Below are 238,272 nucleotides of genomic sequence, written 5' to 3'. Positions count from 1 at the left end.
AGGAGTTAGTGTGAGCACATCCAAAAACCATGACGTCAGGAACAAGGGAAAACTCTTGACTATTGCCCTGGGAACGAAACCAAGAAATTGCTTTGCCAGTAGGTGAAGGCTTCTTCAGGCTGCAAGCCTTCTAAAGGTTTTCTTGGGAGACAACAATAACTTGATCAGAATTGTTCCAGCAGATGATGAAGAACAATAACAGCTGCTCTGAAGCTCCCAGCAAACAATGGAAAGTCCCCAGTTGATTTGTTCAGTCTTGAACAGGGTCCAAAATCCACAGAACTTCAGAGAAGAGGTAAAAGCAGCTGTCTGCCTGTGAGAGCAGCGTTCATGCAAGGAGGGGATGGGAATGGCCCCATCATTCAAGCCCTGTCCAACAACTGCTGCTGACAGGCAAGAGCCTGAACAAATGTGCTTGCAGAGCGGGTTGAGCACTGGCCTCAAAGGAGCGTGCTGCCTTCCCAGGCTCCGTGTTTGATGGGATAACGTGGACAGACTTGGAAAGGTCTCTCTGAAATGAGACTTGTGGTGCATAAGGTGACATTGTGAAATCCCAGGTGCATTAAAGAGGTGTTCTCACACTCCTGTGTGCTTAGTCACACGCAATCAGGGTGCCCTCCTGATCCCACTGCTTCCTCTTTTGTGGGAGGGCTCTCTCTGCCTTGCATTCGCAGATGCTGAGCTGCTCAAGCTGCCACTCAGGGCTGATTGGGTTGGACAGGCTCTGCTCTTTGATCTGATGTGATTAGTGTCCCAGACCTTCACCTTCAGTGGTTACTCAGGGGATACCCATACATGAAGCTGCTCTAACCCTTTCCCTTTGTCATTGCCACCTCAGGGCCCTCTTTGCTACGCAAGGGCAGGAGGCTGCCGTGGCTCATACCCAGTGCAATTAGAGTTAATGAGGGAATTTAAAGCAGCAGCATCAGAAATGCATTAGGATCATTATCTTTGACATGCAGATAAAAGAGGCAAGACAGCTTCCAAAACAGCTGAAGAATGTCGTGGTGCTGGAGCCTGAGTTTTGGGAAGTCCCAGACACTTTTCCCCACGATGCAGCTTAGAGTGTGGTTCAATAACAGGCCACACTTCTCAGTGAATGGAGCTTTAACAGCAGATTTAGTTCTTTAACAGGAAAATCAAGCTGAAGATAAAAGATCAGCCCTATTCCTGAGCCTCTCACTAGGTACCTGTTTCTTTTGCCATTTCTCAAACATACAGAGCCTTTCATCTGAAGGGAGTTTGTGTTGCATCAAACCCTTTTGGCCAGGTGCAATAAATACTCCTAAAAAGAATCCTAACAGACCTTGTGCAAAAAGCCACATTATAAGCATGCTCCCTTCCCAAATCGCTGGCCCTGCCCCATGGAACTGAAAGGGCTTGTTCCATGCCATAGTTCAAATGAGGTGCTGGATCCAAGTCCTTGTGGTTAAAATCCCTCTGGAATTTGTGTCAATTTACTTGGAAATACAGCACAGGGTTTAAACCCCCCATCCCCCCATGCTATTTTCTGGCACAGGCTCTAGCAGCTCTGAAACATTGATTCAAATCTCACCCACAACATTTCATTTTGGTCTCAGTTTAGATTCCCCCCCTCCTTTCTCAGGCTGGCAGCCCTCGGGCAGCACAGTGGCGTCGGAGCTGATGCTCGAGAGCAAGAGCAGTGCAAAGTGCTCTCGTGGCAGTGGCAATGTGGGGATACCTTCTCACAGCTGAGGTTAGGTCAGTTTATGCCCTGGAAGGCATGTTGGCACTTTGGCACATGTGAAGGCAATGCAGCCAGCAGCCTTTGCTTTATCTCCTTAATCACCTTTATAGCTTTGCTTGCTTGCGTCATGTGCTGCAAATTCAGACACTAGTTATGGATTGGAGTAGGGTTTGGGGGGAGGAGGGGGGTTCATTAAAGGTTTTATTTGTGAGAAATGAAGGAGTTGTACCTTCACCACAAATAATCACACTCTCTCATCAATACACACTTGCAACAGCTGGGCAGCAGCAGAAAATTGTGCCCCGAGGCAGATGTCTCCCCAGGCGATGCTGCAGCGAGCTGCAAGAGCTGCCTGTGTGTCCCTGTCACCTCTTGGGACACTGCAAGTGACTGATGTTACCCTGCTGGAGGAACCGTCTTCTCTCCCTGTCTGTCTCGACAGGAGCAAGTGAGGAGGGTGGCAGCAGCTTCAGAAACTCAAGCCTCAGGACTGAGCAGGGTTTTCCCATGTTCCTTGCTGAAGTTGTCTTTCCACTTCTGTGCCAGTCATCCTCCTGAGGAAGCGCTAAACCCAGGGAACAGCAGCACCAATCTGGGAAGGGCATGGGCAGGGAGGCTGCTTCCCCTCTGGGGAATGAATCCCTCTGGCTACAGGGGCAGTTTCTTGCAAATTCAAAACAAAGAAATCAAGGAAAACGTGATTCCCTGTACAGGAAAGCTTCAGCTGATGGAGCAGGGCCAGCTTGCTGCTGCCAAGCCAGTCTGTGTTTGACCTTGGATGGGTCACTCATGTCCAGCACAGCCCCATCACAGGCAAGGACTCTGCAGTCAGTCAGCACGGGGCCACATACTGCTGCTGGCTCTGCCCTCTGCATTCTGCTCTCCATTTATGATTCACATTAAGCCTTCCAACATGCTTGTTCATAATATTAGTTTCTACTCTGTGAAGGCTGTATGGACATGATGATTGATGATACGCAGAAAGCAAAGGGAAGGGTGCTTCATAAAGTCAGCATGTTAGTGGTTTATTCAGCAAATTGATGTCTTTTAGAATGCTTGTGTGCATTGAAAGAGAGATCTGCCATAAACTGTGCAGCTCAGGCCTGGGATTTATATTTCTAAAAGCCAGGGAATGATCCAATACATTCTTTGCATAAAAGCAGCACTCTGTACTCAATAGGAAAGCAAAGTGTTTGGAGGTCTCTGGAGCAGAGTTGCAATGGCCAAGCTCAACTGTAACACACACGAGCTGGAAGCCAGGTGAGCTTCTGGCAGCACAGGTTAAAGAGGAAGCAGTGTGATGCAGCCTAGTGCATCCCCTGCTCATCTCAGCTGCATCTTGCTGGGCTGGGTTGCACAGAGGCAACTTCAGTAAGGCATTTTTTCACCAGATCTTCACAAGATACAGCCTGTCCTCGATGTAAATGCCAAGAGCTGCCAAAACCTCCCAGCACGCAGAGCTAAGTGACAATGTCTCTGCCCTAGAGCTGGCACTGTTTAAATCTTAAGGAGCTTCTCTTATTCATGAAAATGCTTTGTTTTTTAAAGCCTGGTGTTTCAAGTTTAAATAACAGCTTTAAATGTGTCTTGGGACCTTTTTTCCCTCCCACTTGCCTCCAAAGTCCATGTTATGGAGCATACACGGTACTGCCTTGCAGCTCCTGCTTCCTGAGGGAAGCCCAACAGCTCACCAAATGGCAGCTGGGGGGAAACATCAGCAGGGAAAGTTCATTTTAATGAGAAGAAAGGAAAAAGCCCAGAGATAAAAGTCAACACCAGCTTGTGCTACAGGTGGAAACCGCTTGGTCCCGTGAAACCCCTCAGCATCATGCTCAGGGGACTCAACTCATCCAAGCCCCTTTGCTGGGCTTCCTCTCAAGCTTCTTGTATGCTCCAGACCAGTGACCATGCTGCTACAGTGCCATGATGTCTCTCTGAAGGTCAGAAGTTGAACTGGACTTCTCTGATGCTTTTTTTTCCCCCCAAGCAAGAACAATTCATTGAATTGTAGGTTTCAAAGTGACATGAAGTGGCTCCTGTGCTCCCAGGCACCCTGCTGTGTGCTTTTGCAGAGCAGCAGCAGTATCCTGGCAGTGATAAGATCTTCATAAACCCACTGTCCTTGTTAAACAAAGAGCAACTTTGATTATACAGTAACACTGCATTAGGTGAAAGCTTTATTTGCAAACAGTCCTTTCCCTTCAGCCTACTAGAAAACCCTACCGTTGACCTTCCAGGGCTTCTGAGTTTGTGTCTAGCAAAGGAGTTACAAGGTGAGCACCTGACTTTCAACTTGCTGCTCAGGCCTGCCAGTGCTGGCCCCACCTCAGCAGGTAACCTTCAGCCCTGGGCTCTGAGCTCACAGTGCTTTTACCACCCCAGCTCTGTGAAAAGGCTTTTCAGCCCCATTGCAAACAGTGACACCAGCCACAGATTAAAGGGCGATGGGGGATGTCATGGGAGCTGCCCTATCTCTCCAGTTTTCTTGTCAGTATTTTCCAGGAGCCCATTTCCTCTTCTATCAGGATATTATTTGCAAACAAAAACCTCAATCTGCCTTATGCAAATGCTGGTTATCAGCAGATAAATGCCCCTGCACCACCAGGCATATGCGATTAAGGGGCCTGGGCTGGAGGTGACACAGCGGAGCACACGGTGCCACGCAGAGCTGCAGCAGGTGGACTCTTTCTAACAAGCTATTTGTCTTAACTATAAGGAGTGAACCATTAAGCACAAACAGACCATTTAGCAAAATGCTTTACAAAGCACAGAATCACAGAATCAAGGGCTGGATGGGACCTGGAAAGCTCACCCAGTGCAACCCCCCTGCCAGAGCAGGAGCACCTAGAGTAGGGCACACAGGGACTCATCCAGCTGGGTTGGAATGTCTCCAGAGAAGGGATTCCACAACCCATCTGGGCAGCCCCTGCCGGTGCTCTGGCACCATTGAGTGGGCCCTCCATTCTACCCTAAATGAACCAGTTCAGGGTTGGGACGGGGGGAAAATGAGACTTAAACACTTGAGATAAGCAAAGTAGTCTCAATGTGTATAAAATTGCATGCCAGAGTGCTCTTGTGGCACCCAGGGGTTCACCAGCAACGTCCTTCCCTCTAAGGACAGTGACTTGGGGAGCAGTTACTGAGGCTGCCATGTGTTGAGTGTTTTTCTCACTGAAACCATGCCCAGGATTCAGAGATCAAACCTAAACCCAGGGATGTCACTGGAAACCCTCCCATTGACTTCAGCAGCCTTTGCATCAGCAGCTTCAAATGAGCCTTCAAACCAGCCTTCATTTCTGCAGGTGCTGCAGGACCAGGGATACACATTGCTCTGCAGCAGTGGCTTTAAAAAAGTATTTGGGATCATCCCTCCTCCTGGCAACATTTAGTTTAGCAGCTTAATCATCAGACAGGAGCAAGAGTAGCTGAAAGATCTTCCTGCAATGAGTTAATCTTCCCCCCCGCTATATTAGCCGTCATGCATCTATATATATTGGCATTTGTTTCTTACCCTCCTCCAGATCAGAGAGCTGCTTAAATCCCTGCTTGTCAACTCCTGCCTTGCCATATTTCAGCCTGCTCATTTAAAATGTTGTTATTAACTCCCTGGGCAGCCAGTAGTAAACCAGGGAAGCAATCAATAAGCGTCCTTAACTGGAGCTCAGGCTGCAGGCGGAAGCACCGTCTAAAACAACAGCAGGAGGACAAATCCTTGTTTCCTTCCCCTGGCACTGCTGATTGCATGCATGCACTGTTTCACTTGTCAGCTTGCCATTAGCTGACATGCTTTCCCTGCTAAAGCAAAGGGGTTGTGAAAGGAGGGGAGAGACACACACACCTCCAGGATGGGCTCACATCTCCAGGACATCCCTCTCTGGACAAGCTTTGGGAGCTTGCAGCTGGTCCCCAGCCCAGGCACCCAGGAGATTCCAGTGCTGGCTGGCACATCATAGAATCACAGAGGCATTTTGGTTGGAAAAGACCTTTAAGATCATCAAGTCCAACCACTAACCTCACACTGCCAAGCCCATCACTAACCCACAGCCCTCAGCACCTCATCTGCACATCTTCTAAATACTTCCAGGGATGGGGACTCCAGCACCTCCCTGGGCAGCCTGGGACAGTGTCTGACAACCCTCTCAGTGAAAAAGTTCTTCTTAAGCTGCAATCTCAACCTCCCCTGGCATAACTTGAGCCCATTTCCTCCCATCCCATCACTTGTTGTTCGGGTGAGCGACCCCCAGCTCGCTACAACCTCCCATCAGGGAGTTGCAGAGAGTGCTCATGTGTCCCCTCAGCCTTCTCCAGAACTCCCTCAGCCTCTCCTCATCACACTTGTTCTCCAGACCCTTCACCAGCTTTGTTGCCCATCTCTGGTTTGGTCTGTCTTGAGCTCTGTAGGTGCAGATGCCACTCAGTTACTAACATTTTGGTTTTAATTGCCTACTTGTATTCTGATCATCGCTGGTGGCCCAAATGCCACGTGACAATTCTCCTACAAGTCACAGAGGCAGATAGATGAGAAGCCTGTTGCAAAGGGATTTGACTGTCTCAAGTCAGCAGAGGGATTCCCAGGGATGCTAAAGCAGATTCAAAGTAGATATGTGATACAACAGCTGCAAGTAATGAAAGGAGGGAGTATTGTAGGAAAAGAGTGAAGGAAACAGGAGATTACACAGGTTGCTCAAAACATCCTTTCATTCCTGCCAGATATTAGTCAGTCTTGTCTCCAATCACATGTCTTCTAGTAAAGCAGCCCTAAGAAACACTGCTCTGTCCTCCATCTCCAAATGTCATCCCACATCTTTTGCCTTGCCCTAGCAGCTGGGAGCAGGCACTCATGCTGTCACATTTGCAGCTGCCAAGGTGGAGAGAAGAAATTCAGGCAATTCTGGCTGATCTACTCCTGTCCCACAGTCATCAGCTGTCAGCAGTGAGACACAGGCCATCCACATTGTCCTGGCCCACACACACCCTGAAAGCAGAGCTGCACACAGAGATGGACCTGGGCCAGACTTCTAAAGCATTGTTCCTTCTGCCTCCATCTTCTCTTGCAACAAACCAGCTCACACTAGATGATGGCTCACACTAGAGAAATCACAGAATGGTAGGGTTGGGAGGGACCTTTAGAGATCACCTAGTCCTGCAGAAGCAGGGTCACCTAGAAATGCTCCACTGCAACTGAGACACAACTGAAGTTTGAGAGATGCTACCGTGCTGCTGGCTGGAAGAAAACATGTCATCTCTGCTGTCAGATGACAATAAGTGTCACTGGAATTATCCCCATCCCAGCCAGGGATCACTATTAGTGTCAAGGAGAATAATAGAGCAGCTAAGGAGTGCAGAGGAGCCTGTGCAGCCCACTCTCATTGTATGGAAGCGTGAAAGTAAGTGTGTGCAAGAAGTTGTAAAGCTGGAGGAAGCATCCCTTATTCCCTGATAGAGAGGGAGAAAGCTTCTGCCAGCAGATCAAAGCTTCAAACAAACTCTGCACAAACTCTGTTCCTCTGCATTAAATGTAGAGGCAATGAGGCATGAGGCTCTGTAGTGGGATGAAGGCTGCTAGATGTATTCTCTGGGACCAGGACACCCCTGTGAGGAGGCTGAATGTGTCCTAATCAGTGTCCTTTCTCCAAAATTATCATTACTATTCAAGAATACTCCTCTTTCTTTTCCTCCTTCTTGCCTAAAAAGCAAGCACCTGTGGTGCTATGGCAAACAGGGAGTTTTGAATCAAACCATGCAGTGGGGTCTTCCCCTTCTCACTCAGCCAGCCAGGGACACTCACCATCGTGCCCTGCTCATGGCCTCAGCTCTGGAGAAAAAGTGTTAGCTCAGACCTTGATCAGGCCCTCAGTGCCTGGGAAGGAAGGACTGTTTCACAACCTGATTCAGAGTCTCCTGATGCTCAGGAGAAGGGTTCATTCCAGTCTTGATTCACGCTGCTGTGATCTGATTCAAACCCTCCTGGCCCATCAGGGACCTTGACTCAGACATCTGGGTTCAGAGCAGGGTGACTCAGGACCCCCCTGGACCACAGCAGGGACGACTTCTCCAAAAAACACCTCGGTCCTCTGCTCCCCCCTTGGAGACACACTAATGCCTGGGCACTTGGGATGAGGTGTTCCAAATGCCCTTTGGCTCAGAGCAATACGAATAAGCAGCATGTGCAGAGAAGAGCAGAGCACCAGGATACTGAGGCTGCAGCTGCCCCATAAGTAAACAGATGCTAATCCTTCTCTGGTGATCGCTGCACTTTCAACCTGTCACAAGAACCTGCCTGGCACAGCCCTCCCTTCTGACACAGTGCCAGCTCTTCCTCTGCAGACACGGCCAGACTTGTGCCCTTTGCATCCTGTCTTGGAGAATTCAGTGAGCTTTTATGGCATCAGCAGCTCGGGGCTGCTGGGTTTTGTACCTCGTGCTTGCACTTATGGGACCTGACAGTGGCTCTTTAATTCTTAATCCTTCTGAGAAGCAGACTCTGTGTTCCTTCCAACTCGGATCAGTCTGGACCTCATTAGCTCTTCCCACTCGGGTGTGCCTAGAGGAGGTGGCAGCAGCATAGACTCAGGCAAAACCACAGCCCTTCACCATGCTATTACTGCAGCCAAGGCCCAGGAATTTACATTGCAGCTGAACTCCTTGGTAGGATGGAGCCTGTGGCTTCCTTGGCATTTCTCATTCCCTTTGATACAGTTTGCTTTTTAGTCCATCCAGAGGCACTGACTCGCAGTAGTGGTGGAGGTTTGACTGGCCCCATGTCTTCTCAGGCAGAGATTTGGGTTTGCATACATGAGGGAGGCTGGAAGCTCTAGAAAATCTTCACTGACATCCATTGGTGAAGAGCCAGAAGAGAAAAGCTCTCAGAGAATCCAGAGTAGGATCAATATTGTTATCTACAGGTGCTCCTGGAAGCTGTTGTCCTTGGATGAGGTCTGAACAGGTTGGCTTTCAGGTGGGTTCAAGACATTAAACACATCCCATTGGACCCCAATGCCTTCCCCAGAGACAGAGACATGTTGGTATGTGCTTAAATAGGATTGGATCACCCTTACCCTTGGTGTCTCAGCTCTGGAAACCATGCTTCATTTCCCCAGATTGGAGGAGAGGAGAGGAGAGGAGAGGAGAGGAGAGGAGAGGAGAGGAGAGGAGAGGAGAGGAGAGGAGAGGAGAGGAGAGGAGAGGAGAGGAGAGGAGAGGAGAGGAGAGGAGAGGAGAGGAGAGGAGAGGAGAGGAGAGGAGAGGAGAGGAGAGGAGAGGAGAGGAGAGGAGACCCTCCACTGCTGACAGACTACATCCTGCAGAAAAAGCCATTATCTGAGGGGTGGGCTGTGAACTTTGTCAGCTGATTTGGGACCAGTGGGACCAGTCTAGTACCAAGCAGCACCATGGCTGCAGTTTGGGCTGTGGAAGCTGGTAGCTGGACAGGTTCTCTGAAAGGTCTAACACCAATCAAGATCACAGTTAAAACAGAGCAGCATCTGAACCTTCCCCAGAGGCCAGGGTGTCAGGAGCCAAAGAAGGAGGGCGGGATGTCTCTAGTGTCAGCTGCCTCTGGCTTTTGGCAGAGAGCGAGTGAGGGACTCAGCTCTCCATCTTGAAGCTTTCACACCACTGAGGGTCCAAACTCCCACAAGGAGGACTGTGGCTTCACAGCAGACCCTGAGGTGCAGTGAGATCAGTGGAGCAATTTGGAATGTGGAATTTTATACCAAGAACACAGAGTTTCCTCCTGCCCTTTAAGTTTCCTTCTGCAGAGCAGTTTCGAGTTGAGAGAGGGAAAAAATGCCTGGCACGTCTGAGCATTGCCTGAGCACTCATCATGGAAAGAGGCAGAGCTTTTCCTGGGCACCACAGGCCCATGATTGTTTGCCTTACTAAAATAAAGTGACCCTAAGTTGTGTTAACCCTGAGATCCCCAGCACTTTCTGCAGCACACACCGGAGCAGCCGCAGGGAGCCGAGGCTGAGGGCTCAGCGTGGTGATCGCCGGCTGAGTGGGAACAACGTGCTCCCTGTTACACAATGCACATGGCAGCATCCCCAGCCTGGGGAAAAGTAACATCCCAGCTCTGTGGACAACAGCAAACAGGCAGGACTGTTTGTTGAGAGGGTGCAGGATTTGAGGTGGGCTTTCCAAAGGAGCAGGCGTGGACTGGAGCCAGGCACCAGCACCGCTGCTTAAAACCCCACCTTTGTTAAGCTTTGAGAAACACCTCGTTTTTATTTGCTGGTTTTGTCCTGGCCCTGTTGTGCATGGCAGGGTCAGAAAGGAGGGAGAGAGCTATGTAGAGGAGTTAAGTGTGTTTTTACACCGTAGCTTGGGGCAACTCTGTTTCCCTCACGTTGCTGTGGGATTTCAAACCACAGCAGAGGCTCGGAACAGCCTCCCAACAGTTGAGCAAACTGCAGCGTGGTTAAGTCATTCTTTTCCACATGATGCAGCTGCAATTTGTCCTTCACTGTCATTACAACCAAAGAAGCTGGAAGTAAATTGTTTTAGTGCAATGGGGCCAGAGCTAAGTGCCCAAGGAACCCGCAGCTGTGTCAAGCCCCGAGTGTTTGCTTTCTTCCAGAGACTGATGGCAGCTCAGATAGTCACATTTGCTCTCTCACTCTCATGTGATCATTTCACTCCCCCAGTTTCCCTCACAAGAGGTGTATTAAGAGATAAGTAATCTAGGCTGCTGTGCTACCCATTTTCCTGGCTGAGTGGCATACAGAAAGCCGTACCTCTGGGCTGCAGGGACAGCAGAGGGAATGGCCTGGCTCTGCAGTATCTGCTCTCCTTCCAGTTGTGCTCAGCCCTTGGGTGACCTTGCTAACGTGCACACTGTTTATCTGAGCACTGTTGAAGCCTGCATCTGGTAAACTGAGCCTCACACTGCTCGAGTGAGAGCTGTGTGTTCCCACATTTCCCTTTGCTTCATGGCTCCCTCAGCGATCAGGTAAATGGGTGAAGCTGAGATAAAGTGCACTCAATCTGAACACAGCCAAACAAGCGGCCAGTCACACAGTTTATGTTAGATTAGTACCCTGGGGGGTTATTAATGATGTACATGAGTGTAGCTCTGTTGGTTTCACTGCCCTGTGCCTGCTCATGGGAACTTCCTTTTCGGTTCATGCACTCAGGACCGTTCTGTTGAAAAGATGCAGCTGAGCATCTCTCCACCTTTGCACCTGCACCCTGCCCTCTTCTTGAGCACAAGCCTGCTGATGCCAAGGGGCTTTGGAGACTGCAGAGGCCTGCTGGCATTGAAGTCACCCCTGAGATCATAGAATCACAGAATGGTGGGGGTTGGAAGGGACCTTTAGAGATCATCCAGTCCAACCCCCCTGCAGAAGCAGGGTCACCTAGATCAGGTCACACAGGAACATGTCCAGGTGGGTCCTGGAGACCCCCAAGGAAGGAGCCTCCACAACCCCTCTGGGCAGCCTGTGCCAGGGCTCCCTCACCTGAACAGTGAAACAGTTTTTCCTTATGTTTAAGTGGAACTTTTTGTGTTCCAGCTCCATCCCATCACCCCTTGTCCTGTTGCTGGCTGCTATAGAAAAAAGGGATGTCCCAACCTCCTGACACACACCCTTTAGATATTTATTAACGTTAATGAGATCCCCCCTCAGTCTCCTCCAGACTAAACAGCCCCAGGTCCCACAGCCTTTCCTCAGAAGGAAGATGTTCCAGTGCCCTGATCATCTTGGTGTCCCTGCACTGGCCTCTCTCCAGCACTTCCCTGTCCCTCTGGAGCTGGGGAGCCCAGAACTGGACACAGGACTCCAGATGAGGCCTCACCAGGGCAGAGCAGAGGGGCAGCAGAACCTCCCTTGACCTGCTGCCCACACTCTCCTTGATGCATCCCAGGCTGCCATTGGCTTTTTGGCCACGAGGGCACATTGCTGGCTCATATTTAGCCTATTACCAATCAGCACTCCCAGGTCTCTCTCTGCAGAGCTGCTCTCCAGCAGTTCTACCCCCAGCCTGTCCTGGTGCCTGGGGTTGTTCCTTCCCAGATGCAGGACTCTGCCCTTGATCTTTTAAATTAAGAAACCAAAAGGAAGTACATCCATCAGAGACATGACAGTGGGTTTGTACTATCTGCTGCCAATCTCTGGAAGGTGAAGGCACAAGAAAAAGGCTGTTTGGGAAACAAATGGCGACGTCACCACAGATTTCAGCTGGAAGAGGTTCCAGCTCTTAGTCCTGAACCAGAGAAATCTCAGGTTAGTTATTAAAGTCATAATCACCTTCCCTTACTTCTGATTTTTATTTTTGTCTATGCCCAAGTTTCCAGCTCCTGCTCTTTCCTGACCTTCAAGGAATGACCCTTCTTAGAGCCAGCTCTTTGGTACCATGCTGTCAGGCATCTCCTTCCTTCACCAGCTGCACAGGAGCTGATTTACTTGCCCTTTAATAAAATCATCTTCCCCTAGACATTTCTTCTTCCAATTACCCAAATCTTTGTTTCCTTTCTACTGCCTGATAAGTGCTATTTATACCCACAGCTGCTGAAGTATCTCCTTCCCCATAGCAGGTGAAGAAGATTCCTATCACAGCACATGCTCTAAAAAGCCTAATCTGTTTTCTGAAGTCATTTGATGCTACCTGTCTTTTGCCTTGTGGAAGCTGCCTCTCTGCATTTTGGTGGCATGCCCAAAATGACAGGAATGTCCCTGGGAGGGGGGAAAAGCAATGAAAATGGAAGAAAGCACTGGAACAATACAGCTAAGCTGACTGCAGAGCTGAAAATCGTGGTCCCACCTCCCCTTCCCCTACATTGAAGCACTGGGGCTTCTCCAGCTTTGTGGAGGAACCAGCCAGCTGTCCTCCTCTTGGAATTAGCTTTCTGATTGTCTCCTTGAGTGTGCACAAGGGGAAAAGTGGAAGCAGCAAGGGGAAAAGATAGTGGAGGAAACCATCCAACAACAACTATCTCATACATCACTAGAAGTATGTTTGGGTTTGGATGCCTCTGTCCTGGGGTAGTTAATTTGATGGAGTTGTAAATCTGCCCCAAACTCAGAGGAAACATGTGGAATGGTGATACAGAGGTCAGTTGCTTCTGGCCTCATAGCCTGTGCTGCAAACAAACCTCAGGCCATGCTGCAAACCCCATGTGGACTCATACCACACAGCTACATCCAGGCAACACTCCCAGAGTCTGCTGCAAAGCCCAGAGACACATTTTCAGCTGCTTCCCTTTGGTGTCAATGGAACCAAACCTGAGTTGCACCTGGGGATTTTGAGCTCTGACATTTGTTTGTCCTAGCACACAGCAGAAGTCACACCTGAACTCAAATGAGCTGGGCTCTCTCTTCCTGGCTGCCAGGCTTCAAAGCAAATGTGGTTAGAATTGAAGCTTGTGTTAAAGCTGAGCCATGTTAGCAATCCCACTGCAGTTATTGACAACCTTTTCCATTCAACCTGGCACCACAGAGCCTTCAGGCTCAGCTGCATGATTGGTGAATAGAAAAGTCCATCCTAGAGAAATGAAGAGCAACACTATTGAACCAGCTGAGAATGAAGTGCCAGCCCTGCTCTCTGTAGCTTAAGGGATGTGTTTTGCCACACCAATTTGCAGACCAAGCAGTAAGAGCATTGAACCTACCCACTGCAGCTCTATGCCAGGCAATACAGCTGTTGCAGACTTGGTCCCAAAGGTACCTCAGGAAGATGCACCCAAAAGAGCCATTGCAGGATCTGACCTTCAAAATCTCTGCTAATCACGTGAGCTCCCTGAAGAGTGAAGCGATGTGCAACCACCACTCCTCAGGCTGCCCGAGTTTTGCAATTGCTCCATGTGCTGAAGGAGAAACAAACCAACAGCAGCTCTGTCTGGAGAGAGGTCAGTAAGCTGTGCCCCAGCAAATTGCCAATCTGATGATGGTCTCCTCCAGCCTCAGCTTCATCAAGCTCATTCCAGGCACCAATCCACTACAGCAATGAGTTTGCATTCAAGTGCCAGCACCTTGTGCTCAAGTTCAATGTACTGGCATCTCACGTGAGACTGACAAGATGTGTCACCACACCAGCAGCCATCTCAGTAACACACCACTGCCCAATATTTTAAAGGAGTGCTGATGCTAAAGAGATGCTCTGAGTTGCTTACAGCAGAGGCAGCTTGGTGGACCCACTGTAAAGTACACGGGAGGAAATCCCCCCAAATAATCCAGTGCAGAACAGGGACTGATGTGTCACATGAAAATAGAAAGCAGGCACTGCTGTGATCCCTGAGTGAGATGCTGTAAAGAGAAGCAATAACTCCACATAAAAACAGTTGTGAAGTGATGCATGGAAGGCAAAGGGGAGGAAGGCAAAATAGAGCCATGAGAAGGTTCTTGTCAGACATGAAGAAAAGTCTTTGGAGTGAGCTGAGTGCCAGGAGCAGACCAACCCCTGGATGGGAGCTGAGATGGGGCAGCAAGAGCATGGAATAAGCTGTGATATGACCACATGTATCTGGACTCTGAGGGCAGAGGTGTCAGTTGTGTGCAAACACCTCTGCCAAGACATCTTTCTCGTGGCCAACATGCCAGACCCTGTGCATCAGTGACTGACACCAGTTGGGCAGCTGCTGTACAACCATGTGCCCTGGGAATGCTGTACACAGGTAAGCCCCCACACGTGCATTGGTGACAAGAAAACATCTAGTGATATTTTTATGCATTATCAGAACTTAATAACCTCTACTTACGAGAGCTGCTCTGACTTGGGACCTCTCTGCTTTGGAGAACCAAGCCTAGCACGTATGAAAATGTCCTGAGAAACTACCTGGTTAAAAGAAGTCTGTCTCCCAGCTCTTACCCCTGGGGTCTGGGGCTCAGTGGGGTGAGACCCACTGTTGTGTTCCCCAGTAAGTGCTGTGCAGGGCAGCAGGAGGGATGGCAGCAAAGGGACACGGCAGCAAAGGTGCCTCCGTGCCATGCGCTGGCGAGGGTAAGGGTGAGCAAATGCCCTTTGTGTTTGTTGGATGTGTTGCCTCCCTGAGTGCAATGTCAGGGCCATTATTCAGGGATCCTTTGTAAACAGAGGTGTGTTTGCTGCAGCTCCTTCCCGGCTGGGCCGGTGGGAGCTGCCCTGGCAGGGCAGAGGCAGTGGAGCAGCCGCCTTCCGTGTGCCGGTGGCACGATGCCAGTGGCAGCCACAGGCTCTGTGCCGTTCCTGGGAGAGGGTCCACATTCCCCACGTGGGTCCCTGTCTGCCCCTGAAGCCCCCACACATATCCACACGTATCCATGGGTGCAGGGGGGGGCTCCCCCAGCAAAGTGAGCTCCCACGGCCCCCACCAACCCCATGCATCCCCTTCCTCCTCAAACCATCCCTCCAGCTCCTACCAAAACATCCTGGCCTCGTTTGTAGTAGCCTCCCTGAAGGTGGCACACGCTGAGACCTCCAACTAGTGCCAAAGAGCCTGTCCCTACCCCCCCCTTGCAATGGGTAGGAGCAATGCCATCTGCCCCATCACTTCCCAGGACGGATTTGCATATTGGGTCAGGCGAGTATTTCCAGCCGCTTGATTTCCAGGGGATAATATTATTCATGAAGCTATTTGCAGTCCCCAAATCCTTGCTTGCTGTCTGTTTGCTCCTTTCTCACTCCTACTTCCCTGCTTTTTACTCCCCCCCTTGGCTGTTTGTCTGTTGAAAAAGAAAGAAAGAGGCAAAAAAAGAGTAAGTTTCCCTTGGCTGTACTTTCAGTAGGACGTTTCAAAGTCAGGCTGAGATGGCTATTAAATGAGGATAGATGCCAGGCTCCTTTTTGCTACATCCAAAACTACTAGAATAGCACCAGAAGCTGTAAATGAGGTCAGCTTTGCACGTGAGCTTCCCAAGCCTTCGCTGGGAGCGACGCTGCACAGCCGCCGGCTGAGTGTCGCTTTAAACAGATCTGGTGCAGCTTGTCTTGGGGGACTGGTGTGATGCAGTGAGGCCTCTCCCAGGGCTGCCCCCTCCCCTATATAGACACAACGTGGGACCCAGACCTGCTCCTCTGAGTCAGGAACCCCACAGCAGCCCAAGGCTGGGGCCTGATTGCTGAAGGAGATGGTGAGGGTGAATATGGGGCAGGGTCTCAGCCCGCAGAGGAGAGGGGCTGCGCGTGGGCAAGAGGAACAGCAGCAGTGGCAGCAGCTCTTAGATGAAGGCAAGAGGCTGAGCAGCAGTGCTGAGGACTGAGAGTGCCTGGAGGAGCTTCCCATAGAGCTCTGTGTGCCTTCCAGCACATCGTTGTAGAGGCTTTAAAACACCTTTTTGGATACAACTGGTAAAGCAGGAAGGTTGCTGGTGCCATCATCCTGTGCCTGTGGCAAAAGGGACAGGCAGCTGGCTGCATGTGCCCTCACCAGCTAAGCCTTTGCCACCTTGGTGCCCCATTCACAAGGTGAAGCCAGTTCCTTGCTCCCTGCTGTGGAAGATTAGCCCCCTGATTTTGGCAAGCTGGAAGCAAACAAGTGGGGATAAGGCAGGGTGTGGATGAGCATTCATGGTCTTGTACCACTTTGCTGACTTTACAGAGCACTTGCTGCTGCAACAGGGAGGAGAGCTATGAACAGAGCAAAAATGTGTGCTCCTTCCACAGGACACTCCTGACCCACAGCTCAGGGATGTCCTCATTTACGGGTGATGCCTGTGTGTCTAGTAGCCCTGGGCATATTTGCCTTCAGTGAGCTTGTCTAGTTGCTGCTCGATCCTGTATAACCTCGGGACATCTCCCACCCTTCACACATGTGTTTGGGGAACACACAGGCTGTCTCCTCTCTGGGATTTTGGAGTCCTGGCCTGTCCCACGCAGCACCCTCAGCTCTGGCTCTTTGCCCAGGGCAGGACTGTCTTCTGGGCCAGGAACAGGTATGTCGGGAGGAGAGGAGGAAGGAGGAATGGGTCCAAGTCCTCAGCCATTAATGGAAACACAGAAGCACAAGGAATGCAATTAGCATCTTGGCATGGTGCTTGGGAAAACCAGAGAGGCATGTCAGAGAGAGGAGGAGAAGGGATCAGAGGATAAGCCAGAGAGCAGAGATCATGAAAACAGAAAGCAAAACACAAGGCCAACACTATAAGGCCCCTAAAAGCTTGGGCAGCTCCACTGTGCCTCTCCTGGTGGCTTCAGGTGCCCGTGGGGCCTCTGGGGGTGTAGGAGACAAAGCCAGTGATGTGAAAGGCTTCCTCAAGGACCTGCAATCCTTTTCAAACCCTTTCTACCCTGAAGGCCACTTGTGTGGTTTCCATGGAGATGTCACCAAGAGGAGAGGGAGTGGAGGAGTCCTGGGCAAGAACGGAGGGGCCAGCAAGAGCAGTCTCACTCTCTCACACCTCTCACAAGCCTAAGAAGGTAAATAGATACAGGAAAATCTCACTGCTCTGAAGCTTACAGGAAGCACAGCAGAGGTTCACACGTGTCCCCATGAGATCTTTGTGTGCTGGAAGCAGGCAAGAGGAGATGGAGAATGAGGGGGGTGGAGAGCTCCTCAGCACCTCCAGCTGAGGCCCCCAGTGGCAACACAGCCCAAAATAATGAGAAAACAACCACTTTTTGCCCTAAATAGCAACAGCAGGCTTTCAGCAAAGCCCCTGAGTTTGCTTAGATTGCAGGAGTGAGCTGCATCTGGGTTTGCCAAGGCCACCTGCCCTGCTCCCTCCCAAATCCCGTCCTCCCTGCAGCACAGCCCCCTCCCTGGGCCGGGGAGCTGAGGTGGCCATCTGCAAACAGGGAGCAGGGAAGGCTTGGGCCTCACCACAGAGTGTTTATTTGCAAGATGCTGTTGTGTTTGGACAGAGCTCCAGGCAGGATGTGTCTGCAGTAAACACAGGAAAAGGGCTGACGCTGGAGTGGAGTGGAAAGGCTGGCAATAGCTTCAAGTGTTAATTAAAATGGCTCCTCTTGGGCTGCACGTGATTCCCCAAATGAAGAGTTGCTAAAGGCAGGCAGGTTGCTGAGGGCTCCCTCTTCAGGGTGCTGCAGAGGTGCCTTGGTTGTTTCCCAAGGTGTATGGATTTCAGCAGTGACACACAGGGACGAAACCCGTGTGGTGTGGTGGCAGTTGTGCACAAGCCCTCCTCCTGCAAGGGCTGCTGCTCGGCCAGGGAGGAAGAGGGAGGGACATTAAGCAGCTCCAGTTTGGGCCCTGTAACTTCACCTTCCCCAGCTCCAAATGGCCAAGGGCCACAAAAGAGGGATTTTCCACAGAGTGCTGCTGTGGGCTCGCCACCCCTCGCATTGCCCTTGTCACAAAGCCTCGTGGCTGAGATAACCTGCAAAGTAATGGTGGGCTTAGGAAATTCGGGGCTGTTCTCTGCCTGTTTGTCTGCTCCCTGTCCCAAGGGTCTCCTGGAGGGCACAGGCTTCCTCAAAACGTGAGGGAGAAGAAATACCAATGGAACAAAAGGGAGGAATGAGGGGCAAGGAATCCAGTCAACGTATCTGTTTACCTCAGTGAAATCCCTGGCTGATACCTGAGATCTAGGGGCATGTGGCTCAGAGCAGCTGCAGCCCAGGCCTCTGACACCGGGGCTTACCCTGCCTCAGAGGCACGTTGTGTGGCTAATGCAGCAGGTGGGGACGATGGCATCAGCTCAGAGCAGTTGCCCAGACATACATGAAGGGCTTGAGTGATTTTACTCTTCAGCACTGGTGGAGGAGGTGCACATCTCTAAAGCATCGCTCATCTCGGTGCTAATGAGATGTACTGGGACAAACCCTCAGCCATGATGCTGCAGAACAGTGGGAGGAGAGGCCCAGGAAAGCTCACAAAGAGCAGCTCTGTAGGAGCTGTCCCCAACAGAATGCTGCTGTCAGCACTCTTGCAAAACTTCCCCAACCAGTCAGGACATAGAGATGCACCCCAACAGTTGCAACACCCAAACCCTCCCATGCAGCTCTCACACTCACTGGGGCCAAGCAAGTTTGTTTAGCACAACAACAAGATTGATTTTTCACAATATGATTCTTTCCTCAGCATTGCCAGGGCTGATGGTTAAAGCCCTGATGATTTAGCCACGCCTGGGGCAAGTCTGGTCACTGAGAAGTGTGATTTTTGGTAACTTGATGTGTCGTTGAGTGAGTGGTGTGCCTGCAGCTGTGCTGCTGGGCAGCCTCGTTTTTAGGGTGGATAACGTGTTTCAGAGGTGCCCTCACATCCCATGGAGGTGGCTGTTCTCCTCAGCTCTGCTAGATGAAGCAAAGAGCCAGCCTTTCAGCTGCTGAAGTCCATCACAGCTTTGTCCTGGTCTTCAGGAGAAGCTGGCAGGGATTTTCAGTCAGAGGAAAGGCAGAAGAATGAAATGAGGATTAAACGAGCTGTGCATTTTACTCTGAATAACCCATGAAATAGATCTTGTCAAAAGCCTACCCTACAGCAGATTGTAAAGCATTATCTGGTAGATTGTAAAATGGCTAGTTGGAGAATATCTTGGCTGGCAGATAAGAAGAGGTGGCTGCTGTAGTGTGATTCACAAACCGAAGCCCCGGGGCACTGCTACCTGTAAAACAGCAATTCCACCCACACCACAGACAGCAAAGGGAAGGGAGAAGAGGCTTTCTCACCCAGTTGTCATTGGGACCTGGGGGTAGCAGGGATGGAAATGGCTCTGGGAGCCAGGAAGCCAGGAAGAAAGGGGTTTTTTTGGTTGACATTCATGCTGGGAAAAACCTGTTGTCGTTGGTGAACTGCCAAAGACCATGAGAACCATCGTGGCATTGCCTGTCGGTTTGGGAGACACGGGGTTTGATTCTGCAACCTGGCTTTTCATTCTCCTCAGCAGCAGCTCCCAGCAAAAGGTAGAAAATATATCTTTCTGGTGATGCCTGTGCCTAAGCTAGTGGCTGAAACAGCAGGTACTGAGGAGCGTTGTTGGCCTGGATAAGTCAGCAAGGCAATGCAATGGATGGTATATTTCTGCATCCTCCATCTGCACTGCAAAGCCTCTCTGAGAAAGCTGAAAGAAAAGGTTTGAGCCTTTTTTTTTTCCCACCTCTTCTGCCATTTATTTTCTTGGTGAAACGTGTCCAGGTTATAGGAAAGTGAATTTATGCAGGGATTAAAATAGGCTAACGTTATGCCATTGAAAAATTCCTTAGCTTGCCACTGAATGAAAACTCAGTGCTGACCTGCACAAGTATTTCTGCCCAGGAACAAAAGCAGGTCTAAAAGACAGAAATGAGAAGACAGCTGACAGAATGGAGTGAAGAAAGGGAGAATGTCAGCTGCCTCTCCAGGGACCAGGAGTCTTTGAAATGAGCCGTGCCAGACAAAATAGAAGTCCTGTTGCTGGGCTCTGGCAAAATATTAGCAAAGGCCAGGTCCTGTGTGCCTGAAGGCTGGGTTATGTCATTGTAAGATAAAAGTGATAAGCTGGGGTGGAATGTGAATGCTCCAGCTCAGCATTTATGCTTGTGTCCCACTGGTCCTGCTCCTCAGCACATCCAAGAGAAAGGGAACAAGTTTGCCGTGGCCCTAAGACTGGCACCCATCAATGCTGAGGGCAATCCCTGATGTCTCCTTTGTGCTAACCCCCTGCAAATTCCAGGGACAAGAAACCATCCACAGTGCATCAGGGAGATGGACAGAGGCATCCAGTATGGGTCTTCTCCTCACACTGCCATGATGGTCCATCTCAGGTTTAAATAGTTTCCCACTGAGAAGCCACGCTGTTAGCAGATGTAGGTGGACTTCCTTCTGTCATAGAATCACAGAATGGTAGGGCTTGGAAGGGGCTTTTAGAGATCATCCAGTCCAGCCCCCCAAAGCCTAGGAGCTTATTGAAATGCCCCAAAATAAGAGAAAGGATTTTCCTTTGTCATATTGGTATGACCAAAGCCAGAGAGTTTTGGGCCGAGGGAGGATCCTAACCCACCTCTGGCCATCATTAGTCCCACATGGCTGTTCACACAGGTCATGGGCAGTCTTTGTTCTGCCAGAGTTATTTTTGCCAAGGTATGCTTTTTATTGAGATATACTGGAGACAAACTGTTATGTTTCATACTGCCAGATACGTGTCTTCTGCCTAGGATGGATTAATTACAGTCCTGTTGTTATTTCTGTGCAGATAAGAATATTCATCCCAATAGCTGGTAAAATCCCATTTCAACCTCTGTATTTAGTTGTATGACTAGCTCTCTCAGCTCATAAATTGTACTGGTATAACTGGCATGTGTGTTTTAGGGAGAGTTATTCCATCTGTGTACAGGAGCAGCTATCCCCATACAGGTGGATTTATGGCAAAAGGAGTTTTGCCATGTTAACTGTGTGCACAGCTCAGGAATGAGGGCACCTTGCAGTCTGCAGAAGCTATCAAAGAGGAAGCAGTGTCCTATAACATGGTGTCTTCTGCAGGACACCATGAGCACCATTCCTCCACCAACACAGGGCAGTGACTAAGAAGTATCTTAGAATCATAGAATCATAGAATGGTGGGGTTGGAAGGGACCTTTAGAGATCATCCACTCCAGCCCCCTGCAGAAGTAGAGCTAGTGCTGAAGAATAAAGCCAAGCAGATGACATCTAATACCAGGAGAGCTCCTTCAAAGAAACCATGTCTTTCCTCCAGTGGGGAAAATAGAGCTGTTTACTCCTTTTTTCAGCCCAACAGTAGTGGGTGTAATGAAAGGCAGCCAAAAGCACGGCCTGATTTGACTCACTGACAATCTGAGTAGCAGCCTCGCATTTTGGACATCCTCACCAGCAGCCAGCCCCTTTTGCAGGGTGACACAAGGCCGAGGTAGAACAGGTAAACAAGCACCTTTTCTAAGGAGCTTTTCCCCCATGGGTTTTCCATATTGCTGTGTTCAGGAGATTGCAGCAGTGCTGCACAACCTTCACCTGCTCAGCTTCTCTCTTAACTGTAACAAAGCCTCCCTGCACCACTAGCCATGCGACCGTGTGGTGTTAAATTATCCACCAGAGCTCCTTCGTTAGCAGAAGGAGCTGATTGCACCATCTTTATGGGGGATAAAAATAGCAGCTGTCACAGGGGAGGGCTGAGGCATGGCTAACAAAGGCACCTGGGCTGGGGCTGGAGACCTTGTCTCCATCTGCAGCCAGCAGGGACCAGGAAAATAGGGTCTAGTTTCTGTATCGATCGAAATGTTAACAGCAGTGTCTGAAATCGTGCTGATGACCTTCCTCTGCTGGGCAGGGAATGAGACACTAGGTACTGCAGATTTCCCCACAGCAGCAGCAGATTTTCCCCTGAAAACTCCCCGTTGCCAGCCTAAAAGCCCATCCTGCTTCTTCAGCTGCCTCCGGCGTACAGCCCTGCTTCCCTTTTCAGTGCCGGCGCCGCGCTGAGCTCGCACGCCCCAGCGTTTCAGGAGCTCCCTGGGCTCTGACAGGAGGAAAATCAGCTCCTTGCAATTTTTGCAGCTGTTAAATAAGTGAGGCACCCTCCTACCCCATTCTGCCAAAGCCCCAGCCCATGCCCACCCCCTTCCAGCTGCTCCACTCCTAATCCAGGCTCTGGCATCCTCACTCCGCCGAGCCCATCAGCATCATCCGTGCAGCGTGGCAGCTCTCTCTCCAGACCTTGCTGAGAGCTGACAAACTCCTGGTTGCTTGTGGCTCAGAGGCAGAGGTGACGTGCAGAGGTGGAGGCCGTTTGCTGACAGTGTGTCCTGAGACAGGGAGGAGGTGGGATTTGCCTTCTTTGGTCCCTGGTTGCCAGCATGTCGCCTGCCGCTTTCCCTGCTCCCCGCAACGGGCTGGCTCAGGAGAGCACAGCCATCTGGCAGCTCCTACATGTGAATGATCCTGCTAAAAAAAACCCCCAAGGATTCACATTCAGATCTCTTTTCTTGCAGAAGTGTCAATCAAGAGTGTGCTGCTTGGGCTGGGAGAATGGTTTAAGAAGTTTGCTGAGGTTAACAGAGCATCCTGTCAGTTCAGTGGGAAAAGGAATCAATAGGAACACTTTTCCCTGCAAGTCCAGGTAACTCAGGGCCCAGATTCAGCTCTTGCAAGGCTAAGCTCTGCATGAGTATAGAAAAGATCCAGTGATCAGCAGAAGAACACACCTAATTCCCAATACACTTAGGAATTTTACCTAAGTGGAGATCAAAGTGCAGCTTTGGCCAGTCAGTTTATATCCTTCATATCTGGAGACAGGGATGTGATCTGGCAGCAGACCAGAATCAGAGCTGCTTTTCCCTGGGATGGGGGACTAGGGGCACACATTTCATGGGTCTGAATCTGTATCCAATGGTACAATAAGAGCTGAAAAAATAGGTAGTGATTCCTTTGCTGTTCTCAAGCACCTTCTTGGGCACTGTCAGACATCAGCACTCCCACAGACACATAGTTGTTCCTCAGGGACATGCTGTTTGTTTATCTGTGATCACTTTCCTGCAATGCTATGGGTTTATTAACCAACAAATGGGTAGCTGTTGTCTCAGAAACACTCATGCTCTGCTATTTCAGTGCTGTGCATATATAGCCAACGGCAATCCTTCCCCAAAAAGCAGACGGTGAACCTAGTCCACCCACACCCCACGTGCTTTCTAGGAGCACCTGTGCTCTACTAGCTCAAGCAGTCTCTGAGAGAGCTCCTCTCCTGCTTTCACATGCAGAAAGCTGTGGATACCATTGGAAATTAGTACTACATTCCAACCTCCCCCCTTGGGAAGCGCAGAGACAAACCAGCCCAGCAAAGCATCAGCACTACAGGCCAGCTCCTGAGCTTGATGTCACAAGGGTTTGGTGGTCCTGTGTGGGTGTGAAGGAACAAGATCTGACACAGGCAGCCATCTGTGCTCTCAGATGGGACCCAAACAGCGAAGATCTGCCGAGTCCCCCCCTCCTCCCAACAGCTCAGACGTTTCCAGGGCGAGTGCTGAGTGCAGAAGGACCGTGGGGTGGGAGGAGTTAGTGGCCATGCTGAGGCTGGATTTAGTGCACAGAAACTGTGAGAATCTGCCTTCCTGTCTCTATGACTAACCACGAGTTACATATTCAGCCCCAGCAAACTATTTCAGATGATGGAGACACGAAGGCAGGGAGGAGAAACAGTCCAAAAGGATCCTGCTTTGCTGAAAGTTACATCTGCAACTTACAAAGCAAATTGCCATGGTAAATAGCTCTCAGTAAGGCTGAATCATCTCCCCATCCTCTGCACATTTTCACTCTGACATTTGTTGTCCTTCTTCTGCTGTTTAATGAGCGAGTGAAATACATTTGAAGCTTCTGTCAGTGCATCCCAGCAGCTGAAAACATAAAGCACAAAGTGAAGAAAGCACAAAGAATGATTCACCTGTGCTATTGTGCATTTCATTCTGGTCTGCAGCAAACCAGAAACCATAAAGCTGAAGTGATTAATACTCCATTTTCTCTCTGGTTTTCATGGGCATCAGCTCTGCTAAGCATTGATGGGCTGAGCTTTACTGGGGTAAACTATGCTTTGGCACTTCAGATATAAGTATGAGGTATGCATTGAGATAGGAACTTACATACCTCAGTGTCTTAAAACATATCTCTCAGTGCTGAGATGCATTGTTTGGGAGCAAGATGGAGCTTAGTGACATCTGTAGAAAAGACATAGATGAGTTCATAGTTTCATATAGATGAGTTTTGTGAAGACAGCAATGTGATGATGGGTCTCTGTGTTACTAACACTCCATTAGCCTTTTTTCCAGCCCATTGCTAACATCAGGAGAAACCTTCACAGGAGCACAGTGTCACCAGGATCTTCACAAGGCAAACATCACATGTAAGGCAAAGCAAACCACGTGACTTTGTATCTTCCCTGGGACAGTCTCAGTGACTTGTAGACAGCACTGCTTTCTTTTCTAAATGGGAATAATCACAGAATCACAGAATCTGAAGGGTTGGAAGGGACCTGGAAAGCTCATCCAGTGCAACCCCCCTGCCAGAGCAGCAGCACCTAGAGCAGGTCACACAGGAACTTGTCCAGCAGGGTTTGGAATGTCTCCAGAGAAGGAGACTCCACAGCCCATCTGGGCAGCCCCTGCCAGGGCTCCCTCACCTCAACAGGGAAGAAGTTTTTCCTTGTGTTTCTTTGGAACCTCTTCTGTTCCAGCTTGTCCCCGTTGCCCCTTGTCCTATCACTGGCCATCACTGAGCACAGCCTGGCTCCGTCCTCCTGACACCCACCCTTGATGTATCTGTAAACACGAATGAGGTCACCCCTCAGCCTTCTCTTCTCCAAGCTGCAGAGCCCCAGCTCCCTCAGCCTTTCATCACAAGGGAGATGCTCCACTCCATCATCTCTGTGTCCCTGTGCTGAACTCTCTCCAGCAGCTCCCTGTCCTTTGGAACTGAGGGGCCCAGAACTGGACACAATATCCCAGATGTGCTCTCACGAGGGCAGAGCAGAAGGGGAGCAGAACCTCTCTGACCTGCTGCCCACAGCCCTTCTCATCCAGCCCAGGATGCCACTGGCCATCTTGGCCAGAGGACACATTGCTGGCTCATGCTCATCCTGCTGCCCACCAGCATCCCCAGGTCCCTTTCCCCTGCACTAACCTCTAAGAATTCATTCCACCAAACTCCAGGAGGTGATGATCAGAGATGCCAGGGAGGATTTCACCGATGCTGAATGAGGGGATTGATGCCACCCATGGAATGACCGACTGTGGCGTGGAATTCAAGCGCACGGCCTGGGCTCACGGCTGCGTGGGCCTGGCCCGCCAGGGCTCGCATGCCACCGAGCCAGAGAGCACAGAGGCAGGCAGGGATGGATGCTCAGGGACACAAATGCCTTCCTTGTGACAACTGCCTGTTGGCAAGCAAGGCAGCTGGACAGTCAAGTGTATCAGCTCACGGGAAACAAAGGCTGACACAAGCAACAGCGAAGGAGGGACGGGCAAGGCATGGGCTGAATCAGCTATTGCTGTTATTAAAGTGCAGCTTCCAACAGGTGGATACAAATATTAAGAAGCAGAGTGCAATGCTGGTAACTGCTGAGATTGAGCTGGTACCTTTCTGTACAAGAAGCAGGAGATAAGCCCAGCCAGCCATCGCCTGAAGGGAGTCCCGCGGGTAAGATCTTTAAGTCATTCCCTAGTTAACTCCAGACACAGCCAGCAGCCTGAAATGGCAGAGAGACATCAAAGTCTCCCTGACACATCCTCATCTTTCCTGAAGCTCCCGTGGTGCCACATCTCATGCTGCCAGTGACACCCCCAGCCCTCTCCTTGCACAGAAACCCCGCTGCCTAATGAGGTACAGGATTTGCCAAGGGCAGGTCTTGAAGCGGCACATCATCAGTTTTGCTCCTTATACTCAGGCTGCCCTTTTATTTACAAGGAGGAGAAGAAAGAGCATTTGTGTCTCACCTCGGGCAAATGCTGTAATGAGTTCTTACATTGCTGAATGGGAAAGCCTAATAATTATTCCCTTAACAGATGCACTCCACTCTTTGCAGAGGTGCTCTGCACTTAGTTATTTGCCCAGTGCCCGAGGCATCACACTTTCCTGATGGTATCAGGGCTGGCAACACATTTTTCCTAGGGCTTGTTGTGCTCTGTGTTAGTTTTCATAACTCCTCATGACCTCCTGACATTTCAAGCCAACACCAAATCAATAAAGCACATTGAGCCATCAGCCAGCTTCAAAACTTAACCCAGCTGCAAGCATCGTTGTAACAGTCACAGCAGAGAGCTGCTATTAAACAGCCAGAGGTGTCATTTGTGCCCAGCCCCGTCCCTCACTCCAGTCTTTGGGGTATTTCAGACCGATTCCTTTCCATCATGTCACTTAAGCAGCAAAGGGGAATCTTTTATAAGCCGAGAAAGGGCCTCGATGGCAGCTGACGTGATTGATGCTTAATAAAGGCCCTTTAGCGCCAGGGAAGAGGGGCCCTGCCAAATCTCAGGCGTCTCTCAAACTGCTGCTATTGTCCCTGGGGCAGGAGCACTTTTGAGGTTCCCTCTCCATCTCTGTAAACAAAAGGACAGCTGTACGCTTGGCTGGCTCCGGACGGGGCTCTTTGTGCACCCTCAGTAGCCAGCGCACATCATTCACGGCTCTTGAATAAAGATGACCTCTCCCAGGATGGGATGGGGGGAAAAAAGCCTCTTTATTCACCACTGAATTAGCATAAGGCCAAGGCAAACCCTTCCTTGGAAGTCACAGGAAGAGCTAGATAAATAAACAAGCAAAGGACAGGCTCCTTGCAAAGCTTGGGATGCTCAGGAGCTGGGGAAGTCGTCCCCCATCACACATGTGCCACCCTTCGCTCTCTAGCCTGAGCTCCCCGTGGCCCAGCTGTATGTCTGCAGCTGGGGAAATGCTTTGCTATGGAAGTTATGGCCCAAAAGGAGGAGAATGGAACACACAACATGGCCAACGTGGATGGATTTCCACCACCTGATCCTTTCCACCTCTCTGGGCCAGTGTGGGCGATGCCTTGGCTGGTGGCTCTTGGAGTGGCAATGATACTTGCCTTTATTTTGCTGCCCCTGTGTGCAGAGTGGGAGCTCAGGCGCTGAGCTCTGCGAGCAGACAATGACATACCAAATTTGTTCACATGCTGGGTTTCCCTGGCCCATGAAAAGCGATTCAGCAGCTTATCACCGTGTGTACTGCTGCAATTAAGAGCCCTGGGAGCAGTAGCAAATGAATCTCTCCTCCCCCAGCCCCCTCCACCTCCCATCCCTCCCCCATACCCATAGGAACAGGCTGTCTCTCACCACCCACCACATCAGCACAATTGCAGCTCTTATAGTCGGCACTGAGCCTCCCCAAATTCCCTCTGACCCGGCAGCCAGGGCCATGGCTGTAAGCACCAGGGTGTCCTCCAGACTCAGCCTTCACATCAGATTAGTTTTCAGCTCAAGTCCTGCTGTGTCAACCGTAATAGCCCTTAGAAACATGAATTTCTCTCCTGGAAGGCTTAGCAACGGCAGTTAGCTCAACCTCAACATGAGCTAAAGGCAGCGGACAAGGAGTGAAACAAGTTTTGATAGTAAATGAAATTCAAAGCCTGTTTTTAATGTAGAGTTGCAATGTTCTTGGCTCCATCAGTGCTCACAGTAGCTGCTGTTTCCCTGCAGGTCTCGTCTCCTCAAAGTTATTCTGTCCCTCTGGTCCCCTTTTTAACTGCACTCTTTTTGCTGTAAGCAACACCTGGGAACGTGGTCCTGGCTGTAGTTAATGAAGGAGGAAGATGAAGGAAGCATGGGGAGCAAGCTGAGTGTTTGTTGTTCCTCTTGTGTCCTGTAAAGGTTTCATGAGTCTCCAAAGGAGCTGCAGCAGCAAAGTGCAGGAAAACACAAACCAAGGGGAGTTGTTGAGCCGGTATCAAAGTCCTCTGGTGGTCTGGATTGCTTTGGGCTGGAGTTTAACACAGGCCAACTCCAGCAATAGGTAGCAATGGGATTTACACAGGTGGGCATTATCCCCACTCATTCTTAAAAGCCTGAGAGGCCCAGTGTCGTGGTGGTGTGGTTTGTCACTGGAGAACTGAGGAGCAGGGCACTGCCATCTCATGTAAAACATGCACCCACATAGAAGGACATGGCACTGACAGTGGCCAAGGAACGTCGCTGGAGTAAAGGCAGTCCCTATTGTGCATTAGACTTTGGGCTTCAAGTGACAGAAAATGAGCCTCAGAAAGTTACTGTTCCATGAAAACCACTTGCATGTTCCTCCCACTGTTGCCTTCCACCAACTCCCTGCCTGCACCTCATGCATGCCTTGTTTCTTTCTGTTCACCTCTGATGGGGGGAAAAAAGACCATTCTGAGTTTAACAGAGGGGGATAAACTCAAGACTGATAACAGGTGTCTCTGATATACATGATATACGTGATAACCACATGTCTGCACCATGAACAGCCCTGTTGGAGTTGTAGCAAATGAATGAATGAGTCCATAAAGGGCTGAAACACAATAAAAACCAGTGAATGGGGCTGTGAGAAAGCTCAAGTGCATCAAGGGGGAAGCAGTAAAACTGACTCAAGGCACTTCTGGGGAGAGTAACTGGTGAGAAAAGATTATCAAAAGTAGCTGTTATTTGTTATTAATACAAGGGAACTCCTGCCATCCTTAAAGGTGCTCTGCCTCCCTCCTCCCTCATGCAAATGCTTCCCTCTGGCCCCATCTGTCTGGTTTTTTGCTGCAGATGAAGCTGACCCAAAGGGAATTCATTAGCACCCATGTGCTGTGGCAGAGCAAGCCTTGCTGCCTGACAAATGCTGCCTGGAGAGGCTCTGACAGGCAGACAGGGCTCCACCAGCAAGATTCTCATGTGGCAGTTTCTTCCTCCTCCTCGTGCAGCTGGATGTCCTGGCAGCAGGCAGGGGCTTTGGGAGGATGATGTGACTCATGTTGGGGTTTTTGCTGGGAACATGCTCCAACATGGACAGAGATCACAGTGTATGCTTGGATCAGGCTGTGTCTGGGATGCAGGCAGACAGGAGAGTTACACACAAAGGAGAAACCAGACAAAAGGCTGCAGGTCTCAGTGAGGGAATGTATGTCTTTATCTCTCATCTCCCATCACTTTTCTGTATGCATTCACAGATTAATTATCCAGGACAGCTGGGAGCACTAAGGCAGGCATCACTAGTCAGTGTTAGCAGAAGAAAACTAGGGCATGAGGCTTCATGAAAGGCCAACAAGGAGTCATAGACAGGCCTCCTGCCTGCTTTCCAGCGTTCATGGCAGGAAAAACAAACCCCAGAGAGTGGAGTTAGGCTTTTCCAGCTTGAAATGGAAAGATGAAGTATCTATGGACAGACTTGGCAGTAAAAGCAGATCCCTGTGTGAGGCAGAGGGGTGAGACCCTCATGCTGTCAGCACAGCCAGGGCCCACCTGGCCATCACCTTTCAGATGGTGCCCTTGAAATATGCAAGTGAATCAGACAAAATGAATAACCTGATGGCTTGTGTGTGTCATAAATCAGGGAGATGAGAGCTGGGCTAGGAGCTGTATGTCAAGCTTTGGCTTTAACATGGAGAATTAGCACAGCACCAGGATTATCTGGCAAAAACCCCTTGCCAGGTACAGCTGAGTTGGGTCAAGCAAGCAGTTCAGGTTAGTTCCTTGCCAAAAACCTCAGTCACATAAAAACTGTCTGTAGTGTTACACACCCATATGACTCAGGCTCCTAGCAGCTTCAGCTTTATCCCACAATAAAAGGAAACACAGATGTGAGCCTCTACACCAGAGAGGCCCTCACAGCTGTGGCCAACAGCATTTATGGCAGTCTATCAGCCTGCAGGTTACAATGCCAGTCTAGCAGCTGAATGGCACCTTTGCACTAGCCCTCAGTTCTCCATCTGGGATGGCTGGACCTACAAAACAGAGATGCCCAATGCTTCTGGGAGACTTTGCCCTGCGAAGCCCCGTGGCTCCTCTGCCGCTGTTTCTGAGAGGGCAGGAGGAGACATGGCACGAGCCTGCAGGTCACCAGGAGAATTCCCAGCAGAGGATGAGCTCATTGCCTTCTGCAGCAGGATGCCAGGCAAGCAGCAGCTCGGGAGAGCTCTGCTCCAAGGCACTCCTACTCCAAGTTCTGAAGCCCCATGATCTGTGAGAGGGGTTCCATTGCTGCCTCTCCAGTGTGCAAGTGGTTAACAATGGGCAGTGGTATTTTTCCTCAGGTATCCATGGAGCTGACTCCCTGCTCTTGTGTGGTTTTCTGTCTTTACTAAACCCCGGCAGCAGTCCTTTGGGGCATGTATGGGAGCAGGAAGGCAGCATAGGGGGGAGCAGGGCATGCAGAGGAGACCCCAGAGTAGCAGCAGCACCGGCAGCCTGGAAACATGGGGTTTCAAGGGTATTTTTCTGCAGCTTGAATTAGAAACCTTGAGGTTTCTCATGTGTTGCAGTGGGAAAGCTCTGATGCTTTGTGTGTCTCCTGACAGCTTCAGGTGGACTTGGTCTAGGTGGGACCTGCTTCTGCAGGGAATTGGACTCGATGAGCTCTAAAGGTCCCTTCCAACCCTACCACTCTGTGATTCTATGACTTCCTCCAGCTCCTTAGTTTTCTAACCTGCTTTTTGTTTAAGAACCTTTGTTCCAGCATGGGGCCATGGCCTCAGTCTGGCCTGCAGTGTGAACACATCAACAGTGATTGCAGAAACTCATCTTTCCTAGTGAGATGGCACTTGTCACCGGCTGGAAAGAAATGCCCAAGAGGCCACATGTCTCCTGCACTGCCCTTCACTGTGGCACATCTGGTGTGAAAAGACAGGCAGACTCACACCCCAAAAACATAACAATCCTCAAAGACCTCAGCAAAAAAGAAGGAGTTGCTTCTAGGCTGAGCACAGGCTGCAAAGCATCCCAGTCTCTGCTGCAGGACCGTAAACTGACCCAGTGTTTACAAATATTTGCAGGCATAGCATGGCAAAACAAATGCCAGCAGTCCTCCAGCGTTCATTTGCTGCTTCACACACAGACATTTGTGCTGTTCTGTGTTTGAGAAGTGCTGAGTGAGAGCAGTGGAGCAGCATCTCGGGCTGGGGAGCGGCGGCTGGACGCGGCACCTCCGGCTCTGTGTGGGCACAGAGATAATGGAAGCGGGCAAGCTGGGACCCAGCGTGGCTCCCACTGTGGCAAAGCATCCTGTCAACATGTGGTTTGTACAGGCTGTTGTCTTTCTGAATGGTTATATTTATACTAGATAAAACCCAAGGGGGATGAGTGGCATTTTAAGGTGGCATTTGCAGTTCATCCCTTTGCTGTGCTGCACACAACTGGTGTCAGAGAGATGAGGGAAATGTAATGAAAAGCTTAGAAGAGAATGTGAGAATAGCCCCAAATGGTCCTGTCTCACCCTCCTCTCACCTCCACTGCTGCCCTTGGTGTTGCTGAAAGGGCAGTGGGGAGGATCATAGACTCACAGAATGGTAGGGTTGGAAGGGACCTTTAGAGCTCATCCAGTCCAGCCCCCCTGTGCAGAAGCAGCTCCCACCTAGCTCAGGTCACACAGGAACGTGTCCAGACGAGTCTTGCAGCCCTCCAAGGAAGGAGCCTGCACCCCCTCCCTGGGCAGCCTGGGCCAGGGCTCCCTCACCTCAACAATCAAATAGTTTTTCCTTATGTTTAAATGGAACTTTTTGTGTTCCAGCTTCATCCCATCAGGAGGAAGATGCTGCCCAGAGGATGGCCAGTCCCTCTGCCCCACAGCGTGCTGGCTGACGGCACAGGCAGGGAACACTGGAACGACACTGTCCTGTTTCTCCCCCTACCCTGCCAGCACCAAAGAAGCTTACAGAGGCTTGCTGGGGGAAACAGCTCATGCAGGCTGTCAAACCACCAGCTGACAGAAGTGCAGATAAATGCACACAGGGTTTCCTTCCCATCCAGGGCATCAGTGAGGGGCTTTTGCTGCAAGAGGATGGGGTGGGGATACAAATACATTCACAGCTTGTGCTGCATCACCTCTGCCCTGCAGGCTCCTGCTTCAGGGAGGTCATTTCTCCCAGGCCTTGGGGAGGCTGGCTGCCCTCACCAGGGTAGGACCTACAGAGAGACAAGGTCTGTTTTGTGGGAGATCTGGCATCCTCAGCCCAAAAAAGGCAGCAGAGGAGACAGAGCAGCAGGATAGCAGCACTGAACAGCAGAAACATGTCAGGGCTGACACAGCGCCTGCAGAGAGACCCAATGTCTCAGCTCCCTCAGCCTGGGGCAGCTCCCAGAGCTTCTTAGGTTTCATTTCCATCTCCACACTCCTGACAAGGAATTGGCCTCTATTTCTACCCTAAAGCATGTTTCTGTGAAAGCATCACTGCTCCACTCACTTGGCCCGATGGCATCATCCTTGTCTGAGCAGTAACTGCTTGTATTTACTGACCAGGGCAGGCTCAGCTGGGGAAGCGATGAGACCCTGCAGATCTGTGCTGCCCACCACACACTGTGGTTCAGCCCACCCTTCCCCAAAGAGACAGGGGCATCTCAACCCATCATCTAGAGACTTGTGGAAGGACTAGTTAGCACACAGGACATGGTTACCTAAAACAGCCCAGAGACTGGGGAGCTCCCTCTGTTTGTAACCTTCTCACAGAAGCACTAAGCACGACCTGTAACATGTGCTGAGAGCCAGAGGCTTACAGCAAACAGGGACACAGCTGGGGAATGTGCCAATGGATACGATGAGCAGCTGTGAGAAGGGGGGGAGCTGGAATCTGGCTGTTAGCAGTCATGACAGTGCATGTACAGCTTGGATTTATTTCCCCTTAGGGAAGGTGCCCATGGTGGGGTTTCCACCCCAGGGGCTCTCCACAGCTGTGGGTGCAGCATCCTGGGCTGCTGCAGCTGAATGCACCAAGCATTTGACCTGGTTTACCCCCTCCAGGGACCATCCCCAGGCTGTCCTGACCCTGCCACCCTCTCCATGCCCTGTGGGCAGTGGGAGATGGAGCCCATCCAAGGGCAGGCAGGAGCCTATGACAGGTTGAGTGGTAAGAGAAAAGGGGTGTCTGGAGGCTGGGGCAGCCCCATGCCCCAACACCAACCCCAGACACTGATTTTATTAAGAGGAAAAGCTGTGAGTGCTGGGGCTGTTCAGCCTGGAAAAGAGGAGGCTGAGGGGAGACCTCATCAACACTTGTGAGTACCCAAAGGGTGGATGTCAGGAGGGTGGGGTGACACATTTTTCTGTGGTGCCCAGTGACAGGACAAGGGGTGACAGGACAAGGGGTAACAGGCACGAGCTGGAACACAGAAAGTTCCACTGAAACACGAGGAGAAACAAGTGTAAGGGTGAGGGAGCCCTGGCCCAGGCTGCCCAGGGAGGGTGTGGAGGCTCCTGCTCTGGAGGTTTCCAAAAGCTGCCTGGATGTGTTCCTGTGTGACCTGATCTAGGTGGGAGCTGCTTTGGCGGGGGGGGGGGGTGGACTGGATGATCTCTAAAGGTCCCTTCCAACCCCCACCATGCTGTGATTCTATGAGTGCTTGGCACAAAGGTTGGGTCACATTTGTCAGGCACAGGTGACTCTCATTCCTTTTCCTGCCTGAGCTGTGTCTGCCTGCCTGTCCATATGTTGGCTGGCTGGCAGCGATGGGCACCCAAGGCTGTGGTCAGATGGTGGGTGGCTTCACCTATGTGGGGTGCTGGCTCCGAGCCGCATCCTCAGGTGTTGGCTCTGCTTTCCTGTCTCCCATGTCACCAGCTTCCGCACACAAGCCAGCCCTGCCTGTGGCATTATGCCAAACATCACCAGGGGACCCTACTGTACAGCTTAGAGACCTGGCAGTCTTGAGACATTGACCTCTTCAGGATGCTTAGATTGAACAAAGCAGCCTGCTTATGTCACAGAGTACTAGTACCCTGGCTCCCAGTGCTGCTCTCATGCTTAACTGGGAGTTTGCCTTACTTCAGTGACAGCTCCATTTCCATTTCCAACGCTCCTAACCCCTCAGCCCTAAGATGCAACCATCTGTAACAACAGCAACCCCTTGCAGCATCATTTCCACAGCACCCTGTACCCTGGAACGACACTGGAACCACCCAACCTGGCACTGCTCATTACCCAGCTGCAGCTTCAAGGGTGCTGAGGGGGATGCTGTGCTAAAAGCCTTCCCTGCTCACTTCTCAGCAAGAAAAGAAAGAACAACCAGCCCTGATTCAAAGGGGTTTCTCTCTCTCCCTTTTTCCCCTCCCCCTTTCTAAAGCGGTCTCTGCATGCAAAAGATTTGGTTCAAGGAGCATTAAAATCACTGCTGTCAGTTCAGAAAGAAGGGGCTGAAGGGAATCTGGGCCACGGGCATTGTGCGAGGGTTGCCATGGCAATCCCCGCAGAAAGGAGGCTTTAACGGGCTTTCTTCCCAGGAACCTCCAGCCGCAGCTCGGGGGCTGCAGGAGCAGCCTCGCTGCAACCTCCCCTGCCAAGGAGGGCGGCGAGGAGGGGGCACCGACCATCGCACAGCCAGGGCAGAGGGCACAGCTCCAGGCTGCCAAGGGAAGGGCAGAGATGGACGGGCAGGAGGGAGCTGTTAGCCCCGAGCCCTGCAGCTCCTCGCCGTGTGATGTGATGTGCTCTCTCTCCGCTCTCCCCTGTGATATCCCACCCGTAAGGACGTGAGCGAAAACATTCGCCAGGCTGGTTCACCACACTCTGCCTGTCTCAGTGGGAGCTGGGGGGGATGCCAGCAATTCGAGGCTTATCTGGAAATAAGCCCTTAAATGCTGTGGATCGTCATTTAGTCTTGATGGGAAGAAAGAAAGGGTATGGAGCAAAACATGAGGCTGCAGGAGAGGGTATCTCTGGCGTTTCATGACCTCTGGCGAGTCGCACACATCCCCTCACGCTTCTGTTCCTGGTAATACTGCAAGCAATTGGTTACTTCCTTAGCTTACTACAGCTGTTTTGGTCTTTCTGACTGCCTGTTCATCACAGAACACATAATGCAACATAAAGAAATAGCAATCAGATCTGTACATGTGCATCTTCTTGGGGGACAACAAGAGCGACTGCTCACCAGCCTGCCCTATGACAAGGGAGATTTTCCTTCTCCTTCATCAGTAAATGCTTTGGAGCAAAGAGATCTCTGTTCAAGCCAGGAAATTCCACCTTACCACAGTGTGTAGCGCTGAGCTAAGTCTTAAAAGGTCATGAGTTAGCTTTAACCTGCTGTGCAGCTCTCTTTGCTGTTTCAGCTCTTAATTCTAGTGCTGCTCTCTCTCCAGGCAGTGACAATTAGTGCTGAATAAAACCTGCACTCATTATGAGACAGTTGTGTGGCCAGGGGGAAAAAAACACAAACCAGGGTGACATTATATCTAAAAATCCAAAGAAGCCATAGGGGGAAAAAAGAATGACTTGGGATGAGTCAGGACAGGGAAACAACAGCAAAGGGTTTGAATGCTTCGCTCCCCACCGAGTTCAGGGCAGCCTGGCACAATTATGCCATGTCCCTGTGTTATGTAAAGAGATTACTGCCCTCACTACTTCAAGAGGGGAGTCTGAGCTCCTGCTTTTGAGATTCAAAGTCAGGCTCAGGTTTTGAAACTGGAATCAGAAAAAAATGTGAAGACCTTGGTGTCTGTGACTTTTTCTGGAAGGCTCATCTCAGTTAGGGGAAGCTTTTAAAGACTGATGACAAAGAAGGGGGAAAAATGGTGTGTAAGCCTTCTGCTTCTCCCTACTAACCCTGTCAGAACCCCAAACAAGTCAGAGCAGTCCTTCCTCTGTCGCTAGTGGATCCAAGAAGGTAACAACACGGTGATTTTTAATGGTTGGGGGGGAAAAATGATGTGCAGAGGGGCAAAGCAAGTCCCCCAAGGTCCCATAGCTAGTCATAAGCAAACCTATGAACACTTCTTGGACTTCTTCTTGACCTTCAACACCAAAATGAACTCTTAACTTGGTTGTATAACTTGACTATGCCATAGTAGAAACTCAAAAGTGAGTTTGTTCCTCAACATACAAGGTAATGAGCAGACAACAGAGTGGAGTAACCAGGTGAGCAGTGGGAAGACTACTGCCTGGTTCATTCTGCTCTTGGTAGTGGGTGGCTACAGGACAGTGCCCTCCATTTATCTTTCAAGCCCTTTCAAGGCACCCATTGCTTGATTTTCAGGCAATAAGCATCGTTTCATCAGAGTTTTGTGCTTTGGAGACACAGCTGGAGGAGAGACTATAGAACTTGAGGGACTTCAAATTGAAACCTACAGTGAATCTAATTTTAAGAGTGCAATTTCCATGTGGTTACAAGGGATCTGCACAACATGCAGTTGTGTCACTGCTATTTTTGGCAGGCTGGAGCTTCAACAAGTCCTTTGAGCTTGCAACATTACTCATTTGCATTTCTCATTTTCTCACCTCTGTTTCCCTGAAGCTTTGAGTGTCAGAGGATCAAGGGATTATCTGGGTTACCCTGCAGACTACGAGGGGACCTTGCTTCCTCCAGCCTCCAAGAGTACTGGAAGCTGAAACACAACTGTATTATCTGAATAACCAGGGCTTCCCTCCATTCAGAAAACCTATTCTTACAGCAGATACCAGGATTTAATCCACTCAGTTTTGCTCCCTGAAGATTCAACCAAAGTTTATCCAGCACTGGCTTGTCTGAAGGCATTCAGCAACTGCCACAAAACCTCCTTTGGAGCAGCAGCTCGGGAGGGCGGGTGATCACAATGGATGAGCTCATGCTTTCCCTTGGAACAAGCTCAGCTTTGTTCAGGGCTCTGGGGACGGGACTCGTGAGTGGCAGAGAATACACCGACTATCAGGGGCAGATGATGCAGGAGGAAGAACTTACATTGTTTTCAGCGGTGGGTTGGTGAGAAAGGTTCAAAAGTAGGTTTTCCAAATATGCCAAGGAAGGAGGGGAGAGTTTGTGCAGGAATCATTCAGCTCTTCTCTCCTCTGCTCACTGTGCCCATGCGCTGCAGAGCCCGGGCTCTCTCCTTTGATGCCGGTTATAAAACCCTTCAAGCAGCAGAACAGCGATTTTATAGTCTGCAGTGCTGTTCTGCAGCACTAACCACGAGTCCTTTCATTTCACCCTTCAATTACCATAACTACAGTACTTCCTACAGAGGCAGTAACAGAACCAGCACGCTGATAATAAACTCCAGCCTGTGTGGCAAAGCACAAGACACTCTACTGCAACAAAAGAAGGACCCAAGAAGTAACTGGGAAAGCATTTGAAATAGGATGGCTTTATCTAAATGTGTGATCTTAAAATAAACCCCCTCTCAAGTGAAATTCTTCCTCGGGCAGAACAATAGCAGGGACTGCAAACACCCTTCAGTGGCTGCAAAGTTCAGGAGGGATTTATGGGAAGAACTTGGGAGGTCATCAATTCAGGTTCTTGTCTGTAGACCAGCTTGCTGGTAGGACATAAAGATAAAGACAGAAGCAGATTCAGAACAGGTTCCAAGATACTCTGGTTTACTACAGAGGAGTTATTCTGCTTTGGCAAAAATATGAAGCCATGTAATAATAAAGAACCAGTAAGAAAGCATGGAGTTGCTGTGCCTCTTTCCCTGGGACTGCCATGGTTGGAAACAATGCAATAAATATAGCTGGATGATTAATTTAGCAGAAATAAAGAGAGGGTGTCAACCTGAAATGAATCATGGCTCGTGAGGTTGATGTCGTATGATTGAATTGAAGGAATTTCCTCCAGGCAGGGAACATTTGGAGTGGCATCCCCAACTGAACAGCATGCTCAGAGTGCCACCTGATGGCTAGATCTTGTTTGCTCCTCGCTCAGCTGCTCATCACTGCTACGAGGAATAGCTTCTGCTTCAATTACAAGTGCTCATTAGCTCAGGAAACGTCCTCTTTGGTGTTACATCCCGGCCCACTATTGTGGGTTTGACAAAAGAACTGGTCTGCTCTGGATCTTCGTTTCAGTGGGTGTATTTGGGAGATGCTGTCGTGCTCTGGGGGACTCTGAGTCAGGGATTGGCCTGAGAGATGGGGAGAAGAAACCATGCTGTCTGGCAAGGATAGGCCTGGGAGATCATCCACAGCTCCAGGTCCTTCCCAGCTAGGAAGGAGCCAGCTCCAAGCTTCAGAGAACCAGAGGACTGAGGATTTCAACAGACAGCTCAAAATCCACATTTTGTGGATGAAATAAAGCTGCCCTCAGCTAACACTCCAGTCTGCCTTCTAACAGGTTAGGAAATGAGGGTGATTGCTTCTGGGAGCACATGCTGGGTGAGCCAGGTAGCACCCACTGAGCTGCAGCCTGGATCTGATCCTTTTTGTTGCCACTGCAGAGAAAACACGAGCTTTCTTTGCCTCATGTCTGCCAAGAGAGCTAAAGCAGCCTCTTCCCTCAGCACTCGGTGGAGGAGTCAGGCGTGACCACGTCCTCGAATGCCTCATCCACCCTGATGGAAAACAGGGCCGTGCTCTCACCTTCCCTCGCACACACCTGCAGGTTTTGACAGAGGGGAAGGGAAGAGTTTGTTCTTCCCCACTGAGGACAGCAGGCATGAACTTGCTTTCTCTGCAGGTCCCCTTCCAGACAGAGGCACAATTCCAGCTGACTTCTGCAAGAGGATCTCCTCCTGATACCCAGTTTTCACGTAGAGAGGCTCCACTTTGCCACCTGCATTGGCCACTACTTGCTAAGACAGAAAGCAGCCTGAAGCTTGCTTTCCACTGGAACAATCACAGGACAGCTGCAGAGGCTGCTCCAGCTGCCAGCATAGAAAATGAGGATGATTGAAATATTGCTCTGTGTTCCTACATAGCTCTGGCTCTCGAGAGAAACTGCAGGCAGTGCTTACATACAGCAAGTCACGGTTTTCTCTTTCCTGGAAGGAGACAAGAAAGCAGCTTGTCGTTGTTTTTTAAAAGAACTACATTTAGTCATTCAAACAGTGTCTCTCATTTCTCTCCCAGGGCAGGGAGCTGCTAGGAATGCAGGATAAGCACTCGTTGTGGCACTGTTTGTAGGAAAGCAACATCAAGGGCTTCATCACTTTATTTAAGGACCCTTAGGAGGTGAAACACAAATCCCTCTAGAATCAAAGGCTCTGCAAAAAAAAAAAAGGAAGAGACAGCATTCTTACAAGGGGAAGACAGATATCCAGGCTGATCTGTAGCAAAACAATACTTCACTGTGACAGAAGTGAGACCCTGGAGCAGAGGCTCAGAAACAACTGGACTCTCCATCCCTGGAGATACTGAAAACTCAAGTGGAAAATGCCTTTGAGCAACTCAATCTAACTTCAAAGTCAGGCCCATTTTGAGCAGGAGGTTGGAGCAGGTGACCTCCAGGGGTCCCTTTCAACCCAGTCTACTCCCAGTCTCTGTGGCACAGACAAGGAGAAGGTCACCCTACCCTTCCACTCTGACCAGCAGCCAATGAATTTAACATGGTGGGTGTCTCCATGGGAAGGCTGCACCAACCTGGAGCTGAGGAGCTGCTGACTCACCCAGCAGTCATGTCAGGCCATCACTCCTTAGGAAGCTCCTCTAGCTGAGGCTCACCAATATGAGTGTGTGTCTCATTACAATAAAATCCCAGAGGCCACTCATTGCCTTTAAGCAAATACAAAATTGCAAATCCAGCTGTCAAAACAAAGTCTGGGGCCCATACAGCACACCCTGGCCTTTTGAAAATCCCCATTAAGTGTAGGCACATTTCTTACTCACCACACTAGCTTCCCCTCAAAGCCTTCCACTGACCTGCACATCAGAGCTGATTCCCTTTTCATCATCTAAAGGCAAAGCTCCTTCATTAACAGCAGCTACCAGTTGATCCAGCTGGGCCAAGCTGCAGCTCTTGCTCAGCCTGTATGGACCTTTCTTCTGCCCAAATGGCATTTTGATCCAGTTGTTTCCCTACAACCCATCTGGGATGGAAAGAAGACAAATTCCCAGGTGACTTATTCCTTCTATCCTCTTACAGAAAACACTCCTTTGGTTTTCTTCAGGCCATTGTTACACTTGTTATCAAAGCTCTTTCCACTTTGTCACTGCATCCTATGGACATGAGGTCCTATGGATACAATTACCTTTGCACAGTGGATCTCTGCTGCGTGTTTTGGCCAGTTTTGATTGGAAGATTCCTGGCCCAACACCTCTCTCTGCTGAATTTTCCCCTTACATTTGCCTGATTTTACATCTACTCAGTTCATTTTCCATCTGCTCAGCTAACTGCCATGCACTGTAGAGCCCTCTGTGGTCTGAGATGGCCTGTGGAAGGGCACTGGGACGTGCCTGAGAGGACACTCAGTCCACTCAGACCCTTACAGGGGATGGTCACCCTCACAGTTTTCAATGTGCTGCTGCAAGAGGGAGTGAGCAACCACTCCACAGCCCTTCAGCAGCCTGTGGCCAGGCACGTGCTGCTCCTTGACTCTGCTGCTGCCCAGGGTCCCCCTCAGCAAGGTGTCAGAGCAGATGGGGGCTGACAGCATCTGCTGTCCTGACCCTGCTTAAATGGCTCTCACGCTGCCAGACGTGATTCACAGACTGTGTAAACCAGAGGGACTCCTGCAAAACACAAACCAGAGTCTCTAGCACTAACCCCTGCAGCAGAGGAGAATTGTTTTTCTCCTGTTATGTGAACATGTACCTGCTGGGACTCAAGTTCATGACATGCTGCATCACGTATTATTGCCAGCAAGGAAAACAAGTGGGCTGTGTGTCAGGCTCAGAGCTTCCTCAGCTCTGAGGATGCTAGCAAAAATCTTCAGGAGGTATTGGGACACATTGACCTCTGGAAGTGTGTTATAGAGTCCCTGGTCACCATCCTCCCTCACTGAGGTCACTGAAACACTTGTCAATGCACCAGTGCTTCCGTATTCCCTCTGAGATGAGCACGAGCAGCAGAGCCACCAGCTGACACCTTGTTCTTCCTCAGTCCTGAGGCTTTAACGTGGCCCTGGAGGCAAAGGAAGGGAGGACATGAGCCCTTTGTGGTGTGCCCTGGCGTTTCTGGAGGCATCTTCACTCAAACATAGGTTTGCTGAGCGCTTGTGTTTACTCCTCATCAAACCAAGGCTGGGAACAAACCTGCCAGCTGCAACATGGTGTCCTTGGTGCAAGCCAAAGCAAGTAGCAGCCACACAAGGAATGACTTTGCAACTGACTTCACTCCTTTCCATTAGCTCACGCAAACAGCCACCAGCCATCTCTGAAACTCACAGCCCTGGCTTCAGGGGAGGTGAAATAGAAGCAGGTAAAGGTGTGGCAGGAGCTGGCGGTGGCAGAGGTAGCCTGCAAAGGCAATCCCTGGCTGCAGGGCTATTTATGACCTCACAGAACAAGCTTATAAATCATTTCAGCAATCCCCCTGCTAATCCTCAACTCTGAAAAGTCTGTGGGTGAGACACCAGGTCTTATGGATCTAAATACCCTGACTAAACCTTACTGAGAAACATGGCACGTTTGCCACTGCTTTTGCTGCTTAATTGGAGACTCGTGAGCATCTCCAGGGAGCTGACTCAAGACCAGAGGGGATGGCCAGAGGGGATGTTACACTGGTTGCATGCAGCACTAAAGAACTGCTGCAAGTCTTGATTTGAAGGGTTTAGGAGATTGAAAGCTCCTGGTGTGGAAAATACAGTGAATGAAAAGTGGACTTAACCTGAAGGAGACGTCTGGAGTGCTTCATGTGAAGTTCAGTGCACAAAATGCCAGTAGTGGCATTCAGGGAGACACAAATGTGCCTGTGCAGCTCAGGGCATGGGAGTAAACCTTTACTTTGCACAGGGCTGAGTTCCCTTTTTAGTGAAGAGAAGAAAAGAATAGGCTGCCTACTGGAGCTGCCTGTATGGATAGCAAACCAGCTGGGGCCCTGGTGTCCCAGGTCTCTGGAAGCCCCAGTCCCTGGGAGCATCCTCCAACTCCTGTGGGCTGCAGGATGCTGGGGACACATCACACTGGCTTGCACCCTGCTTGTGTTGTGGTTTTCCTCCTCAGCAAAGTGCTGTCCCTGCATAAATGTTTGGAGACCCATGAATGCAGAAGTGGAAGGGAAAGCCAGCAGCTGCTTGGTGCTGTGTCAGGAAGGGAGGCAGGGCCACGAGACCCAGCCTGATGGTTTGTTAGCAGCTGAGTTTGCAAAGAGTTATTAAATACATGTAAAACAGAGGACAGGCCCTGGCTTCCTTTAGTTTATTCTCAAAATAAGTGCATTTATTAAAAGAACAAAAGCAAATGCTCTCAGGTTTCAGCCATGGGGGAAAAACCCAGGAGGAGTCTGTTTCTTCCTTCCCAGCCTCACCTGGTTGCACACTAGAAGGAGAAGGCAAAGGTGAGCCATTTCTCCCCAGGTATTCACCAGGTTCCATCTGCTTCATCTCCATCCCAATCACACAACAGATGCTCTTCTCTCTCTCTCTGTTCATCCAGTCTCCCTTACCAGGTACTCAAAGGTGCAAACACACAGCTGGAGCCACCTGCTTGCACAATGAGTAGTCCCATCACTGGGAGAAAACACAGAGCAGAAAGACCATGACATTGCAGAGGGCATTCACTCCTGGTTATGAACAGTGGCTATCTCTCAGACTAACTGCCCAATTCCAGGCTGCTTTGAGATGTAACATCACAGCTGTAAAAAGCTCCATGGTTACACAGGGAACTTGGATTTCCCTTTTCAGACCTGAGCCTCAGCAGGAACACGAGTGCCCCCTCTCTCCTCACAAGTGGAGTGATTGTGCCTGAGGATCTTCTCCCATCTCGTGTTGTTTTGCAGACAGAGGGCCTGGCTGTCACTTGTCCTGCCTTACCCCTGAGGGCAATTCAGTGTTGTCAGACTGGTGGAAAATCACTGCCTCCCCTCTTTGTTTTTATTCAGGGAGGTTAAAAAAGATGCTTACTGGCAAAAATTGTTAACTATCAATAGCTTCTAGATGTTTGTATTGTTTGAGACTACTCAGCACAAAGAGAACAGCTGCTTTTGCTTCTGAGCAACTATAGAGAAACCAGCACTCAGCTCTTTGGCCAGGTGCCTTTTAACAAATGAAAAGTCGTTTGCTTCACAAGGAAATGCTCCTAAATTTGGGTTCACCTCATCAAGAGGTGCAGCACCACATGCTGCAAGGAAGGTCATAAGAAAAATCCAGGCCTCATGCATTAAATACTGGTCTAGAGAGGGTGAACACCAGCAGAGGACAAGAGGAAATGAATGTTGAGCAGTGCTGTGTTCAGGTCCATGTGTGATGGCAATACACCCTCTGCAGTTAGCCCTGCACAGCCCTATTTTTTATCCCTCTTCTTTGACCCAAATAACAGCAAACAAAACACCCTGGAGCTGTCTCCTGGCAGCAGGGATGAGTCTTGAAACAAGGTCCCTGTTAAAGCATCTGCACCCCTCACACCCACCAGCTCAAAGTGAGCATTTCCAGAGAAACTGGGCAATTTTCCAGCCTCCTGTGAAGGAGAGACAGCATTTACTTTTCTCAGTGCAATGGGCTGCAGGAGCTATGTGCAGCCAGGTTGGTGTAGCAGAGGCTGGGGGTCTCCATGGGGCTGCAGTGTAGAGCAGAGGCACCTCTGTGTGAACATGAGCTGACAGCTGTGGTTGGATGGTGGGATGTGGCCTGAACTCACACAGACCAGAGGCTGTAGTAGGCAAAGCAGCCAGGAATGGACTGATGCACAGGTAAAACTCTGTCTGTGGAAACATAAAAGACCTTTGGAGAAAGAACAAGGAATTACTTCTTGAGGAACAGTCTTGACACATCCAGGCTGGTGAAATGTGCCCAAGTGCCTGAAGACAGAGACCCTGAGGGCTGCTGCATCATCACACACCTGCCTGGGGGGGGAGGATGTGCTTCTGAAGTGAAAGGAGAAAGGTGACACAAGGACAAATCATAGAGTCACTGAATGGGAGGGTTGGAAGGGACCTTTAGAGATCATCCAGTCCAACCCCCCTGCAGAAGCAGGGTCACCTAGATCAGGTCACACAGGAACATGTCCAGGTGGGTCTTGAAGCCCTTCGAGGAAGGAGCCTCCACACCCTCCCTGGGCAGCCTGGGCCAGGGCTCCCTCACTGAAACACTCAGTTTTTCCTTATGTTTAAATGGAACTGCTTGTGTTCCAGCTTCATCCCATCACCCCTTGTCCTGTCACTGAGTACAACAAAAAAGTGCTGCCCCAACCTCCTGACACCCACCAGTGAGAGACTTGTAACTGTTAATGAGCTCCCCAAATGGTTGTGACCTAGTGGCAATCTTAGGTGGCACTTTGCACAAGGGCCAGCTGGGAGGTTTGAGAACAGGGTGGTGGGAGCAAAAAGTATTCATTTGGGGAGGTTTTAATGAGGGGATTTGTAAGAAGTAGTGTCTGCATAGCCAGGGTCAGCAGGCTGTGACCCACAAAGTGAGAGCAGCTTGGCTCTGGCCCCTGCAAGGGCACAAGAAGTACCTGTGCTGTGGCTACCAGGTGTGCCTGCCCACCAGCCCACACTGCACTCGGGGTGGTTCTGTGCAAAGGGCCCCAGCAGCTGTGGAGCTGGTGATAGAGCTGCCCAGCAGCTGGAACGCTGCCCTGGGTGTGTCCCACTGCCTATCACAGGCACCAAGATCCCCAAATTGCCTTCATTTGCTTAACCTGCTATAAAAACAACACTGAAAGCCATTCTTGGAAGAGCTGCTCTTCTCCAGGGTGCAAGAGCAGAATGAAGCCTTGAGGTTGGCACGTGGGACTTCACAAGTGCACATCAAACAGAAGCTTTGGGTTGACTTTTCAGCAAGACTTCTTGTGGTCCATTGCTGTTCTGGCTGTGGCTATAATGAGTTGTTGCTGAAAGGTAAATCTTCTATTGTTTTATCCTTGGTATGGGGTGTTTTATCCTTGGTATGCTGATAGGAGCTGGTTTAGGTTGGATCCTCAGGTCGTATCAAGCCTGAAGTCCCAGGCAGTGTTTATTCTTCTAAGCAAGTTGTAATGCAGTTGGCATCTTGTCTTTCCTGCTGTCTCCTGTGCATGGGTTTGTACATACAACTGGTTTGCTGGCTGACCTAGGTGGGACCTGCTTTGGCAGGGGAGTTGGACAGGGTGATCTATAAAGGCCTCTTCCAACCCCTACCTACCATTCTGTGATAAAGTTTTCTGCAGCCAGAAACAAGTGAGAGATGAAAAAAAGCTGGCAAGGCATTAGTCTTATGATATCTTTTGAGCAGAACTCTATTAGCCCAAACCTCTTCTTGCTCACTGAGCTTCCTACAGCCTCTCCTAAGGTTTACATTCCTGAAGGGCTTTCACAGAATACCTTGCATGGCAGCATTTCTGTGATGAGTTGTGTTGGAGAAAGCTGCTGGATGTGAAAAGTGCAAACACAGTGCTCTGCCTCTGTTTTATGGGTTTATTTTTGCACACTCACAATCTTTTCTTCTCTGGGTACTCAATGCCAGCAGATGCAGTTTATCAGGCACCTCAAAGCCTCACATCTTCAGGAATGTAACAGCAGTAGCTGAGGACATATCAGCACTCTGTAAAGACCTACCAGTGCTTTCATGGTTCTGTGAGCAAACAGGCTGTTCTCTCCCTCTGCCCAGGCCACTTGAAGTGAGGAGAGGCTGAAGGTTTTGCAAGGTTGTGTCTCTGATAGCTGTGTAGAACCATGTGTGGCAAGATGAAAGTCATAGCTGTGTGCTGTGGCTAAATGGCAGAGCTGGGTGCTGCTTCTCCCAGATGCACAGGCAGTAACCCCTCTGCCTTCCTGCACTGCCAAAATGCCATTAAACTACATGTCTTCTATTTCTTCTGCTAACAAAAGGTGATACCAACAGGGAAGTCAGAGTCCTGTTGCTTAGGAAAGTGACAAGTCAGGTCAGCAGCAGAAGCCCTCATGAGAGCTGGGGAACTGTGTTTTCTATCCTGCACACCATGACAATACAGCAGCCACTAAGCACTGTGCTTATTTTGGGAAGTGTGTCATGCACTCCAGTTATATATAGAAAGCAGCACATTAGGTGGTGCCCTGTTTCTTTAAAGATCCTCATGAGGATTTGGGGACTGGGTATGAGTCTGGCACCTGAGCACAGGAGCATGTCAGACAAAAGTAAGTAGAGAAGCAATGGAATTGCTGACATCCTCCTAGGCAGCAGCTTCTCTACACAGCAGAGAGTGAGGATCGGGAGTGGTGTACAGAAATAGCTGGTACTATCCCTCCCCCTGCCTTCCCAAATGGAACCTGCTTCCATCAGGCTGCAGCACACCACAGCTAAGGAAGCACATGGCTTTGGGCTTCAAAGCAGAACCATCCTAGTGAGATTTAAAAGTCATAGCAAGTATCAGCTCCCAGGTGTTGCCAAAGGGGGTTTTTCCACCCAGTGGAGGAAGAGAGATGAGAAAAGGCAGCAGATCTCTCTCCACTGCAGGTTGAAGGAAAGAACAATGTTCCATGCAGACAACAGGCACTCCCAACACACCCAGCAGCTCATACAATGGCTGGAAGTGTCCAAGTGCCTCTTGTAAAGAAATTAAGTGTTTAACCTTTTGACATGAGGAAAGGGGTAGCTTTCATCCATTAAAAAGTCATGCAAAGGGCTGGAGTTGCCTTGCACTTGTGCATTAGCTGGTTTCTCCAGGTGGGCTGATGGTTTTGCATCCCCACAGGAGGTGGGGACCCTCTCAGAAAGGAGCTTCTCCCTAAAGGGTGAGTTTAAGCTAAAGTTTGCAGTCACAGGTAGGGATTGTGGTGCAGGTGTTTGTAGGTGAGGATGTGTCTCACAGAAAGGCCTTGGGGAGAGCAAAACTAACATGTCCATATTTACATTTTAAATGGTATTAAAAGCAGAGTCAGTGATCTGTGATCTGCTTTGCTCCTAAGCTTGCTGCTGTTGGTTGTGGTGGCTCATCTTCACAGTGCCTGCACCCAGAGGTGGAGCTGATGTGGGCCACTGAAGTCAGTGTGGAGATTTGTGGGTTCACCCTGACACAGGTGCTCAAATCATGCACAGCCATGTACCCTGCTCCCAAGCACCACCAGTCTGACTCCTCACTCTGCTAGTTATTGAGATAATCCATAGAACACATATCAGAAATAGAGTACCCAGGGAAAGCTTCACCTTAAAAACACAGCCTGGCAATTGCTAATGTAAGTAGTGCAATGCACTGTCTACCTTAATCCAGATGATGTGGAAGAGAATGTGTTCATTGTGTACAAGCTTATAAAACCCCAGAGAGTGCTCTTTATTGCATGAGAAGGCAAGCACACCATAAAGCAGAAGGCACTCCTATTTTTAGCAGCTGAACATGGAAAACTAAGGAAGGGTGTGGGAATCAGGAGAAGGCTCAGCAGCATGAAAAGAATCAAGATTTTAATGTGCTCCTAGTGAGTGTGGAGATCTTTCAGAGTGCCCTGGTAGAGCTCTCTGAGCAGTACCTTGTGTTCAGAAAATGCTTGGGAACTCTCCCCAAATGAGGCATCACCTGGAGGCTGCAGATGGAGTAGCTGAAATACACCTCCTCTGGTTAAAGAGCTTTCCCTCTAGTTGCCAACCTTGATAATTCAGGAAGACAGGTTTCCATCAGGCTCCTTTCTGCCTGTTGAACTTTCAGATGATCACAAGACCAGAAGGGGAACAGTAAAGAATCTGGGGGTTGCAGACTTCTCAAGCATCCACATAAGTAAATGGTACATCAGGATGCCTGGCACCTCCCTTCAGGTGATGGGGCAGCAGGCACAGCTGCAGGATGCCTGGCACCTCCCTTCAGGTGATGGGGCAGCAGGCACAGCTGCAGGATGCAACAGGAGCCCTCATCTTCTCAGGGAGGGCTGGTTGGCACTTGGCACAGCCTTGCTTGGTGAATCACAGATGGTGGCAATGAGCTGTGGCTGGCATGTAGAGTCACAGGGCTGGCAGGAGGCTGTGCCCAGCATGGCAAATAACAGGCTCTGGCCTTAACACCAGGCAGCCTGGGGGCAGAAGCCAGTGGTGTGAGTCTTGCACTTGATGTGTGAGACCAGACAGGTCTGGGCTTAGGCAGGAGCCTATGCTCAACGTGAGTCAACTGTGTGATACACTTGCAAGGAAGGTGTTCTTGGCTGTATTTACAGGACTGTAATAGCTAAAATATGAGAGGCAATTATGCCATGCTACTGGTTGCTAATGACTCCTCAGCTGCAGTCCTGTGCCCATGTTTGGGAACAGTACTTCAAGAAATAGGTGTCTATTGGAGGGGCACCTGAGCAACAGGAATGTAAAGAACATGTGATGTTACTCTGACAGAAGACTGAAGATACTTTGGTGTTTAATCTGTAAAAGCAAGTGCTAAAAGGGGACCTGGGGAAAGAGCTCTTTACTGTGAATAGTAAGGCATCCATTATTAATTGACAATTATTACTTAATTACTCTCTAGATTCCTGGGAATAGAGCAAGATGAGAAAAAACCACCCAGTATGAATTAAATCTTTAGATGAAAAAAGAGTCAAGCTGTTAGGAAAAAATGCTAACTATGAAGTAGTAAAGACCTAGAACAGGCTCCCTACAGAGGATGTGGGAAGGTTGCACAAATATTGATCACTCACAATCTGTTGATATTAATCATCTCTTAATGCAAAGGTTTCCATGAGGTGACCTGCTTAGGTCCCTCCCAAGCCAGTTCTGTGATGTAAGGCTTGCCAGACACCTGCTGTCTGTGCATTCTGTTAAAAAATGCCTTTATTTGGTGGCAGGGTGCTCCTACATAGTCTGTGAAGGCACATTAGAGGGGCCCATCTTACATTTTCACATTGGCAGATGAATTAAAGGGTGTTTCCTAAGTTAAAGCACACTTCCTAAGGTTTGAGGGCTGTACTGGGACACATTGGCATCAGAGCATGGCTTCTTGTCTGTAAGAATTTAACAGCCACTTAGAGCTACTCTCAAGTGGATGGTGTATTAATTTCCAAACAGAAACACATGACATACACCAACACATCCACAGAAGGATTAAGAATGAGGATGCTCAAGGACTTATCTTTGTGGTAACCAAGAAAAGGCAACACCTCTTCTTAGCTTCCTTCAGAAATGGTATCTTCTTTTCATTTCCAGTCTGGCTAATTGCTATCCATTTGTATTTCTGCCTACACCATCCATTAGCTTAAGTAATTGCTTTTTCATCTTTGATACTTCCCCTGCTATTTAGAGAGAGCAATCTTGGGGTTTTTTTTCTCAGCTTTAATTTTTTCTGGACTACAAAACCCAGCTCTTTTAATTCCTTCCACTGATGCAGGTCCTTCTTTCTCCTGGTCTGTTTTGCACCTCTTATAGTCATTAAGCTTCCCTGAGTGGAAATAACATATGGTATTTCAAAGAGTGTTTCCCTATTGCCCTGTGCACTGACAGTAATGTTTCCTTTGCTATACTGGAGATACAATCTCTCATGCATTATAGGCACATCTTCTCTTTCTTTATGCTACATCACAGGGATAGCTGTGTAGGAATACTCCAGAAAGCTCTCATGAGCTACTTTCAGCCATAAGGGCAAGTGATCTTAAAAAGAAATAAAGCTTACTGAAATGCACTAAAGCTGGCTGCTGCTTTGGGAAGCTTTCAGCCAAAACCCACCTGGATGAGTTCCTGTGTGACCTGCTCTAGGTGGTCCTGCTCTGGCAGGGGGGTTGCACTGGATGAGCTTTCCAGGTCCCTTCCTACCCTTATAAGTCTATGAAAACTGGAAGCAATACTGCAGCAACCATTCCAATGTCCATGTTAAGTTCTTTGCAGCTTCTGTGAGTCAAAATCAACTGGCCTTGTATTAAAGTATTGCATCTGCTAGTGTTCAATCATATAGCATCATCCTGTATAGCATCATCATCCCACAGTAAGCAACTGGGAACCCAGTTGCATCATGAACTGGTGAATGTGCTGGTGTGTGGCTGGTTTTGTATCATATGATCAGAAATTGCTTAGTTATTGAAAGTCCAGACCTCTTCCATGCTCAGGTCCTGGAGATACTCAGCAGCTGACTTTGAACAGCTCTGAGTTTATAGGAATGCAGCCTCATGAGCTGAGAGCAGAAACAAACTTCCCATGGTTTACGCTTGCACTGATTTAATTGCTGACAGTTTTCTATTAACCAGCTCTTCAGTGAGCCCCTAACTGCTTAAGCAAAACCTGTCTGAAACATCATCATCTTTGACTGTTCTTGCCCTTGATTATTTGGACTCACTGATCAGGGCCCTGACCCCAGCTTGCTGGCTGAGCTCCCAGCTTAACCTCAGACCTGCCTTGCCACCAGACTTGTGGGGCAATCTGGACTCCTGTCAGAGCCTGGCTATTGTCCCTGGATCTTCCCTGCCCTGCTGGCATGCTGGCTCCTGGCACCCCATCCCATTCTTCATCTTGTCCCCCAGACTCCTTCCTTCAGCTGAGTACATAAGCAATATTAGTGTCTTTTAGCCACCTTGTTGGCTGTTCCTCTACCCCTTCATGTTTTCTTCTTTGTTGGTACAACCTCCTAATGTCCTCTTTTTCTGTACCAGGAATGAAGGTCACAGAAGTCCTCCCAGCTGCCTTGTGTCTGAGTTTGAATGGTTTCCTCACAACTGCCGGAGCCTCGGTCCCAGAGATCCATGACAGAGGAGCTGCTGAGGAGTGCATCTCATTTTTCAGGTTCTCCACATCTCAACAAGTGAGTAGAATTGATCTTTGCCAGACAACTCAACAAAAATGCATGAGTGTAAAGTTTTCATCAGGACAGAGACAGAACTCAGCCACTAGTGAAGTGGTGGACACGATGTCCATAAAAGAATCAGCAACTTGGGAAGCATCTTGAGCTTGGGAAGAACAAGATGGAACAGGAAAAGAAACGAAGGTATTTGCCACAAAACTGAATGAAAGAGTTATAATGAAAGGGAAGAAATACATCAGAAACACAATAGATCTGTAGAAATAAGAGACAATAAATTGGCTTCTGCTCTGAATAAAAGGGATGCTGAGAAATGTTCCAAAACACTGAGTCAGTGTGAAGCTGCTCTGAGGTTTCCCACAGCAGCAGCCAGCTTTACTGTGTTTCACTAAGCTTTATTTCTTTTTCAGATTACCTGTCTTCATTGCTGTAAACTCCTTTAAACTTGCAGGGAGCTACCTTATAACTAGGAGTCTGCAGAGTCCCAGAGATCCCTGCAATACCTTTAAAAGCCCCCAAAAGGCACCAGTTGCCAGTGGATTTTAATCTGCCACATGTATTATTTGGAGTTTATAATTTGAAGACAGTTAGGCACCACAGCACACACCCCCTATGCAAGTGTTGCTTGTGGATATGTATTTGGCAAGATGTTTTGTGGCTTATTAGGTATTTCTTCTGAAGAGCTCAGTACTAATAGTTCAAAATCAAAAGCACATCTGTACATTATAGCAATGTAAATCATCATCCTGCACTTTGGCCACAATTAATAAGCAGTCTACTGTTTTAACTGATGATTTCAAACATCAGACTACCCCTGGGAAAGCTTTTAGTCTAGTTTGGACACTATGGCACTTGCCTAAAGAAACTCATGCTTCCAGCCAAGTGAAATGATCAGGGATAGCTTCTGATTTAAAAACCACTCACACAGGGTTCCTTCAAACAACACTACACCTAATGCTGATGCAAGAAAACCTAGCAGGGACTGAGTTTTCCACTGCCTCTCTGCAGGTCTGTCATGTTTTAACTCCAGTTGGTAGAATAGAGAAGAGAATCAGAAGAGTAAAAGAGACAACTAGTGGGCTGAGATAACAATGCTTTCATAGGCAAAGCAAAAGCTGTGTATGCAAGCAGAGCTACACAAGGAACTAATTCACCACTTTCCATTGGCAGGCCAGAAAATCTTTAAGAAAGCAGGGCTCCAGCATGTGTCATGGTTACTGGGGAAGACAAACCATCACTCAAAATAGCCTTCCTTTCCTCCTTCTTCCCCCAGCTGTACATGCTGAGCACGATGCCATATGGTCTGGGATATCCCTCAGGTCAGTTGGGAGCAGCTGTCCTGGCTGTGTGCCCTCCCAGCTCTTTGTGCACCCCCAGCTCACTCACTGATGAAGTAAGAGGTAGGAGAGGCCTTGGCTCTGCTCAGCAGTACCAAAACCATCCCTGTGCTATCAACACTTTCCAGTACAAATCTGAAACATAGATCCATAGTAACTACTGTGGGAAAAAATAGACTCTGTTGCAGCCAAAACCAGCACAAGGTCACCCAGAGTTACTGATTGCTGGAACACCTGAATGGCAAAACAGGATGGGTATGAAGATGGTGCCATGAAGAGAGACTGAAGAGATACAGTTCATTTTTTCCCAATTGCACTGCTACAAGATGTGATATTCATTTTTTTAGACTTCCTTTGAAACAAGGCATCAGACAGTGTACCTGCACTGACTCCTACTTCAGGTTGCAAGTTTTAGCCTTAGATCTGTTGGGAACTGGAAAAACTACTGACAAAATAAGAGAAAAGATACTGTTAAGGACTTGCTTTGGATTCAGAGAGCAGGGATTTTCAAAGGAGCTCAGCCTGTTTGGGTGTATTTGTTAGCCAAGCAAAACAGAAGCTGAGAGGCAATTCAGCTGTGGCCTATAAATAAATGCTAGACTGCACACTTGCAGAGGAGAAAAGCTTCTCATGAATATGTTTAGGCTGGAAATTAGAAGGTTACTCAAACCCCCACAGCAATGCTGCTCTGGAGGAACCTTTCACTGGGGGAACGAGGCAAGGCCATTTTAAGTGGTGGGGATGCAAGGATGATGCTGCGGTTGTAAGGAGAAATGACAGTGTGCTGCTGTCTGTGGATGGGCTCCTTTTCCAAACACAGCCTCACTTGTCATAGTGAGAACTTTGGGATGCTGACTATTCTGGAAAATGTGATTTTTACTAGATGTCTGAAAGCAGGCAGAGGTCTTTCATTAATATCCACAGACAGCAGAGCATTTCAAACCTCCTTTTCATGTGGTGTTAACACGACGCACCTGATCACCGGCTGCACGTCGATTGGGACAAAACAGTGTTATGAAGAAGTTTCTTTAGAAAACCTAACAAATTCAGCATAAACACACAAATGGTACCTTACTCAGACATGCTAGGATGCTATTACACCATCCCCTCCAGTGAGCAGTTCATTGCAGGATGCTACCCTTGTGTTGCACGCTGTGCTCTGCAGACCACGTTGATATTCCAGGTGAGTTGCCACGACCAGATATTTCAGAGGGATGAGAGTAATTCACCCTAGAGATGGGTGGCACTGTCTTGCTAAAGGGTGCACCAGGGCTAACCCCTATCAGCTAGAGGTTGGACTGTGCCCTGGAGGAGCACTTAGGATGACTTAAAAGGAAAACAATGTTGAACTGCAGGGTGTAGGCAAGGTATAACTGCAAGAAGGCAAATGGGAGCTTTGCTTACTTGCCTTTGTCATGTCATAAAACTAAAAGAAGTCGGTCAAACAATTGCCTGACAGCTTTACTAGCTTTTTGTTTTGTTTTCCTCTGGCCTTTCTTGTGTGTCTCCTTCTCTGGGGTTTTGATTTGGCCTATAGGAGGCTCAAAGCTTTTGGTTTTGCTATCTGCTCCAGAGTCAACACAATCAGATAAAGAAGGCAAAACCTTAATAAGGACATTGCACTGCATCGTGCTGTTTCTTCCCTCATGAGATGCTTCTGATTAGCTTTCTGAAATACAGGTTTCACAAGGAACTCCTGTGGTGCAGAAGTTTGTCTGGCAAAACTAATTGAGGAGAAATGGCCCAATTAAGAAACTCATTGTACTTTTCCATTTCTCATGGCAAACTCTGCTACAATGGATGTCCTGTAGGAAGAAAGAAAGGGTCCTCATTGTTTTTTGAACTGACAAGCAGTGCAACTCATGCTGCAGAGGGAAAGGAGAAGTGTTGTGCAAAGCCTTCAGCAAAAGCATACCTCATCCTTTGCTTCTTCAGTTAATAACCAGCTTTCAGCTGACATGTCTCTGCCTACCAATATAACTGAAAGCATCAGGTACGTAATTGTTTCAGGCAGCAAACCTGAAGGGTATCCAGACCAGCCAATAACTAGTACATACCCCACTGTGGGCCAGCAAAAGCTTTAAACATGATTTCTCAGTGTCACCTGGAACAGAAAGCCTGACAATATTTCAGGGAATAGTCCCCCAAGAATCCACTTGCACAAGGAAAGCTCATAAGCAACAGGGGAAGAGGCACAGAGCTCACCCAAATCATCAGCTCTCAACATTTGGTCATGTCTCTGCTAGCAGTTCCCTCTAGTAGGAATGTTTTCCTGGATCATGCTATTTAAATGTCTCCTCTTGGCAGCCAGCTTAAAGCCCCAGGCCTTGAATCCATGAGTTCACTACTAAACCTTCAAGTTCTCAGCTGAGAATTCTCCAAAGCAGAGAACACACCTATATTGGAGTAAAACACAGAGTTTTTCCAGTTAAGCCATTTCAGGCACCAAAATCTCTCTGTCTCAAACACATGTACACAACATTCTTAGCAAGGCAAATTCTCTCCTTTGATGGGCAAACAGATGATCAGGATAAACAGGTCAGCAGCTACCCAAGCAACATCTAGGGCCACTGCCTAGGACCAGCTGATTTACTGAAGAATGGTTTACCTTCAAATAAGCTGTATTGTTAAAAGGGAGAGAGAGACACAGTCGTTACCTATAGGAACATTCAACCTTTATAAACCTTACTCTTTTCTGATGTTTTCTGGGTAAGACTTTTCCAGATTGTGTACAGTACTTGGGCATAATCACTGTGCTTTTTATGGCATGAGCACTTACTATTTAACACAAAAGAGCCTTTGAAAGCACCTGGTGTATTTGCTGTACGTGATTCATTTGTATTGCCTTCATCATCTCCTGTTACTAAAGCAGCAGATTCCTACTTGTCTGTAGGTGTTGATAGTGCCACCTTCTTTCCTTCTTTCTCCTCCAGAGATTGAACTATGCAGAAGGTGGATATAATGACTTATTGTTACTGGAAATCTTAGAACTTGCTCTCTAGACCACAGCCACATGACCCACTCAGTCATTTCAGGATAGCTCTGGCCCACGTGCCACTGACTGCCCAGAAAACTCCCTCCTCTCTTACCATTTCCTTCTGTGTTTTCGGATTAAATCAGCTCAAGGGAGTTGGCCAAGGAACAGAAAGTGCACAAAGCCAGATGGCTTCTGGGCACACATAGAATTTCCAATTCCCATCAGCAGTGAGTTGGTAACTTGGCTCCCTGCATCTGGAGAAAACACACCGAGCCATCACAACCATCCTGGCAGCATGTCATAGAATCATAGAATGGTGGGGGTTGGAAGGGACTTTTAGAGATCATCCAGTCCAGGCCCCCTGCAGAAGCAGTTCATCTAGATCAGGTCACATAGGAACATGTCCAGGTGGGTCTTGAAGACCTCCAAGTCAGGAAACTCCACAGCCCCTCTGGGCAGCCTGTGCCAGGGCTCCCTCACCTCAACAGTTAAATGGTTTTTTCTTATGTTTAAGTGGAACTTTTTGTGTTCCAGCTTCATCCCATCACCCCTTGTCCTGTTACTATCTACTATAGAAAAAAGGGATGTCCCAACCTCCTGACACCCACCCTTTAGATATTTATAAATGTTAATGAGATCTCCCCTCAGTCTCCTCTTCTCCAGACTAAACAGCCCCAGTTCCCACAGCCTTTCCTCAGAAGGAAGATGCTCCAGTCCCCTGAGCATCTTGGTGTCCCTGCACTGGCCTCTCTCCAGCAGTTCCCTGTCCCTCTGGAGCTGAGGAGCCCAGAACTGGACACAGGACTCCAGATGAGGCCTCACCAGGGCAAAGTAGAGGGGGAGAAGAACCTCCCTTGACCTGCTGCCCACACTCTTCTTGATGCATCCCAGGCTGCCATTGGCTTCTTGGCCACGAGGGCATATTGCTGGCTCATGGTCAGTTTATTATCAATCAGCACTCCCAGGTCTCTCTCTGCAGAGCTGCTCTTCAGCAGTTTGACTCCCAGCCTGTACTATCTGCACAGTTTAAAGCCAGATTACCTTAACTCCTACTAAAGGTTCTTTCATCCCCATTGACTTCACCCATGAACAGCCTTCACACCATCACTTTTGCAAAGAGGATCTGTCAGCAGACAAATGGCAAGATCTTGAAAAGGCCACAAGGACTTCTGCAGCAAGCATGGAACCGAAACTTTGGAGTCTGCAAAGCTCCCCCTGAAGCAAGCAAGCAACCAACCACCCATGGCAATGGCTGCAAACACAAGGCTGAAGGCAGAGAAAACCAAAAGACACCAGATTTACCAAATAGAGGTAGGAGTGGTTTACACACAAAGAACTTTATTTTCATAAACACATCAGTGAAAAAGCAATTTTTTAGAGAAGGATGGGGGGGGGGGGAGGAGCTTTATGCCTTTATCTTTATTAAAAACAGTCTCAGGCAAAAATCATTTACATTCTGGTACCTCACATTCAAAAATAAATAGAGAAAGGCAGCAGGGCATAACATTCAAATGAATACCTAGTAAAAGGTACTACTGTCTTTTTATTCATAACCAAGAACATAACACTGCAGTATTTCATCTGGAATTTGTATTTACAAATGCTATATCCTACACAGCAATGAACCAAGACATATACACCATCATAAGGAGCCCCCTACACACAATTCTGTTCAACTGAAAAAGCAGGAACCACACTTAACACCAATCTCCAAACTGGTTAACATAGAAAAAGCACTTTAAGTGATAAAACAACAACAAAAATAACACTGAGATAACTAAAGATAACTAGTCTAAAAAGAAATACAGTTAACAATCAGGAATGACAATGTAAAGTGACCTCACCCCCAAATATCCAATCCATTGTTCTGCTCTAAGGGAGATCACACAGCACACACAACAGTTCCTATATTTCAGCATAGTACTAAAACACAGGCTGTTGCCATTTGGTCCATTTTACATTGTGCTGATTATTTCAGCCTGCCATATAAGAAAGGAAAGCTGCATGTTCCTCATTCTTTGGCTACAAAAGCAGAGGAATTACATTCTTCAGCAAACAAAAGCAAGATTTTGAGAAATGTGTGTAGTTTTTCCTCTTTTGGTTAAGCACATTTAGTTTATTCCTTTCATTCATGCAAAACCTGGGGATCAATCCCATTCCAGATGAGGACTTTACCATAAAATTTAAATAGTTCATCAGATTACAGAACAAGGGGGGGAGAAAAAAAGCTTAATCCATGTAGTATCTCACTGCTGAACTCTACTCAGCTAGTCAAATTTGCCTTCTCAGAGATGCAGGCGTAATGATTCATTAAGGAAAGTTAAAAGACACACATATTTAAACCAGAACCCACCTGAAAACTGTACTTACTCATTTTTACCTAAGAGGGTCAATGTTTCAAAAGCTACACATAACCTCCAAAGGACACAGACACTAAATTGTTAAACAAACAACAGAGAACCACTGCAGACCTGGCAGTAATCCTAAAGGAAAGTGAGTATCATTACACTGTCTAATTCTTCTCTTTCCTAAAAATCAAAGTGCAAACCAGAAGCTGCAGTTCAAATGTGCAGAAAGCTTGAAATGAGTTAACATCACCTGGGTGTATATGATCATTAACATCCTGGGTTAGCCACACCATATAGAGATTGCAATTCTCTTTTGAGGTAAGGAGAGAGAAATTCTGTTATCTGAAGGAACAGACAGAATCCCCCAGCAAACATTCTGTTGTTGCCAAGTTGCACCGTGCTCAGCTGAAAAAACAGATGAGTTCTGGCAAGTAAACCTGCACAGCAATAACCTCTGCAATCACAAACTACATATATTCACCCTCTGAAATGACACAGCTTTTCATCAACATCTCAAAGCATGTTACAGAGTAAACATATCCTCTCCACCTCGCAGCGACGGGCACAGAAGACCTGCCCCAAATCCCCCATCTCTGAATCAATGCTCTTCATTTTAATCAGAATCTGTATTGCCCCAATTTGATAACTCATCCTCAGGACTCTCTAGAACAATCATCTATCCTCTTGACATGTAGTAAAGCAGAATCATCTAGATGTGAGAAATCCAGTTTGCAAAGGTTACAAATGGATCAAGCTGCCAGCAAACAGTTCCTGTATCTACATACGACGGTGCAAGTCAGAGGTGTCATAAAGGCACTTGTCTCTCACAGACAGTATTGTCTTCTCTAATCAGTCAAAAATAGATCTAAAAATATTTATTTCAACGTCCAAAATGGTTTTTACCCCTTAAAGTGGTGCAAATCATCACCTGCAGAACAATAATTCATCAATTCAATATGAAAGGACTAAGTGCAAAGTAGCCATAATTAAATAAGTCTTTACAATTAATTCATTTTAATGCCATGCTCTCAAAAAACAAAAGCAAAGCCAAAAAAACCCATGCTAGAGCAGAAATGTGATTGGCACTAGCAGCAACAAATAAAAAGGCAGGTGCACATCCTAGTACAAAGCAAGCTTATTTACCAACTCACTACAACGATTAAGTGATGAGCTGCAGAGAGACATTTGCCACGAGTCTTTTCCAAGACATGCTTGAAGCCAACACCTGACCAGTATGAAATCTACAGCAGGAATTTACCTCATTAGGGACATCTTTATAGGTAACTACCTCATTTTACAAAAATAACTCCAAAATGCTTGTTTACTTCAAAGCATATTGCTTCTGTTTTCCCAAAAGGTCAAGTCAAGCCCAGATCTGACAATGGAGTTCAAAAAAGACACCGAAGCAGCCCCTAAATAAAGTTCTGGGGGTTTATGGATGGCAGTGTGAGATCCTCAGAATCTCATTTATCTGGTCAGTATATATGTATGTACAGGTTTTCCTCTCCAAGTCTTGGTACTTTAAAGCCATCATCTGAAAGTGCTTCCACTTTTTTTGGATATCAAAGGGCTCAGGTATTAGCTTTGCCTATGTAAATGCTGATTCGGAGTTGGCATCATAGCTCCATTAACTGAGACATCTAAACACCCAGAAAGATGCGATGGATGGAATAAATCAAGTACAACCCAATAGCCAGCAGGCTTTTCTTTTTGCCCTTAGTACTTTCTATTGTAACAGAACATTAAGAGCATATCCAGACTGCTGTGAAGTTGCTGGATGGAGTCTCATGATTGAACACTAATTTTCCTGTCCAGTCTTCTTTGAATAGTTTTTCCAGTACCACACCATAAGGAAGTCTCTGCATCTTTGAGACATCTGCATTCGCTGAGCATTGCACAAGGTCATTAAAAGAGAAAACCCCCAAGAAGCTGTTTGATCAAGTATTAAGCTATTCCTTCAGAGAATCGCACTTCTTTTGCTTATAGCAATGACCAGAATTGCTGACAGTGTACTGACAGTTGCCATGGCAAGTGAGTGACTGCGTGGGACAGCAGACACGTCGCCAAATCAACTGCTTATGCAATCCCCACGACTTAAGCAAGCAGAGAACACGATGCCAGTCATCTGCATAAAGTGCCAAAGGGAAAAAAAAAAATTGCTCTTCTGTGTCAGGCTATGGCTGCTTCAGTATTCCCATTCATCTGTTTTCATGTCCAGGTAGTAAAGAATATTCTGTGCGAGCTTTACAGCTTGTTTTCTGGCAGCCTTACACCGCTCGTCACCTTGCGGATCCACAGCGTCGAGCGCTAGGAGCTGTTTTGTCAGGAGTTCTTCCAGCCTCATGTAATTTTTATCCGTTCTGTTTCCATCAAACGAGATCACCTCCTGCTGAATCTGAGACAGGTTTCCAAGAACAGTCCAAACTGCTTTATGAGGCTGATGTTCAGCAGCAGTTTGCTCGGGATACATTTGCCTTTTTTCAAGCGCTTCCTTCAAATCGATATACGTTATAAGAGTTTGGACTTCTATTACTGCTCTTCTCCTGGCTTCCCTAATACAGGGGTTTTTCCCTGCACTCACCTCGTCTAAGCGGGCAATTAATCCCTGCAGTTCTGCTTTGGATCCCAAATACAAATCAGAAGCGTTCTCTGTTTTTAGAAGCAAAGAATTAACTTCCTTCATTTTCTTACGGATCTCTTCTATTTTCAGAATGGACTGATTCTGTGCCAAATCGTAAGCGTGGGTAGAATTTGCTTCTTCTTCCAAGTCCAGGTACTTCTGCAATTTATTGATCTCTTCCACTACTTCCTTTCTGTAGTTTCTTATTTCCGTGCGCCCGCAGACATCTAAAGCATCCAAATCAGCGATGAGGCCTGTGAGCACACAGGAGAGGTGCCTGCAGGTATCATTACTACTCACTCCCATCAGAAGCGCAATAAGAGTCCCTCTTGCTTTGTTCACATCACACATTACAGAGTTAATTTTGGAGACGGAAGGATGGGCATCATTAGAGAGTGGCAGGGACAGCTGTTGCTTCATACAGCTTTCTATAATCTCCTGGACAGCGCATACTTTTGTCAGGGTGCGATACCTCGCTTTGCGTAAAGACACCTTCCCTCCTGTTTTCACCTGGGTAAGCCTCAATACAATGTCCTGAATCCCTTCTTCAAATTCATCACTGATACAGTTACCTCCTTTGTAGAAAGGTGTAATCTCACGTTCCACGAGTGCCTGTGCCTCCTTGAATATCGCCTCTATTTCCAGTCTGCGCGGATGGTTTGCATTTTGCTCCAGCTCCTTAAGCAGTCTCTCCGTTTCCTGAGCGGCTCGCTTTCTGGCTTGCTGGATGTCTCCCTTTCCTTCGGTGTCTACAGAATCTATTTCGAAGAGCTGCTTAGTAAGACTCCTTTCTAATTTCTTGTAGTCTCGATCCGTAGACAGACCGCTGAAGACAACCACTTGCTGTTCGATCTCTTTGACTTCTTTCTGTATTTCATGCAACCGTTTGAGGGATGGATGTTGGTTACCCATATCCATTCTATTCCGTCATCCAGTTTCAGGTGAACTACGAGGAAAGGGAGAACAAGGCTTGCAATTAATCTGACTTGCAAGCACCCGTCACAACTTTCACATCCCGAAGCGCTTTGGCATTACAGCTATTTTAAATCTAGCTAGCAACATAAATAAACCGTTTTGCTGAACCTCACCGACATTCCTCTATTGTTTGACACTTCTTCCTCCCTCCTGGACTGCAGGAATAACACCTTAGTTAACACACGCGTTTGCTCACAACCTTCAGCCCTCCCTTCCCCACCCGCCCTGCAACTGAAGGCACGGCAGAACAAACTGGACATGTGCGGCCCGGTGGAAAAACAACGGGAAAAGCCGACGGCCCTTGACGTGTCACAACCCCAGGCCAGGGCTGCCTTCCCCCGGACGGGCCCCGCAGCCGACGCTCCTCCCTCAGCGCCCGCCACACGCTCCAGGCCCCTCCGCGGCAGCGCCCGCCCGCCCGCCCCTCCCGAAGCGGGGACGGGAGATGACAACGGGCTGGGCCACCCCGGGCAGCCCCCGGGCAGCTCAGGGAAAGCTCGTCCCTACGCGCCTCCAGCCGCCCCCCCACCAAACGGTGCCCTCGCCCATGACGCTCCTGCCCGCCTCACCTGCCGGCGGCCCCGGCCGAGGGACCCGCTGCCCGGCGCGGCTCTGCGCCACGGGCCGAGCGGCAGCGAAGCGCCCGGCCCCGCCCCGCGGCCGGGCGGAGACGGGGCCGGGCTAATGAGGGACGCGGGCCCCCGGCCGCCGCCGCCCCGCGCCGCAGCGCCGCGCTCCGGCCGCCTCGCCGTTGCGACAGCGCCGCAAAGCGCCGGCGGGACGCGGGCGATGGCGGCGGCTCGGGTGCTGCGGGCGGGCGGCTGCTGCCGCTGCCACCGCCGCCCGCTCTCTTCGCCCTCCTCGGCCGGCGCTGGCCCCGCGGCTGAGCGCCGGGAGCGGCAAGGCGGCGCGGTAAATGCGGGCGGGAGCGTGGCGGGGCAGCGCCTGCGGCCCCGAGCGGGCCCTCCCGCGGGGGGAGGCCTCGGGGGCCCCTGGCCCGGCGGGGCTCTGAGGGGGGAGCGGGGGGAGGCAGCCGAGCGGGTCCGTCCCGCTGTCAGCCCGCGCTTCCCGCGGCCTCTCGCTGCTGGGGTTGGTTTTCGCACGCACCCGGTGTGTGTAAACACAGCGGCTGGGGAGCCGAGGCGCTTTAACAGAGGGAGCGGTGAGTGACGGGCTGTGGGAGGCGGCTGAGACCCGGCCCGTGCGAGGCTGCACGGAGAAAGCAGCGCTGAGGGAGAGCTCGCTGCTTGCTACTTTTTGCCACCAGATATTTGAAGGAAGCGGAGTGTTTGTGATACGAAAGAAATGAAAACGTAATAATAAAAGAAGTGGTGGTCCCTGTGTGTTGGAAACGAGTCAGAGGTGCCGTGTCCGTAGCGCGTTTCTGAAGAAATCGTAAACCTCTCGCCCCAGTTCGGGTCGGGGTGAGCGGCTGCGCTGCGCTTCTGGGCGTGCTGCGGGGTTCGTGTGGTGGTTTGGGATTTGTTTTCAAGCCGGGGTGTTCTTCACAAGCTCCGCTCAAGCGGCCGTGCTGAATTCTGCCTGTGTTTTCAAGGGCCCGGGTTTCATTCCCCCCGCTCACTCCCGTAGCGACTGGATCGGCCCCCCCGACAAGCACTCCAACCTGCGCCCGGTCATCTTCTACGCGCCCGCCGAGGAGTCGGCGCTGGAGCGGCGGCTGCGGGAGGCCCGGCAGGAGGCGCAGGCCCGCGACCAGCGCTTCTGGGCCCGCCACAACCGCGCCTTCACACAGGTGAGGGGAGGCCCGGCCGCCTGCCTGCCCGCCCGCAATCGCGGTGTCCGGCCTGCGAGAGGCGGGGTTCGGCTCTGCACGGCCTTACTGGCTGCTGGCTGATACCGTTTGTTTTAATACACAAAGTGTCTTCGTGGGCGTTTTTGGCATTCATAGAGTCACAGAATCGTTTTGGTTGGAAGACACCTTTAAGATTGTCAAGTCCAACCACTAACCTCACACTGCCAAGCCCACCACTAAGCCACGTCCCTCAGCACCTCATCTATGTGTCTTTTACTTATCTCCAGGGATGGGGACTCCACCACCTTCCCGGGCAGCCTGTTCCAATGTAGTTGCAGAGAGTGATCACAGGTCCTCTCAGCCTCCTCCATATTAAACACCCTCAGCCCCTCTTCATCAGACTTGTTCTCTAGACCCTTCACCAGCTTTGTTGCCTATCTCTGAACATGCTCCAGTACCTCAAGTGAGGGCTTCAAAGCAGAACACAGTGTTCAAGCTGTGGCCTCACCAGCACTGAGTACAGGGGGACTAATTCACCTTTTTAAAATCATATACAAAACTAAAGAGCCTGCTTATTTTATTGCTGATTACTGGCATATGGAATCGTCATAGAATGGACCAGATCAACTGCTGAAAAAGATTCTGCAGTGCTTCTTGCTCTGTTGTAAGTGGGAGAAATGAAGTGTAATCACAGAATCTCAAGGGCTGGAAGGGACCTTGGAAGCTCACCCAGTGCAACCCCCCTGCCAGAGCAGGACCACCTAGAGTAGGGTACACAGGAACTCATCCAGGAGGGTTTGGAACGTGTCCAGAGAAGGAGACTGCACACCCCATCTGGGCAGCCCTCCAGTGCTCCCTCACACTGAAGAAATTCTTCCTTGTATTTCTTTGGAACCTCTTGTGTTCCAGCTTGTACCCATCACCAAAGTTAAATGAGTGGCGTACCCTGTTTCACTGGCAGTGTACCCCAGCAAGGTACAAGAAAGACATTGAGATGTTGGAGCGTGTCCAGAGACAGGCAGTGGAGCTGGTGAAGGGTCTGGAGCACAAGTCTGATGAGCAGTTCAAGGAGCTGGGGGTGTTTAGTCTGGAGAAAACGAGGCTGAGGGGAGACATGATCACTCTCTACAACTACCTTGACAGGGAGCTGAAGTGAGGTGGAAGTCGATCTCTCCTCTCCAGTAATGAATGATAGGACAAGAGGAAATGGGCTTAAGTTGTGTCTGTGGAGGTCTAGATTGGAGAATAAGAACTTTTTCACGGAGACGGTTGTCAGACACAGTCCCAGGCTGCCCAGGGAGGCAGTGCAGTCCCCATCCCTGCAGATATTTAAAATATACACAGATGAGATGCTGAGGGACATGGTTTAGTTTAGTGATGGGCCTGGTGGTGTGAGGTGAGTGGTTGGACTTGATGATCTTAAAGGTCTTTTCCATCTGTAATGATTGTAATTGATGCATGCAGGTGGCAGGATCTAAGTGACAAAGTTACTGGTTTAACTAACTCACTGGATTCGGGAAAGCATTTAGTTGACCTTTCCAAGTGCAATGAGTATTGCTTGTTATTTCAGAGGGTGTTAAGCACTACCACTGCTGTGTGATTAAAAACAAAGGTTAACTTCAAGGACTGAGTACCATCAGATTCTAATGTGGAAAAATATGTTTTAGGAAAAAGAAGAATTTGTTTATTCAAGACTGAAAGCCAAGGGTCTGGAAATGAGAGATGAAACAGGTTAGTGAGATCTTTGTTTATAGTTTAGGATGCATTCTGAATTCTATTTAACTGAATTATGTTAGTTTACGCTCTTTGTGTTCTGTCACAAGTAAATCTTGAGGGCAGGAGCCTTTCAGAGATGTGCTTGTAGGGGTCAGATCGTCTATTGCACCATACTTCCCCCTAATTCCTTCCCTGAAGCTGGAAGGAATGCTCTGAAATCTTAGCTCAGTAACATAATCATTCTGTAGTCCTAGGAGAAAGGGGCTTTTTTCCTTTTGCACCTCCTAAAGCAGTGAGTTAGCTGAGCTAAACATATAGAGCAAATGCCTCAAGCACATGTTATGATTGAGTGGATAAATTAACACTCTTTGGCTTCAGGTCCTCTCTATATACAATGAATACAATATTTTTCCTTGAGGGAGAATTAAGGCAGGTTCTGAGGAGACAGCAGCTGCTATCTGCCTGTCTTTGCCTGAGCACAGTTGCTGTAAAATAGTGTGATGTGAAACTGAAAACAAGATGCCTTCATAATAACAGTGAATTGACCATTGTAGTGTAAGGTTGAACATTTTGTTCATAGGATAATGATCTGTTTGAGTCCACAGAACTATTCTGTATGTCACAGACCACTGTTTTCCTCTCCTGTTTGTATCCTGGTGATCAGTGTGTGGTTGAGAAATAATTTTAATGAAGTCCCGTGTTGTTTAGAAAACACTTCTTTTATGTTGCCATTTGGGGGAGTTTTGGTCTGTTTTTATATCCTAGAAATAAAAAATAGTAAGCCTGTGCATACCTTAGAACTAAAACTATATTGGCTGCATGTGTTGGTGAACCCTATTCTATAATCCAGCTGCATGTGTGTATAAAAATAAGAGTAATAACAATTGAACAGTTGGAACAAAACTTAATTTTTTATGGAAGTGAGTGTACAATCAGTTCCAGTGTGAAGAAACAGTAACTGCAGACTTTAAGCAGGCAGCCTTCAAAGAGTCTTAGAGTATATTCATCTCATAGTACATTCATCTGTTGTAATATGTTGGATTTGTAAACAATGACAAATACAGCTGATTAATAACTTATATTTCTATGATCAGTCTCAGGGAGGTTTAAAGTGCATTTTGGAACAGTAACAAGTTGAATATCACAATTCCAGTCCCCTCCTCAGATCCATGTGCCCTGGGACATTCAAATTGGACCCTCATTTTAGAAACATTGAAAGTGTGAGAAAGTTTGTTCAGGAATTGTGTGGTAGAGTTGAGATTATTTGTTGATTCACAGGATGATCCTACATCTGTGCTGTGGCCACAGGTTTTCCTTTGATGTTCTGGGGTAAGAATCCATCTACTGTTCTGCTTGTCAGAGTGGCATGTTCAAAGTCATCTTTGGTACTTGCTTCTTCACAAAACAGTCATCTGTTACACTGTTAATAAATCCTGACATCTCAGAACATCCACTTTTCAGAGTAAGTTACTTCAAATTTATCAACAGCAACAGAAAAGAATGTACATCTGAAAATGCCACATCAGACATGAACAGTGTTCTTTCTTTATTGACTTGTAGAGGGAAAGTTTAAGTTGCTCAGTGCTCTAACTGGTGCTCTTTAGACTTCAGCCGTTTGAGAGACTAATTTTACTCAAAGGATAGATACTCCTAGATCTCTGGACTTTTTCATAGGGGTTCACTTGTTCCCTAAACAATCTAAGACCTGATAATCACTTTCACAAGTAATAAGGGCTTAAGAGTTAAAGCAGCTTCAAGATGATCAGTATTTTTCATCTACTGTGCTCCCTAAGGAAATTTTTTAAACATTAGGAGATAGAAGCATATTAACTTGTTCAGGGTTACACAGGAAACTTGTTGGAGCAGGGAGTCAGACCTAGTTCTCCAACATCTAAACCCAGCATTTCAATCCAGAGAATTGTCCTGACATTGTTATGCCAAAATGTTATTTTCAGGTCAAAAAGCAACACTGAATGCAGAAGAAATGGCTGACTTCTACAAGGAATTTCTGAGGAAAAACTTCAGAAAGCACATGCAGTATAACAGGTATGTAGAAAGCATTTAAGTTGACTATTGCACATCAAAGGCATACAGTCACATTTAACATTTGCACCTTTTTTTCCCCCCATCATTGATAAAACAGCACCTAAAACTTCTAGAAAATGTTACTATTAGCATTTGACAGAAATCCGAATTACCGTTTGAGTTCTACTACTACTTACTGTTGATCTAGTGGAGAGATGAACCTTGTGTCTGAGATTCAGAGAGACAAGACCAAGCACTCAATTCTGGTTTTTCTCTTACAGCATGGGTCTTGTCATGCTGCTAATTGAAACTGATAAATATGCAAATAAAACAGTTGAAATTCGTATATAACAGGTTCTTCAATAAGAACTAGGAAATGCTATTCATCTCAAAGGAAAACTGCTTAATGTCAGTAGCATTTGGGATTCTTGGCTTTATTATTTTGGAAGCATATAGTAAAGATGAAAGTGTTCAGCCTTGAGTTTGAAGGGGTTTTTGAGTGGTGAAGCACTAATAAAATGACCGCCTGAACTCATCCTGTGCAGAACCTCAGCTACAATTGGGGTAAGCTCACATCCACCGTGCCTCTTGACAACATCCACTGCATTGTTTCAGTGATACTGTTTGCACAATGATTTCACAGACTGGATTGGTGGTCTGAAAACAACTGAAAAGCGACTTGCAAATACACGTTACCCTGCAAGTAGCTGTGCACGCTTGGAGGGCTAGAAATGAGGGAGGAATGGGAAGCTGGAGGAGGATAGTATTTCATCCAGGTACAAGTGCACTGAATATGAAACCAAAACTTCAGTTTCTTCTCTGTTGGATTGAAAGATCACTGGGCTCAAAGGTGTCAAGTATTATGGGTTCCTGATGGTGTAATGCGAGTGAGCATTCTACCATTTGACCTACAACAAATTGTGACTTAGGGTTCTTTGTACATGCAGTGCATATACCATAACATACGATGCTGTAAGATCAATTTTACTGCAACAAATACTTAAACCATCTTGTCTTACCCATGGCAGGGGGACAGGGGTGGAAACCTCACAAAAAGCTGATGCAACAGCATGCAAAGATGGAAAGCAAAACATTCTTTTTAATAAGAAAAATCGTTTAGATTGCCTGTGAGTGAGAATGCAAACAGTTTACCTTAGAGCTGGTCACCAGGTGCCATTGTTGTATTCACCTTGGGATAGTGTCCTGTTGTCTCAGTAAGAATTCAGGCTATGGGCCTAAACAGGACCTTCCACGTTGGTTGGCTTGTAAAATCGGGTAGCATAAGCTTGCATACTTGTAGTTTCACTGTGGAACTAATTGCACAGCCCTGAAAGCAGTGGAGCTTTTCACAAGCATTCTTCTTTTTAGGGGTCATATTTATCAAACCTGTTTATACATTCAGCTCGTGTGTTCTTTTGCAGTGTTGCTAGCTGGCCTGAAAACTCTGGCTACTGAGGTGTTGCAGCTTCTAAAATGTACTTCACATTGAAGCAATAACTCTGCACAGACACCAGGAATATTTAGTTCAGGATGCTTAAGACTGGAAATATGGTCTAGTTCAGGAAAAAAAATGAGAAGGATATAGGAAATGAAACTTAAAAGGAGAAATGAAACAGTTGCAATGTCAGCGTGATATTTTTATGTAACATGACATTTGAAGAGGTATCTGGGTGCTGCCTGTCAGCACGATTTTGGCTGCTATCCTTACTGAGAGGTTAAGTTTTCAGCTCTACATTAGATCTGTACATGCACGGCTTCCCCCAGAGGGCTCCAGAGAAGAGCTAAATCCCAGTGTTTAATATTCCCTGTCAGTCCTACAGTAAGTGTATTCTATTGCTTCTTGTGTGGCATTTTACAAAACAGGGGAGTGACCCTTTTTGGAAACTAGAAAGAAATTATGAACTTAGTTTGTAACAAGGGCAACAGGGGCAAGGAAGGAGTCTCCTTCCTTGGAGGTCTTCAAGACCCACCTGGACATGTTCCTGTGTGACCTGATCTAGGTGAACCTGCTTCTGCAGGGGGGTTGGACTAGATGATCTCTAAAGGTCCCTTCCAACCCCTCCCATTCTATGATTTGAAGCAAGGTCTCAGATGTTAAAAAGAACTGATACAGATTTACCTATATCTTTAACTGGCTCCAGGAGTCATGTGCTGCATAGAACTTACTTAAAGATAGAAACACTAACTTGGGTAATATGAAAGGCATCATCTTTAAAGGGTACTGCATTAGAAACCTAATGTTTTCTGTGTTTGGTTATATACTTAGTCTTTGAGGTGTTTGGGGTTTTTTCCCCCTTTTTATAGGTGGCTAACCCTTTCCACACAGGAATCTTCATACATGCACAAATCTTACCCATAGCACAGCACGGGCAGGAAACTCTAGATAGCTGGATGATGAGCTTTACATCTGACATGTATGCTTACAATGGTTTTATCTTGCAATGGTTTTATCTTGCCTGATTCTAAATACAGTTGGCCATAAAACTACCCATTCCTTTAAGCTCTCAGTGGTGTAGCCCTAGAGCCTACATGCAATCTGTTCACAGATGTGGATATTCACAGCCACCTTTTCCCAGGTTATTTAATTGGTCAGGAGGAGTTTTGCCACAAAGAATGTGTTCTTGATGAATTGTCATTTGTCAATGCCAAAGGGTATTTTAGTATAATTGTGTACTTTTCTCCTGTTCTTGTTCTGTTTCCTGATGATTTTCCTGCCTTTGGAATCCTAGAGATTGGTATAAACGTAACTTTACTATCACATTTCTCATGGGACAAGTAGCGCTGGTGAGAGCTCTCAGGTGGCTTCGTTGGAAAAAGAAAAATGTTGGAAATGAGTGATCACAGCTCCATGAAGACTGCAGCACTGGCTAGGCCTGCTTTAAACTTGTTTATAGTGATGTTCAGAATCTGAATGACTAATGTAACAGTTGTTTGAATCTGTCAGATAAATCATGTAAATAAAAGTGGCCATTGGTCTTAATTTCTAATAACTGTGTGGATTTCCTTTACCTTTTATTCAAAGACTATCTAAACTATTTCCCAAACAAAACACAACTGAGAAAACTATCAAAAGCTCTTCCTCATTTGCATTAAATGGAAGGGAACACAGCTGTTATCTTTTTTACCACAGAGTCCTGGCTCCTAAGCAATGTGTGAATCAGTATGCTGTACCTGAACTCAGATCAGAGTGTGATCTCTCCCAGCCATGTTAGTATGCAAAGACAGAAGTGCCTCATTTTGTGGCAGTTGTCTGTCCTGGGCAGTAGCTATCTGCAAGCAATAGAGCATGGCTGAAGGAATGAGTGTGATTTGTGAGTGTATATATACAGTCAATTCAGAGTAATCCTCTTTTCAGTGTGATTGTTTCCTATTTTTACTAAAGATTTAAGATATGATTTTGTATAAATTACTAATGCGATATGATCTTAGATCATTTTATCTGTTAATTAAAATGTGTTCCCCCTGGACACAATTTCCTCTGACCTGTGATTGGTGAAGATGTCAGTTGCTGAGCAGTAAAACAGATGCATTGCCAGTCACATCACAGAATCTTAAGGGTTTAAAGGGACCTTGAAAGATCATGCAGTCCAACCCCCCTGCCAGAGCAGGACCTCCTAGAGTAGGTCACTTCATCTTGGTAGAAAGGGAAACTGATACTTAGCTGTATGGAGGAGGACAGTATTTATTAGTACCAGTATGCACTGCTTTCTACTCTTTCATTTCTTTCAGAAAAGGTACTGTTCTCAACATATTCTCACCCCTTTCTTCAAGGCACTCAGAGCAACTTGCCTGAGGGTGATTTTTTTTCTGGCCTCCAAGTATGTAACAGCAATTAGAAGCAAGTTGGTTTAAGTGAAGTCTTAAAATGTTATGCCATGTATCTGTAATTAAAGGGAAGTTCCATTCCTCTGAATGTTCTGCCTATCCCTTCATACAGTTAAATGTTTTTTTGATAGAGTACGTGGACATGTTCCTGTGTGACCTGATCTAGGTGAACCTGCTTCTGCTGGGGAGTTGGACTAGATGATCTCTAAAGGTCCCTTCCAACACCTACCATTCTATGATTCTATGAATTGTATTTTTAAAAGATTGCTGTCAAATGAAGTGTGTTTTCCTGAAGCTGGGCTGTGGGGAAGGTTCTGCTTCTGGGAACATCAGCTTGGGAGCCATTGACCTGTTTTTCATGTCTAAATGTGACATGATGTATTCACAGGCTTTTTTCAGCTGGAGCAAAAAGAGCTTTGTCAATATTAATGGTGGAATAAATATTAATGATTCAGTAGCAGATCATAGTGTTTCATACAACTATATCACTGGGGCTAAATCATGGGTCACAGTCACCAAATCATGGGTTTAATTTGTGTTATTAGTAAATGAAAGCAGTCCTTAATAGCGTTTGCTGAAGAAAAAAACCCAACAGTATGAAAATATTATTTATGGGAGAATGTTTTTTTTGAAATAGACTATGGTGGGTATAGAATGTAAATCTTCAGAGCTTTACAGTGATGGTATCTTACAGGATATCAAGCTTTGACCACAATGTGAATGCATAATTTAATAGATAGTGGCAATGTAAAAGAAGAAATTGAGTGGACAATGTAAGAAAATCTCACTGAAAGGTGGTGACCAGAACCCCTATGGCCTGGTGGTCGATGGCCATGTGTTCTGACAGCCTAAGAGCCCTAAGGCAGTTTCACAGATGCTCTATGTGGGTAGAGGTCAATCAAAAGCAGCATTTTCATCTTCTGAGCTGCCTGCTTTCATTACCACATTTTTGTGTCCGCCTACTGAACCAGATCAGGAAATGGATTCACTACCAGAACTAATCCAAGGGGGGAAAAAGTGTTAGATGTCAGTTGAATTAAATATGGCTCCTCATACTGATACAAGTGTGCTGCTGTTGGAGCAGGGGAGATGTGGGAATGCAGATGGAGGGTTTGGATTGTGCTGCAGTCGACTCACAGTTAAAACTGTTTTCTGAACCTGTAATTGTAGTGCTTATCATCCAAAATGAATGTAATCAGCATCTGATGGATGATGCTAGGATTCTGCTCTGAGCTGCATGTGGGTAAAGTTCATGCCTTGATGGCATTGCCTTCATTAAGATTCTGTGTAGGGTGCTGAGTCCTGTCATCTAAAGCCCATTGAGGGAGTGAGGGATTTATCTATTAGGTAAGTGCAGAGCTCTGGTTTAGAATACCTAATAAAGCCACTGTGAAAAGATGTTATTAAAAATAATCCATCTGAAATGTTGAGTCTCATTACAAAACCACATACATTTAGTGAGATAATTACACTTTCTGAACAGCCAAAAGCCATATCATGTTTTGCCAGTGTTGCATTACTTTCTTTTCTTGACTCAGAGAAGTACTGCCAGCTGCTTTCAGATATTATTGATCATAAATCCTTTATACATCAAAGGAAGAATAAGGAGTTGCCACAGATGACTAAAAATATGGTTTTTTAATGTATACAAAGAGCTGCTGTAGTGATTGAAGCAAGTGAAATAGATCAAAGAATTACTTTTCTGTGCATATTTTTCTGAGTGTTGGAAAAATACAGGGAACTGTTCTTACCATTTAGGTATTTAGCTAATCCCATCAGAAGGAAGAGCAGTATTTCCTCTTTGGTAGTGTCAGCATGTGCCTTTTTAATCTGTCTCCTCGGTAAATGCATAATAAAGCACCAGTATTTTGGTAACATTCAAGTAATTTCAGATTCTATTGACTTGGAGTGGTTCTGATAATCGTTGTGAGGTTCTTGCTACTCACCCAGTTTCTCTACCAGAGCATTAATTTCAGTAGAATATGAGATGAGAAAGGTCAAACTAAATGTTGGTTTGCAGTGACTGTAGCACCTTTGAGATAGGATTATTTAAGAACTGTACAAAAAAACATTTCCCAGTTTCATTTGGAGTTTTAAGTGGTGGCAATTACTGAGAAGATAGCCTCTCTGTTTAACTGAAAGTTCTTGGTGATAACATTTGGTTTAGACCTCAGATCTGTTATTTAGAAGCTGACTCTTCTTGGCCTCATTTTAAGGGGACTGTTGTGCTTGCAATTTTTAGCTTCCACTATCACTGAGCAGGATTGGTATCCTCCAGGACAATCGGATTTAGCAAAACAAGAGCTTAATTTACATCCTTGGAAGGAGCCCATGGGCCAGCCTTTTGCATAAAGACCAAGAGACTGAATTGCTTTCAGGAAAGGATAATATATGCCTGGAACTGTAATGTGCATGAATAACATGCTCATAATAAAAACTAGATCCACTGATTGCTGTAAATTCACTCACTGAATAATAATAACCCGAACTGTAAAAAAAGAGTAATGAAACAAAAGTTACTTTATTTCTTATGAGCTTCTTAAAAAGAGTTTATAAGTTCATAGGATGTAATGATCTTGAATTACTGATTAATATTCATTATGATATCAGCCACTTCATTGTGCTTTGAATTTGCATTCATTAATGGATTAAGATTTACCCTAGTACGGTGAGATTTAGTTGAGTGCTATATTGAAGTAGCAGATGCTGTAGAAGCACAAAAGGAGTACTTTAGGCTAGAACTGGTAAAGGCAAAAAATTACATGACCCCTTTTTAAAGTGTGATCTTACTGGAGAGAAAATGACTGACCTCAGTCAGAGTTTGTTTTAGAAGCCGTGGAAATGCTCGGAAGAGATGGTCCCTGTCTCATACAGCTGCTTGTGTCTTACTTGTTCAAACCAGATCGCCATTTCATTGAGTTCCTGATATTTGGCAGGGATTTTGCTCTCTGGTGTAAATGCTCTGAAGACATGGTTCCTGTCTCATACAGCTGCTTGTGTTTTACTTGTTCAAACCAGATCACCATTTCATTGAGTTCCCGATATTTGGCAGGGGTTTTGCCCTCTGGTGTATCCAGGTTCTCTAGGGATGGGACTGGGGCTCAAAATGGCAGGAGGCAGCAAAAATGACCATATGCATGTCCTGATAGTGCCAGGAGGCAGTCAGGAGCCTAAGCTGGAGTAGCCCTGAAGCTACTTTGATGGATGAGTTTCCAGCAGCCTCCGTGCCAGTCATGCATTGGCGGCATTTGGCAGTACTCTGTTCACACCACTGCCTCCAGAGAGCCCACTGATATGATTCAGCTGCAGAACTGGCTGTGATAGCTTTCATCAGCTGAGCCAGAAGACAGTAACTGACAAAATGTGAGTTTCAGACCCATAAGCAATTCAGGTCACTATTCATATCTCATTGTTAAAGAACTTCCTGTTGACAAATTGCAGCTCCATCTTTGTAATTAATCCCAGCTCTGGAAATGGTTTTTCATGTGATGATCAGCATGTGGCACACGGTGGTTGTTTTGAAAGAGTTCCAGAAAAGTGAGAGATTTTCATTAGAAGTCTAGATTCTTGGGGAGACAGGGTTGTTCTGCAAGCCAGATTTTGTAGTCAAGGCTATATAAAAAGACAAAATCCATGAATTGCAAATTTCAGAAGAGATGAATTGACTGCCTTGATTGCTTTGCAAGTGATTTTATTATTCTGGAGTGTCATATAGAAAATAAATGGTATGACACAGCATAAATATTCTGTAGCAAAGCAAGTCAAGACAGCTCTGACCTTAGCAGCTGTAGAAACTGTACTTAAGTAGAAAACACTTGATTTGTCCAAAACTGGATGAGACCGAAAGGCAAAATGGAAACTGAATTCCCAGGCATATGTAAGGTAAAATGCCTTCTGGATTTACCAATCTTCTTCTCATATTTACCAAAATAATATCTCACTTTTAATATCGTGCCTGGAAAACCTCCAGTTTCCTTGGGCCTCATGAAATATTCCACCACGAGAAGCAGAACAAAATACTAAGCTGACATATGAGTAAATAGCCACAAGTGCCAATTTGTGTCAAGGGAGAATTCGAGCTCACTTCAAAGGAACAAATCAGCTCTGCCATAGGATATTATAGAGCAATTTTAATTGACAAGACATGCTGAAAATTAATTCATTTGCTACACTCCTCTCTCGCTTCTTCCCTGCTGCTGTGTTTGCTGTTGGGAAGAGAAGGCTCTGTTGAGTGTGATACCTGGAGGCTCCCTGGGCAGGGTTAGCAGTTACCACGGTACCGCAGCCATCGATCTGATTGCTGTGGGGCTGAGTAAAGTAGGCTGATGCTGGGAGAATGTGCCTGAAGAGCTGCCACTGGACAGGGTATGCTTCCACCTAAGGTAGATTTTTCTCAGGCTTTTGAATCACGAAGTTCACACTTTCTCTAAAAGCAGCAGAGAAGCTTATTACTTACTGTCCTGAGTCTGTAATTTCTAGGTATTACCTAACAGCCACCTAATACTCAACGTTCAGTTTCACATGGGATTAACTACGTCATTTCAACTTCTATTATATGCTTATATGTAAATTAGAAAAGCAGTCTTATTTATTTACAAGATGTTTTGGGGCGCTGCCAACAGAGTTCACAACCAAACAGTCAAAGAGAAAGAAGCTGAGTGACATTAATGGGAGTGCCAGTAACACAGTGTTTCAGCCTCCTTTGGCTGCACAATGAGTGGGATGGGAAGTGACACGTGTGTGAACCTTCCTTTAAAGATATTTTGAGTGCTTTCTGCACTGGTGCATGACAAACCTGGCAGTAACATGTTACAGTCATGTAGTTAATTATAAAGATACGGGGCATGTTAAATCACTGCCCACAACGGAACCATTTACCAGTAGATTTCTAGTCAGTGCCATACACTGATGAAGGAAGATGCTGTTGTTATTCGTCAGCTTATTCTGTGTGAGTCATGACAGCTTTCAAACATATGGTGATGGTGTACTCTGTGGCCCTTCAGCATGGAAAAACAAGTGTAACATTGTGTAGGCAGTACATTTCACTTTCATGGCTAATTTATATATATATCTATCTCTACCTGAGTTGTTCCCAGCTTTCTCCTAGTGTTTACTGAGGCAAGTTTCAGTTCCTGTTTACAGCTACATTATTTTCAACACATAGGGTTGGTAAACTATGTAAACCTGCACTGCACATGTCTTTGAAATACAATTTCAGTGTATTTTCAGCTCTCCTTAAAACACAATGATGAAATATTAGGGAATAATTTTGTTGGAACACACAAGTTCCAAACCTGAAGTACTCCACATGGTACATTTCAGCAGTTCCCCAGGAGGCTGCTGTTAACTCATGTGACAGAATGAACTGATCCATGTCAGCAAAACACCTCAAACAGTCCAGGTATTTCAAGTGACACTGGTGGTGTAGAGAAGTATGGTGGCACAGGATTTTTTCCTTGAAAGAAATTCTACAAGCTGTGCTTTCTGTGAATAGCACTATGCCCAGCTGGCCTCCAAAGTCAGAGGTCAAGGAGCCCTTCTTTAAATTCCAGTCTTTAATGATTTGCCCTCTGAAGTAAAATGGTAGCCTCAGAATGTCTGTGATGTCCATATTGATGAGGTAACTGCTTTCTTAGCCAGTTTCCACTAAATTGAGCTTAGCCTTTTTGGCACAAAGGAATCTTTCAGAACATGATGTGATGCAGCAGTATCTGCCAAACTTGACAAACTAAGAGCATCCCCTCACTGTTCTGAGGGGTATTTTTAATATATGTGTACTGGTCTCCAAAACACCTTTGCAGAGATGTATGAGCAAATTCCTTTCTTCAGAAACTGACACCTACAAGGCTAGTTTCTGAGGCCTCCTTTTGCACCCCCTCATACAGAGGGTATACTCTGTGTGGGTGGGCTAGGATACAGATGGACCCTGTGGGGGTCCTGAGCAGAAGACAAGTTCCTGAGGTCATCTAAATCACACAGGGAGCAGGGAACAGTATAGGACTAAGAAGGCACAATCCTAATATAAAAACAAGTCACTCAAACCCTTCCCATCTGGGGTATCAGACTCTGTTCTAGAATATTTACTCTCAGGTAACTGACAGACAAGCCTGTAGAGATAAAACACTCTGTCCATCCTGTGGGAGGCAATTATGCAATCATCTCATTAATGCCTTAAGTCTAACACTTGATAGCAGCAATGTACAAATCTTGTTTTCCTCTGGATCGTGGTGGAAATACAGAAGTGAGGAGTGTGTCCATTTGAACTTAATGCTTTTCAATGGATTTCTCTGTGAACTGGCAGGAAAGTATTTTATTAAGGCAGATAAAAAAAGAACTACAACTGAAAAGATAGGAATTTCAACATCTGAAGCGAAACTTCACAGGACATACTTGCTGCAGGCAGAGAGAGGCAGCAAGGAGATAATTCATATCCAAACCCCTGGGAATAAGATCATCTCTCCTCATCCTGCATCTGCTCTATTTCCCAGGAGATGGGATGAGGAACAAAATACCTAGCACAGGCTGTCCTGTTTCCTATCGATTTCTAGAGTGACTCTGCCCTTCTCAGCCCCACACACTGTATATCATCCATCTAGCCACAGGCATAGTCACACAAGCCATTTTCTGTAGAGACATAATTGGTCATTGGCACAGAAAATACAGAAACAGTTGTCACACAGCAGAAACATTTCCCTTTCCCTTGGGGCAAACTATATTAGCATTAGTTCCCCATCCCAGTGCAGCTGAGTACCCTCTTGGTTTGAATGCCCTTTTACCCGAGGCAAACTCCAACAATGAAAAGCAGATATAAAATGGCTTCTCTTCAGAAGACAAGAAAAATTCTAATCAAACTTGTATGCCAAGTGAATTTGGTGTAATTCCATACAGAGTATTAGTCAAAGAGGAGAGAAAAGCATTTGACAGAAGAACTGAAAGGGGGATAAGGGTCTGGCAATTACTGTGGGTGTGCAGAAAAGGAATACTTCAAGAGAAAGGCAGGTTACTGATAAATCGGCCATTTTCAATAGTGACCATGGCACAAACAATTGCCAAGAAAGATCAAGCAAATGGGAGCAGGGAAGGGCAAGTTGAATAATCAGGGAGATGTAAAATCTCTCTTAAAGAGATTAAGAGTTCAGTTTGTTTAGCTAAGCAAATTGAGGGGAGAAAGGAGTATAGAATCTCTTAGACAGGTGAGTGGAGGAAGGAGCAGTGTTACCCAGGGAAGAATCTTCTTTCTCTACAATGACTTAATCAATCATATAAAGGAGAAGTGTTACATTTGAGGACTCCCTTAGAAATGCAAACACGTAGGGAAATGGGTCCAATCACTAGCAAGGGAAAAAGAGCTAGAAGGAAATGACACCATTTGGCACAGTATCTATATGGATATATTACCCTTGAGACTGAACACTGGAGGAGTGAGGAAGGGCAAGATGCCTGGTTGGTTTTCAATGGCATTTGATAATTACATTTGGAAAAAGGCTGAGGTGGTTATCTGTAATGCCTTTCAGATTGGTGAGACTTAGTTCTCTTTCATCAATAGGTGCAAATTTCTACTTGGAAAAGGTCACATACAGGCATCCACTGGCATTAGCCTTTCTAGGCATTAGTATATGCATGAGCTTTAATAAAGGGCATCTGAAAAATCACAGTTGTCTTGTTTTACAAAAGTATGGAGGAATTTTAGTGAGAATAAAGAGAAGTCATCTTCCATATCTCTATGAGGAAGCTGCAGTTTCCCTGGTGCTGAGACAAGTTTATGTCCCAATCTGTGCCTCTGCCTAATGTTGGTTGGAAAAACCGTGGTCTTTCTTGCACTTTCAAAGATTCACTTCTCAAAAAAGAAAAGGCTCATACTAGTTAATGACATTATCCCAGATTTACACTGACTTGTGTCTGAAAATCACAGCCCTCAGAGGGTATTTGGGGGGGGGGGGGGGGGGGGGGAGCCCTTTTCATAATGAAATTCTTGAGAATTTCACCTGGAAAAAAACAGGTGCCTAAATGTCTGACTTAATCTAATTGCAAGTAATGTGGCAGCAAGGCCTGATGAGTTGGCAAATCTCTGCAAAGGAATGCTGACAAACCATACAGGTAACAAACAGCTGGTGTTCAAAGGAAGGGAAGGGGATAATATAAGTAGCAATCAAGCAAACACTTAGAAATCAGTAGAGCTGATCCTTTTGTTTCTGCTTTTAGCTTTAGAGTTTGTTTGTTTGTTGTATTTGTGGAATAAACATTTTTTTTCCTATCAATACCAGGCCTTACCCCAATAGAAAGATAAAGAAAGGGAGCACAGTCATAATAGGGAAATAAAGGTATGGGGAGGGTAAAAAGAAGCGCAGAATGTTCTTACTCTAGTAGTGGCCAAGATTGTGATATTCCACCAAGAGTGGTTTTTATTTTCTCTGAAGGATTTAATACACATCTGCAATGGTTCAGTGACTGAGGTAGGTGAATACAGAAATAAATGTAATTCCCTGTGACTCATATGCAGTGATTAATAATTCTCATAACCTTGAATGAGCAACCGAAACCCCAAGAGAGACTAAACTCACTGAAAAGTGAGTAAATGGATCGCTATCTTTCTTCATGTATAAGCACTAAAAGTCAGGCAGAGTGAATATGGAGAAGAGAGTCTTTCCAAGCTATAAAGGTGCAGGTAACAACTACTAGCTGACTACAGAACACGGAAGCAAAGAAGGAAGAAAGTGGCTTCATCTTTCAATGAATTGAGAGATTCACAGGTAAAAAAGGAACAGAAATTGCTGGTTGAGCAAAGTGTGCATTGGTGTGAGCATTCCCTTTGAGAGGCAGGAACCTATTCCTTGAATTCAGGGAGTAAAGATACAACTAATTATCATCATAAGCTCTTCTCTGCCAACTCTTAACCTGTTGGGAATTTTGATACTTAAAAGTAGGATCTAGGAAAAAAAATACTGTCAGTGACTGTAAATTCACATAGGGCAGAGTGTTGTAATTTATCAGAGAGTGCAATTCTTCCCTCCATCACTCAGTACTGTGAAGGTAACAGTGAAAACTGGGATATATAAATACAGCTGTGTTGCTGAAGTTGTCCTGTATTTTTCTGTGTGTCCATGATAATATTGATAAGCAATTTCCCTAATAGTTTTTAACTTTCAAGGGCTTACTTTAACTCTTACCTCAGGTTTTGAAGTCTATTTTTCATGATAGAACTGTTTTAAAGCTAATGGGATAGGCTTCTTAAACCTTTCAGTCAGTATCTTTTGGGCTTCAGTGATAGCACAGCCCTGTAAGTGCTGGGAGATGAAAAGAATTCTGGTTAGCAAAGTGTTAAGGTCCAGTGCAAACACCCTGCTCTGTTCAAAGAAAGTAACAGAAATTAACTAATGACATGGGTTGTGATGAGTTGAATTAACACCATGTGCTTTATTTCCTCGTTATTTCTCTGTGGATAGAAAATGGCAGCAAACAGCACACTGGCTTTTCTGTGTTACAGCTTTCTAGAAATGCTTGTGGCTCTGAGAAATGGGGAATTCACTTGCATGTAAGTAAAGCTTATTGACTCAGGAAGTGGGATCATGACAAGTGTTTCTTTGCCCAACATGGTATGTTCAGGGATCATGACTATGCCAATGAGTCAAGGCAATCAAAATCTAGCCCTTTCACCCCAAAGTGCTTGGATTCCCTGATAACAAGGTTATGTGCACACAAGAATTGCACACATGCACGGAGGAACTGGGCTAAAATTGTGCCTGGGACCGCATGCTCTGCACTTTTGAGCACCGATTTTCACGTTTCCTCTTTTCCATAAAGGACGTTCTTGTAGGAAATACAGACTAAAAGCATATGCATCTGTCAAGTGACTGTGATGGAAAGCCAGACAGGTTGCTGAATCTGGCCTTTCAATACTTCCTATTGCCAGGATGCTTTTAAACAGCACTTTAGCAAGGGCTGAAGTTATTCCAATGTGGTGCTTTACTGTAGCCCATATTTATAAAATGAAGTCATAGCTTTTATAGGCTGTGGGATTACATTTAAGAAACTTTTGTCTCTCTTTTTTGCAGAAAAGGTCCTCTAAGCCAGGAGGATCATTTTTTAAAGTAACAGTGGTCAAAGACCCACGCTTCTTAAATGAAGTGAACCTGAATCTCTTCATAGAGGCTTGTCCTATTTGAGGATGTCAGTTAAACCAAAACATAGCGTGTATTTCTCACTCTGTTACACCTCCAACACCCAGAAGCTTTGTGCTGCGTTAGTTGAACTGTTTGCTTTTTTCTCTCTTGCTGTTAATTACAGATGCCCCCCTCTCTTCTGGGAGAGGATGGAAATGGGTATGAGGAGAATAAAGCATTGTAAGTAATGTGTTTTTGGGGTTTGTTTGAATATCCACTTTGATGTCTGCAGAAAACCACAGTGACCTTGGTGGTGGCAGACAAAGAATATTCTAGAGGCAGCGTGTCTGGATCGTTTCATCCTAAAAGCAGAGCATACAGCATGACTAGTTCCCTGTGAGAAGATGGAAATGTAGGCAGCAAGTAGTTTTTACTGCTGGATGAACTCGGATAATTCTTATGTAGATGAGGCAGGAAAAACAAGATCTAAATGGAAAGGGACTCTTATGATGTCTCAGGTCAGGCAGAAGCTTGAGGCAGAAGCACACTCGCCAAATCTCTTCCATGTCAATCTTCTGCTGTGTGCCATAAACAGAGGGGAGTAACACATGACTTCAGCTCCATTGAGCTAATCAACCTTCCTGCAGGAGGGAGCTCAGTGTGTGTGCTGCCTATGTGGGAAATTGCTGGCATGCACAGCCTGGATTAGCAGGCATACTATGAATCAGGGTCGTAGCTGGAGTAGTTGCTTTGTTTGGAGATGCTCAGGTCCCTCGGCTGAGCGGCTAATTGCAGGAAATCTTTTAAAGTGAATGTGTGATAGGAAGAAAGCAATGAATATTGTTTATTCAAAAGACAGGAGTGGTTCCTTTGAGCCAGTTCTCTTTCATGATTATATAATTAGGGCATGTTCTATTTTTAATTAAATCTCTTGCATATTCATGACAATTCTCTGAACCTGTGGACAATTGGCATGACTCTTACTTTTGAAATGGAATTTGTATAAAGGAATGCCCTTCTGTCTTTTTCTCCCTTTCATATTACTGTACAAACACGTATTTCAAATTATTACACATCATTAACCTGTATTGCCTGTCAGAGCCACAACAGGGCGATAAACAACTAGTATGAAGTTGCCAGAGAAATGTTTTAAGTGGAAATTAAGAAAGCCAGAAGCTGCTGCTCTGAAATACTAGTATCACAGGTGGTTTTCTGTCGGACAGCTTCACCTGTGTAAGGTAGCAATCACTGGGCTGCCTTCAGAAAGTACACTTCAGTTCCCTCAGCTTTTCAGATCCAACAGTGACTCTCTGTATTCGCAGTCTGCAGACAATCCATCTTCCTCTAACTTTGTTTTGTTCCTTGTGGGCTTCTGTTGCTCTTCCTGTTCTTCTGCCTCTTTGACAGCAGCATTAGCTTTGATTCCTCTTCCCACTTCCTGCTGCTTCTTAGGAGTCTGGCTTTCTCATCTCACCCTGGTTCTCACATCTGCCGTTTTTGTACACTTAATGTTGTATGTGAGGGCAAACAGATGCAAGCTCAGCTCTCCCTGTGTATTTTAGCTACTACCATTTAGGTGAAGCTGCACATTTTGGTTTGTCACTAAACCCCATATAGCTTAGGATTCATACCTTTTAACTACTGCAGGAGTTACACAGGTAATTGTTGTAGGTCCACTCCAACTATTCTATTCTATGCAAAGCTCTGATGATAATGCACCACAATATTCTGCCCAGACATGCAATTTCCAATGTACAATTTACTGCTTTGCTACACTTCACAGTTTTTTTTCACCTCACACCTCATTTACTTCCATCTTTTATTTCTGGGCTTAATTTATACCTAGTAGAACATAAAGGGACATGAAGGACTAGATGATCTCTAGAGGGCCCTTCCAACCCCTACCATTCTGTGAAAAACTGTGACTATTCCTTTTTCTGTAGCAAGAGTGGGAATGAAATTGAAAACTGGAAAGAAACAGTTTTTGTGACACCAAGTTCTCATGGAAGTATTGCTCTTTTTAATGTGTAAACCTGTAGAAGAGTAGGATCTTTCACTTAGTTCATTGTGGACCAAAGACAAGGGCACTGAACTATACTTGCAGCACATGAATTAGCCCTAAGAGGCAATCCTGCCTTCAGCACTGAAATTTGTACTTCAGCCTCAGCTTCCCATGTGTGACTTGCACCATGAGCCGGCTGCATGCTGTAGAGCTCTTCATGTGCTTTTGTCCCAGAGATGCCCAACTGGGCCACGAGCATCAGCTTCACAAACCCTGTTGTCAGTGTGCTTTACAGTTGCAAACCACTAAACTTCCTTGCCCGACACTGAGAACAACCAACATGAAAACCAGCTGCGGTGGTCTCCCCACCCCAGAGCAAAACCACCTCAGTATCACTGGAGGGGACCATGAGGAGATGCCGGGGTTTGCCCTCCACTGAGACACTCTCTGGGCAGGCGAGGCCATAGCGAGGTTCAGCAAGCTCCTCTCCCTACCCCTCAGTGATGCCAGCGCAGGGCATCGCACCTGAGCCCCTGAAAGCCTTCACTACCATCCCTCCTCTCCATCCTCAGTGCCGGCCCCGCGCCTCGGCACCTGCAGCCGACGGCTGCCGCGCTCGAGGGGAAGCCAAGCCTTGGAGGGTGCCATTGCGCCCGCGGTCTCCCCCTGAGGGGAGGGATGACGCCATAGACTGAGGGGGGGGGGCCGGTAGGAAAGAAGGGCACGCGGAGCCTTGTGGGAGAAGGCGGCGGAGGCGCCATGTTGGGCGGGGCGGCGGGCGGGGAGCGCGGGGCGGGCGCAGGGGCGGCAGCGGCAGCCGGGGCGGGGCCGGCGGGAGCGGCGGGGGCTGCCGGCAGCTGTCAGCGCCCGCGCCGCCGGGGCTGGGCCGTTCGCCGACCACTGCGGCCGCCGGGCTGAGCCGAGCCTGTCACGGCCTCACAGGAGGCGCTGAGAGCGCGGTGGTGCTGACCCGCTTCCTTCCTTCCTTCTTGGTCCTCTCTGCCCCCACCCCCGCCCCATCCCCCCCCAAAAAACCCTTTTCCTTCCTCTCTTCCGCCCGCCCATCGCTGACATCCTCCTCCGGTCGCCTCCTCCCCTTACCCCCCCGCCCCGGGCTGCGCGGCCCCCGCCGCTTCTGCGAGAGCTGCGCACATCGCCCGAGCCTGCAGCACCGAGCGGTGAGCGAGGGCAGCTGCTGGCGCCCGGCGCGGCCCTGACGGGGGGCGGGGGGATGGGGGGGATGTGCGTGTGTGATGTTTAATCGTTTTTGCCTTTTCATCTGTCGTTACACAAACGACAAAAGACTGCGCGGGCCGGCTGGTCCCGCCGTAGCGCTGCTGACAGCCGGCCCCACGCTGCGCGGAGGGGTGGGGTGCGTGTTTCTTGGAGTGGGGGGGGGGATGGCGGCGGCGGAGCTTGTTTTCCGTAAAGCTCTGTCAGTTGCAGTCACGGTTCGGCTGTGGGGAGCAGGAACCCGGCGGCGGGGAGGGGGATCGGCCGGGCTTTGTCCCCTTTCGGTCTCCCGGCTGCCGCCGGTGCTGCGGCTCGGCCGGGCGCCGCCCAGGGAGGGACCCCGGGCAGAGCCGGGGCCCAGGGCCGCCCCCGCTGCCGGGGCAGCTGGGCTCCCCGGGACGGGCGGCGCTTTGTGTGGCTTCACACTTAGCTTGTGTGGTTTCTTCTGGTGCTCGTTCGGAAATGGGGAAAGAAGAGGCGAGGACAGCTCCTTCTTAGGTTGTGTAAATAGTGACCGGTCTGTGTGTTGTAGGTCACCTACCATGCTGTAGTCAGAGAACTGGGTCCTCGCCAGATTTCTGCACTCCTAAAATAAGGAATCATTGACTGGCAACACGTTATTCTAGCAATATGACAGCAATACATAACTGACTTAATCTCTGCCCTTAAGATACGGTTATCAATTAATTAGACACTTTAAATTCTTGCTTATTCTGGCTTCGTGTTTCTAATATTTGTTGGTAAAAGATGCCAGATTTGTAGATCTGCATAGCAGTTGTCTTGTAATTGCAAGAAAGAACTTCTTGACTCCTTGTTGAATTCTGTGTCTGAAGCATAATTTAATGCCCAAGGTGGCATCGCCCAGTGCTATCGCCTGGCTAAATCAGTGGTGCTGCTCTTATGCTTTCCCCCTGCCACTCCCCCCGTTAATGACTTCCATTAGTGTCTATGATTTCAGTGTAGCAGCAGTGCTCAAGTGTCTCATGGAATCAGAATAGAAAATCAGAAGATAAAAACAGCTGGAAAGAAGTGAAAGTTTGTTTTTATAGTTTGCTTGAGCAACAAAACAGTGAGCAAGTGTCATTTGTGATAGAAAATGCTTTTGCAGTTATACATAAAAATACATAAAATGAAGGCTATTAAAGTGTAATTTTAGTGTTCTTGCAATTGGCAAAAGGTTTAGTAACAATTACTCATGGAAGCAATTGTCTCTTTTGTTTCCACTTTTGCATTTGTGCTTCACTTAAATAGGAAACATGCCCAAAGGGTGTGCACTGGAGACTAAAAAGGAACCTTCGAGATTTACACAGCTTAGCATTTTAATCAAATAAAAAAATCACAAACTCAAAACACCTGCCCCTCCCAAAAAACCTACAGAAAAAATCACACACGTGTCCCCTCCCCCCAACAAAACTAAAAGCATTGCCTTTTTGAATGCACAATTGATTTAAAACCCTTTTGGAAAATAGCTTTATTTTAGTTGATTTTGAATTCCAGAGCTTCAGTGAAACACCATAGAGGATATAATAACTCTGGGATTATGGATACAATTGAAAGTAACACATTCAGCATTTACTGGCAGCGGAGAGAAAGCTGATCCATTTGGTGACTCTAGCAGAAGACCTTGTATTCTGTAATTCATCTGCAGAGTTATTCTTGTGAACTCATGGTTTAAGAGGATCTTTTTTTGTGACATTCCAAGAGAGGTGGAGAACTCTAGCAGCTTATATAGTGCAGAACTGTTGGGGAAATGCAGAGGATTCAAATTGTCAGTTCCTGGTACTCCTGAGACAACAATGCAGTATCACTTCTGCATCATGTTGCAGTTAAAGTTTGGCAACCTTCGTGTTTCCGAAGGATGCTGATGGAACTGGACAATTCCATTAACCAGAAGTTCTAACAGCAGTTCAAGCTTAGATTCCCTCCACTTGATAATCAAAGCAAGCATGCTATTGTATGTAATTAAAAGAGAATAAAGTTACCCTCCAATCATCTTTAAAGATAGCCTCCTTAAGTCTTTGCCTAATTACTGTGATATGCTAACAGTGGAACTGATTTTTAAAGAGATCTCTGTTTGACAAAAGAGGAATTGCATACAAGATTGTTAACTAAATTTGAGTCCAGAATTCAGTCTTCTGAATGTTTTTTGCCTTGAAAGACTTAAAACAATATTGTACAGACACTTAAGGCATATAAGAGCAATTGCTGCCTCTTCTGTTTATGGAGACCTTACCGTAGCAATGTCAGAAAACTCTCACTCATTTGCTACTCCAATGCAGTATGTGTATCTATCTATGTATCTTATTTAATTGGGAGTTTGGGGAAATACTGTAGTCTTGTATTCAGTTCTGAGTTCATTTAATGCAGCTTCTCTTTCTCGAGACTCGTGCTTGGGTAGTTACTCTTTACCTCTTTGTCTCCTCTGGTAGATTTGCAATTGGATTTATTCTGGGATTAGTAGCACCTCTTTGGATGCAGAGCTCGTGAGTATTTTGAAACAGGGTACAAATATTGTTAAAATAATGTTCTTGTAAGAGGAGTCAAAAATGAAGAAATTCAGGTAAATTAATAAAGTAAGCAAAATACACTTCTGTGTTTAACGTTGAAGAGTGTAGCAGCAGATCATGATGGGAAGAAGCATGCTAGGTCTAGTTGAATAGTCTGCCTGTAGTCTGTCTGCATCCAGGATGGTGTTCAGTATGACATAACTATCGGAAAAGTGGACCAATTCCATCATCGCTGCAATGGAGTGACAAGTCCCAGGCTTTCCTCTTAATCCAGCCTGTATAATAAGTTATGTTTCCAAGATGTTTAGTAATTGCTTTATAACAACACCGTGTTCACCTTGACATTTAGGAAAATGTGTCTTTTCAACGCTAACTCTCGTTTTCCTTCAAATAGAAGCAAGACACATTTAATGTCTAATAGATACTTGATGGTAACCAAGTACTAGTCAAAGACAGATTGTTCATCCTAAAAAGAAACCTTTTGGATTTCAAAATAGAATTGATTATAATAGTTACATCCTGAGTCACAGTCGTCTTCAGGTGTTTTTTTAGGTATTAAGGCTTTCCCAGTAATTTCTTTAGTGAAGCATCTTCCTTTCTGAAAGCAAGCTGGAGAAAGTAATGAGATTCCTTTGAAAAATGACTTAATAAATTCCTGAACAGGAAAAGATGCACTTGTGCTGGTTTAGATTTGCTGAGATGGTTTTGGTGCCTTCATCTTCTGGGATTTAAATTGGGTACTTGGTTACAGGGCCAGAGCCGGACTTACAGATGCTTTCAGTGATGGAGGTGATACTTCCAGAGGGTTTTGTGTGAGGCTCTTTGGAGTCATCAGATGACTTGTGGTGGGGTTGTTTTTTTCGTGCTAGACAATTAATATGTTTAATAATGACAGACTGTAGCAAAACAGGCAAGTGTGAGGACTGAGGATATGTGCTTCCAGTACTCATCATATATTTGGGAACAATGGCGTTGTTCTCAGAGGATGAACACTAAAGCACAGTTAACACTAGATACCTTAATTCCTTACAACATATAAAGAAAATGAATCTCTGATAAATGACAGTTTCTTCAGATTTAGTCAGCTAAGAAGCCAGATGCAAGTAATGATATCTGTGTGTTGATTTAATCACTGTTTGAATCCAGCTTATCTCCCATGAACTCTGCTGTTTAACTCTTTTTAGTGCAATCAGAAACAATCTTTACTCTGGAAACTGTGTTTTGACATGTATGTACAATTAAGTAGAATTTATTTTGTCAAATAATTCTTGTTGGTTATCTTTCTTGCCCAAAATTAGGAAGCATGGGATCGTGTCATCTTCTCTTTCAAATGTGCTTTCCCTCTGTTTCCTACTTAAATGTATAGATTCTTTTACATAGTTTCTCAATAGAAAGGCTTGCTTACAGGTAAAAGCAGTAAAATGCTCTCTTGTGGGTAGATTTAAAAGCGATCAGTTTCCTATTTTGGTTGTTTTGTAAATATCTGTCATAAAATCCATTCATGGTGTTAAGATGGTGTTTCCAGGATTATCTAGGAACTGGAGCTGATTTTATTAAGTTTTAGGCTGAGTAGAGCAAAGGATGGAACCAGTCTAGTCAGGAGTATGGGCTTCCTTGTCTATCAGTGAGCTTGAAGTGATGGCTAATTATATTCCACTTCCTATGTGATGTATCTCAGGAAACCATTTAAAAATGTTGTGCTAATAAACATTCAGAAAGGGAAGGAATATCTGAGATAGAGTTGAACTTTTTGATAGTACTGAAAAAGTTGTCTCTCAAATCCCATCTTGCTAAAGCATAACACATCTTTTCCAGCATTATCAGGTAACTCTGTATCTTTATAGTCTGTATTGCACACAAATGCTGGTATTCTATTCCTAAACTGTTTATTAAACCCTATGCTGCTGTCCCTTTTGGCAGCATATTTCTGCTGATATTTTATAGTGTTTGAATATTGTGCTATGTCTGGAGGCAGCACAAGTGGTTAAGTATGAACCAAAATAACAAGATTATGTGCACTGTGCTGTTATTTGTATGTATATATGTGTGTGTGCCATTCCACAGTGCAGAGGGTGATGACTTCAGACTGAAATGTAAGGGATTGCAGTAACTGCCTTCCTGTGATATATCTTGTGTTTGCTCCTTCCAGCTGACAGGAGTTGGATGATTTGCAGAGCACGTCATAGAGATGGACTAGCGAGGGAGGAGGGGGGATGTTCTGTGTTGGGGAGAGTTCTGCTTTTTTTTTTAATGATGTGAAAAGAATACTGTGTTTAACACTGAGGGCTTTAATGGATGATCCTTTTTCAAACAAGGACAGGTTGAATAGTGTGGGAAAGTTACAGTTTTATCTCTCTCTTCCAATTTGAGACGTTTCCATTTCAGAGAGACTGCTGTTATTCCCTCATTCCTTTTGTCTTCACCATGGGAGAGTTTACTATACATTTTACCTTCCCCTTTAATATTGCATTTGTTCCAACTGGATGTTTTTCCTTGCCCCACTCCCCCTATATTTATTGTGTGTATAGAAGGAGATGGTTTGTTAAGAGTGAATTCCTCCCCCCTCCCACTCTAGTGTGAAGAGTGGTTGGGTGTAGTCAGATTAGTGCAACTAGCAAGATGGTGCATGGGATATAGGGGAGGTTCCAGGTTTGAGATAGGAGGAGGTAACAACCTCTTAAAATGTTTGTGCTGACAGAACAGAAATATATCATCATTCTTTACAGTACAGTTGAACTTTTCTTCAGTCTCAGTGCTGCTTTATGTAGTTTCAAACTGCTTGTTCCACATGTTTGCCCTGTCCTCGTTCTATTAGCAGAGCCCACTGTGTGACAACAGGGGAAAATAGGTATATTTCAACTGTGATTGTGTCCTGGACTTTTTCCTTTTCTGTCTCCTCACCTGTGACTGGAAGATAATCCAGTAAAAGACACATATCGTTGGTTTGATTTATTATGGACAGGAGTGCTCATGCTGGAATGATGGAAGATGTGAATGAAATGCATGGCTGCATGAGGAGGATTCCCAGGTTATTGTCTGTAACCATAGCCTTAGCGAGTGAGTGCTCCTGGTCTTGTGTTCGCAGGAGGCTAGACCAGATGATTTGATGGCTTTTTCTGTCTCCAAATTCCTCTGTGTGTAGAAGGCAATAATGTGTGGAAGACGGAAGAGTGCACTGTTATTTTTATGTACTATTTTCCTGGATGTAGCTCAGTATAATGAATATTACTGCGTTGAAATACAGAGGAGTTGTGATGCAGTGTAGCAGTGTGCTAGCACACATGATACTGACCTAGAGGTCTTACTAGAGCTGTGAATGAGTCAACCATCAGGAAGATATGTTATATTTGAGGAGCAGCCTACATTTTGGTGTACAAACTTGATCACTGTGCCTGCCATAAGGCAGAATTATGGTGCAGAGATGATGGGTGATGTTTTGTTACAGTACCAATAGGTGTCTTATCCAGATGTCCTCGTATTTCAGAGATCTGTTATCCATCCTACACTTGAAAAGGCAAGAGGCACTACAGGGTGACTTTGACTCAGTGTCCCAGTAATTTGTTCTTACTTAATTACATCTCCTTTCCATTGTTCAGAAAACAGATAAAGGCAGATTAATGATTCAATTACTCTGCTTTTAAGTCTTTCTCATTCGGTTTGTGTCGATTTCTTTCACCGTACTTTTAGAATCCTGTTGCATGTTTATTTCAGAGCACTCTTAGAATGCTATTCTTAGACTATATTAACTTAGAAAAAATGTCTGAGTTTGGAGTTTGTGCAGATAGAGAGCAAAGAAGCACAGCATGTTTTTGAAAGCAAAAGTCAATGGGGTTTGAGTTACAGTGCCTGCTTATCATTTGTGTGCCGCTGAATCTTGATCGCCCCCCCCCCCAAGTTGTTGTGTTAACAAATGGCCTGGAAGTATGCTTGCTGACTTTTTTTCTTTCCTTTTCCTTTTTTCCTCTCAGCCTATAGTCTGGCTGCACATGGAGCAATACTTGCAAGTACATTGCCTTTAATGGCACAGTTGTCTTGGGAAATGACTGTTCTGCCAATCCTCAGTAGGGGGATGCTTTCAGAAGAGATTTATCCAAGGAGATGGTTTAAAAAATGTAACTTTTTACTTTTTTTTTAGTCTGTTTTCCAGTTATTGTGTGCTTTTCTTTTGTGTCAGGCCACCAGAAGAGTGCTGTACTGTTGCAGGGTGATGGGAACTGTCATGCTAGTGTTATCACAGCCAAGTTTTTGGGACTCTCAAAGGAGCACCCAGTGTCACAGCACTAGCTAAGATAAATCACGAATGTGAAAGATTGCTGAAGAGGGGGCTAAAACTATGGTTTGATTCTCAGGTATGAGTACCACAGAATGTTAAGATGCCTTTATTAAATGCTGGGTTTGGGCCTGCTGTACTGCCTTATACCTCCTGGCCCTGTGGAGATCACACCATCCGAGTAAGCCTTGCAGATCATGGAATATTTAACAAGGAAACTATTTCCAACCTCACAGTAAAATCAGGTCTTTGCTGTAAGAAACAGTGAATGATGTGAGGTTGTTTTTCTGGTTGACTGCACAGTTTGCTATGCTTTCTATGAAATTAAGTTTGTAAGGTTTAAAAAAATGTTAGTCTGTGTGATAATTGGTGATTGTCATCAAAAGGATCAATTTGATGTAATATTTAATGGGACAGAAGTAATTCCTTCTCAATACTAAGTACAATTCCTGAACAATTTAATTGTGCAATTCTTTTTCTGTGGTAATTTTGGAAGAATCAGATTATTGTTTGTGCATTTGAGTTCTTTTTAATGGAAGGGTAAGCAGCAGGAGCCAGTTTTCCCTAAAGCTTGAAGGGATACTGCACAGTTTGTGCATCTTAATGATCTTAATGTAAACTATTAGATGGCTTCAAAACCTGATTTAAGGATTTGTTAAACCCAAAGGCAAGTGTGTACTGAAACAATGTTAGTGGCTGTTCCTTTTATGTCTGCAGAAGAAATTCGTGGTTTTCTAGTTTTTGGTTCAAATAACACTTCAATGCCCTCAAGCGTGTAAAAGCAACATAATTTGTACTCACAGTAAATTGTCAGTGAAGCTTCCCACATAGATCCAGTCGTATGTGGCGAGATGTGGCCTTCTCTGCCCTTGTTGTATGCATTTTTAGCAGTTATGGTTATGCCATAAAAAGTAGATTTGGTTAAGATTATAGATTTGATGTTTGTAAGTGGAAGCTGATGAGGTTTTTAATGTGTTATGGAAGTCTGATTCGATGGGAACATTCTTGTGCTTTTACCGAAGTGCTATTTAGAGTTAGGATAAATAGATAACAGAAATGATGCTTACTTTCATTAGTCAATAAAACAGTTCCTGTCCAAGAATAACAATGCAAAATGAAAGAATGAGAGTCAAGCTCAAAGAATGTTTCATCTAAACTATTGTCAGCTTAAAATCGCAAGACAAGGAGCTTTTTAAATGCTTTTGTTACTGTACCTCTCTCTTCCAGTCTCAGATGCACTCTCACCAGTTAGAATCAGTCTGTTAAAAACATGTTACCAAGACTCAAGATTCACTGAGGACAGGGTTCAAGAGTCATCAAGTCCGTGAGAAGCCAACTGCCATTTCCACACAGAAATAAGTGTAGATTCGTGGAACGTTGAGGGTGTAAACTCTGGAATTTGATAGTGATGATGGATTTGTAACTCAAACTGTCTTGACAGTATTTCTTTTAAAATACAGTTAAAATTTCCTTTCAATCCACTTAAAGTAGGTAATTATGAAGCATAGAATCACAGCATGATGGGGGTTGGAAGGGACTTTTAGAGATCATCCAGTCCAATCCCCCTGCAGAAGCAGTGTCACCTAGATCAGGTCACATGGGAACATGTCCAGGCGGGTCTCAAAGACCTCCAAGGAAGGAGCCTCCACAACCCCTCTGGGCAGCCTGGGCCAGGGCTCCCTCACCCTCACAATGAAAGAGTTTTTTCTTATGTTTAAGTGGAACTTTTTGTGTTCCAGCTCCATCCCATCACCCCTTGTCCTGTTGCTAGCTACTATAGAAAGAAGGGATGTCCCAACCTCCTGACACCCACCCTTTAGATATTTGTAACTATTAATGAGATCCCCCCTCAGTCTCTTTTATAGACTAAACAGCCCCAGGTCCCACAGCCTTTCCTCGTATGAAAGATGTTCCAGTCCCCGATCATCTTGGTGGCCCTGCACTGGCCTCTCTCCAGCACTTCCCTGTCCCTCTGGAGCTGGGGAGTCCAGAACTGGACACAGGACTCCAGATGAGGCCTCACCAGGGCAGAGTAGAGGGGGAGAAGAACCTCCCTCGACCTGCTGCCCACACTCTCCTTGATGCATCCCAGGCTGCCATTGGCTTCTTGGCCACGAGGGCACATTGCTGGCTCATGGTTAGTTTATTGTCAGTCAAGACTCACAGGTCTCTCTCTGCAGAGCTGCTCTCCAGCAGTTCGACCCCCAGCCTGTACTGGTGCATGGGGTTGTTCCTTCCCAGATGCAGGACTCTGCACTAATCCCTGTTGAACCTCATGAGGTTCCTCTCTGACCAACTCTTAAGCGGGTTGAGATCCCACTGAAAGGCAGCACAGCCTCTGGGGAATCAGCCCCTGCTCTTTGTAACCGCAAAATACGATACAATGTTTTTGAATGATTAGCCTTGATTTTTTCTGAGGTATTTGATACCAGTGACAAGCATCTTTAATAACTAAGGGTAAATATAATGACTTTTAAAATGATTCAGCTTCTGTCTTCTGATGCATTTAAGTGTGTTTATTCTGCCTTTATGTAACTACTCTTAAGCAGTCATGATCATTTAAAAAAAATAATCCAGTTAGATGGGCTTTGAGATCATAAGCACAGGGCAAATCCTGTGGGGCCCAGACTGGAATGTTGTGTCAGTGTTTTGGTGAACAGGCAATATACTCTGCACTCTCGAGGTCCATTGGTGGCTGCTTGTAAGTGTTTATTAGTGCTCATAAGAAATGGAGGAAGTGCTAGCTTTGAAGATCAACAAACGCTGTTTGCTGTTGACACAACAATAGTACAAAAAAGAGACAACTCCCTTGCTCCAAGGGGTAGGAGACTTTGTGATCTGCAGTCTGTCTCTTCAGAAACTGCATGGACATAATTGAAATTAACAAATCAACTTTAGAGCTCTTTGGCCAAGACTGCTAAACAGTGGAGGAGGTTTGTGTTCAGTTTTATTGTTCTGTAAAAAAACGTGGGCTTGGTCTTGCCGTAGGTCTGACGGTATTTATTAACTGTGTTGTATCAGAGTCAGGAGTCTCTAACAGGTGATAGTAACCTTAGTTAATAAAGAGCTAATAAGCTCGTACCTTCTTGAAAGCACAGCTTTTGGTGTTGTGCCTCCAGACTCCTGGCTGGGTCTGCTACACTGCCTCAGACACATGCCTGTCAGATTTCCCTTGCACTTGCTTCAGCTCTGACAAAAAGCATTTTTTGATGTGATAAATGCATAGAAGGGTCTTTTTTCCACCTAGTTTCATTTGAAACCTGTGATATTAGAAGGGTTTGGGAATGTACAGAGAACAAATTTGTCTCTTCCATGCTTGTGATACACTTAGACCACAGAATCTGATTGCCACTTTTCAGAGGAATCTACTGTGATTTTGAGCACATGTCACTGTTCTGTGTTTTAATCCCTGTTTTTAGGACTTCAGAAAGGTAAAGTGTAATGGGTGAGATATGTCAGAAAGAAGATTACTTTGCCATGATTCCTTTTACACTAACAATGGGGAGAGGCATACTAATATGTATGAGGAGGTAGCCATATCATCTGAGGATCTCTGCTGCAGTGTTTGAGCAGAAAGAGCAAGGTGGGATTTGGCCATGTTCTGCAGCATTATGGCGTTCCAGGTACGTCTGAATTTAAAAGAGCCTTTGGAAATAGATTGGTGGGTCATCTGGACTGTCTGCAGTTAAAAGGATATGGATTTGGCTGTATCATGATAATTGAAATGCTAACTAGCAGTTAGTGTTTATTCAGTGGAGTCCTGTCAAGGGATTGACGCCATAATAACCTTCTCTTTAAGAGGAAGAGTAATCTGTGCAGTTAGAGGATACTTTAATGCCACTGAATAATTGTGTATTGTCTAAAGGTTTTTGCTGAATTCCTGTTTCAGCAGGAAGTCATAATTTTAATGAAAGGAGTTTATTTCCCACATAAGGAAATAAAGGTGAAATTGCTCTGAAGATTTTTTGTCAGTTCTCCTTGAAATGTGTGAAAGTATTTCTTTAAAAATAGCATTGATTGCTATTATAAGGATGCAGGTATGATTGCTGAGAAACAGTGTATGCTTCATTGATGTGTTGATATGTCATGCTACAGGTACATAAACAAAAGTACTCCACAGCAGCAAATCTTCATACCTTGTTCTTTCTCAGCAATGCAAATCCTCATGGCTTGTGCATTCTTAAAGAAAATTGTCAGCATCACTGTTGCTACAGGCTTTATAGGAGCTATTTTTACTATCATATCTTTTATTGGCAAATACAGTTTGCTAGCCTGCTTTTGTCCTCAATTTTTTAACCTTCTAAAGAACCAAAAGATTTCCTCTGAAAAGTACAATTTTTTTTAATAGCAGGCTGTGACATTAAAAGATTCCAAGATGTATCAAAGCAAATGTGAAGTGACAGTGTTCTTCAGCTAAATGACTACATAATCCTCTTCACTTCAGTGTAATTGGATGCAGTGGATGGCCATTGGGGTTTCCTAGAGCCTGGCACAGTGTGTTTCCGAGGTTGGGGTGCAGGGGTAGAACGTGTGGCTGTGCTGGCTCTTCCCACTGCTGCGGTGTGTGGGCTGTGCCTGCCAGTCTTAACAGAAAAGCAACAGCCCTGTTAGTCTGGTGGAAATGTCTGCCAATATTCACCTTTTTTGGTGCTTCACACGTTTCAGCAAGCTGTCCTCTTCTCGCTGGACATTTCTGCAGACATTTGGGTGTTTATAAATGCCAAACTTTTACAAAGTGTGAGCGTTTTCTGCCTACCAACACAGATGTCTTGTGCTGTTAAGGCTATTGGTTGAATTAGGACTGTGGTTCTGAGCTTTTATTAAGACATGTGCTTTTAATATTAAAGGACTACAAATGTCTTACTTGGAGTATTTACCCTTGCACACCTTCCTCTTAAACCAAGTGGTAGGGCAGACTTCTGTATTCAGGGTTAGCTCTTGGGTTGAAGGCTGGCAGAATGAGCACATTAAGACTGTGTGTTCTGAAAGACTTCTCAGTAGCTTAATGTTGGTCCAGTCACGTGCAACTCCATCTTGTTACCTGCTGATCAATGCTTTATGGCCTCCAGTATGTGCTGCTAATTGTTCTGAGTTGTTTTTAAAGTAGCTTGTGTACATGTGTGCCAAATTGTGAAGACATTTTCTGAGGTCACGTATTTGGAAACCTGAGGCAGAAGAGAACTGCAGCAATATTCTGTTTATAGAACTGGGTCAGTGAGCGTACCTGAAGGCTGACCTCCAACAGGACACTGTTTGCAGGTGCACTGCAAGATTGTTCTGTAGAGGCTCAAATGTGGATTCAAACACAATATGAAGAAAAGTAGTAGATAGAATTGGCAGTTCAGTTGCAGTCCTGAATGTGTCAAGAGGAAAGAGCTACTCTGTTGTCTTTGTGGGGTCAGAGATGATTTATTGGAATAAAATTCCTGAGTGTAAGGGAGCATTTTAATTAAAAGGTGGTTGAGCCAACCAAAAGGATGAAGACTATAAATAGCCATACATATGGGAATATGACTTGTGATAGCAGAAATAGCCTCACAGAGAAAGAGAAATTAACTTCTTGGATGTAAAAGGATATATATATATTTATATATATATATATAAATAAGCATTGTTCTTTCAAACTTGGAGATATCTGACTGTAAACCATAAGAGCAATATAGTCACACTTGAGTGTTTTTTTTTTTTCCCCCCTCAGTCGTTTACAAACCCTTTCCAAATATCTGAAACACATTTGTGTGTGATTTATCCTTGCTGTTTCTGAGGAGTGTGTGTCACTGAGCTGCCTTGTTAGGAAAGGGTGCAGTTACCATAGTGCTTGATACACTACTTGTGTCGCTCGGTAGACTGGTTTTCATCAGTTGCCTTTGGTGATTTTCTTCTTGTGCTTGGAAGTCCTCTGATCTTTTGAGGATTGTTTGAGAAGGCAGTTTTCCACATTATGAAGATTAGCAGTTAAAGCAGCTTGTAGTTTTTCAAGATGGTGCATTCCATGATGTAATGAGATGTGTTCTTGCACTGAGCAGGGAATTAATGACTTGTAATTTGCAGCTGATATAAAATGGAACAAGCACATGGCAGATGTAGGATGCTGAGCCTTGCTATTTAATTAAGGAGGAACTAAGAGTGAAATTAGGGTTAAAAGCCCTGAGTATACTTGATTGTTACAAAACAGTGAACAATGAACTGATAGTATAACTATTAGTGATATTATGTCTTTGTGGAATTTGTGGTGCTTGAATATGACAGGACCTGTAGGTGTGGTTTGACCTAGTAGCTTCTACTTTCAGGTAGATGATTTACTTTCTCTTGTATGCAGACACATTATTCTATTTTCAGCTGTCCTGCCTGCTGTCTGTGTATCCAGAGTAACAAGTTCCCTGAGAGTTTTGATTTGTCACAGGAATTTACAGACATTGGGTTTTTTTGTCTTTATTACATTTTAAAAGAATTACAATAAGACACTAGATACATTACAAATCTATCTTCCAAGCTTTTATACTTGAAACCTGACTATTCAGTAATGAAAATATTGAAAATGAGAAAGGGAATTCTTAGGGATGTATAACAAGGAAATAACAATAAAAAAAGAGAATGGTTTTATTATTAGTTTTTTTGTATTTAACTTTGACAGCCATGCTAATCTTCAGGCAAGGAAAGTAACAGTCTTGTGGGTTTCTTAGAAAAATGTTCTTCCTTGATAAGCTTCCTACACCAAGAAGGATTTATATTGTTATGTGTTTTGATTCAAGAATTCTTCGAGGTGATCTGCAAGGAAATGACACTTTTTAAAGCAACCAAGTAGAAGAAGTCATTGATGTTTAAGAGGTCCTTAAATACAAGTTGAAGAATCACAGAATCTTAAGGGTTAGAAGGGACCTTGAAAGATGATCCAGTGCAACCCCCCTGCCAGAGCAGGGCCACCTAGAGTAGGGCACACAGGAACTCATCCAGCTGGGTTGGAATGTCTCCAGAGAAGGAGACTCCACAGCCCATCTGGGCAGCCTCTTCCAGTGCTCCCTCACCTCAACAGGGAAGAAGTTTTTCCTTGTGTTTCTTGGGAACCTCTTCTGTTCCAGCTTGTCCTGTCATTGGCCATCACTGAGCACAGCCTGGCTCCATCCTCATGACACCCACCCTTGATGCATTTGTAAGCATGAATGAGGTCACCCCTCAGTCTCCTCCAAGCTGAAGAGCCCCAGCTCCCTCAGCCTTTCATCAGGAGGCAGACACTCCATTCCCTTCATCACCTTTGTGGCCCTGTGTTGAACTCTCTCCAGCAGCTCCCTGTCTTTGAACTGAGGGGCCCAAACAGGACACAGTACTCCAGATGCTGAAGAGTATGTGCATAGGAGAATTTAGAGACAGCTTGTGATGCCAGCATTACTAGTGCAATTGGTTTGAAAGTTTTACAAATGACAAAATACTTAAGTGGCTCTATGTTTAATCAGTTTAAGTTCTTTGTATATGGTGAGATTATCCCAGCAGTTACATGACTGAAAGACACTAGGCTTGGCTCTGTTTTCTTTATGCTTTCTTTGGTTCAGGTTCTTGCATTTCTCAGTCCGTTTTTTTCTCTAGGGAAAAAATAGAGGAAGAAAGAAGTAACATTTTTGAAAAGTGACAATAGAAAGGCATGGTAGGTTTTGACTCTTTTCCTCTTTCTATATGCATGTCTACTTCCTGCATACAGACTTGCCTTTTTTTGCTTCCTATATGGGATTTGCTGCCTCAGGGTATGCAAAACTAGTTGTATGATTATATATTCAAATACGACCTTGTTTGAATAGGTAAGGCCCTTTTGTATAATGTATTTTGTAAAGGTTATGGAAATAGCACCACACCTCCACACTACTCTTAAAAGATATTAGATATTTATTTACTAATCTTCCTCCTACAAAGAACCATATCTGATAGCATGATAAATTGCATTTGTTGTCCTCCCATTTTCTAAACTATTCTCTCAAGCACAATCTGTAAAGCTGAACAACATTGTCCAAACATTCTGTAGTGTGTTATACAGAGATGATTTAAACAAATACCCTATGAAACCTATGCAGAAAGATTTATTCATTTCCTATCAGTAGGAGAGATTAGGATTCTAACCATTCTCACTAGAGGAGACTTGAGAATCTCTCTCCCAAGTTGTATGGACCTTCAAATCAATCTGTGTCTTGATGGAGCTGCTGACTTGACAGCAACTCCAGTATAGTTCCTTCTACTGGTCAGTCTTTGGCAGTGAAAGCTTTTAGCTACGTTTGCTTTAGGATGAGGTGGCTTAAAAACCTGGCACACCAGTTTGAGACATGTATTTGTTAAGCAGGTCTAATGCTCTGATGGGCTTAAGCCCAATGAGGCAAAACCATACTTTAAACCAGCTTTTCCTTTCTTTAAAAGCTACTGTGCTGCTTTAGCACATCTTAATTGCAACGTTGCTTTCTTCAGCCAGAGCTGTGTGTCTGATTCTGCCATTGATCTGACAGCATTTTTCCTTATAGTAACAAATCAGTGTCCATTTCACACCTTAGATGGAGTTGTGCAGACAGGTGTGTTTTGGCTGTAATTCATATGTGAGATAGATATTTCCCAGCTGTAATTCATATGTGAGATGGGTACTTCCCAGCTACTTTATTCTTTTGCATGAAGGCATGACCATTGCAAGGCCTAATGTAGTTTTAGGTGTTACTTTCTTGATTTTGTGTATTCTTTTTGTAAAGTGAATGGCTGTTAATTTATCTGTATTCATCATTTCTTTTAAACAGCATCTCTACATGCATCACATAGGTACATGCACACACCTGCCTTCCATCTTTGGTGCAGAATGACTACAAAATACTGAAGCACACAGAGGAATTTTTACCCCTGTTCACACAAGACAGATAAATGATCCCCATACTTATTTTGAAATGTTGCAGAAAAACTCTAGATGTTTATATTTGAAAGCCATATTTCTCAGAACTTTGGTAATACAAATCTGAAAGTCTCTATTCATTAGATGTCCTCTGCTGGTTTTATTTCCTTATGATGAAAGGTTCAGTTCTTTGCATTCAGCTTGGAATTTGCTAATTGAAGGCATGAAAGCATGGTAATTTGGGTTGAGTTGTATACAGAAGTTAGCATAGTCCATAACAGTTTCTTATATGACTGTGCTTGTTAGAAGCATATATTTACAAATTTGGCTCACATCAAATTTCAGTTCATTTTTATATACCATTCTAGTGAGGATGTGCTTTAAAAGTGTTATTCAGGCCTTCTGGGTAATAATTCTCAGGTTTGGTCTTCAAGACCTGCCTGGACATGTTCCTGTGCAACCTGATCTAGGTGAACCTGCTTCTGCAGGGGGTTGGACTGGATGATCTCTAAAGGTCCCTTCCAGCCCCTACCATTCTGTGATAAATGGGAAATGTGTAAATACCATTCTGCTCATCAGATTTTAGTGGGTTGATTTCTTATGATCCTATGATTAGATGTTTTGTTCAGATGTATACACCCAGCATTTTATATATATGTGTGGTTGCAGAGTTTTTGCATTAAATTGTGGTAAAACCAAATTCACTGCTTGCCCAAATTACCTATTTTCAGACATATTACCAAATAAACCAGCATAGTGTACAGCACTTCGTGACAAACAGATATGCCTTTTAGGTATTGCATTGCAGGAGATCATAATGGAGAGGGTAATTTCAGTGTCTATAAACAGAAAGCAATTTCATTTTGTTGTTCTCCTGTATTATGTTAAATAATAATAGCAAGAGCAGACTCTTTGGCTCTTGTCATGAAGTAGAGCATATATGCACGTTCCCTATAGCACTCCATTGCAAGATTTAAGTAGTTGTAATTTTTTTGTCTGTCTTCTAGAACTGGACAAAATTTGAATACAGCTCATGCAATTCATTTAAAATGTTAGTTTATCAAGACTTCCTCAAGTGCCTTCACACAGATGTGTTAATTTATTGCTTTTGAAAAATCTTGCCTACTTCATTCTAATGAATAATTCCTGCTTCACTTGAAGATGTGAATATCTTCAGTATAAAGGAACAGTTCCTCACTTGCTTATTTTCATCATTGAACGTTTTTCTGGTGACATTAAAAAAGGATCAAATGATTTCTGTGTCTTCTACTTCTATTTTTACCTTTGCCACTTCAGCAACAGCATGTGTGATAATGAAGTTATCTGAGTTTCTGCACTTCCCTGGACTCTCATTTGCGTTTGGTGGAGGTGTTTACCAACATCCAGAAATATGCTGTCCTTAATGTAGTGAGGTGCCTGCAGAGTAGCACAGTGAAATGTCTCTGTCAGACATTGTGTTGTACAAGCCATTTCTTTACAGCATAAGGCAGCTGTTGCAACTTCATCAAAACAATATCATCTAGACCTGGAGGCAGAGTGTCTATATGTAACTGTTTACTTTACACTCATTATTACAACTAATCTTAGGTGGTACTTTCAAACTTTCTATGGCTGTTGTAGCCCTTGGAAAAGGGCAAAGGTGCTGTTTCCTCCTTACTGGAAAAGGCTGATTTTTCTCATGACTGATCAACCCTGTTAGAGGTTTATATGACATTTCTTCAAATTCTTCAGGCTCTATTTTGTGGATATTTGTAAAGATAGTTGTAGATCACTGGGGCAGGTGCTTATAGCTATTTTCATTGTAGGGTGTGTTTTATACACCAGCTACTTCGCTTCTGCACAAAGCAGAATCCTGAAGGTGTAGCCCTGCTCTTCAATACTCTGTAGAAATTCTTCTGCCATGTTGTAGTGTAAGAAACAAACAATTGTATACATTGTATTGTCTGTTGTTATTTGTCTTACAGATTAGTGTTAAGTCTGGAAATAGAAACTGGAAAACTTGAAAGGCTGTTGAAACCCAGGACTTAAAATGTTGTAGAAGTTGTGCTAAAATATAATCGCCTTCTGAGTGTATGTTTCAGATTCATTTGTTTTACTGACTTCTTAAAGCAAAGCTTTATTAGTTTTAGAGAATTGATTACTGTATTTTTACTTTTGGGTTAACTAGTGCACTCTTCCATTTCAGAATGTATGAAAACATGTCCACAATGGTGTATTTAAAGGAAGAGAAGTTGGAGAAGCTCACTCAAGATGAAATCATTGCCAAAACTAAGCAAGTCATTAATGGACTCGAGGCGCTGAAGAATGAACACAATTCAATTTTACAGAGCTTACTTGAAACACTGAAATGTTTGAAGAAAGATGATGAGAGTAACCTGGTTGAAGAGAAATCAAACATGATTCGAAAGTCGCTGGAAATGCTGGAGCTTGGCCTTAGTGAAGCACAGGTAAAGTTGCAGTAGCAATGATGCATTTCAGACTTCGAGCACTGAATGTAATGTGCTGAGATATGTACATTGTTGCTGTATATAAGGAAAAAGACTGCTGTAATTAATAGAGGTAGATGCTGTCCATCTTGCTGTGTTACAGAACTACTTATGCATTCAGTATTAAAGCACTGGAGCTCATAACTGAGCTCTTCTTTATTTCACTGAAACAGTTGCTACTTTCTTTTTAGACTTTCCCATGGTATTAGGCAGATAATGTCTGAGCAGCCCAAGAACTGAGCATTTAACTCTAAATTATTGCATAGGAAGATATCATTCTGACAAATAGGTGAATTTGCTCCAGCCTTTGAGCTCTGACAACCTTGAATTCATGTTTAAATTCCCTCGATCCTGAGATTCTTTGTAGTAGCTCACAATACTTAAGAATCTCTAATGTTTATTAACATTTTACTAAACCAAACTTGAATCTAAAAACACTTTAAAGGTTAAGAATGGAGGAGAGAATCTGAACAGCTTTCACTGATGCATTTAAGAAAGGACTTTGAGCTAATTTCCATGAACTTAGTCCATGAACATACCATCTGCAGGAGGGAAAAGATGCATGTTTAGTCAAGAGGTCAAGACTTTATTTACAGTCTAACTTCAGGGTATTTTGTACTAAGTGAAAAACGTGAAACAATGTGATACAACACAGTCATCAGTATAAAATGGCAGGGTGTTTGCAGATGAGCTGAAAATACCAATGAGGTACCCCTATATTAATAGGCTTTTTATTGATCTATAACTGCAGTCAGTCTTATCCAGATTGAGCTGTTAATATTTGGTGGTCTGGAAGGTGAATTCAGGGAGTCTTGCTGAGCTGTGTTGTGAGAGAAGGAAGATCTGTGACTGAGTGAGTAACTTCTGTCTCCTAACTTGGACTCTTAAAAGCTAGTTCTGATTCCTGGCTCTACTGGATTCAGCAGCCCCAGGGACAGATGTTACTGCCTTGTTTCACCACATGGTGTTTCATGAACTTCAGTGGCAAGGAGCCAAAAAGTCTGCCTTTACTGCCTTTGTTCAGAAAGCAATTACACTTCCAACTGCTGCTCTCAGACCTAATAAGCCTACCCTTTCTGCACACTGTGGGCTGCAACAGTGTAGTAGTTGGATTTTTATTTGACAGCATTTAAATTCAGATTGCAATGTAGTTCTGATGACAGAAGTGTTATTTCCATGAAGAAAACTTTCCTTCAGTTAATTCCAGAGAGTAAGAGAAATGATTTTAATTTGCCATTGTAGCTTGTAAAATGTTGTTTGAATATGTTGATCCTGTTATCACAACTCTCCTAAATGTACTTTCTGATGTTGCAAATGCCACTGTTTGAAGTAATTTTAGTTATTAACAGTTCTGAATATGTAACAAGGTGCCAAAGTCTGGAGATTTGGACTGGTAGTAGGAAATTATACCTGGAATTTTTCTTACCTTTGTAGGAAAAAAGTAGCTTCTAGAGGCTTGATGTATTTTTTTTGAAACCTGAAATTTCAGCTAAGGACACCATCTGTTTCACAGGAAATATTTAGTTCAGAAACATTTCAAGTTAACTATGTTTTAAAGAAACATGAAATTTGGGAGATGCAAGACTAATAACTTGAGGATGTGATCTAAAAGGTGATTTGTGTTGTCAGCAGTGACTCGTTCTTAACAACGTGTGCTTCTGGGGATTGCCATCAGCTGTTCTTCGCATCTCGGGGGAAATGACATAAACAGTAGAGTATCATCTGTGTGCAGTGCTTGGCTTTCACTTAAGCTCCTTTTTCATTTAGCTTTGCTGACCAAAAAATATTCAAGTAGACTGAATTTATGACTGTTCTGTGTTTTGTCCTTAATGTGACATTGAACGTCTGCACACTCAAGCTCATGATACGTAGATGTGAAATACTTAAATGGTGTGTTCAGTTGTACATCTAGATCTCAACAGTGTAATTGTTCCTTTTGATCCTGTCTTTATGCTGAGGTGTTCATCCTTAGGAACTGTAAATATATGAATACTTTTCTCTCTGAAAGCTGCTAAATTAGTTCTTAGGTTCTTTTGGTGATCCTTCAAGTTAAAAGTATTACTATTCATTTCTTGTTAGCGGAACAAAGATTTGTCTCGGTAATCTAAATCCTAGATCAAATTTTTAATATATTTTGAGATTACATATAATCTTCAGCAAACTCTAAACCAATTTGACTTCTGAGAGCATCCTGGAAAACAATCATTAGTAGCAAAGTCTTCTAGATAAATTCTGGCTGAACAAATGTTTAAAAAGTTCAGCGGAACAGTGAGAACCAGATGTATAAAGAGGACAAATCTGAACGTTCACCGGATTTCACAGCTGACAGAGGTTTTAAATAATAAAAGGCTTTTATGTTAAATAAAGAACTGCATTCTAGAGGAGGGATGCCATGTAACACCTTCTGCTTTTTAGGTAATGATGGCCTTGTCAAATCACTTAAACGCAGTGGAATCAGAGAAGCAGAAACTGCGTGCTCAGGTTCGCCGGCTGTGCCAGGAAAATCAGTGGCTACGGGATGAACTAGCCAATACACAACAGAAGCTACAGAAAAGTGAGCAGTCTGTGGCTCAGCTGGAGGAAGAGAAGAAACATCTAGAATTCATGAATCAATTAAAAAAATATGATGATGATATTTCACCATCAGTAAGTAACTGTATAGTAAAAGCAGCTAACATTTCTGTATGTGTTGTAACCTGCCTATATTGTCTATTACCAAGAAGTGACAGTTGGGAGCTTTTTTTTAAGTCCCTAATATAAACTTATCATTAAAGTTCTTGTCCCGGTAGTTTGCAGGATTCTGAGAGTTCAGTTCATTCCTATTTTGAAAGTAAATGATTTACTGTCTGTGGATAATATAATACATGAGGGTCAAAATCCATAAATGCTTATTTAGTATCATATGAGCTTAAGAAACCTGAACTTCAAGCAAAAACAATCCTTCTCTAAATTCAACAGTTAAAATAAGTGGGCAATGTAAACTAGTAGAGATTCTAAATACATAGGGGACTTGGATTATTTTGACTGCAAGAAAAATGTTTAATTTTCATGCAGTGAAATCAATGTGAGGCTTTTATAGCTGTTGAGACTTTACACTAGGATAGAATGTTTCTGAATGCCCTTTCATGACCTTCTACCAGACATTGTGCTGTGCACATTTTCAGTAGTATTTAGCTAGCCCATCGTGTTACAGATTTTTAGACTCAAGAGAGAAGATGGATAAAATTTAACTCACAAATGTAACTTACCACTTAAAAAGACTTCTGAGTTATTTGCTCTTCTTGTTAGCCTTTTATTTAGATTTCTTAAGGTAGATGACACTGCAAAGTAATATCTCATTTTGTGCGTTCAGACTTTCTCAGCTGTGTCTTGGAAAGAACAGTTTTTCATAACCAGTTCTTTTCAACAGCATAATGGTTGAAAATGTATGCATTTTAGTCATGCTTAACTGACTGCCTGGCTAAATCCTTTTGAATACATTGTGAGTAGTGAGAGTTGTTTTGGTCGGTTGCACGTGAGCTTTGCAGTTATGTCTCATGAGTTGGTATTTGTAGCTGAATACTGCCAGTGAGGCCTGTTTAGAAAAGGAGCAGGAGGAGGGAATATTGGGATTTTGATGTTAACTGTTGAACCATAATCTGCAGATGGCCTAAATAGCACCATTATATGAAGTTTAATAGGCAGAGAGGGTCAAAGAAGAGCATCTTTATAGTTTTGCTAACCGTGTGGCCTTTGAAAATAGTGTAGTTGGATACACTTAGTGTGAGGGTGGAATCAGCACACTTACAAATTTAAGTTCCCATCTGAGATCTGGTCCCATCAATCTGCTGTTTTCACAGAGCACCCACTTTGCTACCACTGAACTTGAATGCCAGCAACAGCAGTTGCCTTTTTCTCATCTGTGGAAAAAGATGTTGGATTGAGAGCCAGGAAAGTGGGAATGGCTTTTTCTCCTGGTTTTTCTCATTCCTGAGAGTAATGTTTCTGAGAACTTCCACTATTTGTATTGTGTAGACTCCACATTTAAGAAGCAGGATTGAGGGCTGATGTATTTCTTTATTTTACATGAGTATTGAATTTGGAATGATCTTTGGATGTTTAAATCAACAGACAGTGATGGATTGTGCAGAATTTCATATGGTTCTAGATGAAGACTATTGGACATTAATTTCTTCCAAGTGATTTGGTTTTTTTCTTTTTGAACCTTACAGATCACAATTACAAAATCCATTATTTGTGTAGAAGTTGAGTACTCAGAAACAGAGATTGATGGAATTCTGGTGCAACTGTATTCTCCTTTAGAGGATGAATCTCCTTATTCCTTTCTCTTGCTCGTATATAACTGTGTTTATGACTAAAATAAGTCCATTGGACAGTTCTGTAGTCAGCAGTGCTCACTCCTCAGCGGGTCCTTTCCTTAGGTATAACATCTTTGCGAGAATAGCAAGTGTGTTCTCGTATGTGTAAATTGAGACTGAAATCTAGGAGACCTGATTACTATTCCTGGCTCTTCTGAAGGTGTCCTGTATTGTTTCAGGACAGAGTGTGTAAATACATTTGAACATAAGACCTTTGTTAAACTTCTGTGAGAAGTGTTATTCTTTTAGTTTTTAAGTTCTGGATGTGGAGTTTTCCTTTAACATTGCTGATGAATTGGACTATCCTTTTATGCCTTAGTTTGAAGTGTAACAATTTGGGTTTGGGGTTATTCTATAGGAGGATAAAGATACGGATTCCACCAAAGAGCCTTTGGATGACTTATTCCCCAATGATGAAGATGACCAAGGACAAGGAAGTAAGTGCACTTTTCATTACAATATTAGTATATTTCTGCAATGCACAATATAAAGATGCTTTTAATGAAAATGAATCCATGCTTGGGGTCCTCTGGGCCACAGTGGAGTGGTGAATGCTTCTGCTAGAATAAGGAAACCAGTCATTGATAAACCTTCTGTACAATATGTCTGTAACTGAGGCATAGTTTTTTAAAGAGAATTTATTTTAGCTGTTGTTCTCAGGACTGACTTCAGTGTAAAATTGATCTGACAGTCTTTCCTGTGGGCCCCAGAAGGGAAAAAGTTTGTTTCAAATGGCTGAGGCAGATTCTGAAACATTAAAGCTTTTTGATGATCTGCCCTGATGTTGAATTCTGTTAACGACCTTTTTAATGATCTGATTATGTTAAATCTTATGTCCTTTGCTAAGACTGTCTTCCTTAGCTTTACTACTCATTCTAGAAGTGTTGCCTTCAGGTCAGAAGGACTGATGACCATGCAGTGAAGTTTGAGGTAGGGGTATGGTAGTATGGTTGAAAGAAGCCATTAACAGATAAGGCTGGCTTACACCTAAAAATATTTTGCCGTGGGTGTAAAGAGGATATTATGTAATGTATGGATACATTATTATATCTTACATATGTTGTATATGCAGTAGAGTAATGGTTCTTAGCAGACAAATGGCTTCATAACAGATATCTGAAGAGTCCCACCTTTGTAATCAGCAGAGTTACTTTTATTGGCACATAGGGAAGATAAATGCTGTGTATTGGCAGTACAGTAGTGCTGTCCATAACCAGTAACAGAAGGAAGACTTGAAGAGTTTAGAATAGGTTAGTATTGACTATGAACTCTGTTCTGAGCTCATCCTTCCTTCCTAGAATTTTGTAGCAGGGAAATGGAACAGCAAAGCTGTCTATGTCCCTGTGTAGTCCATCTTCTTTGCTTTGCTTTATGGGAAACACAAGTCGATGTTTCGTTAATGTCATTGACCTCCAGGAAAAACACTGAAATGCTTCAGTGCTTTGGTAGCCAGTGATGGTGGATGTAGGCTTGGAACTGTATGATTCCACTGATACAAAAAGGCTCTCAATTTCTGTGAGTATGTGTTTTGCTTAATGGAGAGAAGAGAGTCTGGCCCACTGCTGGAATCCTTATCCTGTATATTGTCTAGAATCTCATGAAAATGAAAAAGAAGTAATTGTCTCAGTTTTCCCAGAAATCTCCCAGGTGAAGAGAAAAAAAGGTTGTAGATTATGAAGAAGGGTAGGGACTGCAACAACCAAAGGTTAGAAGCTACTGGAAAATGAGTGGCTAAACCTGAGGATTTGTAAGTAAAACCTAAAGGTTGATACTGGCTTTGACACAGTGCCTTTTCTCTTCAACTGTTACTAGTAACATCCAAGGTGTTTATGTGCCATCCTTAAGTATTCCTTGGTATAGCAAACAAAGGGAAACAAACAAGCAAACAATTGTCTTTTTCAAGATGGAGAATAAAGCAAAAAGGAGAAATCATTTGAGCTTTTCAGCAGGTACTTGGTTTGTCTATGTTATTATTCCTTTCCACAGGGAAGCATCAATATCTGTAAGTGCAAAATGATGATATCTTGTAAATAACTGAGCTGAAAGTTTCCTCCTTTCTTCATTGATTTATTACATTTGGCCATTTGAGCTAATATAACTGTAAAATAATACTAATACAGTGCTGCACAGAGTATGAAAAAGAAAATGCTCATCTTTTCACTGTGAAGGCAGCCTGAGTGCTGTGAAGTGTGTTCTAATACTAATGCTTTGTTTTGAAGAAATAAAACTCCACGAGTCTCGTTTTGTGTCATTAAGCAGTAATGTTAGATGTTTTAGTTACAGTCATCTTTTAGACAACTTTTGACATCTTGTGGATTTCTTTCAGTTCAACAGCAGCATAGCAGTGCAGCAGCTGCTGCCCAGCAAGGTGGCTATGAGATTCCAGCAAGGTTAAGGACCCTCCACAATCTTGTTATTCAGTACGCGTCCCAGGGTAGATATGAGGTGGCTGTACCTCTCTGTAAACAAGCCCTGGAAGATCTGGAGAAGACTTCAGGTCACGATCATCCTGATGTTGCCACTATGTTGAACATACTTGCTTTGGTGTACAGGTTTGTATACTGACATAGATACATGAGGGGAGACCTTAAGAGGTCAAGGGGATGGGTCAACCCTTTTTTTCTGTAGCGTCCAGTGATAGGACTAGGGGTAATGGAACACAAAAAGTTCCCCTTAAAGAAAAACTTCTTGACTGTAAGGATGAGGGAGCCCTGGCCCAGGCTGCCCAGGGAGGGTGTGGAGGCTCCTTCTCAAGGGGCATTCGAAACCCAACTGGATGCTTTCCTGAGTGATCTGATCTAGGTGGACCTGCTTTGGCAGGGGGTTGGACTGGATGATCATTAGAGATCCCTTTACAGGTCACCTACCATTCTGTGATTCTGTAAAATATCAGTTAAATAAATAGTTAATATTTGCCTGCAACCTGTTTACGTCCACACTGGAATGTTTTGACTGCTGTGTTATTTTTGTTCCCTGTTTTTTTTATTCAAACCCTCAAGGGTCCTGCAGTATTTATGTCTCCTTATACAAGTCAAACAAGTTGATGCATTTTTTCCTGTGGTTGATGCATTTTTTGGAAGGTTCTGATACTTTTTTGTTTACTGAGGGGCCATGTCTTGGTTACCCACTTAGAGATAATCTGGAGTTAGAAATTGAAAAGCTATGTTCTAGTCCTCAACTAACAAACTACAGTTATAGACTTCAGGTTTATACTTCCTGATTTCTGAATATATTCTCAATTGCTCTTTTTAGCACCTTTAGGCCAGTACTGAAGTCAGATTCATTTTTATGACTTCATTTTCTGAATCTGCAGTATTAATTATGACTCTTTACAATTTAGAGACCAGAACAAATACAAAGATGCAGCAAATCTCCTGAATGATGCCTTGGCCATCCGCGAGAAGACTTTGGGCAAAGACCATCCCGCGGTTTGTATACATGCAATGTCATATTCTTTCTTTGTGTTTTCAACTGCATTTTCAACTGCATTTACTCATTCTAATATTAAACTCAACAGGAAAGTTTTTAAGACCTGGCTTATCTCTAAACAGTCCAGGTAGGAAGCCACAATGGTGACACTGTTTTTTTCTTCTGAGCGTTCAGTTTTGTTTCGCCACCAATGACTTGCACATGCTGGATTTCAGATTGCATGGATTTTATATGGGAAATTAATTTGGCAAGAAAGAACTTGATTTTCTCACTCAAATCACTTTATTAAACTCAGATTGAAGGTGTACTTCTGATTTGGTTTACCACAGCCTTTAAATGAAACATGAATCAAGCCTTTGTATTTAGTGTTTAAAATTATTGTGAGGTCTCACTTCAAGTAGCTGGTGTGAAGCTCTGAGAAAATATGTAAGAGGGTAACTTTGTAAGAGAGGAACATAAGAAAAATGTGCACTAAATGACATTTCAACCAATGAAGTGAAACTTTAATGATTTAGGCTTTTTTCCTTTCCTTATGTGTGTATCTCTGCATTCAATAATAAGTACTCCTTTGCAAATTTCAAGAGGGTCTTTCCCATGCATGGAAGATTTGAAATCATCAGTGCCTTGCAGTGTTCATTAGTCAGAGATTTGTATTGGCAAATTCCAGTTTAATTAGTATTTCTGTACTGTTGACAGGTGGCAGCAACTCTAAACAATCTTGCTGTACTTTATGGTAAGCGAGGAAAGTACAAAGAAGCTGAACCGTTGTGTAAGCGAGCTCTGGAAATCAGAGAAAAGGTATGAATGAAAGAACACAGCACCTTTTGTGTGGATTTTTTGAGGGAAGGGGCAAAGTTAAACACTTCCACTGCCAGGTAAAGCACAGAGTTAGCAATGCTGTAGTAGTTAGCAGGGTCTGCAATTCAAACCAGTAGTGAATTCTAGCAGTCCAGTTGAAGCACTCTGGGTATAGTCTCAACTCTCTCTTTTGTAATAAGCCTTTTCTCCCTTTTTCTTTTATCTTTGATAGTTAAGTCATCTTTGATTTGAATTAAAAATGAAACATGGTTAAAAGCTCTCAGTAGATTATTCTGTGACTATGTGGGTGTTTATTCTGGTCCATGAGACTGAATGTCTGCATCTTCAGGCTTCTGTGTGTAATACCCTGCATGTAACGTTATTATACTACTTAGATTATTTCTGTTATGAATTGTTCTGCAGCATTTCTCAGTTTGTAATAGAATTGGATAATTTTCATACCTTTCAAATGCAGATTTTGCTTTTGTCATCCTCATGTTGAATTGAGGAGGAATAAAGACTAATGGGGTGTTTCTCAGCGATGCATCTCTAATTCTGCAATTACCATATCGGAGTTGTTTTAATACAAGCTGTTTCATTTTCAGGTTCTGGGGAAAGATCACCCTGATGTTGCCAAACAATTAAATAACTTGGCTTTACTATGCCAGAACCAGGGTAAATATGAGGAGGTTGAATACTACTATCAGAGGGCACTGGAAATTTACCAAACTAAGCTGGGACCAGATGATCCAAATGTTGCAAAAACAAAGAATAACCTGGTGAGCCTTTTGTAAACTAAATCTAAGAACAAGTAACATTTCCTGATGAATTGAAATGCACCCTTCTTCAGCATGTGTTGTATTTATTATTTGTCAAGCAGTGTGTTGATATATCTTTTGGGGGCATGTTTTGTTTTCAGGCATCCTGCTATCTAAAACAGGGCAAATTTAAGCAAGCGGAGACTTTGTACAAAGAGATTCTTACGCGTGCTCATGAACGGGAATTTGGCTCTGTAGATGGTAAGAAGCTTAGTTCCTAGATGACTGTTTTTGTGGTTAGTGTGAAATAAAATCTGCAGGAAATTAATTGTATCCTGCTTATAATTGTTGTCTGCTTGAGGTAGACTTAAACACTGAGATTGTAGATGTGTTGAAGTACATTCATTGTAAGGAAGCGTTTAGGTACAGCAGGAGTAGTAGTTACAAAAAGAGAGTGTTCTTACATGAGGTAGATTTAGGTTTATGCTTTAGGGATTGCATTTCTGTCATTTTCCTTGCCCAATTAAAACCAATTTATGGAGGCAGAAAACATGTATGTTGCTTTGCAGTCACAGGAAGAAACTGGTACAGGATTTTGAATGGTACTGTAAATACATTGTGAACGTCAAGTCCACCATTCATACACTTAGAGAATGGGGAAAATACCCTCAAATTGTCAATTAAAATGCTTTTGACTTCAATTTACAGTGTATCAACTATAAATCACAGTGAAGAATGTTCATTGCATTCCATGACAGCAGCATATGCACCACTTAGTAGATGTCAAAACAGTGGTTACGATACAAGAAATGAATAGGTGCTTTCTAGCACCAAACTAGGCACATAACAAATCGATGGCAGCATATAGTGACTTGAAAGCTTCTCAGAATTACCTGTTTCTAAGCTGAGATAAGAAAAGAAGATAGACTTGTGAACTGTAAAGGAGATGCATGTTTTATTTATCTGCTGCTTGTAGTATGGCCAGTAAGCTTGTTTTGTGTGTGGTGCTAATGGTGCAGCCGTTCACAGCTTTATTTTAGAAAGGTGAAAATCAACCAGTGAATACTTTGTGGTTTTGTACTTCTATAAAATGTCTTCTTCTATTTCATCAGAGGAAAATAAGCCTATTTGGATGCACGCAGAAGAGAGGGAAGAATGCAAAGTAAGGCCATTGCCAGAAATCTTTATTTGGTAGTTTTTACTGTTTGGATTACACACAAGTTATTTTTTTCTTCAATGTTACCTTTGTTTTAGGGAAAGCAAAAAGATGGCACATCTTTTGGAGAATATGGTGGCTGGTACAAAGCTTGCAAAGTTGACAGGTGGGTAAAATAACATACCAGTGGCTGGCATACATGCTCTCCCTCCCCCAGCAAGACCTTTACAGAGGGCTAGAACCAAAAAAATGAGACTGTGCACATAACTGAGCCTTAAGTTTCCCAGCTGGCACAAGAAACAAAGTTAAACTGAAACAGTTGAGCATTATGCTATGGTAATGGTGACTATATGTTTGGGTAGGCATGTTTTCTGGACTCTTCATAATTATTCAGTTGTGCACACTCAGATTGAGCCATATTTTCACCTTGAGATGAATCTGAGGAACACAAGGATATAGCAGTTTTCTCTTGAGTAGATCTAGAGGCTTGTTGCTAACTTCCACTTTCAGGACTGTTGACTAATCACAGTGCAAGCCATTAATACACTTTGAAAAAGGGGTTAAGAGGTTTTTCCATGTGCATGAAGCACAGTGTAGTATATTTCAAGAGAGATTTTATAAAGAAGTACCAAAAAATACGATGAACCCTATATTGGTTTTATTAGTTTGTGAACCAAAAAGAGTTTTCCATGTATATCTCTCCACTTTTTTCTTTTTTTCCCCTTTAAATAGTCCGACAGTAACAACTACCTTAAAGAACCTTGGGGCACTTTACAGACGACAGGGCAAGTTTGAAGCTGCTGAAACATTAGAAGAGGCAGCAATGAGATCTCGTAAACAGGCAAGTATGAAAATGCACCTTAATGGTATTTCAGTCCTGGAGATTTTCAACACCAGGACCTACTGTAGATGCAGAAGATGCAAAGCTATTTGTGTGTGTGGTCCCTCATGTCACCCTCTAATTTCAGTCTGAGCAGGTGATAAATGAACACCGTCTTTTCACTTGCAGGCTGATTAATTTCAAGGGCAGTGGCACCATGTGCTGGGGGTGTGATTCAAATTGAGGCTGAAATGATGTGGAAAACGGAAGAGCAGAACACAGTGTCAGCCAGCAGCCCTTACTTGGCCGCATGTCCTGGGGAAGAGGCTGCAGCAAGGGGAAAACAGAGCTACTGTTGATGGTCTCCTTTGCCAGTAATCATAGAATCATAGAGTGGTGGAGGTTGGAAGGGACCTTTATTGATCATCCAGTCCAACCCCCCTGCAGAAGCAGGTCCCACCTAGATCAGGTCACACAGGAATGTGTCCAGGCGGGACACATTCCACCTCCAGAGAAGGAGGCTCCACACCTTCCATAGGCAGCCTGGACCAGGGCTCCCTCACCCTCACAGTTAAAGAGTTTTTTCTTATGTTTAAATGGAACTTTTTGTGTTCCAGCTTCATCCCATCACCCCTTGTCCTGTTGATACATACAATAGAAAAAAGTGCTGCCCCAACCTCCTGACACCCACCATTGAGATATTTGTAACTGTTAATGAGATCCCCCCTCAGTCTCCTCCAGACTAAATAGCCCCAGGTCCCTCAGCCTTTCCTCAGAAGGAAGATGTTCTCCTTCACACATGCTTTGTGCTTTAAAGAAACATAAATTCTGATCAATTCTGCTACGGTGCCAAGTGTCATATGTCAGTATTTTTAAATAGTACAACCTGTGTCTTGGTATTCAGACACCTGCAGTATTCTTTCCAAAGGCAGGCGAATCCTTCACCATTTGATAGATGGAAAACTGAGAATTGCATTCAACCTTGATCGTCTGTGTATTACATTTAAGTATTAAGCTGGTGGCTAGATGGCTTCAGGTAAGTGGCACGAGCACCACGAAGCTTTGACAAGTGGGAAACGAAAAGAATGGCAACTCACTGAATTCTCACACCACCACACTGTCTGCCCACTTCACAGTGTGTTAGTTCCTGCAAGTGTATAAAGGGCAACTCAGCTGCCCTTGGGAAGCAGAGCTGGGGTGATGGAGTTATGAGTCGCTGTGACTTCTTCCTTGGTATGATTAGTGGAAGTTGTAGATTAGCACAGCTTGAAACCAAATCGAACCCTTTTCCATTTTGTCTAATTCTCAGGGTCTTGACAATGTTCACAAACAGAGAGTTGCTGAAGTGCTGAATGACCCTGAGAGCATAGAAAAAAGGCGAAGCCGAGAGAGCCTCAACGTTGATGTGGTAAAGTACGAGAGTGGTCCTGATGGAGGCGAGGAAGTGAGTATGAGCGTAGAATGGAACGGGGTAAGTACAGTACACAGTTGAGGAAGATAGCCTACATAAAGTCTCACTGTGACAAATACAGTTGTCCACACACCAGCTGAGAGTGTTTTCAGTAGTTTCTTGGTCGATCTACTTTGTATCTTGTAATTTTGCAGAATCAATTAAGAAATGAGGAGTAACATTTTGCTTATCATAACCTAATGAAAACAAGGGTCATGTTTTAAAACAGCCTTTCTGTTGGTTTCCTGACTGGTGATTTTTTTTTTCAAGAGTGCCAAGCAGTTGTGTTGAAGTTGTTTAATGCTGATTGAATGTCCTGGTGATGGTCTCGTGTACAATTGCTTGCCAGTGGTTTCTTTTTACTGGTAGAAATATTCTGGCAATTAACTTACTTTTGCTTTTGTCCTTTTGATGCCATATTTTCCTGTATTTTAAGTGTTTCTTTAAAAACACTGCATCTGTTGGAATCACAAAGAGCAGTTGCTGTGGAGATGTATAGAGTGTCACCAGTTTTAGAGTAAATTAAAGTGCTCAGTCTAACAATAAAATAATCCCAATCTCTTCCTTTACTCAATTTATTGGAGGAAGGAGCATAACTTTTCAAGCTGTTATACAATCCATTTCAGGGGCAGTGCCATCATGTAACAGTGTGATAGAAACTTCACATTGCTGAAGTGAGAAATTCATATCACTTTCCTGTATTGGAATCTGACTGGAGTCAGGCTTGTTCTTATTCCTTTCCTGGATACTGACTTCACTGATTAGCACTGATTGTCATAAAGTAAAACCAGATATAGATATATAATGGGATTACATATGCATTTTTCTAAGCATTGCTTTCCTTTAATGTGAGACAGTGCCAGTTACTGATTTGGCTTATGTAGTTGTTAGCTTCTGTCCCCAGCTTTCCCATGCTGTATCCCATTGCTGGCAATGGGATGTGTATTGCACTGTGACCCTAACCCCCAGCTGCAGTCCTGCTGGAAAGGCTCTGTTAGATGTTAAACATGGTGTTGCCTGCTTGTGCTGTATGGGAGGGGAAGTAGCCTACTTTGCAATGTTGTGTGATGAAGTTTCATTTCTCTTACCATAGCAGTCTTCTTTTTTTCTTCTCTTTTTTTTTAGCCACACGAAAAGTTTAGCATTCCAAAGAAAGCCCAGTAAAACACATACTGCTTTAGCCTTAAAGGAGAGTGTTCTTTCCATCTTTGCTTTTGTCTCTCTCTGTATTGTTTTCTTGGCATTGGTGTTCTCAGTGCCAAGACAGTCAATCAGCATCTACTGTGAATAATACTGCATCATTAATAAGCCAAAGTAAGGTCGGATAACTCTATTTTAATACTCATTTTGCCCATTCAGCACTAGAACTGTGTACTGTACTCCTCCCTTAATTTTCACTGTACTTTGCATGACTATATGTTCTCTAAATGGATTAAACTTTTTCCTGTTATTTACTTTAATTAAACAAGCATGCAGGTTTTGGATTGAAAGGGCCTTCTGTGATAAAAAGCAATAGACAGTATTTCTAGGTCAATATTTGAATCAAATTCCATGACAAACAGAGTTTTCAGTTTTAGTGTGATGAAGTGGCATTGCTTTGTTCTTATCTTCATGATTTCTTTTTTTTCCCTCCTCTTAAGAGAAGGTATTTTGTATTACATGTTTTACATAAAGTGGGCAACTCTCTCTCCCTCTACCTTGCTAGTGTTTCTATCCCAGTGCTGTCTTTCCTTCTATTTTGTACTGTGTAGTTTGCTTTTTTTTTTACCTTCTTGTGTTCCCTCCAGACAAAATATTCTGATTCATAAAACATAGTAGGAATCTTTACTTCTGTGTGCAGAGCCTGCAGAGAGGCCTGCCTTCTCCATTTAAATTCTGTTTGAAGTGGTCAAGCTGGCTCATGTTCTTGGCTGCCAGGGAACAGGTGGAGTGTGTAAATCAACAAACTTCAATGACAAGTTTCTGTTGGAAGATTATTGTGATTACATGACTTCCATATGTGCCATAATCCATATTAAGCATTATATGCTTTGATGTCATGTCTTTACACTCTTGCAAAAAGAACTGAAGTATCCATTGAAGTCAATCTGCCATTAACTCTTAAAACAAACGTGCAAAGTGAGGTTGTGTAGTGCATGTTTAGATGTTTCTTGTGCAGTCTGTCCCTTAAAGTTAAGAGCAGGTACTTGAAAATGCAAAGAAATACTTTCGTCTTAAAAAATCAAGGTAGAAATCCCAGGATTTGTGTATTTCATTATATTTGTATATGAAAAAATAACAGTGGGTATCTGTAATTGGCATTTTTGTAAATCAACCTTGCAGCCAATTGCAGGACAGATCAAAACCTTCATGGTATGATAGTGCTTAATTTAAGCTAAGGTTTGTGGTGGAGCAAGTCAGTTTTCTTGTTCTTGCCCAAATGCCTTAATAGGAGATTTTGGGCACGTAAGTCTGCTTTCAGGTGTGAAACAAAAGCAGCTGATTTCACTACCACAGACTAGCTGGTAAGAGTTGTTTTGTTAATAACAGGTGTCAGACAGTCCCAGGGGCATTTGCAGCCAACAACTGCAAAGTATAGGAGGTGATTGTGGTGCAGAGGTGTAAGCAAAAGGAGTAAGGTGATTCTCATTGTGAGCGACATAAAACTTGGCAATTAAACTTTTTTTGGGTCCTAAACTCATGTTCTAAAGGCATGCAGTCAGTGTTTAACTATGAGAATTCACTGTTTTTGTTTCAGGTTTGAAGTACCCAAAAGCTTTTGGGTCTTGTCTGCTCATTCTGGTTGTGCTAGTTAGCATAATGCAAGTTAGACTCTGTACTCAGCACCTCTGTCTTGCCTTTATTCTTTGGATCATTATCACTCCTGTAGCATCACTGGTTTAAGACCGTGGGAGTAATTAAGCTTTTCATTGATCTAATACTTCTAATTGGCATTTAGACTGCAATTTGTTTAACACTGCTGTGGTCGATGTATGCAGTTAATTTGGAACAGAAATGCTCGGTTAGATTTTGATCTTCTAACCACATGGCAGCAAGGCATTTGTCATTTTAAGAATCAGTTTCATTACTGTTCATTCCAGGTGCTATAGGTAAAGGCTCTCAAAACAGTTACCTGGAGACTATCAGTAATGGTTTCTCCACTTACACTGAGAGTGGGAAGTGTGTAAATTGAACCACAGCTTCTTTATAAAGATGAATTCTTTCAGCTGCCTCAGTGCATTAGGGAAAGTAGGGAAGTTTCCACTTGGATTGTATATGTCTGTGTCCACCCATACACACATTTCCACATAGACACACAGAGATACCTTCTAAAAAATAAATTTGTTATTAAGAAGGGTCAGCCAGCCACAGGGGCATTGCAGCCAACAGCTACAAAGTACAGGAGGTGATGTAAGCAAAAGAAATAAGGTGAAACTGAATTGACATACAGCAGCTGAATTCTAGCTCCTTAAAGGAATGAACAGAATTTTGTCTGGAGGTTAGGGGAAGACCTCTCTCTTCCTTGTTTCTAGGAGAATTCCTGACAGAAGTTAAAGCTGAAATGAATGCACCTTGCTCTGTTGCTTTCTTCTGTTGTTTGGTTTTGTTTCTTTATTTTTGGTTTTATCTTAATGTCTGCCAGCAAAAAAAAAAGTGAACAAATCAAAAACTCCTTTCTTTGTTTACCAAATGGAAGACTAAAGCTATCCCTTCATAAAGGTGTTTTGTATTTGGTACAGATCCCAACTGAAAGCATCGTTCCTGCTCGTTTCTAAGTCTCAGTGAGTTAGGTGCCGCTGTATGAAGATGTACCTTCTGGTACTTGCAGGGACCTGCTCTTTGGCCTTACGGGCAGTAGTCCCAGACACTTGGTCCTGAAAAAAAAAGCTTTGAAATGTGACCTAGAAATACTGTAAACATGACTGTTCAAAATGGAAAACTGTTGCATTTTTCCCAACAGTTTCATTCAGTTTTTCTCTCTCCGTTTCTGACAGGCCTAGATGCCTTTTGTGATTCTTATACTGTCTCCTGCATGACGGGCGTGCACCATCTTCAAGCTTTAACTTCTCTCTTCAGTACTGACTGCTGTGTTTTAGCAAACCCCTTAAGATTCTTGTCAGAGCTACACTTCCCTGTAAACTGGCCATTCCTTCAGTGCTGGTGTCTCTTTTTGGGTTTTCTATCTCTGTACACGTGTAGCTTTGCCAGATATGTATCTAGTCATACGAAATGTTCTTACAACCATTTGCTGTGTAATACATTAGTAAAAGAACCAACCCAACCAAACCAGTAACAATGACCTTTGTAAGTAGCTGTTCACTATGGAAAAAAAAAGGTAGTTAAAAGTATCACACAAGGTATTATTGAAATGGCATGATGGTGATCTTTAACAGGAGAAAAAACAAAGCAAACCCTATAAAAAGTAAGGCATGTTCTCCAAGTGCTTTCAACTGTATTTAGAGACCTATTACCTGGTTAACATCAATATGGAACTCTGGATATCTTCACTTAACAATTATTCTAAAGTAGCATTGCTGTTTAGTCTTTGTGTGAGATTTTGGCAATTATGCTTTTCTCTACTAATCTTTGGTGTTGAGTAATTTGTGTATTTGTCTTTCTAACTTCTAATAAACTCACTCCAACTCAGGTGTCTGTCTTTGTCTGCTTAGTAGTACTTTTGCTTTCTTCCTTCACAATTCTTCTTACTCAAGCAGGTGGGATTTCTGTGAAGTGGTCATTTCTAATCTTACTAAACCGTTGGGGGGTTTTTAGAGAGCAAAACACTCTAAAATAGAGCTGTGGTTGGTTGGAAATCTCTCTGGATGAGCAGAGAGGTCAGCACGACGGTGTAGAACACAATTGCAACGTATGAACAAGTCATTCCATCGTGTTGTACATTTTCTTTCACTAAAGAGAAGCACAGGAGTTTAAGCAGATGTGTTTCTGATCAGAAATAGCCTCGTTGAAGGATTTCAGGATTAATTACACATGTTTGGAAGTAATGTGGAAGTTGAGAAAGAATAAACCATTTCCCCCCCCCCCCCCCTTAGACTGTTGGAATGCTTTTGCTTGGGGCTTGTACTCTGTTAACCACAATGTGCTCATGTGATATGGTAACATGATGATGGTGAATTGTTTGACTACTGTGGTGGTGTTTGATTGAATTGGGATGAATCCTGGCTCGAGCATGTCTTTAGAAATCTCTGTTACAGCTCGGAAAGAGCCCTTTTGGTTTGGTAAATCTGTAGCTAATGCATTTATGTCGTTGTACTGAGTATATGTGAACAGCAATAAACCCCATAAATTCCTCAATGAAATATTTTGGAGCTGGGTTTGGGGGAGGGTGACAAACTGTGGCCGTTTCACACCTGTTGAATTTCTTTCAGGACGGCACTGGATCATTAAAGCGCAGTGGTTCCTTTAGCAAACTTCGGGCTTCCATTAGACGCAGCAGTGAGAAGCTGGTTAGAAAGCTGAAGGGAGGAAGTGCACGGGACAGTGAACCAAAGAATCCAGGGTAATTATCTGCTTTTAGCTGTGCTGCTGTGCCCTCGTGCTGTGCCCCGACTCGAGTCTAGTCCAGTACCTAGGGCAGCAGTGTTTTCTCCTCTGCTTAGCTAACTGCACATCACAGAGATTTAGATCTTAAAGAAAAACCAGTGGGAAATGACTTTTTAAACTTCAAAGTTCTGCAACGTCTGGGGACTTACATTTGCTTTTAGGAGTTAACCTTAGCAAGGTTTTTCCCCCTTTATACTGCTTTAGGCACTTGAAAAGCCTCATGGATGTACTGACAAACATCAGCTACCTGCACAATTCTCCCTTTTCACACAGCAGTGAAGAATATGGTACTGATTTTTATTGTAAAAGATCCAACACAGTAAACCCACAACTAATGTTATCAATACAGCTTAATACCTTGATAAACTCTCGACACAACTTTAGATATTGCTGTGAGTATAAAGATTAACCAACTTGAGCTCTCTTCAGTTTCTGTTTTTGGCAAACCCAGATTTCAGAGAGCAGAAGAAAATGCTGAAAAACTTGAACCTACTTGTGCATCTCGTTAACATTTTGGCCTCAGTGAAAGCAGTGGGAAGGATTCAAATTTTAATGAATCTGACTTGTCACTCTTCCCAATTTACCATATGGTTATGGGCTCTGAGGTCTGTAGCAGTTCTAATAAATGCATTAAAACATACAGGATTTATTGGCTGCTGCAGAGAAGCTGAAATATGAAAATGTGCCACTGATTTTCATAATGGCACTCGTGGGTATTGCCTCTCACCCCAACATAACGGCAATCAGTTGTGCTGGATGTTTTTCCCTTTACTGTGAAAAACTGGGACTCATTTAGTTGACAGGAAACAGCATGGCAGCATGAATTTGAACTTACGCTTTGAAACAGTTGAATTGGAGACTGTGGAGTAACTTCTGATGGAGCAAGTGGATCTATGAGTAACCTAGGAGATGATGGTGATGATGGCTGAGACAGTGATCTGGAGGCAGGGTCTCAATGTGGTTTTCTAAGTGCTCCAATGAAGTTTTGCTGTGTTGTTTTTATGTGGCTGTAGATGATCATGCACAACTGCAGCACAGGTGGAATTTGCTTCCTCCCCTCTCCATTTTCAATCCATTTGCAAATGCAAACCAGAATAGAATATGTGGATTTCCTTCTTTGTCTTCAGGATTAGCATCTTCTTACGTTGGCTTTCCTTTTCTGGTCAGCTCTGTCTAGAGTTTATACGTCATAGTTCAGACACATTCTCCTGTGAATAGGTGCAGGTAGACACAGCTAATTTTGTGTGTTCTCATTTTTATGAGACATGGAAGGATGTTTGGTTTTGCACAAGCTGAGAGTTTTACTCCATGTTCTCTGTGGTAAACAGAGCAAACTTTTCTTCTGCAGGTAAAGTAACTCCATAATTAGAGGCGTAGGAAGTTACAGTTAGATGTAACTGAAGAGATTGGGCTTTGCAGTGTCCCATAAGAACTCCTCTGCCTCTGTTCTCTGTATATTAGTGCTGTTTGACCAATGTAGAAATAATTACCCACATTAATGTTAATTACATTGTGGGGTCAGTATGGCCGGATAAGATTTCATCAAATAAAGACAGTCATGTGAAACAGGCTTGAAAACAAAGCCCATATCATTCCTGCTTTCCCTTTTTGACCAAATGCTCTTGATTTTAAGTGTCAGAGCTCAAAAGATTTATTCTTAAACCTTGCACTTAATTCTTAACACTTGCACGTTGAGTGTGTAAGACCATAAATATTTCCATTTCTGTTCTTGTCAGATACAGACTTTTAAAAATCCTAACTAGTATTAGCTAGTGTTGATGACAAAGTTCCTTGGGATGACACCAGCTTGTAGCTCAGGAAGCCATAGCTGGACATGCTGATATTTCATAGAATCATAGAATGGTAGGGTTGGAAGGGACCTTTAGAGATCATTTCAATAAGCTGGTTTGATTTTGTTTTCCAAAGAAGCTGTAGTAAATAATTGTTCTCTAGTTCTGAGTTGAATGAAAGGGATATTCAATTTTTATTGTGCAGACCTGATGGTTTTAGCAGGTTTCATAGCTATTACAATACTGACATAGCATACACATAAATCACTTTTGCTATGAAGTCAGCCTCTCTAGGTAGAAGAATTTTGTGCCTCTCTCCTTACCAGTAAAGCTCTGCATTCACTGCCAGTGTCTCTGTGAAGACTTTATCTTGAAATGGCCCTGTGGCTTATACTGTGCTTCTGGCAATAGTTGTCAGTACTGGTGCAGAATCACAGCATGGTGGGGGTTGGAAGGGACCTTTAGAGATCCAACCTCTCTGTCAAAGCAGGTCCAGCTAGATCAGGTCACACAGGAACATGTCCAGGTGGGTTTTGAAGACCTCCAGAGCAGGAGCCTCCACACCCTCCCTGGGCAGCCTGGGCCAGGGCTCCCTCACCTCACAGTAAAATAGTTTTTCCTTATATTTAAGTGGAACTTTTTCTATTTCAGCTTCATCCCATCACCCCTTGTCCTGGTGCTAGGTGCAACAGAAAAAAGTGCTGCCCCAACCTCCTGACACCCACCCTTTAGATATTTGTAACTGTTAAATGAGATCCCCCCCTCAGTCTCCTCTTCTCCAGACTAAACAGCCCCAGTTCCCACAGCCTTTCCTCGTAAGGGAGATGCTCCAGGCCCCTGATCATCTTGGTGGCCCTGCACTGGCCTCTCTGCAGCACTTCCCTGTCCCTCTTGAGCAGAGGAGCCCAGAACTGATTCTGAATGAGAAATACTTAAATAGAAATACATTAATAACTCAGCATGAAGGACAATTAGTTTTCATGTTGCTGCTTGGTACAGAAGGCTGAAGGGAGCAAGGTGGAAAACTCATCAGGGAAATTGTTTCTTTACAACTGTGCAACAGCCTTGCTGACTTAGATCAAATCTCTTAAGAACTGTTTGAATCCTACAGTGTGGTGGCAGTTCTTGCTTTCTTGATCATATTTCAGGATTCAGTTCTGTAACAATTCAACTTTGCTCCATTAGTGTTAGATTCAATGTTTTAATTCGCTTTTAAAATGTTTATGTAGAAGAACAGTTGAGATTGCAGTTTAAAGGGAGGGGGGAAAAAAGGAGCTTTCCTTATTGCCATTACTTATGCACCAGCAAAACAACAACATGCTATTTGTGCAGTCCTAGTTCTAACATGCAGGGAGTTAAAAGTGCAATTGCCAGACTAAAACCCTTGAGTGTGCTGATAAACACAAACAAAACTAAAACCCAGCCAACCAAAACCAAATGGAAAACCAACCCTCAAAGTAGCACCTCTTGTGTGATACAATATCTTATTTTTTAGTTGGCTCTTCAGCAAGAACCTAAGAATACCAGTGGATTTGTACTGCTGGAGTTTCTGCTTCCCTGGGATGTTTCCCACGAAACCTTTGGGCTCATTTCAAGGGTTGTGTGTAACGTTTTGTTTGTGTTTTACAGATTAACTTTGACTTCCATATTTAACCCCTGTTGTACATGTTTCATGGAAGAAGTGAGGTGTATACCGTGCATGACTCCTTGCTTTGTCGTTGCTAACACTCATTTTAAATCATGTGCCTTCCAGCTTTTGAAATACTCAGATTAAATACTAGAAAGAAACCCTGGCAGCTGTTGCCTGTGTTTGTTAGTGTTTTGGCTCATTCTTCTGCTAAGCCTTTGTTTTGTTGACAGCATTTAAACTTTGTGCTTGACTTTGACTGTTAATAGTCTTGCTTCAGTAGACAGAAAAACTGGTTAACATCTCATGGGATGTGTATGGATAAACCTTCCCATTACATTGGAAGGCTTTGGAAACTCCACGTCAGCCAGTGATCTCTCCAGCTGTAGGCAGCCCAGCAGGGTTAGGGCCTCATTCTCTTGTGAATAGCTCATCAGGTATGTATCCCACCTGGTTCTGAAGTAGTTACAGAGCTAGGGAAAAAAATAAAGCAAAGGTAGAATGTCCTGAGTAATGTGCAGACACTTTGGGCTGAAGGACATGAGACATTCCTGTTGTGGTCACGGTGATGACAGGAATCTTCAGGCTAATCTTCCATTGCATTACACACACTTTGAAAGATTTTGGTTACATTTTGTGTATGTTTGAGAAACACAAATAGTTAATCCTCCAAACAGCAGTAGATATTACTGTTAATGCAGTGATATTGTGACCGTCAGTAGCTCCTGTGTTAGGTGATTGATTTTGCCTCATCTCTTGCTTTCAGTACACATTCTAGGGTTGTCACCACGGCTCAGGGCATTGCAGAGCCAAAAGCATAACCAGTGTTAATAGCAGCAACCATCTCATTTCCCTTCACTATGAAATATTGACAGTAAAACACTCTAAAAAGCTTTTTGAAGTGAATTCTGAAGACTTACCCAGATGAGGCAGAAAGTACTAATGTCTGTTGGAGCTTTTCCAAGTTAAATGCTGCCCATGTGAGAAACTTGGTCATGTTTCACGTTTTTTCCCCTAAACTGCCTGAGTGTTTTGATGCTTTTTTAAGAAGCTGCATAAAACTGAGAATGAAGCAGTTACGAATCAGTGCTGAGTCAATGTATTAATCAGATGTGCTTTAAAAATTGGGATTTTGTTTTGAGTGGAAATCAGCTGCCTGAAGTGTTTAAGCTCTGAGGGGCTCATAATTATTTTGGTTTTGTATGTAATTTAGAACCAAATAGAAGCATATCCTAAGTTCTGTAGTTACCTGAGGGACAGCCTGTAAGATAACGTTTTGGGGCGTTATTCAGACTCCCTTAACTGTGCATTGCTCATTGTTATACTTGTGTTTTTAGAGCTTATTAGTTTTCAGCCATTCTGATCAGTTTATCCTTGCATGTTCACTGTCCTGGTTGCAGCATGAAGCGTGCCAGTTCTCTGAATGTTCTTAACATGGGTGGCAAGGCTACTGAAGATCATTTTCAAGTAAGAAGCCCTACAATACTCTTACAAAAATAGGTATCGTTAGTAGGGTTTGAGATCAAAGAACATGGTAACTAATAAAATGGCAAACTCCTGATGATTGGTAAGGTCCTACTTCAGAGAGGTGTTTAAAGCATATGCCCAAGGCATCATTCTGTAACACTTGTGTGAATTATGCTTAGCAAGTGCTTAAGCCTGGCTGGTACAGAGCATCGGCTTCTATGGGGTTGAGCAGTCTCTGGCTTTGGACCTTCTACCCATTACAGTGAATATGAGCCTGCTGGAATCTTACCTCTAGTAAATGCTACTTAAAAATACAAGAACTTGTAAAGCCCAGTTATTAAGTATTTTTTACTTCAGCCCCTTTATTGCAAAGGGCCCGATCCTCTCAATTGCAGTACATTTTCAGATGCCCTTAAACACGACTTCAGGCGTTCCTGGGGTTGTACAGGAGCAGTCTCTACTGGTTTGTCTGATGTGTGTTAAGCTTCTGCTAATATCAGCCCTTCTTATTGTGCTGAACTGTCTATGATGTGCCCCATCGCTGCTTCCCGTTGCCTTGTTCTTCCCTAACCAGTCCCTGTTTCTGACACAGTCCAACGAGCTGCAGTGCTCTACATCCTGAACGCTGTCCTGCCTGTACTAACACAGTAACTGCAACTAATTGTAGGCAGATACAGTTGCTTCTATACTAATAAAACCATATCTGAGGGTCGTCTTCACTGTTTGTCCTGTGGTGGGAAGAAAGCCCGAATTGTTTGGCTGTCACTTTACTGTTGGGTGGCATAAAGGTGTCTTTAGTTGTATGATCTCTAATGAGCGTACTGCAGAGCTTTCTGTGGTGTGAAGTGTGTGCAAAGCATTGCTTAGAGCGAAGTTCAGCCCCCAAAAGATCCAGGGTAGAGCAGAATTCTTCACCCAGGTTTCACAGTGCCATGTCCCAGGTGCCCCTAAACTGCCTCAGTAGTAACATGAATATGGCTGCCAGAAGAGTAAGTTATTGTCCATGTGTACACTGTGAAACTGAAGTTGCTTCTCACTTGTGAGCTTTTCCAGTTCACCCACTGCATGACAATTCCCATAGATAGGTTCTGACATTGCTGGTAAGACTTGGGTCGGGACTGTACAGGGTGTTTGTACCTATTGACAGATCCTTCAGTACTGCCAGTTGAAAGCTGGGGGAGAAAGACCCTTATTAGAATATGGGGAATCAACCCCTTCCCCTGCACAAGAAGAACAAGGCCATTTCTCCCTAGTTTCTTATTTGTTTGTCCTGTGTGTTAAAGCTAGTAATTTGATTAATTTGCGTGAACCTATGTGGACATCTGCTTAATTCACTTGTTTGGTTTCTTTTTCCCCTTCACACAGGAACGAAATAATTGTCTGACAGACTCGAGAGCTCTGAGTGTCAGTCATTCCGATTTGGCGCATTGAGATGCTCGGCCAGAAGCTAGCTAATGTTCCTGTGTGAATAAAGAAGCACTGAGACCTTCAAAGCTTTGGTTCCTCATCATTACCTGTAGGAACACCTAGTTTGTAGATTTTTGTTTTTTGTGGTGTTTTTTTTCTTCCAATGGACTGCTGTTTTTACTTTTCTAAATAGGGATGATTTTACACAGCATTAGTGGGTATTTTCTCCTAAAGGAAAGCGATATAGATAGCTGTTGCTCGTTGCACTGCTCCCATTCATGCTACTTATGTCAGTTTCTTTAATAGATCTGAACATTACAGCAGGCAAAAAGGAGTGAAAACACAACTGTATTTCAGGCATACCAAAATGCAAAGGCAAATTGAAATGTGTAGCAGTAACATATATCCAGTGCTGGAAGGAGAAAAGGCTGCATTGATGCACGTGACTGTATGGATTCATACAGAGCACATACTGTGTTGGTGGGGCTCTCCTTTGCCCCCTCAGTGACTGTAACGTTCCAAACCGTGGCTGGCGAGGCAGCACGTAGGCACAGCTTCCTTAACCACTAGATTGAGCTACTAAATTGTACAGCAGAAGTGGCTTTGGGGTTCAGGTCTGTGTAGGTGGCGTGGATAGCACTACCTGTGAGCATAACTGTCGTACTCACCCATACAAGGCTTAGGGCACAATGGTCAGTGGAGACAGGACAGCTCTTGTCGATCAGGAGAAACAGAAAACGTTTTGACTTGTCATTTGTGCGGTTGAAGAATCGGGGAGTTCTGCACTGCAGCTGTCCCAGAGCAGCTGCTCTTGCCCTTAGGGAAACGTCAAGCCTCAGGTTGACTTTCTTGCTTGTCCACTGGAATTCCCACTCCCGTTGCGTTGGCTGAAAGCGCTCCTGCGTTTCCCTCCGCCCGTCGCAGAGCCTGCCTTCCCCCCAGGTGGCCAAGAGCAGGAGCCAGGGGGCTGTGAGCGCGGGGAGCAGCTGCCGTGGGATGGAGCAGCTGCCGTGGGACGGAGCAGCCGCGTCGGAAGGAGCACACATGGCTCGTGTGACCGCACAGCGGTCTGTACGCAGGACTGTGGCTGCAAACAAGTATGTACCTTCTCAGTATTTTATAGACAACTAGCATTTCCTTTTGTGTTTCTGTAAAGCTTGGCGTTGTAAAAACCCTTCTTTGTGTCAAGTTGGATGGGAAAGTAAAAAAAGAACCACAACCAAGCAGTGTGTGTACAAATGTATTTGTGGTCACAGTCCTGAGCTGGAAGATGCCCAGTGACACTGACCCTGGGAATAGCTGGACTGTTCATCCGAGGTTAGCGCCACCTGAAGGACGTAAAACACGGGGACCGAGGCAAGTCTGAGTGTCTGAACAGGCTCTGAAGAGTCAGTAGGAGTAGTACTTTGTAGAAGTGTTGGACTGGTTTTGCATCTAGTTTTAAGTTGTATATGTAATGCACTTGATGATGTTTACCAGGAGGTACCTCGTTTGCAGCTCCCTGCGGGACGCTGCCTGTGGTATTCCTGCTGTCAAGACGGTTGAGGAACGGTGGAATGTGATGCTGCTAATACGTAGAATCATAGCACAGAGTGGTGCAATTCATTAGTGAACTCGAGCAAGAACAGTGTTGCTCAGTTATCTTAACAGTGTATACTCATACAATGTAGACTCGAGTTTTAATCTTTTTATGAAGAGCTTTTTATATTAAAAAATACTTAATATATATCCTTTTTTTCCCCCCTCCTCTAAAAGGAACATGTTATCTGCACTCACTGCTGAAGGCAGTTCTGTGCACAAAGCCCTCAGAGACCCTTGTTAGAAGTCTGGCTTCCAAAAACCCCCAACAAACCTGTCTGGACACAGACCTGCCTTTGTAACAAGGAGTTACTTGTTGTATTCATCTCTCAGTTTTGAAGGACCATTATTTTGGCAGCCTCTCATGTAAGAATTGTGTAAATAGCAACATGAGATGTAACCCTGCCAGAGGACAGTGGACATGAGGTTTACAAGTGCAAGGCCACAGTATGTGGATGGTGAGAGCGAGGGAAGGTTGTAATTCAGGATCATGCTGCTGGTGGCATTACTAGTACTGTGCTTTTAAATGTTTTATATAGCATTTTACAGTGTGTTGGAAGGTTTCAGCTGTTGAGCTACTGCTTATTAATTCATACACTTAAAAGAATGTTTGTTTTCAGAGAAGGAACAAAGGTCAAGCCTCCTCTCATCTCCAAACACAGAAATGATAGCCAGGTCCAGGTTGGAGGGCACGAGGGGGAAGTACAAACTGAACTTTAAGGTCAACGTTCCTTCTGTTTTGCATCGGGAATGAATTGCTGTCGGGCTGTGGATTGTATGCATTTAAATATCGGGTGGGCTTCTCAGTTACCTTTTCTGTGAGATGTTCTGTCTGAGTTTCCTCTGTTCTGGTTGTAGCCAACAATTGGCATATGGTGTAATTCTTGCAGATCCTCAGCACTGAAACAGATCAACAGCTCTGATGAAACAGAAAACTAGGAAAGACCTTCCAAACTGACAGCCATCTCCTGTGGGAAACTGCAGCCCTGATAGTTGCTGTTTTGGTTTTAATCTGGCATGTTTGTTCTTGCCCAGAATCCTCAGAGTGAGCTTCATTAAAAAGCTGAGGTTAATGAAGTCTCCAGAGCAGGGCAGCTGCTCTCAGTTCTCTGATGGTGCGCAGCCTGTGCTTGTGGCATGAATCCTGACAGAGGTGCCTGTTGCCCTTCTCTCTACCCAGCTGTGTGCTGCTCTTCAGGAATACTGGCAGTATTTGGTGTTGGGTTTAGATCTTGTTAAGTATTATTGTAAAACATAACTGTTGTATGATTTGCTCCTCTTCTACAGGAACGACAGAACTAACGCTGCGATGTTTGCGCTTGCAGCACTGCAGCCACAGAGCACTTAAGGAAAAGCAATTGGGCACCTTATCTAGAGTTTGTACCTGTTCTTACAAACACACAGGCTCTCTGGAATGGTGGGAAATTCAAATGGTTTTAAGTTGGAGAAGGATTGGTGGTTAAATTGTATCCCTCGGATCCAGGAATGTTGAGAGTGGTGTGTTTCTGTTGTAAATACACCGTGCAAGGGGTGTGCAGTGCTTGGATGGGAAGTGTGCTTACAATACGTGATGAGTTCAAGTTGCTTCAGTTTCTGTTGTGCAGACCAAGTGTTTTGTCTGGAAGCTGCTAAGAGAACTGTGTTCTTGGTGGCATTGGCCTGTGTGGAGGGAATAAATGTTACAAGATGTGATGCTGTGACATTGAGCATTTCCTTGTGGCAGCCTGACCCGGCTGTGGCCACACTGAAGCCATGGTATCGATGGTATCAACATTGGCTTTTCCTTTTGAAATAGTTTAGAATTGAGAGAGCTCTTGAATATCTACATTGGGTTATTTTTCTCCCCCAGCCCCTCACACCAGTCTCAGAACAGTGAGCAGTTGAGGTCAGCAGGGGTTTTTTTCCAAGAAGCCTGAAACACAGCAGAGCAATAAGCGAGACACGGTGCCAGCAGCTGCTGGAGGTCAGAAGAGCTGGGCTCATGCTCAGTGAAGTGGCAAAACTTCCTCTTCTGTCTGCTTTTAAATATGAAATATTTAGAGAGAGAGAGAGTTGCAAGTTCACCTAATGCTCCAGCCACCTCTAAAAGCTGGAAGCTGCTCTGAGGTTGTGCTGGCACATGCAACTGAGAGACTGAGAATCATGGACCACATGGAACGAGCACAGTGAGGTGGTTTTTAAAACCAGCTCAGTCCTCAGGCTCCCTCCTGCCACAGTTCAAGCAGGGAAAGTTACTGAGCTTTCAGTGAGGCAGTAGAAGCACCCCTGGGCAGAGGTGGTGGGTTACAGCAGAACTAAGCCCATGAGTTCTGCACGGTCAGGAATGGCGTTGGCTGTTCTAGGGCCTGGTTTAAAAAACAAACCTCAAACCCAACAACAGCAAAACCCAGAAAACCATTTGTAATGTCCATGAGGTGAATTCCTCTCCTCCTCACCCTGATACTGGGATTTCATGTTTCATTTGAAAAAACAAAACCAGGAAGAAACTTTTCACAAGCTTGGCTCTGAGATGCTGTGTGTTGATCCCAGCCAGAGTTGCCCCATAAAACTGTTGAAAATCAGCTTTCCACAAATGTAATTTGTAACAAATGGCAGTAACTCACTGGGATTGCACCAAGAAATGTGTATTTCACTGCAGCTGTTTTGTTAACAGATCAGTCGTGTAAATTCTTTATCTTTACCAAGCGTAAATGAATTTGGTTGTTTGGTTCTACATTTCCAAAGCACCATTTCCAGGACCTTTTATGATCTTTCTGCTGGGAAAAAAGGCTTCTTCAGATACACCTCAGACCTGCAGATTAATTTGAAACTGTTTAAAACTTTCTCGTGTCATTTAAGGTTTCTTTTCAAAGTGTAGAAAAAGATTTCAGTGTAGTCTTACAGGATAAAGTTGACTTAATGCAGTCTAGAATGTCAGTCTGCTTTGTTAAAGTTACTGCTGGATTTTTCCTGTATAGAAACATTTCTCAGTTGTGAAATCCAAAGATGAATAAAGCTGTATAAAGGGAAGGGTCTTAAAATGCATTTATTTAAAAACTTGAAAGGATAGCAGCTGGTTTGCTCGGTCTTGGGGAGAGTGTGCACCCCCAGAGCAGGGCTGCTGCCTGAACACCACCCTGTTCCATTGCTGCCTGCAGAAACAGGGGTGAGGTGCAGCTGGCCCTGGAGCTGCTGCAGCGCTGGAGTGCTGCCTGGGAGCCTGGGGCTGGCTGCCTCTTAGGGGTTTGGGACCTGGGGATGGCTGCCCCTCATCTGAGGGGTTCAGGGCCTGGGGATGGCTGCTTCTGAGGAGTTTGGGGCCTGGGGGTGGCTGCCCTTCCTCTGAGGGCTTCAGGGCCTGGGGATGGCTGCCTCCGATGGGTTTTGGGGCCTGGGGGTGGTTGCCCCTCATCAGAGGGGTTCAGGGCCTGAGGGTAGCTGCCTCTGAAGGGTTTGGGACTTGGGGATGGCTGCCTGTCATCTGAGGGGGTTTGAGGCATGGGAGTGGCTGCCTCTGAGAGCTTTGGGACCTGGGGATGGCTGCCTCCGATGGGTTTTGGGGCCTGGGGGTAGCTGCCCCTCATCTGAGGGATTGAGGGCCTGGAGATGGCTGCTTCTGAGGCGTTTGGTGCCTGGGGGTTGCTGTCTCTGAGGGATTCAGGGCCTGGGGGTGGCTGCCCCTCATCTGAGGAGTTCAGGGCATGGTGGCAGCTGCCTCGGGGGTTTGGGCCTGGGGGTGGCTGCCCCTCATCTGAGGGGTTTGGGGCCTGGGGGTGGCTGCCCCTCATCTGAGGGGCTCAGGGCCTGGAGATGGCTGCTTCTGAGGCGTTTGGTGCCTGGGAGTGGCTGTCTTTGATGGGGTTCAGGGCTTGAGGGTGGCTGCCTCTGAGGGCTTTGGGGCAGCGATGTGCTCAGAAACGTGCTGGGACTGACTGAGCCAGGCTGAAGCCTGCAGCTGGAGAGGTGAAGAAGGACCATGGTGGACAGCGACAGGAAGAGCTGCTCAGGTAAGATTTTATTGAAGTTTGCTTGTAAAAGTGTTTCTCTTCAAGGGAACTGTGATTTTTGGTTACAGCTGTGAGTTCTGGTTACTTTAGCACTTGGGTTTCATTCCTGCAAGCAGCTACAGTGGTAAAAGTTACCAAAATATTACAAAACTGAGCCTTAAGGTGCGTATCACACTGTTCTGGCTGTGATTTATGGTGAGTGGGAGTACACACTGGGCTTTGGTATGAGGCTCTTTGAGTAAATGAAGTTCAAGTTTGGGGTTGAGTGAGGCCCATTAATCAGTGACATCGCTCTGGGGCTTTATTTCAATCACATGAGTACAATAGGATGAGCAATGTATTGGCCAAAGATCCTGTCCCAGACACAGGCCAGGGAGGGAAGAGAATAGTCTAGTGTGGCCTATGGAAAACATGTGTGAGCAACTTGTGCTTCAGCCTGCTTTCACACTGAAATCAGCAGGGGCTAGAAGAAGCTGCTGTCATAGCAGTGGGCTGAGGACAACAGGAAAAGATGTGATAAATAGTGCAGAGAGGGAAAGGAAAACATGTAAAGTGCAAACAGCAACGAAAAACCCCCAAACTGAGAGTAACAGCTTAATGGTGAAGGTGCCCTTGGGGTGCCCAGGGCAGCTGCGAGCCTGTAAGGGCAGACAGTGCCAGGGGCAGGAATGCTGTCCAGCCCCACGTGTCAGCCTTGCTCTGAACCTGGCTGCTTACACAGCTCCAGCACTGAGCAAACACAGTGAGGGGAAGAGGGGGTTTAAGTTTTAAATGAAGAGGCTTTTGCAATGGAAAACAATCATTTACAAAGAAATCTGTAGGGGCTGGACTTGACCCTAAAAGGTCTTTCCCAACTGTATTGATTCTGTGATGCCATAGAGCTTGTATGAAGCTCTGCCCATACAGTACAAAAGCAGTACAAGTTTAATTCTTTCAGAGAAATGTTCAAATCAAGTATCTTTCTGGTATTTAAAATCCTAATATTAATAATGTGGTTTTAAAACAGGATGTCTGCTTTATGTTATTTCCAAGGCCCTACAGCAAGACACCAGCAAGAATTATTAGCTGCTTGAGTTCGCATCCCTTTGAGTCTGGAAACAGAGAAGGTACCCAAGTGCAGTAAATGCTGTTGCTATTTTAGCATGCTGGTAAAGTTAGAAACCAAATCTCCCCTGATGTGGGGACTGCCACATCCCACCTCCCTATGCAGCCTCTGCCTGTCCCCAGCTTGACTCCTCCACAATACTCCTCTCTCACGAGGAAAAGCTGGTGAATGTGTATCCAAGACTAAAAAGCTCTTCTTTCAGGGTGTAGAGAAGGCTTTATGTGGTCACATCACCATTGCTGTGTTTCAGAGTCCATTTCTCCCATCCCTAATAATTCTTCCTGAAGTCAAGTAGTTTGGATGCATTTTTGGAGCAGGCTGCTTTACTATGCAAAGGATTTACTTGATTCCTTTTACACCTTCCAGTTTTACTGTGTAGTAGCAAGAGGATGGAGGGAGATGAGGAGCAAAAACTACTGTTAAAGTCCTGAGGCTTCCTGTGTGCTGTGCCAGAGCTCCAGGGGATTGCTCAGGTTGTGGTACTCGGCTGACCATCAGTCTCATTAGCAGCTGATTTGCCCAGGTTATTCCAAGTGCTGGAGAGACTCTGTTATCCACTGTGCTGTAAAGAAAGCAGCACAGATTTCAGAGTTTTCTTGTAAAACATCTTCTGTTGTAACAATATCACCCTGGAAGAAACAATCTACTGTCTCTATATTTACTGTTGTTTGCCATATTTAAGACTACAGGTCTTCAAAGAAAGAGATATGATGAGGTAAGACTCACAAAACTATACACTAGGTCCTCTCTACAGCAAGGAAACAACTGGAAGACAAGTGCTCCTAAACAGAAGCATTTTCATCCCTCCAGCTACAGCCACAGTAAGTACCTGTCTCTGTCCTGATGTGGCCCCTCTCGTGATAGGAAAACAGCACTAGAAAAATGGTTTGAGCTTCAGCTCTTTGAAGCATGTAACTGTTGGCCCAGGGTTCCATTCCAAGGTATATTTTAAACTGTTGGGTAGATGTAACCCTGGGTACATTCTACTTTCAACAAGAAGTTTAAAACATGTTTTTTTTCCAGAAAAGCATACAATTTCTCCAGTAAAACAATTACAAGATAAGCAGGGGGAAAAAACTGACCCTAACCCTTGTTCTGTGTCAGTTCCTGACTCTGGAGGATGTAACCAAGGTCTTGCAAAACCCTAGTGATGTAGCACCTACCGTATCTACTAAGTCAAGAGTATAGTTAGGATTTAACAGCAAATAGGTATGTTTGAGTCCTCTTAATATCCTGATGTCAAAAGATACTCTTTTCTTCTTAAGCAACTAACCAACCCAACAGCTCAGGTGGTTTGTTTTAGACAGAAAATGCACTTGGTTCTCTCAGGGAGGAGAGATGCAGAAATACTCTTGTGTAAGCAAGTACTCCAGGGAATTTTCCCTCTGTTCTTGCTGATGAGGATCAGCACAGAAGTGTGTCTGACAGTTTCTTCCTCTGTAGAGCACTTCAGTTACTGCTGGTCTCCAGCAAATGCGGCGTTGCTGGGTAAATGCACGACTGCTGTCAGCACGCTTGGGTACCTTACAGGCACTTATAAAGAAGAGGGGGGTTAAATGCTGCTGTGTGTGACATGGGGACGTGGCTGTTGGGGGTCACTTACCTCCAGCTGCCCTGAGCAGCTTCTGACTCACCCACTGCATCAGTCACCTGCAGCAGAGAGAACAGCGTTTGTAGGTGACCCGTAGTTAGGCAGTTTGGTTTTAGGAAGCAGAAGGGCAGGGAAGGAACAAAGTCAAGTTATTGGATCACATATGAAGCCAAGTTAGAAACCCCTTTCAAGGCAAACTAGGAGGGAGTTGTTCTAATGTTAGCTTACAGTGCTGAAAGGATTTGGCTAGCTACAGCTTCTGTGAATTTAACTACTACTAGATGCTTGATTTCTTAACAAAACTCAAATATCAGACAAAAAACCCACAGACACAGGACTGCAGTGGTAGATAAAAGGTACTGAAGCCCAAATCTGCCAAAGGTGTCCTGTCCTCAGTGATTTCACCTTTGAAGGCCTGCTTGCTGGAGCTTTGACTACAGCCTAGGAAAATCCACACCTCTTGACTCCCTCTGTTGTCTTTTAACATCATGATTTTTTCATACAAGTTCTTCACCAAGTACAGCAAATTAAGTTACAGGTACTTCTCTAAATATAATGTACAGAATGCATTACTGTACAGCCATGCTCTTCCTCAGTGCTATTCCATCCACAGTTATTTCTCTTAACTACAGACTTGCTGTAATGAGTACCTGCCATTAGAACACTCTTGAAGGACCCTTTGCTAGATAATGGTCAGGCTGTTTGTCATTGTGTCAGGCATCCAAGTCACCTGCTGTGAACCAGCACCAAAGCCCAGCTCCCCTCATGGAAAGGCAGATCTAAGCAGCTCTCCTAAATCACACTTTTCTGAGTGGGCCCTTCTGAGGCCACATTCTAAGTGTGAATGCTTCATCTCCAGCATCCATACACCCTTCATTTGCAATCAGAGCAGTGGCAGGCTGCTTCCAGAGGACAGAGCAGTGTCTTGGCTCGTTTTCTCAAAAGAATACTCTTTTTCATTAGTATCATGGTGGCCTTTGTTTTGCTTCAGCAGCAGCCAGCCTGCATTCTAACGCTTCAGCAATCTCAGCACTTCACAGAACTGCTGAGCTACACAAAAATGCACCAAGTCCCCCTCTCCTGTGGATGTGAAGGTAAGTGTGCATGCAGAGCTCCCAGAGCAGTCCTGCTGGAAAGGGCATTAAGAACAAAGTCTGTAATTGTGGTTTGATGCTATCACAGTTGCTACACTTATGTACCTCTGTTCATTAGCTTTAATGGACTATAGCTTTTTTTCTACAACTACCTGAAGGGGAGTTCTAGTGAGGTGGGAATCCATCTCTTCTATCCAGTAATGAATAATGGAACACGAGGAAATGGGTTTAAGTTGCACCAGGGGAGGTTTAGACTAGACATAAGGAAGAACTTTTTCTCTGAGAGAGAGTTGTTAAGCACTGGAAGGGGCTGCCCAGGGAGGTGGTGGAGTCACCATCCCTGGAGACACTCAGCAGACACAGAGATGAAGTGCTGAGGGATACGGTTTGGTTTAGCGATGAGCTTGGTAGTGTGATCTTAGTGGCTGGACGCGATCTTAAAGGTCTTTTCCAACCATATAGATTCTATTACTCTAGACAGCCTTTAAGAACATCAACAGGCTCTAAAAGCTTGACTGATACTCTTAAACTCTGAGAGGTGAAAACTGACGAAGGAAACTTCAGTTTCCATCAGCCATTAGCACTCAGCTGACAGTGTTAAATACACCACCAGGAAATGCACTCTGCCCCAGACCGTCCCTGTGCAACGCGAGGCCATTCTGCCGTCCTACCTGATTGATGCACAAGACTGGAGTCCTGAACCTCGTGCTTAAACTGTGAAGCTGTGCTCCAACCGTCTGCAGATAGCGGGCCTTGGCAACGGACTCGGAGGCTCCGAACTCGCAGCGAAACAAGGCGGCGACGGAGTCGAGGAGCAGCAGCCGCACCATGCCGCGCGCCAGCAGCAGCGGCAGCCGCCGCGTCACGCACCGCCGCAGCGTCTCCTGCGCCAAACACACAGCCTCAGCGGGGCAGCGGCTCTGCGAAGCCAGCGCAGCCGCTGCGGCTCTAATCGAGTGAGTTTGTGCATCGTTCAGTCTCGCTGGGAACCGGTGTTTGCAAACCTCTCGTGGTTTTGCCTTAAGACAAATGTGAGGAGGCCAAACTGCACCGTAACTGTGCCGTTACCTGCAGCTCTGACCAACCTGCAGCTCTCACCAACGTGATCAAGGCACGGGAGCGTCTTTCTTGTGAGGAAAGGCTGTGGCATCTAGGGCTGTTCAGCCTGGAGAAGAGCAGACTGAGTGGGGAGCTCATTAATACAAGTATTTGAAAGGTGTGTGTCAAGGGGATGGGGCAGCACTTTTGTCTGTAGTGTCCAGTGACAGGACAAGGGGTGATGGACAAAAGCTGGAACACAAAAAGTTCCACTTAAAGGAAAAGCTAATTTCCTGTTGAGGTGAGGGAGCCCTGGTCCAGGCTGCCCAGGGAGGGTGTGGAGGCTCCTGCTCTGGAGGTTTCCAAACCCACCTGGACACGTTCCTGCTAGTCCTGATCAAGGTGAACCTCCTTTAACAGGAGGGTTGAGCTTGATGATCTCTAAAGGTCCCTTCCCAACCTCCACCATTCTGTGATCCTGTGATTTCAAAATCTCAAGAATGCAATCCTACAATCCCAAACCATTCCTGTTTTGCAGGAGTGGTTCTCACTGAACCACCGAGGACATGAGACTTGCATTAAATACTCAAAAGCCACGAGAGACTGATGACACAGCAAAACAAATAGTTGCAACATCAAATCCATATTGATCAAGAGTCTTGTCAACACCAGGAGCTGCAACTTCTATCCTCCCTATTAAAAGTTTTACTAATTGAGTATTTTGAAGTCACTAAAACATTTTAATTGCTGGAAGCTTGACCAAAATATTCTGTAGGGGGCAATTTCTGTCACAGGAGAAGAATCCTATTAGTCAGATAAAAAGTCCTGGTAGCCCAGTATCTTGTCTTTAATGAGGTGATGCACAGCAGCAGGGTAGAAACGAGAACAAGTTCACAGTGATACTCTTCCAGTCTGGTAAGTGAATTCTGTTTGCTTCACTTACTGCTGTGTATACATTATATGTATATATGAAACCGAGGGTTGAAAGTGCAGTATAGTACATGGTCCTCCTGTTCATACAAGACTCATTCCTTTCCAGTGAATCCACAAACAGCTGGATGGCTCAGAGTGACACAAGTCCAGAAAATGTTGATGTGAAAGAAAACACAGAAATGTCATTGTGATTGGGGCTTCTCTAATCTGCCTGTTTCTCTGTAGTACTGTACCCTCTGGATACACACAGCTGTGTCTATACATAGCAATGCAGGAACTGTAATACTGGCTTGTGCAGGTGCTGGGCTCACCAGTGAGTGTAAGGGTTTAATTACGGGTATTTTAGAGAGATGGACATACTACTCCAGGGTGATGCTCTCCTCTGTACAATAAGTGTACTCTGCAGCTTCCACAAACTACAACTGGAACTTTCCAATGAAAGGGAGCTTAGCTGCTGCCCCAGCCGCACAGAGAAGGGATGGCCAAGGTCTCCTCAGATTTGCCAGGTACAATTAAAAAACCCCAAGAGCTGGAATGATTTACAAGTGTTACTTCCAAGCCTTGGGGAAAACAGAACTTCTGCTGTGTTATAAAGAGCATCTTCATGGCTACTTAAGCAAAAAAGCACAAAGATGTGGGTTCATAAGGCAAAAATACACTACTGAAGTTTATATCTTTTCCCTTCAATTTCCTACTGTGGCATTGTAAGAGGCAGAGGGGCGAGACAGTGGCACTGCCGTGGTTATGCTGTGCCAGTACCTATTCCAGGCATCATTTGTTTTTAATCCTTTCTCCCCCTCTGCTTAAATTGCAGTTTAACACCTCTGGTGCTACACTGCAAGTTACCCAGGACACACGCTACCTTTTGCATCTGTATTTATATTCTCTTTTCATACAGTAAAACTGTAGCAGCAGCAGCAAGTCTACTGCATTTTAATAAACATAGTGGCATATAAAAATCCACTAAGTGACTCATTCTTTAAATATTTACATCCACCTTTCATAAGAAATGCTATGACTGTTCCTTTACAGCACATTGCAGAGATGAAGCAGCGTTCACTACAGATCTTGGCTCGCCTTTAGCCTTTTGAAAGGTGTCCTATGTCACAAAAACCTCTGTGGCTACTGGATCATAGTGTAATAATGATGCATTCTTAATTTGTGCTCCTACTTACCAGGTCAGCTGCATGCTCAACAAAGATACTGTTTCCAAATCTGATCCTCTGGATGATTTCAGCTGGAACGTCTGCACGCAGCTTGTGTTGCTGATCTATGAGTTGTTGCAAACGTTTGCTTGGGAATACATCTTCTGTACAAATGTAGACAGCTCCTGCCATGAAGGAAAGCATCTGTGTTACACAGGGCTGTTGGACACACAGTTCTCTGAATGGCACAAAACCAAACTAATTCATTCTGCACTCAGAAGCCAGACCTGGGAAATTCACCTTCTTTTTGTTGCAGCCAGATGGAGTCAACGCTGAACAACAGAAAACCTGCAGGATCTCAACTGGCTTGAGAGCTGGGCAGAGAGGAACCTCGTGAGGTTCAAAAGGGATGAGTGCTACTGAGGCTGATCAAAACTGTTCTACCCCAAAACCACCCAAAAATAAAAAATGCTACAAAACATCACCCTCGAAGAAGGGCAAATGTGGAGTCCCATGAACATCATCTGGCATGCACCAACCCAGCTCCTTCCCAGCAAGCAGCAGCATTTTCCTTCTCACTCAGAACTGTAATATGGATATGAATTTGTCACATTACATTAATGGACTTTACTCATGAATAGGGGCATAGAAAATAAATTCAGCCAACGTGCCACTGACCATAACTGACATTCTTGGGATGGGAGAAAGATAACCTGGAGGCAAAGGATGGCCTAGTTTCTTTTTTTGCTGCCAGCCTCCTAGCACTGAAGGTCACAAACAAGAGCAGTGCTAAGCCAAATGAAGCAAGCATAGAACAAATCTATACTGTCTAAAGAAATCTGTTTCAACAGCATCATCTGAGAGAAGTTTCTAGCACTAAAAAGACCCCACCCACTCACCCCAGCTTGAAACCATTGGCAATGTCTTAGCACTGAGCTTAATCTTCCATGGGAAGTGCTAGGCTTTGGGGATAGTTCATAAGCACTGCTGCTCTCCTCAAGTTTCCTAAAGAATAAAACTCCTTTTACTTAGGACTTTCATTCCTGTATTTCTAAAAGAAGACTCAACACAACCCTTGTTTATAGACTGCAGAGACCTCAGGTTTCATTCTCTGCAGTGCTCTGCAAATGGTATTTGCTGCTATGACTGGATGCAGCCTAACATAGGGTGAGATACCACACTCAGTGTTCAAAACTGCAAGAATTAGGATTCCACCACTCCCTTATCCTGCTGCAGGAGGTGAAGAGCTATTACCAACTCCTATACCTTCAAGAGCCTCAAAAGTTCTGTCCTCTCAGCCCTTCCAAAATGCTCTGGTGCCCTCACAGCAGCACTGATAGGATGGCCATGCTATCTTATCTGCCATGAAACATTTTAGAGAGGGTAGAGGGGGAGCACAGACATAACAAAGCACCAAGTGCTAGGTGCATGAGAAACAAGAACAAGAACCATCTTCAAACACAAGTAATGCAGAGACTTGCCACTCTGTAGCCCTACAAGGAAGACAGTAATCTAGTACAAGAGACAAGAGTGCCAGGAAGATCTTGGGCACCTTCTTCTGTATTCTGTTCTGGTTTGTTCCTGTCTTTCAACAAGAACAGGGAGAAATGCTGGGGCATGAATAAAAATGTATTTGCATTCAAACCCTTAGCAGCAACACACAAAGGAATTGAACAAAATCTAATTGCTTCTGCTCTGATGAATGACGTAACTCGAAGTTATGTAAAGCCACAGGCTAATTACTGCCCTTTCAGCAAGATCTTCATTTGGGCATTCCAGCATTTTTCCACATGAGAAATAATGAAGCTTCCCCACAACAAACCACTGCCAAATTAAACACAGTGCTGTGTGGAAGGGAGAGCAAGATCACTGCCACAACACGCCAAAGGCGGACTGGCAGGACACTTGAGTTTGCAAAAGTGACACAAGTTTCCTCCCTTTCCAAGACAGCATAGAGTGGTTTTAGATTAATGAGATAGATGGTTGAAACAACCATACTGTAATCAAAGAATAAACTTACTTTGACAAAACCAGGCAAATCACAGGTACAAAACAACAGCAACTTTCTTCAATTATGGCTTTCATCAGTTTAACTCTGTGTATCACCTGAATTGTTGTTATCAAACCAAATAGTCTTTGAAATTGGAACCTCCCCCAACTAGGGAATACATACCATAGGTCCAAGTACATTTCAGTACTCACCAGACTCTAATCCACCATATTTGTAAGGATACTGCACACAGAGGCAGAGCTGTAAACCAATCTGAGTCTTCCCAGCAGAGCTTTCCCCAGCAAGTTCTGTGATCCCCACTAAAGGAATGCCACCTTTTAACAAGGTATCTAGGACTGGACATCCTAGGCTTAGCTTCTGGTGCTGGGAGGTGAGATGGTCTTTATCTTGGTAGAGCTGAAGTGCTGCAGAGTTTTGCATTATTTTTAATGATTAAAAAGGGAAAAGAAAAGGAAAAAGTTTCATGTAGTGTTTTTCTAACACACAATGATTCTAGTGGTTGACAGAATTGACAGACAAAGGCTGGACTCAATGATCTTAAAGGTCTCTCCCAGCTGAAACAATTCTTTGAGCCAAGGCTGCACACCAGCTTTATACCTAACAAAGGATCCTTGCTTTATTGCTGGGCAATTTTGTTAATTCAGCCTGGTCTTCCCCACCTCCCTTTCCTCACAGGGCCTACTAACTGTTCAAAACCTGATTGTTTACACCGAGCCCTTTCCTCTTCTCCATCTCTTTTTGCCTTTCTCTGCCTCTAAAGAGCGTCTTTGGGAAGCTACATGGGGAAAATATTGCCAGGAACATTTAAGACCAGCAAGTATGGAAATGGAAAAGCTGTAGCAGACTATGATCAGTGTCCCAGGCATTTGAACAAGGCCTTCTTTATCACAAGAAAATAAATTGCCAGTCCAGAGCTGCTGTGAAGCATTTGTACAGCAGCAGCCATTAGGTCCTGCTTGGCTGGGAATGAGGTGTTTATAACAGATCAGTTCATACAGTTTATTATATATAACAGAAGTTTTTCAGCTATTCTTGGTGCAAAAAGGACTGGGAACCTTTTATTTTTCCTCCTCTAATAACATTTTCCAGACTGGAGAATCATTTTGTCTTGTTTCAGGCAGGCTTGATCCTGAAAAATGCCACCCATCCACCTCCATCTACCTTCAGTGACTCAGAGGAGCTGTCCTTAGGGGGGTTAAACAGTTCACTACAGCATAACAAAACCACTTGCCTTGTCATTTTCAGGTTCATATTACTGTGTCAATGAGGAGCCAAAGCTTTACTTTCTCCCACTGACAATACTTTAACTAGAACCCTTTTGTTGTGTGTTCACTGCATTACCTGTACACATACTATTCTTCCTCAGCGTGTGAGAGACTGTTTTCAGCAAGCACTGGATATCTGCACTGGATAGTTTCATCAATCTTTGCAAGTCTGCTCCAGAGAGATTAAAAATCTCTTTTATTGATTTTATGTCAGCTGAAATGAGAAGAAATTTTATAAGTCCTTTTGGGTGAATGACTTTCTGTGCATAAAACAAAAAGTCTTCCCACTTTATACTCATCACTTGAAGTTTATCTACAGTGCATTCCTGTAAGCTATAGGCAGGCAACAGCTACTTTCAGTCTATCAACACACTGGAACATGGGGAAAAGCCATCACTTGCCATTACCCAAAAAACTTGCTTATAAAATACCGAATTACAGTTGTACATTGTTACTATACATCCCTGTGAGGAAAGGCTGCAGGACCTGGGGCTGTTTAGTCTGGAGGAGACTGAGAGGGGATCTCATTAACAGTTACAACTATATAGATGGTGGGTGTCAGGAGACTGGGGCAGCACTTTTTTTCTGTTCTATCTGGTAACAAGGGGTGATGGGATGAAGCTGGAACACAAAAAGTTCCATTTCAACACAAGGAAAAACTATTTCCCTGTGAGGGTGAGGGAGTCCTGGCCCAGGCTGCCCAGGGAGGGTGTGGAGGCTCCTGCTCAGGAGGTCTTCAAAACCTGCCTGGACACGTTCCTGTGTGACCTGATCTAGGTGGGACCTGCTTCTGCAGGGGGGTTGGACTGGATGAGCTCTAAAGGTCCCTTCCAACCCTACCATTCTATGATTACATACCCTATACACTTACACCCAGAGACACAAAATGATGTCAAGGAAGACACCAGGGTGACAGATCCATCAGCGAGACATCAGCAGGTGAAGTTACCTTTCTTAAGGGCAGCAATCACTTTAGGGTTCAAGTCAAACTGGTCCCAGTCCATTTCCCGACACAGCACTGCAGCGAGTTGTCTGTCAAAGTGACTGCTATCAGATATACGTGAAACAAAAAAAAATAAGCATCAGTCAAAGCAAAAACTTGAGTATTTTAAACATATTTGTATCAGTTATCTTAGAAAAACAGCAACAATTCAGCACGTTGGCAGAATTCTTCTCAAATGGCTGTTTACATATCTGCTATTGAAGGGTTCAACTAATAATGCATTTAAGAAATACTAGTAACTTGAATTACTTGCAATCCTGTACTCTGCTTTTGCTCAGAGAATCACAGAATCTTAAGGGCTGGACCTTGAAAGCTCACCCAGTGCAACCCCCCTGCCAGAGCAGGAGCACCTAGAGTAGGGCACACAGGAACTCATCCAGCTGGGTTGGAATGTCTGCAGAGAAGGAGACTCCACAGCCCATCTGGGCAGCACCTTCCAGTGCTCCCTCACCTCAACAGTCAAGGAATTCTTCCTTGTGTTTCTTTGGAATCTCTCATGTTCCAGCTTGTATCCTTTGCCCCTTGTCCTGTTGTTGGCCATCCCTGAGCACAGCCTGGCTCCATCCTCCTGACACCCCCCCTTTATGTATCTGTAAACATGAATGAGGTCACCCCTCAGTCTTCTCCAAGCTGAAGAGCCCCAGCTCCCTCAGCCTTTCATCAGAAGGGAGATGCTCCACTCCATCATCTCTGTGAAGACAGTCATTTCTATCCTGTCATACTTCACATGAGCTTCTTGTCTCCAAGTAAAGATCCCATACATGTGCAGTTTGGAATGATCCAGGACTGTTCACACATTGGACAATCAAATATATTCCAATTAGCTAAAAGCAAATTTAGTATTTAAACACTAAAATACATTTTAAAAAGATTAATCAAACACTCTTTTTAGTAGTTTGACCTAACCCACAATAGCTCAGCACTACAGCTGCCTGGAACGGTACTGCGGGGTTTGCCACCATTGTTCAGACCCTCTTTATGAAGGAGTGCAGCGGGCACATCAGACTGTTACAAGACTAAATGACTTAACGAACCATCCCCTTGTTAACACGGAGGAGGAGAGGTTGCCCCGGGCCCTGATAACAGAACAAGTGCAAGAGAGGAAACAGTTACTTTTTCAGCATCGGTTATTTAAAGCAACATCCCGACACGAGCTGCAAGTGGCCACTTACTGAAACGGATCATGATTCTGCCGGCCTTTGCCCGGAAGGGCTCCGAACCATGCCGCTCACACGCGGCCGCTCCCGCAGCGCTCCGAGGCGCTGGGAAGGGGGAAATCACCAGCAGGCAGTTACCGGAGAGCCACGCGTGTCCCACGGACACGGCACGGGCTGAGCCCCGCGCTGCCACACAGAGCCAGCGGCCTCCGCGGCCCGCTCGGCGCGGTGAGGGGCGGCTCAAGGGGAAGCAGGGCCGCCGCGCCGGGCCCGCAAGAGCCGGTACCACGCGGCTGGGCGGCGGCGGGGCGCGGGGGCGGCGGCGGGGCAGCGGCGGGGCGCAGATGGGGCGCAGGGGCGGCGGCTCAGCACCAGCGTCCCGCTCCGGGCCGCGGAGCCGCCACACGGCCGTCGGCGCCGCTCCGAACCCCCCGCCGCAGCCGCAGCCAATCAGCGAGCGGCTTGGCCGCAACCTTGCCGGCCGTAAGCCAATCAGAACGCCCGAGGGCGGCCGGCGGACAGCCAATGGCAGGGCGGCGCTCCGGCAGCGGGCGGGACGCTGCCGGCTCCGGTAACGATCCGGGCGGGCGCTGCCCCTCCACGCGCGAGGCCTGCGCGGAGCCGCTGCCCGCGGCCGGCTGGAGCCCGCCGTCCCCGCGGCTCTGCTCGCTCGGTGGCTGTCGCGGCTCCTCGGAGGCGGAACGCGGGGGCGTGGCTGAGGCGCGCCCGCCCTTCGCTTCCGGGTTGCGGGGGAAGGGGGGGGGCCGTTCCTTCGCGCATGCGCGTGGAGCGCCCGCAGCGGGGCGGGGGAGGAATAACACGCGAGCTTTAAACCCCCAAGCGACACACGATTGGCTGGAAAGTCCAGTGTCGGCGTTCTATTGGGTGTCTGGAGGAGGGTGGGCGGGGACTTTCGGTTCCTCGCTTCCCATTGGCCCGCGGCTGCGCCCGTTCCGTAGGCGCGGGCGGCCATTGGGCGGCGGCGCCGTCAGTCCCGGGCGGGCGAGGCGCGGCGCGGCGGCGGAGTTTGAGGGGAAGATGTCGGGCGGCGAGGCCCGCGACGCCAAGAAGCTGGTGCGCTCGCCCAGCGGGCTGCGCATGGTGCCCGAGCACCGCTCCGCACGCAGCCCCTTCGGCTTGGACGAGCCGCCCTGGGTGCCTGACAAGGAGGTATGTGTGATGGGGTCACTCGGCGCGGCAGGGACGCGGCCGTCGCCCTGCGCTCAGCGGTGTGCGGCCCTCGGCGAGGGGCTGGAGGCGTTCCAGGGGCAGCGCCGGCGGCTGGTGAAGCGTTCCCTGCGAGCGCTTGTAAGGGTGATTCTGAAGAGCGCGTTGACTGAAGGAGGCACGACGCGAGGCACCGCAGCGCTCTGGCTGCCGGGCGAACGGCCGCGGCGCTGAATGCCTGTCGGATAACTTACACCGCTTCAGGCCGCGTCGCTTTGCGAGCCCCTGGGCGCGGTGTGGCACACGGTGCTGATACAGCGGGGAATGAATCGCTTGCTTGTTTGTGTACTGCCGGAGTTCCGTGGCCTGGAGGCGTGCCAGCGCGTCCAAACGTGACTGCGGTTCGGGTTGCAGATGCGCCGGACTCGAAGCAGGCAGTCGTTGAGGAAAGCCGTTCTTTGACAGACACTGACACGGTTGGTCCGGTTTGTGTGGGAACGCTATGTCCTGCTTGGTTAGGAATGAGGAAGAAAATGTTGCCCCTGCCTGCTGTCTCTTGAGGCAAAAACTTATGTGTGAAAGTCGTAGTCGTGGAGACTCACCCTGCCAGCGTAGCTACTGCAGCTCAGGCTGACCTTCACTGGCCTGAGGTGCATGGCTAAGTCAGTTGCTAGTTCTGTCCAAACAGCCCTTTGTTGGAAAGTGACTTCTGTGACTTACTCTAAACAAGCAGTGTGCTGAGATACCCTGTGTGTGTTTTCTCCAGTCATCCTCTTTCATACTCTGTAAGTAACAAAAATACTCCTTGTCATTGGTGGCAGCTGGTTATCTGCCTTCTGTGAAGCGTGGGGACAGAAAACGTTCTGTGACCAGAGCAAAGTATGGTGTGAGGGCGTCAGGGCTCAGCTCCCTGGGGCTGCCACTCAGCTGGCACCACGGGTGTGTTGCAGACAGGGTGTGTGTTTATCAGGGAGCTCGTACCAAAGTCTGAGCAGTTGTTGTGCAAGTGATGGTTTGTTTGCCTGGAGTCTCCTTTTGCTGCAGCCGTGTCTTGCTGTGCCTGGAAACCTGATTCCTGGCATCGTGGTTGTCATCCTCAAAACATTGTCAAACATTAGCATGTTTTAGCCTGGAGAAGAGAGGCTGAGGGGGGATCTCATTAACAGTTACAAATATCTCACTGGTGGGTGTCAGGAGGTTGGGGCAGCACTTTGTTATACCCAGTGACATGACAAGGGGTGATGGGAAGAAGCTGGAACACAAAAGTTCACTTAAACATAAGGAAAAACTACTTGAGTGTTGAGGTGAGGGAGCCCTGGCACAGGCTGCCCAGGGAGGGTGTGGAGGCTCCTGCTCTGGAGGTCTTCAAAACCCACCTGGACACGTTCCTGTGTGACCTGATCTAGGTGGGAGCTGCTTCTGAAGGGGAGTTGGTCTGGATGAGCTCTAAAGGTCCCTTCCAACCCCTACCATTCTGTGATTCTGTGATTGTTCTTTTATTGGATTTAGTAAAGTGTATTGAAGGTCTGACATCCCTTTGACTGATCAAGTATGTTACAAACTTTGCCTTGAATAAAGCTGGTATGAAATATACAGATAGACTCATATGATACACAGAGGAGCTTATAAAAACGGAGTTCAAACAGTAGTATTGTCTAGTTAATGAATTCACCAAGGGCTGTTACTCTTCTTACCATGTCAGATGTAATTAAAAAAAACCTCTATTCTTTGTCCAGGCCAAGAGCTCAGGATGAGCAAATGTTAACCTGGCTTTTCAGATACACCAGTAACACACAAACTCAGCAGCTTTGCTCTTCTACTGCAGGAAGAGTCTACTGGCTTATTTTCTATAAGTAAATACACCCGAAAATGATGGCAGTTAATAGTTTTGCCCAACTTATGTAACATCAAAATGTATTTCAGGTTTCTTAATGTCATGCCACAAGATTAGACAGCTGTTTGGAGGAGTTTGAAGTGTACCACTGAGGCAGGACTGCAGAAGACTTTCTTTTTGGTACTCTTATTTCTAATGCAAATAGTAAGTTGAGGTGGACAATACAGTGAAGATTTGTGCCCAGTGTCATTCAACTTGAGAAGGTGTTGGTCACTGCATGGGCCTTGTCTAACCCAGGACTTCTCTGTTAATCACCAGCAGAGCTCAAGTGATGATGTTCCTACCAAGGAAGTCTTGGACTAGAAATTAAGTGAAATGTGTGTGTTTGAATGCAGAGGTGGCCAAACCTCGTGACATCCAGCTGTGCACCAGATCTTTCTGTGGCTGAGGAACACTGTGTGCCTCAGCTTTAGGCTCACAGATGCGGCAGGGATTCCCTGGGGCTCCGGGAAGGCTGTGGGAGGGGAGTCAGCAGCTGGATCTGCTGTTGGCTCAGGCTCTGAGTCGGTGGTGTGGCAGAACTGTGCTTGCATCGCTGGCAAGCTGCTGCAGCCCGGGGAATGAATTAGCCCTGCACATTGAATTCTCGGCAAGCACCGTGAGCCGTGCCCGTCCTGAGTTTGCGCCGGGGTGTTTCCCACTCGGGCATCGCCTGTTTTCAGCGAGTGTGTTACAAGGTGTGACTTGATGAGCTTGTGAACTTTGGCGTTTGCAAAAGTTAGTTGTTTTAACGAGCTCAACCAGGTGTTACCTTGCATCACTTCTTGAATCACTTTGTAGATGCAAATAAAGCATGTGAAGTGTAACTATAGCTTCCTGTTCACCTACAGTCATCTGCCCCTCTGGCTGGATCCAAAGTGTTATGCAAATCCAGTGCCACACTGCAGCAAATGCATGAGAATTTCCACTCTGCAATAAACTTGCTCTGAGTATTTATAAACTAATACCAAGGTCCAGCAGCTGTTGGATGTCCTTCCGTTTTCCTCTTGCTATGTGAAGCAGTCTGCTGGCTGTGCTGGTGGTGGGGTGAGTGTGTGTGAAATGACAGTGACTCGTGACAGGCATTTTTATTTAGTTGCTTATTTCCTATCTTTTTGTTTCTACTTGACAAAAAACCCCCCAGATTTGCATGAGTTTTAAAAAGCCTGGAACTGGGAGAGGTGAAAAGTAACTCAAAGGTCTCATTTCATTCTCTGTAAACGTGATTAAACCCCCTTCAAGCAGTAAAAGCTTAATTCAGTCCACACACACTCTGTTTATGTCAACATATGGATGAACAGGATGAATCCTTGACAGGATCACCTTTCAAGATGCTCCTCAATAGAGCATCTTTGTCCCAGGCAAAGTAGAGATTGCTATTACACAAATGGATTCACTTGTTACCATGGTGGGTCTGGAATGCAGAACTATTTTTCTCCAAGTCTTGTTTAAAGAAGAGGATGGATAACTTCAACTTTGCTCCTTCCTGAATAGCAACTTGAATGTTTAGCATAACATTGTGTATGAAATCTCTTTAGAATAGGATCTAGAACAGTGTTTTGGGTTTTTTTTCCTCCCTAGTTTGTGGTGTCTGACCAAATAAAACCCCCAAACATGATTGCATGAAGGAAATGAGTGAGACTCCTGGAAAGTGAAAACATACCCAAATATGCCAGCTCTCAGATAAGCTGTGAACTACATATGTCAGAAACTGAAACACTAAATCATGTTCAGTGTAGAGTAAAACACAGTATTTGCTGTAGAGTACAACTTGTGACAGGGGTGAAAGTTTGGGAATGCTGAAGTTGCTTTATGCTGAAGCCTGTTCATCAGTGAATGTCAGAATAAGCTTTTCTAGAGCCATTATGAAAAGAGGCAGCTGGATGCCTTAATTCTGTGTGTTACTTGAAACAATACAGGAAGGCTTCCAGTTCCCTTTTGTGGGGGACTTGGAAACACGTAGCTTATTGTAACAATACAAGCAGGTATTTGTGGTTCATTAGAGTGACTACAGTTACTCTCAATTTGTTAAAGCTCTATTTAGGCATCAGAAAACTTCACTTAAACTACTGCAAATTCTTTGCAGCCTTCAAAAGAACATGACAAGTTTCTAGGGGGATTTTAATTCAGCTGCTGTAACATTTCCTTGGTTATGGTTGTTCAACTTGTGCCAGTGACTGGGTACCTGCTAAAGCAGAAGTCCCCAAAATAGGTGACAAGAGCTGTTGTAACCTGAAGGAATTGATAGAAGATAAGGGTTAATGATTGAAATATGTTAAGGAAAGGCAGTTGGTGGTTTCCTTGTGCTTGGTAAATAGCAGCTGCTCGGTTTTGGGCATGTTTATAAGCTGACATTGTGCTGTAGTCTGAGGTAGCATGCATTGAGGTCTTTGTAGAGCCTTAAAATTACTTCAGGATCTAACCACGTTCTCCTCATTCAGCCATGGAGCGTCATTTTGCATTCGTATTTGCAGATAGTTGAGTCTCCTCCTCTGGAAACATTCCAAACTCCCCTGGACAGGTTCCTGTGTGCCCTGCTCTAGGTGATCCTGCTCTGGCAGGGGGGTTGCACTGGGTGATGTCTAAAGGTCCCTTCCAGCCCTTGAGATTCTGTGACTCTGTGACAATTGCATTATAAGCCTTGGAGAGGGACTTTCTGATATGGTGCGTAAAAATAGGTAAAGCCTTGTTGACAATCCATTGATCTAACAGCCCTTTGGGAAGTGACTTTCCATACAGAAAATGTGAATTGTCTAACAATCACTGATGACTTCTGTTGGTGCAGAAACTCCAAGCTGTTACCCCTGAAACTCTGCTTAGTAGAGAGAGAGAGAAACTTCCCCTTTTTTTCCCCTGGCTCTGCTTTTGGGAGGAGTGTGGGCGTCAGCTTGTTTTAGGAAGGAGGTATTTCAGGAAGTGACATTTTGTAGCTGGAATAAAAAGTCTTAGTGGCTTGGAAGCAAAACAAGTACCTCCTAGTATGTTTCCCAACTGTGTAAGTATGGAGAGCGATGAAATACGTAAACAATGTTTTGGAGAGTCACCAGAGCGTACGGTGAGGATGACAGCTTAGATAAAAGCAGTTGATTCTGGAACAGATGACTGGGTAGCCAAACAGAACTCAGGGTGATAAGGATCTGAGATGTAGTTTTGACTGCTGACAAGATGCAGTATTCCTTGGGATGGATCAGTTGGCAGCTTCCTCTTACAAACGGAGGCGATGGCATTTTGCTACATCGGTATTAAATGGTGAAAAGATAAAAGGGTGGAAGATTGTTGGAGGTGTTTCTTTTTAGAGAGTAATCTAAAGCTCAATCTTTGAGCATGGTAGGATTAAAGGCTTAGAAATCTTGTAGATTAATCTCAGTTTGTATTTTCCAGTGCTCAAGATGCATGCAGTGTGACACAAAATTTGACTTCATAACTAGAAAGGTAAGAGAAGTCCATGAAATGTGAAACATTGACTGTTGCAGCATGGAAAGTCTGATGTAACTTTGACTCGCTTTTCTTTCTGCTCTGCCTTTCCTGAGCTGAGGGCCTTTTTGTTCTGTTTCTTTGGAAGTCTCCTCATTGCTCAACGTGTAACACGTACTTTGGGGGGTTTCCAAATTACTGGGTATGCAACAGGGTTTATGTTCAAAGGGGGAGTCAGAGGAACTCAACGCTGGAGTGGGCTGTTAGCATCAGTACTGCAACCAAATCAACCAATTCAGTTGTGTCTGGGGAGATGAAATGAGTTGTGGGAACGTAAGCAAAAATGTTTTGGGCTGTAATGGATTCTAACCTTCACTAAAGAACCGTGCTGCTTAAATGCAGAGATCCAGACCTGAGATTCTCCTGCTGCTCCAAACCAGGGCTTGTCTCACGTTTGGAGAAGGGAATTCCTGATTCAAGTAGAAGGTATAAACCACCTTGATTGCTGTGAGCCATAGTTAGGCTCACTGTGTGGAGAGAGAGCGCTGACATTACAGTTGAGGTCGCTGTGGAACGTGTGCTGGCATGCAGAACGCTGCTGTCAAACTTCTGCTGATACTGGGCTTCTGCATGCTGAGGGGAACCAGCCTCCCAAAAAAGGCCAGCACTGGTTTTTAGCAGGGAGTATTTTCTTTCTGTAACTACACTGACATGCTCTTAGTGTGTGCTTGTGACCGTGGAGTGATGTGGAAGTGTGGCTTGTGCACTGACGTAGTTGATATATTTTGATTTACCTTTTGGAGGGAGGGGGGGGAATTTAAAGCAGGCATGCAAATCTCTTACACCAGAGAGGTGTGTATTTGCAGGAGGCCAGAAGAGCATTAGGTTGTCAGTTAGTGATCCTAGAATAGACTAGACTATTTCAGCTGGAAGGGACTTAGAGTGATCATCCAGTCCAACTGCCTGACCACCTCAGGGCTGACCAGAAGTTAAAGCATGTTGTTAAGGGCATTGTCCAAATGCTCTTTACCACTGACAGGCTTGGGGCATCGACCATCCCTCCAGGAAACCTGTTCCACTGTTTGACCACTTTCCTGGTAAAGAAACACTTCCTAATGTCCAGTCTGAACCTCCCCTGATGCAGCTTTGAGCCGTTCCTACGTGTTCCATCATGGGATCCCAGGGAGAAGGGATCAGCACCTCTCTCCCTACTTCCTCTCAGTCACAGAGTGTATTTTTTCCTACTTCCTCCTTGACCTTTCAGTTGGATGGGTTGAGAGCAGAGTGGGTGCTTGGCTGGAGTGTTTTGGTTGGGAAGTGCTAATTCATTAGACAGCTGTGTTTTCCTCCAGCTAGCTTTGGGAAGTAAATGGAGGTAGCCCTGGGAAACAGGTACTCCAGAGAATTTTGCCTAACATTTGGAAGGAAAGCCCAACACTGACCAAAGCTGCAGCATATCAGTTCCTTGTATCCAACTGTTGAAACTTGCTTTGAGCCACACATCAGTTCCTGCTTGCCTGGGAATACATGATGTGAGAACTGGCACCAGGAAGGCTGGCTGGGACTGTCACACCCCAGCAGGGATTTGGAGCACAAGCCACTTGTTGCAGGTTTAGTAGCTACGAAACACTTTGCAAGACTAGTTCTGATTTTGCAACTTGACTGGGTTTGTTCTGCACTGCCTGGGATCTCTGATAGAGAAAGAGCCTTAGGGTTTTAAGAATGAAGATTTTGATCTTGAGATTTTTATCTTAAGAGAAACTTGAGGATAAAGTTTTAAAGGGAGAAGAATCAGACCTCCAGTTGAAGTCTTTGCTTGGCAGTGGGACCTAGAAACAACTCTTCCCTCGTGTCGTTATTGACAGTAATGGAAAGGATTTATGGGAGGGTATCTAACGTAGTAACTTCAGCAAATGATTCCCTAATAGTTTCCTTTGTAAATAAACAAACCAACTGTTCTCTTCTGCTCAGCATCACTGCCGAAGATGTGGGAAGTGTTTCTGTGACAAGTGCTGCAGTAAAAAAGTGCCTCTGCCTCGCATGTGCTTCGTGGACCCCGTGCGCCAGTGTGCTGAATGTGCCCTCGTCTCCCAGAAAGAAGCAGAGTTTTATGACAAACAGCTTAAAGTGCTGATGAATGGTAAGGACTGAATGCAGGTGTGTGCTGTTTGAGCTCCTCTGTACTTCCTCACATCTGATAAACAGCAAGAGCAGTGCCTCTTGTGAAGACAAAGGTATTTTTAACTCCTCTGAGAACGGATGTGTGTTCTTGGCACACGTATCTTAAGGGTGCATCTTTTAGCCATATCCCTGTTACTCTCCAAAGCGTTTTTCATCCTTATTTAATGTATTTTAATATTTTCTAACAAGACAGAGTTCTTGTTTCAGGCTTCACGTGTGAGCTTTGATCTTGTCCAAGCTGTGGCTGATGGCAGATCATCCCGAGCGGTCAGTTTTGCACAGCGTGAAATCTACATGCAGTGCAGTCATTTGTGTTCCACCTACATAAAGAACTTTGAGTCTTCAGTTTATAAAACATTCTGTGATAGCTGAGTGGCTTTTGATGGGCTCTCAACCCTCAGCATGATGCCAGGGTGTGGAATCGGTGAGCCAAACCACACGGCTGATGAGCCGGAATGTTCCGAGGGCGATTGGAGGCTGTAACACACAAGTTGTTCTTAGCTTTGCTTTACAGACGAGGGTGTGAATGAGCTTTTAAGTAATGTAACTTAAGCTTCAAAGTTCTTTTAAAGCCCATTCTGCTTGCATGTGTGGCATGCAGCTCAAGTCTGAAGTTGTTCCTGACTTGCTGTGGAGCCACAGATCTCGGTCAGAGATGGCGATTGAGCCTCCTGGGCTGCTGTTGTGGCGGTCAGCAGCAGGCTGCGGCTCCGGGCTGAGGGGGCAGAGACCTTGTGGGGAAACTGGGAAGGAGCCAGTGATGTGAAGCTGGGTGAGGCTGCAAGGTTCACATGCCAGCCAGGGACTGCAGACCACTTAGTGAGGCTGTGTGGTATTACTTTGTCATTTCCCAGGCCAAGCGTCGGGAAGGAGATAAAGTGGTTAGCTGTGTAGTCTGCTCTAAGTTACAAATCCCTGCACTTCCCTCATGTCAAAGGAGCTGTTTTGAGCAGGAAGAAACACAACATGAAGGCTGAAGTTCATTGACCTCAAAGTAAGACCAAGCTAGCCTTCAGTAATGACAAAGAGGGGTCTTGGCTCTGTTAAGCACAGAGCTGAAGCTCGCATCAGTAGTGTGTATTTTAGTGACAGGACAGGGTCTTGAATTACCTGGTTTTGCCATCTCCAGCTCTGTTCTAGTTTTTGAAAGGTTCATCTTGGCTGTCATCTGGCTTTGTACAACATGTGGGAGAAATGACAGAGCAGTTGTGAAAGATCCTCTGATTCAGAGCACGGTAATTAAAGATCAGCATTTTGTACCCGAGTGTTCTGCTGATGCGAATCACTTTTAACATCTCAATTAATCTCCTAAGTCACCCAGCCCAGTGTATTAGGTGCAGTAAGTAAAACAACTGAGTTATCCTTTTTGATACTTGAATGTTCCTAAACTCCACATTCAATACTAAAGCATTTCTTTCCAGGTGCTACGTTCTTTGTAACTCTGGGAACATCGGATAAGTCTGAGCTCATGGTTTGTCGACTTTCCAACAATCAGAGGTGAGAGACTGATAGAATTTGCACTCCTAAACTATGTGATTGTTGCACTTTTATGTTTAAGTTATTAGGTAATAATATAGTAACAGGCTGTGAGGATATGGAGAGATTGAACAGAGTGAAAGGATGGACACGACGTTACTGGAGTAAGTTTGTTTGAATGTACCAGCAGCGTGGATCAGAAGAGTTGGAATGGTGGAGCTCTGCCCACTGGTGATGCCTCTGGAGCACAGAGTCTTTGCCAGCTGACAAGGAGATCCCAGGAAGGAAGGGCTAGGAAAAATCTGTGGCCACTGCACAAACACATTTCAGAATGATTCTAACACAGCCCCACTGTTCAACATCCCAGCCAAAGCAGTACCGTGGTCATCCTGTAATTGGGTTGGCTGCAGCACTTTACACACTGTGTCCTCTTCTTCCCTCAGGACCTTGGGAGGATGCTTTCAATAGTTTGAAAGGGTCTCCTGGCAAACTGCCCTACAGGGTTGGTGGTGTTTGGGTTGGGGTTTTTTTCACTTAGTTGAAAAACTTAAATCAAAAGTAATTTTTTTCCTGCCTGGTTTCTCTGCTTCCCCACTCCAAAGAACATATTCACAGTCCCTGAGAGATTATGGGGCTTGAGTTTTGGTTTTTTTCCATTTATTTGGACTTGATACTATAGAAAAAACCCCACTGAAATGAAGTTTCTCTTCTGTTGTGTAGGTATCTGGTTTTGGATGGAGACAGCCACTATGAGATCGAAATCATCCAGATTTCAACTGTTCAGATACTTACAGAGGGATTGACTCCTGGAGGTAAATTTTTCACTGATTATAAGTGAACTATTAAGCAACTACATGAAGTTGTGATTCCTGTTTGAGCTAGGCAGTGCACCTCTAGGTTATTGCTAACTTAGGTGGAACAATGTTAGTTACAACTGCTCTCACAATAGAGTGCAGGGTGTGAAAGCCTGTTCAAGTGGTAAAGGGGATTTTGGGGAAGAACTGAGAAATTACCTCACAGCTGTAATATGTGAGAGTGTCTTCATCAGCCTGAGCAAAGGTGGCCATCATGATCTCTAAAGATGATCTCTAAAGGTCCCTTCCAACCCTACCATTCTATGATCATCTGTTCTGATCCTCTCTCTTGGCTAAATACAAACCTCTGTTGATTCAAAAGCTCATAGGAGGGAACTGTTAGTCTTTGGTGGCTTCCATTTCAGAGTCCACCTGGGGTTTCTGTTTTACTAGTACAAAGAGTTGTGAGAACAGAGAGAAATGGTGGTGGTGGGGGGAAATCATTAAACTCTGCTCTCTTAATTTCCTTCAAGATGAAGGGGTGGCCAAAGGAAACTGGTAACATCTGTATCAGAGGGCAGCTACTTACTGCCTCATCTCTTACCAGATTTTAGCCTATTCAGGATGAACTTGAATAAGATTTCACTGAAATGAGAACAAACAAGGTCAGGAATTTTAATAACTGCTCTTTAGCAACACCTCTGTCACCGCTGGAGTTGTCTAATCAGCCAGGCTGGCTGTGCAGTACTCAGTGCAGCATGTTACCCTCAGTAACCTCGTCTTGGTATCCAACTCAACCAGATGTGTTGCACAGTTACTTAATGCTCCTGTAATTCCACCTTCTCTACTGACTGCTTTATCTTTTTGCCTGCTTGCCTTCTTGATGGTAGAAAAAGATATTCACACTTACACCAGCCTTCTGGAGAGCCAGCATATCACTGAAGGTATCACCTTTGTGATGTACCTTTGAGCATGACTCAGCAAAGCATGTTGTTACGCCTCCTCTCCCATTTTCCTTCCTCTGCAGTGCTGTTTTGTGGCTGGATCTGTAGTTGTTCAGGTCTGTTTCTTCCTGTCTGTTTAATAAATGCAGAATGAATGTTTTGTAACTTTTTGGAGCACTAAAACACTCCAGGCCTTTAGACCACATGTGCCAAGTCTTTGCTAGAAGGGAGAAGCTGAGAAGTAGTATCTTCAGTGGTACACAAGGTCACACATCACCTGCTTCAGCAGAGCTGTGCCAGCTTGTGTTCTTCCTGTCTGCTGTGCAGGAAGGCTTTGCACTGAAGAAAAAAACCCCTTAATTAGTGGCTTGGTTTTCACACGTCTTTAAAGGAAATGTGCTCTCCTGTTGTGTAAGGTGTGTTCTTCCCAACTCACCAATGTCCCAAATGCCAGACGTGGGAAAGTGGTCAAGGCTGCAGTGTTTGATTCCCACTGCTCTGTCCTTAGTCCCTCAATCTGTTAGTCTGACCAGGTAAAGGCAGGAGAGTGACTGATGAAGCTGTATTTCAGTTTATGCTAGAGAAGGGGCAGACAGCTACTTTTATGAGCCCTGCTTGTGGGCTTCCTGATCAGGCTGCTTAAGGGAAGTTGTCTTTGCCCTCTTGTGCAGACACTTCTTAACAAGAACTTTGCAAAAAGTGTCTTTCTGTGTGTGGTGCTGATCACTCAGCAAGTAATGCCAATACAGGGTGGTGTTCTGAACAAAGCTTTAGCTTCAGTTCTGTATTTTTGCTTTGGTCTATCTCACCTTCTGCAGCTACAGCAAGAGATGAAACCTCTGGCTCTCACACTGGTGGCAGAGCAACGTCCTCTGTAGCGTATTTCCTTCAGGAAGTAAAGGACTTGGCCAGTTGTTATCTAGTCTTTCCCAACCTCTGCCAGGTTTGGAGCACTTCTGCCTGCAAAGGCAGATTCTGCATCAAGCAGGGATCCCTCTCTGACACCAGACATCAGTAGTTCATTTACGAACTGCAGGCTACAGCCCGGAACTGTGGTGTGTAAGGGAGGTCATGGTCCCATTAACATGAGGCTGTTCCTGGTGTGTGTGGAGCTCATGGCTTTACCTGATGCTTACACAAGTTGTGCCTGGGTGAGTGCTGGGGAGAATGAGGCAGGACTGAGCCTGCAGGTCCCCCTGCCCGGCCCCACAAGCCCTGCTCCCTCCCACCAGCGCTTGGAACAGAGTGATGAACTAGTCCTCTTCAAACCCTGCTTGCTACCTACAATTTGTGTTACTTACTTGGTAAAACCTGTTGCTGTTCAAGTTTTTCTTTCTCTTCCCAGGAGGCAACAGTCGTGCCATAGGAATGGTTCTGCAGTACAAGGCACCGGGGTCAGAGGAGCTAACGCAGATGAAGTTCACAGCCGGCGAGGAGTTCAGCTGTAACAAGAAGCTCTCAGCAAGCTGGCTGGCAGCTATGCATAAGGTAAAGCGAGGAGGCAGAACTCTGAGGAGGCTGAAGAGTGTCTACAGCCTCAGGAGTGGTTTTGTCGTTGTTTATGTAAGACTTTTAGGGTGGTGTTGCTAAGAGAACAGAAGCACTGTTGTGAATGTGACTGCAGCTTGAAGCTAAGTGCCTGGAGCAGACAGGCACTACAGAGGGTTTCCCAACCACACACGTTGTCAGGGGAAAGGAAGCAGCAATTAGAGTTTCATCTTCTTCAGGTCTTTGTTGCTCACTGAAGAATGTGCATTATGAAATACTCCTTAGAGCCTAAACTCAAACTGTTTTTACTGGTTTCTGAAGGTTCAAAGCAGTTGGTGCCTTTTGAAAACAGGAACAAAGGTGGGGGCAGGAACGTGTGAGGAAGGTCTTGTCCCTGTTCCCAGGGGCTGTGTGGGTTGTGAAACTTCAGCTCCATCAACCAAAGTTCTGGGAGACAAACCCAAACCATCCCAACTGGTTCTAGAACTTTGTTCATCTGATCAATCAATCATGAGAACAGTAATTTATAAGCTCTCCACAAATGCAAGTGTGTGTCTCTGCTTCTGTATCACTACAGCCAAGCCCCAGGCACCCCAAAGCCCAGCAGTTCAGGCTGTGTTCAGCATATTGTGCTCCAAGGCTGTAGAGCCCTGTGCCACAGTTCAGCGCTTCCTTAGGCCTGTTCTAATTCATCTTTCACAAGTGTTGCACCTCCTACAGCTGGGGGGAGAGGCAGGATTTCATCCATCAGCTTCATGCCCACCCCACCCCGACTTGCCTGTTGAACAGGAGCTGGGCTCAGTTGTGAGTTGCTGCCAGTGCAGGGAGAAGGGGCTGAGGGATAGAATCATAGAATGGTTGCAGCTGGCAGAGAGCTTTAAGCTCATGGAGCCCAGCCTCTGTGCCAGCCCTGTCACCCACCAGCCCATTGCCCTCAGTGCAACACCCACCCAGCTCTGAAACCCCTCCAAGGACCGTGACTCCAGCAGCTCCCTGGACAGCCCCTTCCAATGCCTGACAGCCCTGGCAGCAAAGACATTCCTCCTCACATCCAGCCTGAATTGGGACAAATGGAACATCTGGCCAAAACTCTGCAAGGAGGAGGCAGGAGGAATATAGAGCAGAATAAGTGTGTGTGCTGTTCAGACAGCTCCCCAGGCTCAGGAGCATCACTGTTACCTTTCTCCAAGGCAGTTTCCATCAGAAATGGCACTTACAAATGTTAAGTTGATCCAAGATCTTCAGGGCCCTCAGGTTCTGCACTGACAGTAACTCTGAACAGCCTCCAACAATACTCTGTTGTCTGAATGCTACTCAGTGCCTGGGGCTGAGGAGAAGGGAGGAAGAAGTTAAAGCCTTGGGTTGGAAGGAAACCTTGTGGGGGTAGGAAGGAGGTGAGGTGGCTGCAAGTTAAACTCGAGTTAACGCAACAACCTTTTGCCTTCGTGTCAGGCGTCCAAACTTCTGTATGAGTCTCGGGACCAGTGAGAAGAGCAAACTGTTGGCCAGCTGGGGGCAGAGAGCACTCCCCACAGCCCCAGCCCCAGCCCCAGCCCTGCCTACCCCCTGCTGCTAACCCAGCAGCCCCTGCCGCCTTCCTTTCTCATTCCAGTGTGGTTCATGATGTCAGAACTGGCAACTGCAATGTGAGTATGTTTTCTGAACCATGAGTATTGACTATAGTGTGCAATATGTATACAATTAATGCTTTAAACAGCCTCACCTTTTAAGACTTTGTATATTTTGTTAAGCCTTTATTGGCACTTAATAGGAAAGTGACCTGCACTACAGCTAATGTACAGCACAACTTTTATAGTGACAATTACACAGACACTGTTTGCTCCGAAAAGCAAACAAATGCATCTGTCTCTTCTGCAGAGAATAGCTTTTGGGTATAGATCTCAGGTTCTTCCCTCTATCCAAATGTTTCAAATCAATGTACAGTAAAACCTGCCTTAGGATTTTATAGCAATCACTTGGGTTTTGTAAAACATTTCATTATAAACTGTTTCACCAAGTGGGACTGGGATGGACACGACCTCGGACTGGAACCTCTGGAGGAAAGAAGCTTCCAGAATAAGGTTTAGTTTTGTATTTTCTTTTTGGTAACCAGCTTTTGTTAATCTGCCTGTACTGCTGTCTGAAATTGTACACAATTTAATGTACAAACCTGAATAAATTAATTCACTTATTTAAAAAAAGAGGTGATAATGTCATCATCTAGAACTTCTGTAATGGTGGGGACTGAGGCCTCTGCTGTGAGCTCTGAAACTGCATCACAGAGTCTCAAGGGCTGGAAGGGACCTGGAGAGCTCATCCAGTGCAACCCCCCTGCCAGAGCAGGAGCACCTAGAGCAGGGCACACAGGAACTCATCCAGGTGGGTTTGAACGTCTCCAGAGAAGGAGACTCCACAGCCCATCTGGGCAGCCCCTGCCAGTGCTCCCTCACCTCAACACTGAAGTTTTTCCTTGTGTTGCTTTGAACCTCTGCTGTTCCAGCTTGTCTCCGTTGCCCCTTGTGCTGTCAGTGGAACTTTTGACTTTATAACAGCACCCTCCTTTGAGTTCTAGGTATTGGTAATTGATTCAACTGTTGGGATGCAGCCTCTGGCCAGAGGTGCTGTGCAAGGGTCTTTCTGCCTGCTGTCCTCCTATGCTGGGTAACACCTGGGTAAGCAAGCAGACAGGGCTCAGTGGTCAGCTTGGGGGGTGAAGGACCCCTGAGAGCTTGTCTAGACAAGTGTTACATTTGTCACAGATACTGGTGTAAAGGGTTGCAAAATGGTTTGGCAAGTCATTTTCTGTGCAGCTGGTGAACGAATGAGGAAGCTTGAGTGGAAAGACAGAACACAGCAGGCTCAAATGAATCACCCTCCTCTGCAGCAGATGACTGAAGGCACATCAGCTGGGGCTACCTCTATGAAAACAGTGGTGACTACAGCCATGCCTTAGCAGTACTTTATTGTGCACATGTACATGTTCTCTGACTCCGTGGATCATAGGCTCTGAAATCATCACAGTCATGGAGCAAATTCTTCAACAATAATACCCTTCCAACTTTTCACCACGATATATACAGTTAATGCTAACCTGTGGTAAAAGCAAGTTACAGCACTGCAGAAATGAAGAGAGAAATTATACACAGAACTTGTACAGGAAGAATTGATCAAGTTGCATACTGGTAGATGGGAGATAATGACAAGAAATGTGGGCTAAAACTCGGAAAGGGCAATTCAAAATATACTTTTGGTATATAAAATCATGTACAATTACAATTCCAGTGAAGTGCTTGTTTTTCTTCTCTTTTTTTTTTGCTTGAGACTACACTGTAGTGGAGCAGTTATTGCATAACTTGCCTTGGCAACAGCTGGAGGCTGCCAAGAACCACAGAAACTCTCCTCAAATAAGCTATTGCCTTTCTTAACTCCATCTCTAAACCTCGTTTCTCTCTCCTCCCTGACTTGGCATCTACACAAAACTCTCTCTACCTCTATCCTGACCTTCATGTTTTCTTCCAGCCCTCCTGGGGCTGCCCTCAGCTGACACAGAATGACCCTTCCCGGACTCTTAACCCTGTTCAACTATTGCACTTCCATCCAGGCAGACGTACGGATCCCTTCAGCTGCTGCAAGTGCGGTACTAACGCTTCTGTCCAGGCCGGACGCGCTCGGGGGGGGTTGGGAGGGGAACCTCTAAGGGTAGCAGAGGTAACACCAGTGCTGTATGGGCTGAATGATAAGAAAATAAACCACCAAGTGACAGCGTGGAGGGATTTTGAGTACAGATACTGTTGTTTTGTTCTCTAGCTGACTCTAAACGCAAATACTAGCAGGTGCTAGGCTAGGTGAAGCTTCCCTTGGGGGTGTCCTGACTAGGATTGAAGCGTACAGCATGTTACCAGGTCAAACCCTAGCCTTCAGCACACTTGGGTGACTACTTAACTCTGCAAGTAACAGGTGAAGACCTCGTGTGGTAGAACCCAAAGAGCTGAGCAGTAACGAGAACTCAGTATTTTGCTGGTATGGAACAAAACACCCCAGCTCCTGCCCCGGGCCAGTGAGTGTGGGAGTGCAGCAAAGCAAGGCAGCGTATGTGCACCCCCCCCAGTGCCACCTCAGGACGTGGAACACAAGAAAAGCTCCTACCACAGCACTTCAACTGCAAACACGGCTGCAGACAGGAGCTGGCGCGACGCTGCAGGCAGGGGAGGGCTGACTCTCCTCACCAGCGCCGGGGCACGGAAAAACCATCCTTGCTTACAAACTGCAGGTCTTGGAAGTCGTGGATGCTGTCCGTTCAACAAGAGAAAGCACCATTAAAACTACGGATCAGAGTTTTACTTCTCTGTGTGAAATGGTCAAAAAGTGATGGCTCCAGTGTCCGTCTCGGGTTTCCAGTTTCCAGCACGGTGTTGCACGGGGCTACGGCTGCACTCAAGCAAGGGTTCGCTGCCTGGGTTTTATTCGTGGATAGAGCTGTAAAAACAGAAGAAGAAGATGAGGCTTTGCATGGCTGAGACCAAGAGAAATACAAATCAATGCCATTCTAACCACGGGCTGCTTGGTAACAGGAACTGGGTCATTAAGTATGGGGTGGGGGGTGAGCCAGGCAATTAAGGTCGGGGGGAGGTTTTTGGAAGCTATATCTGAAAAATGAAGCCCTAAGCAGCATGAGGAGGAAGCCAAGGGCTGACTTGTTCCTGCCCACAGCAGCAGAATTGCTGCTCTGAAAAATGATGTGGTTCATTCAGCTCAAGATCCCAGGCTCGGCCAAAGGATGCTTTTCTGTGAGCGCAAGTGCTACAGAGACCTTATTTCCTGCTCTCTAGGGGATTTTTTTTCCCCCCACAGGTTTTGTGCCCTGTTATCTCTCTACATGGTAGCAGCCTTCTGTTCCTGGTCCCTCACACTAGGCCTCAGAGTAGCATCCAAGGCCCTGCCTGCAGTTGTCATCCTCGAGGCAGTTTCTCCTTTTAAATTGGTACATCTTCAGATGTTCCTTTTGTGTGCTGGGCATGAATGTCCTGGGCTAAAGCTGCCTCCTAGGCCACCACACGTGACAGGGAGGCCCTGTATTTTGGCCAAATGGGGAAAAAAACAAGATGAAAGCATAAATGATACTAAATACAGTAACTTGTCAAATAGAACCCAGCACTCATCTCCTCACTTTTTGGCCACAGCGACTGGCCAGGTCGGCTTTGTGCCACTCCCTTGCGGTGGAGGCCGATGGCACACAGAGGGCTCCTGACCAAAGATCCATCTTGTCTTCCTACCTCAGGAGGGAATAAAAAACAGAAGGGAGGAGGTTCCTTCAGAAGAACTTACCCCCAGGAGATTTTTAGGCACGTAGCCTTCCTTGTCGTTGAGGCGAGCCCACCACCAGTCGGTCTCGTTGTCATCCTTGCGCCTGAGGATAGTGATGGCATCGCCCTCGTGGAACGACAGCTCGTCGTTGTTCTGGGCTTCGTAATCCCACAGGGCATACACCACTCCTTTGTTCATCACTCCCAGCTTCTCCTGCACTCCTGGGAAGAACAGATTAGACAACATGCTGGAGGATAAAAAAGCAATAACAAAGTGTGAAGCCTCTGAGGCTTTTAGTGTGGCCACTGTGGCCCAGAGACTCGTCTCTTACAAGATTTCATGAACAACTGCCAGCACTTCCATGAGAAAATGCTTTCAGAAACTCAACTGCAGGATAAACCTCAATTTTACAGAACCTTTTAAACCAATGCAGAGAATGAGGTTTTTCTCTTGTTACATGTGCAACAGAAACTTCACCATCATCTATTCAAATGAGGCCAGAACTAGTGATGCAAATGTTTGAGCAAAACCTCTGCCAGGCACACACAGCTTTAATGCAGCTTCTGGCCACTGATGTAAAGTGAGTATGTCTGCTCTGTCAAGGTACTGTTCTTGTCAGCTTTATCTTAGTAACTAAATACATCCTGTAAGTTAATTATTCATTAGTATACATGTGCATAGGATCACAGAATGGTGGGGGTTGGAAGGGACCTTTAGAGATCATCCAGTCCAACCCCCCTGCAGAAGCAGGGTCACCCGTGCATCTGGAAGCTGGAGGGTCTCTGTCAAGATACCTGACAACTCACTGTCAAAACCTCCCCATGGAAGTATTTCCTTCAAATTAAGCCAAATTTAACTTTCAAAATCTCTAATGTGAGAAGGAGCCTGTGAAGTCATTCAAAGAGCAGAAGGACCATGAGCAATATAAGAAGACTGTTCTGGATTTAGCATTTTGAAAGCACAGGTAGGTGACAGGGGATATTGTCAAGCCTAGGGCCTAAGCAGATGTTTCCTGCAGCTCAGGCACACAAAAAAGCTAAACAAGTTGGTAAAGTTGAGTAAAAACTTACCATACAAGAACTGGGAGCACTGAATATAACCTTCTTCCACCTCCTCACACTTGTCTGCAGCAGTTTCTATATCACTTATAGTTGAAGCAAAAATAGCTGCTCCGGATTCAACCAGTAGCTTACAGAGATGGACGCTATTGCAAGAAGCAGCACAATGCAGGGGTGTCCTGAAACCAAGCAAAATGCACATGTGAAACAATGAGCTTCCATCAATCCTGGTTTATTTTGCAGTGTAGGGTTTAGACTGTCTTGTTGTTAAAGGAAATTGTTCTTTCTGGTTATGGAATATGTATCCTATCAAACACTGGGAGTGGGTTCAAGGATACACCTGATTGCAGTAAAGCCAGACCTTATAAAGGAGATGTTGGCAAAAATGTCCATTGTTGTTGCTTTCAAAGCTGTTGGGTATAAAAGGATATTTTGCACTATGAGGAAGTGTGAAAGGTAAAAGAAGGTGATAGTGAAGCAGATGAGGGCAGTGAGGTTTAAGGTCCCTTCCAAACCCTCCAGAACTGCTCCATCTGCCTCAAGAAGGCTGAAATCTGTGGTGGGTTTCAGTTTCAGCTCCATGTAACAAGTTCACTTTTGTCAGTTGTTATTTACAGCTTGGTTATTTCAGCATCTGAACAAGAAATGCAACTATAGCACCAAGTAAAGCCAAAATCTGGTTTACTTTATGATATTAGTGTACACAGAGTAACCTTGCATCTGAGTTTCTCCCCACCTAGAGATCAGAATATACTCCTTGGCTGGGGATAAAGGGGAAGGAAGTTGTTCCCAAAACAGGACTCAACTGAAGGTTGAATGTGCATCAAAAGGACATTTCTCTCAGACTCAAAAATCTTGACACTTACCACCCATCACTATCTGCTGCATTCACATTCACACCAAAATCAAGCAGGAACTTCACTATGTGGTGATGGCCAGCACACACTGCGTTATGCAAAGGTGTAATACCTTCATCATTTGGTTTACTGGGATCATCAACCTAATCCAAAGAGAAAATAGTTCAGCACTTGGTTTTCCCCCCCCCCTCTTGAGCACTTAAAAGAAGTTGCCCCTGTTGAGAAGCTCACCTCATATATGATTCGTTGTACAAGATCAAATTCTCCCTCTAAAGAAGCATCTAGGAGGAGGGCCAAGGGGTTGAACTTCACTCTCAAACCATGGCCTGTTCTTTCTGAGTTTGGTTTCTTCAGGTTGGTACGTTTTGTCTGAGTGGAGATGAAGGTTGGAAGGCATCAGTCATTTCAGGGTGCAAAGGTATTAAATGGTGCAGTTGCTTTTTAACTAGATGAAGAATCCCATCCTCCTTCAGTGGTGATTAGAGCTATGAAAATGCTGCTGTTAAAAGTCTCCAAACAAAAGGCTGGCTATCTTACCAGGTCTTAGTCAGTTTGAATTGAAGGCAGCGAGGACAAGACACAAAGTACTTAAGTCACTCATTTCTGAGCTATCTTAATTGTATCTAATATAAGCTGAATGTGTTTCTGGTGGATTGTCTGAGACACTGTTTGCTTAGCCTAGAAACTATGGACACAGTTAAGTGTCACTTGCTGCTCAGAGTCTTTGCCTTCAATTAGCAAAGGTACCTGCTGTAGATCTGTCCTGAACAGCTGGGAGTTTGGCTGGGAAAGAAGAGTACAGAGCATTAAGCTATTTAATGTGACACTTTAGCTGGTGTCACCAGAAGCAGCATTCTCAAGATGTGAAGCACATTCAAGTGTGGTTTGAGAATACTGTGAATTCATGGGCATGTATTTCACATGTGTCCTTATCACCTTCCTGAAGAAAACAACCCAAACTGTCCTTAATGCCAGCTTCTACAGAATGCTTTTAGTCTCTGGCACTCTAAAGATCTATTTTCATTTATGGCCCTATTTCAGTTTGGAAAATAAACCTCTCACAGTAGGAGGATCTGTTGCTAGCATATTCCATTCTCCCAGGAGTATCCTGGCCCGCTGTGCTCATGGAAAATGCACACAAGGCCCTGCACACACTGCAGTTAAGTTGTCAGAGCAATGCAAGGTCCCTGCACCAATCAGGAAGTGGAGATATTCCCTGCAACCAATGGTAAAGTGAGTTGTATCAACAGCTAAGAATAAAAATCAGTTTTCTCCCCATTTTCAGTGCTCCATATGCTGTAGATTTTGGTAATGACAAGTACTGAAAAGATCTGGGTGCAGCTGGAGGAGGGACTTTGCAAGCAATTCAAATTATGCAACAAGCCCCTTAGAAAAACATTTCTGCCAGAAGGAGTCAGCTGTGTTGCTGCTGGTATCAGCCCTGGTCTCACATCTCTGCTGAGCAGGGAAAAGGAGTGCACTCCTCCCAGAGCAGCTATCTCAGCTTGGCTGCAAATTCCAAAGCTCCCCCCTTAGAAACTAAGGCATTGCTTAATTTCATACAAAACCAAGTGTTTTAATGGAATCTCAGATTGCAGAGTGAGTTCTACAACAACAGTACATCCCAAAAGAAGCCCTACAGCCTGAAGCACACACACAACTCCCTACTGCCTATCTTCCACATTCAATAGCTACAACAATCAAGAAAGGAATCCATCAGAATTGCCCTTGGAGCCCTCCTGGTTTTCTTTACTATGATGAAACTAAGTGCAAACATACCATTTAGCATAAGCTTACCAGCTTCCAGTTGGGCTTAAGCACAGCTAGTTCTATAGTTCACAAAGTTGTCTTTTTGCTTTGTTACTTACTGGAGGAAGCAGAGGAGGAACAGCAGGTGGCAAAGGAGCTTCATCTTCCACTGGAGAGCTGACCTCGGGCGTGGGGCTGGGTGACTGTTCAGTGGAAGGAACTATAGCAGGGTTGTTGTTGTTATCTTCAGTCGTCTCAGATGTTTGATTTGTGGTTTCAGTGCTTATCAGTTCCTCGGTAGCAGGAGAAGGTAATTCATTATCGTTGGCATCTGAGGAAAGGGGCGGCTCATCAGGAAGAGGAACTGTAGGGTGCACGGAAATAGGCTCTTCAATATTGCCATTGGTGCTGGTGTTACCATTATCAACATCAGCTAAGATGCCTATGAAGTCCTGGGGATTGCTTGGCTGATAAAAAGGAGCACTTTCTATTCCCCCAGCAAGGGTATTAAAGCGCTGATAGAGCAGTTTTTGTATGTTTGGCCCACTGGGGCCTTCTGGCTCAGTGATGGAACTGCGCTTCTTCAGCGGCCGAGGAGCATTGGCCAGTTTCCTTCTCAGGGCTTCAAGGTCAGCGTCACTTTGATATCGTAGGGGTGAATGCACAATAGGTGTGAGCTTAGTAGGGCTGAGGGGGCGAGGAATGTTTTCCACGTTGCTGTTTTCACTGGGTGGTGGAGCACTTTCCAGTTCTTGATCTTTCTCAGAGACCTCAGTCTGAGGCTGTGACTGTGGCTGTGAAGAAGTCTGGGCAGGCAAAGAACCATGAAGGAACGGCAGGGGTGAGGGAGAAGTTGAACCAGATTGTAATACAGGTTTTCCATAAACTGAAGAAAAGAAAGATGGGGAACACTTTAAGAACTGTTCTCAAATAACAAAATACTTGCAAATGAATCCTGTATCACATGTCTCTGTTGCTAATAGCTTGACACTAGTACAGTGACAAAAACCCCCACAACACTGGAACCTATCACACCAGAAACAAATCCGTGTCAGTGATGGTGATACTTCTTACAGGCTACAAGTAACACCTGGAACGTTCTTCCTCTTTCATAAGGAAGCAGCAAGAAGAGAAAACCCCTCCTCTCTAGTTTTTTGCAACTTGGTACTGGAAGTACTGCTAGAGCATCCAGACCGTGTTGTTCTAATTGCATCTTGGTTTAATACAAGGTAACTGAACGTATACATGGTTATCACTCCCAAAATAGATGAGATCATTTGTCTGTTGTGCTGCATGCCTAAAAAAAAAATCACAGGATCTTAAGGGCTGGAAGGGACCTGGAAAGCTCATCCAGTGCAACCCCCCTGCCAGAGCAGGGCCACCTAGAGTAGGGCACACAGGGACTCATCCAGTTGGGTTGGAATGTCTCCAGAGAAGGAGACTCCACAGTCCATCTGGGCAGCACCTTCCAGTGCTCCCTCACCTCAACAGGGAAGAAATTCTTTCTTCTGTTTCTTTGGAGCCTCTTATGCTCCAGCTTATACCCATTGCCCCTTGTCCTATCATTGGACACCATTCAGAAAGTCTGTAGGTCTGAGAGAAGAGGAAAGGTAAGTTTTTCCAAACCAATATGGAAAATAAACTAAGCCCAGTAAGTAGATCAAAATGGTCTATTTCAAAAGGAAAAAAGAAAGCAAAATATTTTCTACCTGCTTTTACTGACTTATTCAAGGTATTGTACACAGCCTGTTGGTAATTCTTTGGTGGTGTTGCCTGCTGAAGATACATGGAGTAGATGGAGCTGGAGTTCACCGTCTGCGGCCCTTTTCTGGGAGACTGAGGTCTTGATCCTTTGTCAGCTAGAAAAGGTCTGATTGCCACAGTTAAAGGGAGTTCTGGCCTGCCATCTCCTGGAAACAAGGGGGGGCCGGAGGGTTGGTAGGTAGGGCTGGGAGGCACGGAGATTCTCTGCTGGATCTGCTGGGAAGAGCTGGGCTGATGGACGTTGCTGGGCGGCGGGAGCGGAACAGGTCTTTGTCGATTCGTCATGCCGGTGCCAGGTCTGGGCAGGCTGCTGTCCTTCCTTCTTTCTAGAGAATTTGTGGAGCCTGTTCCTAAGGGAAGTGGACTTGGATAGGTCCCATAGTTTTGAGACAACTGCTTGCTTACACCAGGGACTGTTGGTGGCACCTTGCCCAGGTCAAGACCCTAGGTAAGAACAAAAACCAGTGTGTATCACTTAAAGTCTTTGCAGCAGGAACACTCCTCATTCAACAAAACATACAAATAACCTCATGTGACAGCAGAGGAGTCATTTGTGTTCCTCATCCTAGGTATGATTCTACCTGAATTTGTCACAAAACCTCATCATACTTCAGACAGAAGCCAATGTTTAAAGGCATCCTCAGCTCTAATGCATTAACATGCATCCAAAACTATCTGCATACCTTCAAAGCCTGAATAACTGTGTTCTGGATTTCAGTATCTAGTTGATCATGTACTTGAAAATATAGTATGTGGTAACAAGAGTTTAACAAAACTACACAGAGACAAGGTCTTTAAAGATTACAGTCTGAAAGAATGTCTGATGTACTAGAACACACATCAGTGCAGACTGACACCACCTGGGACTCCGTCAGGGATGGAGCTAATGACTTCTCTTGTGAAATTTAAGAGTGCACTGAAAAAGTGAGAATCTACACCAAGGAAAAAGAGTACTGAGGATCTGAATTAGAAAGCTAGGAAGGTGGGTGAGATGATTACATGAAGCAAAGGGAAAGGAAAGAGGAGACCAGATATGTAAAAGAACAGAACGTAATGTGAACTACTGAAGCTGAAAAAGAAAACTCCAAGCCAAAACCCACCAAACTGTGATGTGGTAAGAACAGAAAGGAACAGGAGGAATACAAAGGCAATTTTATTTAAGACTTATACAATAGTCATGAGCAGGGAAACTGGATGTGTATGTAGCTGAAGCGAGTTCAGCTGTGGAAGCCAAAGGTCCACAACTTCAGCAAAACAGATCTATAAATGTATCAGAGATGAAACCCACCAGTTTATCAGTGCTTCCTAATACTGAAGTTGGCAAAGGCTGGCTGGATATAGTTCCTTGTTTTAAAGCAGTATCCATGCTTGATTCTTTCCAGTCTGTGTTGGAGATCTGAGGGGGTTTCACCACAGGGGTTGAGCTCTGTTTAAGTATTGGCCAGTTTCCATCATTAGCTTTAAAACAGACAAAAATACAACATTTAAGATAATCCACAAGGAAAACACCACCTGAAATGCCATAGTTTAGATGACAACAGGATCAATTTGATTGCAGTAACGAGACAAATCACTATTAAGGTTTGATTCAGAAATCAATACTGAAAGCCCAATCACCACATGCTGTTTGTCACCCTGGGACATGCAGATTGCATTGACCATTTCTAGAGGGGGGAAAAAAAGAGGGTTACAATTTTGGGTTGAGTGTTGCACATCCTACTATTAGAAGGCAAACAAGTTCAGAACAAAAATCCTCACAGAAACACTTCATCAATGTATTTCTTTTAGTACTATGAGGAGACACTGTCAAATTATGCCAAATGTTAAGCCTGTGTAAGCTCTCAGTGCACTGCCTCCAAATTTAAACTATGGTGACTAGATTCATTCACAGGATCCAAAAACTCCTTTCACCAATGGGGTGGGACAAAAAAGTGGCAGCTAACTTACCTGTTGTTTTCCCTCAACATAATCACCTCTATCAACTTCTTTAGAATTGCCCTAAAGTCAGGTAACAGATTCAGCTCATGAGATGCTACAAGTTGTGGGCTTTTATCAGATGTAACAAAATCATGCCCAGCTGCACATAAACTGAGGCAACAAATCCTTAATGAAGTCCTCAGTGCATTGACATGTTACTTTATTAATTGCATGAGCCCATTTAGTTTCTGTTCTCTAAGTAAGCAAGAAAGCTTTAATAGCCTGATAATTAGTTCTGGTTTATAGTATCTAAATAGGTCCTTAGTTAGATTTGCCTTTGAAAGATTAAACTTGAGGTTTCTCTTACTCTGAGGAGATCAGAAGTCATTTTACCTTCCCTATTGCCTGTAATCACCTTACTGATTAGCATCAGTAAAGCTGACATGTAACAGGTAACTAACTACACTAGAGGATAACAGCTACAATAGAGAGGGGGCTTCTGTGTGTGTAGATTTACTGAGATTCCTGGACCTCACAGTAAGACAACATCAAGTGAAAATAAAGAGATTTCATGGCAAAATTTCCCATTGCATTTCAGTTTTAAGCCCCCAGAAAACAGACACAAAGCTGTATCTGGAATCCTTTGACATCCTGTCTGGTATAGCAGAGAGTCTAAGAATAAGCTGAATAGGAAGGCTCCAATTAAAGCGAATTTGACATTACCACTGCTTTCCATCCTAAGCCTTACCCTCTTTATTGAGTATCCCTTTTCTTCCCCTCACCCTGGAAATGACAATCTTGGGACTTCTTAACAGTGATCACCCCATGTTTTCACTTCATGAGTATAAATTCACTTGACTGGCTCAAACCTATTTATAGGCTTGTTAAAATCATGGTGGTTTAGCCCCGGCTGACAGAAACCAACCTAAAAAGTCAGGGGGAAATTGTAGAGCTCTGTGGGTTAAGATAAGGACAATTTAATAGATGCATCAAGAAGAGTGTGGGAAGCAGGTCAAGGAGGGTTCTGCTGCCCCTCTCCTCTGCTCTGGTGAAGCCTCATCTGGAGTCCTGTGTCCAGTTCTGGGCTCCTCAGCTCAAGAGGGACAGGGAAGTGCTGGAGAGAGGCCAGCACAGGGCCACCAAGATGATCAGGGGACTGGAGCATCTTTCATACGAGGAAAGGCTGCGGGACCTGGGGCTGTTTAGTCTGGAGAAGACTGAGGGGAGATCTTATTAACATTTACAAATGTCTAAATGGTGGGTGTCAGGAGGTTGGGACATCCCTTTTTTCTATAGTAGCTAGCAACAGGACAAGAGGTGATGGGATGAAGATGGAACACAAAAAGTTTCACTCTAACATAAGAAAAAACTGTTTCAGTGAGGGAGCCCTGGCACAGGCTGCCCAGGGAGGGTGCGGAGGCTCCTGCTCTGGAGGGCTTGAAAACCTGCCTGGACACGTTCCTGTGTGACCTGATCTAGGCGGGACCTGCTTTGGCAGAGGGGTTGGACTGGATGAGCTCTAAAGGTCCCCTTCAACCCCTATGATTCTAACATGCTGTGTTGTAGTAACCTTTCAAATTCAGATCAACAGTTTGAAGTCTGAGATCTAACTAATTTGGAGCAAGAGTATTTTTGTGGTTGGTCAATTAGATAGGGTTAACACTTCCATATTTTTTTTACACAGAGGATGTAGTACACAGTCCAGAAATCACTTCACACTTGCAAAGTGCCAGGAAGTAAAGGAGTGAGGCCTGGCTTCAGCATTGGCAACATCCAAGAACTGGACATGCTGGGGTTTTTGTTTGGTTTTGCTTTTAACCATCTGCTTATCAAGAGGAAGACAGAAAGAAATGACTATCAGTCAGGGATGACTGTCACTTTGACCCTAAATAATGGCAATTTTCCCAAGTATGCATTGAATTAACATTTACTGTACAAACCACACAGATGTTCCATAACTCCAGTAAGATTCAGTGAAACTTTGATTTGAAAATCAGTGAAAGATTTGGGAACTGATTTCAGATAAACATGCAAACAACTTTGCCACAGGTTTAAGAAAGCACTGAAAGAAACAGATGCAAAAAAATCACAGAGAGTTTCATTATCTTACCTGCAAATACAAGCCCACACTCCTCTATTTGAAGGATTACAAAAAGTTCTTGTGTTACTGTCTTTCTAATTGCAAATATTAGTATGTTCATCCCCAGATTCTGAGATAACAGACTCCAAGTAAGTTCAGACTATCTCTCCTCTCTCTAACTTCCCCATTTCTAAACATCTGAATGTGACTGCTCCTACTTTCATGTCCTGGCAAACTTGCCACCTATCATGCTACTTTCTTTTATGGATTCACCTCTCAAGTACTCCCACAACTGACGCTGAACCTCATGCACTTCACTAAGCTGCTCTTGCAATCTGCAGGTGCAGGGTAAGCCAAGCTGCATCTGACTTCTGTGACACTCTTGCCCTTCTGATGGCAATGCCCTGAAAAGCCTTCACTAGCTCTTGCACTCAGCCACCTCATTTCAGTCAACTGGCTGCATTTTCCGCTCTCAAGGTACCCTCTTGTCTGCCACTTGTAAGATGACCTAACGCCCAGTGTATTTCAATCCCCACCAATCCCTTTGGTATTTACATAAATAAGACAGTGATATGCAGACACAAAAGTTTTTGTGCATTTTCTCTGATTTTACCTACAAACTTTTTGGAGTCTGGATCCAGGGTACTTACAAACAAGTGATGTGGAGTCTCCTTCCTTGGAGGTTTTCAAGACCCACCTGGACATGCTCCTGTGCAACCTCATCTAGGTGGGACCAGCTTGAGCAGGGGGGTTGGACTGGATGATCTCTAAAGGTCCCTTCCAACCCCCACCATTCTATGATTCTATGAAACCAATTGTAGCATTTTTGTCCAATGGCAGTCTGACTGGGACAGAGGGAGCTTTTATGCCAACTCTGAGGCTAGTGCAACATGGAAACTCAAAGTTTCCCACAAAGTAACTCAAGCTCAACACAGGAACATGTCCAGGTGGGTTTTGAAGACCTCCAGAGAAAGAGACTCCACACCCTCCCTGGGGAGCCTGGGCTGTAATCACAGTAATTCATGATTACCATGACTTTCCTAATAACAATTAGAAAATGTCAAGTTTTGATGAAGAAATTGCATCCCTGGTACACGACTCCAGTACTCCAGGGATGAATTTGCCGAAATCTGTTTCCCTCAAAGATAAAAAGCAACTTCTCCACAGTTTTACATTTCAACAGCATCTTGTGCATGCCAGACCACCACACGAGTTCTAAAGATGCTGTTTAATATGCATCTGTATGCAAGAGCTCAGATGACCATATTAAAAGCTGAGTTCTTAGCTAGCCAGAGATCTTCCACAGGACTCACAGTGCTGGGTGTCAAAGACAGTAGGTGCCAGGCGGATGACATTGTGAACAGCAGACTGGAGAGAAGTGGGAGGTGACAGAATAGGATCCACTATTATGTCTAAATCAGAAACCTTCCAGGTGTCTGGAGATTTTTTCACACCCCCACAGTCTGTCTCTACCGGACACACCGAGGCAGATCCAGTTACACAGAAAAAGAAAGAAAAACAAGTGGTGGAAAAATTATAACAATGACAATGGAGAAAATAGAACAGGAACACTCAGATAATGAGAAATAAAAAGCATGACAGTTGAAAACAAATCCTCAATTTCTTTTCTTCCTGGGAACATATAAGCTTTTCCTTACATACATCTATCTTTATAGGACTCGATTCAAGTACACTCAGAGTAATAAACACAACATCAGTCTTGGGGTAGAACAATTACTTGTATAAAATAAAATGTTATCATTCAGAGATCTTGTGACCTCCTGAGACAGGTCTAGAAGTTGAAATGTGTATCTTCTGAGGTTGATATTTACAGTACAGTGAATTATTTTTGGTTGTAACCTTATTGTGAAGTTATAAGCTGTCCCTTCCACTATGTGGAAGAAAAATCCATATCTCTGAAAACAAAACTGTTGCACATCTGTCAATTCACCCTGTAATTAAACATCCCATATTCTTCAGAGCTGGCCACAGAACCACAGTGATGGGGGCTGTACAGCCTTTGAATTAAACTAAAGGTATTGTAGCATCACTAACATCAATGGAAAAGACTGTTGGGGTTTTTTTCAAGTTCTGTTTGGAGAGTTTCACTTCCTGACTTTGGGTGTTTTGGGAGGCACTTCTGTCATTCTTTACTACAAACTGTCTTCCCTCCATCTCCCCTTTCCCCACCTGGAAGCATGCTGCAAGTTTGGCTGGAGTATCTGCTTTCCACTACTGGAATGTGTGTGAATATTGCAGAAGATTTTGCTCTGCTGGTCATTGCTTCTCTCATTTTTAGATCCCTCCTAGCAGACTAAGTAAACTAAGCCCTACGGTTCGACACATGGGATAATATATCTTTAGTTGCGTTACGTGTGTTTTCCTGGCTAACGTTTCTTAACAACTTGCCAGAATGACTTAAGGCACAAATGTTATGACCTGCTACCTTTAATCTCCAATAAAAATCAAACAAATAAATAATCTTATAATGCAGATGGTATCATTAATTATGGGAGCCAGTTGTGGGCATCAGGTTCTGGGGAGTACTCTGGAACAGAAGCTCACTAATGCAGTCAGAAAGAGTAAACAGCATCAATGCTAAGGTTATACCATTTCAGAAGTGCTTCAAGCACCACAGATTCTCATGTCTCATCTGAAGCAAAAGCCTCCCCTAGCTTTTATTCTGCTTTCCTACTTGTTCTCCTTCTGAGCAGCAACACTATTTTCACTAGCTTTGTTTTACCTGACAAAAAGCAACATCCTGTAAGTACTTGTTTATAATATAGTTTGTCATAGAGTTGATTTTGTTATTGTATTCGAGCACATAATTAATTGAAAAGCCATTAAGGACTGAATGTGGAATCTGTGAAAGAACATGTGTTCCCTTTAGCAGCATACCAGCCAAAGAAAAAACTCATGGGAAGAGGCAAAACCACAGCACATCAAATGACTAACATCCAATTCACAGAAGGGTATCAAGACATTTAGAACTTGCCTGTTCCACCTACAGATTATGCCAATGTTTGGTCTCCTAAGATTATTCCTTTTCTTTATTACTCCTTTCCAAAACACCACACTTAAGTGCTTACCAGATTTTGATCTTCCATGCGTTGAGCTAGAAGCAATGGTGAGAGACTGTGGTTTAACTGGATCGACTGGTACAGTGTAAGTGCCAGCACTTGGAACTTGGATGTAAGGTCCTACTGCTGCCACCCTTCCTGAAGCACTCAGGGATGACTGGGGTGATGAGGTTCCATTTATACGATTCAACTACAAAAAGCAAATCAGACAAATTCAAGTGTGAACTTCCATTTAATCTAGGCCATTTCTGCATGAACAGGAGGTCTGAATTTCATCACCTAGAACCATGCACTGTGGCATAAGGCCTTAATTATTAAGTTACCACACTCCATGCTCCCACAGAAAAAAAAAAGTAGAAAGTACAAATTTTATTCCCTAAAATCAACACCTCAAAAATTAAGTTTCAAATCCACTGCAGGTATATTTCTTGCAGCAACTTTTACTGTGTGCAAGGTCTCCTGCATTGTGCCGTTCTGAGGCAAAATGGTTTCAAATGAGTTCCTAAATGATCAAATATGTATGGGATTTTTTTCTTTAAAGCTGTACCTTCAGCTAAGAATATATATGGAAATCTAGAACTGATCTCTCTAGTCATTAGATCAATGGTTCTCTCATTGCTTTTCAAAGTTCCAGCTATTAAGACTAACTTGATCGGACCATTTATATCAGTTTTCCTTATTGGAAGATCAATATGTTACAAACCTCAAACTTCTTTTTATGCTTTCATGCTTTGAAACACAGCTCATAATCATATTTTTCCTTCCTAGAAATATAAACTACTACAATTTTTAGTATAGTATGGTCTGTGCCACACAGAAAATGAAGAGGAAATGCATTCTGTCTGACAGTTTTCTGGTATCTGTAGAAAACCTTACGATAGCTTTAAGAAGCCTGCTACACTTCAAATGGATTGTTTAGATGTAATGGTATCATTTGGCTGAAAAAAAGTGGGATTCTAGGTAGTTTTTATAGGCTCTTGATAAACTAAAGCGTGGCCCTTTTAACAGTTTATCTTACAGGAATGTTTTCTTTTTGACGTGCCTCAACTTTTTTCTTGTACAGCCGTTCCCGCAGCTCATTGATTCGCTTGTCCATCATGGCCACCTCCATATTGCGTTTGTTTAAGAGTTCTTTCTGCTGCTGAAGCTTGGAGTTCTGCTCCTGGTTAAGCCTGTTACGAATCTTCAAAGAAAAGAAAAGAAGAAACAAAAATAAACACCCCACTTGTCAGGACTGTAGGTTCATTCTGTCTGTTGTCAGGTTAGGTTTTAATACAGTGTTAAAAAATTCAAAGCACTGGCAACTTGTTCTGTGTACCAATGCAGCTTGGGGTATGAATTCTTAGAGAGTAGTACAGGGGAAAGGGACCTGGGGGTTCTGGTGGGCAGCAGGATGAGCATGAGCCAGCAATGTGTCCTCTGGCCAAGAAGGCCAATGGCATCCTGGGGTGTATGAGAAGGGCTGTGGGCAGCAGGTCAGAGAGGTTCTGCTCCCCTTCTGCTCTGCCCTTGTGAGAGCATATCTGGGATATTGTGTCCAGTTCTGGGCCCCTCAGTTCCAGGACAGGGAGCTGCTGGAGAGAGCTCAGTGCAGGGCCGAAGAGGTGATGAAGGGAGTGGAGCTTCTCCTCTCTGATGAAAGGCTGAGGAAGCTGGGGCTCCTCAGTTTGGAGAGGAGGAGAGTGAGGGGTGATGTCATTAATGTTCACAAAGCCATCAAGGGTGGGTGTGAGGAGGATGGAGACAGGCTGTGCTGAGTGATGGCCAATGATAGGACAAGGGGCAACGGGTACAAGCTGGAACAGAAGAGGTTCCATAGAAACACAAGGTAAAACTTCTTCAGTGTGAGGGAGCACTGGAAGGGGCTGCCCAGAGGGGCTGTGGAGTCTCCTTCTCTGGAGACTCTCCAAACCCACCTGGAGGAGTTTCTGTGTGACCTACTCTAGGTGGTGCTGCTCTGGCAGGGGGGTTGGACTGGATGAGCTTTCCAAGTCCCTTCCAACCCTTAAGATTCTGTGATCCTGTGAATACAATGTAAATCTACAGCTATCATCTGAATAGCATCTTTCTGTTACTTACCTGCAGCTCTTGATACAATTTCTTTAATTCCACTGCTGCAGGTCCTGTCATTTGTCCATTGTAAGATTGAAACCCATTCAGTTTCCCTTTCCTTAAATCCTCCAGTTGCTGAGTAAGTTGATCCACTTTTAACACTGCAGCCTGTAGCTCTTGCTGCTTTTCCTGGAACATGGCACTTATGTGCTCAATTTCAGTTGCTAAAATTAACAAGAAAAATGTAATTAAAAAACCCCATTTAACTGAAGCAGAAGTTGTTACTTTTTTCATTCTTCAGGTATTGATAAATACAATATACTGGTTTTCAATTTAGTGCATGTATAAAATACATAGGTGTTGGGAATTTGATAAGAGTCATAATATTTGCTAATAGCTGGAGAACAGACTTACTCTGATTTAATGAAATGCCTGACAACATTAAACAAACAAAAAGTTAAGTCATGCAAACTTCATAGAATCACAGCACCCTCTGTAACAAAAAGCATTCTGTCTGAAACCCTGCTCCAGTGCTAGACTGACTAGCAATACAGCATTGTTATTCAGTGCACAACTAGGTGCTGGAGAGGATACAGAGTTCCCAGAGGTGGGCTACCAAGCTAGGAAAGGATTTGGAGCATGTTTCATATGAGGAATGGCTGAGGGATCTGGGGTTGTTCAGCCTGGAGAAAAGAAGGCTCAGGGGAGACCTTATTGCTCTTTACAACTACCTGAAAGGAAGCTGTAGCGAGGCAGGGGTGGGTTTGTTCTCCCTATTGACAAGGAACAGAACAAGAGGAAACAGCCTCAAGTTGCACCAGGGGAGGTTCAGGCTGGATCTGAGGAAGAATTTCTTTCCTGCAGGGGCTGTCAGGCATTGGAAGGGGCTGCCCAGGGAGGTGCTGGAGGTCATAAGTCCCTGGAGGGGTTTCAGAGCTGGGTGGGTGTTGCACTGAGGGCAATGGGCTGGTGGGTGATAGGGCTGGGACAGAGGCTGCACTCCATGAGTGCAGCTCTCTTCCAGCTGAAACCATTCTATGATTCTGTGACTAGCAAATAAATTACCATTTCACTTACACAGATTGCCATTCATGATCTTGCTGTAGTCCACTTGTCCTCTCATGGCACGGATTTTTTTCAGCTTTGTCTCCTGGGTTTCAACACGTTCTTTAAGTTTTTGAAGCTTTTCACTCTCCGAAACGGACTGTTGCTGACGCCGTTCTTGCTGCTTCAGGTAACGCAAACGCTGTTCCTGACAGAACAAGGGTTTAGACAAGGTTTTACCCATCACTATGATCAGTGGGTTTTCTTTCCAGAAATCAGAAAAAGTTGCATCTAGTTAAAACATGTATCAGTCCTCCTAGAAAAACTTCTAACGTTGATAAATCTCTTTTAGATTCAAGATCTTTCAGACCAAACAGCAAATTTACATGTGTGCAAATACAACCCTGAGCAATCCAACGCTTCTGTGAAGCTTCCTCTGACATTTGCTTTCTGATACCAGGTAACACTTTTCCTGCTGTTGCAAAATGAACTTCAAACAGCTTTTGCCCAGTTTCCCAAAGCAGACAAAGTATGTCCAACAGAACATTTTTAACAAGCTGACCTACTGCAAGATAATAATCCAGTTCTAACGGTTCTTCTGTTCTTCAACAGAAATGTTTCTTTTACTACATTAATTTCATCAAGAAAGAAACATTTATAGGTTGACTCCTAGGTACTCCAAGCATCCAATGGCTACTGTTAAACTTAAAACATCAAAACCATTAAACCCAGTCCCCATTCTGAAAACATACCTTGATTCTTACATTTCAGAGACTTTGGAAAAGTAATACAGGTATATTTATGAAAAGAGCATGTTCTCATCTCACACCACTATGGAGGGAATGAGCTACTAAAGATGAGCATATAGTCAAGTCTATATCACAGATCATGAAGTGAGCCTCAAAAAAAAGAGACAATAACATCTAGCAATACTTTTATAAAGCCACATGACTTGGCTTGACAAAGGTTATCAGAGTATCATTTACATTGAAATGTGTATTGCCTAGGCTAATAGTAACTTGGAAACAACAGATGTCTCAAGCTCTTTCTTGAGCTTATCTAGAATGAATTAGTGATTTTCTGTGTCCATGAAACTTAAGGCTTGTGTATGCTGGAGGAAATCTGTATTGATTATGATCTGTATATAATTATTACCTTAGCAACCAACATCTGCTGTTGATTTTCAATCTGCTGCTGCTGTCGGGCAGCCATATCTTGAAGTTCAGAAAGAGTGAGCTCAACACGTGGATTCCCAACCTGCAGAACACAATACAGATCAACACATTACAGTATCATTTTAAGTGTTTTGGTGACAGAAGCTTAATCCCCACTCCTCAGAGGAAGGCTAAAGCCTCCTCCCCAGTCCTCAGAGGAAGAATACTGATGGACACTTATGAAACAGTAAGGAATCTCAGAGCAGAGAAAGAGGACACAGACCACATACATATCAGGGACAGAGAAAGCAAGAAGTGGAGAAGCTGATGAAAGAGGAAAACACTAATCACAGAATGGTAAAACAAGACAAAAAAGCCCTTACATTATGTTCAGAACTGGTACACAGTATTGCTATGGCACTTGTGATAACACACATGTGAGCAGGTATTTCAAGCAGTATTGGAATCTGAAACTTCTTTCCTTTCCTTTCCTACTATTTCAGTGTTAACTGCCTTGGCAGATTTAACTGGTGGTTAGCATTATTTATCTAGCACAGGACAAGACCACGTGAGATCTCTTAGATAAAGGCTGTCACTAAACTCACATCCAAAGACTGAAATTTCCTGGCAGATGGGAGCACTTAAAACAGGAATCTGTGAAAAATAGTCTACACAAAGTGAAGCAAAATAACTGTTGATCCCCTCTGGGTAAGTGGTTATTACTAAGCAAACTTTGAATGAAAAGACAAGCTATTTAGTGGGGCTTTATCACTCCTGAGTTTCAAAATCAACAAAGAATTTACAAGATTGGGTTAGAGGCAAATACTGAGAATTAATTAAAATCTATATAATGCTGTAACTGTACAGGACCAAATGTTATGTGTTTTTAAACAAGAATGTGTTGTTTCCATATATTCATAGTTCTATCAACAAATACCATTTAAATATATACATTAAATTACTTCAATTCTACCACATTTTTTACTATGCAAGAAAAAGTGCAGTTTAACAAGACAAATTCTAGACGCTGACACTTGCCAAATACCTGCTTTGTCGTTTGTTTAACCACAACTTGAGAATGTACACAGAAAGAAAAATACCAGCCTTTGAAAAACTGTGCTGGAAAGCTGGAAAGTTCAGAATAGCCCAACGTCTATTTCAAGTCAATTTTTTGGATCAATGTAAAAACTGAACTACTCATAGAATCAACAGAATGATCGGGTTAGAAGGGACCTTTAGAGATCATCTAATCCAACCCCCTGCAGAAGCAGGGTCACCTAGCCCAGGTCACATAGGAACACGTCCAGGCGGGTCTTGAAGCCCTCCAAGGAAGGAGCCTCCACACCCCCTCTGGGCAGCCTGTGCCAGGGCTCCCTCACTGAAACACTGAAAGAGTTTTTTCATATGTTTAAGTGGAACTTTTTGTGTTCCAGCTTCATCCCATCACCCCTTGTCCTGTTACTATCTACTATAGAAAAAAGGGATGTCCCAACCTCCTGACACCCACCCTTTAGATATTTATAAATGTTAGTAAGATCCCCCCTCAGTCTCCTCTTCTCCAGACTAAACAGCCCCAGATCCCGCAGCCTTTCCTCGTATGAAAGATGCTCCAGTGCCCTGATCATCTTGGTGTCCCTGCACTGGCCTCTCTCCAGCAGTTCCCTGTCCCTCTGGAGCTGAGGAGCCCAGAACTGGACACAGAACTCCAGATGAGTCCTCACCAGGGCAGAGCAGTGGGGGAGAAGAACCTCCCTTGACCTGCTGCCCACACTCTTCTTGATGCCCCCAGGCTGCCATTGGCTTCCTGGCCACGAGGGCACGTTGCTGGCTCATATTTAGTTTATTATCAATCAGGACTCCTAGGTCTCTCCCTGCAGAGCTGCTCTTCAGCAGTTTGACCCCCAGCCTGTCCTGGTGCGTGGGGTTGTTCCTTCTCAGATGCAGGACTCTGCACTTATCCTTGTTGAACCTCATGAGGTTCCTCTCTGCCCAACTCTCCAGCCGGTCGAGATCCCGCTGAATGGCAGCACAGCCTCTGGGGAATCAGCCCCTGCTCCCAGTTTGGTGCCAGCAGGGAACTTGCTGAGGGTACACCCTGTCCCCTCCTCCAGGTATAATAATTCAGTAAACAATGTAGTATTTTCACCAAACTACGTGACTACACTATTAGCAAACCCAATGACAATTACATCACTTCCTATTCCAAACACAGTCAATACTGGTGAAAAAGAAAACAGAATTATATGGTTTGATATCCTGACAAATAAAACCTTGTTTCAAATGAATGTTGACAATATGGATGTGGTCTAAATATTTTAGAGACATTAAAAAAATAAAGGAAGGGAAAAAACAAAACAAACCTAAAAAGAAGCTCCCCAAGCACATCCCTACTCCAGTCAATCAAGCATCAGACTGTGGATCTGACTGAAGCCAGTCCCAGAGGAAAGCTGATTTAGCTGCTCTGCTTTTCTGGACCCAGCCTACTGACTTCCAATGGAGTCCTGCAGCAACACAGCCCCTGCAAAACTTCAACTTCCCTCTAAGAAAAGTAAAATTCTCCTCTGACATCTTGTTGATACTGAAATACCTCAGCCACTTTGAATGGCACGTTTCATACCACTATATCAAAGTCCTACTCCAGCCAATGCATAACACAGAACTGTTACTTTAAGCTTTGGTCAGGAAGGGAAGACAACATCTAGTTTAAAACAATTAATTTCCCCTTTTTCTTTTGGCTACCCAAACTCCAATTAATATTTGAAGTTTCTGCATACAATGAGGTAAGATATGCAGTCACTAAAATGAGACAGATTTGGGACAGTGATTTTGAAAGCTGCAGCATCTGAGACACATCATATAGACACATTGAACTAACATTTTTAGAGAGAGTTCCTGTCCCTCTTTGAGCATTTCCTACTCAATAAATTATGATGCAGAATTATAATTCTTACTAGATACTACATGTGAAACTTCCCTTCCTAGTCATCAATAATAAAAGCTATCCATAGCAATCATTTAAAACTATCTATCTATATATATATATATATTTGCAGTTTTATAATGGAACTAGAACAAAGGTAGAATCCACTGAAAAACACTAATTTTCTATTTCATCACTTTGCTAGTGAACATAGTAATTAAAAGAAAAAATAATAGAACTTAGTAGTGTGTACTTCTTTTACTAGCATGACTTATGACAAACAAGAGTCCTTCCCAATAGTCTTTAAGGTAAAATAACTTGTGGTCACCAGCTAATAAAAAGACAGACATTTTATTATTAATTACAGACTGAAAGGCATTAATTGTGTAAGAAGGTAAAGAAGCTTTTCCAAGCATCATCTATGAACCAGAATGTCCTCACTTGAGATGAGAAAATAACATTGAAAAACCAAATGCTGCTCCCAGAACATGTTCAGGCTCTGCTGACTTCCTCTGGTATGACCTTCCACCAGAAAAAACCACTAAACCTCTGTATCTGCTTCTGCTGGACTCTGGTAGTTCCTAACCAGGGCTCAGGATGGCCAGAAGGCTTTCCTCTGGATCACTGATTTTGAAAGTTAAAAAGGTGAGGGGGTGAGTTGATAGTATTGTCTCAATACACAAATGCCCTGTTTCAAAAAGATACAAATGGCTTCAGACTATACAAAGCCTTCCCAATGCTCCCCTTCTTTCTGCTTGGATCATCTGTTTAAGTTAAAAACTGATAGCTCATTCTATTTCCAGTAGTAATTTTCAGTATACCACTGTCCAAGAAAGAGAAATGCTTTCTTCTGCTATGAATCCTCCTTAAAAATATATCTAGATTCAGAAACTGCCACCTGAATAAGGGTTGTGTATTATTGAAAGTAAAAACTCCATTTCACTAAGTAAAAGACAAAAACTGGTTTATAAAAATACCACAAACAAAACCCCTCAGTTTGATCAAAACCTCAGAATTTGTACTGCTTTCAATAAGCACATTTGAAAGTCTATCTTATAATGCCTGTATTATTTTGTATGATGTAAAATATGGAAGATTAATTATAAGATGAACAGAAACATTAGCTTCTCCTTGAAGAAGCTATTAGCTACTGTCATATGTTCCACTCACAAAGTGTAATGTCTAAAAGGTTTAGACATGGCAAAGCACAAGAACACGGGAAACAATGATAATTAACCATTTCAATGTAAATGCAATATGAGAAATCTCTTCATATCAACCTCACTGAATATGAATAAATGTCCCTTTCACTTAAAGTAACTACAGTGTACTTAGGAAAGGAAAGAAGAGGCAGATGAGGAAATAGAAGTTTTAAACCTGTAGCTTCACTCGCAGTTTGTTCTTTTTCATCCACATGACAGAAGCTGTAAACAGAGAATTCCTCTTCGACACCAAATCAATTCTTTTTCAGACTGTTGCTGATTTCAGGTCTCCAAAATAGGGCAGCATCATTTTTGAAGCAGAATGAAAAACACTGTCTCTTTCTCTTGCTGAGATCTAGTTGAATCAGTTCATTTAGAGCATTTTGTATCAGTTGAGTCTGCTTGTAATAATCTGTATACAAACACCACCACTGAAAGAAATCTGTCTCAGATCTTCAGAACCTCAGGTTAAGGAAGGCAAAGACAGTGCTGCCTTTTCTCAGTTCTCTAACGAGGTTGTTGGTTTCTCAGACTCTTTAAGTTTGTCATGTTCAGAGTAGTTATTAACAACTTTATCCATGATGTCACTCACCTCTCATAACTAAGACAAGCCTATCACATTTAAGGTCCAGATCTCCTTTCTCCCGCAGCACGAGGAAACTACCTCCTACAGACCTGCCTTCTCTGAAGGAGGTATTAAGAAGTCACTACAAATACCTACTCCTCCAGATTCCACAGATGCATTTGCTACGTGGTGATACATCAAAGCAGACAGTTTTGCTGAACTCTGAATTTCTTTTCATTGATTCACAGAAGCATTTACACATAGAGATGATCTCCTAAATGAAATGCCATAGGGCAAACACAGCATTATTAGGCACTGAGGAAGTATTTTATCTCAGACACACACGAGTCCTTTATACCTATGTTCTCTGATTTCTTAATATTGTCAAGAATCTTGAAAACAAAAGTATTTATTTTGTTTAGCATGCACTCTAAAAGGTCATGATGGGAGACAGAATGTGTAATGAACAGGAGTTTCATCTTCTGACATTGCCCTCCTACTGCAGGCTAATATTTTACCATTTGATGATTAATATTTTTGAGACAGGTGAGATGAATGGCATAGCAGTAATTAAATAGCTTGGAACCCATTTACAAGCAGCCTCAAAACAAGTCATACCTTAGACATTTAATTAAGAAAAGGAACCTCCTTTAATATTTAATTCTACACATCAGTCTTGTCACTGTGAAAATTCATCTTCTTCTTCCTCCATCCTTTCTTTCTGCCCTCATGGTATGCTGTTCTATCACCACCAGGTCCCCAGTCTACATGCTTCTGAGCTATTATGAAATTGTTTACTCATTGGCAACCCACATCAGTAAATGAAAAATTGCACCTGAACTTGAAATATTTCTTAGACAAGCAGAATGTCCTGTAGTCAAAACTTGTAAGCAAGAGAGACTGATTCCAGGGGTTTTAGCCTTTACTGCCATCAGAAAACTATCTTATAAAGGAATATGAGTACATCAATATTAAAATAAGACCCCCACGAGACTGACCTGCTGAGATAAGATTCTTTTTTAACAAGATAATAATTAGGATGTGGTTTGTTTTTATGGATTTCTTTGCCTTCATGTCTATGTCATGAAGACATTTATTTTGGATCATATTCTAAGTTTGCACTAGAAAATACTTTCAAAATAATAATGAAACACATACCAAACCTACACCTGAGATTTCTGATTTCAAAATTAGGATCTTTAGAGGAAAATAACAAATGTTCAAAAGTTTTATAGGCAACCAAGATGACTTGTAATCTCACATTCAGGTTTAGCAACACCTAGCCACTCAAAGAGCTGGTGTAAAGCATAATGTAATGAACTCATTGAAAAATAAAACCAGGCAGTGCAAGAATTTACCAATCATTTCCTGCACTCTATCATTTCCTGCACTCTATCTCTTCAGATCTTTTTCTAGGTTTGCAAAAGCCACCATGTCATTAAATTCCCTTATCTATTCCCTTCATTTTTAAGATAGGTGTTCACACCCATCTCCCACACAATTCTTCCTCAGTTCCCTTACCAACACCCTGCACTAGAAAGTGCAGGTTAAAGTTACCTCAAGCCTTCTGAAACTGGCCAAACTCCACTTTCTCCTATGCATATTCTTGTATAATGAATCACGGACAATGAACTCTCTCTCATTTGTTTTCTACTCTTCTTCTTTGCCTACCACTCAGCTCTGTTGCCTCTATCCTTACTCCCTCATTTACTACTCCTCTGTTGGCACTTTGGTCCACCCTTCTTCTCTCGTCACAGGGATGATTGTGAGGTTAAACCATTAATTGCCAAGGTCTAACATAACCTAGCTAAAATGTAATCAACCAGCATGCAGAAGTGGGAAAGACTTCCTAGCTTCTGGCTCAGGGTCCAGAATGGCTGGTCCTGGCCATCAATAGGGCTAGCCAGAAAAGTTTTTTCTGCTTGTATCCCATTACTTGCAACCACCTATTCATTATACAAAGAAGCCAATACAGAGCAGTTGTTAAGATAATAGAAGATACATCCCACCTGCAACCCAGCTACACTATTTGTTCTTACATGGGCTGCCATTCTAAAATTGTGGAACACACAAGGCATGATTTTGCCAAATGACCTTTCTAGCTAAAAAAAGAGAGGGGGCAAAAGAGAAAGGGAAGAGAGAGGGGAAAGGGAAAGAAAAGCCTTCTCTGCAGTCCTCCATATCCCTCCTCCCAGACACATCTGTGACAGTAAAGGTAACCATATGCTCAGTCAAAATAAATGTGAAAGAAAACTCTCATTATCAAGGTTGGGAAAACACTAGCATATCAAAGGCTTGATATAGTGAGGTAGGGACACACAACAGTCCCATAAAAACAACCCCCCAGTCCTCCCAATATGCACAGACTGAGGACAGGATCAGTACTAAATTGGAGGCAGAAACTGCTACAGCAAGGGAGAGAGAAATCAAAGCAGCAACTCCTTTGGGCTCACTATTTAAAGAATTTAGTCTGCTGTGTGGGATTCATTAATGAGGCACACAACTTTGCCATGGCAAAGACAGAACATCATCTTCACCAGCCTAATGGGGAAGGACAGTAAAGGCCACAAAGGTATTGCAAGCTGCTCCTGAGAAGGCTTGAAATGCTTTCATACAAATAAGAAGTAAATAGTTTGCTTTTACTGCACATACTGAAAGATTCCATTTTCCACAATCTATAGCAGCTTTAAGTTGCTGTTCCTTCCTAGGTCAAAGGAGGGAACACAAAACTTACCTCCAGACTGCAAATTTACCTTTGTGGAGCTGTCAAACCCCAGAAATATATATTAGCTATATGACAAAACTGACAGGTCTGGGACGAGGTACACAAGTATGTGGACAAAGGAAGCAAAGTACATTACATAAAGGAGTAACTGCTAGAACAAAGCAGACTAACAACCATAAAATGAATGCAGGTAGGTCATTGTGCTCCCTAGCCAGTGATTTCCAGACTGGGATCAGGGCTCTGACAATACTCAGCCTCCAGAAACCAAGGCGCTCTCAGTGCAATGGACCATCCCTGCATTTTCTTCCTCTGTGCTTCATTTACAGCAAAGAAAGAGCTACAGCTCTGGCTGTACAACTATCAAATTACCAGAATAGGAAAGAAACAAACAGCAAATGAGTTCCCAATGCTCCCAAGCTAGCCTGGACACAGGCAGCAGAAGCCCGCCAGTCACAGAACATTTCTGTAAGCTTTATTCAAAATAACATTGTTTTGGAGATACTTTAACTAGCACAGTTGGCAACAAAGCCTTAGGCTGCTGGTAAGAACAGGCAGCACATGCTTCGGGTACTTGTTTTCAGCACAATAGTGATGGAGAAAACAAAAGATAACAGGAGTTTATGATACCTGTTCTGTATCAAATTGGTCTGACACGAAATGTAAGTGGCCTCCTTGTGCTGAAGACTGTGAGAGAACACAGAATGACCAGAATCTGCTGAAGATTATTGATTCTGACCTCCTTACATTTCTGAAACACATTGACTCTATGTATCATCCAATTTAAGAATCCTAACAGCTTTTGACCATCAAATTGCCATGCAGAATGGAGACGACTTGAAAATACAGCATAACTCAGCCATAAAAAAGTAAAAAGACAAAATAAACCCAGATATTTTCTTTTAACTAAACCTGAGGTTTTGCTGATCTCGACATGGATGACATTATTTCCAGTTTAATGGCTTTATCCACAGCTCTGCCTTGCATTTTTTTTAATTGGGTCAGAAATATGCCCATAGCAGAAATCCATTTTAAAGAATCCAATGCCAATAGCACATGCCTTTTATAGCTTAATGGAAATGAAAAAGATAATTAAACCTAGAAAAGGCAACCAGACTATTGGGAATTAAAGGAAAATATACCTAGTACATGCTGCCTCCTGACAGTCAAATAATCTTGAAATTAACATTACAAACAGAAGGTGGTAACTTTTCTCAGAGACTTAGCATTAAAATATTGTGTATTTATTTGCACAAGTAAAATAAACAGTTTCTTAGAATAAACATCCTTCAACTGTATCACATTTCACTGAAAAAAAATCTCACATTATCTATAATCTCACATTATCTATATTTGCTAAAAACATCTCTTTACTACTTTGTTACTAATTTCTCCACCTTGCCCAAGCTACTAAGTCTCTCTATATAAAAAACCATTTAAAGTCTATTCAGCATAAGCTACAGACTCCAGATTTCTTGTTTTCCCATATTGCTTTCCTAGAAATCTCACCAGTGAGGCTGTCCTCTGTTTTGCACAGAACAGCTAAGAAAAGGCAGGACTCAATACAAATCAAAACATGAAAACACATAAATCAGAAATGGATTTAAGTACATATTGATGATCGTTTGGCACATATGAAATAACTGCTTATAAATAGCTTCTACAATATAGGAAAGTAGTATCTGGAACCTGTTTATTTAAAACATTAGTTTCTTCCTTGAGACACTTTCCAACAGCCATAGCATGTTTACATTCATTTCAGTGTCAGCTAAAATACCCAGTAGCTGATTTGAATAAAAGTATCAACCTCATACTCCTAACAAAAGTAAGTTATGCTAAAGTTACCTTGGAAATTATGCATTCTTATAGAGATAACACATCAGTTATACAGAAATTCAGATCTATTTACAATATCCATCCATTTACTCAGAGTGATTTTTGAGTAATCTACATGTCACAATGCCTGTTGAAAACACACAGCCCGAATGCCTTTAAAAACAGTCTTGGAATTGTGTTTTTCTGGGTCTTTTAGAAAAGCAACATCTTAATCTGACAGGGTAGGGTAAGTAGGGTTAAGATGCACTTACTAGTCTGAATAACATCAAATGTGTGCTGATTCTTTCCTTCAGTATTTTTTCCCCAAGATGAAGTTTTTCTGTGGTGATCTATTATTGCTTCTATGAGAACAGTACCATAAAAGATTCCCAAAGCACAAAAGTATCAAAAGTAATTTATTTTGCAATAATAGAAAGAGACACTGTGAAACTTCATGTATGACCTAAACCCTAAGCTGTTAAAAGCAGAAAGTTGCCCATGACATTTTGAAGCAACGAGCCTTTGGTAAGATCTTTAAAAAACTTAAGAATGACAGCAACTGCATCTAACAAAATCTGGTTAACTAAGGATTTCAATCCAGAGGTAAGGCGTTACAAAACACAAACTGATCTGCATTCAGCTCCCGTGACCATGAAACACACAATTATTTAAACAGAAGTGCAAAAGCTACACAACATTTCAATAACACTTTCACTAAAGTGTAAAACTAATGAAATTTGAAAAGGAGTTCATTACCTGTTCGCTATTTTCCCATGTAATTGTAAAAGAGCACATCTTTATTTTGCAGCACTGCCCATCGGCTGTAAACATTTGCGTTGCTTCAACATGCTTCAACTCCATGTTTCTGTTATTTTCTGTCTACCCTAATTGTTTAACTGTCTGCTGGGAACATGTCAAATGAACCACTGTACGTATTTAAGGAGCTTCTGCACGGCTCAGTGCAGGCAATAGGAGGTAGGATATTGTTTTTGATCTTATTCCATATGAAATACAGGTTTCCTCAAATTCTTTATCAATATGAAAAGCTGTCTGTCTACATTCATCAACAATCAGCTAACGGAAAAGGCTACTGGATTTTGCCAGCAGTAAAAGACCTAATCACTGCAAGATCAAGCCAGCTGTCAACTGCAATCAGCTTGATTCATTGCACTTTTCATATTCAATGGAAAATGTTAAGCAATACATGGTTCTTTCACAATTATCCGGTTAAAGTGAGAATGTAAGAATACAGACAACTTAGCTTTAAAACCACAGGGATTATTTGTTCCATTTATATTTTTGTGGCATTACCAACTCAGTGCAAACATTGAATACCAAAAAGGATCAAGAAAAATCAATACTTTTTGTACTTTTACTGTTTAAAGTGACAGAAAAGCACACTACCTGAAATATAACAAAAACTTTCTTTAGTATCAGAGACTGGCTAAGGTAAAAGGAAGAACAGATACCACAATCTTATGCAAATAACCTTCCCAGGGTTTGATATATATTTTTCCCTCCTACTTCAGCTTTTTCTTAAATCTTGCATGCAATGAGATGAATACATGAGAGAGCAATAAAGCTAAATAAAGTGTGTTTAATGGCATAAATCAAGGAGATGTGAGAGAAGACTTCAGCAACACAAAACCTAGACCTAAGGATTCGTAAATATTAAACATTAAAGAAAACAAACCCCATAACCAATTTCTTGTATACCTAAAAATGATGATATTGTGAAAGAGAAAACATAGAAAAAGCTGTCATTTACCTCGTCAAATTCACAAATAACATGCAAGTTCACCTTTTCTTTGTTCTTTCTTGAAAGTAATTTGAGCATAATTCAGTGCACTTACACAAGAGATCCAGCCAAGTGGCTCTCCATAAGGACACTGAAGAACTCTATGTCCAAGCATAATACAGTGAATATCCCAGCTGCCTAAAAAGCAGGCTTATTTCCAGTAAGCAAGAAAAGGTATGAGTTGTATAGTAAGATCATCCAGTAGGAATAAGAGAAGAAAAACAAGTTCAACTCCCTTGCTCCTAAATTAGCCAGAGGGACTTTCATTTTCTCAGCTTTGATCTGAGGAAGACTGCAGGGGGAACAAACTTAACAACAATTGGATCTGGAGGCTGCTGTGGAGACAAAAGAGAAATGGAGAAGTTCACTTGCCTGGGAAAGACATGCCGGTAGGAAGTGGATATGCTAGGTGTCCAAAGGCTAGATGGGCAAGAAACTAAATGAACAAGTTAGTGAACGTGGAAAGGTGTGTCAGAGAAAGGAGGTCACAGCATCACTGCACAAGAGATACCATAGGGACTGTGGAAAAGATGAGAGGAAACACTAATCTGCAGATGACACAGCTACATAGAGCTGAGCACTCTGAAGGTGGCCTGAAAAGGAAAAGGAATAGTTGATCTTGTTAGTACCAGAAGAGTCTCCTGCTCAGAACTGAAAACTGCTCAGAGAGATTGAGGGACAGACTAAACTCTCGAGCTTTCACAATTAAGCTCTTACTGCTCTGTACTGACACAGTGACTTTCATAATCTATCTCCTATAAGGAACTACAGAGATAAAGGAAAGGACTAGTCCCATCTGCCTTATAATAATTTAAAATCTTTGGCTTCACTAAAAATGATACTTCTGTGACTGAGAAAGGACACAACTGTGACAAAAGGCACTCAAGTTTACAGTGCAAGGACTGTGAAAGTACAGCAATGCTTCAGGAAGAATAAACTATTTAATAACATTCACTTTAGGAGCTAACGTGTATAAATGTTATGCATCAGCTGGAGAACTCATTTATTCTAAACTATTCTACCTTTATATAAGGGCCAAGCAACTCTGTGTGCAGTGACAATTGGAGGCCATTCTCAACATCCTACATTTAGTTAGAAATCTAGGGAAAAGAGTGAATTGTATTGCTCCATACAACTGCTTACAACATAAACATATGAAAATAAGTACCACAGAGGTTAAACAAGCAGATAGGACTTTTCATCCTTCCCCTTCCATGGACACGTGCAACTAAGCATTGCTGTAAAACTGCAAAGCCATGTCTGAGGAATAGCAAAGTCAGCCCTGAAAAGCAGGAACTAAAGGTGTAGATTGAGTAAATGGCACAGTTTAAGTCTTTCCTCCTCAGTCAATACAAGAAGCCATCTCTCAGCTGTGATGGACTAGAAAACCACATCTTTGTTCCCTGTAACTTGTTGAACAGAACTGTCTTTGGCATCTGGAAGAGCAGCACAACTACAAAGTCTGTTTACTTCAAATGAGTATATCTATATTTGTATATACTTCCAGTGTCCATATGCTCCAAAGTCTGTATACTGTATTTCCCACATACATAGACATTGACATAGGTATTTAGTATCTAGAGTGACAGAGATTATGTAAATACACGAGAAGGAGGAAATAGGCCTTTCACAATGTCCCAAGTGGGTTCCAAGAGTTTCCTGTTCCCAGTTAGTCTTTAGACTCCTCAAAACAAATGCAGTCAGATATTCAAGGCCAATATTGGTCATAAACAAATGGTATAATAACTAAAATAACAGGAAAATTACCCCAGAATATAAGTGATGAAGCCAAATTATTCCCATAAAATGTAAATATCTAGTAACTTCAGCCATTACACACTGTCATATATATGAGATTGCAGAGGACATGTCAAAAGCCCTGTTGAAGACATTCCAAATCCAAGAATAATGTGATTCTGCCTAAAAAGTTTACAACAGGCCTCAGAGTGAGGCATGAGGTCAGGATCCTTTGCATTCCCTACAGTATCATAGAAGTTCCTTCTGTGAGATCACATAGTTATTAGCCCTGTAGGGATGTTACCCTACATAACTATCCTTTACGTGAGGCGTGAAGAGACTGAGATTTCTAGCCCTGCAAGAATTCATCAGAAGCTATTTGTAAGTATTAAAATTAGCTTTACACTGTAATTTTTTTTTACTTCCTATTTTTTTCCCCTGAAGTCCTTGAATTGGATTAGTTTCTCTCTATTTTTAAAGAGCAAGATACTGCCAGCTGTTTGAATAATGCTTCAGACAGACTTAAAGAAGAACTGCATCAGTCTGAAGAGAATCCAGACTCTATGAAGCTGAGCCAGGGCTTGAACTGGAAATATGACTGTGCAGAATCCTGCTGTGCGGGCAGCAAGGCTCCTCACTTTGAAAAGGAAAAATGATCACAGGAATGTATGTCTTAGATCAGTTTTTTACTGGGTCAAAATGTTCCAGGAAGCCTACAATAAAATTTATTCAGAACTTATTTTTTTTCCTCTCAAAACCATTAGAATTTCTGGTGCCTAAATTTATCATCTCTTAATGGAATTATTTGCTTTGACTCTGCTATGAGACCCCTAAAATAACCTAGACTGACATAGTTACTTGTTTACTTTAAACAAATTTGATTAAAACTTGGCTTATGTGAAAGGCAACCTCTTCTCAGTACATTGTTAAACGTTACAAACAGAAAGCACTTAATACTTAGAAGCTTACATTAAATTGAATTTGCAGCTCAGGTTTGAAGAACAAGTTCTGTTCCAGACTGAGCTGTTTATCTTTCAATATTTCAAATGAGAAACTTTAAGCAAGTAAATGAAACTTATTTCTCATCTCTTGAGGTTGCTACTTCTGTTAGAAGTTTAACTTGTTTGCCTTTTTCCTCCCAAACAGATTTTGCTGTATCCTTGTCTGATGTGCTAAGAAAACCTTCAAGTATTTTGGCTGTGCACCGGTACTCTCAAAACCCCGATTCAGCCATCTTTGAAACATTTTTACCAGTCACTCTTTAGAACACACTTAAAAATTTTTGTCATATCACAACAAATACACACCAAAATTTTTATATATATATATATATATATATATATATATATATATATGTTTAATGCTTTTTTATCTGGTTGCACTTGTATGGATCAAATTGTTAAAAGTAATGAAAAACATACAGTTCTACTCAAGGATTTTGGCAGAGCACATAGATCTAAAATCTAAGCCCAGGATCTGACAAGCCATAACACAGGTATTCAAGAGAAATGTTGCTTTAATACTGCCATGATGGAATGGGATACAAAGACTGACTACACCAGATGGCTATTCACTGTCATCAGCAAACACACTCCAGGTTAAAACTATTAAGAACTGCTCTGCATGTGGACATACAAGTTTTAACCTACCTCTTAATGGAATTTCCCTGAGCAACTCCTCCTGCATGAAAGTCTCCTGATAGTAAACCAGCTGGACTATCTATTGTAAAACTTTTGCTAAAAGCTTGATTTAAGCCAGTTTTTTTTTCAGCACAAAATTTTAACGCTCAACTTCATCTGTTGGTCAAAGATTCAAGACAAAGAAAATTTACAGGTGTGTGATTCTCTACTTTGGGATGATGGTGAAGTTTTCTTCCTCTACCCGAGTTTATTTTACAGTGAAGTCAACATAAATTTCACAGTGAGAGACAAAAATCAAGTTCCACTTTGTACTTATGGGCAAAGGCATCACTTGATGTCTACCAAGAAAGAAAACTTACTGATATCAATTCTCTCTAATCTGGAGGAACAATTTCAATATTGGAAACAGCAAAAATAAGTTAGAGACAATGGTTCAGGAGAACAAACTGACATCTTATGTTCCCCAACTAAATGACCAAGTAAAAAAGAAATAAACTAAACAACTAGAGCAAAGGAGTATTTAATCCGCTGACTGTTCTCATTACACTAATCTACTTCTGTTCATCCCAATACACTTCGCTCCCATCACATTCTTGTATCCCATCCTTTTTTCCTCCTGAGCTGCATCTGCTTTTTGTTTTCTCATTTCCAAGAAGTTTCTTGGTTATCCTATTACTTTTGCATCTGGACAACTGTCATGATCCAGTCAGTCCTCTTTCTGGGACTTCCTCTAAATACCTCTGTGATCCACTTTTCCTGTTGACGGCTGACAGATGCACCGGGACGAGTGCCTGACCAGTCCCTCTTCTGTCTACCACTGACCCCCAGTGGTTACAGCTATATTTGCTCTGTCTCTCTGTTTTCAGATCACTGCTCTGATATGGACTGAAGCTTGGATAATGCTAGGACATCTAGAATCAAACAAGATCCAGCATTACACGACCACTGTTTCATGGCCACTGAATCAAAGAGTAATTTAAATAGTAAGGAGCCTCTGGGAGTCACCTGGTTCAATAACCCCACTTTGGAGCAGTTTAGACTGCTCAGGACTTTTTTCAGCTAGGTGGAAATTGTTCCACAGACTCCAGACAGTCTGTTCCTATGTCTGTTACTCTCCTTGAGAAAATTTAACTAGTGACAACTAGTGTCACTAGTGTTTAACTAGTGACAACTTGTGTTCAAATTCAACTGGCTCAGCTACACATGAAAAGAGGATGAAGATGCAGCTATTCTCAGAGAAGAGAATCCTGAGATCCTCCCTGGCAAAGGAACATGTTTATTTATGTAAGTCTTATCTCCACATAACTATACTTTGTGTAGTGTGGGAAAGCGATCAGCTCCTGATTACAGCATAATTCCACTTCCACGAAGGAAAGTTGTAAACAAAAGCAAAGCCCAAAAGGTCACCTCAGGAATAAGAGAACTTATCAATTTACAAGATGCCACATAGTTTTTCCTTTAGACTTTGTTATGCAGAATACCAAGCTCTCAGATGAGCTCTTACAGATTAGCATTCGTTTGACAAAGCATGTTTCACTGTTGGAAGAGACTCAGCTCATTCTATTTTTAACATTAAACCTTTATGTGGAAGATAATTCAATGGAATTTAAGCATTCATATAACATGATTTTAAACTAACCATTACTTACATAGTTGCTGATCAAGCAGTTACGGTTTCAAAGAATGAAAAACCCTACTGCATGTGACGAAATGCCATGTAATAGAATTATCCAAATTGAATTCCAGGTTTCCCACCTTTTTTCCCCAAGACTCTTGATTCAAATATTAAAGCAAACATTCACCCTAAAGTTTTCTATGCATGTTGCACTTCCAGCTCTATCCAGATATTAAGCAAAATCCAATTATTTTATCATTAAAGCAGTAGAGAAAATAAAAATATACCTGAATGCAGAATATTTAGTAAGATTTAAGCTGTCTTCAATGTTCCATTGGTTTGTATTCATTTTAGGACTAGTCTGACATTCAGCATGCCAGTAACAATGAATAAGCCTAATGCATTATGTAAGTGTAAGCTGATTAAATCCTTGATCCTGAAGCCACCTCTTTTTCCCTCCCTCCCCCTCTGATTTAAAATTTGTCACAACTGAAAAATCTTAGTTCTCTATGCTTTCAAAACCTATTTTGTACCATTTTTTGGCATAAACCCCTCCATAATTTACATTCCTATAACCTCTTCATGTTTTCGTCTTTCTCGAGTCTTAATAATTTCTTCAACCTGGTAAAAGTCCATTTTAAAGTGATAAATTCCCTAATAAATTTTCATTTTGTGGCCATACTTTGTTCTTTTTAAGAATATGCATACTGAATGGCACAAAGTGTTATCCAAGGTCTGAGCTTAAAAATTTACAGCAAATTCATCTAAATACAAAGCCATGCTGTCAGAAGTTTTAAAGCTGTGAGAAGTGAAATGATAAGACATAATGAACAGGCCGCTCCTAATTTCCAAAGATATATTGTCTCAAATGAAGTATATGTGCTATAGCTTACATGGGGAAATAGATTAGGGGAGGTCATGAAAGAGTTATGTTCCCCTAGCACATTTTAGTGCTATGATCTCACTACATTGTCAATATGACAATGGAAGCAGGATAACCGGATCCATGTAGCACAGGATATCAGCTACTGTTCTCTACAGAAAAGGAACGTAGAAAAGCAATATGTGATTAACTGGTTTGAATAGGGAAAAAACATTCCTTCCACTAGGCCCACATGCCATACCCAAAACAAGCTGCTGTGAGCTGCAAACTAACCAAACAGCTTTGTTGCTGCTTATTTGTGTGTATGAATTTTAGATGCCAATTATCAGGCAATATACAAGCACAGAAAGGTTTTATCTGCCCAACTACATTTAACAGTTTAGCTCTTTTTTTTTTTTCTTTAAGATATCTCAGCTTGAAAAACCTGATTTGTTTGCTTTTAAACTTTTTAAAGCACTATTTTACCCTGGGAAAAAAAAAAAAGCTCTATTCATATTTGGAAATGGACAGTGCTTCATAAAAGACCAAAACCATCTTTTGATTAGTGAGCTCAAATCTGCTGACTGAGATTTAAAAATCATTTAAAAACAGTCAACTATAGATATAGTGTCTCATTAAAGGCAGCAGAATGGCCCTGGACAAATGAGAGTAGAGTATGCTCTGTAGAGTCTCCAGTAGTACTGAGGATGAGAGGAGAGAGAAGGAAGTGAGTAGATGGCTTTAAAGCCACGGTAATTTTGAAAGAGATGTGCTATGTTTTACTTGTGTAAGACAGAATGTTCAAGCCAGGCTTCAGAGTGCCACCAAACAGGTTGCCTATGATATATAATACATATTTTAAATTAAAAACCTAGTAATATATTACTGTGAAAAAAATAAGGTGTAGAAACAAACCAAAAGCATTAAAAACCCCCTGGTATTATTATGAGGTGCCTCTGAGGGGTGTGCATTCTCTTCTACCAGCAACTGAAAACATTCCAATCAATAGATATTTTGTCATATTTTAACATGAGACTATGTCATGAATCACCATCAGTGAGATAAATCAAACAATAAAAGATGTCTGAACAGGCAACACTAGTATGGAAGAGCAATATCTGGTTTTTCCTATGCAGGATAAGACAGAGGAAGACAGATTAGAATATGAAGTAATTACTAAGACACTAGAGGTTTCTCACATCCCAGAAGTGACTTTCTTTCTAGACAGAAAATTTAGATAGTTCATGAAAATGCCATTCACTTCATAAAAAAACCAAACATATACTCAACAAAAACAGAACAAGATTTACACATATCCCACCAGCTCCCACCACAATAGACCTTGAAAAACCAAATATTTGAGTGGAATCGATCCAGATCCTTTAGGATTTATTACATACCCCATTCTCTGTACGTTTCTCCAAAGGTATATTGATGCCATTTCTTTGATTTTGGGCTTGACGTCCACCTAAAAGTAAAGTATCACTATTATTGCCAAGTTGAGTTTCCAGCACAAATGGTTTTCATTCTTGAATGTGTTCTTGTGAAGATTTTTTTTTACATAAAACTTTTACCTTAGAGTTTTTATTCTACTAGTTCCAGCTCTTTCTTATTAGAATATTCTTTGGAAGCAGTGGAGTCAGCAGAAATAAAGCATTTACTTCACAGACTTCCTCTGCTGGAAGTACAGACATGCAGCTCTGCTTCTCTGACTTGTGCTTAGGCAATGATGTCATGAAAGGGAATGCATTGAGAGTGACTACTGGAATTTCCTATTTCTATGTGCACAGGAAGCAGTAGCTTCAGTTGAATTACATTATAAAGCTAGAGGAAGCTTTTCTAATGCCTTATAAACAACTTCAATCTACAAATTGATCTCCAGGTCAATGATTAATTAAAAAGCCTTGCACATGTGGCTTAGAAGAAACATTTTTCTTGTAGATGAAACTCTATGGCTTCAGGTGTACCTCTTAAATTTCTTAACATACTTCAAATTTGTATTGCCCAAAGGATGACCAAGTATTTTACAAAGTATCTAATTAATACAAAATCCCTCATACATGATTTGGCTTGCTATTTCTGGCATTCAAAGCAACCAGCTTAGAAATACAACAAAAGAAACCCCAGCTCAAAGTAATAAGGACTCAGTGAAGACTTGAAATCTGCTTGTTAAAAGTAGACAATTCAGTTGAATGAGTAATGACAATCTGAGAATGAAAATATACATCTCACTTGGAGATACCTTTCCTATCCTTCAGTCTGACAGCCATTAGGTCTATAATGCACAGCCTCCTAAGTCTTCTCATAACTGAAGTACAGTTTGTGCTTAGATGAGAAAATTGAAATACTTCTATTTTTTATTCCAGTCATTTAAAAGACCCATTTAATATGGCACTGTTTCACAGAAACACTTTTGCTGGAGAATCAAGCAGACCAGCCACTTCTCAAGGTGTGAATTATCACCACTGTTAAATATATCTACATAATGTACCGAGAAAGTAAAGCCACTGAGACCTCTGCTGATGATGTCTGTAAAACATGTTAATTTCTAAAGGAGGCAAAATAGTTTACTGAGTCTTTTCTCTGGGGCAGCTAAAAGAGGAGCTCAAAAAGAACAATCCAGCCCTGCCAAAAAGGAGGGACTTTCAACAAGAAAAAAAATTGCATTGAGCCTCTAAAACTCACCATTTTTTTATGCCCAGTATTAAGCAGAATGGAAGCCAATTGTACTATGAAATTATTACTCACACTGGTAGAAATTATTCTACAGAAGGAACATGAATAAATGTGCCACTGAGGAAGGGTCAATATGGCTTTGGTATAAGGAAGTTGTATTACATGTATCTGCTGAAGTTGACTGAAAGAACTGATAACCAAACTCATGTCAGGAATCTTTTCAATGTGTTTAGGTAACAACACTACAGGGTAAGTAAATGTACTTACTCTGTTCATTGCTTTCAGCTGGTGACTCCTCATGACGAAGGAAAAATTTCACCTCTTCTCTGCGGGGACCCCATTTCTGTAGGTGGTCATACATCATGTGATCAAAGGGAATGGGACGTTCTGAAAGGGCAAGACCACAAAAATTAGCACAACTGTTTCCTAGGGCTCTCATTAAGTATCAGAACACTCTTTTTGGTGGCAATTCAGTCTACCCTATGTATTTTGTCTTATGTAAAGTCTAAGACACAGGCACCAACAGACAGTAGTTGCACTGTATTAAAAGCTTGCCTGTTACTGGATCTCAGCTCACTGCCTAATGGCAGTACATAGCCAGTCTGCAAATTCATACAAAAAACAGCAGCATCTGGAAACCCTCATTTAGGAATTCTCCATCAGAACCTTCTTCACAATGCTCACCTTTATACCTTTACTCCCCATCACCCACAGATGGATATTTTCTTCTGTTATGAAAATGATTCATCCAATTTGAACCTCCGGGTTTCCACTCAAACTAAAACCTTTATCATTACACTGACATTTTATTTACAGAGAACTTGAGCAGGTGCTTCCACTCCAACACATTATGCCAGACATGAACTTCCAGCATATGTAGAATTACTAGCAACAAATAAAGGTTAAGCTCTATGCAGCAGTTGGTCTCTTTGTTTTCATTCAAAGACATGTAAAATATTCTCATGATGTAGATATTTCTTTCAAATCAATCACATGTGACTAAGAGGCTGAACACTATATGTTGAGCATTGTAAATCAAAAATACACTCTGAAAGTCTTCCCTGCTTCCATAATAATACTTACATTTCTTTTAATGTTTAGTATTAGAAGACATCTTCTAATCAGTAGAAAAATACACTAGAAGAGATTTAATTTCCTACATGTAGCACCAGCTCCTACCAATACTGCTACAGAAAATCAGGATTAGATGGAACCCAAAAGGTGGAGTTTGTGTTATTCACTATCAAAAACAAAATGCTTTTTGCTCTCCATACCCACACCACAGTATCTACTACCAGGCAGAGCGCTGCTATCACTGTTACCTATTCTATATTTCAGCCATTTGAGGTGAGAAAACAAAGTGAGTCCAAGATATAACAGCTATCTTGGGGAAAGCTTGGGAAAACCACATGACAAATATGCCCTTTATAATTAAATCTACTTAAATTTATATGTATTATGGACTATATAAATGTATACATGTCTCAATACCTGTGGGATAGGTAATTGTTTTATTTAAAGAACAATATATTTTCATTACTTGATACACTTAATGCAATAAAGTGTCATGTCACAATCTATCATGTCAGTTGGTTACAGTGATTAACACAGTTTAGCCAGTTAGATCTAGCTGCTTTCAATGGCAAAGGGTCATTTAAATCACAAGCTGATTATATTCATCAGCTGACTGGTTATCTATCTTCCTAAAAAACACAACCCCTAAACACCACCACCACTTTTCCTTTCTTTTTTCTCATTCCTTACTCAAGTGAACTCCAAGCAACACTGTCAATAGTGTTTATGCACACAAGAATAAGGTCAGTGGCTTATTACAACTTTAAAAACATGATTTTCAGGTTTTTCAACTCCTAAAGTAAGGTAAGATTTCAAGTGCTTTGAAGCATATCCACTAAAATTGCAGCACAAGTCTTTTGAAGATCACAGAGAGTAAAAATATTTAACTGGTTTAGTTCAGAGACTTTAGGACACAGGGGATAATCTTAAGGAATTTTCCTCAAATAAGAAAAAATTGCTAGGTACACCTAGCAAGAACTGAAGTTTGATAGTGAAGTACTAAGAAACTGGTTGTCTAAACAGGGTTGGGCTAATTCTGGAATGGTGAGGAGTGGCTGCAGCCTCACTCCTTGTTAGGCTGGTCTCCCATGAAGAGTAAAGCCCTCATCCTAGGAGCTGTTTAAAATAAAAGCTTTCATTTACATAGAGTACCTTGAAGAATCAAGGCTAATGTTTTTCAGACATGACCACTGAGGGAAATGGGAAAGGTATTTTCTATCCCTTTTGCAATTCTTCCAAAAAACCAACTTGGGATATGTTGCTCTAAATTAGACAGAGAACAGGTTAAAATAATGTCAGCAACATCATCATCACTGAAACATGAAGAAGCACTAATCCTTCTGTACAGCTTATCCTCATGAAACAGATTCAGAATAGACAGACAAAGAACAAATGGGCATTAATGCTTGGTAGAAGATACAACAAAAACTCCTTATTCTTTCCTTCAGTTTAAATTGTTTAAATCCAGAAAAAACACAGGAAGAAAGCAGATTTTATATCTGCTGTAAGTTAGGATACCATAAAGGGATATTTTCTATAAATAACTGGAGAAGTATCTGGAGAATAACCTCGAGAATAAAGCAAAAAGAAACCACCAAAAACCTTGCAGTTGAACTTTTCCTGCTTTTCCTCACTTCAGAAAGAATTGTCAGTAACTGTTTTCACAATACAATTTTGAACTTTGAAAAATTAAAGTTTAAATAGATGAGAAGAGAATGAAGAAAAGGTGAAACAGAAGGAAGGGTGTAGAGTAACAGCTTGGATCTCTAACCACACGTTAAAAGTTACTCATGAGTTAAACATTCTCTAGATAAGTGGAAAACTGTGATACATGCATAGATCCAAAATTATTTGCAAAAACCTACTGAGATTTTAAGTTGGATGAAAAATCTGAAGGACCTTTGAGAACTGAGCTAGACTCGTTTCCATTTAAGCAAAAGTTTTGAGGAGGGGCTAGTTGTAAGTGTTCTGCAATGATCAAAACACCCTGAGTCACCAAAACACAGCACTGATGTTTTAGAAGAGAACTGCAAAAATCTTTCTGTTGGAACTATATATCCACTATTCAAACCAAAATAAGCTTCAGAATTCACAATCTGGTTTTATCCTGCTTACAAGGATCCTGCTGTTTGTAATAAACACATTTATGTTTGCTATGCATGAAACCAGAATACAAAGTAATGGATTATCTCCATAGTGGGGGAATTTCCTGCAAGATCAAGAATGAGACTTTCAGCTCTCAGGTTTGCAGTACACTTGTAGTGAACAAGTATTTCTTTCACAGTTATCTGACTCTATGTTATTACTAAACGCAGGAAGACCAATTAATACAGATTGCTGAAGGGCATTCCAGATGTAAATGAAGCCAATAATTGAGTACTGGGTAGATTTAAAGGTTTAAAACCATCCTCCCTTTAACCACGCTACAAGTCCCTGGCAAAATACCTGTCTTTCGACCTCCGTACCAAATCCTATTTGCAATAGCTGGGGAATGAGGAAGAATATTCTGTATTTTTTTTCTTCTCTCTTGTTATAACATGAGAAATCTGTGCAAAAAGTGGAAGCTTCCAACTGACAAAGCAAAAGGTAGTACAAAATGTACTAATGTATCAAGCACAAAAGCTACTGCCTTCTTCAGTTGTTACTCAACTGAAGAAAGTAGGAAGGAGAAGGAACAGAGAATCAAATACAGAGAAAAGCTAACACAATAAGTAAACAAATATGTTTTCAAAAACCTGAACTATTATTGTAACCCTGTGCCCTCGTGGCCAAGAAGGCCAATGGCATCCTGGGGTGTACCAGAAGGGCTGTGGGCAGCAGGTCAGAGACGTTCTCCTCCCCCTCTACTCTGCCCTCATGAGACCACACCTGAAATATTGTGTCCAGTTCTGGGCCCCTCAGTTCCAGAAGAACAGGGAGCTGCTGGAGAGAGTTCAGTGCAGGGACACAAAGGTGATGGAGTGGAGCATCTCCCTTCTGATGAAAGGCTGAGGGAGTTGGGGCTCTTGAGCTTGGAGGAGACTGAGGGGTGACCTCATTCATGTTTACAAATCTGTAAAGGGCAAGTGTCATGAGGCTGGAGCCAGGCTGTTCTCAGTGATGACCAATGATAGGACAAGGGGCAATGGGTACAAGCTGGAACAGAAGAGGTTCCAAAGAAACACAAGGAAAAGCTTCTTCAGTGTTGAGGTGAGGGAGCACTGGCAGGGGCTGCCCAGATGGGCTGTGGAGTCTCCTTCTCTGAAGACATTCCAACCCACCCAGATGAGGTCCTGTGTGCCCTACTCTAGGTGGTGCTGCTCTGGCAGGGGGATTGCATCTTTCGAGGTCCATTCCAACCTCTCAGATTCTGTGAGCTCCAGAAATCTTACATAATTTTTGGATTGGGAAATTCACATGGGTTTAAGTAATTTTTTTCTGGAAAACAAATGGTCTCTGTCACCCTCTAAAAAGAAAGCATTTCTCGTTTATTTGTACAAACACATTCAGAAGAGGAATATTACTAGAAGAGGCATGATTTTGTTAGATCAGTACAGTTTAGGAAATGGACAAGCTTTTGAGCATGGAAACTGGTTTTTGTACGTGATAACAAAACTACAATGTACAAGCCCCATTGCTTTGAATTTGAATAGACAAATATTAGTCAGCTGGGCTACCTAAAAGAGGCCACAGCTACCTGTAAAACAGATAAGAACATTCACAAGAGAACAAGTATGGTAACTCTCTCTTACAGAGAGCACTGTGATCTGTCATTTATGCAACACGGAGACACTACCAAGAAAACAAACCACTTAACAGTGTGTGACAAAACTTAATGTGTTTATTCAACCCATGATTTTATGTATTAACTTCTGCTTTGAATTTTACTTTCTAAAATGTTCTCTGAAAGAACATTTGGAGACCTCTCTTGAGGGTAAAAGGCTGAGGGGTCGAAGACAGTGAAATAGAAGAGAAAAAGAAATACTCTTCCACTGGCACAACATGCTGCAGTTTCATTGCACATTGCTTCACACCTCCCACTCAGAACCAGAGTTTAAAGTTGTTTGTTGTTGTAAATGTTGCATTTAACTGTTTAGACTTTTTGTTTTCTACATCAGATGTCTGCTCTAGGCAAAAACTATTTTAACAACTTCAGGGGGAAGAGTTCAATCTATCTCTCTGGAACAGCTGAAGAAAAAAGGATCATATTTATACCCTGTTAAAAAGAAATACATAAATCAGGTTGTTTCACTGCGCCCTTTATGTACCTCAGACAAGAATTTGAGGTCACCAATGCACAGATTCAGTAACAGTACCCAATATTTAAGGACAAAACCCAAAATGCTTGTGGTGAAATTCCTGTCAGACTTAAAACCAGTGTACAGAGCACCTTTTTTTGCTGATAGTACAGTCTGGTTCGAGAGATCCAGAAACACATATGTGTTTCATTGTTCCTTCCATTCTGCCTGCTTTTGTCTGTACCACACTTTTAATGGAACAGATCTTTAGAGTTATCACCGTGGGTATTTAGTACATGAAGCTTGATTTGTTAAAGTACCTTCGTGCAAGTTCAAAGAGAAATTTGGAGCCACAAGCACATTTTGAAAAGCTTGACATACCCATTCAACAGGTGGAACCTTTGGGCAGGACTCTTCTCTTAAACATATGTGTCTATAGCATAGAATCATAGAATGGTAGGGGTTAGAAGGGACCTTTAGAGATCATCTAGCCCAACTGCCCTGCTGAAGCATGTTCCATCTAGATCAGGTCACACAGGAATGTATCCAGGATGGTTTAAGTAAGCATTAACTGAATTTGTATTCCTAGAACTGCAGACATGCTCAAACTCTCCCCTGCTCACTACATTCTTGCCTAAACTCCGAGTCCCCACCCAGTTAAAAAAATGACTTCTTGAGGTACCTTTTCCCTGTACAAAGTGTTAGAACAGTTTCAAAGAGAAGGAACAGTTTCCCCAGGAAGGAAATAATCTAGATAGCTAAAAATGAAAAGCTCCAAAGGCATCTGAATAATGCCTGTTTTGTCTGTTTGAGAGGACAAGGGGTAATGGGAAGAAGTTGGAACACAAAAAGTTCCATTTAAACATAAGGAAAAACTGTTTGAGTGTTGAGGTGAGGGAGCCCTGGCCCAGGCTGCCCAGGGAGGGCGTGGAGGCTCCTTCTTGGGATGTTTCCAAACCCGCCTGAATGCGCTCCTGTGTGACCTGATCTAGGTGGCCCTGCTTTAGTAGGGGGTTGGACTGGATCATCTCTAAAGGTCCCTTCCAACCCCCATCGTTCTGTGATTCTATGAAAAAAAACTCCTAACCAAAACAAAATCCCCCTACAAAAAATTTAAGAATTAAATATCAAGTTATGTTCTCATCAGTCTTTATACAAAACAGATGACATAAACTCCTCAAACAGGGTTGACCTGGGTAACTGAGAGGTAAGAACCAGCGTAACAGATTGTACTCACCCCCATACACTGCTATACTATAACCTGGAGGCCTGTACAATTGCAAGAATCCATCTAGAAGAAAGTCCGCAATAGGGTTGTTTTAACACTTCCCTGGAAAGAACTGCCTCCATCATTGCTCTTTGAAATAATAACTGCAACACAAATAGGCTATGGGCACTATTACCTGCCCCAGAGGAGGCTGTCAAATCTTTGAGAGGAAATGTTCAAATGAGCTGGAGATACCACATCCAATCCTGGCAGAATTTTGTCTGCAAAATATCTGCTATTTACTGTATGTAAGGTAAGATATAATCTATACCCATTCTTAAACATCAGGTTGTGTTCACACGCCTAATAGTGAGGAAGTTGGATAGGAAAGAATGCAGGAGTGATCTGCATACACTGACTATAAGAGATGACCACTAAGATTCCATGTTGTCATTTAAATACCCTCTATTCTCTACATGCTGCACACTTACTTCAAATAAATTGCTTCAAGGGGTGAAAAGACATCCCTCCATTATTTGGGTTTTTAAAGATCATGATACTGAATACGTTGTTTGTGTAGTTTGAATAATTGAAACATACAACACTAACACATCTTACACTGCCATTTTAACAAGTATTCCATGCTGAGGAAGAAGACAGAGAAGAGAAGAGAAAAAAACCCTCAAGAACTGCATTAATCCTACAGATAAACCACCCCTTGCGTCAAAGTTTACTAAAAACAAAACCAACAAAGTAGAGTTTGGAATCATTAATAGTGAAAAAAAACAGTTTGTTTTTTCTTTTTAATTGGTACATCTATTGAAATCAATTTCTCCCTGAACATTTCCCTCACCGTTTCCACGCCATACTTCAGCCAGATGGCAGCTTCCTTCTCCAGGCTCTTTGCAGAACTCTACTACATCGCGACAGGTTGTTTCTGGTGTAACTGGAACTTCTGTCAGAATCTGTTCGTTGTTGCTCAGAAACACAGTTAATATCATCTGAAAGAAAAAAACCACAACACACAAAATTAGCAGAATATTTAAGAACAATATGACAAGAATAAGATTATGGGTAAGATTTATAATCTCCCTATAAATGGAATTGTATGCTTATGGTTAGTTACCACGGTGCATCAAAGTAGTTTTCAGTTTCTTGTAACTTTGCCAAAGCTTTGGTCCTTTTTATTGAATCCTTTGGACAGTGCACTGAATTGACATTTTTTTTTAAAAGCTTCAGTTGAAATGGTTTAGTTCTGTCTGAAAATAAGGCTGGGAGGGAAGAAACAAGTTTTGGCTATGATAAAGGCTTGAAATCATAGCATTTCAATGTTGCAAATCATAGAATGGTAAGGGTTGGAAGGGAGCTTTAGAAATCATCCAGTCCAACCCCCCTGCAGAAGCAGGTTCACCTAGATCAAGTCACACAGGAACATGTCCAGATAAATATACTCTTTGGCAAAGTAAGTAACCTGAATCTTCACAGGTGGGCAACTTTACATGATGGACATCATTTTTGCAATTGGTCTGAAGACACAGTTATATTGGGTTGACCTGTAAGCCTCTGGTTAAATGGGAAGCCTCAGAGCTAAAAACACAACTGAGGGGGAAAAGCCTCATTTTTTTTCCCAAGTGATTGCATTTGCTTGCTAGAGCTAAAAACCTATGAAAAGTCAGTTCTTTCTGTACTACTTCAGCCTCACCTCCAAGCTTTTACTGTGTTTATCGGACTGTACATACAACCTTCCCACAGCTGTATTAAGTGTGCTCTCTTCAACCCAAGTTAGAACATGAAAAGACTACTTTTCCTCTAGTAACTGCTCCCAGGTATTCCAGTTGAAAAGAAGCTACAAAACAGAAAATTGTTTTTCTTCCACTCTTCCCTCCACTGCCACACTTTTCTTTCCCCCACTTGATGACATTCAAGATGAACTGACATCAAGAAAAACAGCAAGAAGAAAAAGTGGGATGAAATCTGTAACAGAACAAGCCTAGCACTAAGAGCTACTACTGACACGAGTTGATAGAAACTTCTGTTCAAATTCCTTGCTCCACCTTAAACAGATGTGTGTACAAATACACATACCCTGAGATACTCTCATCCCTGGTCCTGTTAGCAGGTGTAAACAGCAAAGTTAAACACTCAAAAACTATCCACATTGCATCTCCTTGGTGCATATTTACTATTTTATGCTAATTAATAATATGTTAATTTGCTACATTACCCCCATTAAAGGCCTCTGTCTTATCCAGTAGTCTCAATGGATTTGTTCTGTAGGGCCCTCATGTAAATTAGTGCAGGAGTTGGAAGCATACAGTTAACAACTGAGGGGCTTATACGAAAGAAAAGGTAAAAAATATTCTACTAAAAACCAAGAATCCCAATACAATGATGCTAAACTGATTCATTTTTTCCTGGTTGATTGAAAGATAATTATTCCTCCATTATACTAAATCTCTGGAAAACACCTGATCCTAAGCTACTGCTTGAAATTAAACAGATACCTTTAACTACTATCTGCACCTGATTTCCCATCTATAGTCACAACACTGTTCTATAAACTCATGGGGACGGAACAGAGATAATGACATTTAGAAGACAAAGACAGCATAGTAATGGATGTCCCTAAAGAATGTGACAAAATTAGTGATTTTATCTGCAAAGAAAGTTCTTTCAGATGTTCCCAGTAAATAAAATGTAACATCACATATTGAAACACAAAGATTAAACATTATTTAAAAGCTCTTCATTAAATGAGCACTCTCCACTTAGAGCTGTGCTTCAATTTGCATAGGTAATTCTTAAAAACATTCATAATACCTTTACCTGTGGGACATCACACTGGAGATTTGCATTAATGACAGCTAGATACTAAGCAAGAGCAGTCTATCTACTTTAGAAATAGGCACAGGTTCCAAGAAATCTCAGGCCTCAAGCTCTCAGTCTCCTTGTCAGGCTATTTTAGTCCATGTTTCTGCTTTCCCTCAGCTTGCCAAGTTTGTGTGCTGGATCTGAAGTTTTCAAGTAACTACACCTCCACACAAGAAGCAGCCACCCAGGGCTGTACATTTAACTGGAATTAACCCTTGAGTTTCTCCAATAGCAGCTTTAAAGGAAGATATAATAAAAGCCATAGTACAAGCTAGGAGGAAGCTACAGGATAGAGCAACAAGTAATAATGAAAGTGCCTCTAACCACTTACTGTAAACTGCCCACAATGTTACTTTTCCCCTACAGAAGATTGAGACAATTTCAATATTCAGTAAATCTTTTATGGAATACTTATCTGATGTGGAATTTCACCTTGTTTTTAAGAGGAAAGAGTCACATATGAACATAAAAAAGAAGGCTTAGAAGAAACCTTAAAGAGGTCATCTAATGCAGCCTCTTGGCCTCAGGCAGGATCAACTATACCTACATTACTTTGCTTACATTTGTTTGCTTAACCTGTTCTGAAAAGCCTTTCATGATGGAAAATCCATCACCTCAGCAACCCAGGATCCCTGTTGCAAGGAGAAGTTTCTTAAAGTCTAGTCAAAGCTTTCCTCACCGGTATTTAAATCCCATAGTTTTTCTCCTAATCACAGGGGTGGATAGAAAACACTTTTTTTTCTCCCCTTTTTTTCTCTCCTCTGCACTTAAATTTAAGGAATACATAATATATGAGTAAATTAAATAAGGCAGTTAAACTAAACAGCACCAGTCTGACAGTGTTAATGTCAGTATTCTAAACAGCTTCCCTCTAACACTTGCCAATGCTTTCAAAATAAAACCCAAGTTTCCCAAACTTTATGAGAGTACAAAGAGACTCTGGCTTTACTGAAGTCATGATATGATGCATACTGCCTTGTCATCATTTTTTTGGAAGACCTGTTGTGTGTTATGAAAGGATAACAGAATGGCTTAACATCATGTGGGTTTACATGGTTTCCAAGTTTCCATTTTTTATTGCTGCAAAGGTAATACTGGCCCAGATAACTTGCTTCATGTATCCAAAATTATCTGTCTGCATCTGCAGACAGGCTGAAAAAGAACCCAGAAGAACCTTGGAGGTGCAAATTGTCCCATAAAACTCACTCAATTCTCCATACATTCAGACCTGAACTGCTACATAAAGTTCCAGTCTCCTCTGCAAGACCAAACCAAGACTTGCTGTACCTTGAGCACTTACACACTTTCTCTCAGCTCAGAGTGCATCAGTACTGCCTTCTCAACATCTGGGTATCACTCACAATATAACCTGCTAGACAGCTATGGGAAAGGTATCACACTAATGAAAAAGTAAGATGCTGTAGCCACCTATCATCATGCTACTCCTCAAATAAACTTGGCCAAGTAAGAATTACTTTTTAAACAGGTCGTCTGAGTAATACCAAAGGAAGTGAAACACTGTGCTGAGAAATAAGTATCCTGAAACATACACAAAAAGTCTCAAAATACTGAACATTATTAATACATTGCAATATTAATTAGATTTTCAAGTCAGTATCACAGCTGTTCCTATTTGTGGTGGTGATGAAATAAGAATCAGAAGTATTATGTGGTGATAAAATACAAAGAAGCAAAAGATTAAGTTGCAGGAGAAGTGATAAATCATATGATGGCTCATTTTAAATGGATTACTAAACAGGAATGTGTGAAGCTCATCTTGTAAAATGACATCGTAACTGTTGTAACATTTATTTGACAATCTCTCAATTCACAGAATCTCAATCATTCAAAACTTTTACATCCAGTACACAATGTCACACAACAGGACCAACCTAAGACTATGAGCAAGCCACCTGTACACTATGTAAAACAGATAGTTGGGTTTTTTATTTGTATCTACTGGTCCAGCTAATGCTCTCAGAGATTGGAAAACTGGCTGTATGTTTCTCTGCTTTTCACTGGTATGCCTTTATCACTCATTGTGCCTGTCACACAAAAAATCCTTCTTCATGCCTATGGCTTTTACTGTCTTGCTGTTCTGTACCAGTCCTGAGAAGCAGAATGTGTCAGTCTTCACTTCCCCATTGTGACGCAGAATCTTCTTCCCATTGTTTTTCCCTTCTTATCAAGAAATTGATGCCAAACTGTAAGTCTGCACCAGTTTCTGCTCCCCATGTGCTAAGCAGGCAGTTTCATGCTTTCTTCCTTGTTGTTCATCATGGTTTAAATGCACCTGTAAAGCCCACTCATAATTTTCCTTCAAGATCCTCCTTTGCCGTTTCGGCTACAAAACATGGGAGACACAAGTAAGCTGTCAACATGCTGAAAAGCATTTCCAATCAGGCATATGATGCTTTGACTACTTAAACTTCTCTAACTGTTCAGTTCATCTCCTACTTCAACCCAAAAACAAGACTCCCAGAGCTGTGCAAAAGAGAGGTATTCATAACTCTACCACAGCAGAGATCCCACAACGCCACAACTAAATGCCTTACATGCTACTGTATAGAAACAATCTTTCAAATGAGTCGATGTCCTTTGTTCAATATGAGCTTGTTCAGATTGTCCTAGAAACCACCCTAACTTCCCTCCTTGAGTTTCCCAACATCAACTGCATTCCCTAATACAATGCAACTACTTATGACTGAAATAAAACTAGGCAATGGCCATAAATAAAACTAGATTACCATCTGGTAGCTGATGGAACAGTTAAACACCTTTGACAGCTCCAACTCCAACTGTTGAATTAACTCACTATTTTTCGCCAGTCTTACTGAATAAAAATGCAACTTCTTTGATCTTCAGCTAATATCCCAAATTAAAACCAAAAGGTACACATTTCATTAGATCCTCTTCAACAAAAACTTGTATGGAAACAAGAGAGACATCTTACTCAATTATTATGCTAGCAAGACCTGAAACACTGGTACTCGAGAAGAAATACACTGTGCACCCACACCTCCATTGCCTTAAGCCTCAGTTAATAAATTAACTCAGACAACTGATCTAATAAATACTATAAATACAGTAACACAGTCCATATAAGAACCTATCTCCTTATACCCTCCTCATGGAAACTTTGATTATTTAAGCTATCAGAAAGCAATCACAGGATGTTAGGGGTTGGAAGGGACCTTTAGAGACCATCCAGTCCAACCCCTCTGCTATAGCAGGGGGGGATCTACCTAGATCAGGTCACACAGGAATGTGTCCAGGTGGGTTTTGAAGCCCTCCAGAGCAGGAGCCTCCACACCCTCCCTGGGCAGCCTGGGCCAGGGCTCCCTCGCTGAAACACTTAAATAGGTTTTCCCTATGTTTAAATGGAACTTTTTGTGTTCCAGCTTTATCCCTTTACCCCTTTGTCCTGTCACCGGATACAAAAGAAAAAAAGTGCTGGCCCAACCTGCTGACACTCATCATTGAGATACTTGTAACTATTCATGAGATCCCTCCTCAGTGTCCTCCTCTCCAGACTAAACAACCCCAGGTCCCACATCATGAGGACTCACCTGGAGTCCTGTGTCCAGTCCTGGGCTCCCCAGCTTAAGAGGGACAGGGAACTGCTGGAGAAAGGCCAGCACAGGGCCAGCAAGACGATCAAGAGATTCGAGCATCTTTCTTATAAAGAAAGGCTGTGGGCCCTGGGGCTGTTTAGTCTGGAGAATTAAGTTCCAAAGAAACACAAGGAAAGACTTCTTCCCTGTTGAGGTGAGGGAGCACTGGAAGGGGCTGCCCAGATGGGCTGTGGAGTCTCCTTCTCTGGAGACATTCAAACCCAGCTGGATGAGTTCCTGTGTGACCTACTCTAGGTGATTCTGCTCTGGCAGAGGGGTTGCACTGGATGAGTTTTCAAAGTCCCTTCCAGCCCTTAAGATTCTGTGATTATGTGAAAAGCATTCTTTGTTTAAGCTCTTACATTAGTTGCACTCACTGTCAGTTTCACAACCACTGAAAGAGGGGGAAAAAAACTGATTAACCTTCATCAGGCTCTGCACAGAACAACCTGACTATACAAAACATAACCAGGAGGCAAAAAAAAAATAGTCTTGTCACACAACAGTCGTGCTAACAGAGTTAGTAATGGGGTACAAAATTACTTCTTTTGTTAGAGCACAGATTTCACTTGAATTTATTGTTTTAAATAATTATTTGACTCCTCTTATAGAAATGTGGAAGCACAGCATTAAAAGAAATCCTCAAACAAGATTTTCCTACATTTTTATAAGGCCTACACAATGGTTTAAAAAATTGACAAAAAACACAAGAGATTTCCTCTCAGGACTTTCACCACTGTTGCCTTTGCCGTGTTTAGGTTTTGGATATAGTCTGGATTGGTATTTATTTGCTGGAGGAATATTTACAACATTTTCTTTCTCTTTATTACTGAAAGATAAAAAGCTACATCAAATGAAGATCTGGAATGTGGAGCCTCTTGCTCTTTCTGTGGCAGGCTTTTTGTAGGGCAGAGAGATAAGCCAACATTTTTGCTAGCAGAAGGAACTATCATCATGTACTTAAATATATTCAACTAAGCAAGACAGATCCACAGATTATTACATGAAAGGTATTGTAGTAGTTAACTGAAAGACTTCCAGAGCTTTAGGAAAACAATACCTAATGAAAACAATAGTAACTAGAAGTTCACCTGTGTAAACAACACCACAAGCAACCCACAGACTCCAATGGGTGTTCTGAGGGCTGTGACCAGCAAGATATGAACAGGGCTAAAAAAAAACCCAACTGACATACCAAAGTCAAGTTTCTAGCATCTGCCTAAGAAAACTAACATGCCATTTAGACGTTATAGTCCCGTAACAGATTTTAGACTGTACTTTGTGATATTAAAAGTCCCAGTCAATCCATGGCACCAAACCACTGCCAGCTCTTCAGACGTTATCTTTAGAGAAGCTGTTTGTTGTTTGTCACTACAGTGGAATGCTTTCTTTTAGATTCAGATGGTTCTGTTACAAGCAAGCAGGAGTCAAAATTTGGATAGATGAATTTAAAAGTTGCACAGTTAACATGTGGCTACGGAAAGGAAAATGGGTGCAGCTGAAAAAGTTCATGTTAAAAGAATAAAAGAGGTTGCATTACAAATAAAACTGTTGATTTAAAAGGAAATCTGTCCAAGTGCAATATTTAACATTAGCTAAAGGAACACAGCCTGAAGTTAGAAATCTCTAAAACATGCCTCTTGTGATGTTTTCTGGTGGAAAATGTAATTTGGCACTTGCTACAGAATGAGTTCAACATTCCTGCATCGTATTATCTGTTGGTTTGATTCCTAAATTGCTACATCTGGAGAAACAGCAAGAGATCTTGTTGTTGCTCCTTGACACAAATAATTCTACCAAAGGACTGTCAAGACACCAGTTACCTCATAAGAGACTTTAAAAACTCAGGGATAATTCTAGGTACACTGACAAGTTCTTGCTGAGCACATTACCCCATTATCAACATGCACTACAAAGGAAAGGATTTTTATTCTTTCCAGAACAAGGCTTTGATATTTTTTGTTCCACTGTTTAAAACACTGTGGGCCATGTGCTATCTTTTGTGACACACACAACTATAATTAAAATCTCACAAATTAATATTCTCTGATTGATTACAGAATGAGTGCAAATGAGTCATTGCTGTCTATCAAATAAGAAGATTAATCTTTGAATCAAGCAGCTCCAAAGAAGTCTCAGAGTTTTTCTGACACTTGCTGGCTTCATTAAGGATATGCTTTTTTATCTTTTAGAGTACTTTTTTTTTTGTCTGTGAATCTTAGGATGACAAAACTTACGTAGCCCTGCCTGCCTAATCTCACAGAGGTCTACCTAAAGCACCTTGAAGAACACCCCCCAAATCGGCACGCACATCAATTTGGCACTGATTATTAAAGTAGTACAAGAAATTGCTAATCTAGATAAGAAACTACCAAATAACCTTGCTATAAAGTGAATATTTTAGTAGTTGCTAATTCCTTAAATAGTGGTTTCTTCCAGATCTTTTTTAGAAAACTGCAGCAGGTGCTGCATTTGTGACTGTCTGGAGGCACCACTAACACACAGGAAGAGTCAGAACTTCAGGAGACATCAAAACTCTATACCGAAACAGCAGCTACAACAGTGTGGTCAACTTCCCTTAAGTCCATTTGTCCATAAACTCTGATCAACTATAAAGATTATGTCCACAGTTGCTACTATTCTTCACATCTCCAATTCAGGGTCCTTGGAACCAAATTGTTCAGGGAGTGAAGTGGTGATTTCCAGTACAGGGTCAAGTGTCGGACCGCAGGTGAATAGAAGGAGGCATCACTGGTGCACTACAACTGTATCTCATTGTACAAGATCAGAAACACAACTTGGTGCTCATGTTCAGAGGTCCAAAGTATTTGTATCTGTAACCAGTACATCATGCATCAAATCTAAGACAAGCTTGCAACGACACTACTAAAATAGAAACTTCCCTTTTCATTCTACCAGTTATGAGATATGAACAATGTATTTAAAAATACTATTAAATATTTTACCTTCCAAATCATTAAAGACATGTTGCTGAAGAACAACCCAAGTGCAGTGCTACTAAATTTGCAGTAAGCTCAGGTCAACTGGCAATAAATTAAACCAAAACCAAATGAATCCAAGATGACTCAGCTTCAGAAATAATTTTATTACATAAGAATCTCAATTTCCCAGTTGGAGGGGAAAAAGACATATTCACCAAAAGGAAAGGTTTGAAAAAAAACCCCTAAAAACAACAAACCAACACACAAATCAACCCAAATACCATAAACCACACACTCTAAACACCCTAAACCAATAAATCTTCCAAAATAGGACACTTCCCAAAACCCAAAAGAAATACATAAGAAGGACAAAAAATTAGGTGGCGCTTTTTTTAATTGAGTGGAGGATATGATGAGAAATCCCATTCAAAGTCTTTGTGTATTAGGATTAGCAATATTGTAATTTACCCTGAAGGATGGTTCATTCTACCAACACAAGGCAAAGCTGAAGAGCGTGGTTAAGTACGAAGTTTTGGGTTAATTTTCCTGACAGACAACCTCATTTTCAAAATCCACATGTAACAAGTGTTCCACAGATTCTGTATAACAGAACTGAGTGTTCTCAAAGTATTACAAATATTTTGAGCACAGCTAAGGAAAGGGAGGTGCTGATGTTTCTACAGTCTTGTGCTCGACCTTGTCAACAGCTACGGCAAAGTCATCCAAAATCTACTCAGTTCCAGAAAACCCTGACCTACCTACTCCATTGAAAATGATCTCATAAAAAAAACAATGGGATACAGAAGACAGGCATTTGCATCTTTTCATTTACAACTTTTTAACAAAAGCAAACACACAAAACAAAAGGAGAGCAAAACCACAAAACAAACCACAGCAGCTAACATAGTATTTGTACTCAAGACACGGTCTTTCTTGCCGATTAATAAAGGTGACGTGCAGCACTGAATATCACTTTTACATTTTACAAACAAGGAACGACTTTAATGAAATCTACAGACACACACCCATAAGTAATGCTGCAACTGCAAGAGGCACTGCTCTTTCCTTTCCATTTCAACAGAGCAAAAGGAGACGGGACTGTCACAGTTTTCTCTCACTGAGCAGAAAGTATTAACAAAATACCGACCGTTTCCCATGTTGCTTTCAGGGAATACCATTCCATCTAAGACTCAATGGTTAGTAACTGGCTTGGCAAAAACATAAGAAGTGAAAAGTGAATACATCCTTTGGGATTCAACAGGCAGTCTGCGAAGCTTTCCTTCCATCAGAGTGGAAATTGCACAGAATAGAAAATAACTCTTTCCAGTGCGTTTCTCCACCTTTTAAATGGCAGATTTAAAAATCAAACTTGTTCTGTTTTACTCTCAAGTACCAACTTTGGCTGGATCAAAACCCATAAATAATAATACTTTTTTTAAAAATTAAACTACTTATATGGATAAAATTAAAAGTTTCAGACATTTAATACACTGAATAAGACAATAATCTCAGACCTTCAATTAAAAGTACGACAGTCACATGCTCTAACCCAATCTAAGGACACACTGTTCAGTTTCACACAAATAAATCCCCAAATGTTTGATTTTAAAGCAAATAAACAATAAGCAATGTAATCCCACCTTCTTTTTTATAATTCTGTCCTTAGTCCAGTTTTTAGCATTAAGTCCAGTGCTTTCTGGGAGCCAAGATTTCTCTTTCGATGATTTTATAATGTTCTGAAGAACCATCCTTAAAATATTCTTCATGTGCTCAGTTGTAAATAGTGGTGAATAGAAAAATACTATGTAGAGCTAAAACCTAAGTTTCTGTGCAACAACTAGAGTGAAAAACTACTTAAATGGAGTATTTTTGGTCTACTGGCATATGAATTCAAGCAGTAATGACGAGCAGTGATAAGATGTTCTAAAGAAACAAGACAGGACACAGTTGTGACAGGAACAAGATAGCCTAGATCAAGTTTCACCTAATTAGGCAAGGTTGCAGTAGGGGAGTTCTGCTATCCTCTCGTTGTGCAATAGCAATCTTTGTTTGCTGTTATAATCATGACAAACACTAAGTATTAATCTTAAATAAATTTACATATAAGGCTCTGACTGTCTCAAAAGAGACAGAATTCATTTTCCTGTTGAAAGGGGCAATGATATGAGCAGAAGTTCCAAGAGTAAATGATGCTAACAACTATCAAAAGACACTTCCATGGCAAATTTTCTTAAATTGGGAAAAAGTTTTTATAAGATCAACCAGCTTAAAAACAATTCAAACAACAACGAATCCACCACGTATTTATGCCTAAAAATACTATAGCTCAAGCACTACTCCATTCTTGGCAAAGTCCATCTCCTTGCTGGACGTAATTCAAGCAGCAGAGAACATAAAATGGTAAACTATGTTTCTGATTGCCTCTTCATGTCAAGGGACAGCAAATGTTTATCATCATTCCTGTCAACACTACACAGGATCCAGAGCAGGGAACAGACAGAGATGGTACTAGCAGTGCATTTAGCTCTTACTCTAAAATTGCATGAGCCAAGCGTGTTCTGCAGCCTGATCCATTCTCTTAATAGCAAAAACTGACAAAGAGTGAGCAGACAAGCCTCCTTTTTTTTTTACCCAGGGGGTAAAAAAGATAAAAGAAAGCCAAGCCCAAAAAACCCAAACCATACCATGAAAGAACCTGAACAACCTATTTCTCTTAAACCTATAAGCTAAATTTTCTGTGTGGCACCTTACACATTAACTGCAGGAAGGAAAAAAGTAAGTGGTTCTCAGCTTCATCTGTGAGCCACGGAATTATTACATCACCCTTCCCTATGAGCAGCAGTAAAGAAGGAAAAGCTACTAAGGTACCACCGGCAGCCTGTTTCAACCTTCAGAAATAGCACTATCCTCCCTTAACACGTATTATCAGTAACAAGTTATGATCCTATGCAGTTTTCCTTCCTCCTCAGCAAACATATATTACATTGAGATGTTTATTGAGAATATAATTGGTACTCATGAAATGCTGCAACTTAACAAAAAAGTAACCTGTTAGCAGCTGAGAACATTTTAATTAAGGACTATCCTCTAGCTTCTAGTTTAAGAGGAAGGGTTGTTTTGCTTTTGCAAAGACGGAAAAATCTAATCTGTTCTCCAAAACTAGACTGTATCTTTAGCCACCAGATAAACAAACTACATCACATGAGTAAATATTTGAGAGGAAAATTTGGACCTGTATTAACACATATTATGCCACTCTTTCAACTACGGCTACTGGCTGAATTCTTCTAAACAACTCCCCAAACCTTGTAAAAGGCTTTTTTGCAGTCAGAAGGTATGACACACACAGGCACATCACAGGGATGAGGGAGGGTCAAAATTTAAAGCCTACCATCCTTATTGCAACCTTGGATTCTTTCAAAGGAAGAACACAAAGTAAAAATCAACAGATATGGCACTGAAATTCCCTTTTACCCTGTCATCCTCCCTTCTTAAACAACTGAAAACACCTGTGTGCAGTTTGTCAAATCAGATAAATAACCAAAGCAATACAAGCACAGTATAGCTCCTTGCTTTCATATAGTCCACACATGTGTTATCTCCATACTGAGTATCTGATCCAGCACAGTTATTTGGATGACTGATTTATAACGGTTACTGTTAGGAAGGAAAATATAAAATTAGGATATATGTAGAGAGATAAAGATAGCACAACCTCTGATTGCTTAATATAGTATCAGCCTCAAAGTCCTAATTTAAAGAAGCAAGAGGATTTTCCTCTCAGCCATTTAGAGAGGTGTCCAATGTTTTCCAGCTTTCCATATTTGTGGAAAACTGAAACAAATATCTAAAGAACAAATCCAGATGAAACTTACTGTAGTTTGCATACAAGATAAAGAATTAAAAAAAACCCAAAAAACAACCCAAACTAGCTTGCTTTCTGTACATTTTCTTTTCAGTTTCTCCAGTTGGACCAACCAAAAATACATGGATTACACTGGGAAAGTAAAGAAAACCCAAACAAACAAATCAATCACCAAAAAACCAAACTATCAGATTGTCATTGTAAATAAAAAATAGTTAATGAGACAGGTACCTAGGTTTACTTATCACTTCCACTTAAACTGACAACTAGGTTTGCCTAGTTCTTTATTTTACTGAGGTAAAGAAGTCATGTTCTAGTCCACTCTTAGCAAGTGTACGCTCAATGAGGACAGTTTGTGGCACGAGTGTTTCTTTTTTCCAGTCAAAGAGTAAAGAAATAAAAGTGCAAAATAATTTGATTCAAATATGTCAAATACACTTATACAGATATATACATTCAAAAAAGAAACTGCACTTGGCATGCTCTTTTCCAGGGGAGGAGGGGCCTGGGGTATGCAGAAGAGATTTTTACCAAATGTTCCCCAAATGACATTAGAAACACAATAGCATCCAAGTCCCCTGTACATTACACAGTTTATTCCAGTATCACTGCAGATATAAATCTATAAAAGCATAGATAGGTACATCACATTCACATTTTCGCCTTCTTTCACAAATGTGATGACATCTTTTCTCACAAGAAAACTGCAGAACTTATATAGACTGAATGACTTCAATCCACACTTCAGGTATGGAAGGGAAGACAAAAAGATTTATAAAGAAATTCAGATACAATCAAAACACTCTCAGCCCTGAGCTCTAGAAAAGAGGCTGCTGAGACCTCGCTGCTTGAAAAATTTCCAATTATCTCATAAATGATACAGAAAAAGATGACCAAAAGTTTCTAACTGCTTCTGAAAAGATACAGCCTAGTACATGCACACTCCAGATCAAGCTTACTTGTAATTTTGTGCCAAGGCCTCTTAGTCCTTTAAAACTCAAAGAGCAAACTGAACAGTAGCTTCAGAGGACTGGGGGAAGGGAGTAGCAGTAAATGGGGATAATACACTAATGGGTTGAAGACTCAAATCACAAATATTTGTTAGGCTGAATGTTACAAAACACCCAGAAATACAAAAATATTGTATTAGAAACACTGTACAGTAAATCCTCGGATTTAATGTGGCTTTTATGTGTCTTAAAGTGTTTTTCCAGAGTATAATTTTGTAACATAAATACAAAAAAATCCACTTTAAAAAGATATCAAACTAGTCTAAAGGTTGATGAACATGAATGTGAATCAAATTCACAAGTTCTTTACGTTTACATAAAAGCGGACAACAGCACAGTAGTTGACATACAAATATAATCATTCAATGTAAGTATTTGAGTTGGACTCCAAAGTCATACTGGGACAAACAGAGCAGTTTATAATTCAGAGTTTAAACTGATTTAAACCTCATTTGTTTCAATGGGAAACCTGGAATGATATAGTCTATTCCTATATTCAAGTAGCTCTTGCTGAAGCAGTGATAAACAACAATAAAATGGTAAATACACCTCACTGTTGTACACTAAAAAAGGGACTATAAAGACTTCTATGTGATACGGGCTACAGTAGGTCACACACAAACTCATCCAGGTGGGTTTGGGATGTTTCCAGAGAAGTAGACTCTACAATCCATCTGGGCAGCCCCTTACAGTGCTCCCTCACCTCAACAGTCAAGGAATTCTTCCTTGTGTTTCTTTGGAACCTCTTCTGTTCTAGCTGGTACCCTTTGGCCCTTGTCCTGTTCTTGGCCATCAATGAGAACAGTCTGGCTCCATCCTCCTGACACCCACCTTTATGTATTTGTGAACATTAATGAGGTCACTCCTCAATCTCCTCTTCTTCAAGCTAGAGCCCTATTGATATGGGTTTAAAATCACTGCATCCATCCTGACATGATTTACAAGTGTAAAGATTACAGATTCAGACTTGCAGCTAACATTTCCTGAAATGTACATAAGTTGGGACAATAAAGCAGGATGTAAGGAAATGAAGCACTGGGAGTGCTGAGACATTCAGAACTACATGTAGCAATGAAGCTGCATGCAGAGATGAGTTTCATAGTTTATTTTTATAAGACACTGTTTCAGGAATTCAGGCATCTCCCAAAGCATAGAGAACCCAACTATTTGATGCCTGAAGAATAATTAACCCATTCAATAGTCTGAAGATTCATCCAAAATTTTGATTCCAAGAACTGGCTGTTTTTAATACACAGCAGGAAAATCTAATCACTTCTCCGTTGATGCATCTAAATAGTAACTTTAACACTAAGAACCCGCTGGACTGTTTCCAAGTACATATTTGACTAAGCATCTAAAATATGTACTATAAAAACTGCCTTACAGGATTTGTAAGAAATGGCTGTCACTTCATAAATGCTAGAAGATGCCCAAATAAGCTATCAGTGGGATACTTATAGTTTCAGGCAAGTAATCATTAGCTGAACTGTTTGAACTTACTAGAAATAGTAGTTTCCTATGCTGCTCACATCATGACACAGTATGCGCTCTGGCTGTCACATTCTTCTCTCTCCAAAAGGTTAACAGCCTGCCAACCATTTTACATGCATCAATTATACCATAACAATATACAAATATCCTCTCCTTACTCTATATCTTTTCAAAGGAAGTGATCAAGATATTAGTGACATTTAGCAAAGACATACTATAACAACATTTGGACTTTCAGCAATTTGAAAACCCCTGTCTCTACCTAGATGGGATAGATTCAGGCCAAGTTTTGACTAACAGACTAGCTAAGATTTTACAAGATAGATAGATACAATTTCAGAAGTCTGGTTTTGGTTTGTTGGTTTTTAATTAGTATGCATAGAGGGAGGAGAAGGGAGAAAAAGAGAGGCTGAACTATACTGAAAGCACCACAAATATATCGAAAGTATCACCTTCAGAAGTAAGAATGCCAACAGCTGCAGTACTGTCTTCAATCATAAGTTACACAAATCAGAGAATCAAAGAATCTTAAGGATTAGGAGGGACCTTTAGAGATCATCCAGTCCAACCACACTGCCAGAGCAGGACCACCTAGAGTAGATCACACACGAACTCATTCAGGTGGGTTTGGAATGTCTCCAGAGAAGGAGACTCCACAGCCCATCTGGGCAGCCCCTGCCAGTGCTCCCTCACCTCAACAGGGAAGAAATTCTTCCTTGTATTTCTTTGGAACCTCTTGTGTTCCAGTTTATACCCATTGCCCCTTGTCCTGTCATTGGCCACCACTGAGAACAGCCTGGCTCCATTCTCCTGACATCCACCCTTTACGTATTTGTAAACACGAATGAGGTCACCCCTCAGTCTCCCCTTCTCCAAGCTAAAGAGTCCCAGCTCCCTCAGCCTTTCATCAGCAGTGAGATGCTGCACTCCATCATCTTTGTGGCCTTATTTCACGAGGAGAGGGATTTTTTTCATGCAAATATGCATCCAAAGTATGTCTTCTCAACTTAAACTGCACCTGTTGTTCTACATCAAGACCTTACCCAGCTTGAGAAATTACAACTACATACATTATTTATATTCAGGTAAGCCTTTACTTAATGGCTATGCTAAACTGTTAGTCTGAAACCACCCTGCTTCTTTCCCTTTAAACATCTGACAGCAATGCAGGCAATACTTTTTTCGACATACTAATAATGCATCCCTGTCTACTGCTTTTTTATTTAATACTGTTAACTCTCAACAATTCTCAGCTATTCACCTTTAGTAGGTTTATACAGATACATTCTAGCATTTAGGAGAGCCAGATTTGCTGGTCTGAAGTGTCAAAAGTTGCTCCCAGTAGAGCACAAGAGAGAATGAATTCAGATGTTAGTAAGAGCACTGTGCTTGTGTGCTTGGGGTCAATGCAAAGGATTTGGGATTGGAGAATTTCTCCTAGATTCGCCTAGCAGAACCTTGGGCACTGCACTGTTTTCTTGGTTTGATTTTAGGGAGTCAGGAAGTTACGTTTCTCTGCCACTCAGGACACAGATCACATACCAAAACCATCTCGATATTCATTTGCCACCACAGAGTTGTCTCAGGCTGAAAAACCCAAATCACCTAAGGTGGTAAAACTGACTACATCCTTCTCATAGTGTACACGTCTTTGCTCATCCTTGTGCCGGTTCCAGTGTTGGTGTCAGTGTTCTCAGCTGGCAGAAAAGTATCCTGGCTAAAAAAACAGGCAAACAACTTCCCGCTGAGTTTGCATACTGAAACAGATCAGCACAGAATCAGATAATACCAGAGCCAATACAAGAGAGGAAGCAGCAGGACTACAGCAGCCCCTGCACTTACACCAAGTTCACCTACACAAAACTGAAGCCTCATTTTCCCCATTCTGTTTATAAACAATAATTTAAGCATGTGAAAGCTGAAATCCTTTTGTTGATCTTCAAGTAGACATAAGGATACACAGGTTAAATACAGTGTCTGCAACATATGCAAGTTTAGATTAGATTGCTTCCTGCTGAAGTCGGAATTCTTTAAATAAAATAGTTGTATAGCTACAGTCTGCTCACACATAAATAGAACTCTGCTGCTAAGCAAAGCAATGAATTGGAAACTAAACACTCTTAGTTGCATTTCCACTACTGAAATAGGCTAAATTACATATGAATAGGGTTAAGGAAATCATGGGCAAAAAACAGGAATGCAATACTGAAAAGTGTGTTTAGGGAAAAATGATGGCAGACTAGCAACTGCCACCTAAGTTTTATTGGGGATTCTTTGGTCCCATCTTTATATTTGTTTCTCAAGATTTCCTCAAAAACAAAATTTTACCAAAAAAAAAGCAACACCCTTCACTTTTTCCTGTTTCAGGGAAAATACAGTGTCACTTGGTACACATAAAAAGATGTGAAAGCTGGCGAAACCATAAATCACCTCTGAAGTAACGACGTTACTGCACTGCAGAGATCTTCAGCTTCATTTCACTATTCTACTGACCTGGTAAATATAGAATAAAATTCAAAAGTATGTCACCTGGGGTGCAGCTCCACAACAGACTAAACTATTCAAACACAAATACTGAAAGAGAGAGATTCCACTTCCTCATCCCCTTCTCTGTTATCAGTGTCAGCCAAGCAGTCTGCTCCCTCCTGTACCAACATGGACAATACAACAGTCCCAATGTAAGCTGATTTAATGCACCAGCCATGCAAAACATACATATATATGTGCATGGACATGTAAGTCTTCAGCGTTCTTTGGATACAACTATTTTTCACATTTGTAGTGACCTGGATCAGTTTATTGAAACAAGCAGTGCAGTCCATTCACAGCAAATGCTGGGAATGAGCAGCAAGGAAGAGGAAAGAGCCTCTTCCACTGGCCTCAGGAAATGATTAACACAGTTCATCCCTGTTGTGAAACGTCAGTCCCGGAATTCAGTTGCTCCAATATCCTACTGCACCATCATGATAACCCTGAGCTCTCCCATACCAACAAGATTACATGTACTCACTTCTAAGCGAGATTTAAGAAAACTAAGAGTGACCTAGAATCTAGACAAAGTGACTGAAAACTGAGTACACAACTATTCTGTTCCTCCAGCAAGCAGTTCATATTCTACTTGTCCTCTAGAGTTATTACAGAATTTGGGCTCTGTCCTTCTGCTACCATTGTTGACTAACACACAAATCTACTTCTAAAAGACAGAGCCTGTTATTGCACAATATACTTCTACTACTGTCTGTCAGAAAATCAAAACACTGAGTACATTCCATGGATATATTGCCTAATCATTAGAGGTTATTACATGCTTCCAAGTTAAATTGATTCTAATGACACATTTCCAAACTAACAACCTGAAGCATTCAAACGAATATTTTGTAATATTTATTTAAGATCTTACAACTCAAGACTCAGTGAAACATAGAATCCAAGACAGACGGAAAAGCTGTCCACAAGTGAAGAATTACGTTGAAGAAATTTGAAATCACCTAATAATATCATCTTCCAGCTTAATCCAAATAAACATCTCAGTTTGCTGCAGTCTGACATAGGCCCCATAACGAATCTATCCTAGGCTAGAATATGCAGTTAGAGTTAAAGTATCTTGAGGACTCCTGTGCTACTAATTAATGTATGATAATACTAAGCTTTTAATTTAGACAAACACATAAGACTTGTAAATTCCAACAGTGAGTCACAACGGAAAGGGAGCAAGACATCTTCCCCACACCTCCCCCAATTAGGCAGTAACTCATTTGCTTCTTCAAACCTCCACTGCCAACAACTATTTGTCGGTTTTGAACATGTCTTCCGCTTTTAAGGACAAAATAAATTAGATCTAAACTCCCCTGGATGTTGAAGAAGATAATAAATTTGAGCTTCAATGTTAATACTAAGCATTAGACCACAGATTCCTTAAAAAGGCATTGTCTTTATTGTATGTACAGACAACTCTGACCATGATGGGGGCTGCTGCACAGCATATGCAATCTTCATACAAACAAACGAATCAAGTAGATTTTTTTTTTACTAACTCACATCAAACTTGGATGTGTTAGATTAATATAACTCAATCTACTGTAATGGAATTTTGTTGACAAATAAACACCTACTTTAAAGTCTGCAACGGGCAACAATCTCATCTATGTTAATCTATGAAAACAAACTAAGAGAAAGTATCCTTTCCCTCAAAATTTTCTGTTTCATTAGAATCCACACATACCTATTAAACATATTCTATTATCAGAAAAATGTGTTAATAATACTAACTGTATTAATAACACTTGTTGACATTGTGAAGCTGATGAAATAGGCCATAGTCTGTCATCCTAAAAAAACCCACCAGTGACACAGCCTTATGAAAATGAACAAAAACTGAAAGTAACTGATGAACCTCCATACAGATTAAAAAGCATGACATTTTCTTATGCTTGAGAGCATGGGGTATTCTCCCCTTTGTCGATTACATACTGGTTTAGCACAAGGTAAGTGTGAGTATATATATCTGTATGAAATATACATACATATATGTGACAGAGCACTGGCCCAGGCTGCCCAGGGAGGGTGTGGAGGCTCCTTCTCTGGAGCTCTTCAAAACCCACCTGGACATGTTCCTGTGTGACTTGATCTAGGTGGATCTGCTTTGGCAGGAGGGTTGGACTGGATGATCTCTACAGGTCCCTTCCAATCCCTACCATTCTGTGATTCTATGACATGATCCAAAACATCCAGGAAATGGCCTTTAAGCTTCCTTGCAGTAAATGACTCCATTAGTAACGGCTGATAGACTTGCAAATTATTCTCTACAGTCAGCTCAGATTTATTCAGCAAACAAGAACGATATCAGTATCACTGATAACTGTACAGCTCTGTATTAATTGCAATGTATTTTATCTCAACACCCCTGAGAACTCCCAATATCAACTGAAGTGTATTAAAGTGACATATCTTCCTTTAGACTTTTCCAGTGTAGAATTGTGTAAGTGGTGACCTTCCTAAGGAAAGAGAACAACATACAGTGATTCTAAAAGATTTTGCCTCCAAATTAGGAATAAGCAATGCCCATTTTGGACTTTTGGGGAAAGGTTTTAGACTGTATCCGTAACAAATGTACACTTATTTGAAAAAAAAACCCAAAACCAAACAACAAAGAAATGAATAACCTCCCCCTTTTTCTCAACTCACCTAGAAGATAGCTTTATTCAAAAATAACTACTGCAGACATTCATCTTTGGTTGGTGTTTTATTAGCCATGCTATCTGTCACCACAGGTCAGGAACTTATGTAGCAACTAATGCACACTGTAATACTTGAAATCCACTTGTATATTGTCTAGTCCAACACAAAATATACATCAGTCATGGTCATCTTTGGAGAAGAGTTGCAGTGTCTCACAAAACTAACTAGGCAGATAAAAAACCCCCAAAACATCATGAAACCTTCTCCAAACTTTTCACTCTCACTTCTATTAAAACCACAAACAAAACCACCAGGTCCTGTACATAAAAACAGACATGTCCAACAAGTCTTTGATTCTAAGCCTTGCACAAAATCCTACAAGGTTCCTCCTCAATGTGTTCAAAAATATGAGTGCTGGCTGCAACCTCACTGATAGTAATTTCTCCCAATTAAGTTACAGGCAAAACTAGAAAAGCTCTGCAGCTAAGGGAATATGCAAAACTGCTCCTCCTAGGAGACTGAATTCCTCACAATTTCTTACACAACATTGCCTCTCTTACCACTCTACAGACTCTACCTAGTTCTATACCTTTTGCATGCTATGTTACCTCATCTATGCTGCAAAAGAATCACACTCGAAATCTAGGTAAAGAATAGAAAGTGTTCTATACTTCTCAACTGCAGCAGTTCCTTCTTCCATTGTATCTCTTCTTAAGCAGGAAGTCAGTGCTCCTCCCAAGTGACTTTTTCTTGCCTGCAGCCTAGTGTCCAAGGAATATGGCTAATACTTGTCAGTAGGGGGTAATTTTGGAACTGGCATGCAAGAAGAAAAAGCATTAGTTGCACTCCTCAAGGAAACAAAATTCCAATACTCTTCCAAAAACCAAACCTGAAGTCCCACCAAAAAGGCAGTAATGGGTCAGAAGGAAAAAAATAAAAGAAAAAAAGAGAAGATAATTAAAGATAATTAGGCTTCTCCAAACAGGTAATAGGTTATATGGCTCAGAGAGGAGCTACATCCATGATGTTTCTGCAAACAAAATACAACTGTGGCTAGTTTAACTCAAAAGATTTCCTATTTGAAAAGAATATCACATACTTCTGGGGTTGCACATTTTACTGTAAGAATGCAATAGATCCTAAACTTCTTTTTTTTCTTCAGTGAAAACAACTATATTCACTATATTCAAGGCACACTTATAGCAACTCTCTTAGTAAGTTCCTTAGGAAAAGTGATATTTGGTGTAGCATCGTAAGGTCATGATACATGTAGCCCTTATGTCCTGAAGGCAATGAAAGAGTTTATGATGGATGTGCCTTGTCAGCAAAGCAAAACACAACTGGTGAGGAAAAGTGCAGTCCACATCACTATTACTTCTTGAAGCCCACCTGTGTTCAAGACCAAAAATAGAGTTATTTCTGTAGTTTTCAAAAACAAAGTGGAATGAACAAGATTAATTTGTACAGGAAGAATGCTAAAGAACAGAGAGAGGTATCCTGGACACAAAAGAAACCTTAGTTGATGAAGACTTCTCAGAAGTAACCCTGTTCCCCCCATGGAAAAAAAAAACCCAACCCAACACTACTGACAAAACACAAGAAAAGAGGAAATCAGATAATTCCATTTTCTATGCTCCAGGTATGACATCATTCTTAAAAGTGGTGGTACAGACTGTACAAAAACTTACCAGTACAAAAATGGCCTCAACCAGTTCCTTTCAATTCAATAAATGCAAGTTATAAGAAACTCGAAAAGTTTGAAACATTTCATTTTCTTATGTTGACACAAAACTGTTGTGATGTCCACTTGTTACAACAGTTCAAGTCTAGTAATATTAAAGTCTGTTCTTTTGCTATTATGTACTTACATTAATTATCAAAAAAACCCCAAAACCAAACAGGATCAGGGAGGAGAAAAGCTTCTATGAATATGAATTCAAGTAATTCTATTGCATTACAAATTAGACGACTAGCTTTTCCCTCTTCAGAATACAAAACCTCAAGTAAAAAACACCAAAACATTTGGTCCAGTTCTACAGCCATATGTTCACATGAATTTGATGTTATATGTTGATTATTCCAGTATATGGGGTTGGCTTTTTTCATCCTTGCAGTCCAGGAATAAAATAGTTGGGATGAGAAGCTGGAAGACTAAAGCCTCTCTGACAGTGTCCATCTAAATATGCATAGTCCTGGCTACCTTAAGATAGTTTGTCCACAATGGTATCTAAAAGACTTCAAGTAAAGTAAAATATTTATCATTTTAGGAATCAGATTCAATAAGTTCTAATCTGCAACATTACTACCTTTGTAGCAAGCTAATTTGTTTCTATTAAAATTCAGCCCTTGGTATTAAAAAAGCTGTCAAGTGTGTTTCAAAAACATAATAAAAAGTCTGAATCTTGTAACTAAGCACAACCAACTGCCAAATTTAAGCCACCGTGAAGGTAACACGAGACACTGGCAGAAACATTCAAATAGGTAAAAAAAAAACCTTTCATAAAAAAATCAATCACTGCACTGCGGAAGTTACAGCACTAGCGTGAAACTCACACATGGGTTAGTAATGGCAAGCAAATACATTTGTTCTGACTTAGCCTGTCACTTGCAGGCTAGCTTTTCAGTAAGTATTTTATGAATGTAAAGCATAAGCCAAGTTATGACGGAAGCTAAAAAAGCTGACAGTCACCTTGGTTCTGTTTTTACAAGATAATATCCGTATGCTTATGGGACTAGTGTGTAACTCAATGAACTTTGTTGCTGGTTTCTGTGTGCCTAGTGCACTGAACTTCTATCATGTCAACAGATATTTTGGTACCTAGCAGTTGGAAGACACAGAGCACGTCACGTTAAAAAGCTTGTCATAATACCTGTTTTTTAAACACTACCTGTACTCTCCAATCTGACATTCTACATCGAGTCTGAGCTATTTATCTCCTCCTCGCCGACATGAAACAAAGTTAGAACAATAAAACATGTATTTAATATTCTCACCGAGATGCCTTTTGCTGCAGTGCTTTGGCTGCAAACACTGCAGAGGAACTGTAAATAAAACGCTCATTTCTATTGGAATTAGAGAATACAGGGAGAGTATCCATATAAGAGATACTTCTCATAAACCTACGTCTGAGATCAAATAGAGTTTGAAAGAAATCAACAAAAAGAATGGAACCGTGTGTTACCCAGTCTCAGAGGATCCTGTCATAAAACGAACAGTCATCAAGAACAACTCTCTTCTGACCACTGCATCAGCCCACAGCGAAAGGGGGAGGGAGAGGGGAAGGAAACGGAGAGGGATTCTGTCACACAAGACAATCAAGGTTGTTTGCAGGAAAATGGAAGATTTTATCTCCGATAAATAGGCAACCGTTTCACAAGAGGGGGCAGAAACCGAGAAGGGAGACCGCCTTTCCCTCAGAGCTGGCGAGGCTGAAATGAAGCTGCCGCCTGCACTCGCCCAACACCCGGCCGAAGGGCCGGAGCCGCCTGCCCCGGGGCCGGTTAACCCTTCCTCATACTGAGGCGGCGAAAAATCGGTGTCTGGAAGGAAAAAATAATCCGAGACAAACATACGTAACCCCACTCACACCCACTCACACAAACACAGAAAAGCCGCCCACGCGTCACATCGGGCCTGGGCGGGCAGCAGCCGGTCGCCCCTCCGGCCGATACCCGGACGGTGAAACCTGCGCTCCCCGCTGCCCCCCGCCGAAACTGCCGCGGGCGCGAGAGGGCGCCGGGGGGCGGGGAACGAGCCCTGTCAGGCAGAGCCCAGATCACAGCCCGTAGCGACGCGGCCCTCGACCTGTCACGGCCGGTGCAACGCCAAGAGCGGCAGCTCCTCGCTGAGGGGAGAAGCGGGAGTAGGTCGTGTCCCCGCTGTCCAAAACGCAGAGACGGTGGTGACCGGCGGTCCCAGCCCCGGCGGGGAGCCCAACGGCGTTCCCGCAGCACCGTCGCGCTCTGCTCCCGCTGGCCGGGACACAGACGGGGATGACGGCGGCGGCGCGCACTCCATCCGCCGCCGCCAGCGCCACAGGAAACGGCAGGGCGTCCCACAGCCCGGCAGAACGGCGCCAGGCCGAGAAAGCGACGACGCGAGCTGAGCCCCCTTCCCACTCACCGGCATCATCTCCGCAGCCGTCCGCGCGCCAGCCCCGCCGAGGCTGCCGCCGTGCCGTGCTGTGCCGGGCCTCTGCTGCCGCCGCCGCCTCTCAGCGTGGAGGATGCGGCGCTGGCGACTGTGACAGGTGCCTCCCGCGCGCCTCGCTCCCTACAGCGGGCGGAAGGAAGAGGCGAAGGCGGCCAGGCTCCCAACCCCCCTCCTCAGCGCGGCGGCGGCGGCGGCCTCGCTGCCTTCCCTGCCTGCGTCCCTCGGCGCTTCCTGCTCCGCTCCGCCCGCGCCGCCCAGCCAGGGGTTAACCAGCGCCGCGCCCTCATTGGCCGCGGCAGGAACAGCCAGGGGCGGGGCGGCGGCGGGCGGCGCGCGCGGCGGCCCGCGTGGGGAGCGCGGCGGGAGCGCGCCGTGGTGCCGCACGTGACCGCGGGAGCCGTGAGGAGCCGTGAGGAGCCGGGGCCGCGTTCCCCTCCGGCTGTGGCACGGGGGAGCATTTCTCTCGGCGCGACCCCCCTGCCCCACCGCTGCCTTTGTGCTTCGCCTGGGCCCGGTTCCGCCGGTTCTTCCCGCGGCTCCGCTCCGGGCCCGAGCTCTTTGCTCCGTGCCGTACCGCCCTGCCCCCGGGCCGGGCCCCCGGCGGGCGCTGCCCGCTCTGGGCGAGCTGCCCGGGGGTGATTGCCTCCGGGCCCCGGCGGTGGTGGAAGGGGCAGGGGCCCTGGGCGCTTTCTGCCCCTGGAATGCGGGGAATGCCGTGGCGGCTCCACCCCGCCCGGCCCCACTGCCGCGCGGCCGCTGTAGCTGCGCTCCGGGGCGCTGGGGAGCGAGGTGCGACCCGCTGGGCGGGCGGGGAAGCGGCGGGGGGGAGCCGGCAGGTAACACGGGGCGGCCGCTTCCCGCGGCTCGGGCCGTGCCTGTGGGCTGAGAGCGGGGGGTGGCTCTCGCCTTGGTGTACCGAAACACAGCTCGATGCGTAGCTATTCTCTGTGGCTGGAATAACGTCATGGCTAGCGTCACCCTCTTTTTACCCATGCCTTACTTGTGCAATCTGTCTGATGTACAAAACTCCCCTTAACAGCAGAATACGTTTGTTAGTTTTGTCCAGCACCCTAATGTCAGGCTCTTGTGAGGTTTAGTCTCGTCTTTGAAAGTAAGGTTTAATTTCTTCACATTCTGGTGTCTCATTCTGTAGAGCTACAACAGCAAGATGAAAGTTAACAGCTTGGAAGAAGCCAAGCTCGAGTAGAAGTCAAAACATCACCATATGTTAGTACTGCAACACATGTAATGTAGACAAATTTCATATTGCCGTGAGTCTTAAATACTAATTCTCAAAATACATGGACCTACCCAGTGTTTCGACTCTTTTCTGTAAATGGCTGGTTTCCAGCCTTTGTTATTTTATTTGCAGCACACCGTGACTGAGCTCAGCTACGAGTGAAAAAGAACTGTAACTTTGCAAGTTTTACAGAGGCACACAGGTATTTGTATAGGTCTTCGAGGGCAGGTGATAATATTAATCTTAAATAGGAGCCTGTATGTCGAATGTAACCTACTAATGTAAGATTCTATAAGAAACAGTTAGGAAATTAATACATATATGGCTAAGATGTTGCGTGCTCTGTGTATTTGCAGGCTCTGGTGTCAGCTTGGCCACAGGTCAAAGCTTCTGCTCTTTTAATAACTGGTCCTAAGAGAAGAATTAATTAGAATCCCAAAATACTTTGTCAGTTTAAGATTATTTTTTCAAATCCTACTTGGAATGCTACTTGCTGACAATAACACTATTCTCATACTCTGTTGCTTGTGAACTGTGGCTCTATCTTGCACATGCAGCTTTGGAAGTAGGGAAGATTATGGTACAACAGACCCAATGGACTCCCAAGTTGTAGTCAGAGTAACTGTATTAACCCTGTAACTGTGCTGACTGGAAATGAAAACAGGTTGTAACTCTTACTATTTGTGGTGAAATTCTAATTATCACAAGGGAGTTGTGTACTTTTTGTCACATTTGTTCTTTAAAAAGTAGTTTCTCATTAACCAGGCTAGATACTTTTGCCAGCAAGTCTTAAATGATGATTTATCATTTCTTTGCAGGTAGGCTTTACAGCTGACTTCTCCCTGTTTGCAGTGATTGATAATAAAAACTCAAACAGTGCCCCACCATGACTTTTCCATTGCAACAGCAGGAATGCTGACAAAATGGAAACTGGGAGAATATGGTGTAGACAATTGCTACTGGGAAGGAGGGCACTCCTCTGCACCTCTCTGTTGGAATTGTGGTGTCTTTAGTGTAAAAGTTTGTTGACCTTGTGTTGCTTTTGAGAGATGCAGGTTCAGCCAATACACCAACCAGCCAGACTGGATACTATGGGCTAAGGAAATGTCTTCAAAAGGTAGAGTACATACTTTATATGCAAGTCTGTTCCTACTTCTATTTCTGCTTCCCTTGGAATAAACTATTTGCCTTACCCCCTTCCCATTTCCATTTCCCCGTAGAAAGGAGAAAAAAAACCAACTCAAACATAAAAAGCTTAAGACTTGAAACTCTACCTGCAGCATGGTAAATTAATTAACATGTCCTCTCCCACAGAAGAGTCTTTTTGGGAACCACTCTTTTAGCAGTCAAGGAATGGAGCAGCCATTATAAAATCTTCTAACTACAAATGTTTTGTTTACTGTGAGCAGGAAAACGGTCACTTGGAATACCAAATGATTCCTTCAGCTTTGTAGAAATTGCTTGGCCAAAGGGCCAGGGATACTTACAAGTTAATTGCTTGTCTTAGATAAGTGAGGTTGTGTTAAAGCAGCCATGTTTCAGGGGATGCCTAAGAAGATAAGGTAAGAGAATTTGGTTGTGGAAGCAGATAAAGCCAGAGATACTGAATGCAAATTATTTGCTTCCAAATATGTTGCCTTTGTGAGAGGTGCTCTAATTTCATTGGCATTTTTCTAAGGGAAGAGGTTTGTGCTTATTTGCTGAGTAACTGAAACATTACCTTTTATGCTCCTCTTGGTTTAAAAAAAAAACTACAGGGATACTCTTTAAATTTAAAAGTTGAAGATACTAGAGCTTAATAGATACTTGTTCAACTTACATCAGAAAATGAAGAATTACTGTTTATTACTTATGGTGTGGTTAGTTTTTGAGATTTATCCTGGGGTTGTGTTTACCTAGAAATGGAAATTTGTTTGAAATGTACAAACTATCATTTTACTGTTTTGCTAAAATACCTGAAATCTAGGGGTACATAGTGAAAAATTACCAAACTATGTTTTAATCTAGACTTACTGAGAAAAAAGGATATTAACTGTACTTAATAAATTGTCAGACCTCTTATTTGACCATATACAACATTATTCTTAGGACAGGCAGAGATTCCCAAAGATACTGGTGGGAGACAAGTGAGATTTTTCAAGAGGACTATTGATGAAGGTCCAATTCCTACTTGTGTTTTTTAAGTTACCTTCTAGTAAGTTTCAAATGTAGATGATTTTTAAAGTTTTTAAAACTAAGGACCGACTTTTCCCTACTTTTTTATGCATAGACAAAAGGAGGCAAATGAGCTTTCCTGCCTTCTTAGATCCAAGTTTTCCTCAGTTTTGCATTAACATTTTAAGATGCTTTCCTGGAGCATAGGAAAATGTTTTCAGGCTTTGGAGGTGTCAAAGGAAAATAAGTGTCTATTTTTAATTAATTTAACATTTTTCTTTTCATGTGATATTATTTTAAATAACAGGTACTCCTATTTATAGCCAGAAACAGTCTCAGAGATCAAACAGTTAGGGTGGGATCGATCTTATCCAGCTTCAGTAATCTAGAAGTTAGGCGTGTAGCCTCAGCCATCTATGCTCTTTCAATAGATAAATTGGGATGGGGAGGTAAGGGCAAGAGGCAGTTCTGCAGGCAATTCATTCCACGCTGGGATACTCATCCCACTATCTAAATCTGTAGGTCTTTGAAGGTTCCTATCTCTCTGTTGATTTAAGATGGAGCCTGGATGACTAGCTCAGATTAGAGAGCAGGCTTTTGGATGGTTACAGTTAGGATGGGTTTCCTCACAATTGGCAGAATAGAATCCCTAAAAAGTCAGTATAGGTTGGAGTGTTGAGGTTTTTTGTGTATCCTTTTATGTATCCTTTCTAAATGAGTGGATTACTTCAATACAGAATACAACTCTCCATTTGAAAATGACATTTGGCATTTGCTGTCACGCAGGAGGAGCTGGCCGTGAGTAGGTAGGCAATTTTAGAAGTTGAGTCACAGAAGTACTTGTAGCTTGCCAGGCAGTTAACATACAGGTGCAGTGCTATGTAACAGATGAAACTAACAAAAAGACTCTTTCAAGGAGTGTTTCATAGCAGATATACTAAAATCCTTAGTGAAATACTGTGTAAAGTCAGTGTGTGTATTTTAAGGAAAGGCATTTTAATTTGCTACTGTGGCCTTAAGTAGCCTCTCATTGCAGAATCAAACTGATTTCCTAGGCTGCAACAATAAGAATTCAGACTGAACAATAGTCATATGCTGCCATGTTTGAATTCACATACAGCCAATGCATTTTAAACCCCACCAAACCTGTTCAGAGATAAACTATAAATAATAATCTAAGGGAAACACTTTGATGTCTGTTTTATATACAGTCTTCAAGACACGTGAAGGGGAGAAAGATATTTTTTCATCACTACCTTGTAATATTCTAAAGTAGTGTACACTCAACTAGATGACTAATGCTCTAAAGTTTCCATAGCACAATACACTCAGTGCATCATCATTTTGCAAAGGAGCACAATAATTAAAGCAGGAGTGAAGCCATACGTTCTGTGTGTAGCATAGCTGTCTGCACTATCCGGGGATTTGCATGGCTAGTAAGTCATGTGTTTCAGCCCTGCATTTGGATTAGAGATGTAATTTCTTGAAACAATAAAATAAATTGTATGCTTAATCCAATACACATGATGTAAAAGAGCATACTTACTGGAGAATGCTGTGGCCTCATTGGGAAATGTATCTGCTCTGGTAAAGTTCTCACACTAATAGGTATTGCTGGGTTGTTATGTTGTAGCTACACAAGATCAAGCTCTGCCACACAGATTACAAGCCATTGTTTTTACAGATGGAAAAATCTTGGTTTGTTCCCTTGTAATTTATAAGGGAGAAACCATTAACTATATTCAAAGAGGTGGACAAAACAAAAAATGAAATGCCTTGGGAGAAGTTCTCTCTGCTTGCACCTTTAGGCTTATAACCATCTGGGTTCTCAAGATGTTTCCTTAAAAAGCTCTGTTTTCTTAAATTGTCAGTATGTCCATGATGAGTAAAAGTATTTGTGACTAGCTAGATGATGGGTTACCTAGTTGAAAAATGAATTAGTGAAAGGACAGATTAACAAGTGACTCCTTCACTCTTTACTCCGTTTTTTATTATAGGCCAGTTCATTTTGAAGGGACCACTTGCCTGAACTTTAAGGAGAAAAAGGATAGGTCATGTTTAAAGATTTAGTCATTTGATATTTTCTGCAGAATTCTGTGATACATTATTAATTTTTATACCATACTGAAAAAATGGTGGGTGGCCAATCTTCAAATTTTTATGAACTATCACTTCCTTGTTTAACAACTACTTAGTTACTATAGCTGAAAACAACCTGCTTGCTTTTGTTATGTTTACTGCTGGATCAGATGCAGGTTTGATTTAGGTTAAAGTTCTATAATTCTCATATTCAAACCCAGTAATTCCTAAGTTGAAATGAATATCTTCTTCTAGAATATATCTTTTCCTTGGTTAGCTTACTTGAGGCAGATTTAATAAGAAAAAGATATGCAGAGGGTAGAATGTAGTGCAGCTCATGCTTCCTGCTGCTGTGCCTGCTAATGGGTGAACTTGAAGGACTGCAGCTTGGAAGAGGAGATTAGTCAAGTCCTCTGCATGACTTTGAAGTCTGGGATATACTGGAAGGTGGTTTTCAGCAATTACTGAGAGAAGGTGATGTGCAAAGGAGACTTGGGAGGAAAAAACACATCTCTGAGCAGAATACTCATATATATAGTAGGAGAAGAAACTATAAACCAAATTAAATGTGTATTTCCAAAAAAAAACCCCAGTAATTTGTTTCTACCTAGCATTTAAACAACTACATTATTAAGGCTACACTATTGGAAATAACATTCTTTACCTGTTTTTATGTGTGTATTCATTACAGACTTTATAGATTATAACACACACAGTAGGTTTCTTCCCAAAATACAGCACAGAATATGGAATCTGTTAAACACCATTGCAGTTGTGAAACTGGGTATAGTTACAATTGAAGTTACACCTCTGTAAAACATTTCTGCACTACATGCATTTCTCATACATATCTATTTATGTATGTAAAACTCCAGCACCTTAAGTGGTCACTCTTTGGGCTTTTTGCTTACCAAAAATTGTCAGAGCATGGCTGTCTCCTACACAGCTGTACACAATTTATTGTGCACCTGAGTTTTTCTGTCACAGACACTTTATTAATACTGCATTTTTATAGAAGAGCAGCTGCACTCAGATAATCTGAACAGCAGATGTACTCCAAAACATTTGCAATGATGTTTTTTCCATGTTATAAACAAAAAATACCGGGTTTGTGCCTCTACAGATGCTTAAGTTTCATCCTTTCTGTTTGTATAAATATTGTTTGTCTGGGTAAAGTAATGATGTTCTAGTCCAGGGAACATTAATGAGACAAGTTATTTTGCCTCTAAATGCCTCCGTTTGTCATCTTCCAGAAATGTATTTCTGAATAATGTTTATTTTTACTGCTGTGATCCTATGGCAAGATTTACTGCAATCCTTAGCTGCATCAACAGAGAAATGTCAGTAATAAAGGGAGATTCATTTAATAGAGCATTGATGGAACCCTATTGAAAATTATTAGTGAAAAGCCATCAAAGTAGTGACAGTAGAAAGTGTATCACTGGTATGTGTTTAGAATCTGTTTTGGGTTGATTTATTCAAAGATGGTATCGTTACACACAGCTGAACCTCAGAAGATTTGAAAGACTGGATAGGAGGGTGTTCATCATTGAGGAGTACAGGCAATAATAACCTACTTGCTTGGGGAAGATTAGATGCTACTTGAAAGGTTTGTCTGTTGCTCATGTCTCAAATTCAAAAACCTGTATTTCTGTTCTACAAACACACGAGCTACAGCACAGAGTTAACTTGAATCGTTTCTCGTTTTCTTCCATTTGCTATGTGAAGTTCCACGTGGTTTTTTTCTCCTTGCCTTCTGTTTCTGCCCTTCTAGACAGGCCTGAGTACATGTTTAAATTAGTAGCCTTAATTGAAAAAGAGGTGTGATAGTTAGCATTAATAAGAATGCATCATTTGAAAGCAAAGCAAAAATATTTTTGGCAGGATTCCTGTTTCTAGTTGCATTACTCCAAAAGAATTAACTAAATCAAAGTCTGCCAAAAAGTAGGTATGTCTTGGTGTTTACTGAAACAAGAGTTGGATCCTTTGTTAAAATTAGGATGACTCCAATTCTTAGCTTACTGAAAGAAATGCCTAATTGAAATTCTTGTTAA

At 43.5% G+C, this 238,272-nt stretch overlaps 5 protein-coding genes across 23 annotated transcripts; 2 read left to right on the top strand and 3 right to left on the bottom strand.

The window, feature by feature from the left end:
• Positions 1 to 56,275: 56,275 nt before the first annotated feature.
• BAG5 (BAG cochaperone 5) lies at positions 56,276 to 61,558 on the bottom strand. The gene is made up of 2 exons (XM_061998059.1): positions 61,470 to 61,558; positions 56,276 to 60,871 (listed from the first exon to the last, which is right to left on the bottom strand). The coding sequence occupies exon 2, from the start codon at positions 60,841 to 60,843 to the stop codon at positions 59,491 to 59,493; it is 1,353 nt and encodes a 450-aa protein (XP_061854043.1). The 5' UTR covers positions 60,844 to 60,871; positions 61,470 to 61,558; the 3' UTR covers positions 56,276 to 59,490.
• Positions 61,559 to 61,671: 113 nt separating this feature from the next.
• Positions 61,672 to 130,856, top strand: LOC104562490 (kinesin light chain 1). 9 transcript variants are annotated; one of them, XM_061998387.1, is made up of 19 exons: positions 61,672 to 61,812; positions 62,456 to 62,653; positions 64,321 to 64,384; positions 66,325 to 66,415; positions 101,368 to 101,629; positions 104,084 to 104,314; positions 106,385 to 106,463; positions 108,353 to 108,578; positions 109,367 to 109,454; positions 110,152 to 110,253; positions 110,859 to 111,032; positions 111,173 to 111,272; positions 112,124 to 112,173; positions 112,266 to 112,333; positions 112,900 to 113,008; positions 114,297 to 114,431; positions 119,804 to 119,934; positions 124,796 to 124,862; positions 126,228 to 130,856. In XM_061998387.1, the coding sequence occupies exons 1-19, from the start codon at positions 61,690 to 61,692 to the stop codon at positions 126,291 to 126,293; spliced, it is 2,364 nt and encodes a 787-aa protein (XP_061854371.1). In that variant the 5' UTR covers positions 61,672 to 61,689; the 3' UTR covers positions 126,294 to 130,856. The 9 variants fall into 9 exon arrangements, with proteins under 9 accessions (XP_061854371.1, XP_061854370.1, XP_061854373.1 ...); XM_061998386.1 differs by having other exon boundaries at positions 114,297 to 114,458; XM_061998389.1 differs by lacking the exon at positions 124,796 to 124,862.
• A 978-nt stretch (positions 130,857 to 131,834) lies between these two features.
• XRCC3 (X-ray repair cross complementing 3) lies at positions 131,835 to 144,436 on the bottom strand. Of its 2 annotated transcripts, none has more exons than XM_061998133.1 (8): positions 144,191 to 144,436; positions 142,965 to 143,062; positions 142,092 to 142,229; positions 140,942 to 141,154; positions 138,770 to 138,924; positions 136,295 to 136,507; positions 134,542 to 134,588; positions 131,835 to 133,500 (listed from the first exon to the last, which is right to left on the bottom strand). In XM_061998133.1, the coding sequence occupies exons 2-8, from the start codon at positions 143,017 to 143,019 to the stop codon at positions 133,278 to 133,280; spliced, it is 1,044 nt and encodes a 347-aa protein (XP_061854117.1). In that variant the 5' UTR covers positions 143,020 to 143,062; positions 144,191 to 144,436; the 3' UTR covers positions 131,835 to 133,277. The 2 variants fall into 2 exon arrangements, with proteins under 2 accessions (XP_061854117.1, XP_061854118.1); XM_061998134.1 differs by lacking the exon at positions 144,191 to 144,436 and adding an exon at positions 143,337 to 143,426.
• Positions 144,437 to 145,168: 732 nt separating this feature from the next.
• Positions 145,169 to 160,764, top strand: ZFYVE21 (zinc finger FYVE-type containing 21). Of its 4 annotated transcripts, none has more exons than XR_009818989.1 (8): positions 145,169 to 145,345; positions 150,597 to 150,647; positions 152,601 to 152,769; positions 154,232 to 154,307; positions 155,007 to 155,098; positions 157,370 to 157,512; positions 158,965 to 160,184; positions 160,323 to 160,762. XR_009818989.1 is itself a non-coding variant. In XM_061998905.1 (7 exons), the coding sequence occupies exons 1-7, from the start codon at positions 145,214 to 145,216 to the stop codon at positions 158,998 to 159,000; spliced, it is 699 nt and encodes a 232-aa protein (XP_061854889.1). In that variant the 5' UTR covers positions 145,169 to 145,213; the 3' UTR covers positions 159,001 to 160,764. The 4 variants fall into 4 exon arrangements, 2 of the variants coding, with proteins under 2 accessions (XP_061854889.1, XP_061854890.1); XR_009818988.1 differs by having other exon boundaries at positions 160,272 to 160,762; XM_061998905.1 differs by having other exon boundaries at positions 158,965 to 160,764.
• PPP1R13B (protein phosphatase 1 regulatory subunit 13B) lies at positions 160,458 to 230,992 on the bottom strand. 7 transcript variants are annotated; one of them, XM_061998899.1, is made up of 18 exons: positions 230,716 to 230,992; positions 206,475 to 206,622; positions 199,391 to 199,510; positions 197,848 to 197,915; positions 179,573 to 179,674; positions 178,451 to 178,625; positions 177,401 to 177,597; positions 176,340 to 176,504; positions 175,331 to 175,511; positions 173,555 to 173,710; positions 169,533 to 169,702; positions 168,190 to 168,688; positions 166,600 to 167,366; positions 164,963 to 165,100; positions 164,741 to 164,874; positions 163,887 to 164,053; positions 162,838 to 163,037; positions 160,458 to 161,988 (listed from the first exon to the last, which is right to left on the bottom strand). In XM_061998899.1, the coding sequence occupies exons 1-18, from the start codon at positions 230,722 to 230,724 to the stop codon at positions 161,947 to 161,949; spliced, it is 3,438 nt and encodes a 1,145-aa protein (XP_061854883.1). In that variant the 5' UTR covers positions 230,725 to 230,992; the 3' UTR covers positions 160,458 to 161,946. The 7 variants fall into 7 exon arrangements, with proteins under 7 accessions (XP_061854883.1, XP_061854885.1, XP_061854884.1 ...); XM_061998901.1 differs by lacking the exon at positions 230,716 to 230,992 and adding an exon at positions 230,398 to 230,589; XM_061998900.1 differs by lacking the exon at positions 230,716 to 230,992 and adding an exon at positions 227,264 to 227,315.
• Between the last annotated feature and the right edge of the window lie 7,280 nt (positions 230,993 to 238,272).

This window comes from Colius striatus, chromosome 6, assembly GCF_028858725.1.
Source record: "Colius striatus isolate bColStr4 chromosome 6, bColStr4.1.hap1, whole genome shotgun sequence".
NCBI classification, from domain to species: Eukaryota; Metazoa; Chordata; class Aves; order Coliiformes; family Coliidae; genus Colius; species Colius striatus.
This window is presented reverse-complemented; position numbering and strand designations above follow the sequence as displayed.

Excerpts from the sequence above, each read along its gene's own strand:
- BAG5 (XM_061998059.1), bottom strand. The coding sequence starts at position 60,843 with ATGGATATGGGTAACCAACATCCATCCCTCAAACGGTTGCATGAAATA.
- LOC104562490 (XM_061998386.1), top strand. The coding sequence starts at position 61,690 with ATGGCGGCGGCTCGGGTGCTGCGGGCGGGCGGCTGCTGCCGCTGCCAC. Across the intron at positions 62,654-64,320 it reads ACAACCGCGCCTTCACACAG|GAAAAAGAAGAATTTGTTTA; the intron begins GTGAGGGGAGGC and ends AATATGTTTTAG. Across the intron at positions 124,863-126,227 it reads CTACTGAAGATCATTTTCAA|GAACGAAATAATTGTCTGAC; the intron begins GTAAGAAGCCCT and ends CCCTTCACACAG.
- XRCC3 (XM_061998133.1), bottom strand. The coding sequence starts at position 143,019 with ATGGACTGGGACCAGTTTGACTTGAACCCTAAAGTGATTGCTGCCCTT. Across the intron at positions 141,155-142,091 it reads GAAGAATAGTATGTGTACAG|CACTTCAGCTCTACCAAGAT; the intron begins GTAATGCAGTGA and ends AAAACTCTGCAG. Across the intron at positions 134,589-136,294 it reads CAGTCTTGTGCATCAATCAG|GTGACTGATGCAGTGGGTGA; the intron begins GTAGGACGGCAG and ends TCTCTGCTGCAG.
- ZFYVE21 (XM_061998905.1), top strand. The coding sequence starts at position 145,214 with ATGTCGGGCGGCGAGGCCCGCGACGCCAAGAAGCTGGTGCGCTCGCCC. Across the intron at positions 152,770-154,231 it reads GCTTAAAGTGCTGATGAATG|GTGCTACGTTCTTTGTAACT; the intron begins GTAAGGACTGAA and ends ATTTCTTTCCAG. Across the intron at positions 157,513-158,964 it reads GGCTGGCAGCTATGCATAAG|GCGTCCAAACTTCTGTATGA; the intron begins GTAAAGCGAGGA and ends CCTTCGTGTCAG.
- PPP1R13B (XM_061998897.1), bottom strand. The coding sequence starts at position 216,814 with ATGAAGAATATTTTAAGGATGGTTCTTCAGAACATTATAAAATCATCG. Across the intron at positions 173,711-175,330 it reads GCATGGAAGATCAAAATCTG|AGACAGACTGTGGGGGTGTG; the intron begins GTAAGCACTTAA and ends TGTGTCCGGTAG. Across the intron at positions 169,703-173,554 it reads TGTCTTTGACACCCAGCACT|CTAATGATGGAAACTGGCCA; the intron begins GTGAGTCCTGTG and ends TCTGTTTTAAAG.